Source organism: Pteropus medius, unplaced genomic scaffold, assembly GCF_902729225.1.
Source record: "Pteropus medius unplaced genomic scaffold, Ma_sr-lr_union100, whole genome shotgun sequence".
In the NCBI taxonomy this organism is placed as follows: domain Eukaryota; kingdom Metazoa; phylum Chordata; class Mammalia; order Chiroptera; family Pteropodidae; genus Pteropus; species Pteropus medius.
In genome coordinates, this window is record NW_024355327.1 from 2,633,816 (window position 1) to 2,878,683 (window position 244,868).

A 244,868-nucleotide genomic window follows, 5' to 3' on the forward strand; every position below is an offset into this window, starting at 1 on the left:
TGTGTATACCACATCTTCTTTAGCCATTCGCCCATTGATGAACATTTAGGTTGTTTCCATACTTGGCTATTGTAAATAATGCTGAAATGACCATAGGGGTGCATATACCTTTTCAAATTTGTGTTTTTGTATTCTTTGGATAAATAATCCGAAATGGAATACCTGGATCATATGGTGGTTGTATTCTTAAATTTTTGAGGAACCTCCATACTGTCTTCTATAGTAGCTGCACTAATTTACATTTTTGCCAACAGTGCATTTTCCCTGCATTCTCTCCAGCACTAAATGTTGCTTGTCTTTTTAATGATAGCCATTCTAACAGGTATGAGGTGATACCTCATTGTGATTTGGATTTGCATTTTTTTAATAAATAGTGATGTTGGACATTTTTTCATGTGCCTGTTGGCCGTCTGTATGTTTTCTTTGGAAAAATGTCTATTCAGATCTTCTGCCCATTTTTCAATCAGATTGTTTAGTTATTTTTGTTAAGGTGTATGAGTTCTTTATATAGTTTGGATATTAACCTCTTATTGGACGTATGACTTGAAAATATCTTTTCCCATTCAGAAGGTTGCCTTTTCATTTTGTCAATGGTTTCCTTCACTATGCAGAAGTCTTGTAGTTCGATGCAGTCCTATTTGTTTATTTTTGCTTTTATTTTCTCCCTTGCTATTGGAGTTGAATCCACAAAAACACCACTAAGACTGCTGTCCAGAAGCTTAGTGCTTATGTTTCCTTTTACATATTTTACGGTTTTGGTCTTACATTCAAGTCTTTAATCCATTTTGAGTTAATTTTTGTGTATGGTATAAATTAGTGCTCTAATTTTATTCTTTTACATATGGCTGTTTAGTTTTCCCAGCACTATTTACTGAAGTCAAACATTTGTTTTTAACGTTTACTCTTTGTGGGTAAGGGCAGAGCTGTAGGGAGCAAAACAGGAAGCAAGAGAACTCACTTCCAGTCTTGGCAGAAGGGATGAGATCTCCACCAAGTACTGGCTGGCCTTACGCAGCTGGACAGGAGGTGGGAATAAGCTAAACCACTGACTAGGCGGCTGGGAGAGGTAAAGTCTATACCTCACCAGACACTGCATTTCATCCCACTGGGGAACATGGAGTGATAATCTCACAATGCACTGGTGAGTGTTGACTTCATCCCTTGAAAGGGATTTCAAGCATCAGGGTACACTGGTGCATGTCCTCATGGAGGAATGCCAGGAAGCCTCATGAGAAGAAAAGAATCCAGAATTGGGAGTGTATGACTTTGTGCAAGTCCTTTATCTTCTTTATATTTTTATTTTTTATCTGTAGAATGGAAACAATCCACTCATTGAGCATCAACCATGTACCAGGCAGTAGGCTAAATATAATTGATCTATTCTCCCAAATCCTCAGATTTAATGAGAAAGTTAAACAACTTGCTAGCCAATAATCAAGCCAGGATTTGGCCCCAGATTTCTCTGATCACAAAAATTATGCTGCTAACCACTGGACTATACTGCCTCCTGCTTCACAGGAGTAAGCTGAGCAAAGCGAGTGAAACTAATGTGTCAACCATAAAATGATAATCAGATATCAGGGCTGGTTGTTATTTTTAACTATTTATAAGAGAATCATAGAGACTAAGGTCATAATTTCTAGCAAAAGACAGTCCAAAGTAGACCAGTGCTGGATACACATTTATAATATCCATATAAGTTAGGGAAAAGTAAACCAAAATATTGACCAATGAGTAAAAAATAAAAGCTAAAGAAAAATAAAATAATTTGCTAATGTTAAGCAAAAAGAGACAACTGACACATTCATTAAATGAGGTTCTGTTTACCCATCTGCTGAGACCTCAGCCACTTTTGCTGGTCCCTAGGAGATTGAGACTCACAAATGAGTGTTGGTGAATCTTATACACATAAGCCCTCTGATAGAAACCTCAATCAATATTTTCCTTGAACACTTCTCATCAAGGGACAGGGGCTTAGCTAAACTAATAAACTATTATCATTCAACAGAGAGTCTAAACGGGACCCAAGTCAATAAATTTACTTAGCTTTCTTTATGGATTTAGGTCAAGGCCTCTGCAATGAATTTTAAGAATTGTTCCAGCGGCCAAATGCATATGGAGAGGCAGCCAAGAGTGAAAGCTGAGCTGGGACAAAAACCAGAAATGGAGCCAGAGTAATGAGTTTACCACCTGAGTTTTCTGTCCTAGGAAAATTTATCCCCTGAGTTGGCGATAGGGACCCTCCCTATCACCAGGCAGCAGGACTTTGGTTTCAGAACCTCCCCAGAACCCAGGCTCTTCTTCCTAACAGAGAAGTAGAGACATGGACTGCCTTCCTGCAGAAATTCTGCCCCATCTCAAGTGCTGGGAATGTACTGTCCAGCCCACTCGGTGAGGTCATGAATTTTAGAAAAACGGAGTTCTGAAATATTAGATTCTTGGAATCATAACCTCTTAAAATCATTGATTTCTATGATTCCCTTCAGGGCATAGATCATTTCTTCTCATATTTGCTCCTCAGAGTCTGGCACGGTAGAGGTAATGAAATATATTCAGGGGCCTTTCTGGCCCAATCTCTGCAAAGTTATGTTCAGATAAGTGAGGGCCAGCCTCTAAGAGAAAATTTTTAAGGAATTCCTCTTTTAACCTGCGTTTCTCAGGAAACCTGAAAGAGGAGCCAGTTAATAACAGCCAAGTACTCCCCAACGCCCTCCGCCCCAGATTCATGGACATTTTTTCTCTCTCCTTCCTTCACCCTTATCCCCAGCCTTTTATACCCTATTTCAACCCAGCCTCTCCAACTAAGTTCTTGTCTTTTTTTTCTCTAGGCTTCTCTCTCTACATTTTCATGAGAGCATCTATGAAAAAAGCTCTGAGAACCGGGATGGGAGCCACGGAACCCATCTTGGATAGAAAAGAGAAGGTGTCAAATGTAAAGGAGGCAAATCAGGGTAGACAAAGGCAATATTTAGCAGGAAAGGCAAGGCAGGAAACTCCTCTCCACCATAATTTGGTGAAAGACCAACATGGGTAGGTTGATAAACAGGGAGATGAATAGATTGTCAGAGTCTACAAGCACCCAGAGCCCACCTCATTCTTTTGCAACCCCCCACCAGCATCAGAAACTCTCTTTGTGTTAGCCAGAGTTTACCCGGCTTCCAAGGGAACACTTCTGGGAGTGGGGAACACCCAGAGAGTAGTAGCACCTAGCGGAGGCACATTTCCTCCTGAGCCCTAAATTTTGAAGGCTCATGAGAGATCTGAGACAAAGTTAAACCCACAAACTGCTTCAGACGGACAGAACTTGCCACAGCTACCTCTTTTCTACAGAAAATTCCCAAAGAAATGGCTAGAGAAGACCAGGAAGCAAAGGAAATAAAGGAAGAACTAGCAGGAGAAGGGCCCAAAGCCTTGGGCCATTCCACAGCCTGTCTGGGCAATAGATAATCCAGGACTCCGGACCCAGCGTGAGCTACAGTCCTGAGACTGTAGCCTTTATTTCCTTTGCCATCTTGCTCCCATATTAAAGGCAAAGGTATTTTGGAATGCTCATTCTCTTTATTTCCCTCTTTCCCCAAGACCTCATCAGTGCTTACCAAAGCTGCCTGAAGGGGCGGGGGCTTCATTTGAGATGGGTGGATGTCCCCATTAGACTTGCCCCTGGAGGCCATTTTTAAATAAGTTCACCAACACCACTGTATCTTCCCCCTGCCCCACAAGGAAAGAATCTGGCATCATTTCCAAGCTCTGTAAGCACGCTCTCTCTTTGCTTGTGGGCAAAGGTTGACTTTCCATGCTCATATGTGCAAGCCAAAAGGTCACAGATAAGAAAATCCACCTTCTCAGCAGCTCTGGAGGCTATATCAATCTGGCTTTCAGAGGTGGTGACTAGCATAGTTGGGGCGGAGAACGAATGGTACATTTAAGTGTTTTCAGTAACTCTAAGTGTGTTCTTCCTTGCAGTGCTATTGGGCAGCCATCCAATCGTACCAGCTGCTGTCATGGAGATGCTTCTGAAACAGCTGGGAGGGCTGCCTGGACTGGGATCGGCTGAGACATAATGTGATTGCACAGGAGTTGTAGGTGGGGGGTTATTCAAAAAAGAACAGTGGGAACATTTGATCAGAATGGCTTTGGGAAGGACAAAGGCTATAAATTAAAAAATAGAAACTTTCTCTTTGGGGCAAAGGTCAGAGGACTCTAACATGGTTTTTTGATATGAGAATGAAAACTAAGGATTTACATTGCTAGCCATACTAAGGTGCCAATCCAATATGGCCTCTTCCATTCACTAGTAAATAAGATGATTTGCATACCTCTTGTGTGGTGGTTCCTGTGCTACGTGCTATAGACCATGGATGATCCCAAGATGAATCAGGCATATATGAGAGGCTGTTTAGTATAGTCTCCCATCAGACAGAGCCCAGTTACATTCCAGCTCCTCCATTCTCTGGCTGTGTGTCCTTTTGTATGTTACCAAACCTCTCTGTGCCTCAGTTTCCTCATCTTAGAAATAATGCCTGTTTCATAGGCTGTGGGGATTCAGTGAGATAATATATTTAAGGGGCATAACATAGCACATTGTCAGTGCTTAAAAATTAGATGCGACTAATTTTAGTAAATTAATTTTTAATAAGACTCAGGGTAGACTCTGGTTAGTGCTATACTGGGAGAAATTCAAAAGAAAGAGACACCGTGTGCATGTGAGAAAAGCAGGGACGCCTCCTGGTCAGGAGATATAGGCAAAATTTACAACACCTGTTCCACTATGAGGTGCTAATGGGGAAGGTACCCTTGTCTTGAATTTTCACCCTCATTTTGATCAAAAGGCTTGGAAGTATGAGAGAAATATCCACTGATAAAATTTAACAGAGGTGGAGGTCATTTTAAGAGGCAAAAATAATAGTTAACTCTCATAAGTCATGGAATCTAAGACACACCAGTATTTCACATACCATGAAGAACAAAAACCACGAACTAAACAAGACAGCGTTTTCTTAACAGCAGTTGTAAGATGCATTGATTTCATATATGTTAAAAGATAAAAACAAATGTGCATCTGAGAATCAGTGACGTATGGTATTTGCCATACTCTATAATAATGACGATGCACTTTAAAAGCACTTTTTCATTGACTCCCCACAATTAAACAGTTATAATAGAATCCATCTGACAGATGAGGAAACTGAGGCACAGAGCAATGAAGTAATTTGTCTAGGGTCCTATAACCAGTAAATACTGGAGCTGGCAATCTGATTTGGAGCTGTCGACAAAGTCCAAGAGCTATATACCAAGTTTTACATGAAAGACCTAAAATCCAAAGCAGCTGGGTGAGAGAGACAGGGAGGAGTGCTGTGGACTAGATCAGATCCTAGAGAGCCCTGAATGCCTAGTAAGGACGGGCTCTCTACTCCAGGATTATCTACTGAGCTCTGCTATATGGCAGGCACTGTTCTGAGCACTGGGGGGAGGTCAGCACTGAGTAAGAGACAGAGTGGGTCACCAGCCTTTACAGAGCTCACAGCCAAGCAAAGGCCATCGGCAGCTGGCCAGACAATGCAGGGGGATGCATGCCAGCTTAAGGGTGTGCATAGCTCATACATAGAAGGAGACTTTGACCCGGTGCTGGGGAATTAGGGTGCTTCCCAGAGGAATTAACTTTTCATGACAACCCAAAGAATGGGTCAGAAGAGGAGAAGAGTGTGGCACCTGTGGCACCAAGGAGTGGTGCTCACCAAGCATCCCATGTGCTCACCTACATTACCCAACCTTCCTTGCAGTTAGGCTGGGGCTATGTGACAGATTCTGGACAATAGAGAAAATGACCTGTGATACCTCCATAATGAATTAAGAACCAGATGCCTCTTCTAACTTCTGTTTCTTTCGTATCAGTGACCTTGAAGTTCACTTCTCCACATGGAGGAGGACCACCCAACCCACTCTGCACCTCAAAGGAATGAGACATGAACTTTAATATGTTAAGTGACTGAAATCTGGGAGTTAATTCATTATCACCACATAATCTAACTGATCCTAACTAATCCAATAGGAGTATTCCATGCAGGGAAACAGAATATGTAAAGGCAAGAGAACATGGGAACTTGGAGGAATTGAATACTTCCTATGACTGGAGCAAGACCACCTGGGGCTGGTGGCATGAGATGCAGCTAGAGAGATGAGCGTGCCTCCAGAGTCCTGCAGGCCATGTAGGAAGTTTGGGCTGCTGTGCCTCAGAGAATGGATTAGAGCCTGAGACAGACCAGGTGACAGATGCTGGAGACAGATATGAGAATACCATAACGTGGAATCCATGTGGGAGACAAATAAGATTTCTGGGTCAAAGTTGCCTCCAACATCCTGAGCTTGAGATACTGGGGTAATAGTGGTGTGCTAGGCATGAATGGGAAAATTGGAAGAGAAACTGATTAATGGGGGATGCTGATGGAACATGTTGAGGCCGAAGTTCTAAAGGAGTGTCGTAAAAGGGAATTCATGAAACAGGACTTAATTCAGGGGCTGTGTTCTGCTAATTCCGAGACTGCGGTTCCTTCCTGCTTCTCCCCATTCACAACAAGTTCACTTAGACATATTCTCTAGACTAAGGCTTCTTAAGACAGCCTGGGTTTTCCTAACTGCTTTTAAAGACTAATTAATTGCACTAATTTATCTATCAGCTTTTTCTGGAATGAGCTTCTAAGACATAATTAGACAATTGTTGTTAAACCTATGGAACGCTCCCTGAGAGCAGTCAGCAATGAGATGGTGTGTGTTTCTTTGGGGCGGGCACCTCAAGTGGCTATAGGAAAATACAAAGAAACAGAGGCATAGAGGGGATGGAAAGGGAAGGAGCTCTCCCGGGCTTTGAAGCCACCACCTGGAGAATCACTCTCAAGAGAGGAATGTGCTGAGACCTGGTGGTAGTTTGGTGTGCTGGCACTGGCTCCTGTGGGCTCCAAGATCTGATTATTAACTTTCAGGATTCTTGCAAGCTGGTCGATAGCTGGAAGCTGGCTATGGTGAGAGTATTTATAGCATGGAAATCAGCAAATGCTATAAATCAGGGCTTTTTGTGGAAAGAGGGGGAAGCCAGTTTACCAGCAAACCACTGTTTATACCAATGAAAGAGAGCAGCAATGTGGGAGTCGGAGCCATCTCATTATCTGGCTCCACCAGTTCTCATGTGAATATCTGAATCATTCGTGAGAGCTGCCTTTCCCTCATCCTCTAGTTCAAGTCCTATCAAGTCTATCTCCAAAATATATCTTCATTATCTGGCCCCTGCTCCCCTCATTCAGCACCCCCTTTCCTTCCCATTTACTACACTCTAACCACACCAAGAATTTTCCAATCTAAGACTTTGCATACTTTGGTCACTCCTCCTAGGATGTTCTTCCCTCAGTTAAGAGTGACTGAGGTCATACAGAGAACAAACTGGTGATTGCCAAAGGGAGGGAGGTTTGGGGAATGGGTGAAAAAGGTGAAGAGATAAAGTACAAATTAGTAGTTACAAAATAGTCATGGGGATGTAGAGTATAGCATAGGGAATATGGTCAATAATATCATAATGGCTATGTGTAGAGCCAGATGGGTGATAGAGTAATTGGGGGATCACTCCATAAACTATATAAATGTCTAACCATTATACTGTATACCTGAAACTAATATATTAAACCAAAGAGTGGCCAAGATCTTCTCATCTTTCAGATCTCAACCTAAATGTCATTTCTCTTAAAGACATCTCCAGACTATATTACCTAAAGCAGCACTCTCCATATTATTTTTCCATACTGTATTTGGTTGTATAATTCTTTTGTTGGCTTCCTACAGGACTAGGAACTCCGTGAGGGCAAGCGTGTTTTCTACTCTAGGGCTCATTCCTTCTGCGGCACATGGCACACAGTTGGAGATCAATAAGTGTTTACTGTAGAAACACTGAATGAAGTGGCAAACACCCTGATTTTGTAGTTGTGAGTAGTATCGGAGCCGCTTTTTCAAAATCTGGGTCTCCTTAAGGTTGGAGGGTATTACTATAAAATTCAAATCGATGGAACTCACAGGGTGGTTGATTTCACTGATGCTATGAGGCCTCTCCAGTGCCCCCACGGAAGTAAAATGATGAACGTTTTCTGCCTTCCTGATACTGGAGTGCATGTCGAAGGACATCTATCCAAGTACTGAGCCTACTTCTTCCATTGCGTTATTTCACAGCCTCCTCTCATCATCACGACGATCCCAAGTCAAATCAAGAAGAGTTTGCCTACCACTGTGACCTTTACTCCTAATCCTGAGGTGTTTGTTTTTGGTGATGTCTTCTTCCTGAAGCCTCCTGATGTCATAGGACACTCGGCACCTGTCTCAGAAGTACAGAAGTATTTAGGTTTACCAGATATCTTGGTGCCAAGGAAACCACTTGTCTCCTCTTATGTGTCCAACACAGCATTAGATAAGTACCAAAATTATTTAGATCAAACACCTCAATGAGAGAATGCAGAGATCATTGGCTGACGCTCCTCAAGAGCTAAAGCCATATCTCATGATGGGGCTGAGGGCAGGGATACAAAGCAGTGTGCCAGAAAATCCCTAGTGACTGCCACCTCCTGGTGTTCATGTCCTATATAATCCCTTCCCCTGAGTGTGGGAAGAAACCATGACTTGCTTCTAGCTAAGAGAATAAGGCAAAGGTGAAGAGACTTTGCTGATTTGAGGTCTATTTTTAGTTTAGAGTCTATTTCAGTTTATTTTGAGTTAATCCAAAAAGAGATTTTCCACAGAGTGTCTGACTCAATCATGCGAGTGCCCTTAAAACAGGGACTGTGCCCTTCTTGAGGTGAGAGAGATTCTCCTTGTGGGCTTGATGAAGTATGAAGCTGTGATGAGGAATCCCATGCAGCAAGGGATGGAGGGCCATTTCCAGGACCTGAAAGTGGCCTCCAGCCCACAGCCAGTTAACACCTGCGGCCCTCAGTCATACAACCACAAGGAAATGTGTGACAACCTCAGTCACATGACAATATGAATGAGCGTAGATGTGGATTCTTTCCCAAATGAGCCTCCAGATGAGAATGCCACCCAGGTAACACCTTGATTGCAGCCTTGTGAGACATTGATCAGAAGACTTAGTTAAAATGGCCTGGACTCCTAACACAGAGGAACTTGGACATAATAACTACGTTTTGTTTGTTAAGAGTGTGGTAATCCATTATGCAGCAATAGTCGACTAACACAGGCAGTAATATGTGCTAAACCCAGGAACAGTAACCAGAGATTCATCAACACTCCCCTCTGTAATGCACTACTTGTGGCAGTTGTGGGTCATTTCTGCTTTCGTACACCTTAGAGTGTAAACTTGGTCATTCATCAATTTGCTGAGCACCTACTATGTGCCAGGCCCTGTATTGGGGACTGAGGATTCAAAAATGACTATAATATTGTCCTTCTTTCAAGGAGCTTACAGACTAGGAGGACAGATAATGCAAGTGACCCCTTCGTGAGCACATATTTCCAGAGGGCTGACACTGTGGCAGACACCTGCTCAGCCTGAGGTGTCAGTCAGATTAGGGAGAGCTGGAGCTAGCTCCTATTGATTCACCAGAGCCAAATGTCAAGTTTTCAATAATCTTATGATCCAGTTGTTAAACACAGCCATTATTAAAAGTCAAATTATTTAAATTTATTAAATAACATATTAAAAACAAAGGTAATACATACTCAAAACTCATCAGGTCCTAATTATTTGCTACATTTCACCACTATCTGTGTTATTGAAGTTACATACACTATTTTATACTATGGCAGAAGTTTTAGGTAGCCATGTGCAACCGAGCATGTCTTCCTAGCGCCACACTTGTGATTTCGAAATGGTGGCTGAAATTGGCCGTAGGGTGCATATCGACACCACAGAAATTGGCAAACACTACAGATCTGAGCTCGACTGATTGCTTTGTTGATCATCTAGACTTAAGAAGGTGGTGGAGAAATGTCGATAATGCAGTAAACGTAAAAGTGTGTCCTGTCTGTAGCCATTACATTTGAACTGAACAAAAAATTGAGGAAATAGTCTTCCAGTATTCAAAAAAACTGTTACCTGATTCAGAAAAGATGTCACTCAGGTCATTAACAATCAGGTGAAGTTTTGATGTCTTTAATGTTTCGCTTTCATCTTACTCACTAACATAAATGAAAATATTAACCAACATTCATGACAGAACTATACTTGCTCATTCAATGACCTGAAAGACTTCTTTGCTGAATCAGAAAGTAATCAAGTGTGTATTCATAGTCTAATTTTGCCAAATCATGGTTTAATTGCAACCATGAATTGGCTAATACAATAAGGTGGCAAAAATGAGTGAAAGTATTATGTGAGAGTTGATGACTATATGGAATTTATAATAGAGAGTATTATATATTTCATTTTATTTAAATAACAAATGTCTATTTAATACACATCCTTTATACCATGAACTTATATATGTATAAATGTGTATACGTTTTTTTCTTGGAGTGCTGAACATTTATCAGCACACCAGTGGTGGAGACGAACGCATGACTATCAGTGAGTTCAGAAAAATCACCAGAGTGTGGATGAAGTTGTGAGGCAGGAAGGGGAGCAATCTCCCTCTCTAAGTGAAAGAGGTTGAGAGGTAGATTTCTGACCCAGGTCATTGCTGGCAACTAGGTTTTGGGGAGAGTGTGCTTCTACAGGCTGAAGTAAAACACCCGCTCCCCACATCATCCTCTCCCCAACCTGGGCACAGGCTGCCCAACACTGGGCCTCCTTCCAACTGAATAAGGAAAAAGGCATTGAGAAAGCAGCTCCAGTCAAGGAGTCCCCTTTGCTGCCCCCTGAGAATCCTGGTTCCATTGCTCTCCGCAGCCTAGGAAATAGGACCACAGCCCCAGAGGCAGCAGGTCCTTAGCATCCATCAGGACATCCTGCAAAGGAGAAGGACGGTGGAGTCAAGCAGTTCACCAAAAAAAAAAAAAAAAAAAAGACATCGGTTGACAGAGAGGAAGCATCTTCCTCTGAGCCAGGATCCATGCTGTGAGTTTTACCCACCACATATTTCATTTAATCCTCATGACAACACAGTGAGGGCACCTCTCTTATCAACCTTAGTTTACAGAGTAGGAGACTGGGGCTCAGAAAGAGAAATTGACTTCCCAAGCAAGCTCACATTTCTGGAGCCAGAATTTGAATCCAAGCAAGTAGGCTGCCTATATGCTAAAGCAATGAGCGAGGCTGGATCTTCTCCAGTCATCTTAGTGAAGCTAAAATATACACATGACAGGAAAGCATGAAGAACATAAGGCCTCATCCATATCCGTTATGATGACGATAATGATGATGGCAGTGGTGGTAATGGAGCATCTTTAAGAACCAAGAACAAAATTCTTCCATTTCATTCAATTTTCAGATTTCTTCGCTGTTAGATTGTTTCTAACTAAAGGAAACAAATTTTTCATTCGTTTCACAAAATTTTATTGAGTTCCTACTATATTCTGGGAATGAGAATTATAGCAAAGAACAAGATAGACATGAAGAAACAAATGGCAGAGCCCCTCTGATGGCATCTACCCCAGACTGTGTCAGGAGACAGATCTATTTTTGTTTTTCATTCTACCCAAGAGTTGTAGCCTGGTGTCTAGCCCAGAAAAAAATATTCATTAAATATTTGTTGGTAATAGCGAAATGGATGAATGTCACGAGGGTTGGTTATACCTGAGTATTGCCTTCCCTTCCCTGCTCCAAAGGTGCCTGGACCCAACCAGAATGAAGAAACTCCCAAATGTACTCAGTGTCTGCCTTCCCTGGACTGTCCCTGGGAGAAGGCCCACCAGCCCACTCCCTGAGTGGCCCACCCACTAAGAGCCCAGCTCCTGGAAGGGCTGCTCTGAGTCACTCACCTTACACCATGGCTCCCTAGGCTTCCGCTTCTCCCTCAGTCACTGGAGAAGCCAGACTCCACTGCAGATTCAAGCCAGCATGGCTGCTTGAAAGCTGGGAGGGGCAAGTCCTCCCCTCTGAATGAAAGGACAATAGCTATGAGCCCCAATTTAAAAACTATGAGGTGCTCATAAGGGCCAGCAGCTTCCTCTCCAGACCTTTGGATTCCCCACTCCACCTGAGCCCTCCCCACAGCCTAGAAAAGCAGGGTGGCCTGCAGTTCACACTCTAAGCGTTTATCTGCCTTTTTAAACCTGTGCCCACACCCAAGTAGGACTGCACCCAAGGGCTCTGTGGTCTTGGGGAACAGGGCACTCACTCAGCTGAAAGGAAGGGCTAATAGAGATGTAGAGTATCGATAATGAACATCATTGTGATAATTGTAAAGTGTAGAAAAATACAGGGAGGGAAAGACTTGTGTCAAGAATAAAATTAAAATCGCTTTTGGTACTGACCGTATTTCTTGCAGTCTTCTGTCTATATATGTGTCTGTTTCCTTACATTGTTTTAAGTGGAATCTTATGCAGAATACTCTTTAGAAATCTGTGACTATGTGGAAAGAGAAGTAGATACCAGACCCTGTTTCCACAACACCACTAAGCCCTTCCCTACCTCCAGTTTTTGGCAACCAGGAAGCATGAAGGGAGCTCCAGAATTAATGTTGGTACTGAAGTCGAATTATGATTGAAGTTCTCAGTGCCCTGGCAAGTGGAGGTTTGGAGTGAGGTTTAACTTGATTTAGAAAAATAAAGAAATATGACATTTCTTATACCCATGGTGTGAAGTAAAATTCATACCAGCTGAAATGGATGAGTGAACTGACAGATTGCTACTTGGATAGCAGGCAAAAGAGAGAGAAACAGAGAGGAACAGAAAGGGAAAGAGAACAAAAAAGATATACAAGCATAAGCTTGTATGTGCATAGAAAATTCTAGAAGGATACTTAGAAATGGTGAACAGTGGTTCTATTGTGGAGAGTGGATAAAAGTGGGCATTTAAATGGTTATTTCATGCGGCTCTGCACTGTTTCGAATATTTTACCATGAACGAGCATTACTTTTACAATTCTTAAAACATTTGAAGTGATTTCCCCACCTCAATTATTATAAATATGTTAGGTTCCATGGCAAAGGGGGATTAAGACTGCAGATGGAATTAAGGTTTGCTAATCGGCTGACTTCAAATTAGGGAGATTATCCTAGATTATCCGGGTGGGCCTGAAGTAATCATGAGAGTCCTTAAAAGTGGAAGAGAGGAACAGAAGAGAGAGTCAGAGAGAGAGGCGAGGGATGGAAGACAGGTCATCGAGATGCAACACTGCCGGCTTCGAAGATGGAAGAAGGAGCTGCGAGCCAAGAAATGTAAGTGGCCTCTGGAAAGTGGAAAAAGGAAGGAAACGTTCTCCCCTGGAGCCTTCAGAAAGGGATAGAGCTCTATGACACCTTGACGTTAGCTCAGTGAGACCTATGTTGCACTTCTGACCTGATTCAGACACTCTGTCCCTGCCCCAGCCAGAGCAACAGCTCAGCCAGGCTGCTGGTGACCCAGGCCTCCAAGCCCCAGAGCTTCTGCCCGGCTGCCCACTGCAGTCCTGGCATCAATGGAAAGACTTCTATTCCTATTGTTCATTGTCATTGTTGTTCAAAGGAATAGCAGTAGCATTGAAAGAAATGAATGAAGAAATGAATTATTAATACTTGCAAAAGAAATTTCTAACTCTATTTGTATGCTATCATTGGCTGTGTCTCTCGTGCCAAGGCACTGATTTTATTACATAGCAGATCAAGGCACAAGGCACATGTGGCCACATTGGATTTGGTCAATTAACGAGAGTGTGAAGAACGGTAAATTGTGGGTAGTTTACTGATGGCGGCCTTAATAGTAATGCTTTGTGCCTTTCTCCCATGGCTTCAGCACACACCTGGCTCCTTTTGTGATCAAGGCCCGTGGTTACTGTGAAAAACCCTTCTAATATGATGCTGAAGGTCATACAAAGAAATCCCTGCCTAGGTCTAGTCCTGTTTCTTCTCAAAGATTAGAACTAGAAAAAAACAAAACAAAACAAAACAGTGTAGTGGACATTTATTTTATTAATAAACCAACTCTTTTGCCTTTGGGTACCCAGAAAGTCAAATACAGCTTATATAAACACACACATCTGTGAACCTCTGTGCACATACACATACACATGCTTATTGTTACCCTAGCAACATACACTTACTCACTAATGGCTACCCACACTAAGATACACACACGTACGTATACACAGTGACACCACTCTGCCATTTTGTCTCAGACATGCGGAGGGTGGATTCTGTTCCTCTAGGCTTTTTGCCCTGAGGGAAGCATTCTAATTCAGAAACTACCCAAGCTCTGGGGAAATAATCTTTAGATTAGTATGTCTACCTGCCAGGGATATGCTCAATTTTTAAAAAGCACCTTATTTCAGAGAATGCTGATATTCTGAAGCCCTGGGGAAGGTGCTACTACAGTTTTCCGGTGCCCTCTTTGCAGACTTTGTGGCTCTCAGAGGGGTGTGTGTGTGTGTGTGTGTGTGTGTGTGTGTGCGCGCGCGCGCGCACGCACAACTCCTGAATTTCCTGCTTGCTAGCTGTATCTCCATAGGCAAATTACTTAACCTCTCTGTGCTTCAGATTCCTCATTTGTAAGTAATAATTGTACTTCCCTTGGAGGGTTGTTGTTAGGATGAATTCAGATTATCCATGTGCCTTGTTTAACGGAGCACCAGGCAGATAGTAAGTGCTTCATAAATACTGCTACTATTATTCCTTGTCCCACACTCATTGGATCTTCCAATTGTTAAGGAACATACACACACACACACACACACCACACACACACCCCTTGAAGAGATGGTACTTGAAGAATCTGTGCTCAAAATCTGCTCTTCCATTTGAATGGCTCTTTCTCCCATGATTTTGAAAGCACCTTGATATTGGTTTTCTCCTTTTTTGCCTCAAAAAGGTTTGTGGGATAGGAAGCTAGACTTGTTGATCCCATTGTTTTAAAAAGGGAGGAAATAAAGTTGCACAAAGGTCTCAAGATGTGCCTGCAAAAATTAATTACAGCGCATTTATAAACATGTGCACACACACACATGCAAATGACCAGCAGCTGAGGAGAGTAAATGGAGATGGTGCTTTGTAACATGTGATAGTGCACAGTCATTAAAAAGTCACATCTACCGGTTTTCAACTACATGGGAAACGCCTCAGCTATGATGATAAGTGAACAGAGAAGGGTACAAACTGGATGCACAGGAAGAGTTCCATCATACAACCAGGGAGGAAATAGGCCAAAATATTGACATTGTTCCCAAAGGGAGGTTATATTTGCCTGATATCTTTTCCTTTACACTACTCGGTGTTTTCCAAAATTTCCTAATGGAATTGTATTCTTTTTATAGTTAAATAAGAGAAATATGCTATTGAGTTACTGTCGCTCCCCTGAGTGCTTGCAGCTGCCTGAGTCTGTCAGCAATGGAAGAAAAGGTGACCGTTTCCACTGCCTGCTGGCCGCTAGGTCGGCCTTTAGCACCAACACTAACCAAGGAAATGAATCAACTGTCAAACACCAATAATTTCACTTTCAAGACCTCCTGCCAAACCAGACTTGACACAAACTCCCATTCTTTCAGTGTTCTCATCCAAGAGAGAAGAGAAGGCTTCCTGGCCCCTTTCACAAGGAGTGTCAAAATCACAGAGTTTATTGAGCATCTACTACAGGGCCCGTGTTGTCCACCTGTGTGGCTGGCTGGGGGAGGCGGGCAGCACCTGGCATGCACAGAAAGCAGCACCCATGCCGAGAACCAGCTGATTCCTCTCTGAGTGAACACTGGGGAGATTGTACCCTCGGAGGCTTGTTCAGGTTGTGCTTCAGTGAGGGCTTTGCCATGAGAAAGATAGCTAAGGGATGATTTCACTATGGTATAATCAGCCTCTCTAAGACGTGCCCTGGGCCTCCCCTGCCTCCCAGGGCTGTTGTGAGGAAGCCAGAGACCCAGAGAGGGGAGGAAAGGCCCAGGGTCACACACTGCTCAAGGTAGAGTGGGAGTCACAGCTCCTGGCTCTTGGACCAACGCATAAATGAGCTAGTAGTCATTCATTCATTCAGCAAACGATAATTAAGTACTTGCTGCATACCAGGTGCTGTTCTAGTGCGCAGCACCAACAAGGCCCCTGCCCTCAAAGATTCACTTTCCAGTCAAGCAAGATGGGTGACAAGTCAAAAATATTCAGGAAATTTAATTTCAGGCTATTGTAAATGCTATAAAGAAAATTAAACAGGATTACACCTGCGATTAGCAGAATAATGGTCCTCAAAGATGCCCAAGTCCTAAAACCCAAAGCCCATAAATATGTAATATTAGTTACATGGCACAAGGAAATCGAAATTTCAGACGGAATTAAGGTTGCTAATCAGTTGATAGGGACAAGCTAGGAAGAGCGTCCTAGAGCATCCAGGGGGCACAATGTATTCCAGGGTCCTCAAGAATGGAAGAGGGAAGAAGAAGAATAGAATTGCTAGGTAGAACTTACCAGGGTTTTAATTCAATGACTTGCTTGTTAACTTTGGAAAGTGGGGGACCGGGGGTGGGGAGGGAGGGTGGAGCAAAGAAGCGACACTAAAGGTCAGATCTGAATGATAAGAATCCACCATCCATGAGCAGAACTGTCTAGACAGGGGAGAGGAGAGGAAAGGAGGCAGGAGCAGACACAAGGTCAGGCCCAAAACCAGTCAGGATGCAGGAAAGCATGGCCTGCCCTGGGACATGCCCCTAGGGAGCCCACTTCTGCTCCCCGAGGACCAGCTAAGCAGCCAAAACACAGGCCTGGGGGCCACCTCAATGCCCAGGAACCTTATCCTAGCACCAGCTTCTAGAGATTTGTCTTTATCTTCCAAGCAGCTATTTCACCTCATGTCCCTGGATATTCATTTCAAGGAGGCCACACATCCTTTCTGAAAACAGTCAGGTTAGAAATCACCAGATGCACCAGATGCTTCTGGACACCAGAAGCTAGCAAACAAGTGAGAAAGGCCCCCAGGGGCCCATGGAGAACTCGGTGCCTCCTGGGAAAGAACTCATCCCAAGGGGAAAAGTTCTCAGAAATGAGAATCATGAGTAGTGACAAGCCTGAAGGTGCTCTATTGGGAGTGGGAGACACTGAGCCCCTCTAAATGCCCCCTCGTGTCCTGGGGAGTGAGAGGCATTAAACACTGCATTCACTGTTGCACTGAAATTCTACCACATACTGGCCCTACTCTCTTCTCCCTCCCTCTCTCTTCAGCTTTAACTTCCAACTCCATGTGCCCCGAGCCAAATCCAGAATCTTTTCCCAAGACCACTTCCTCTTCCTATTTTCCTCGCTCCTGATCAAGGGGGCCCCTTTTCCACCATCCAGGCTCACGATCTGCAGTCGCTTATGATCCCCTCCTCCTTTGCTGCCCCATCCCCACCCATAGCCTGTATGTGTCTCCCCTCCCAGGCTCATCTCCTCCCTGGTTCCTTCATCAGCCCCCACTCTGGCCCACCACCTCAGAGCAGGTAGCAGTGCCTTCTCTTCTCAACTCTACAGGTCCCATTGCACCCCACAAGGCCTGGAGAGGTTGTGAGCTAAGGTTGGTTTGTTTATGGGGGGGAATGTTCTGTTGTGTTTTGTTTTGTGTTTTCAGATAGCAATTGTAGTATATCATTCCTAATTAAGTTGCTCAAATTGCCACCCCAAACTTCCTCTGCCAAGACCAGGAGAGCTCTCTGAGGAAGAGATACTCACAGCCTGGGTCCTAGCCATAGCTCCAGGTGGTTTCTCAGCCAGGCAAGGCTTTAGACTCATTTCCTGCCAGCGAGCCCTTACATTAACTTCCTTCTTCCTGGTGAGATTAACAAGGCAGGGAGAGTTTATGGCAAGCCTCCCAGAAGTGGGGCAGAGCCTGGGCAGAGCCAGAAAGAGCTGGCCCACCAGGAAGTGCATATGAGGCACTTTGTCCCTCTTCCTCTGGGCCTGCTGCATCTAAAGGGCCCACCTGGGAGGCTCCAGCCCCTCTGAGACCAGGAGTGTGGACTCTCTCAACAGGCTGACCGAAGGCGATCCAGCTGGCTCAGGGATCCAAGGTACCATAAAGGAGATAGCCCTCTCACCTTCTCCACTGAAACAGGGAAGTGGGAGCTTCGAGCCCTCAGGTAAGTTCAATCGGAATGCAAACGGCAATATCTCTGATCTATATTACTGAAAGAAAGGGAAATGGAGGTGGCATGCGTGGAAAATAAGAAGTAAAAGAGTCTAAGAGAGAAAGATGAAAGGAGAGGAAGAAGGAAACCACATAATCAAAAGAGATTTCTGAGGTCAGACTGAGAACGGCACACAGAATTCATCTGAGGGGCCAAATCTGGTCAATTAATGGTAGACCGTGACGAGGACTCTGAGGCTGGGTTCAGGCTCAGGGCGAAGATACACCATGATTGATTAATTACGTCTGCCATCAGCATAAGAATGAAGTGGGGTATGCAAGCCAGGGATTTCACAGCCCACATTGCTGGCTTTTTTCCTTAATCGCAAAGGCCTCATGATATTTCTTCATTCATTCACTTATCTATTCATTCAAAAAACACATTGGACCACCAACTATGAGCCACATAAATATTTGAAGAATGAATGAAGAAAGAAGGAATGCTGTTCTTTGGCCCCAACATTCATTTTTCTCAGAATATAATGAACTGAAAAGTTACAACAAAGGTGCATGGTCTTAAGAGATTTCCTGCCTGTGTCATGTCAGCCTAATCCCTTCTTTTCATTAAGCCTCAATCTTCTCATCTGTAAAATGGGGCTGATAGTCTGGATATCCCGTATTAATTCCCTGTAGTTCTCACTGTCCAGGCATCTAGGATAATAATCACTGGAACACATACAATAGCACCTAGTATGTTCCAGGTTCTGCACTAAGTACTCTCTATATCACAACCCATTTAGTCTTCACGTCTCCTCTGTGAGGAAGGCGCCATTACTGCTCTCATTTTGCAGATGGGAAACCGAGGTGCTGACGGATTAAACAATTTGCCCAGGCAGTGTGGCTGCAGTATTTGTGCTCCCACCACTCTGCAGCACTTCCTCCATGATGCGGTTGATCCTAAGTCCATGGCTGGGAGAGAGCTGACACAGGAGTATCTTTCCAGATTATTCCTTCAATAAGCATTAATTGAAACTGCTTGTCAGAGAGACAAGGATTCAATGATTAACAAGACAGGAAAACAAAACAGGTATGGTTCTAGCCAGAAAATAAAAGACAACTTGCACAGATAGTCATTTCAAAACAGTTTTGACATGTGCCATAAAGGAGATAGCCTGGGAGTCAGGACAGACTTCTCTGAGACTAATTTTGCCAAGAAATGTCGGCGGAGGCAGGAGGGCAGGGGAGGTAAGCATTTGGTGCACAGCAAAATCTATGAGAAGGGGGAGAAGGAGGAGGGGAGGAGGAGGGCCAGTTATGCACGGAGAGGGCAGAAGCTGGTAGTAGGAGGTAAGGTCAGCAAAGTGGTCACTCTGAGGCCAAGCACAGCTGTGAGGAGTAGTTTGGCTCTGTCCAGTGTTTGCTTAAATCTGTCCATTTATCTGTCTGCTCTAGTGCATCTGCCATCCCCCCATCCAGGCTGGTGACTGCCCACCTCGAGCCATGCCAGGCCAGCTAATATTAGATGGGCTGGTCTCATCCTGGCATGGCTTCTAGTGGGCAGCTGTCAGCCTGTGTGAGGGGCGGCAGTCCCAGGCCAGCCTGGACTCCCACAGGGCAGGCCCCTTGGAGAAGGACATATGTTTGCTTTGGGAGGCTCTGAGAAGCAAGGGTGAGTAAGTCAAGGTGTGGCCCCCAAGGGTGTGGCCTAGGGAGACAAGATGCAGAAGTCATGAGGAGAGCTTCACCTTTGGAGTATGGGTCTCAGCTCTACACCCTTTTTCTAGCTGTGCTACCTTGGGCAAGCTGCCTCATCTGTCTGAGTCTCCCTTATATCAAAAAAACAGGGGCACATTAATAACTTTCTTGGAGTTTGACTGATGTGAATTCAGAAAAAGATGTGAAGCACTTATCCAGATGCCTGGCACCTAGCAGGTACAGAATACAGGATGGGGCTGGGGTCAGAACTGAGCACTACTACAGGCTAAGAGCTATGCATGGTTCTAGGCATTTAGAAATGATTAGATGCCATCTCAGGAGCTCATAGTGTGTCAGATGAAATAGTAGATAAATGACAAAGTAAACAGACTGGGGGGAGTGGGTGAGAGACATGTGAACAAGTTCTATGTGATCAGTATCATAATAATAGGCAATTCGTATGAAGGTGTCTAGAATGGTGTCAAGTGCTTTACGTGAATTATCTCATTTCAGTATAACAACAGCTTTACATGGTAGGTCATATTATCCTTGTTTCACAGATGAAGGTCTGAGGCCTAAGAAAGTGAGGTAAATTTGCGCAAGATGGCAGGGCCATAAATGCTAGGGAGAGGCTTTGTACCCAGGCAGTCCAGCTATGGGATCATGCATTGCAGAGAGAAGTAACGGGCCACAGCAGGGAGACATCACAAAGGAAGCGACATTCTGCAAAGTATAGGATTCCCTGGGAGAGAAGAGGCGAGGGCAGCCCTGGTAGAGAAAACGCCATGAACAGAAGCATGGAGGTAGGAGCTGGGAGTCAACCAGCAAAGCGAGAGAGAGGCTGAGACCCAGGCACTATGCCAGGGGCTTGGATCTTTCTGCAGATACGATCGGTTCTGTTTAGAGGAACAGTCTTCTGACGAAGATGTCAGGAGCGATGTGGCTCCTGGTAGAGAAGCCATCAGGAGACCGTTGCTAAAGATGCTGGGCAGAAGCCTAGAGTCTGCCTGAAGTTTTAGGCCTCCCCAAAGTCTAGGATGTCCGAACCTCAGAATGGAGGGGGTAAGGTGGGAATTTAATTGAGTCTTCCTTGCAGTTGTAGCTAGGGTTTAAAATGAGAAAATCCTTATATATCAGGTAGTACTGTTCTGGATGCAAGTGACAAAAACAACTAAACCAGCCCAACCAATAAAGGACCTATATTGGCTCACATAATGGAAAAGTCCAGAGATAATTATTACTTAAGGCAAGAATTGATATCTGGGCTTAAATGGCATCTCCAGGACTCTGTCCTCTATCATTGGGATTCTTCTCTCCCTAGTCTTACTCTCAGACAGGTTCTCCTCAAGACACCAACCAACAGCTCCTTTCTAAGTTGTCTTGACTTAGCAACCCCAACAGAAAGGCAGCTCTTCTCTCCTGGCAAATCCATCAAAATCCTGGGAGGGCTCTGATCTCCTCAGTTTGAGTCACCTGCCCATCTCTGAGCCTATTTTATGACCAAGAAATGGACCACTCTCATCAGCTAAGCATGAGCCATATGGTCACCCCTGGAGCCAGAAATGGGGCCAGCCCTTCCCAACTGCATGATGGTAGCAAGGATTGGGAGAGGTCCCAAAGGAAAGTCAGGGAAGTCACCAGAAGAAGGGAGGACGGATGCTGTACAGATGACCAAAGTAACAGATATCCACCACACCCTAGCTTCCACCATCCCTACTTCATTGAGTTTCTAAAGTAATGAATGACAATATTGCATAAGTCATTCTACTTGTATAAGTCACTTCCTACTTGAGCAAGTCACTTAATCTCTCGAAGCCCCAATTTCCTGATGAGTAAAATGCTGTTAATAAAACAATCTGCTTCTCAAGATTGTTGAGAGAAATTAAATGAAAGGACACAGGGCTCAGAACAGACAGACTAAGAATAATACTATTTATTAGAATCAATATTATGATTATTAGTAAGATTCTTTCTCCTTCAGAGCTCGCTGGACCCCACACCTCCCTAGGTAGGACTTATCTCCCAATGCCTTCCCAAGATGCTCTAGACTTCATTATGGAGGTTGCCATCTTGGTTAATCAAAGATGCCAAGACCCAGCTGCCTCTGATGGACAGGAATAAAATTACCCACTGGGTCTGAGGTGAATTTCCTCATGCTTGACCCACCGACGTGATTCAGACAGGCCAATAGCAGGCCTGCCATGGCTCAGGGGTGAATCCAGATGCTCCAGCAGCCCCTCCCTGATCTAGGTAGTCCTCTCTGGTGACTCATAGCCAGACTCTCAGCAAAGAGGCACAAACTAACCTCTCGGGTTCATGTGCCCAAAGAGGCCCAGCAGCCTCAGATTATCCCATTTCCCCAGTCACTGGGAAGGAAGCAGCTGCATATTTGGCCATACAACCTCTTCCTTTCTCCAGCTGTCTGTCAGGGCCTGGAGGAACCCATTCCTTATTCTGAGCCCATTTTTTCTCTCATCCTGGAGGGATTTCTGCCTCCTGGGGAAGAGAGGAGTAAAAGCACAGAGGGAGAGAACAAGGGGCCTGCTTGTCCTCCATACCATACTCTTTGACTGTATTCTCACATTTAATCTTCACTGAATTAGAGATTGCATGGCCAAGTAAAGACAAGAAGGCTGAGAGAGGCTTGTGTCCACAGACTCATGGCAGAACCTAGACAGGGGTCCAAAGGCTCCACTCTTAACTGTCATGTTATACAGACTTGCAATTCCTAGAACAGATGAGACCTCTACAAACCTGAAGGTGCAAATATGGGTACAGCTGCCATTTACTGAGGGCCTCCTTAGTGTCAGGCACTGAGCAAGTACCTTCAGGTGATAATCCAGTCAGGTGAACTGGGAGGAAAGTTCCCCTGAAAGCCCACATGAGGAGAGAGTGCAGTCAGCTGAGCCCTGCAAAGCAAGGATTGGACCCATGAGGAAGACACTGGCTGGCAAGGAGGGAAAGAATCTTAGAAACTCTCTCTGATCCCTTGGATTAGTTCCTTCTCCACCACCATAGCTAACCAAACCCAGGACGGCTGAAGGCCAGTAAAGGGAACTCCAGGGCTCATGTCAATCTTAGGCTAAGAGGGGCCATATCCAGAGCTGGGGTCCACAAACTACGGCCCACAGCCAAATCCAGCCCACCAGCTGTTTTGTTTTTGTTTTTTTTTTAAATAAAGTTTTATTGGAATGCAGACACACTCATTCATTTACATACTGACCACAGCCGCTTTCCTACTACGATAGCAGAGTTTTGTGTAGCTGTGGCTGAGAATTATACTGCCCACAAAACCCAAAACATTTCCTCTCTGGTCTTTTACAGAAAACTTCCAAACCCTGGTCTAGAGGAGTAGAACAAAGTGGTTAAGAGTGTGGGCTTCTGGGTTCCTCTCTGCCTGGTTTGTCTCTGAGATCCTTTCTTCCTCTGACTCCTACCACCTGACAGCTCTGTGCCTCCGTTTCCCCAAATTTCTCATTGAGCTGCTGTAGGATTAAGTTAGTTAAAACGAGGAGGAGTCTCAAAGCAGTGCCTGTCATCTTGTCCTGGGAAACGTCCTAGGAACTTGAGGAGTAAGAGCACTGAAAATCCTGCATCTCCTCATAGCTTCTTCCATCTTCTGCTGTGTGGCACTACACGGCCCAATAATTCTACCACTGGTTGGAGCTGGAGAAAACCATTAAAACCAATAAATAAGATTAAAACAGGGCATCATGGAAATAATGGACTTATTTCCTTCCAAAATAAATGTCACTGGGACAAATTGTTGGAGCCACTAGACTTATTGTTTATAGATTTATTTGCTGTTTATCTCCCTCTGTATTGACAATATGATCAATAATTGCCTGTAAATACTGAGAGTTTACAAGAAGGACCATTTAGAGAATGAAAAGCAGACTCTTTTATTTTGATTACTGCACATAAGCCTGGGCCATGATGGTCAATGTTCAGGGAAACTCGGGGCAAGGGACAAATGGGTCTGGGCAGGGTTAACATTCCCTGCTTCTAGGCCAGACTCTTAGGAACCTCCCTGAGCCATGATGTATGTGTGTGTGTCACTTGCAGTCCCTTAGCGTCTCTGCTTCTTATTTGTTCTGTTCACGTCTCTCTGCCTCAATCTAGCTCTTTCTTCCTGAGTCTGCCTCCCTCAGGCCCTGTCACTCCCTCTCCCACACCCACACATGCAGAATTCATACCTGGCAATGACTCCCTCCCACAGATGAAAAAAACAGAAAGAAGCTCGTGAAAAAATAGGTAGTGCCCCCCTGCCTTTGGTGACAACATTTAGTGCAAAGAATTTCTAGGGATGATTAGGGAAATCACCCGAGCTTGAATTTCTGGAGAAGCCTAGTTAGATTCTAAAGTCTGAGCAGGTCTCGTGGACAGCGTTGAGCTTTGGAGAAAAATGTTGGGCATGAGGTAAAAAGGAAGTAACAATTTGGGCAGAGGGAACAGCTCCTGTTTTGTTCGTTTAGTTTTTTTTCTTCCCTTATTTTCTTTCCCAAACAGAAAGCCATCCACTTCCCTCTAACAACACTTACTGCATATCTACTATGTGCCTTGGTGCTAGCAACCAGGGACATGGATAAAGAAGGCACTCAAGAGCTACTGCTTGGAGGGGAAGCCAGGCCAAAAATCAGTGTCGACCATGCAGCATCACAAAGTACCTTAATAGGAGAATTCTCAGAGTGCCAGGGAAAGGCCAGGAGCCAGGGGTCAAGGAAGGCTTCCTGGAGGAAGTGCTCCCTCTTCTAAGCTGAGCTGAGGTTTCATCACTGGCCCTGTTTAAGTCTTCCTGTGCCTCTCATTGCCCTCCTAACAAAGCCGAGAGCCATTACCCCAGTCCTTAAGACCCCAATGATTCAGTCCCCTTCCCCTCTTCACTTTTGTCTCTGCCATCAGAGTATCGTGCTTTGCCTCTTCTTCAAGCCTCTGCTCATGCGATTCTTTCTTCCTGAAACACCTTCCCGGAGAACTTCATCTGCCTAGATGTCACTTCCTCCAGGAAGTCTTCTCTGATAAATCCCCAGGCCGGGAGCTTCCCTGAAGGAGCCCCCAGCAGAGACACCCAAGTGAAGTGTACCCACCCACATTGTTTTGCACTTTACACTATGAGCCTAGGTGGGGGAGGGGGAAGGGGGGACCTTCTTGGTTGTCTATGCTGTTCCCACTCCCCAGCACAGTAATCACTCAGAGGAGATTCTCAGGTAATATTTTAGGGTAAATAATTGAGATGGATTTTTTTAAAATGATATAACAGAGATCCACAAATAACTCCTGACCAAGTGGACTCGAAGGGCTAGGACCTGCTCAGCTCGTGACTGAGTGCTGTCTCAGGCTTGTCTGTGGGAAGAGGGAGGTGTGAGCCACGTCCTCCACTGGGTTTCCTTTGGTTCCTGAAGGCGGGTGCTGTGGAGAGGACCCAGTTCCGACTGCACCTGGCCCCAGCTCCGCCCCGAGAAGGCCCCGCCCCAGGGATGGCAAATACATCTCGCGCGGGAAAGAACCTGCGCCCTCTCGCGGGCTTAGCCGGAAGTGCTGTGCTCCCTGCCTTAGGTCAGCCACGGGTGGGGGCTGCAGAGTGGCTGCACAGATGCTCGTGTTTGCCGCCCTCGCCCCAAATGTTCAGTTGCTCAGATGAAGGAAAACGCGAGCCCTCAGTGGCGTTTAATCATTATCTCTGAGGCCAGGACGCTTTCTTGGTGTAGAATCATCCTCTGAGCGCCAATTAAAACACCTACTTTTTTCAGGAGTCAAGCCTTATTCCTGTAGGCACAAAGGCCTCTCTCTTCGTTGCCGAGTCCCTTCGTTGTTGGGACATGGTGAGCGAGGGTCAGTCTCAGGCCTGCCGGCCGCCATGCTCAGTTTTCAACCTCTGCTGTCTGTGGTCGGTGGTGTGAAACCCAGCTCTGCTACCACAGCTATGAGACTGTCCGCCTGTTATTTACTCTCTTGGGGTCTCTGCTTCCTCCTATGAGCTAAAGACAGTAGTATATCCAACTCACAGGGGTTGGTGAGATGTCTATGTAAGATTCTTAGCCTGGTTCCAGGTACATAGTAAGTACTCTAAAAATAGCTATTTTTATTTTCTTTGTAATTTATTATGTTTACTATCAGCTAAAGCAAGTCTTGCTTAAGAGCTCACCAAGAAAGCAGTCTGGTCCCTCTCTCCTGACAGAAGTGCAGGGAGGGGTTCTCAGGGCCTGGGGTTCAAACAAGAAAAGTCAGAAAAACATGCCCCTGGGAGGATGTGGAGGCAGATGACGGCTTGCCTTCCTGGGGGTGGAATGACACAGGTTGTCCCCCCAGGCAGAGGTTAACGAAAATGTGAAGGGCTTCTCTGTTTGGCCTAGGAAGGAACAAAGAGGCCCCTGCCCAGGCCTCTTCAGAAGAGCCCTTGGTGGAAAGTGAGAAGGATGGTGCTGGGGAGCCCAGGACTGGGAATCCCAAGGGAGGGAAGGACAGGTAGATTCTATGCTGTTTCGGGTCGGTTTCCTCAGAGGTAGACCTCAAGAAAAAGATACAAAGGAAAGTAGTTTATTTGGGAAGTGACCCCAGATGGCACTGGCAGGAGAGTGGGGAAGTGAGACAGGGAAGCGCAAGATGCTATAAATCGGCGGTCCCCGACCTTTTTGGTACCAAGGACCGGTGCTCCTATGAGAATCTAATGCCTGATGATCTGAGGTGGAGCTGAGGCAGTGATGCTAGTGCTGGGGAGCGGCTGCAAATACAGGTGAAGCTTCGCTCACTCACCTCCTGCTGTGCGGCCTGGTTCCTAACAGGGGTCTGTGGCCAGGGGCTTGGGAACCCCTATTATAAAGGGTGTTATAGCCACCAGGTTACTGTGAGCAACTGAGGCTGATCCCACTGCGGGACTCTTGGTGACAAAAATGGAGCAGGCCTCAGGTCTGACCCACTGTGTTAGTCAGCTCAGACTTCGTAACTAAGTACTAGAGACTGGACAGCTTAAACAGAAATGTACTGGCTCACAGTTCTGGAGGCTGGAGGTCTGAGATCAAGGTGTCCGCGTGGCCGAGCTCCCCCTGAAGGAGCCAGGAGAGGAGCCCCTCTCCCAGGCTCTGGTAGTTCCACAGCGGCATGATTCCAGACTTCCCATGGGGCTGGATGTGAGTCTATGTCCAAATTTCCCCTTGTTAGGGCACCAGTCCTAGATTAGGAGCCTACCCTACAGACCTTGTCTTAGCTAATTATATCTGCAACCCATTTCCAAATAAGGTCGCATTCCGAGGTACCAAGGTGTGGGACCTCAATGTGTGACTTTGGTGGAAGGAGGGAAGGGACAAAATTTGGAACACCCATCTAGGGAGGAGAAGGCTAGGGCATTATCCTCACTCTTAACCATACCAGCTGAGGGCTGTTCCCAGGGGCATGCACTCCCTGGCTCTCCCAGCTGCCCCCAGATGGGCCAAGAGAAAGCCCTCGGGTGAGTGTCACATGTTCTTATGATAGAAGAATAAGGATATGTCCTAAAATGGTGAGTATCCCCTATTTTCTTCTTTAGTAAACCTCTAATATAGGAGGGGAACTTGATTGCTTCTGCCTAAAGTGCTATGTTGAAAAGGTTCTGGGGTTAAGATCATGATCAGTTGTTGATGTCTTCCATGGGCACAGGCGGATCAAGAGGCAGCACACATGCCATGCGTTTGCCATTTCTCCTCCCAGGTGTATCTAAATGGTATTTTCCCTGCTTCGTGGAGTCCTGGGTTCTGGCATTGGGGCAGTAATTTGAGGTGTGGCTCTGGTCAGAGAGGAGGAAATCTGATTGCCAGCAGGTGCTGGAAAAACAGAAAGTCTAAATCTAATAAAAGTGTAGCCATAAAGCTACAGCTGGTGCTAATTGCAACCCTTTCATCAAGCTCCATATCTGACCTCAAGTTCACAGCCTTTTAGAAATGACCTGGTAAACAGATAGCGAAGTCAAACCCGTGACCAGTGCCCATATCAGGGAAGAAGCAGAGAATGTTGACAGAGCTCAGTTTCCATTTTACCTGTGAATTAGGATTGATTCTGGAGTGACTGTTGGCTGGATCCCTGTGATGAGTTAGGAAACCGCTTCTGAGTTCTGTTTCCACAACAAAGGTCTGCTTGAGTAAGGACCTGAGGACGAGGAAGAGTTGCCCAAGTGAAGGAAGCCGGAAAGGGCACTCCAAGTAGAGAGAACAGCGTGTGCAAAGCTGGGGAAGGAGAGAGCCTCACTCAGAGCAGCTCTGGGTGGCTAGAGCAAGTGTGAGTAGGGGCAGCACATACTGATGTTGGCAAGGTCGCCCTCGTGTCAGGGTCAAATCTTGAAAGGTCTTATAAGCCACATGAAATACTTTGGCCTTTATCCTAAGAGCAATAGGGACCATTGGGCCAGATTTAAGCTGGGGAAATACCCACATTTTTCTCCATTCAAGATGCTCTCTCCAACCCTTCCAGCCAGGAAAGAGAGTAACTCTTCTTCCATCCATCTGGATTCTAGGAAAGGTCACGGTTGAGCCAAAAGGCCTGTTTGTACAGAGGGCTCCGGGAAACAGTAAGAAGCTGATGTCCCAGCTCCCATAGGGCCATTAAGAAATGTCACAAACTATCAGGCAGAGAGATACTGTGATGGCATTTTGTTTCCGAAGAAAGAACAAACATCTGTGTAGGAATCGTGTGGTGGTGCACTAGCAGGAAGCCACAGGGTGACTGGGGCCTGCAAACAGGGAAGAGTTGGGACAGATGCCATCAGGCCAGCGAATCGCTTCTAGAGAGGTGACCTCTCTGCCCAACATCCCTTTCAAGAGAGGTAAATAGTATCACTCTCATTTTACAAAAGAGGAAACCAAGGGCCAGAGAGGTATGCCCCAAAACGCACAACTAGCAAGTGGCAAACCCAAGTTTGTCTAATTCCCAAATCCATCCTCTTTCCCAACATCATAGGCTTTTTACTGCCTGATTCTTTCAGGACCAAAACTACATGTACTGCCCCCACTGCTCAGCCCTTGTATTTGCATCTTCTGGTAGGACTTGTCTACGACAGGAGATGATGTGTTGTAATGGCTGAGGAAGGGACTCTGGCAGCCCCAGACTCACAGATTATCTAGTTTAACAGATAATTGGCAGCCCCTTTGGACAGGATGGGGTATCATGATGGATGTCTCCCAATCTAGGACCACAAGTAAGTGTTTAACCTTGACTTAGAGGGTCAGGGACGGCTTCTCAGAGGAAGTGACCTCTACACTGAAACCCGAAGGATGAGGAGGAGTGTTCCAGGCAAAGAAGCAGATGAAACGGACAGTGTTCAGACAGAGGGACTAGCAATGCAAAGACCCAGGGTGCTCCAGACAGTGTCTCGCTCACAGCCATATCTCTCATGCCTGGTACACAGCCTGCCTTCCCATGAGTGCTCAGCGAATGCTTCAGGAATAAAATCCAAAATTGGCTGTGCGACCTTAGACCAGTCACTTGCCCTCTCTGAACTTCAGCTTTCTTCTTTAGCTTGTGGTTTAATCATCCTAACCTTCCAGGACTATGCAAGAATCTAATTCATTCAGTCCCCAAATATTCAAGTACTTCCTCAGTTTGTGACTTGTACTAGGCCTGCAGGAGTCAAGCCCTGCCTGCCATGGGAAAAAAAGGGGGGTTTATGCACTTGGCCAGACCTGCTCCCAGAAATCAGAAGGAGTCCAGGGGGATGAGCAGGACAAAGAGAGAGGCTCAAAGATAGTGAGGACGGACAATGGGCTCTCCAGTCAGGGAAGTGAGGCAGTTCTCAGCAATTTGTACCCTCCCACCTCTCCAACCCCCATTTCCACCCCCTACTTTCCACACTCCACCCTCCCACCCCATCTATCTGTGATCGCACACTACCCTAGGGCCACCATATCTGTGCCTGGGCCCATCAAGCCACCATGCAGGACAGTAGGCTATCCGTCCCCATGTCCTTGCCCCAGAACTTTCTAACCTGAATAACAGGTTGTAAGCGTCTCATCAGGAACAAGGAGGAAATAAACTGTTTAGGGTTTGGAGGTTGTAAAGGAAATTCTTGCCCCACCCTGCTCGCATACCTGTCCCTGGTGACTTTCTCCCTCCTTCCCCACCCCCAACAGGTCAGTCCTGGGCTCCAACTCCAAAGCACACACAGGCTGGCAAGGTGAGCTGGCTGGGGACTCAGGAGAGCAGAAAGCCTCACAAGTGCTGAGTGGGTGGTTTGGGAGTGAGCCAAGAGGGACACCAGGCTGGCAGAGCCCTCGCCACCTGTCCCTCCCCACCCCCGCTCAAAAGCCAGACTCCTCGCTTGGGTGGGCATGACGGCAAGAAGCTAGCCCCTTGCCCAGGTATGTGCCCTCACCTGCTATCTCTGCCTTTGATCTCTTCTCACTCTCTAAATGCCAGTCTCTCTCTCTCTACCTCTAAATCTGGGTGTACACAGGTCATATTTTTTAATTTGTCTCTGTTCTCGTCTGTGTCTCTCTCTCTCCCCACCCATCCCCCATCTTGTTCTATGATCGCTGCCATCTCCCTCTCGCCCTTGTCTTTTATCTTTGTCTCTCTAGTCAGTGTACATGCTTTTGCTCTGTGACTATCCATGTCTGAACATTTGTCTGTCTATTCCCTTCCGTCTGACTCTGTCCCTGTCTTTCCATCCTGTCCAGCCCCCAGCTCTCCTAGATCCTCCGCAAAAGGGGGACCACATCCGAGAACCTCACATCTTGAAAACATTCAAGAACACAATATATTTTTGTGTCTGAAAAAAAAAAAAATTTGGTCGTTTGAATTTCAAGAAGTTAAGTTCTACAAAATCTCTGTGGGTGGGCCCAGGTGACAGCTCAGCTTCCTTACCTGGAAGACCCTAGAGGGGAAGGGCCAGAGTGGGTGGGAGGATTTTTATTACTCTCAAGAGGAGACTTTGGTTTGCATTTGCTGCTGCTGCTGCTGCTGCTGTTTAAATCTCAAGGACTGTCCCAGCCTGACCATCTCAGCACCAGGTCTCCTATTTCATATCTGGATCTTTGGCAGTTGGGCTTTGGACACCATGTCTGTTGAGATAGATTCTTAGGAAAGAGAATATTCCGAGGTGGTGAGGGGACAGGAAAAGAGGTGGGAGTAAGTCATTGCCGTCAGAGACCCGCCAGCTAGTTGTGGGAGTCTGAGACCTGAGATAGTTTCCATCAGCCCCTCTCTGCAACCCTGCATTTCTAGAGACCTGCTGGGGGTTTTCAAAGCTGCCGAATCACTAGTAACTACCCAGCCCTGGGGGATGGCACAGGGGAGAGGTGGATCCAGGTATGACCCTACCCCTTCTCAGGACTCAAAAAGGAAGGAAACCAATTTTAACTCTCCTCGGAGACAAAAAGCACTGGCAGTGGGACCCTGTGGGTACTGGGCAGCCTGAGGCCTGCATCCAAATTCTGACTCTGACCCTTGCAAGCTGAATAACTCCGGGCTTAACCATGTCTCAGTTTAGTCATCCCTAAAAGCGGGGATTGTAGGGATTAAAGGAGATAATGCATGTATAGTGCCTGGTGAAAACTCACCTGTAATATCCAGGTCCCGATTACTTTTCATTTTGCTACATCAGCAAAGATCTCTTGAGCTTCTGCTCCCTAACGGTTTCCCTGTGGCTAGCTAACTCAATGTCTCCTGGCTCACTGGAGGGAGGAAGGGAGAAATGGATGGATGGACGAACAGACAGACGAACAAATGGATGGATGGATGGATGGATGGATGGATGGATGGATGGATGGATGGATGGATGGATGAATGGATGGATGAGTGAATAAATCAATTCTCCAGGAGACGGTAGCTGGCAGACTACACTTTCCTCTGTTTCCTAATCTCTGCACTTGAAAAAAAACATATTGAATATAAAATTTCGGGAGCAAGTGGAGGAGGGTGGAGGCAGAGAAAGGAAGAAGAAAACTGCTGCCCTGTTTCATGAGGAAGATGATGAGGAACCAAACTGAAAGGACAGGGGTCTGCTCGGTTAGAGGTACCCGAGCCTAATTTTCAATCTTACTCATTGTCAGATCCCAGATTCCAGTTTCCAATTTGATTTTCTTCTCTCCACAGGCTAACGCTGTCCCCAAGCCACCCCTCACCTGGACAAGATGAGAGTATCAGGTAGGGCCAGGCTCTGAGGATTCTAAGGCTCGAGGTTGAGGTCCAAAATTAGTTTTGGAATCACTTTTCCGTCAGCAGTGTCTGCCCATCCTTGATTCGGAGGTCATTTGGCTATATCTGTTCTCAAGTAATCAGGCCAGAATTCCAAAAAAATGAATCCAGGGCGAGCCTGGAAGAGTGGAAGAGGAGGTGACTTCCTGTCTCTAGGATGAAGGGCTGGAGAAGCTTCGGCACAGTGACCCCACCTGGCTGAGATCACGGGGATTCCTTGTCTGGAAACACCTGATAAGGGACAAAATATTTGCTTTGAGGAAGACTCTTCTAGAATCCTCATACCACAGGGCTGGGCACTAAAAGCCTTTGCCTTCTAGTCTACACAGAGAGAAACTGAGGCACAAAACAGGAAATGAATACAATTCATTTATACTCCCAAACAGCTGTGAGGGAGTTAAAAACACGAGTTTTAGAGTCAACTGACTGCCCTGGTTTCAAGTCCCACTTACTAGCCAAGTGACCACCTCTCTGAGCCTCAGTTTCCTCGTCTATAAAATTGAGATAATCAGTAGTATCCAACACAGAGGGTTACTTTGAGGATGAAATGAGATAATGTATGTAAAGCTGTTGACACAGTGCCTGGCACAAAACGAGTGCTGGACGATGTGAGCTGATCCCCAAGAGGAATTCTGGGTGCCTGCAGCCATACTGTGCCCTGGAAGATGAGAAACCCCACAGACCTGAGCCCCCCGCTCATGACTCAGGGGGCCTTCTCCCCTACCCTAAGTAGCTTGAGACCAGCACAAGGTCACAGAGCTGAATGCAGGGCTGAGGAGAAGGGGATGCCAAGACGAAGGTCAGGTGGGAAACAAGGGAACGTGGTCAGACAGTTGAATTTGATTCAGAAGGCAGCTGGAAAGAGTATTGGAGCCCGCTTCCCGCCCTCGTGGAATAGTGAGGACAGGGAGTGGAACGGGGAGCTCTGGACGGTTTATCCTGGGTGTAGCGTTCTTCCCAGTGATGGGTGGGAGGTCAAGGAGCAATCTATGTGTGAGGCAGGGGCACAGCCACCTTAGCATGACCAGTGTGTGTTCCTGTAGAGAGCACTGTGTGGTTACTTGTGGTGATTTTCAGAGGGAGTTGATAGAAGGTGTGGGGGACTAACTCCAACCCCCCAAGCCACCTTAGAGGCTGCCTACTGGTGACAACTATTACATTTCTCTCGACAAGCCAGGGGCTCGGTGGTAAGGGTGTTACCATGTCTACTCTGTGACTGAGGGACTCCAACTCAGAGAGGCCAGTCTCCTGCCCAAGGTAGCACAGCAGTGAGTGGCTGCCCTGAGCACTGCACACAGCCTTCCAGACTCCTAGGGGCAGGTCTCGCCTCCCAGGGCTGTCTATGGCAGAGCCTGCCACCGGCTTTCCTGCTGTAGCTCTCAGGCCCCACCTCAGGGCGTGAGATAATAGTGCAGATTCCCAGACCACACCCCTAAAGATCCTCTGGAGGGCTCCAGGAAGGTACATTTCTAACTTTCTCTCCCAGCTGTCCCACCAGGTAACCTCGCAGCACAGTCTCACCATTTGACCGTCACACAGATTCACACCGATCTCACCTCGGGGGGCCATGGACTGGCCCCCAGTGTGGGTGTGGTGTGGACCTACAATGTAGGATCTCATGACATGGGTTCGGGGTGGGGATCTGGCAAGGACTTGCACGTCGTCTTGCTACATGGCCTTGCGATGTGGTCTGAGGCCGCGGTCTCATGGCAGCATCTCCTTGCTCTGCAGGTCTGCTTCGCTTCCTGGCCCTCACCTTTTTCCTGATCACCTTGTGGATCTTTATTCACAGCTATACCAGCTTCAGCATAAAAAACATTCGTCTGCCCCGCTGGCTGGGTGAGTGCAGTTCACTTCTGGAGACAAGGCCTATGGACCAGGCCTATTCCTCCCTCCATCCCTGGTTGACCCAGGAGACATGGCAGGGTATAGGCCTGCTTTTGGGACCCTAGTCATTGGGGGCGGGGGCAGGGGGAGACAAGTACACCCTCAGTCTGTTGAAAGCCTGGAGCCCGTGGGGAACACAGAAGTGTTCCAAAGCCCTAGCAAAAACTTGTGCACCAAAGGCCACTTTGGAAATGTGACCTAAGAAAGAAGGGAAGAAAAAAGGAAAAACAGAGGAAGGAAGAAAAGGGAGGGAGGGAAGGAGGGAGAAAACTGTCTGTGCATTGAGTGGCTTCCACCTATACTTGCTTTTTCCTCTGCGTGGAACCCTCTTCGTGCAGATTTCCTTGTGGCCAGCTCCTTCTCAGGCTTCAGGTCTCTGCTCAGATGTTACCTCCCCAGAGAGGCCTTCCCTGACTTCTCCTGCCACAGCCATGCCCCCATCCTCCTACTTTAGACTCTCTCATGTCAGCCGATTTCCTTCAAAGTATCATCTTCATACATGATTATGTCCATTATTTATTCGTTTTCTTCATTGTTGTCTATCTGCACCCTCTGGAATGTGAGCTTCCTGAAGGCAAAGATTTAATTTATATACATCCATCTCTCTCTCTGGTGTAGAGCAGATGCTCAGTAAACATTTGACAAATGAAATAAAGATGGATGGATGGATGGATGGATGGATGGATGATGGATGATGGATAAATGGAGGATGGAGAATGGATAGATGGGTGGATGATGGATGATGAATGGGTAATGGATGGGTGATGGATGCTAGCTGCTTTACATGCATAGTCTCATTTAATCTGCACAAATGCCCCATGGGGTGATCCATGGTGTGGCTTTACGTGTGGTCTGAGAAAAGAAAATCTCAGGGAGATTAAGAAACATGCCCAATTCCCCCTTGTAGATGTAGATATGAGGTGGCTGCCATGTCTCCAGGCCCAGGGCACTGCTTTTATGTGCTAGAGGTTGATTTGGCTGTGCTGATGGTTTTGGAGAAGATGGACCCAGGTCAGTGTAGGAGGCTCAAGGCAGGAGTGGAGCTCGGGGGTGTCCTCTAAAGGAGAGAGCCCCAGACTGAGGTGAGAGAGGATACAGCGTTTAAAAGGAGACCCTAGAAATTGTTTGTCTCAAAACCCAACTATCTCCAATCAACGATCATTGAATGGCTACCTATGTTATGTCCCAGGGACCCCGAAATGAGGAACATGTAGCCCCCACTCATAGTCTGAGTCGGTAAAACAAACAGACTTAATTACAGAACGTACAAACACAAGAGTGAATTAACTTGATTCAGTCTCAAGAAATGTGTACAGTGGCAGGAAATGTACCCAGTGGGAAAATTGACCATCGAAACCCATTAGTGTTCAGGCACGGGATGAGGTGACATTCATTTACTTCAGAGGTTCCTAACCCAGTTGCACACACCCCCACCTTATATTTAATGCATTAATATAGAAGCATATATACTGCTATAGCACAAAATTTTTTTAATGTTTTTGTTGTATACAGCTGGTTTTCTTTCTAATTCAATCTATTTTATGATTTAATAAGTTGCAGTCTGTTACAGTAGGATGTGTTAACTCTACCAAGAGAAGTGAGAATAAATTTATTCTAAGGGGAGTTCATAGGCTTTTCCAAACCACCAGAGGGGTTCATAGCACAGAAATCAGATTAAGAACTCCTGATTTACCTGGCAAATTAGGCAGCATTTTTCAGGTGGGAGTGACAAACCCAACTCTGACCGGTTTAAACAAAATGGAATGTCTTGTGTCATATATTTGGGAAGTCCATGGATGTCGGACTTCAGGTGTGGCTGGATCTAGGTGCCTCCACAAAGCCTCAGTGTCTCTATGTCCCGTTGCTATTTAACCTCATTCCATGGGCAGCTTTCTAAGGTGGGTGTATGGCAACCATCTCTCCAGATGCTCATCTTCCAGCTTAGCTGAAAGAGGCATTTCTCTCTTTCCCAGGGCCATATATCAACCCAGCAAAAAGCTCTGTCTCCAGAGAAATGTAATATTATGTATGACTGGCCCAGCCTAGGTCCCATCCTACTCCTGGGGCCTTGGAGGCAGAGGGTAGGGACACTCTAGGAAGAATAGCTCCCTGAGGGCCAGATAAAAAGCGTGTCAGGTGGGGATCTCCCCAAATAGGAGACTTCCCTCCCCCAGAATTTCTGTGGCCACTGGGGGCCCTGTCTGCTAGGACTTACTGCCAGTATGGTGGGACACCTGATGTAGAACCACAGAAACAACCAGGAGACAGTGTGAATAAGATGTCAGGAAATGAACAAGGGCCCTAAGGCCCAGTGCAGTCAGTGATGGGAGAAGCAAGGAAGAAGACACTCCAATGGCTGAACAGCCAGAGCTGCACATTCCTCCCTTCACTGAGGCCAGGGCGCCAGGCTCTGGGCTGGGCTTTTCCATCCTGACCTCACTGGACCTTCTCCACAGCCTGCGGCGGGTGTGATGGCCTCCGCTGTGCAGTCAAGGAGAAGTCACACCCAGCCACACAGCCAGGAGTCAGAGCTCAAGCTCTAGTAGGTCTCACAACTGAGCCCCACTTCTTTGTAACCATGAGAGAGTTGTGTGTGTGTGCGTTTTTGTCCATGTATGCATGAGTGTGCTCATGTGTGTCTGTGTGTGTCTAAATTTCTGTGCATGTCTGTGTGCGCGTGTGCATGCTTCAATGTGTGCATACTTGAATGCGTGTGTACCTGTGCATATGTATATGTGTAGGAGTGTGTGTGTGTGTGTGTGTGTGTGTGTGTGTGTGTGTGAAGGGTGGCAGTGGCAAGTGAGGGAGGATCCCCAGATGAGATGCGACTTTAAGTTCATTTCAGCAGCTGCCACAGGAAGTGGATTCTGCTTAGCCAGGCCAACACCACTCTAAATTCCCCTCTTCCCCCTCCCCTGGCCCCAGCCCCCATCATCCATTCAGCAGGGGAGGGCTGAAGGCACTTTCTCTCTAACCAGATTCTGTCTTCTCTCCAACAGGTTCAGTCTCCAAGGACTCCCGTGAGTGCCTCCCCACTCTCCCCTTTGCCTTGGGGCACGATGACCCAGGGTCTCTCCTCCTTGCCCTGCAGGTTTCAGAAAAATCTCCAATTCCAGAGTCTGTCCAGCTCTCTCCTCCCATGGTGCAATGATGCCTTCTGAAGCCCCCAAGCCCTGTGGCAGGGGTGACCCGGTATCAGCCATTCAGACTGATAGGAATAGCTCAACTGTCCCCCTCCCCCAATTCTCTTACTCTGCAGTCCAGACTGCGCCCCACCCCCACTCCACCTCTGACTACGCCCATCTGATTGGTAGCCCTGAGACTGGGGGCTGTGTTTATTATCACCACTGCAGTGACCCCAAACTTGACTCCTGGCTCCTGCTCCGAAGTACTAGCAGCATGTCACGCACTATGGGGGGCCCCAGAGGCTAGCGGAAGGGGGTGCTGATTGTCCACTGGGGTAGAAGAGCCAGGGGGCAAAATGTTTGGGGCTCCAGGAAGTCCCCTCCCCCTTCCAACGGGATGGGGTCAGAGAAGGCACCAGGGAGGAGGTAGCTCTTCAGGAGGCAGGAAGGGCCTATGGGGAAGGAATGCTGGGGCTCCACTGGAGACCTTGGCTGCAGAGTTAGGAACGTGAGGTGTAGAGAGGGGAGCGAGCGCTGGGAGAACAGGAATGGTGTGAGCCTCTCACGCTGGATGCTGCCGATGTCTGAACAACAGGGACCCCAGCTCCCCAGGTGTGACGGTAGAAGGGAGAGAGAGTTATGACGAGGACAATGGGAACAATGATCGAGTGCCTACTGTGTGCCAGACACGGTATTTGGAACTTTACAGGCACCTCATGCGATTCTCACCGCAGCCTGGCGTAGGTGCTATAACTACCTGCATTTCATAGATGAGGAAACTGAGGCTCAGAGAGCTGAACCCTCTTGGCCAACGCAGTGTAGTTGTGAGTGGTGGCGTGGGAGTTGACCTCCCCATCTGGTCCAGTCCACCCTCTCAACACCTCCTTGCAAAAGGGGCAACACCTCCAGGTCACTGCCTCCAACCCCAGATGGTAGCGACTGAAGAGGATGCAGCTCCAGGAATGGGATTTTACCTGACTGAGGGGGTATGGGAGGCCCAGTGTACTGAGAGATTATCAAAAAAGAGCAAAGACTGTAAAAATCAACACCAGCAATTCAGCCCACACCTGGACCCCATCACCCTGAAGCCTCCTGAGTTATATTATGAGGTAGACACAGAGTCACAGCATCTTGGTGCTGAACAAACACTCATCGGCCGGAAGGAGGGCAAACGCAAGCACGCGTGCCACCTCCCACCTTGGCTGCTCCCACGGTAGACCTCACCAACCAATCCCGGCACTCATTCCCTCCAAGCCCACAGGCAGCCTCAAGAGCTTTATTGTTAAGACTCTAATAGTAGATCCATTGACATTTAAGAGGACACCTATTTGACAGCCCTGATCTAAACCAATTTCCTCATTTTACAGTTGGCAAAGGTAAAGGGAGAGATTTTTGGCAAGTGACATAGCAGGTTACTAAAGAGCAGCAACCCAAGCTTTCTGATTACACCCTCCTCCAGTGCTCAACTTTACACCCTAAGCAACAGCACGAGGGGCTCCCAGAGGGGTTGGGCAGCTGGTGGAGGCGGCCCCCCAGCCAGAACCCAGAGAGCAAACCCCCTGCCTCCCAGGGGCTGAGACTCCTGGGCATCATCCCCTTCATCCCTCAGCTTGACCGTGAAAACTGAATGGGCAGAAAATCAATTCTGGGAAAACCTGCTTAATCCAGCCTATTGACGTGGGGTTTATCAGACTTAGCTGCAGTTGATTAGGCTCTGGGCAAACTCTACAGCGGTTCCCCAAGGCCCGGAACAGCCTCTCCCGCATAGGTGAGAACCTCTGGTCTCAAGAGGGGACTGATCTCCCCAGGAGGAGGCAGGTGGCCAAAGGACCCTTTGTGGAGATCCTGTCCAGAGGACGGGAAAGGGGAGTCATGTCCCCCTCTCCAGCTCCCTCTTTCCTGAGCCACACGCCTGGATGCCCACTCTCTCCTAAGCACCCCTCAGGGGTGTCTCTGCCCCTATATTTCACTCGCTGGCGAGCACATCCTGGTTGAGTTCTGGGTGTGCTGAAACTCAAGGGGGAGGGGGAGGAGAGCCTAGGACAGGCATCCCCCCCACACACACACACACACACACCACCAGGGCTGCCCGCTCAGCCAAGGCGCCAAAATCCAGCCAGGTACGAAGGGACACCTTCACCTGGGGCCACGCACGAGCGAGCTTGCCAAGCCTTGTAGGGGGGGGCGGGGGGGGTTGTGTTCCACCCCTCACCCACCCCCCGCGGGCGGTGCTTTTTCCTGATTCACATAGAAACTCCCTATAGGCTGGCGAGAGCCCTGGAGACGTAATCATCCCGACCACAGTGAGCCTCCCAGCCTCAGGCTCAGCTCACCCAAATGCTCTGTGTGGTCATTCAGAGAATATTTACTGAGTACCTACTCTGTGCCAGGCATAGGAGCTATTGAAACGATTTAACAAGATCATAAATATAAAACGCTTGCCATAGTGTCTAGCACACGGTGTGCCTGGGGCAGGTGGCCAGAGGTGGGGCTCCAAGCCAGTGGGTATGCTCCAAGCACGCAGTGGCACGGCTCAGCCAGACGCCTGGCACAGGGGCTGGAGGAGAGGGAGGCTGCCCAACCACTGCTTTCTCTTTGCAGGGGAACTTTCTCTAATCCTGTGTTTACCAGTCCTGCCCAGTGATACCTTCCCAACTGTCAGGTGGTGGTGAAAACATGCATTAATATAAATTAGAACCTGCCAGGCTGAGAGCATGGCTGACCTCCCAGCTCGAGAATAGTCCACTGAGGGCTGAGTAGCTCAGCGGCTGTGTTTGGAGTTTCCATCAACATGTCCTGCCTTACACGGGCCTCCTGTGTTTGCCCTGTGAGGACCTTGTGGAGAGGACACAGGTCTTAATAGCAGCCACAACAATCAGAGGTGCCACATAGTGAGTCCTCAGTGGGTTTCAAGGACCGTGCTAAGTACCGAATGGGACGGCTTGCTCAGCCTACCTGTCCCCTGTTGTATCTCAAGTTCCAGCCCATAGCAAGTGCTCAGTAAGAGAGTGATGATTAAATGAGGATAAGAAGAATTGTCAATATTAACCTGAGCTCATTTACTCCTCACAAGAACCTAGTGGGGAAGGCGCCATAGTTCTCCCATTTCACAGATAAGGAAGTGCATGGAGGTTGAAGACTTACCCGAAAGAAACCGCGGGTGAGAGATGCTCCTACCTACCATGCTAAGGCCCCCACGAGGTTGTCAACAGGAGCCTCTGGGAGCTCAAAAGGCTGCTGTGGCCCCAGAAAAAAGGTTCTCAAGCAAATCTCTTCATCACAGTCACTCTTACTAACCAACACTCATTGCTACACGTGCGCATACTAGGGGGCTTATGTTTTAAGTCAGGCACTGTGCTGGGGCTGTGACGGGAAGCCCAGAAATGAGTTCTGGGGTGATGGTGATCCGACACACAGCCCCTGCCAAGGGTGGCCTGTTTCCTCCCCAGGGGTCGTGAAGACTAAGTGTAACCTCAGCAGGCCCTGCCCAGCCAACTTCTTTGCGTTTAAAATCTGCAGCGGGGCCGCCAACGTCGTGGGTCCCACCATATGCTTTGAAGACAACATGTAAGTACCAGAGGGACTCTTGTATTTTGTTTCTCTTACCTCATCCATTCATTAGCTAATTCAGAGGCCATGGGGCACAGGCCCCGAGACCAGCCCACACCTGCCACAGGCTTCCTTTTGCTCTTGGTGGGTGAGTCACAAATAACAATAATCCTAACAGTTCCGTGTCTGCCAGCACGTTGCTAAGTCCTTAAAGCATCATCTCATTCAATCCCCCAACACTCCCAGGCTATAATTTTCCCCTTTGCAAAGATGAGGAAATTGAGGCTCAGGCAGGGTCGCCCACCTAACTGGTGGTAGAACTAGGATTTGAACTCTAGTCTGTCTGACAGCCAACATGCGGGTCTTCCTATGAAAGGGGACGCCTATGGGGAGAGTTCAAGATCAAGATCCAGGCATCAAAGCCTGGATGCAGCAGGCGCCAGGACTTCCACCCAGGTACAAGAGAAAGACCCAGATAGGATAGCAAGTTAATCCTACAAAAGAAGCCAGAGACAGGTGTTTTATTCAGCACTCTGAATGTACTTGCTTAGGCAAAGCAGGGAACTTAGTGGTTCACGCACCCAAATGGCCAGAGGCAGTGAGCTTCGGGACTAGCTGGAGCCAGGGGTTCAAACCATGTCATCGAAGCTCCCTCTCTCACCATCTTCAGCTCTGCTTTCCTCTGTCATTAGATTTAGTTTTCTCTACTGAATATAGGCTTTGTCATATGGTAAAGGAGGGAGGCCTCCATCCGGGTTGACACGTTAGCCCAACCTAGCACCCCACAGGGAGGAGAGCTTTCCCATCTGAATTATCCCAAGAAAGTCCCGAGACTGGGTCTCATTGGCTGGCCCGGGTCACATGACCACGCCTGGCCCAATCACTGTGGCCAGAAGCACAGGATGCTCTGCTTGTCCACACCTGAGGGAGAAGTCCTGAAAACCACCCAGCCGAGATGGAGAGGGACAGTATTCCCCAAGGAACTCCAGGAGACAGGAGTGCGGATGCTGGCGGGTAGGGACACAGTTGGGCTCCACGTGGGGATCCTGGACACCGCAGCAACTTCTGGATTTTGCCTTCCTCATGGCATGATGAGGTGGGCTGGTCCTGCCTCCAACACCTCAGAGTCCCAAGCAGGGCCCTTCCCTCTCCTCTGAGCAGACTGTTTGGTCCAAACACATCATGAGAGACTCCTCAGAGAATCCAGCCTACCGCTCGTTTGCAGGAGAAAACAGATGGCCCAAATTATTCTGTGCGCTTCCCGATGCTTCCGCATCGCGTCACGTGGTCCCCTCAGAGTTCCAGCGTCGCAACAGCATAGTGTTCGTTCCACACTCGGGACCAACTGTTGTATTTTGTTTTGTTTCTCGTTTCTTTTTCAGGATCATGAGTCCTGTGAAAAACAATGTGGGCAGAGGCCTGAACATTGTCCTGGTGAATGGTGAGTTGCTGATCCGCGCCCCCAGACATCCCCACCGCACTCTTAGCACTGGGGAGGAGGGGCGGGGAGAAGGTAGTTGTACATTCATTCGACCAACATTGGCTCAGCTCCTACCATGATCCCGGGGGTGTCAAGAGGGGAGGCCTGGCTGGCCGGTGGGAACAGAAGGTCCCAAAGACCCGGACCTACAGAAGTCCTGGCCGGGCGCCTGCCATGTGAGCCTGTCCCAGTGGGATACGCTTTTTCTATGAAACATGACCCCATCTTCAATGTCACCCTGAGGCTTAAACCAACACACGTGAAACCATAAGGGACAACAAATGACAATGTGAGATCACAAGCTGAGTGCACACCTTTATTCATTCAACAATCTCAACAACAGCTACTATGATCTAGGCCCTGTATAGAGCACTGGGGGTTCTGCTGTTAGCTAGAAGAGCAGGCCCTGGCTTCACAACCCCTGTGGGTATCCATGAAGTTCACAAACAATCACAGTGTGGTGACCATATATGAAGGAGAAGGAAGCATGGCTCTGGGAGCTGGGACACAAGGCTAGGGGCATGGGTAGTCAGGGGAGGCTTCTAGAGGGAGGTGATGGTCAAGTGAGGCCTGAAGGATAGTAGGGATTGACCAGGAGAAAAGTGGGGGAGGCTCCTTCCAGGCAGGAGGAACACTGTGCAGGGGACGGGGAAGGAAGAAGGGAGAAGAAAGACTCCAACATAGGCCCACACGGTCTTTTGGCTGCACCATGGAAGCAGGCAGTGGTGAGAGGCATGGGGAGGCCAGCAGGGTCAGAGGGTGAGGGGCTGAAGGTCCTGCTGCAAAGTGTTGGCTTGAAGCAGAGGGCAGTAGGGAGCCTCAGAAAGGCCCCGCCCTGCATTACAGAAACTTCCTTCAGGCCTGGAGTAGGGAAGCTGGAGACAAGGAGACCCAAGGCGAGGCCCACAGTCTCCCTAACCCTGCATCTCCAGTGGGCGATGAATGGGAGGCCAATTGCAAGCCAAGCCTGAACCAGGGACACATTTCAGGAGGGAGCAAGTTTACAGGGATCAGTAAGGACCAGGTGGTCGGGCCCCAGCCAAGGCGCGCCTCTGTGCCTTCAGCTCAGAGATGGGGAGTGAACGCCCTTTCCCCGGATCTAAGAGAGACTTCCTGAGACAAAGGTCAGGGCAGAGGGGAAAAGGACACGGTGGATGCTCGGGAGGGAAAGGGTGAAGCTTGTGTGTGGCACGACCATATAACCACACAACAGCACTTAGGAAGTGACAGGGTAGGACGGGAACCCTGACCCTTTGCCCCGAGAGGAATTATTTTCTCCTGTCAAGAAACCTTGCAGGGTCAGGGGACAGACATGTCTAGGCCTGGAGCAAAGATGGAGCCTTGTCCAGAGGGGGCATCACAGGGGAGCCCTGGCCAACTTCCTGGGAGCTTGGGAAGGGTGAGGGCTGGGAGAGGAAGGAGGCCAAGCAGGGTGGGCCTCTTCCACAGTTCTAAGGAGAGGAAGGCTTGACTCACTCTGATGGTGGCTCCTTCCTGTAGGGAGGGCATGCAGGCAGCTCTCAGACTGGTCTCAGAGCACACCTCAGGCATGCAGGAAACAGCTCCGGCTGCACTGACATGGCTGAAATTTACTGGTTTTCTCCTCCCTAAGTGGACCACTGCGAGAGAAGACCTCTTGAATAGTCTCTCATGAGATAAGCCCAGATGGAAGCCTCCTTCCCCACCCCTCACAAAGCTCAAAGATAAAAACAACCATCGATAACACTAAAAGCTAACATTTATTGAGCATTTACTACGTGCTAGCTATTTCATTTAACTTCATCATGCTAGAATGGCACCATGCTCAGTATGCCCTTGTTCCACATAAACAACAGGAGCTCAGAGGTTAGGCAGCTTGCCCTAGGTTACACAGCAGTTGAATCATCTAGATTTTAACCCAATCTGGCTGGCTCCAGGTCCTATCACTCAACAGAACTACCTCCCTACACTAGACGTGTCTCCAAGCATGTGTGCAGCACACACTACACGCCAGCTGTGGGGAAGCCCGAGGAATCACTCTCAGCGTCAAGGCCCTCATCGGCATAATGAGCCAGAACAACAAAAAGATTGTTAAAGATGGGTGGTTCTTAACCTTTTTAGGGGCAGAGATTACTCTGAGAAACTGTTCAAACTACATCTCCTCCCCCTAATTCCAGAAAAATCCACGAATGCACCTGATAACAGTTTCTCAGCTTTATAGACCCCTTTCCAAGGGTCCCAGGTGAAGTGCCCCAAGGGCTTGGCAACAGTGGCTCTGAGAATCTGGGAGGGGCTGTAATGTGAGCTCCCCCTACCCACCCACCCAGCGGGAGAGCTGCCACTACCCTGGCCCCTGGCCCCTGGCCCCATCCTCTTCAGGAATCCACAAACTGAAACGGAGGGGAGGGACTGGTGGTGAAATGCAGAGCTGCCATCCCCTCTGCAACACTCCCATCTAGTGGTAGAAGGTGAGAACTGCAATTTTCCTCCAGAACATCTGCTTCTCTATAGGACTTGGACCCTCTGCAAAAGCCACAAACACCATTGAGACTACTGGACTCAGGACACTGAGTATGATTCAGCCCCCTGAAAATCGCTTCCCCTTCAAGAGTCAGAGGAGTCAAATTGCAGATTTCGTTTTCAGGCAGGAATAATAAAGACAATTGTAGTTATTTTCATTTCTATTTTGCAGCTAAATTTTATCTTGTATGCTATTTTAAATACATCTTATTTAGTTCCCACAGCCCATTGTACAGATGTAAAAATTGAGGTCAGAATGCTAAGTCGTGCATTAGGAAATGATAAGGCATAACATAGACCAGATGGTTGAATTCTATTCGATTCCAGAGACCCTCCACCATTACGTTCTTGTACCTCTCAGATCAGCCCAATGGTTATTGGGCACCTACTCAGTCCTGCACGCTTTCTGATCAGACCTGATTTTATTCCATTATTATTCGATCTTTAGACCTTAGACTAAAGAGTAGTAGTTTTCCACAAAATGACAAGCAGAATGACACATTATGGAAAATAATAGTTCTGCTCTCTCATCCCTCAGGATCCACAGGAATGGTGCTGAAAAAGGAGTGTTTCGACATGTATTCTGGAGGTAGGCACCTCTGTTGGCACTGAAGTCGTGGGTGGGCTGAGCTCCTTCCTGTGGCAGGAGAGCTAGCAGAGTGCCAGGGTTCTTGGCTCTCGACTTCACAGAAGACAACCAGAGAGAGACATGGTGGGAGTTCGCATTGTCCTGCTGCCTTCGAAATGCCTCTCTGCTGTCTTCTTGGGCTCCTGGACACAGGTCCAGAGACAAGGACTCAAGTGCAATGTTTCGTCTGGGAGGAAGTGTTCTCAGGAAACATCAGAGGGGATTTAAGACAGAGAAAGGAAAGCAGCCAGTACAGTGTGCTATCAAGCCACAGAACATTGTGGGCCATTGGGACCTGGGAGCCAGTATCAACACAAGCCTCAAACACATCCCAGAGGAGCAAGGGAACTGGGGCGGGGATGGGGTAGGGGGGTCCCGCCCCTGATTCCTTGGAGCTTCTCACACTCTGGCCTGCCCCAGGGTACAAGAGAGGATCTAGAGGCCAAAGGAGACCTTCAGGCAAAGAAACGCTGGTGCAAGCAGTCGGAGGCCAGGCGTGTGTGCAGCCAAAGTGCTAAGGAGGGTGTACAGCCCTGTTTACTCTGCTAGGTAGAGGGTATTTTATTTTGAGGCTACGAGGGTCTTTAAGTGGGCCCAAGGACAGGACAAGGCCTCCCAAGGCCCAGAAGGAACAGCTCTGAGGCTCCAAGCTCTCTGCAGTTTTCCGACGCTGTCTTTTCTCCTCTCTGCACGGACATGAATTCTGAACTTCTCTGTGCACAGAGCCACCTCTTAGAAAGTCACAGTCCTCCTTGCCCTGAGCAAAGCCCAGCAACAGAGTACTGACCTACCTGAATTGGAGGCCGGGACACCTAGGTTCCTGTCAGCAGCTTCCTCGTTATGATGTACTGACTATAGGTCCAGGTCACTTGGCAAAGCTGTGGGTGGGGGCACAACTCTCACCCGACACTCCTGACATCTTCTGAAATGTGTGGAATTAGCGCCGGGACCAGTATGCCACCCGCTGCCCAGCTGGCAACCCTGCCTCAGCAAGGAGTGAACAGGAGCCTCGGCAAGGACTGAAAAGCACCAGGATGGCTCTTTGCAGCCAGGATGAGGTCTGGGCCTTACAAGGACTGGTTTCCATGGGGACAGATGAACTCAGCCCACTTCTCAGAGCTCAGCTGTACTCAGTTTCCCTCCCAGGTCCCTGCATTCACAGGGCCAGCTCCGGGCTCGGGCATCGCAGGTTGCCGGGCATGTGACCTACTCGCCCCAGCTCCTCGCACAGTGGAAGGGGCCTTGCTGCTGCCAATCAGCTGGCTTCCTTCTCTCTTGAATCCCCCATCTTTGCCTCCACCTCCAGGGAAAACCTAGCTGACTACTACACCCACCTAAACCCATGGCCCTAAGATGGGAGAAAGCAGCAGAGAGCAGGAGACCTCTGGGCTTTGTGAACAGAGGGGCTGAAATGTGGGGAATGGGAACCTGCTGCCCGAGAGTCACAGCCGAAGCATGTTTGGGGGAGATCTGCAGCACCGCCCTGTCAGACGGGCAGCTGGGACCCTGCCTGGGCCTGGGGCTTCAGAAGGTCTCGTGATGGCCATCCTCCAGCCGCCTCCCACCTTGCCGGTGGGGTCTGCAGGCCAGGAGATATGCTGCCTGGAGCCTGCCGCAGGGCCCACACAGGCCTCCTCAGGTGTGCCCCCAAGCTGCAGGCACACCCCAGGACTGAGGGGTGGCCATAGGGTGGCTGTTGCTGAGTGGGAGTGTGGCGTGGATGGAGTTTACACAGGCCGACTGGGATGTCCACATGCAGGCGAGCAAGGCCCTTCCGGTGCAGGGTGAAGCTGGAGACAGTGCGAGAAGAGAGGGGCCGGGCCGTGGGCCAAGGGCCAGAGGCCTCCATTTGTTCTCTGTCCAGGACCCCAAAGATGGTCTGCATGGATGGGGCCAGGTCTATGGAAAAGGTCCAGTCTCTGGAGTCTGAGACTTCGGGCTGCATGATCTGAGGCAGGTGACACCTCTTGAACCTCAGTTTCGTCAACTATAAAATAGACGTAACCATAGTGTCCACTTGATAAAACCGACGTGAGGATTAAATGGTAACTTGCAATGATCCGTGGAAAGGGCCCCCTGGCTGGTAGGGGGAGCCCAGGAAGCTCATTTAGTCTTCTCCCTTCCCTTCCCTCCCCCCTCACTCTGTCCACATGATTCAGAAGCAGGGAGGACATTTGTCAGAATGAAAAGGGGAAAAAAATAATTAAAAAGGCGAAACTAATTTTCATATGCCTTATTATGAACTTGGACGTAACCGTGGCTGATGAGGAACCAGAAACGGAAGCATTTTGAGAACAAGGTGCCCCTTCCCTCAGGAAACAAAAGAGGACGGACAATGGCTTCTTAAAGTAAAATGTTCATGGACGGAAGGCACACTTTGTTTTCTCCAAATATCCACTGTCTATCCCAGACAAGAGCCAGATCTTGATATCTCCGAATGAATTAATGGTACTTTCCGAGCTCATTCTTTTATCTCAAGAGTTCAAGGGCCATTTCACTAACAGAGCCACTGCGGTCGTTGACTGGAGGCCTCCGTGTGACTGAACCAGACGGCGGCTGGCCCTGTGTGGAGGGGGCTTGATTTCTCCCCTAGGTCCGAGGCACTCTCACGGAACACTAAGAATCGGGTGGCTTCGTGGGTGAGTGGTCTGTGGCCAGGCAGTCACGCAGGCCTCACACCTAGAGGAAGCTCAGGAAGTTCTGCCATCACAGTCTTGAAATTCTTAATAATTTTTTAACAGAAGCCCCCACATTCTTATTTTGCACTGAACCCCCAAAATTACACAGCTGATCCTACTAATGATTGTAATTCCGTTGTAATGTACTGACTAAATGCCCCGCGTCATCGTCACATTTGATCTTTACGGAAACGCCATGAGCGGGTCTATTATTCCTCCGTGTTTGGCAGACGTAGCCCCAGCTTCGCCCACTAGGCCAGACTTGCCCATACGCTGACCACTCAAGAGCTCCTTACACAGGTTACACCATACCCAGAGAACCATCTGCATTTTTAATATCGTTCTTTAAATCAGCCCCCTTTTTTAAGGTAAATAAATATTTCTTTAAAAAAGAATTTATATCATTGCCCTAAGTAGAAAGCCGTTATTGCTTTTTTGATCGAAAATATAAGCACAACAGAAACAAATCAGTGTCCTAGAAGTGAGCAGGGAGCTGATGCCCGCCCCGCACCAGGCCTGTGCCTAGGCCTGCTCTCTGTCAGATGCAGAGACTTCGCAATTGCCAAGTGCTAGAAAGTGTGAAAGATACAAATGGAGCCTTGCTCCTTGATGTGAGCTGGGGAGTTGAAGGAGCCTAAAGTTCTCTCTCGGTGACCCCAGTTGACCCCAGTTGCCTACGTCCCAGTGGACGTGCCCTCTGAAGAAATCCAAAACACTAATTCAAAAAGACGGATGCACCCTCCTATGTTCACTGCAGCATTATTTACAGTGACCGAGATACGGAAGCAACCTAGGTGTTCGTCACCAGATGAGCGGACAAATAAGATATGATATATATGAGTACGATAGAATATTACTCAGCCATAAAAAAAGAATGAAATTCAGCCATAAAAAAAGAATGAAATCTTGTCATTTGCGACCACATGGATGGACCTACAGGGTATTATGCTAAATGAAATAAGTCAGACACAGAAGGACAAATACCATATGATTTTACTTGTGTATGGAATCTAAAAACAAACAAACAAAACAGAAACAGACTCTCAGACATGGAGAACAAACTGATGGCTGACAGAAGGGAAGAGGGTGGGAGGATGGATGAAGAAGGTGGAGGAGAATAAGAGGTACGAACTTCAGTCATAAAATAAATAAATCACAGGGGTGTAGTACACAGCACAGGGAATATAGTCGATAATACTAGATAATACTTTAACTTTGTACGGTGACAGACGGTTACTAGACTTATCGTGGTGATCACTTCATAAGGTTTATAAATGTCCAATCACTATGTTGTACATGTAAAACTAATAGTATATGTTCACTATACTTTAATTAAAAGATAACTATAGTCAGTACAGGCAGGCTGAGCTCTTAACCAGTATAGAAAGGGGTTGCGGGGTGTGTACAAAGAGCCCAGAGCTCCTGAGAGATGACTGTGCTCTGTCCCCTGGGCGAAAGGCCCCAGTGTTCCTCAGATCAGTAATTGTCAGCCCTGCTATTTATCCATCAGAACGCCTGAGGAACTTTCAAATTCCAGAACTGGCCCCAGACCACCTAAAGGAAGATGCCCTCACTCAGTGAGGGGGGCTCCACCCCAGGATGCCGCCTCCTTCTGGCCCCTGATCTTCAGAGGTCAGCCTGCCCGGGCCACTCCTGGGTCATTAGGGCAGTAGGAGAGGATGAGAGTGACCAGCAGTCTTTCCCCTGAATGACCTGCACCTTGTTTTCCTTCTTCCCCCAGATGCTATGCCCCTGGTGAAATTTCTTAAAGAAATTCTGGAGGATGAGCTGGTGCTAGTGGCCTCCTACGATGACCCAGGGACCAAGTAAGTGGGAGCCTCCGCTTGCCAGGTTAAAGGGAGAAGCAAACCAAACGTTCGCAAACCCTGCGTGCCCTTTCCCGCTCTCTTCCCGGCTCCATCTTCTGGCAACTTCTCCTAAGGAAATAACCAGCCACGTGCACAAAGAGATGTTCTGGGAGAATCACCACAGCCTTAGTTAGTTACGACAGCGAAAAACTGGACACACTCTCCCGGTCCAATATAACTGACTAGCTACAGAAATCATGACATATAGTGACAGTGATAGATGACATATCCTTACATATACCTAAAAGAGGACGTACATACTTCATCAAAAATGATGATGTAGAAAATATTTAAGGACATAGAAGAATGCTCATCCTTCAGTATTCAATGGAGGGGTGCAGGGCGGGAAGCAAGGTACAAAAGGGTTAGTATGACTCCCCAGTACACGGGGGGAAAAAGACATGACAGAAATATATTAAGATTTGACAATGATTATGTCTGGGGTTTGAAACCGTAAGTAATTTTTAGTTACTTTGTGATGTTCCGTATTTTCCAAATGAACATATATTGCATTTGTAAATGAAAGCAAAACTGTTCTAACACCCCTCCAGCTCCCTCCAGGTGGCCTTCAGAGAAGAATCCTGTCCCCTCCGCCCTGTCCCTCTCGAGGCGACTCTCCAGCGGGGCCTGCACGTGGCGGAGGGAGGGCCGAGAGCTTGAGGAACCCGTTTTCCCATCGTGCTGCCTGACGGTCCTTTCTGGTCCTTTACAGAATGAATGACGAAATCAGGAAGCTCTTCTCCAACTTGGGCAGCTCCTATGCAAATCAACTGGGTTTCCGGGACAGCTGGGTCTTCTTAGGGGCCAGAGACATCAAGAATAAGAGCCCCTTTGAGCAGGTGGGTTACTGGCAGCCTCCTCATCCCAGTGAAGGGAGGACAGTGGCCAGGGATGGTTGGACAAGGAAGGGGCGGGCGAGAGGGGCCTTGGGAAGAACACACAGGACAGTGTGGGAAGGGTCACCTGGCCGTCATCTACCTCAGGGGTCAGGGTGGCCCAATTGGCTAATCCCCCAGCAGGAAGTAGCCTTGACCATTTTATAAATGCACAGATACATAGATGAGTGCCAACAAAGGAGAAAGAAAAGGAGAAAAGACGGGCGGAAGGAAAGTGAGGCATGGAAGAAAGAGAAATGAATGTAGAGATGAAGCCTGCGTGGCGTGAGGAGGGGAATCCAGGGCAGCGGGCAGGATGCCTGGCTTCTGCCACCTTAGCCAAGCCCCTCCTTCCCCCAGGCCTCAGTCTCCCCTCCTGTAAAGGGGAGGGTTTGGACCAGGGGAGACCAAGGCCTCTTCTAAGTTCGCTATGGAGGTGAACTTGCACCAAGAAGGGAACACAGGAGAGCCCTGAGTAGGCTGAAAAAGTCAGGAGGGGTCCACAATATGGGGCTCCAGAGTCACTACCTGGGGTGGCCCAAGCAGAGGGGGCCAGGGAGGCACCCAGAGGTGGAGTTTGAGGGGTGCTCCCAGGAAGAAGGGAGAGTTGACAGAGGGTTGGGGCCCCCAGGGAAATGCTTCGCCTTCTCCCCCTGTCGATAGCAGTCCCTATCTGTGCATCCCCAGCTCAGAGCAATCCTGAGACCTGGGAGAACTGGCCAGACCTTCCTGGCATGGTGGTGAGAACATTCCACTCTGCCCAGACTCAAGACCTGGAGAGCCACGGGTCCATGGTTTGGACATATAGGACCAATGAGGAGCACGGACTCTGTTCTGAAGGCAATGAGGAGCTATGAGAAGTTTAAGAGGGAGAGTGACAAGAGCAGACTGATAATAGGAAAGCCTAGCATTCAGCAAGAGCTTGTTCTATACAGGAGCAGCAGAGCAGGTTCCCCGTAGGGTCTTATTAACACCCACTGTGAGGTCAGTACAGTCATCATCCCATCTCTCAGAGGAGGATTCTCAGCCTTGGAGGGTTTTTAACCAGCTCGCTCAGGTCTCAGAGCTACTCAGTGACACAGTTGGATTTCTCGACCAGGTCTGCTGCCTCACAGAGATCCCCTGTCCTGGTTACTTTCAGAAAGGCCTCGCTGGCTGAGCGTGGAGAGCACTGTGGAAGGGGAACAGCCAGAGGCCGGGAGGAGGTGACACAGCAGCCTGGAGGGGTGGGGGCTGCGGAGACAGAGAAGGGGTAGAGTCAAGAGGCCGAGAGCTGAACTCTAGGGAGGGGACCACGATGGGGCTGCAAGGGTTTTTGCCTTGTCTGGAAAATGTGAGCCAAATTCGGATATATGTGTTTCCAAGAAACAGTATTTGGGCGATGAGAAATTACTTTTTAAAAATAAGGAATAGTCCAAAGTAGCTTGTGCTAGAGAAGAAAAGGAGAGGGCTCCCCTTTTATGCCCTCTGGGTAAAGAGCACAGGAGGCAGGAGCCAGGGTCTCCAGATGTCCCTGTGGAGGTTGGGGGGAAGAGGGGAGGGGCGGGACTCTCTAGGAAGAGTTCCTTAAAGCATAGCTTCCAGACCCATCAAAACTGAGCCAAGACAGCAAAGAGGAGCCATGTAAGTAGAGGAAATTCAACACCATCTTTTATCTGAAATTTATGATCAGCTGACTGGGACCTATCACCCAAAAATGAATCAAAGACCATGCTGTAGTTAAAACCATCATGTCTTTTGTTCTCAAACATGGCAATCTGGGTTTCAGAGAAACAACATCTAGAATTTATTCTTTCTTCCTAAGGGTTAGCCACAATTATCGCAATGGTAGATTTTGCCATTTACATTTTTTCTTCCATGAACTAAGCCTGAGCACTTGAAACGTAATCTTAACTGATTTTATTCTCTTCATATATTTATTATTAATTTTAATTCATATTACATATTACCAACAGGGTGTCCATAAGCAATTACCTTGGCCCTCTGTGCCTCAGTTTCCCCGTTTGTATAACGGGATAATAGGATGTACTTCTTAGGGCTAGGATGCTTCTTTTTATTGTTGTTATCATTATTTGGAATGTCCTAGAGGGGGTGATAGAGAATTTGGGAGAGGGGCTAAAGCACTCCAGCACTAAGCCCCCCACCACCACCACCCCACCTGACGCTTGGTGTTTGTCCCATCCCCCCCCCCTTCCCCAGCCCTAGGCTCTGATCCCATCCCTGAAACTTTGGGCAAGTTGCATCCCCCTCTGAGCCTCAGTTTCCCCATCTGTGAAATGGGCTAGTAATATCCAACACCACCCCCTCATGGGGCAGTGATGAGAATGAAGTGAATGAAAGCGTTTAGATTTTTAAAGCACAATGCAAATGCAGGTATGAATCCTAAACAGCCTTCTCCATTGTCCACGTTTCTCTCTCCTGTCTCTCTCTAGTACTTGAAGAACAACCCAGACACAAACAAATACGAGGGCTGGCCGGAGCTACTGGAGCTGGAGGGCTGTGTGCCCCAGAGGGTATTTTAGGGCAACCGTGGCTCTTCCTGGGTTGCTGCGAGTTGAACTGGCAGGAGTCAACGGACAGTGGAGGAGGAGAGTGGAGCAGGAGCAGCAGCACGGCAAGTGCTGAGGGTCCTTGTATAGAACAGAAACAAAACCCTCTCGTGGGCTGAGGCTTCCTGCCGAGAGGAGGCCATCCTCGGAGCGTCCTTCTGGAGCAGGTGGTCTGTGGAGAGAACAAGTGTGCTTCCCGCGGGAACTGCGGACCATCTCCCCCAAGAGAAGATGTACTGCCCACAGCCGGACACAATTAAATATTATTTCTACTGATTTTGAAAGAACTCTCTGACCACTCAGCGTGCAGCATTTCCCCCCGGGGTCGAAATGGTCTAGATTGGTATTGCTTAGGCTACAAGTCTGAACAGGTCGGTGACAGCTTCGGGAACCTGGTTAAGCAGGTGGAAAAAGAGGTCGATCTCATAGGAATTTCGTCTAGGTGTGGAAAGAACCCGCGGTTCTCGGTATAAGGTGTGAGACCCACGGGAACACACCTGGAGGACCAGACACCGGGAACATTGTCTTCACCTGCTGTTTGAATGATAGCCAGAGAGGAAGAAGTGGGGAGATCTGACAAAGGCTGGAGAGAATAGCCAGATTGTGGGGCGAGCTTCAGGGGAAACATCCTAGCTGTTTTTATGTGGGTTGCCCAGGAGCAGCCCCTGAGATTTATTTAGGAAGCGATTCTAGGAAACACCAAAGGGCATGGGAGAAATAAGACAGGGAAGAGAAGGAGCCAATAAAGGGTGTATTGTTAACTCAACTACCACTGTGCGTGAGGGGCGCTAACCCCACAGGGACCCCCCCAGGAATCGATGTAGAGCATCCACGCCAGAAACCTGTCGGTCAGGGCAAAGGGAGCAGGGACGCTTATGCACCACCTCCCATTGGTTGCTGTTCGAGGCCTGGTAGTGTTGGGGCCCCTGTGAATTCCTGGGCCCTTCTCCTCTGCTCTCTGTGGGGCAGAGTGGCCACCTTGGCTTCGCAGAGATTCCTGAACCAAGAGACGTCTATAGCAGCCGCGAGAGCCTACTGAAGTGGTGAGGCCCCAGGGATACGGTGCTAAGACTCCAACCTGGGGCTCTGAGAAAAGCCAAGGGGCCCTAGACCAAATCCTAGGAACAGAAAACACTCAGGCTCTTGGGGTATGTTCCAGGAACACTGCAAGGCTCAGGGAGAGGATGCCCACACCCCAAGTGCAAATGCCTTGAGCCGTGGAACAGCAGAAACTGGAGGCCTGTGCACTCACCGGTGTGGAGCTCACAGTTGCCAAGCCCTGGGGGCTTCAAATGTGCCGAGAGGCCTGGGGTAGAGAGGACAGAGTGTGGGAAACTTTGAAAGGGGCCATGGCAGGCTGGGATATGGGCCGCAGTTGCAGTGGGGGTCAAGATCAATGTTCAGAGCCTTATGGAACGGCTTTGAGCAGGCCTGGCTGAGGAAGGAGCCCAGCCAGCCACGCTGCCAGTTCCGTAGCCGCCTCCTCCCCCACCCACTTTAGATCACTCTCAGGGATTAAAGGGGAAGTTTGCTGGCAGCCCCCAACGAACCACCTACACAGATGCCCACATCAAGGTAATGCTTGGCAGCTCTGCATAGCAAACAAATTTGCTTCATTCCTCCCATTTTGTTCCAAACGGCCAGGCCCTCCACCCACACCTAAAGTCAGGGATGACAAAGGGCTGCCGCTGACCCCCCATGCCCTTCTTTTCCCACCCCCAGGACTAATTGAGTCAAACTTCAGGGGGAACTTCCGCAAGCCCTGGACCCAGACAGAGCCATTCCCTCTCTCTTAACTGACTCACTTCTGTTCTAACCGGTAGTTAACCTATCACGGGTAGTGTAGCTGAACAGAAAAGCCAGCCAGACGTGTCTCTCAGGGGCTCATAGGCATTAAATGTGATAAAATAGCCACAGCACCAAAAGTTTTCAATGAAGAGAAAAAAAATAAATCAAACATCTGGCCAGATACTCACTCTGGGAAGGAAGGTGGAAGGAAATTTCCATTATTACCATAAACTACCACTGTATGTTTGGATTTTTTTTTTTTTCTTTACAACGAGCAAGAATGCCTTATAAAACTGAAAGAGAACCAATAAAGACTGCTAAAGTGAATTCGTGGCCAGGAACAGGGCTAGGCAGAGCTCTTGGCAGTGGTCACTATTTCAAAAGGACATGGGGTGGCCCTCTGGTTATAAGAGAAGACACATGGTACTCTTCTAGAAGCTGCATTGCACAACACCCTAAAGAATATTGAGAAAATGTCAATGGGGATGAATCAGAGAACTGGGGAAAGGGTCTCCTGGAGACTGGGGAGCTTAGAAAGGCAGCTTTTGCTGAGACCGGTCAGTCTGTGCTCATCTTTGAAGAACCGTCCTTGGCTACTCGCTCCTCCTTTGCTCACAGGTGCAAAGAATAGAGACCAGAAAGTGCCAGAGTTTATGTCACCCCAGGATGGGCCATAGCTAATGACTTCCTGGCCAGCTCCCTGCCTTGGGGCAGGACAGCCGTGAGGCTTAATTTACGCTCCAGAGCTCCCCATGGGATCGAACTGAAGCGGGGACTTTGCCTGAAAGTGTCCCTTTGTTTGGTTGCTTCCCCTTCCCCATCTCTCTGTCTCACTTCCTCTCCATGTCACCCGGGGGCCAGTCCTTAATAAATCACCTGCACAGGAATCCTTATCCCAAAGTTGGTTTCCGGGGGACCCATCTTATGAGAGGCAGTGGGCATGGCCCCCTGGATAGAACTGAGCACGGGCCTTGACTAGGAGACAAGACCACCTGCCTGCAGGAATTGTTGTCATTAAACCATCAGTTCTCAATAAGGAAAAGCCCAGAGTGAAGGAGATGCACTTGCCGCTACCACCTGGAGCCTGTGGGAGAGGCCACGTGCTATTGCATGAGGCCGAGACTGCGAGTCATGCCCACTCCTGCCTGTCTCTCCTCTACTAAACGCAGGGCTCAGGTGGCTCATCCTCCAGATGGGATTATGGAAAAGGAGCCCATCAGTTGTACCACCAAAACCTACCAAGGAGACAGCATTCCAGAGCCAGGCACCCTGGGCCCCGATGGTGGGTGCATCGCAAAGTGGAAAACGCCTGTTAGATTCTCAGCATTATTTCCAGGGCATTGTGACCACTGCAGGGATCCCCAGGTCACCTCGGGATTGGAGCAAGACAGAAAGTCCAAAAAAATAGCTGTAGAGGGTTGAGTCTATGTCACTGACTCTATTGCCCATTAAGAGCCAGTTTCTTCATTCAACAGTTATTTCTCACCTGATATGTGTCAGGAACTGGGTAGGCACTGAGGGTACTGTGGGGAGGAAATCAGGCACAGTCCCTGCTCATAGTGTAGGGGGGACACAGATCTAGAGGCAATATAGCTTGATAAAGGCTATGTTGGGGAAAGGACTGCAGGATCAGGGAAGGCATCCTGGAGGAAGCAGCTGCCACACTCAGCCCTGCGAATGCTTAGGAGTCCTACAGGCAAAGAGGGGGAGGAGGTGTGTGCCAACCAAGGGAACAGCATGAACAAGGCCTGGAAGCTGGAAGAGGCAGAGGGAAATACAAGCCCCAAATTCTGAGGCTTTGAGTGGCTTGCAGAGATTCCTGAAGGCTTGTCCACTCCGATGATGAGAAAATCAGCCCCCAAGTCTTAATATATTTTACTTCCTGAATGTCCCTGGGATCGGACCCCTTTTTTCCATCCCCATGCCATCTCCTGGTCCTGGACGGCGCCCTCCCTCCTAGGATGATACAGCAGCCTCCTCACTGGAAGAGGCAGAGGGCAGGTGGTAAGGACAGAGCGAGCAGGAGTGAGAGCCTGAAAGGCCTTGTTGGCTGGACAAAGGGGCCTGGATTTTGTCCAGGGGCCACGGAGGACACACTGAGAGATTTGCAGTTAAAAAAAAAATTCCTCCTGGCTGCTGTATGGAGAATAGAATGGAGGCAGGGAGGTCAGTGAGGAGGCTGCTGTATCACCCCAGGAGGGAGGGTGCTGGCCAGGACCAGGAGATGGAAAAAAGGGGCCTGGTCCCAGGGACATTCAGGAAATAAAATGCGTAAGACTTGGGGGCTGATTTTCTCATCATCGGAGTGGACAAGCCTTCAGGAATCTCTGCAAGCCACTCAAAGCCTCAGAATTTGGGGCTTCTACTTCTCTATCCCCTCCCCACCAACCTGCCTCTCCTCTCTCCCAGGATGGAGTGATGAGGGAGAATGTATGTTATCTATTGGTTTTCTCAGCCACAGGATCTTTCCAGTGGCTGTAATTCTGATCCTCGCCACTAGGTGGCAGCCCAAGCTAGAAAGGGAAGTGTGGCAAGGTTTCTGGAGCCCGCTCAGTTTTTGAGAAAGGTGTGCTTAACGGACTGGTTTCCTGGGACTTGCGAATGGGCAATGGATTTACCATCACTATTATTAACAGTATCATAAAAACATCGCCTAACTTCTCCGGAGAATTGCTCTTGTCCAAATATGCTCTGCGCAGTTTTACATGAATTACCTCATTTCGTCCTCACGGGCCCTTTGGTTGGGGCCATTGTTATCCCCTTTTACTCACGGGGAAAATGGGGTTCAGAGAGATCAAGTGACTTGTCCAAAGTCACACAGCTAAGGAGCCTCAGAATAAGGATTGGAATCCCAGTCTATCTCCATCACTATAGAAACAACTCTTCAGAAACATTTGCCCTAAAACTATACTGAGGTAAACAGTGTCCAATCCCCCATTCCTCCTCCCCTCCCCCTTCCTCATTCCCCTCTTCTCTCTCCTCTTCCTCTTATTCCTCCTGAATGCCTCTGCAGACATTTTGAGTCAATTTTCTCATCATCTACCATCATTGCTTTGGGAGAGGTGGAGAGGAAGTAGATCTGAGAGATTTGGAACTCGTTTTTTCAAAACTCTCCCACATTTTGCAAGCCTTGCTTCCTTCTATAAGCAAATGTTTGTCCCCATTGTGCAGGTGGAGAAAGAGAGGCTAAGAACATTGCCCAGGCCACAAAGTGAGACAAGGCAAAGCTGAACCTAGAATACCTGGTCCTTGCTCATTCACTACCAACTAGTCATTGTATAAACCATTGTGTCTATATTTCAAGCACCTCCTCTGCGCCAGGCCCTGTGCCAGGCTCCAAGGCCACCACCCTCGTTCCTCTTGCCCATGGCATGGGGTCCAAATGTTGCGTTTTGGACACATATCCTGCAAGAAGCCTGGCTTCAGACCTTCAGCCAGTAGAGGCCCCCAGTCAACCAGGCTTTTAGTGTAGCTCATAAGTCATATTTCAGCAGGACTCCAAGCAGAGGGGAAAAAATTAATAAATGTGTAAAATTCCTTTTTATCTCCTCCCATCCCACCAATAGCCAAGCTTGTGCATAGTTTTGGGATGGTTGCCAAAGGAGTTTGATCTTCAGGGTTGACTTATGGCATTTTTCCTGCGCCAACTGACTGCCAGTTTTGTCATTGCCCTTTACGATGTTGTGGACACTCTCCTTACTACAGAGAATCAGAAGCTGTACCTCAGGCATGATTGGAACAGGAAGAAAAGGAACGGAGAGCAGCTGTGGCAGGGGCTGGCTGGACCCAGGAGAAGGCTCAGAAGGAAGATCCGCATTTTTGCTTGCCCGAGGGGGCATGGGTATTGAGGGAAATATAGCAACAACAATAACAACAGTATTAATAATTGCAATTCGGGGAGCATTCGCGATGAGTCAGGGCTGCGTCGAGCACTCTACATACTTAGATTGTTTTATTTAATCCTCTATAATCTGCAGTGTGCCAAGCACTATTCTAATTCCAGGGTATAACCTGATGAACAAGACAGACCAGGTCCCAGCCTTTGTGGAGCTGCCATTACAGGTGGGGAAGACAAACAACGAACACAGAAATAATATCATCTCAGTTGTTGTTAAATGCTATGAAAAGGTAATAAACAGAAAGCCTGGGAAGCTGCTTTGCATAGGGAGACAGGGAAATCTTCTTCAAGAAGGCGATAATTGAGCCTAGAGGATCAAAAGGAAAGAAACATGCAAAGATCAAAAAAAAATAGAGTAAAGGGAGAGAGATGGGAAACATTCCAGGCAGAGAGAACAGCGAGTGCAACAGTCCTTAGGTGAGAGGAAAGGTGGTCTGATCCGAGAACTGTCAGGGAGAGAGGTGAGTGGGAAATGAGGTCCGAGAGGTGAGCAGGACTTGCTAGATCGTGTGTGTGAGCCATGATCATTGTGTGAACCCTGGGGGGTTTCATTCCACGGGCAAAGCCAGATCTGGACCACCTAACCCTTGACTGTACAACCAGCTGCCATTTCTTACAACATCGCCACCTCCTCTGTGCCAGGCACTGTCCTAGAGGAAAGGGGAGGGGGACAAGTCCCCCGCCACCCCGCCCCTCCCCCGCCCAGTTCTTAGGAATGGTATTGTGCTTAATGGACTGGTTGGTTGCCTGGGACTTGCCGATGGCAGTGGGTTTACTGTCACAATTATTAACAGCATCATAACCGTAGCACCCAACTTCTCTGGAGAATTGCTGTGGTCCAAAGATGCTCTGTGCAGAGCTTTACGTGAATTACCTCATCTCATCCTCACAGCCCCATGGGGTGGGGCTGTTGTTATTGCCCTTTGGTCAAGAGGAAGGTGATAAAACAGGGAATGACATGATCTGGTTTATGCTTTAACAAAACGATGGCTTCAGCTGCACCCACTTTCCCCTTTCAGCCCTCAGAGCAACCCTCTGCAGTATGATTATCTGACCCCACACGCACAGAAGAAGAAACTGAGGTTCACAGAACTCAAACCATGTCCCCTGGGTCACACAGCTGTGTAAAACAGAGCAGAGACTCAAGCCCAAGACGATTCCAGTCTTAATCTTGCCCCATGTTTGTGACAAAGAGAGGAGGGGACTGCCAGGGGTACTTCAAGAACTTGGCCCCAGGCCTAGAGTCTGGCCTCCAGACATTTTCCTGGCCTGAGCCCAGACCAGCTGCCCTTCAGCTTTCCTCACTTGGACTGCTGCACCGTTGAATGAAGTATTCTGCTCTCAGAGTCTCTGCTCTGGGAAAGCCCTGGCCAAAAGTGTCTTCAAAAATCTATTATTAATGGGGCTGTCCAGCCTGAGGCTTACATCTCCATGCAGGCCTGCTCTGAGCCCCACAGGGCCACCCCAAACAGCCTCCCTGTCTGCTGAGCAGAGCCCAGCCTGGCAAGAAGGCCACGTCCTGCCCGCTGGGCCGGCAGGATGTCACCCGCCGCGCCTGAGCTGCCTACAGCACAGTAAGAGGTCTGCTTCGCTTCTCCTCAACCCCAGCTGCCTCAGTTTCCCTTCCCGAGAGAGGCAGGGGCCTGGGAGGTAAGGAGCCACAGAAACCCCAGGAGGGCGTCCGGGCCACCTGCCGATACCGGCCCCTCTGTCAGGATCAATCGCCCTAAGCCTGTCTGAGGAGCTCTGGGCTTAGCAGCAGCTGTGAAAGCCGCCTTTGTGCCTGAGGAGAATGAGCCGCGACAGCACGGGGGACCCTGGCCCAGGGAACCCCTCGGGCCCCAGCTCCTGAAATCAGCACCAGCAGGAAGGACCTCCAGCCCGGCCCCCGAAGCCCACCCAGGCCTGGTGCCCACTTCATGCCATGGGAGCAGCCCAAGGGAAGAAGGTAGGAGCCCCGAGGGTCTTGTTGGGACCCTGGACATGGGAAGGGAGACTGGACCCACCCGGTGGACACCCTCACACACCCACCTGCCAGTTTCTTGGAGCCTCGGCCGAGCACTACCCACCAGCCTCCTTCCCTGAGCTCACGGCCAAGATTTGCTTCTAGAAAACTAGCTGTGGCTCAAGGCAAAGTCAGTGCCTGATCTCTCCATCTCCGGAACGGACCTAGGGGCTGCCAGGCCTCTCAGCTCCCTGGTCTCACACACACACCTGTCTACCTCCCTGCACGCAGGCCCCCTGCCTACCCGCTCCCTTTTCACCAGGGGAGTGTCTGTCGGCACAGGTGGACACAGGGGCAGGAGAAAGAAATAAGAGTCTTTATAGATAAGTCGACTTACCAAATATAGGGCCATGGGCAAGTTAGTGAACCTCATCTGTAAACTGGGGACAACGGTAGCCACCGTCTCAGAGGCTTGTGGTGAGAATTAAAATATGCAAAGTGTTTGAAACAGTGCCTGGCGCATAGTAGGCTATGTATAAGCTATGCTCTGCTATTATTAGAATGTTCTTCATATTATCATCCAGCACCTTCGAAATCTGGGCTCTCAGTTGCGGGGTTTGTAGAGAGCACAGTGTTTCCAAAAAAGTTGTCAGTAGACCCCCTGCATCGGCATTAGAGATGGGGTGTGGGAGGGGGCTGGTTAAAGGTCACCTTCTCAGGTCTCACCCATCCCTCTTGGATCAGAGTCTCTGGGAATCTGAGTTTATTCGCCAACGCTCTAGGGATTCTCGTACATGCTCACAGCCCACATTGGCCCAGGACTGTGACCCCCACAGTACGGCTGCCCACCCGGGCCCCACCTCCTCCTCCTGCCTACTGTGGTGAGGAATCGAACCCCTCTGGCTCTCAGCTCCTGGTCTGTGAAGTGGAGCTGGTACCCACTGCACGGGAGGCTGGATGAGGTGGTGCCTATAAAGGGCTTAGCATCTGCCTGACACCCAGAGGGCCCCAATAAATAGGGGCTCCGATTTTTAAACAACCCTCGATGACCTAGTACATTAAAGTTAGGGAACTGAGACTCAGAGGCAAGATGTGATTTGTTAGCCAGGGTCGTGCCCCTAGTGGGGAGAAAGGATGGGATTCTGCCCCTTCTGCTCAAGTCCAAACATTCTGCCAACCCAGCCCATCCCACATTTTTCAAACATAAAGCAAAATACATCATGGACCCCATGGAGGAAGCTCTCTGGACTTCCGTTTTCCTATTTGCAAAATGCAAATGATGGGCTAGATAATACCTAGGGGTCTCCTAGTGTTGGCCTTTGCTCCCACCTCCCCTCAGTGCCCCCTAACAGCATTATCCTAAAAGTTTAACGTCCTGGGGCTGTCACTGCCCCCCACACACAATGCCCACTCATGCCTGCAGGGGCCAGTGTGGGTTGCCTGCAGTAGGGGCAAGGAAATTTTCTGACTCAGCCCACAGGGAGTCCCAGAACTGCCTTCCCAGCCAAGCCCTGAGCCCTGGCCCCAACCAATCCCATCTTTCACAAACACCCTTCCTGTTCCTCCCCTCTCCCAGGGAAATGAGCTCAGTCTCTAGATCCTATCTGTGCTGAAGGTGAATGCGAGGAAAGAGTCACCTTAGAGACCTGCTTCCCAGGCCTAGAAAAGATCCTAGCCAAGGTCTAACCCAGGAATAGGAAAATATGGCCCACATACTGCCTCATTCTCTTCCCTCACCCATGGCAGGCATCACAAACCAATTCTTGCACCCTTACCCACTATGCCTAGATAACCTCAGAATCCTTCTCAATGCAGCCTCCAAGGACTCACCCTCCAGTCAGTCAGAAGTAGCCCCCAGGTTGAAAGCTGTGCCCATCCCTGGGCCCAGCCCCTTCACCTGCTTTCAGGAAAAAGCCCCACCCATTGGAGAAGGTAGCAGAGCACAGTGATTGGGAACTGGACTTTAGAGTCGGATTGGCCTGAGTCAATGCCTCCACATCCTCTGTGACCTTGGACAAGTCACTGCACCTCTCTGAGCCTCAGATTCCGTCTCAATAAGCTAAAGCTAACAATCCTCCTCAGAGTGTTGTAAAACCTAAATTACATCATGCCTGGGACAGCATAGGTGCTTAGTCAATGTTATCTTTTCCTAAATTGGATCCTCTCACACCCGCGTTCTCTTCTGAGCCTCACAACTGTTTCTTTGAGCCAGCGAGGCCATCAGTGTCACACCCAATGGCAAATAAAAAAGCTGGGGCCCAGCAAACGTGACTGTCCCCAGCTGGTCGGTGGTGGAGTCAGCCTAGAGAAGGGATGTGGGCATGCCCAGACCGGGCGCCCTCTGGAACTCCCCCATCTGTGGACCACCGCACCCAACCCCCACACGCCCAGCTCTCTCTTGCTGTCTGAGGCAACAGCCCAGCTGGCCTCAATGTGGAACATTGCCCAGCACCCGTTCATTTATTTTCCCACTAGCGTATCCTATAAAGGTCACTCTACTGTCCTCAAGGGTTTCCCAGACCTCTTCTCACAATTACAGTTTAATCATAGTCATAAAATAACAGCTTAGCTTAGCCCCTTGGTGATGTGGTCCAAGGCCCTCCCCATTGTACAGCTGGGAGGACTGAGGCTGGGAGAGGGGAAGGACTTGCCCGGGGCCATGCAGCCAGGGCTGTCCACAATGCCTAGCGGCTCCGGGCCATACCCCAAAAGCACACAGGAAGACAGTGGGTCTCCTTTCCCAGCACCACGACGGGCAGGACCCAGCTGCCTCTTGAAGATTACTCTTGCCCACTAAGTGCACTCTCTCAGTGCAGAACCCTGTCCATCACATCCTCATCTGCTGCCGCTCCCAGCCTCTCACAGGAATATTAACTGGATACCTGCTTCCCTGTGCTGGGAGACCACAGGGTCTGGCCACTCCATCTTCGGCCCCCACTCAGCAGCCCGTGTCTGTCCTCCAGGAAGGGGATACCCGCAAGTTTCCACAGGCTATTCCTACACAAGTTCAATACCTCAGGCCATGATCTTAATTCTACTCTGAAAGAGGCTGTTACTTAAAAAAAAAAAAAAAAGATACTAAATGATACCCTGATACTAAATATACATATATTACTGATCACAGCTCACCTGCATTGCAGCTTTTGCACGAATTCTCCAGTTAAATCTTCTAACAGCTCTTGGAGGTGGGTCCTTTTATTACCCAACCAGTCAGAGGCAAGGAGAGATTAAACAAGAACTCGGGCCACCCAGCTAGAAAGTGGTAGAGTCGAGATTTGAAGCAGGCAACCTAAAGAGCCTGGCTCTTAGCCAGTGACCTTCACTGCCAGTGCTGAAAGGGGGCTCTTGAGCAAGCAGAACGGTGTTCAGACCCCGCCATGGACCCCCATCAGGACAACCTGCTTAGCCTCTCTGAGCCGTAGTCTCCTCATCCGTCAAGCGAGATGATGATTTCGCCTTCCGCACCAGGATGAGGTGGGGTGCCCGACACACAGCAGGTGCTCAGCAGATGGTGGGTGGAACTGTGACTGCTGCTCTAGAAGCTGAAAGGGGAGCTTCAGCAGAGAAGGGGCTGGGTGTGCCCCCAAGTCCACAGTGTGACGCTCGAAGTCTTGGACACTTGGCATTCTGTAAAACTTTTCTCCAAACTCAGCACCGCTCAGGTTTTTCACCTCCCTGAACAAACCATGTATCCTGACTGTTGATGTTTGCCAAGACGTTCATCACTTGGTGTTCGTCCTCATTAGAAGAAAGTTTCCTTGGCTGAAACAAAAGGGAAAAAATATGGTCAACGCGGCTAACTTTGATAAATGTCTTGAAAGGGAGCGTTTGTTCTTTCAGAGCCCAGAAGGCGCACAGCTGGCTGGGCCCACTGGCTTCCCCAACAACTATTCCTGCCGATGATGGCTAGTTTCCACTTGCTGCACTCAGCTCAGTGGGGCCCAAGGAGGCTCTCTGTCCATGCCACGCCACGGCCCCCACTCTGCACACCGCCTCAGACTGCTTCTCCGAAGGGAGCTGGGGCCAAGCACCACACTCCTCAGTGCCATGGGGAGTCCACAGCTGGGTTCCCAAAGGGCTCAGGATGGGAGGCTCAGGGACAAGAGGTGAAGGTTGTCAGGAGCCCATGGGGAGAAAGGGAGAAACCACCACTCCCCCACCCCCGCCCCGCTCCCAACGAAAGCAGAGCTCTGCTCCTGCCAGCAGCCTCCTCACTGAGCCCTGTCTCCCAGAATCACTCCAGCCCCTTGGCCTTTGCTCATACCAAGCGCCTGCCTGGACTGCCCTTCCAACTCCTACTCACAACCCAGCCCGTCTCCGAGTTCCAGGCCCAGCACTGGCCCACCTGTTCTTGTAAATATTCTTGGACCAGGTATACACTGAGTTCTGACCGCACACCTGACAAATATTCCGTCGTAAGCTAAGGGAAGATAAGGACAAAGGATATCACGTATTGAGCACCCACCCTTGCTAGCCACTCTTCTAGGTGCTTTCACATGCTTTCCCTCCAGCCCTCCAGCCCTCCCTACCCCAACGATGAGGTAGAGGCTGCCATGTCCAAGTCTCGGATGAGTAACACTCACAGATGAGCTGTTGTGCCCTTCGGGCCTGCTCTGGGCCTCAGTGCACATCCTGAGGCCTGCACCCTGCCATGAGATAGACACGCCACCTGCTTTTCTCACATACTCTTCACAAACGCCCTGTGAGAGGGCTGCTGTTGTCATCCCCATTTTATAGACTAGGACACTGAGGCTCAGAGATCACCAGCAAGGAAGTGGCAGGGCCAAGGGGTTGCATTGACATCTGCCCAGCCAGGTGACACTGATCAGGCCAGGCACATCGCATACTTACCTCAGATCCTCCCATCACCCTGCAACACCCATGATGCGGATGAGGAAACTGGGACCCATGCGTCGGGCTCAGGGTTCTTTGGAAAGCATGAGAGCCAGGGGAGACGAGGCCAGGGGTTAAGTCAAGGCTCTGGCCTCGCTCACTGGGTGACGTCCAAGCCTCGGTTTCTCATCTGTAAAATAGAGATGAAATTGTACCAAATTTGGTATGACTGTTGTAAGGATTAAGTGAGAAATTGCCTGAAACACCTCAGACACCTTCCTTCCTCTTCGATTCTCAGTTTCCCCATCTGGGAACTGAGGGGTTGAATTAAATGATTCCCAATGCCCCTCCCAACCATGGTAAAAATGACAAACTCCAATTATCTTTTGGAAGGAGGTGGGTACCTTTTCAGACCTTTCAACTGAAGCCCAGAGATAAAGTTCAGGGCACTGATCTAGTCACTTTGTCCTTAGCAGGATGCAATAAAATGAAATACGGGGCCCCTTGTACAAAAATTATAACAAGTCATAAGACGGTGACAGCAGAGCATTAATTCAAGCAAAGGAGCCTTATGAGTGCATTTGCAACTGCACAGGTCACATGCCCAGAGAGCCAGCCCCAGTCATTAGCGCCAACTAGGGGACAGCTAAGTGTGGAGGGCCACGTTCTTGGGGGGTTCTGGGATTAGGCGCAAGCACACATGTTGGTATTGTGAACCTGGCTTTCCAAACCCTTGACTTCGTCATTTGGTCCCAGCTCCCCCACCTCTACCCTACCTTTTACTACATCTGTTCAGCCCCTGGATTTGAAAGTCCCTGAATGTTTTCTTCCCCAGGCTGAGCAAACTGGTAAACATATTGTCCTTCCCTGCACTGTGGACTGTCCTCCCCATCTCATTCACCCCACCCTCAGAATGGCCTGGCCTGAAACCCTTGGAAAAGTTGGAGCTGAACTTTCTTCCCCGGGGGAAGCCCAGGGACAGAGGGTGGGGTGGGAGAGCTATGGGGGACGTACTGGCAGCAGCTGAAAGGGGCATTTGAAAGCAGGCAGAGTGATCTTTGAAAGTAGAGAAAGGGAAGTTTTCCTGTTCCCCCAAAGTCACCCACAGGGCTTTCATTCTTCTCTGCCCTTGGCTTCCCCAAGCTGAGTTCCAGAGTTGAATGCCCAGGGCTGCGTCAAACAGAGGTATAGGTTGGGCACTGCACAAAGTCAATGAGTGGATGGGTTAAGCAGGGGTGTAAATTCGGTCCACCCTTTACCTGTGGATCCTTGTACCCAGGTACTGGCTAGGTCTGCTCAGAGAAATGAATGTTGCTTTGTGAATACACAGTGATGTCACTTATAGCCCTGCAATCACCTCTTCCAAGATTAAAACATTTCCTTTCCATCCTTATGGCTGGAAGCCTGGCTTGGGAGGGAAAGAAATCAAAGGAGAAAAGGAAGAAAGATGCCAGCTCAGCTGACGCTTCTAGGAAGACTTCGCTGAGTGTATCTACGCAGGGTGAGGGGACCTAAGTAAGGGGAGAGAGGGGGCAAGCTTGTCTCAGAGCTGCGTTTGCATAACTAGGTCTCAGGTTTTACTAAGCCTGGAGGATTATCAGGGGTAGCTGGCAAGGGGCCAGAGAGATTAAAAGTGGGTAAAGCTCCCTCAGGGACCCGTGGCACCACCACTCCCCCTGAGTTCCCCAGACTACGGCAAAGCTCACTATGTTCTCAACGCTCTCTCCACCACACTGACCACGTTGTAATTTCGTATTTAATCTTGTGATTATCCATAAGGGAAGAGAAACTATGTTTGATTTCCAGCTCTCCACTGTGTCCCCGGCATCTAGCATGGAATAGATGCTCAAGAAATTGCGGAAGGAAGTGAAAGAGAGAGGGAGGCTAGGTCCCCATGGGAGTAACTCAAGGGTGGGGTTGAAGGCCAAGCTCATAAAAGGATCCACACGGAACCTTAGGCTGGGAGGAAAGGTGGCCTTTCTCCCACGCATCTCCTCCTTTCCCTTTAACAGCTTTAAGGCTCTGACCTAAATTCCCACATTCCCCACCCTGCCTTCAGCACCCACCAGAGACAGACAGACAGACAGACAGCAGACAGAGACAGAGAAAGACAGAGAGACAGAAACAGAGAGATAGAGAGAGAGAGAGAGAGAGAGAGAAGAGAGAGAGAGAGAGACTCCATTTGTGCATCTTCCTGGCCGAATGCAAAATCCTCCTTGATTCCTCATCATTCCTTCTGCAAGCGTTGACTGGGCACCTCCTGGGTACCAGGGTCCAGGCACCGGAGACAGACCAATGAACAGCACTCAGGTCCTGTCCTCGGGGTATACAGCCCAGCAGAAGAGAAAGCAGTCACTAGCAATGACAGGGCAGGTGCTGGGTGCTCTGATGAGGGAAACACAGAAGACTCAGGGCACAGAAGGGGGACCACAAATCCAGAGAAGCTCCTGGATTCCCAAGCTGTGATCTGAAGAATGAAGAAGGATTAACCAGGTCAGGGGGCTGGGAGAAGTTTCTGAGGACACAGTAGCATCTGCCAAAGCCGAGGCCTGAAGAGTATGGTGTGTCCCAAGGACTGAAAGAGTCTCCTGGTTTGCCAGCTCCTCTTCCTGAGCCCCATGGGGCCTCCTAATTCTGGTTCTGGAGTTGGGACCGCCATAGGGCTGCTTCAGGTGGGGCCCTAAGTCCCCACTCCCCCATCTAGCCCTCCACTCACCCTGCAACAGCACCTCTCCCCCCAACAAAAACTCCAACTGTGTGTCTGCCTCAGACTCTGATCGAGAACTTTTTTTCCCTCTCCTTTCTTTTGCTCAATGATTCAAAATAGAGCTAAGAGAAAAAGAAAAAGACAGACTGGGAGAGAGGAAAGAGACAGAGACAGACATAGATACAAAGAGAAAGTCCCTGGGAAACTCTCCAGAATGAGAAAACCACAAGCCTATCCTCCCTGACCTCAGCCCCTCTGCTCCCCACGCATTTTGGGTGCTCACCTGGCCTCTTTTTCACCCCTAGATGTTTTCATGCCTCCTGGCAGGAAAGGAGAAAAGGAGCCAGAAGAGCCACCTTTACCTCATCCTCAGGCCCCCGGCGCAAATATTCTTTCCTGGATGGTAGAGAGAAGAATATTTTCTTCATTCTTTTTCCATACCTCATGCACCTCCTCTTAGTCCAGTCTTCCCAGTCTACTAATATGAAAAAGCCTTTGCTCAGAGGCGCTGAATGACCCTGGGCAAGACCATCTCCCTCTCTAGGCTTCAAGTTTCCACCGCTGTCAAAGCAGGCAGGGGAGAAGGGAGAGTGGGAACCATCACCCACCAAAGGATGTAGGGCCAGGACTCCAAGCATGCGATGTCCTTAACCCCTGGCCTGGGTTGTTTTCCCCATTTCACAGCCATAAAGGGGTTGGATGAGATCACTGAGTTAATGCAAGTGGCCTCCAGATTCCTCCCACCTGCACAAAAGCCAAGGGCTTGCAGAGAACTTGCAAGATGCAGCCCAACCTTGACCTACACCCACGAGATGAACCGTAACCAACCAAACAGTTCAAAAGCTTAAGCAGTCACAATTCTTCTCAGGCCTCCATCCTTTTCATCCGTAAAAAGGGAGTACTTCCTGAAGATAAAAATAAATATGCTTTTTAATAGTTGAAATCCCACATGGAAACCTCACCATAAACCCAGCCACAAAGGTATGACTTCTCCATTTCACCAAAACAAAAACCCAGATTCAGAGAGGAAGAGTTCACTGCTCAAGGTCACATAGGCAGCAAGTGCCAGAGCCAGGACTTGAACCCAGATACATCTGGCCCCACAGCCCACATTCTCAGTGACTTGTTTTTTAAGTGTCAAAATGAAGGTGTGCATCTCAAGCTAGAGTAAATCTTCACCTTACTGGGTAGAGTTACTGGACGCTGTGGCTTCAGTCCCACTGGGAGCAGCACTGAAGAGGGGCCTTAAAGATCAGAAGAATTTAATTTCTATCATGAAAGGGTTTGGAGGTGGAGCAGGAGGGGCCAATTCAAAAGCTGGCTGTTGAGAAGGCAGAAACCCAAAAACGCAGCTCCCTTGCTGGGGCCCAGGGATCTGCTTTCAGAACATTGTGTCTCCTAAGCTGAGATGAACGAGGGGCTTTGTTTAAGTGAGAGATCAGATCTCAGGCTGTGGGGCAGAGGGAAAGGGCAAGGAGCTGGAACTTTTCTTCTGTGACCTAGAAATCTAAGAGGAGAACAAAAACAATGAGGGAGTCTTCCCGGGGGAAGCTGGGAGAGCCTGGCTTGGTCTTGGTGACATCTTGGTCCCAAGAAAATTCAGGATGGGGACTGGGGCGTTACACCCAGAGCCTGCAGAACTTAGCCAAAAACCAGGCAGCAATGCTGTTTGAGAGGATAATCCAGGGATTTTTCCTTACGCACCTGAGGTTTCGGGAACACTTTGAGGTCATTTTGAAGTGTGCAATGTGACAAATGTTCGTGGCAAATGTACAATGTAGCAAAAGTCTACCTGTGCACTCTTCCCTGGCTCTTGCCAGGCTCCTTAACATCTCAGCTCTGAGAGAGACCTCCCCTGACCCCTCCCGCTATGAAGTTCTTGCTTCATAGAACTTACCACCATCCTTGGTTATTCCCAATCAGCATGTCAGCTCCATGAGGGCACAGACCTTACCTGTCACTGATTCTGGATGTTCAGCACCTAGCACAGGTCTGACATATAATAGGCATGTGTGAACCCATAGCTACCATGCAGGGAACTCACTCGTTCATTCCACAGATATTTCCTGAACATCCACTTCTGTGCCAGATGCTGCCTCAAGCCTAGGGTGCAGAGAAGAGCCCAAGCCCAGGGCCACTCATCAGTCAGTTTGCTCAGGCAGACAGACAGTACAAGCCACAATGAAAGACTGACTGATGAGAATTAGAATAGGTACCCTTCATCACAAGGCTTCACCATCAGCTCCCAGAAAATCATAAAACCAATTGTACTATCAACCATGACTAGAATTGGGTATCAGCATGGAGATGTCCCCAAGGACCAGCTACCCCTTCTCGATGCCTTACTACCCTCCCCCTGCCCCACACATAAGCCCTCTACCCACCAACAGCCCTGGAGCAGAGGAAGAAAAAGCAAGATCTCAAAATGATGGAGATGTAGTTTCTGACAGCCAGTGGGCTAAAAACTTGAATTATCACTTAAATTCCATGAAGTGATCAAGAAGAAACTCGTGGACTTTGAGAGAGGGATGTCCCAGGAGCTGGAATACCTGAGAAGAACAAGTCTGACCCATGGCTTACGTATCTCAGCCCCCGGTCAAGGCGGGCCCAGACCAGGCCTGCTCAGGAGCCACACCTGAGGCTAGTTACTTTTCTTCTTCCCAAATCTCCACCTGGGTCATTTTATATAACTTAATTCAGGTTTTCCTGGGAAAAGGGTGCCGAATGAATTGGTCCTTGTGATGGAAGACAGGGCGAATCCCCCCAAATGGAGATTCGAGTTCTGCATTCGGAGAGGGAGGGTTCTTGACCGAGCACAGGAAACAATTCAAGGGCACGCCAGAGATAGAATCAAAAGGAAAGTCTATTAGAGAAGGGATACACTCCATAGACAGAGTGTAGTCTCTTCTCAGAGAGAGTAAGAGAGCCGAGAGAGACAGAGAGACAGAGAGAAAACACAACCAGAAAGACCCTGAGCGTCCAGGGAATTCAGTTTACATATTATTTTTAGTTTCTATGAATTACAGTTTAAACTTTGTTTACCAATTTTCCTTTGATAGTATCGATATACAGTATGAAAGTAAGGGCGTGAGATGAGAAAGCCTGCTGGCAATCCCCAGCCTTTGATCTATAGGTTTCCCATGCTTTTTGGCAGTAGGGAATGAATATAGGGTATGACTTAAAGACTCTGTTTACCCTTTACAGTATGGGTAAATGGTTTTGGTTTATTAGTAATTCCAGCAGGAATCTTCCTTTGGTCTGTAGGTTTTTTTGTAGTGTGGCCATCTGAATATAGCTTGATTTAACATTTAGTTCTCATGCCTCCTCCCTACATTACTTGCATAATATTTGTCGTATTCTTCCTCAGAGATGATTTTTGGACAGGTAAATAATTTTTGCACTATTATTATTAATTTTTAAATTATTTTAACTAAATATTAAATAGTTACAAAAGACTACTTGGAAAAATACATACATAAAGTATAATGAAGCATGGCCAACAAACACCCACGTATATCTGACCACCTAGCTAAAGAAAAAAGCACCTGACCATTACCTGGAAACACTCTGGGCCCCTGCCAATGCTTCCCCTTTCCCTGCTCTCAGAGGTCACCACTTTCCCTCCCAGATATGATGACAGAACCCTAAGCTGTAAATTGTTGATGATTCCAGCTCTGCATAAATGGGATTGGTGTGTGTCCTCGTCTACAATGTGCTTTTTTCATTTACTATGTATTCCTGAGATTCATGCACATTGTTGTGTGTATCTGTAAAGTATCTGCAAGATCGACTAGTGGTTTCACTGTACAAATATGCCACAATTCATCTGCCCACACTACTGCTGATAGACACTCGGGTTGTTCCCAGAACTTCACCATTTTAAAACTGTTCCTGTGAACTTTCTTGTGCATGTCTCAGAGTGTCCAGGTGTCTCTCAGGTATCAATCAAGAAGTAGGACCACTGAGTCTGAGGGTGCATACATTCTCGCCTGTAGGGGAGGCAAGGCTTTACCTCTACCCTCAGGGTCTTCCCTGGGCCTTGGAATTGAATCAACCTAAGAGAGATTAACAGGAGGAAAACTTATAAATTTTTTACGTGTACATGGAGTCCCTATAGGAAAATGAAGACCCCAAAAGTGGATAGGCTCCACTGCTTATATACCAGGTTGAACAAAGAATAGCAACTGAGGAAAAGTAACTGAAATATATGGGATAACTAAAGGAAGGTAAGAGTTATTTCAACAAGGTCTCTTCATGTAGATTTCTCTTGGTCTCAATTTCCTGTGGCTGGTGATAAGAACATTTCTTTCCTCCTGGTATAAGGAGGGCATCTTGCAAATGAGAGTTTTATCTCCTGCTTTCAGAAGGAAAAGGGGAGGTCACAGCACTCTTCTTGCATCTACTGTTTTTCAAGTGTCTTCAGCTCAAAATAACCCTATGCCAAAGAGGCATATTTGGGGGTGAAGTATTCTACCATCACTCCCACTTTTACTCGATAAAGCCAAACTGGTTATAGCAAATCACGCTCCCACTGGCATTGTGTTTGGTTGCCCCAAATGTTTACCAACACCTTCTATTTTTCAAACATCTTCATTTTTGTGAAGTTGGTGGATGTATACTGGTATCTCATTATGGTTTTTGCTTTCTTTTTTAAAAACAGCAGACTTGATTTAAAAGACATATTTAGAAGCCTATAAATTTTTTTTCAAGCACTCATGAATTTACAAATGTTGACCACATGTTCTAGGTTGCAAAACCTACATATTCTAGATTGCAAAATCCAAATACCAAAGAATCAGTACCATATACATCATAGTGTATGTTTACAACATAATTAAAGGATAATAATGAACAACTAAAAAAGAAACTAAAATACATTTGGAAGATATAAAACACTTCTAAATTGGCCAAAGAATATATCAAGACAATCTTTTGACCAAAACGATAATGAAATACTATATATCAGAATGTGCGGGATGCAGCTAAAACAGTATTTAAGGGAAAATTTATAGCCTTAAATGCAGCTAGGAAAAAAGCCTGAGATTTAATGAGCTAAAAGTCAAAGTTAAGAAGTTAGTAAAAGAACAACAGACCCAATCCAAAAAAAACATAGAAGTAAGGCAAAAATAAAAATAAAAGCAGAAACTAAAGAAGTAGAAAACAAATGTGTGATAATGAAGACCAATATGGCCAAAAGTTAGTTCTTTTAACAAGATAGTAGTGAATGATATTGCCGACTTTGTGCCTGTAAATTTTTTAACCTTCTAGAAACATCTGGAAAATATTGTTGAACAAAATTAGCTTAAGGGGAAATAGAAAACCTAAATAGTTAATAACATTTAAAGAGATCGAATCATTAGTTAATCTTTCCACAAAGAGACCATCAGTTTTATTAGTGAGTTCTATTAAACTTTAAAGGAATTCATCAATTTAATTTTATATAAAGTCTGCTAGACAATAGAAAATGAAGAAACCTTCCCACCTCATTTTATAATAAAATAACTTTTATATCAAAATTAAACAAGGACAGTGAAAAAAAAGTAAATTAAAGGCCAATTCCCTCAGCTTCACTAATGCAAAAAAAGCCTTAAGCAGGACTCCGAAATCCCATAGCCAGGACCTGGTGGCATTAGAATTATTTTTAACCTGTGTGTTCCAGACATCTCCTCTTTGTGAGTCTAGCCTGGGCCAGAGCACCTAAGGGCTCGGGTCTGAAATGGCCACAGGCTTCCTCTCCTCTGAATCCTGCCGTTCCAGAGTCAGGCCAGAATCAGTGGAAAGTTTCAGTGGCAGTTTTTCCAGGGATGTCTCTCCAGGCTCAGCCAGGTGAACATTGGAGAGAGTGAGGGATGTCCCAGGGTGACCTCACTGTCTCAAGCCTTGGGCATTCCTGTGGCCCTGGCCTGCTCTGCCCATAGTCAGGAGCCTCCTGGCGCAGAGCCCTGGCCTGCCTCCCTGGGTGCCACAGGCTACAAAGAGTCATGGTGCCTGCAAGAGCTGAGCCAGAAGGCTGTCTGGCAGATGTGACATGTAGACCTCAGACTGGCATAAAGGCTGAAGTTACCTACATTCTGACTGCTGCCTGGCAAAGGCTCCACCATCCCAAGGCAAGGGCTTGGCAGCCATGGGAGGCTGAGCATCTTGGAAGGGCTGGGTAGGGACAGAGAGCCTCTTCCAAGCTCATCTCTCATAGGAAGGTAATGTCCCTAAGGTATCCAACCCTAAGGAGGGGGTATCAGGGTGGAAAGGAAGGTTGTTCTTGAAAAATTCAGTGTGCCCCCTGGGAATAACATCAGTGATAAAGTTATTAACTGCTGGATTCATTGAGCACTTACTATGGCTCACACCTATTCTAGGAGCTGTATGTTATCTAACATCATCCTCTCAGCAACACTTTTATTATCCCCATTTTCTGGATGGGAAACTGAGGCTCGGAGAAGTTAAGCCAGGAGGAGTCAGAGTAGAGATCAAGACAGTCTGACCGCAGAGCCCACAGCTTTCTGCCTCTACCATTCAGCAAACCCAGAGAACTTGGGGGAAAGTTCCAAATTTGGGCTTCTGCACCAGACAGCGAGCTTCCCAGGGGCCAGGAACAGGCTTCCTCATCCCAACAGGCCGAGCCTCATGAATGAGGGATCCTGCATCAGACAAACCTGTTTGCCACCTGCCAGCCATGTGGCCTTGCTAGAGTGACTTCACAACTCTGAGTCTCAGGGACGAAAGATGCCCATTTAGTCTGGGGGCTGTAGGCAGCAAGTGAGGTGATTCAGCACAGTGTCTGGCCCACAGCGCTGTACCTAACAAACAGAAGTGTTATCTTATCGTTTCCAGACTGCAAGTGATTCTGCTGCTGTTTCCTCGGGTTCATTACAAATCGGTTTCCAAAAGGGAATGGCCTCAGGCGGTCTCACTCCCAGCTCAGAATAATAATGATGTAATAATCATATCTGGAGCTAAGATGTATTGGCTGCACACTGTGTACCAGGCACCGATTCTAAGCATTTTACGTATTAATTAGTCAAGACGTAGCCCGGGGAGAGGACAACAGCTTCCCACATCGACCCTCCAGGAGGGAGAGTCAGCAAGCCATGCCTATGCCAGCCTTTCTGTGCACAAGGCCTGCTGGAGGGAAAGTCACAGATGTTTCCACAAGGAGACTCCAGGCCCCAACTCTGGCCCTACATCCACGTCTGGGACCTGCAAAATGGCTTTCCCTCCTCACAACCCCTCAGGTGGCTCTGAGTGGGGACTCGGGGTTGGGGATTATTGCCAGAGGGTTGGAGAAATGGAAGGAGGATGTGAAGCATGTTGGGAAAACCTGCCTCTAAGCTACTACCCCAGGGCCTAGGGCAATGCTCAGTAAAGGTTTGTTGACTGACTCCAAGTGAGGGTTCCATTTTTAGAGCACCGTGGCTCAGGTATTGGGCTCTACCAGCCATTTTTTTATACATTCATAGAAAGAAAGACTGGAAGGACATATCCCAAATGTTTATCCTGTCTTAATTGGGGAGGGACAATGGAGGGATAAAGTGGTCATTTTGTGGGTTTTCTTTTCTTTTGCATTTTCTATATTGTCAATAATGAGCAAGTGTTAAGTTTGTGCTCAGAAGAAAATTAACTTTCCTGTGAGTTTAGGACTCATCCCATTTTACAGAAGAAATGAAGGCCCAGAGGAGTTAAACCATTTGCCCAAGATCACATGGCAAGGATGTGGTAGCTGCGACAGACCCATGTCTGCCATCTCATCCTTTCACCCCCTGGGAGTTCAGGCCCTCGGGATTGGGCCATTGCCAGCTCCTGGGGCCATCAGGTCTCCTTTTCCATGACTACACCCTGAAAACGCCCCCACCCCATTCTTGCCAGCTCCCCCACCTTCTGAGAGAGGAATCCCTACGGACCCCAGGATAGTGGCCAGTGGAAAGAAATATCTATAATCTCCTACACACAACCATTCCAGCTCCACAGACTCGCTGCTTATTCATAAATAAAAGAATGCCCAGGCTATTTCGGGCACCTGTAATTTTCTACTTGAAGAACCAGGGAAGTGGCTGCCTGCCCGCTTCTCTGCCCGGCTCACAGTGCCAGAACGGGGGAAACACGATCTCCCCTGGCGTAATGAGATCTGGGGCCAGGTCTCACTGCTGATTTCCTTGCCTTTACCCCATTCCAGAAAACCCAGGTGTCCCCTATGTCCTCCATGAGGGTCTGAGGAGGGAGAATCCAGGCCAGGTTTGGACGCTGCGGACTAGGTGGTTTCTTCCAGGTACAGGAGGCAAATCCCAGTTCTGCTACTTGTCAGCTGTGGGACTTTGGGCAAATGACTCAACCTCTCTGAACCCCAGTTTCTTCATCTATAGAATGGGGCTAATTACACAACCTTGCAGGTTTGGCACAGGCAAGGGGCATGGCTCTTAAGGTAGTTATTGCTGCTGCTGTTATACCTGTTGTTTCAGGTATGAGAAAGGGGCTGTTCTGGAAAGACGCCCCCCCCCCATAAGATTCTCAGGCTCTCATCTGTTTCTACCGCTGACTAGCTCTGAGCTCTTAGACAAATCGATTCTCCCCATAATTATCTTAAGCAAAATTATTTTTTCTATTAACCAAAGTAATCCATGACTGGTATTGAAAATTTAGAAAAGTGAATGAAGAAAATTAAAAATCATGATAACTCTTAACTGCTATTATTTATTGAGCACCTACTCTATTCCAGGCCCCACGCTAGGCGCTTTCCATTCACTAGCTCTAATTCTTCCAAGTCTGCACCTGCTTATAGATGAGAAAACTGGGGCTCAGAGAGGTGATGTGACTCACATAAGGTAACACTGCTGGTAAATGGCTCAGTCATTAGAGAGACCTTCGATCTAGGCGTTGTGCTGAAATGCCAAAAAAGCCATGCCTTAAAAGTGAGAATTATGCTCTAGTGGAAGGGCTGTTCTAGACCTGCCCTAACATAGCCTAAAGCCAAATCCTTCAAGATCCTCGGCACAGAGAGTTCAGAGCAGCAAGTCCTGCCAAATTAGGGCTTTGGGAAATAGACTGAGCTTTGCATGAATCCTCTCTAACAAAGTATAAACAAATCCCACAGAATTTCAAAGGGATTGGCCAGTAATTGCACCACCTGCTAAAACAAAATTTAACACTCTTCAGAAGAAGAAAACAGAATCCAGAGTCTCTACAACACATCACACACAACATCCAGTATACAATCAAAATTTTCTAGACCTACAAACAGGAAAATGTGATCCTTAGTCAAAAACAAAACAGCCAGTAGAAATTGACCTCAAGATAATCCAGAAGTCAGGCTGAACAGATGAAGACACTAAAACACCTACTCTATGGTTTGGAACATAGTAGATGCCCAGTAAATTCCCAGTGCTCATCTCCTTTTGAGCAAAGTAATCATTTGCTTCCTCAAATGCTTTGAAACCCAAAGATTAATAAAGAGAAATGTACTCAGTTGTCATACACTGAGTTCCTGCCATCTCACCATACAAAGCTGGAGGTTGGGGTGGAGTGCTGCCTTGTGCAGTAATGAGAAAGGTGAATCATGACCCTGCCACTAACTCATTCTGTGTGTCCCTCAACAACTTGTGCCTCAGTTTTCCCATTTATATAATAGAGAGAGAAGGCAGGTCATCTCAAATGGCCCTTTGTCCCCAGGATTCGGGTTTGTCTGACACAGGAACTATTTTCAGCCAGGATACGCTCTGAACTGGGGCCTGGAGAAACCAGTGAGAGAAGGAATTGGATCTACTTCTAATACCTTGGAGGAAACACATGCTTGGATGCCTCTCTCCCAGGTAAAATAACATAGGGCTGTGGGCAGAGCCTGAGCTCATTTTCCAAAGGAAACTTTCTTGAGAAATATCTCCTAGCAACCAGCTCCATCAACGGACAACCTTCAGGGACCTCGGCAGAAACACAAAGGCTTTTTGTGTCTCCCTTCTTCAAAAGCGCGGGCTGGAAGTTCTGATCAGCCTCGAAGCTAATGCGAAGACCAGAGAGTGGATGGAGGGACACCTGGTGGAGCAGGAGATCTTGGGAGGGTGTCCATCCATAGCCTTAATCTCCTTCTCTGTGAAATTACCAGCGGTCTAGTTTCAGGGCTCAGAGCAAGGGCTGGATAATTGCATTTAGACTGGCAAATACAGTTGAGACAGTTATCAGCTTTCTTTTTTTTTTCCTAAACTAATATTAACAAATTATTTTTTCTATTATAAAAACTATCAACACTCCCTCCAGGAGTGTACCGGAGTATCCCTTTCCCCACACTGGGTATCCAACACTCTCCCACACAAGGTATCATTTTGTTTTAATTTTGCCAATCCGATCGGTGAAAAACAATACTCCATTGTTGCTTGAGTGTGTATTTCTTTGGTTTCTGGAGAGGCCAAGCATCTTTTCTTATGTTTGTGGGCCGTTTGGATTACGCCTGCTGGGAACTGCCATTGTCCAGTCCTTGGCAAGGCTCTTCTGGGTGTCTGCTCCCTTTCCTCTTCAGCAGCAGGCTCAGCGGCTTCCCTGGCTGCATTATTTCATAAGCAATAAAGCCCTGCTTCCGACAGGATTGGCCTCCCAAGAAGGCAGAGTTTTGGCCCTCGACCCCTGCAGCTGGCCAAAGCTGGGATTAGTAAGGATCCAGTTCCCTGACCTCCAGGTGCCCCCTGGCCAAGACCCCTCCCCTGGCCCTGTCCATATCCCTACGCCACAGAACCTTTAGAAACCAGATCTGCTTAAAGGAAAAAATCTGTTTTCTCCAAAATTCCTAACACACCCAGCAAATACATTCCAGGGGTGATCATCGGCATGACTTAAGGAGTCTTTTCAGAAGAACATGCTAGAGCATTCCTTTAAAGTCCAGTGCTGCTGAGAGTTTTAAAATGAGATTGTTTATGCAAAGATCTATCATAGCTGAAAATACCTCAGTCACTGACTTGGGGATCCTACTGGAAAGAATTTCCCCTCCATTTGGGTGCTCTTGCCCAGGTGCAGAAAGACATGTGCAAAGTGCTCATTGAAACATCATTCACACCAGCAAAATAAATGGTAACAACTACATGTCCATCAGTAAGGATCTGCAAGATAAGTCATGAATGACCTTTACCAGAAAACATTGTGAGAACAGGAAAATTATGAGGTGGATCTGAATGTGCACATGTGGAAAGGTGTCCTTGAGATATCAGAAAGTGACAGAAGCAAGTTACAGAATAATGCATTTAGTGGGATTCCTTTTGCACTTTTCAAAAGGATAGATTGGAATTGTTTTTAGGTGTTTATGGAAGTGGAGATATATCCTGGGCATAAGAAACTATTTATAGTGGTTTTATTTGGGAAGGGGATTTGGGGGTAAAGTATTTGGAGATTTTTTAGGTCACGTTTTATACCTATCTGCATTGTTTAAATTATTACCATAAATATGATTTACCATTATATAATGAAAAAACTTAAAAGTTTACAAGTGAGCCTCAGATCTATAATAATAATTGTGATAACAGTACAGCTGTTAATTAGCTTATTAAATGCCAGTTATGTGCCAGGCACTGTATATTCTCTCCTTTAATCTTAAAACCGGCCTTATTTTGATATCCATTTTATACATGAGGAAAACTGAGTCTTAGATGAAGAGGCTTGTTTAGGCCACATGTGATTACAAAGCCCTGCCTCTTTCTACAAGCAGAGGGTCTGGTGCCCAAAATGAGACCTAGCAGTGTGTGGGCTTTGTCTACAAATGGGACCCTCCTGTGGGCTGGATGGTTTCCCATCGGGACAGCGGCTCTGTCATCTGTGCCTGTGCTCTACAGCTATTCTCCTCCCGACCTGACTCCTTAGAGTTGCACTGTCCAATACAGACTACTTAAATTATTAAAATTAACTAAAACTAAAATTTTGGTTCCACAGTAGCACTAGCCACATTTCAGTGCTCAATAGCCACATGTGGCTAGAGGCTACTCTATTGTCAGCACAAATATCAAACATTTCCATCTTTGCAGGACATCCCATTGGGATGTATGCCTTATCCCAGCTTTAGAGTCAGGCAGACATGGGCTCAACCCTACTTCTCCACTTACTAATGGGGTAAGCTGAGCAAGTTATTTAACCTTTGCAATCCTTTATCTGTAAAATGGGATGACAGTATAGCTACCTCAGTGGGATGTTGCAGGAATTGAGATCATGCCTGGTTTGCTCAATTCCTGTCACACAAGCTGCTTAAAGGGTGGTAAAGAGGGTAGGACATTGCAGTCAGACTATTTAGTGATCTTGGGAAGGTCACCTCACTCCTCTGAGCCTAGAAAGGTGCACCTGTCATAAGTATACCACTCAATGAATTTGGAGAAACTGAAAATTATCTGCATAACTACTACTCAGAATAAGAAATAAAATATCAACAGCAACCCAAAAGCCCCCTCATGCTCCTTCCCATCCCCCATGTCCCCAAAAGTAACCACTATCCTGACTTCTAATACCGCGGATTAATTTTTAGTAAACAAACTTAAAGTTTTATAACAGCCAGAATTAATGAGGGTGTGGACTATCTAGCAATCTCATACACTGATGGTGGGTGTGTGAAGTGGTACAGCCGTTCTGGATGGCAGTTCGATTGCATTTGCTAAAATTTAAAATATATGTACCCTTTGGCCCAGCATTTCTACTAAACAGTACCTGCCCTAAAGAAATGCTCATATCCATGCACAGAGAGGCAAGCACAAGGATGTTTGGAGCGGAATTACTTGTAATAATGACAAATTGGAAATAACCTAAATGTTCAACTAATAGGGATTGGCTTTAAAAAACAAACAAACAAACAAAAAACTATGGGCATCTTGCTGCAGTAGATTAAAAGAGTGAAGTAGACCTACATGTATTGACATAGAAATATCCACAAGACATGCTGCAGAGTTTAAAAAGCAAGCTGCAAAAAAAAAAAAAGAAAGAAAGAAAATGACCGAAACCCACACATACGGCATCAAAAACAGTGATAACTGAGGAAGGGATGAGATTGGGGTTGAGAGGGTACAGTAAGGGGAAATGCTACTTTTAAATGTATCTGCAGTTGGTTTGTTTCCAATGTTTAAAGCAGCAATGGATTTACATGTTGCTTGTGTAAACTATTTTACAAGCTTTTAAGGAGAATTAAACAGCCCACCCACCCAGTCCAAGCGAGGAGAGGAAGGCTGCCCCTCTGTCCCTTGGGCGGGGGTGTGGCTCCTCATCCAATGCCTCAGCTTGGGTTCCAGAAGGGCAGTGTCCTGGGCCTCTGAGGCCTGAGGAGCTGAAATGAATGTAGTGATGAGGGGACCCTGGGGACTGGAATCACAGAGACTTCCTCTGATGGAAGACAGTGCCCCCATTAAGGCGCTTCAGCTCAGAACCCAACACCAGTGAAATGTAAGTGGATCCCTGGAGAGGAACAAGTCCCAGAGTTTGGCGCCCTATTCAAACAGAGCCTGGAGCTTTAAAGGAAGGATTGCTGGGTTTGATTCTTTCCATCCCTCGGATGAAAGAGAGAGAAGCAGCAGGTGTTTCCTCACACAACACAGGTGGCTTTGTGAGAATGAGGCTCTGAGGCGGAGGCTCACAGAGGGCCCTGTGATGCCCAGTGGCCATGGATTTGAAAATGAAGAATGGGAGAAGGTGACAACAGCCAAGAGTCCACGTTAAAAATATTTCACTTTCAATAATTAGCTTGGTGGGAAGGCTAGCCCAGCTGACTCTGTGAAAAAGGTTCCTTAACCTCTCTGAGCCTGTTTTCTTTTGTCTAAAATGGAGTAGGGGCGGCGGGGGAGAAGAAGCTCTTGCCACCACATGCATGCACGTGAATGTGGCTAAGACCATAGGCTCCTGAGTCAGGCTGCCTCTGGTCTAAATGCAATGCCGCCACTTGCCAGTTGTGTATCTTAACCTGTCCAAGGTCTCTGCTTCCTTTCTCATCTGTGAACCAGGAACTCCATTCTTCCCTAATCTCAAATGAGGCTTGATATATAATGAGGCTTCAGTGAGACCATATTAATAAAGTATTATCACAGTGCCCGGCTCTAGGAAATGCTCAATAAATGCTTGCTAACAATTAAGCTTGGTTTTTCTTTGCTAAGCACCTGTGTGCCAGGAACTATGCTAGACATTGAAGAAACATCCCTGAATAAGTCCTGCTCTTACAGTCCCTGTTCTCATGATGTTTACAGTTTAATGGGAAGAGGTACATAAAGACACCCAGAGACACACTTCCCTCTGATTCACTCTAGGTTACAAGGACAAATACTTTAAGATCCTACCCTCATTGCCCCTAAGGTCAGAATTCAGGCCCATCTATGTTTATCTAAGATGCAACTTTGCTAATACCTCCTGCCTCTCTCCCAATCAAAAGAGCTATTCATAAGAGTGACCTCAATGTGTCAAAAAAAAAAAATCTATGTTTTGAAAATACAAAAGCACAACACATAAATTGATACAATCATTGTTGACAGTATCTACAAGAGCTAAAATTCGCCTACCTTATGACCCAGCAATCCCACAGCTGGATATTTGCCCATCACAAACCAGCAATGTATTTACCCAAAAATTCATAGAAAGGTGTTCATAGCAACTTCATTAGTCACAGCCTAAACAGGAAACCACCCACCTATCCATGCATGGGAGAACAACAACCACACTGCGATATAGCATACGATGCAATACTGCTCAGCAATAAAGAGAATGAACTGCTGAGACAGGCAATGACATTGATGAATCTCAAACATACTGTTGAGTGAAAAAAGCCAGACATCAAAGAGTAAATTTTATGATTCCAACTATGTGAAGTTCTAGAACAACAGACAAATCTCTGGTGATAGGGGTCAGAATATTGCTTACTCTGGGAGAAGGTGGGCATTGACTAAGAAGAGGCATGAAGGAGCCTCCTGGGGTGCAGCGAATGTTTTGTATATTTATCTTGGAGGTGGTGTGTGGGTGAACACATATGTAAAACTTCATCGAGCTGCACACTTAGGATCAGTGCACTTTATGGACATGTGCTATACCTCAATTATTAAAATGTTTACAAACAAAGCAAGGTCCTATAAGTGTTATTTGGTTCATGCATCCTGTGGTGAAGACTAAGGTAGATGTGTTATAGGTCCACGGTCTCCTTGACACTTCTCAAACAGAGGCATCAGCCTCCAAGAGCAGCAGCAAAATGAAGAAGAGGAGACTTTAGAGACAGATTCATGAAAATTCACCACGGACTAGTCCCAAGAAAATTTTCTCAAACATCGGGGCATATAAAGGAGGCAGGTGGTGGCAACAGGAAGGACAGTAGAAAAGCAAATGTCTTTGGCTTCAGCCAATATTGAGTTGTGTTCAGCTATAGTTGGGTATATTATACAATATACAATAGTATCTCTTCTGGTAATGTATCATGTGTGCTAACTCTCGCTAAGCAAAATTATATCTAAGCTAGAATCTTCCAGTCCCTAAATGGTATGAACAAATGAAGATTGGCTGTATTTATCAGCACCATCCTTGAAAAAGACTAACAATTATCTATAATACATCAGAAAAGATCTAGGTGGCTTTTCAGATTAGCTTTGCCTTCACAAGTGGTTGCACGCAAGTGAACATTTTCTCAATCACCAAACACCAGTCACTGAAAGGAGAGAGGCCTCTCGCTTGGTCACTGAGGTTTTAATGGACACAGGTTGGCCTGATTTTCCAAGTTCTTCTTGCAAGAGGAGTTGGCAGCCATGCGCAGGACAATTCTTTGAACTCCAGTTCTGGGAGCTGCTCCTTATGAAATTCTGGCTTTGTAATGTTAGCATTGCCCTAGGGACCCGGCCCCACTGCCCACGTCTGTCGGGGGAGATGTGAGAAGAAACTTAGAGCCCCTTCGAGCCCTCTGGAGTGGGTCCTTTTTCTATGTCCTGGAATTTTCTTTCACGGGTGAGGTTACTGGTCCTCTTAATCTCTTTGTTAAAAAACACAAAAGAGGCTTGGCCAAATGCCAAACACCATCCCTCTTCTATGCCCTCCTTGGTGGCAGGGCTCAAAATGGAAGCACCTCGGGGAAACGTCAGAATCCAGGCCCTTCCATCCACCCTGAATAGATGTAGGTAGCAGGTGGCCTCCCTTGGTTCTGGCCTTGGCTTACTCTCTGTGGAATTACCACTTTCCTCATAGAGCCCAGAGCTCCCTATGTGGGTACATTCATTCATTCACTCATTCACTTCATTCATTCTTTCAGTAAATCAGTTTTGGGCATCCAATGCTAGCCCAGCTCTGGACTAGGCCCTGGGGAGACAGCTGCAAACAGGCAAGTACTGTCCGGTGGAGAATATAGGGCTGCAACAATCAGAGTTCGGTGGTGAATATTAATATAAAAGAAGTCTGCAGTGCTGCAGGAGTACATGATGGAGGAGGACCTCCTTCAGGAAGTGGCATTTTAGCCGAGACTAAAAGATAAGAAGGAGTAGCCAGGAAGAGCTGGGGAGGGCATCCTGAGTAGAGAGAACAGCTTGTACAAATGTAGGCAGATAAGAGACAGCATGGCTTTCCAGGAACCCAAGTAGTTCTTAGTGGCTGGGTGTGGGGTGTGAGGGAAAGCGGCTTCTGTTTCTTCGCTGACCTTCCCTCATATGACTGCCCCTGAGTCCACTCCACTCCAGCCCCCCCACTGACCATCTTGCTTTTCCCTGAATATTCCCACATGTTCCAGCCTCAAGACTCTTGCTCTAGCTGTTCCCTCTGTCTATGACACCTTTCCCCAAGATATCTGTTTGGCTGACTCTCCTGCTTCCTTCAAGTTTGTGCTCACATTTCACCTTCTTAATAAGAACCCTTTGAGCAGACATTTATTAGCACTTACCACTAGCCACATTCTCCTCTGATGTTCCTTTTTTCCATGGTATCTATCACCTTCTAACCTACCATCCACTTCACTTATTTATTTTTCTCTATCTCTCCCACTAAAATGCCAGCTCCACAGGTCAAGGACCTTTATGTGATTCACTGAGGCATTCCAAGCCCTTGAACATTAAAAGAAAAAAAATAGATGGGATTTGAGAGGCTGGCAAGGAGGGGCCAGGTAGCAGAGGCCTTGAAGGCCGGGACAAAGTGTGTGAGTTTGATTCCAAGTACAAATGGAAGGTACCAAAGGGTTTTTAGTAGGGCAGGATCAGAGTCTGAGTTACTTTTTAAAAGCTTGCTCTGAAATCTGTGTGGAAAATGGCTTGAGGAAGACAAGCTACTGCAGGCATCCAGGCATCCAGGCATGTTGCAGTGGTGGCTGGGCTAGGGTGGGGGCATTTGGAGAAGTGGATGGATTGAAGCGAGCTCAGGAGGTGAACTTACCATGCCTCAGTGATCTGAGGACTGTGGTTTCAGGAAGATGGGGCAAAGAGGTCCCCCGTCTGAGGGAAAGGGCCAGAGTGGAGCTACTTACCAAGATGGGGGGATAGGGGAGGAACAGGTTAGGGGCTGGAGTGGCCAAGAGTTCTGTTTGGACCACTATTAAGACTTTCAAGTGTTGATGTCAAGTAGCCTGTTGATCAAAGTTTAAGCTCAGAGTGAAAATCTAGATTGGAAATATACATTAGGGGATCATTGGCTCAGAGTTTTTTTTAAAGTCATGAGTGTAGAGGAAGAAGAGAAGATATCTAAGAAATGACCTGGAGAACCAAACTCTAAATCCTTCTGAACTGGCCCTTGAAGGATGAGGAGTTTGCCAGGAAGATAGAGAAAAGGAAGCCCAGAAAGAAAGAACAGTATGGATAAGACTTCAACTTAAAAAGAAAAAAACACATGGATCTCAGTACTCTTCAAAATTGTCAAGGTCATCAAAAACAAATAACCTGAGAAACTATCAGAACCAAGAGGAGCCTAAAGAAGCATGACAACTAAATGCAATGTAGTATCTTGGATAGGATCCCAGAACAGAAAAAAAGACATTAGGTAACTAATGAAATCTGACTAAGGTATGAACTTTAGTTAATAATAATGTATCAAAATTAGTTCATTAACTGTGACAAATGCACCATACTATATCTATGTACCTCTACATACGTGTAAGATGTTAACAGAGAAACTGAGTGTGAGGTGTAAGTAACTCTCTGTATTATCTTCTCAATTTTTTCTCTAAATCTAAAACTGCTCTAAAAAACAATCTATTTTTTTTAAAAGACCATGAGTCTTATAAATGTCTCCCAACGCACACACAAACACACACACACTCCAAGGCCATAGGAATTTGTTTCTCTGAAAGGTACCAGTCCCTTCTGTGACCAGTTCCTTCTGTGGTCAAAAGACTTAGGGACACTGTGAACATCTCATCACTCCTCCCCTGCCAAGGAACAGAGGGGCCTCACTTCCACCTCCTTTCTTTCTGTTCACAGAAAGAATACTCTCCTCAGGCCGTATTTCATAATGAAAATGAGAAGCAGAGACTAAATGGCTCAGGTAAGTCAGACACGCCTAGAATTCCTTGGGGGGTGCGACCTGAGTTAATCCTTTTGGAATGCTCTGTAAATGCATATTCTTTAGTCACAATTTTCCTGAATTCCCTCCTTTTTTAACAACTGGCTTGATTCCCCACTTCCCCTACCCCCTACCCCACCTTCTCCCACCCCCTGCAGCAAAAACTTTGGCACCATCTGGGTTCAAATTCCAGCTCCATTCCTAACTAGTTATGTGATCTCGGGCAAGTCACTTGAGCTTTATTTTTCTCATTTCTAAAAGAGGCACAACCATACTTGATCAAATAGTGGATTAAATGGAAAAATGGTAAATAGGATATAACTTCATCCTCTGAAAAATGCATATGAGAGAGTGAAGGCCAAATGTCTAGCATTCGTGGTGACTGGTTGTTGATGAGAGACGTTATCAGTCTGGCCAATAAGGGAGGTCCCTGAAGCTCAAAGTGGGGTCACATGGGGTTCTTGGGTGGTGACTGAGGAGCAGAGAAGTACAGGGACCTCTGAGTCAGAGCAGAAGCTACAACTGGTCAGTGGCCAAGGGCCAGCCAGAGAAGATTTGGTTGGCAGTTGGCCTAGTAGGCTCCAAGGCTGGAAAGGACACAGAGGCAGAGAGAAGTGGTACTGTGTGGCCGAGGCCCCAACAGCCACCTCAAGATTCCCTAGTCCACACAGGTATAGCCTTAAACAGATGCCATCCAGGACCCTGGACAGCTCCGGGGGTCTAGATTTCAAGGGCGTAAATTTTGTAGGTGGAGAACTGGATTGGGACGGACTCTGCTCCTCCAGCTAGCCGTGTGAGCATGAGCAAGCCACCTCACCTCCCTGAGTCTCAACTATGTCTCTCCAAACTGAAGATAATATCTACTCTTAAGCGTTTTTGTAGAGTCCATAAGATAACAGAGAGGTAATAGAGCAGAGTGGCCCATGTCTGAAGTCAGACCACACGAGAGAAATCACTTCTCAGAGAAATCGCTTGACCATTCTGAGCCTCAATTTGCTCATCTGTAAAGTTGGAAGGCCAATAGACTCTAATTTAAAGGGTCGTGAAGATGAAACAAAATAGGACATAAAGCACACTGTACACATTAGTTTTTGTTTTAGAAGAGATTTAGCACAGCACCAAACAGAGTAGATAATCAAAATTGTCAGCTTCTTATATCTTCCAAATCCTCCTGGTTGACTTTGCTCCTCCACCTTTAGACTCTTTTGGTTGGTCCTCTGTTAAAGAGATTCCTCAAAGCCAGAGAAATCAATCTTGTAGTGTCCCACAGGCTTCCCGCCACAACCTTCTTCCCTCATTTAAGTCCCCTGCTTCTCAGTGCCACCAATTCCAGGATGCCTTAAAACACTTTTTAAAAAATGTTAGTGTATAGCTTTTGTTCTGTGCTAGCTACCGTTATAAGATATATCAGTTACCCTCACAACTGTGAGATAAGTACTATAGATATCCCCATTTTGCAGATGAGAAAACAAGCTCTGCGAGGTTAGGTAATTAAATCATGGGGTCACACAGCTATTAATTGGTGGCGCTGGGATCCGATCCCAGGGATAACACTTCAGACTTCCACACCTGCTTGTAGCATTTAAGGAGGCCAGTGGCCAGGGAAATGGAGAAGAGTGGGTGGGAGGTGGAGGCTGGAAATCAGCATGCCGGGTTGTCGCCTTGACCCTGGAACCGCGGAGCCAGGCGTCCTCACGCCGGACGTTTACCCGCGCACTGCCTGCTCCCTGGACCGGGTGACCTGCCCTTGCCCCCTGTCTCTCCCCCACCGCGGCGCCTCCGCTCCGGGCGCTCGGGCCTCGGAGGTAATCTGATCTGCGTCGGGGTTTGGGCCTCGGGGCCGCGTCACCGCCGCGGAGACACTCCGGCCCCGGACTGCGCTCCAGCGTGCGCTCCCCGCCCTCAGTGACCGCTCCGCAGTCGCGCGCGCGGGCGGATGGCGCAGAGGCTGAGCGAGCGGACACGGGGGCCCGCCGAGGCCACGGGGCTCTACCGGGCCGTGCTGCTCAGGTCGGGTAAGTGGGGGCAAGACCACGTGGCCCCCGTCTTGGGGAGAGCTAGAGGAGGGCACGACGTCTGCACCGCGTCCAGCCTTGGCCAGCCCACCGCCAGGCGCCTCGGTCCTTCTTCATTGCTCTGCTTTCCTCCTTCTCTTTCCTTCTTTACTCCTTTCTTTCACTCTTCTTAATTACTTTTCTTTTTTCCCCCCTTTCTTCTTTCATTTCTTTCATACCTTCTTTCCTTCCTACATTCTTCCTCTTGGGGATCTACCCTTAGATATACTGTTTTATTCATATGGTGAGCACGCACGCATACACGCACACGCGCACTCAGTTTCCTGACGACAAAAAATTCTTCGAGGTTCCGTCTCCTGGCCCGTCTCTTAGGCAGAGACGCGCACGCACGAGTGCTCGAAGGCGCGCGCAGGCGTGGGAGATGGGCGAGACCCAGGACGCACGCGGTGGGCGAAAAGGAGCACTGGAATGATTGATGTCCAGTGAGGTATCACATTAGAGGGGGGAAAGGGACAGAGCAAGTTACAGGAAGTCGAGGGACCGTTTTTCTACATGTATCATTTAAAGAGAAAAAGATTTGGATGGAAACACAACGGCGGCTGTTTTTGAGGATGCGAGTTGGATGACAAATGTGTTTTCTCCTACTTATGTCTTTTTGTTTGAAGTAAACAAATTACTTTTCTACTCAGGGAAATAAGAGATTTTTTTTTTTTATTTAGGAAAATGAAACAAATGTAATATATGGTCAGTGTACAAATAATTTGGCAAACAGAGGAATGCAGAAAGAAGAGAAAGAATGCCGGACTTTGTGCTCAACAGAGACGTTTAGGGAAGGAGAAAATCGGTGTCCTGTGGGTCCCTGCCAGTTAGGGATACGTGATTAGAAAGCGTCAAGGGATTGGGGCTCACTGGGCAGCACCCTCTGCTCCCACTGCCACACAGTAGTCCTGCTCGCAGACTCTTGCAACGGGAAGCGCGGGGGGAGTCGTTCGCACCGCGTCTGCGGCGGTCTTGCCAGCCCTCGCGTACCTTTGCTCGGAGACTGATTGCTTTTCTCATTTGGACTGGCTCCACCCGGGGGCAAGAAGCCGGGCGGGGATCCTGCCGCTGAGCTGCTGCTTGGAACTTTGGAACAACAGGTCTTTAAGTCCAAAAGCAAGAGCTGGCCAAGACTTCAGGACTGGCGGCGCCTTCCTGAGGGAGGGTCTTAAATCTGGCTAAGCCCTGGCAGGAAGAAAGAAAGGAGATCTCTGATTAGATGAATCTGATTTCAAATTCCAGCTCCACCAATTCCCCCACCAAGACTTCTTCCTAGGTGTCCCCTAGGTGTTCCTATCTTCTCACAAAGAGGAGAAGGGGATATCTCTAATCCAAAACCCTGTGTTCCCTCTAATTTGGAGTTGCAACTATGAGCCTCACTCCAAAGGTAACATTTTTTACTCCCAACCCATCCAAACTAGCAGACATATTAGAGTCGTTCGGCGGTCCCTGGACTCTAGGGGCAACATACTTGTTTGGTAACTGTACTACACACAGTGACAAAGCCAGGAAGGGAGCAGAGGCCTGTGACTGGGGGGGTTCATGGATGGAACACTTATTCTGCTTTAGGCACTGTGCCCCTGGCTCATTACATCTTCACAATCCTACAAGGTCACTGCTAATTGTCATCCCCATTTATTAATGGATAAGGAGACTGAGACTCAGAGAGCCTAAGCAGCTTGCCCATGGCCCTGCTAAGGGACCTTTTCTATCCCACTAAAGGATGGAAAACACATTCAGACTTAGGTCTGTTCATGCCAAAGACTGCACACCTTCTGAAAATAGTTAATAACAATGGCAAATGATGTTGGTCACTTGGTGTTGCCAGTCTCTCTGCAAAATGCTGTACGTCTCATCAACTTCATTCATTTAATCATTCGACCAATATTTATTGGCCACTATTATGCACTAGGCCCTACTCAAGGAACAGAGATATATACTGATAAATAAAACAGATATGTCCCTCCTCTCCAGGAGGTAAGTAGTATATGAACCCCTTATTTTATTTTATATTTTATATCGCACTTGGAATTATTTATTTAATTCACAGCTTCTCCTATACTAAAAGCTCTGAGAGGGCAGGTCCTTGAATAACGTCATTTAGTTAATGCTGTTTTGTTTATAACATTGGTGAGATGCTGTAGGAACTTAACTCTTGTTTGTATCAATTAGCCTATGATAAAATTGGTTTCATTAAATGTCATTTTGCTTAAAGTGCTTAAGTCACAACCTGTCAACAGTGTAAGTGAGGACTTTCTGTACTTTATTTTTAACACTAAGAATTTTTAGCCCAAGGACATGCAGCTACCCTTTTTTCCTTAACTGCCCTGAGATCTCTTGTGAGAAAGCCTGAGCTGACTTCCTCAACGATTAGAGACCACATGAAGAGAGTGGTTCAGCCAGCCCCAGCTGACCACCAGCATCAGATGTGTGAATGAGGCCAACCTAGACCACCCAGCCCGGCGAGCCACCAGATGGTTAAAGTCACGTAAATGACACCAAGCAAGACTAGCAGAACAACTGCCCACTGAATCCAATCTAAATTACTGATGCACAGATTCATGAGCAAATAAAAGGTTTCTAACCCCTATTTTAAACATGAGGAAACTGAGGCTCAGAAGGTAACATGACTTGTCTAAGGTCACACCGCCAATCACAGGTGGAGCTGATATTCAAACCCAGGGCCATATGCTCCGGCTGTCTCACATAAGGAAGGGCAAGAAGTAAGACTGGGGATAAGGAATTGACTAGGCCATTTAGTAAAGAGGCAAGAGCTCCCCTCTTATTGCTTACCATGCTTACCATGAATATTTCAGGAAATTGAGAATTAAGAGGGGAAGCCTTACCCATAATCCTAACTGTGAGCAGCCACTGGTAACATTGGGGATGTCTCCTTCTAGTCTTTGCCATGCATAGTTTGTGTGCGTGGGTGCGTGTGTTTGTTTTACATTGCTGAGGTTGTACTGACTTTAATCTTTGATCCCACTTTTTTCACTTGGATGAAAAACTTTAATGCTATTAAACAGCTACCACTTTGGAGCCCAGACTACGGGGCAGGCACTGCGTGAAGGGCTTCCTATGCTGTATCTTCTTTATTCCTCAAGAGAATGTCTGCTCCATTTTAGAGAGGAGGAAATAGGAAGTTGAAGGTCACCTAGCTGTCTAGCCATGAATCCAGAAGTAGTATCTGTGTTGACACCAGAGCCCAGGCTCTGAACCACTGAGCGGGAAGGGTCACCTCTGGGGAATCACTCATGCTTGGCCATGCCTTGTAAGCTATGCAGTGCTGTAGTAAAGGTCCACCTGTGGTTCATTAGCAGCATCCTACCTGGAGCTCGGGCCAGGTTCCTGGCAGGGAGGGAAGCTTCTCTCTGCAACACAGAGGGACACGTCCCCAAGTGCCTGTGGGCGCCAGCGACTGTGCTTCCCTTCTGCAGACAGAGGAGCAGCCAGAGTCTCCATCCCTCCCTGCCAAGCAGGGTGGCCAGATAAAATATAGGGCACCAAGTTAGATTTGAATCTCAGAGACACACCGAATAATATTTGAGTGTCTAAAAGGTTATTAATTGCTTATCTAAAGTTCAAATTTAACTGGGCATGCTGCATGTTTATTTGCTATGTATGGCAACTCCACTGCCAGGAATCATGAAACTTTGCTTGGATTGACAAGCTGTGGTCTGCCCAGGTTCCTCTCTATACACTTACACACACTCACACACTCACACTCATACTTATCCCTCTCCCCATCCCTAGATCCACTGTCCATCTCTTGTCTGGCTACAAGTGAATTAAAATTTGCTGGAAGTCGGCGGCGGGGGGCGGGGGGGGAGCCGCGGGGCGGTGGGGGGAGCACTCCAGGGTCCTTCCGCAGTTAAGAAACCAGATTAACCATGCCTAATTGCAGCTGGGTTAACTGCCAGCTTTCTGAAACAAGACTCTTAGTTCTTCCCCTACTCCCTCACTTTCCTGTTTTCACACTTGAAATCCCTCCACCAAGGAAATTCTTCCTAGTTCAAACTTGTTGTAAAGGCGACTCTCATTCCTTTTACAATCCCTCCATGGATCCATGACAAGTTTTTCTACCAATGCAGCTTCTCCCCCCCCACCCCCCCATGTCCTTTCAGCAGAGTATGTAGGGGGCGAGGGGAAGGTTGGCTCTCAGAAACCTCATTGAAGCCTTGAAAAGTGGCCTTGGTGATTTAGACTGAATACAGGGCCAGGAGGAAGTTTTGAGTTGCCATGGAAACTTCTTGTCTGATGTTTGTGGGCCCAGATAAGCTGCTCCAGGCACGCCTGTCGGCTTGGAGCAAAGGGGGCACAAATGAAAGGAAAGACGTTCTTTGGAGTTTTTAATGCAAGCTGCAGCCACAGCTCACTGTAAATGCAGAAAAATTCCCCAGCTCCCACTCATGACTGCCTCTCCTGGTCTTCATTGTTCCCCTTCCTCTTGGCTCCTCTTGTTTCCAAGAAAACAAACTTCAGAGAGACAGGAAAGCAGTGTGGGAGGGACATGCTCAGTCTCTGGGATTCCCGCTTCAATCCTCCATGGGACTGAATTCTGCCCCTCAGGCCCCTGGTATTCCAACGTCCTTCCTCTTGCCAGAATATGAAGGCCTCCAGGAAAAACCACACAGGCCAAGGCAGGAGGCAACAACTGAGGCTGAATTTAGCCATTACCCAGAGTAAACTGCTAAAAAGTTCATTTTCCCAGAAAGCCTCTATTTTCCAATATTCAAAATAGACATGACTGCGCCAGATGTAAATCATAACTATAGTTAGTTCGAAAAGGTTGCTCTTTTTCATATTTTTAATTTTTATTGCTTTTTTGTGATAGCAAAAGAAATATATGCTTTTTTTTTTTTTTAAGCCACAAACATGACAAAAATATAGTGACAAAGGAGAAGGGCCAGTAATTTTATGCCATAGAATAGTGATTCTCAAACGCCCAAATATAAACACATCCCCAAGAGGATATATGTTAAAATCCAGATTTCTAGGCCCCTCCCTCATAGGTTCTAATGCAGCAATCTCAGAGCATGGCCCAGCGATTCCATTTTAACATTCATTCTAAATGATGCAGAGAGTGGTTTGACAAGAATTTAGTTGTTCTCCACTGTCAGAATTCAGTAAAATTAAGCCATAGCAGGTTGGAAGGCTGGGGGAGGCTACCATTCCAAGTACCTCAAGAGAAGCAGAATTTAGGAAGAAGAAACAAAAAGGAACACTTGTTTCCAGAAAATTATTTCCTCCCCTAGAACTTGTGACCTTCTAAGTGGCCCTAGGAGGGCCAGCTTGGGCAGGGCTCCCCGGACATACACAACCTGCCCCTAGCCCCCATCTCAGCCCCGTCTCCCGCCTCCCCTCACGCCCAGCACTCCAGCCCCACTGGCCTTTTTCCATCATACCAAGCTCATTCCCACCTGGGCCTTTCCACTAGCTCATCTTACTCCCTGGAATACTCTCCTATTGAATGTTCACACTGCCGACTCCTCACCATTCGGGCCTCCCTAAAACATCACCTCCTCCATGTCCATCCTTCCTAAGCTCCCAGTCCTTCCCTTTCACCTCACCCAGTCTTACTTTCATCACAGCTCATTTTCTCGTCTCCTTATTTCTTGTCTAATCCCCCTGACCCCTTGAATGTAGGTCACCTGATCACAGAGATAGCATCTGCCTCATTCACACTGTGTCTCCAGCACTTGGAACAGTGCCAGGATAACAGTGGGTACTCAATAAATGTTGGTTAAATGAATAATAGAGGCCAAAGAGGAAAAAAATTGCATTTTTAATGCCCCCGTTCATGGTTAATGTATGTCCTGGGCCTCATCCCCTTCCCGACAACATGACTCTTCAGGAGAAAGTAAAGGTACGAAGGGCGACAATTTTAACTGGTAAATGCCAGCTCCCTTCTAGGGGTCTACGGATAATCATAGAAGCTAGAAAGCACTTTCAAATTTTTAAATGAACACTAATTCCGAAATTAGTAGAATGCCTCCATTATCTGTAAGCACCCAAGTTGGCCTTTGGCACCTACACACTTCTTTATTTTTACCCCCACGCATTCACTCACTGAGCCAGGATTTATGGAATGCGTGTTCTGCCAGGCACAGCGCTACATGCTGAGGCTCTGTCCTCGGATCCTATGGAGCCTCTTTCTCTCTGCAGGAAAAAGCCTATTCACTGAGCATTGACTACATGGTTACACTATTGTCATCTCATCTGTATCATCTCCCAACTACCCTAGTATTCTCCACATTTGACAAACACAGAAACCAAGCCTCAGGGGCACTGAGTGGCTTCCAAAGGGGCTGGTACCCGAATCAGGGCTGCCACATGCGCCTGCTCCCCTGCTCTGATCCAGAGCCGGTCAGCTTCCACTCCTCCAATCCCACTCTCTCCTGTGCAATGTCCTGTTGGCTCCTCTCTGAAGTTTGGGATATGGAGAAAGTAATGTGTATGGAGTTTTTGGCCCATCAGTGGGTGACCAAGAACTGACCCAGTGTCGCTTCCCCCTCCCTTTACACCCCAGAGCTGCGTTCTCCAGAAGAATTCTGCACTGCAGCAGGAAGCTTGGCTCCCCTTCCATCAGGGAAGGGCCACGATGTACTCCTGCTGACCCTCCCATTAGAAACAAGGGAAATGCCTCCAGTGAGCCGCCTCGCTCAGAACAAAGCTTGGCACGCTTCTTATTCCTCAACAACCCGACAAAATAAGTATTTATTTGTATATCTCAAACGTGTGGCTTGGACACGGTGTTCTGCATCGTGGAAGTGGCCGTGCACCAAGTGAAATACCCGTTACTATAGTAACAGTTCCTTTTTATTGATACCAGAATAAACAGGAATGCAAAGCCGCCTCACTCGTTGGAACATTTCAGCCGCCTGTGATCCCCAAGGTTTTAAGAACCGCCCTTTGGAGGCGGCCCTCCTTGCTAGTCTGGGACTTCCCGGTGGAGTGAGGAGCCCAGCAACACACTCCCGAGGTCCCTTCTTGAGGACGCTGCGGAGAAGTAAGGCCATTTCTCTTCTGTTTCACCTGCTGTGGAGCTGCTTGCTGTGCCAGAAGGAGTTGCGAGGTTAGGAGGGCAGCCTTGGAACACTGGGGCGGGCTGTCAGGGGAGCTGAGCTGTTTGAGCTTAGGTATGCGGGCTGTGTCCTCTATCCGTGAAATGACTGGAGGGTGCCTCCTGGCACCCCGGGCTTGGGAGAAGGCTAGGAGACAGAGCGGAGGGAGCACCAAGATACAGTGCTCCATTCTTGTTGATCTCTGTCTTCTAAATCCTCAGATGAATCTGAGTTTATACGTGATACGACCTCATCCAAGTCCATTATTACACCATATGGCAGTTTTACTTCTCTTCGTAACTGATAGACAACAGGCTGCAGGGTGGCACAACTCAGACAACATGGGTTTTGGCATCAGACAGAGTTCAGCTCAGATTCTGGTGCCTTGATTTGCTGGTTGTGTGATCTGGGGAAATTAGATGACCCCTCAGAGCCTCAGTTTCTTCATCTGTAAAAGGGATAATGATACCCATATCTACAGTCTAGAAATTCTTACAATCTATAAGAATGGCTTTGAGGTGTTTAGCAGAGTATGTGACACATTGCAACGTTAGCATGCTAACCGCCTGCCTTTCTGGTGAATTAGCTTTTGCATTTTTTAGTATGAGGCCAAAAGTCTGGGACTGGACCAGAAATCTGGGGTTATAGGATTGGGCATGTCACTTTCCTAAATCAGGGTGGTTTCCCAGCTGTGAAGCAGCCCCAGCACCTGTGTCTCCGGGTTGATCGTATCCGAAGTGGCTCTTAGTTCTGTTAGCGGTAAGTACCTGCTGGGATCTTTCCCCTCTGGCATCTGCCAAGTAGAACAGCTGGCGTCGTGCCACTGGTGGGCTAGCAGGAATATCTGGTCTGCTGATACTTGTTCTTTGATCAACTGCACAACACTCTTCACCAGCCTTGTTAAGAACATTTCATATCCAGCCCTGGAATTGATTCAAGACCCAAATGCCCACCTCGACCTTCTCTTCGCAAACTAGGAGGTCACAGTGGACCCAAACAAAATGTTCAGGAGGTTTGTTTTCTCATGGGGTAGGGAGGTTACATCCAAGTGGACAAGCAGCTCTGACAGAGGCATCGGCCACAGGCTGATGGGAGATGTGGAGATGGCTCCCAGATACACAGTTCTGTGGTTACTGGCCAGTGAAATACAAATGGGCACTTCCCCCACAGAGAAGGAAAAAAGCAAGAAGTGTTGGGAAATCCAGTGGCCACACTTGTCACTTTTACTGAATGCCTATTTCTCCTTTGCCAGTGGTTATCTCATTCTCTTCTCCGCTGCCCCTCCCCCTCCGGAAATGGTGAAACAGGAAGGTCCAGGTATGTTCTGAACACAGCACTGAACAGGAACAAGGGCAGGAGGAGGGAGGGGAGAGGAATGAAGACTGACCAATACCAGGGAGGGAAAGCTACCAGCTGGTCTTCTCCTAAACAAAGACCAGCCACGGGCTGGCTTAAGCCCAGAGCTGCTGGGGCTAGGCTGGTGCTCCCCAGTGAGAATTTGTACTTAATATGGGCTGGGAGTCCTCTAGCTACCAGGCCTCCATTTTCTCATCTATAAAATGGACTCTCACTGTCTCTTGAGTATCCAGAGAGAGAAAAGGGACATAAACTGCTGATTGAAAGATAGCTTGTTGATTGGAAGACACTTCGCGCCTGGAAGTCAGTGGAGTGATAGAGCACCGAATCTGGAATGAAAGTCCCAGCTTTGTCATTCATTCTGTGTATCTTGGCACAAGTAGGTTGGCCTCTTGAAACCTCATTTTTCTCATGTACAGAATGAGGATAATAAAATAGCTCCACTGGCTGCCTCCTAGGGCAATGGCAAGATCCAAATGGAGGTGAGTGAGCCTTTGTCAAATGCAAAGTGCTTACCACAGGCCCCCTCAGGACAGGGAGACCACAGCTTGCCTTCAGCAAGCATCACTCTGCCAGGCATTGGGCTAACCACATCATGCACATTATGTCATTTCACCCTCCAAACAGCCCCATGAGTAGGTATTGCCATTATCCCCACTGTACATGGGCTCAGAGAGGTTAAGCTATTTGCCCAAAGTCACACAGTTAGGAAAGGGTGTAGCCATAATTCAAACCCAGTCTTGTCTCCTCCAAAACATCTGCCTTAACTAGTTTGCTTTACTGGTTCATGTGCCATTTGTTATCATCGATGCCATCAAAGACAGAGCCAGAACCACCAGCACAGGAAGGGCAGATGAAGATGACTTTAAGAGCTGAGCTTAGGGTCCCACAGCTATTTTCAGGATGAACTGTGACCTGGGTATCCATCAGCACCACTTCCCTTCCATCTCTTCTTATTGCTCTTCTGTGACCAGTGGGGTTCCGGTGTTTGGTTTCAAGGCCACCACCCTAACATTAGCCACGCATGCTGCAGTAGCCTGGTGAGCTCATCCTGGGAGCAGTTAGTGATCCCAGCCGAGCCTCCTCGTCTGGAGTGAGGCTGACGTCCTGTGAAGCCTCTGGGGAGGAGCTGTGGGACCTCTTGGGTTATCAGCAAAACCAAGGAAGAATGAAGTGAAAAGCTCCTAATTACTCCTCTGACCTATTATTATCCACCCACCCCCTGAAAAATGAGGTCAGTCCCACAGCCTGCATATTAAGTGAGAATGATTTGCCCATCTCATAGTCATGCAAAACACTCAATTTAGCTGTCACCTACTGGCTGCCTCTACCCCATGCCAGGCACTTTAGCTCTCCCAATCTTCATAGCATAAACTGCTGATTGAAAGATATCTTGTTGGATTTTACAGAGGAGGAGGGTCCTGGAGGTTAAGGACCCATCCAAGGTCACACAGCTGCTAAGAACTGTGACCTTAACAAGAGGTGCCCATGATAATCAAGCTAACCAGTCAGCTGAAATAACTCAGCCCAAAGCAAAGAAGCTTGATTTTTTTTTTTTTAACTCCTTAGTTTATAAGTCAGCTGACTAGTAGAATTACCTGGGGAGCTTTTTAAAATCCCAAAGGCCAAGCTGTCCCCCAGGCCAATCAAATCAGAATTCCTGGGGTAGGACTCAGGCATTGGTATTTTTCAAACTTTCTCTGGTGATGCCAGTGTGCAGCCAGGGTTGAGATCCCTGATGTAACCAGTGCAGTTTGTAAGGTGGATGAAAGACTCAATCCGAGACTAGGAATGGGATTTATTAATAGTAATTGTTAATAACAGCTAACGGGGGGCCGCACTGTGAAATTCCAGGGGCCCCATTCATAGTTTAATCTATAAGAGAGAAGCCTTGGGGTTGTGCAGTGCACAACTTACCTTTTGCTGTATGTGGCTGCCCCAGTAGCCAGCACTTAGAGACTTTGACTCTGTGCTAGGCACTTGCCAAACACCTTGCAAGTATCACCTCATTTATTTTGCAACACCCTCATGAAGAAGGGTGCTGATCAGCTGAGCCCCTATCATACCTACTCAACTCTGCTGTTCTAGTGGAAAACAGCCATAGACAATAAGTAATGAGTGGACATGGCTGTGTTTCAAAGAGTTATGTTTGGTTCAAAAGCTATAGTTTGCAAACTACTGCTGCAGAGGGCAGGTAAACTTGCCCAAAGCTAAGAAGGGGCAGAGCTGAAATTCAATCCAGGTCCTAATGGCTCCTAACATCCATACACCTAGACTTCATTCTGCATTTCTTTGACAAGCAGTGAAGGACATTCACTAGCCACTTAACTTTCTCCTCAATCCACCTGTTCCTCTCCCTTGCCAGCTCTTCTTTTGGATATCCATGTTTTTTTCTTTTCAGAGATGACCTAATGCTCACTTCACCTCACTTTGCCCATAGTAGCCACTTCCCCCAGAGTCTGGGATCTCTTAGGACACCCCAGCAGGCTGAGAGACCTGGCGAGAACAGCCCTGAGAATGGCCTCTACCTCCGCCCAGGAGGCCCAGCTGACCCCAGGAGCGCCCAGATTTTCTTGGCCAAGCATCTGCGCTTTGTTGAGCAGCCTCTTGTGTTCCAGCATCTATGTGAAGGTCTTGCAGAGGCCACTTTTGATTAACCTAAGAGGCAGGAAGGCTGGCTCAGCCACTCTGTAAGCCCTGCCACCTCATACGCACGCACGCGTCCACAAATCTCACACATGTTGTTTGCTGGAGTTCACATTAACTGGCAAAGGCAGCGTTTTTCCCAGCCTGCAGCTCTGGGCTGAAGAACCAGCCACATCTTTTCAGTATCCCTGGTCTCAGGGAAACACCAACCCCCGCAGCTCACCGCTGATTTCATTTAAAAAGAAGGGGCGGTGCGCAGAGAGGGGTGCAGGGTGCCAGAGCAGATCTTTGAGCCAGAGCTACTCACCGATTGGACCTGGGGTGCAAGATTGGATACATTATTTGAAGGTCCCAGTGCAAAATGAAACTGCAGGGACCTTCTCAGAGCGACCCAGAGTGACTGAGTCCCAACCCAACAGTGGGACCTGGCCCAGGGGCGGCAAACCCATTGGCTAGCTGGTGACCCGAAGGTTCTCAGCCTGGCCAATCAGATGTTTTTTCCTCTGGAATTTAACCTTGAGAGACAGAAACTGCCCCATTGGCCATGAAAGAAACTAAAGTCATATAAAAAATTTCCCAAACCTGCTGACAGTTTTCCTCCACACAGCAGTGAGAATGACCTTTTAAAAATCAAATCAGACGCGCTCTTTCCCTGACTTGAACCCACCCGTCCACCCTCACTCCACTCTCGCCGTCGCTCGCTCACGCCACTGCAGGCACACTATGCCTTTTTGTTCCCTGAACAGACCAAGCTTGTTCAAGGTACATGAGTCACACATGCTATTCTCTCTGCCCCCATACAGCCTTCCTCCTCCCTCTCAACCATTAGATCTTAAATGGCATCTCCTCAGAGAAGCCCTCCCCTGCACCTGGCTGCAGGTGGGTCCTCCTGTTGGTCTCTATCCCAGCCCCCCTAGTTCCTTCAGCGGGCTCCTCTCAAGTTGTAATCGTTTATTTTTATAGGTTTGTGTACATGTGTACTGTCTGCCTCCATAGAAGAATGTCGGCTCTGTGAGAGTGGAAACCTTGCCTTCTTAGTTCACCTCTGTGTGTCCAGTGTCTACCACAATACCTGGCAAATTATAGGAACTCAAGCATATTGTAAAATGAATAACTTTATTATTGTGTATTTTCTCGGTGGTAATTCCTGTTATGCAGGGGCTCTTGGTTTTGTGTACTTATTTTGTATCTGGCCACATTATTGAACTATCTCATTTATTCCAAATGCTTTTCTGTTAATCCATTTGGGAATTCTAGGTATATGGTGATAGCTTATGTAGATATTAATTCTGCCCTTTTCTTTTCAAGTTATACAACTTATTTCTGTTTCCTGCCTTATCGCTTTGGCAACACACAATAGTGCGACTGGTGAAAAGTATGAAGCTCTGAAAGGTTTGGGGCACAAAGAGACTACGGACATAAAGAGTAGCCAGGAGCTGCAGCAGTTATTTAAGTGTGGTGTGATAATGGCCTAGCTAGGATGAGAGCTAAGGACATAGGAAAGAAAGAGTGTAGCTGAGAATTATTCAGATAAACAATTGGTGGGATTTGGTAATTGGAAAAGGCAGCAGAAGGAGGAACAATTCTCAAAACTCTAATCTGACTCAGGGTATTCTAATGCATTGGCTCCCAGACAACTTAATCCACAGACTGAGAAAATATCCATGTCTCTAAACAGGGAGGGAACTGATGAGGCCAACTGTTTATTTTGTCAAGTGCCCATTTTTAACTAAATACTATCACGATCATTTTTTAAGGACCAAAAAATTAGGAAGGCTATAACCTGGAAACAAACAGCTTCATGAAAAAGAGAAGAAAAGAAATTAGAATTCTCATTTTAGAAAGAGTTCTGAGAATGTGAATTCAAGAAAAAAAAAATTAGTAGGCATGTTTTTATGCTCTGACACTTTATCTGGCTACATCCAAAATATCTTATAATAATTAACACTTTTTCCAGTTTACACAGCACCTTTACAAATATGTTCTCACTTAATCTTCCTAATAGCACCCTGCAATGGGAAATAATAGAGATGCTAAACATGTACCTGGCGTGCAACCATTTGTAAAGCATAGTCTCTCCTTTGATGCCTACAGTCCCTAACATGTCACCTTGCAATTTACACCTCATCAAACCCCCTTGTCCTGTATTTTCCAACCCCCCTGAGCTATTACCCACTTCCAGGTTTTTGCACAGACCACCATCCCTGTCTAGTTTACTTGGAGAACGCCTGTAAAGAAAAAAGACAAAAAAACACTCAGGCAGAGAATGGCTTTCATCTTCTTCCCAGTGGGGCCAGGGGGTGGGGGAGAAGTGAGGGTCTGTTCATAGGCCATTGTGGTCCTCAAGAGAGGGGACTGAAGCCTAGTAGGTGATCTGGGGACATAGCCCCTCAGTTGCTACATGGAAACTACATGCCTTAAGGCACTGGTTTCCCCAAACCAACCTCTGCGAGCCTCAGTTTCCTCATCTATACAACCTCAAAGTTTCTATTATCAATTCCCAACAACTGTTAATTGAGTGTCTACTACATACCAGACCAGACACTTCCAGTGCCTGGCATATAGTAGAGGTTCAACCTCAGAAAAGCAGAACTCATGAAAGGGGTAGAGCCAATGCCTAAATTTTCACTCAATTTACTATAAGCAGCTAGTGGCCAGGCTGTGTCACCTCCTTGAGATTTTTTTCTTAAGAAGTCGCTCTATTTCTCTCTCCCTCCCTCCTTCCCTCCCTCCTTGCTTTTAGGCACTTCAAAGATATGTAATCAGCTTGTAGAGGAGGGAGCCCTGGATGTTCAGTCAATTGATGAATTTCAAGCTGCTATGGTGAAAGTGAGGCCATCAAGAAGCCAGACATCTGCATTAAAGATGACAACCATCCCTTTGTAATTAGAGACATAGCAGTCTCAGGATTTCATACTCTCTTCTTTGATCTGGAGAAAGAGAAAAGCTGAAGGCTTCCACAGGGGAATTTGGAATTATAGATAGGGAAGTTGGACAATAGGGGTGATATTCTCTTTAATCACTGCATTGATCCAAATTAACTTTAACAAGTACATATTGCTCTTTTTAAATATTTCTTTTTATGATACGAGCTCATTGAAAAACAGAAACTTAAACATAATTTCTTTTATAGGAGGGAAATTGTTTTTTCAAAGTCAGGCCAAAATCATTTGCACGTGTGTCAACCCATATTTTGTAACCAAGTAGCACTTAACCTCTCTACCCCCCTTTACAAACATCATTACGACCCACTTTACAAACCACTTTACGACAACCCTGTGCACAGGTTCAATTATTTCTATCTCACAAAAGAAGAGACTAAGGCTCAGAAAATCAGCTAGCCTACCTAGGGCTGCACAGTAGCAGGAAGCCAAGGTCCACCTAACACCAAACCCTTGCCCTTCAGCTGTGGCCACAGGGATGGATGAGATTGTGGAGCCAGCTCTGACCAACTCTCCCACCTGTCTCTACAGCTTCGATGTACTCAGAAATCCAGAGGGAGCGAGCAGACATCGGGGGCCTGATGGCCCGGCCGGAGTATAGAGATTGGAACCCAGAGCTCATCAAGCCCAAGAAGCTGCTGAACCCCGTGAAGGCCTCCCGGAGCCACCAGGAGCTGCACAGGGAGCTGCTCATGAACCACAGAAGGTAGGAATGAAACTCGGCTGCCCCAGCCTGGCAAAGCACCTCCTCAGGCCTTCTGGGACTTGGGCAGATGCCCCTCATGCCTGGTGATCATCCTGGGGCTCCTGGAGACTTGAGGAAGGCTGAGGGTGCCCCACGTGGTCACCAGCAGGAAACGTGAAGGTCTAAAAGCCCTGTTTGCCCAGCCAGCTACCCACTTTGTTCCTGCCCTCCATGTACATTTACTGAGCGCCTAGTATGTGCCAGGCACTGTGCCAGACTCGGGGGTACAAGAAGGAATGTTCCTGCCCTGAGAGAGGGACTGGATGCATACCCAGGTGCTTTGATGGGGTATGCTCTCGGCAGATGGATGAGCATGTGCAAATGGACAGGAAACAGGGCAGCTCAGTGCAGATGGGGCATAGATTGTGTGGTAGGCCAGAGGAGACATGTGGACCTGGTAAGGGTCTCAAGCAGGGGTTTCACAATCCTGGAGGGGGCGTGAGTGGCACAGGGAGGCTGGGGGATGCAATGAGAGAGGCAGGCTTGAGGTGGAAAAGGGGAGAGGAAAGCCAAGCCTCCCTCCCCTCCCAGGCTTGGGAAATATCCCCCAGTTTACCAGTGCTGGGATGAAGGCTACGGTATCTGCGCAGCTCCCTCTGCTGGCTGCTTCTAGTATTGGTGCAAGCTGTGATTTTCATTCTCGTTTTCAGCTGTGTAGCATAGACCTTCCAGCAGATAACATTTAGTATCCTCGGTGTTGTTTGCTTTGTTTTTTTTTTACTTACTATATGAGTATTTGTCTGATTGTCTTTTAGAGTCATCACTTTTAATGTCAAAAACGTCACTACAACAAAAAAAAATCCTAAAGACAAATCAGGGGAAATATTTGCAATATAAATAACAGATAAAAATTAATATATACATATCTCTTATAAATCTGTAAGGAAAAAATGAAAAAAGATAGATATAGTTAGTTCACAAAAGAGGAAATGCAAATAGCTGGTAAACATCTCAAAAGCTGTTTGATGTGGCTAATAATCAAAGAAACAAATGAAAACTAGATATTATTTCTTGTCTACCAGATTCTCAAATACAAAAGGATTGTATGATTATGGTGGGGCGAAATAGATGGCCTTGTACACCACTGACAGAAGTATAAATTAGATAACATTTTCAAAGGGAGGTTGGGCACATGGAAATATGTGTCTAAAATTTTTTAAAAGAGCCTGACCCAGCAGTTTCACCTCTAGAAACCTATCCTGAGAAAATAACTTGAACTATCATAAAACCTGTTCTCTACAGACAGGCCTGGGTGCCGATCATCACTCAGCCCCATCATAGCTATGACTTGGACTGGTGTCTTAAGTCCTACGAGCCTCACTTCCTTTTTCTGTATAATGGAACAGTTATGGTTCCACCTCCCAAGCCTGCTAGGAAGATTGTACGAGATAATGCTGTAGGTTGGCACTACACTGTGCAGCCCTGAGGCTGGGGTGGGGGAAGTTGGCGTCTCCTGATGACTTCCCGCACCCCAGGGGCCTGGGTGTGGACAGCAAGCCGGAGCTGCAGCGTGTCCTGGAGCACCGCCGGCGGAACCAGCTCATCAAGAAGAAGAAGGAGGAGCTGGAGGCCAAGCGGCTGCAGTGCCCCTTTGAGCAGGAGCTGCTGAGACGGCAGCAGAGGCTGAACCAGGTGGGTGGGAGGCACCTAATCCCAGCCTACTCTTCCTCTAAGAATGTCTCCTGGCCCAGGGAAGAGCTGTGCCTGTGGCCACAGGTGGCAAAAGGGAGGAGGTTGAGCAAAATGAGGACTGGACCCTGAATTCACCACTGGCTTGAGTCCTCACCCTGCCGCTGTGTGACTTTGAGTCAGTGGCTTACCCTCTCTGAACCTCAGTTTCCTCCCTGGCCCAATCTATTGCATGTTGATTCTGATTCCTTTTCACAACTGCCCTGTACACAAGGTGGCATTCCCATTTTCGAGATGAGGAACCTGAGGCCCCGATGAGGTAAGCACTTTGAACGAGGCTTCACAGGGAGAACTTAGTCTCATGCTCTGTCTCCCCAGCTACGAGGCTGGTGGCAAAACTGAATCCTGGTTCTGTTTCCCCAGAGAGAACGCTTGGTCCAAACCCAGTGGCTTTTGAGACTTGGAATTCTGCTGGCGCCACTCATTTCACACCTCTGCTTTTCTCTCCTTCAGCTGGAAAAACCACCAGAAAAAGAAGAGGACCATGCCCCTGAATTTATTAAAGTCAGGGAAAACCTGCGGAGAATCACCACGCTGACGAGTGAAGAGAAAGTGCTGTAGAGCTGGCTGTTGGAGCTCCAGTCACCCCGCAGCGCCCCCTTGGCCCCCACACCTTCCTCCATTCCTTCTGTATCTGGCAGCCCCAGGCCTTGGGATATCTGTGATGGTCATGCTTGCTCCTGTAAAAATGCATTGCCTCAGAGGGCCTGCCTGCCCCCCTCAAAGCTGGGGTCCCTACGCTCCCAGGATTTTCCTTCTGAGCACTCGCCCCTCCTTTTCCAAGATGAAGCCACTGCTGGGAAACTTTCGCAAGGCACATCTCCCTGAAGGGGCTTCCGAACCCTGATGAGATTTTTGTGGCAAAGTTGAGAAGGAGGGACAGGGGCCTCCTTGGTCTGACTAGTTCTCCGTTCTCCCCAGGCCCCATGGGGCCCTGCTTCTCTGGGCAGCCCAAAGGAAAGGTCTCATAGAACTTTGCTGCCCCTGGTTTTACTTTCAGTCAGGTGTGGGGCAACTAAAGGGAACATCTCGGGATACCTGCCTTGAAAGGCAGCCGAGGAGAAAATGGTTCAAGTTCAGTTGTCCTTGGTGAGGAAGGGCAAAGCAGCCCACAGGTGGGCTTGTGGCCCACATCATGCCCAGTGGGAAGGGTACTAAGAAAGACAGCTTCTAAGGGTTTGCCAGCCTTTCCCCCACATCTATGCTTTTACAGTATTATCTCCTCTCCGCAGACCTCCCTGTCCAAGCCTTGTAACCGTACCTACCTAGAGCTGCAGCCTTCCTGCTCCCAGAGTCTTGTACAGTGCTTCTCAAACTTTATTGTGCCTATGAATCACTGGACATCTTGTTAAATTACAGCTTCTGATTCAGGACATCTGGGGTAGGGGCTGAGATTCTGCATTTCTAACAAGCTCCTAGGCTCCTGGTCTGAGGACCACACTGTAAGCACAGCAGCGAGGCTGGAGCATCCAGGGGCGCTAAATATTGGAAACATGAATTGTGAAGCCATCTCTGCCCCCCAACTCCCATAGACTTCTGCCTTGAGGGTTCCCACCCACCTCTGCAGCCCCCAGGCCTCTTTATTATCCAGCCCACTCCAGGGATCCCAGGCCTCAGAAGACTTTTAAAGTTTAGCAAATTGTGTCAGGTTTGTGATTGTGGTTTTCGCCAGAGATGTATATAATTGCCAACCTGTATTTCTCACCATGCTGCTGTGATGCAATTCTAGCCAAAAAGGGGGGGTGGCGTAACCTTTTCCTAAAGCCTATGGAAATATAGCAAATATACCATGATTTCCAATAGGCTTCTGGAAATACAAACAGTGGTTTGAAGACCCCACAGCCACCCTTATGGACTGGCCCCTTCGAGCTTTCATTTTCAGCCTCTGATCCTGAGACCCACCCCTTACCTGGTTTCTATCACCTGGGCCAGCTTCAGTGACTTCACTGCTTCTTCCTCAAAAATCCCTCCATGAGAGACCAAATGGTAACCTTCTGCTTCTATCCCATTTAAAAAGATTTAGAGAATAAACCAGGCCTGTTTCTTTTTCCCCTGAAAAATAAAACCCCTGCCTCTAGCTCTATAAATCTGTCATTTAAGATGACAGGGCAGTGCCGGAAAAGCGTTTTTTTATCCCCCAAAACTGCCAGAAAGAGCTGCCGCTGGGGTGCTGTTTGATTCTTGGACCAAAGGTGGGAACTACAGGAGGAAAGGGGTCATCCTGGTCTTCCTCCTAATTGGGTGAGTTGAGGGTGACCAAAGCCATCGTCCTTTCCCTGTGTATGGTGCCAGCAAAGGGGTGTAAATAGAGACATGCATCTGTGTGTGTGCACGCATGAGTGTATGTGTTTAAGTCAAGTTCTAAAAGGCTCTTGAAGGTGACTGTCTTAGAATGTGGAAATGCTGTTTTAAATGTCTGCCAGGTGACAGTGATGCTAAAGATGCACCATCCTTAATAAAGACCACCACTTCCCTAAAGAAGCCACCTTGGTGGGGGTCTATTTGTTGTTCATACATGTGAAAAGAAACAAGACAGAGTGCCTAGGCTGGAGTAAGACCCTCTGAGGGAATGCTTGGGGTTTCACTCAGTACTCGCCAGGGATGCTCCATGGAAGCAGCAAGTCATGGAGACAAAGCCCCAGAAGAAGGGACCTCAAATACCACGTTGTCCAGCGGAGCCATGGCAGACACCCTTGTTCACTCCCCAGTGATCAGTCCCAACTCCTCTCTATTCACCTCCCTCTGTAGAGGTTGTAAATCCAGATTCTCACTGTTCTAGCCTTCTTTGCAGCTTAGGGTGAGCATGTAACCAGGTACGGCCAGTGAAATTTAAGAGGAAGTCCACAGGGACTTCTGGGAAAGATTATGCTCTCCTGATCAAAGAGACATGGGTAACACCTCTCTGACCCTCCCTTTTTCCTGCTTTGATTGAGGATGTGATGCCTGGTGCCACAGCAGCCATCTTGCTACAATGAGGAGAAGGCCAAGAGCCTCTCAAGGACATTGACCCTATCATCATTTGACCAAGCCAATGCAGCAGCTATCTTCCTCCAGAATTCTTGTAAATAAAAATAAATCCCTCTTTATTTAAGCCACTATGGTCGGTCTCTGTTACTTCCAGACAACACTCCTAACTGACATAGCAGGTCAGCTCTGCTGCTCAGAATTGCCTTTAGATTGTACTGAAAATCCAGATTCCTCTTTTGCATCAAAAACCTATTGGATTCTCCAGCAGCAGTGCCTGGGATCTGTTTTTCTACAGCTTCTCCATATAGCCTACATGGTACCAGTCTAAAAACTGGAATTTAGATATCACTAATCCATACATCAATCAACAAATATTTGTTGAGTGCCTGCCCTGTGCCAGGAAGCATGCCGTGTGCTAGGGGCACAGTGGGAAACAAAACATCTGAATTTTGCAGCAGCCTCCTCCTAACTTCTGCCCCTGCCCCGTTCAGCCTACTCTCAACAGAGCAGCCAAATGATCCCGTTAAAATCTAAGGCAGATCGTGCCACTCCTCTACACAGAGCCTTCCACTGGCTCCCAGGAGAGTCCTTCCTATGGCCTAGAAGGTTCTATATGTCCAACTCCCTCTTCAACTCTGGCCCTATTCTCACTGCCCTCCCCATCACTCACGCAGCTCCAGCAAGCCTGGCCTCCCCATCACACCCACCAAGCACCCTCCACCCGGCACCTTTCGCCTGCTATTCCATGGCCAGGAGTGTTCTTCCCTCGGAGGGCCACGCAGCCCACTCCCTCACTTTCTTCAGGTCTTTGTTCATGTTCTTGCTAAACAAGGAACCCTTAGTCACCCCATCTAAAATCTCAGCATCTCCTACGCATTTCCTATCCCTTCTTTCCTCGCTTTATTTTTCCTTCTTTCCATTTATCACCATCTAACATGTTATATATTTTACTTATTGATCCTGTCTCTCTTAACAATAATGTCAGCACCATGAGGGCAGAGGTTTTTATCTGTCTTGTTTATTGTTGATTCTCAAGTGGCCTCCCTCCTTCTTCCTTCCTGGCTCACGTAAATCTGGCAGAGTGGGCCCCAGAAACAAGAATCCCACGCCCATTCCACTCAAAACTTTAAGAAAAGACAATGCCCATATAGAGCATAGGGCATATAGTAGGTGCTCCATAAATGTCTGTTGAATGAGTGAGTGAGAAATCCTTTCTACCCCTTCTGCTGCTGCAATATACCCAGCCTCCTCCCAAGTTCAGCCCCTCCCATCCCCATCACCCACCTGCCTCGTTCCTCCACGATTTTGACCCAGGCCCAGAGATGTCAGTTTGGTCCAGAAGCTTTCCTTTGGCCTCTTGGGCTTTTGTCAGTACACCTGAGATCTACTGGCATTTGTGCCTGCAGGACACACACCGGAGCTGCATGGCTCCTACACACCACTCTCTGGGCCATCCCCCAGTCCTAGACACCTTGGAGAAAAAAAGGGCTGCTGCAGGAGCCCCAACATCAGACCCCGCCCTAAATGAGGAGCCAAGAGTAGCTAGCCCTATCTTCACATGCTCTCACACCCACCAGACCAAAGTCTTGCTCGGGGTTTAGAGAGCACCCTCTTCGATGGGAGACCAGTACAAAACCCAGGAGAGAGAGGGAGAATGAGGAGACCTTCCCTCCCTGGTTCTGCGGTGTGTGCTCCTGTGGGTGCCCTCAGATCCTAGTAGCTTTGAAGGGTACCCTTGCCACACTTTGAAGGGTACCCTTGCCACAGGCCCTGTCTGATTCTGGCCCTGTCTGATTCTGCTCAGCCTTACCAGTCCCAACCCTGAGCTATGCACATAGTAGGTGTCTGAAAGGTTGTGAATGGGTGTCAGTAATGATTATTCCATTTGTGGAAGACCAGTAATGTCACCACCCATGACAATACAGTATCATCATCCGCATTTTACAAATGAAGAAACCAAGTCTTGGGTAAACTTAAGTTAAGGGACTTGACAAGTCACAAAACAATGCCCGGGGAGAGATGAGAATTGTCTGTCTGCAAAGTCCGTGTTTTTTCTATATAGCCAGGCCTTGCTCTTAGAAGGGACTCAGAGGAGGCCCCCTGTGCCATCCTGATCTTTGTCATAAGATTCGGGAACACATTCCCCCTTTCATTTGTCATTTGTCCATCTGAACTTGAAGGATTTGACCTCCGCCTATAAAAACAGATTCAGGCCGACATAGACTGACATGTGTCCTAGAGTGAGGACCGTCTACGCACTGCCACGGCCCCACCCCTGATGTCACATCCCCATCCCCAAAGCCACCAGTCTGTAGGGCCAACCAATAGACTGGAATCTCCCTGTGTGGTGGTGCTCGGCCTCCTTGCAGGACTGGACCTATGGCTGATGTTTCAGCAACCCCCAAAACCCACCAATCCTTGAACACTTTGCTCCCCCAAGACCTTGTCTTTATGGTGCCCCCTTTTGCTGGGCTTTTGAGGGTAAAGAACACAACCTTCACCTTCCCAGGGATTACCTGCTCTCATCTCAGCCTGTTGCAATTACTTGAATTGATAATTGCCTGGCACTCACCCAGAGAAGACTCAGGGCTGGGCTTGTTTTCCAAAACTGCCCCTTTTGTTCAGTGTGCCCGTCTACTTCCCAGAAAGGACTTGTGGACAGGCAAGCCAGGACTACCCAGTCAAGGACTGCGGCAACTCCCCTGGGCTGGCTGGCACCCAAGTGGGTGCCTGACCTTAAAGGCAAGGCCAGTGTCAGGCTTGTTCTGTGCCCAGGCCTGGATCCAAGCCCCAGGACTGCCAGTCAGTATTTGTCACAAGCCTGGACAATTAGCTGGACCACATTTTCCAGATGTATGGCACAGATAATGATATCTGTATTTATTGAATATTTAGTGTCTTGCCAGGGACTGAGCTAAATATATAAATTTGCTCATCCGCCCCCGCCCCGAGACTGTCATTACCTCCATTTTACAGGTGAAGAATCCAAAGTTTAGAAAGGCAAAGCTGCTGCCCAAAGGCACACAGTCAGCAGGCGGTGGAAGCGAGATGTGAACCCACATGTGCCTGACTGGAGCCCACACATTTATTCTGGCAGCATTTGCTGGTGGAGGCTGCAAGAGGATGTTTTGCAAAGCACCCACATTTAAGCTTTCCCATCTGTTGCCAGAAACATTCTGCAAGCATGCTGAGGCAAAATGGTCTTCCTCCTTCCTCCTTCCCAGTCAGCAGGTGGCCTGGCCCACTGCAATCTGGCAGAGTGGGCCCCAGGGACAAGACTCCAGCCTCAGACCACTCATGGCTTTGAAAAAGACAGTGGCCAAATGGGACACAGGGGTCCACGTGCCTGCCCTTGGCCCAGTACGTTCGGAGAAGGAGCAGGAAAGAGAAAAACATGCATTGAGCACCTACTATATGGCTGGTAAGTCCTGAAACATGAGAGAACAAAGCGTCTAGCCTGGGCCTGGCACATTTCAAGGGATAGAAGTTTCTTCTCCCTCTTTCTCTCTCCCCTTTAAGGATATCTTAACAGGTGGCACAACATGGTTGTTCCCAGGCTACAAAGTCAGACAGACTTCAGATTTGGGGGTGGAATAGAAGATCCAGCTCTGCTACTTGCCAGATGACCTTGGACAAGTTATTCAACATCATTGAGTTTCTCACTGTTAAATGAAGGTTCCAATGGTACCAGCATCACAGAGTGTTGAGAGAACTGAGTTAACAGATATAAAATGTTTGGCAAGGGCCGTGCACATGGACAGCACTCAATAAAAGTTAATTATCATCTTCCCTTTCCTCAGCAGTTCCATTCTGTCATATCTGTCACTGACCTGACCCCTCCAAGTCCTATTTCTACTTGTTTATTTCTCTTAGTCTCTAATCTTGTCTGGCTTCAATCATTCCTTCACAGCTGATCACCCTAAGACCCTCTGCCTTTCTCTCGGTCCTCATTTTTAGGGGAGGTATCACCCCATACTTTATTACACACCACACCTTCTCCATCCCCAGCAGGTCCTGCTGGGATTGGGGGGCCTGGGCCCCATGGGTCCCCTGTTGCTGTTGGCAGTGGGTGTACACAAGATGGTGAACAGGGGAGGTGGCTTGACCCTACTGTTCAGAGAGATGGGCAATTGTTTACTTTCTCTTTGCCATGGTTTTCACATCTTGATTATCTTGAGATGAAGATCCTGATGGCCTTTTAAGTATTTGATCGGGCTCCCCAGTCCCAGCAGGACCTGCTGGGTAATTTCTCAAAGCTTGGGTCCTGCTTCTTCCTCAAAACACAAGTTGGACACTACTTTGGACATGGTGGAGGGCTGTCAGGCCCCTTAGTAAGCAAACACCCCAGATCACAGATGGGGACACTGAGACCCTGGGGAGAGGTCACCTACCCAGAGTCACTGCATCTTAGAAGTCCTGCCATGATAGGAGCCGCAGGTCTCCTGACTTCTTTCTCGACTTTGTACAAATGAATTGAAAGCCAGTCTTTATCATCAGAAGACCTGGCTCAAATTCCAGTTCTGTAATCTACTTATTGTGTAAACGGGGCAAGTGACGCACCTCTCCGTGTTTGTTTTCTCCTACGCAAAACCGGGTGATGTAGCCCACTCTCCAGGGTTGCTATGCAATGGAGGTGAGGGAACCTATAAACATCCCCTCCCCCGCTGGCTCCCTGAAATCTGATTCCCCTCTGGATCCCACCCCAAGAAGTGCTCAATGCACCACGATGTTCCAAAAATATTCGTCTGGGGATTGATGGGTAGGGTGGTGTGGATACTAATGCTAGCCAAAAACAAGCCAAATTTTAGAGCAGAAACATGGAGAGAGAGGAAACTGATTCATCTCACATAGCAACTCTTTCTCAATAGGACCATCTGAAAGGAGCCTTTTAAACTCCTCGGAATTCCTGAAGGGTGCAAGATGGCAAGAGCTATCAGAACAGATCAGGAAAGGTGGCAGAAAGACCGAGACCACTTAGGAAACACAACTGAGTATACAACTTTTTGGCACAAGTAGTTCCAAAGGAATCCCCAGCTTTGAGATGGAAGACTGGATCCCATGTTGGGGCATGCAAGGGTGTACAAATAGGGTGGACACACACACACACAGCGTACACACACACACACACACACACACACACACACACACTGCACCTACTTTAAAAGCTCCAGAGTCCTTCCTCAAGCTTGGCTATGCCCTTGGGGTTGAGAATCCTGGTGGCTCCTGCCAACTGTTCATTCATTCATCCACCCTGTATTTGTTGGACCCTCCTTGGGCCAGGCCCTGGGCTAGAGTTGAAACTGCATTGCTGACCATGAGCAACATAGTCCTTGTTTTCATTTGTGACTTAGACAAAAACCAATAGTTAAAAAATTAGCCACCAAGGTTGTGGTATCTTTTTCTATCACCACTTGTGACACCAAATATGAGATTTTCCATATCAACAACCAATTCTCCAATTCTCCAGCACCAACTGGGTATCCAACAATTCATCTCAATTCGACACTAACTCTTGGAATTAGTGCAGAATCTACAAGTTCAGGGCTCAGTCCCACAAGACTGCCCCCACTTCAGACACCAATTGCAAATCCTAGGGCCACCCATACTTCTGACCTACAAGCTATAAATTTAGGAGTTCCCACACCCCCCTCCATGGGTTCTAATTTGCTAGAAAGACTCAGAGAACTCAGAAAAGCACTTTGCTGAGGATTACCCCTTTATTTAAAAGGATACAATTCAGAAACAGCCATGTGGGAGGGACACATAGGACAAGGTATGGGGAGCAGCATGGAGCTTCCACGATCTTTCCCAGCACACCACCCTCCCAGCACCTCCATGTATTCGTCAACCCAGAAGCTCCCCGCACCCTAGTGTTTAGAGATTTTTATCATGGTTTCATTATGTAGGTATAATTGATTAAATCATTGGCCACTGGTGATTAGCTCAATCTCCAGCCCCTCTCCCCTCGGTAGAGGTTTGGGGATGGGGGAGCTAAAAGTTCTAACCCTCAGATTAAGTCTTGGTCTTTCCAGCAATCAGCTCCCTTCCTAAAGCTATCTAGGGACCCCCAGCCATAAATACAAAAGACAATCTTATCACTTAGGAGCTCTGTGCCAGGAACTGGGGGTCAATGACCAAATGGTTATTTTTTATTAGACCATAAGGAGCAAAATCTCGGAGCTAAGAAAACAGGTCCAAGAGCTCCTAATCCAGACTGGGATGACTCCCCGAGAAAGTGTTAACATTTCTGGTGAGATGAAAAAGTAAAAAGGAGCCAGACAGGAAAAGCAGGAGGGCCCTGGGGACAGCAGGAGCAGGAAGAGGGCAAGAAGGGTTAAAGTTCAAAAAAGTTATAAATTCATTAGAAGTGGTCGTGAGTACCCTGTGTAGGTTTTCCTGCTCATTCCTACTGTGATCACCTGCTTCCCTAATAGCCCCTAACCCCAGCTGGAAGCTTCTCAAGTGCAGGGGACTAGTCTAGTTTAGTTTTGTTTTGTTTCCTGCTGTAGGTACCCCAGTGCTTAGATGGCACTCAAAAATATGCGTTGATGAGTAAACAAATTGATGCATCCTGTACAACCAGCGGTGTCACACGGCTGCCCCAGAATTGGATATTCCACCATTAAATATCATTCCTGGGAATTAAGAAATTCTCTTATGGGGAGCAAGAAAATAGTAATAATCTCAAATTACAAGTGCTTGGGGCTTAAAGCTTATCAAGAGCTCTCCTTTATACTCTGTGAGTTAACAGACAAAGGAAAGGAAGCTTTGAGAGGTGAAGTAACTCAGAGTCACACATCCAGGATGTGAATGCAGGTCTCTGGACTCTGGGTGGGGGCTATGGGGTTTCTTTATACAGAGCGCAAGTGTGTGCATTCTATCAGGACCAGGCTCTGGGAGGCAGGGCCAGACAGGCAGGGAGAGGGAGAGAAAGGCTGGGGTTCAGTAGCTGGCCCTCGCTGAGCTGCCCAGCCAGCTTCATGCTAAGCTATTAACCTGCTTCACCTTCATAGCAATCCTCCCTGGGTAGCCCCAGTGCTGGGCATTGCATGTCACCTGCGGGAAATGGGTGGAAGGGAGTGGAGGGGACAGGAGAAAACAAGCAGTGAACTCAGCAGGAAACTGCTGAGAGCTGAGAGCCAGCCAGGCAGTGCCACCTCTCTAGGGGAGGAGAAAGGGGCTGGGCCACTGACCAGAAGCGGCCTAAGGCTAGAGAGGCCAGGCCAGGCCTACAGTGTGGACACAAGACAGAGGTGAGTCAGGCAAGCCGGGCTGAGGGTCAGGGGAGGTACTGGGAGACCTCTGAGGACTGGACCACCTGGGTGATGGCCTTCCCCGCAGCTCCCGGTGACCGGTGACCAAGCACTGCTTTCTTTCATTTGATACTTGTTTACTACACAGGACCTTTCAGCCAGGCCCTGTGCTAAATGTCAGAGCTACGGCATGAATGTGACAAAGATCCCTGCCTTCTTGGAGTTCACCATCTAATGAGGGAAGACGACAATTAACAAAAACATAATCGATAAGTAAATTGTCTTGTATGTTAGGACAAGTGAAAAGAGAAAAATTAGCAGAGCGAGAGGGATTAGGAATGCCGAGGGAGGGGTCTTGGGATTTTCCAGAGAGTGGTCGAGTGTGCCTCACTGAGAAGGAGACTGATCAAAGACTTGAAGGAGGTAGGTAATTAGGAAGCCGAAGACATCCAGGGAAAGAGTGTTCCAGATAGAGGACAAGGCCTTGGTAGAGGCAGTGGGGGATGGGGCATCAGCGTGCTCTAGCACAGCAAGGAGGCAGCAGCAGTTGGAGTGGAGATGATGCAGGACGGGGCAAAGTCCTCGGAGTTGGAGGCGGGGTGGGGGAGGGTGTGGAAATCAAGCCCGGCACCAAAAGAGAAAGGGTTCTTTGAACACAAGAAAGAATTCAAACACCCACCAGGGGCAGAGTCAAAAGGAAAGTTTATTAGAGAAGGGCTAACACCCCATAGATGAAGTGCGGTCTCCTGTCAGAGGCAAAGAGTGAGAGAGCCTAAGAGAGACTCGGAGGGACAGACAGAGAGACAGAGACAGTGACAGAGAGATAAAGATACTGAGAAGGGACCCCCAGTGTTCTGGGAATTCAGTTTATATATCATTCCTTAGTTTCTGTGAATTACAGTGTAAAGACTTTGTTTACCCATTTCCCTTGATAGTATGGAACTACAATGTGAAAGGATAAGCGTAGGTAGCCAGGTAGCCAGAAGAGGTAAGAGTATATGTAGCATAAAAGGCCTGCTGGCAATTCCCAGCCTTTGATCATAGGTTCCCCGGGTTTTAGCCGTAGGGATGAATGATTTTATTTTGTGTAGGGTGCCACTTTCTCTTCACAATCCCAGCAGAAATCTTCCTTTGTTCTGCAGGTTTCCTCGTGGTCTGGCTGCGGGGTTGATCAGCACTTTGCAGTCTCCAAATGTGGCTTGATTTAACATTTTGTTCTCTTGCCTCCTCCCTACATTCTCCCCGCTCAGAGATTATATTTCCTTATTCTTAAGGGGACTTGAGGGAGGAAGGTCTGTCTTCTGTAACTTCTTCAAAGCTGAAATAGGGCTGTAGTCCCTACCTGCTGGGAATAAAAATCTCCGGAAACCTATTCTAAGGGCTCTGGAGGCAGAGAACATGGGGTTGTTTCAGCAATTGGAAGTAGCAGGAAGCTTTGCAGCCTAGAAGATCTAAATTTAACAAAAAGATTGAAAAGGCAAAGGTCAAAAATCAGTAGTAAAATCTATGGCCATGCTACCCTGAACACGCCCAATCCTGTCTGATCTCGAAAGCTAAGCAGGGACAGGCCTGGTTAGTACTTGGATGGGAGACCACCTAGGAAGACCAAATGCCGTGGACATAAAAAATAGAAAAAATAAGGGATTGTAAGCTGACAAGGTCCTTGCAATCTGTGAGGTCAACCAAGGGTTGGTTGCCTTGCTTAAAAAAATAATAATAATAATTAAAAGTAGAGGTAATTGACAGTAAAGTTATTTTTTCATAGCAGTCTGTTAATTTAAGGTAAAGATATATAATAAAATGAGATGGAATTAGTTTGAAGAGAGAGCAGTGGTATAGACACTGAGCTAAAAGAATAATTATTCAGAAAAGTCCCCTGATTCCTTGGGACATGTAGATTTATCTATTTTCAGAATAAGAGCTTAAGATCATCCACGAGTTCACAGGAATAGGTCACACTTCCCGTTCTATTTTCTGGAGGAACCTGTGGGGACTCATAAGAACCTGGTTTAAATCAAGACAAATGTACCCAGCTATTGACTCCTTGTAATTTGACAGCAGTTGGGGAGCTTAACAAAACTTGGTAGAGCTCTTTCCAAATGGGTTGAGGGCTGACTTTTAATAGATCGCAGGGAGGGACTGCTCTGCTATGTTGGAAATCCTGCCCCAGAAGCGGGTCCTCTAGGAATGGTTTAGTACCAGGTTCCCCATGACCGTGCTCTATGTGACAGGCGAGGGGCTGTCCCCTTTCTGGTAGCACCCCGTTTCCTGGGACGAGGGGCTCTCCACACTGGACTCTAGTCCTGACACACAGTGGGGGATTTCATTACTAGTACCAGTCTCACAACTAATGGGAAAAGTAAATCATCTTTCCTTAGGCAGGCTATTTATTCCCGTCACTGTGAAGTTTGCTTTGAGGACAGACCCAATGGGATAGGTCAGGACAGAGTAGTTAGCTCCAATAAGTAATAAAATTTCAGTTTTCCTCCCTGCCATGTCAAAAGTGACCTGAGGCTCCACTGTCGTGATTGCAGTGAATTTCTCTAGGACTGGAGCTAGCAAGTGCTCTGGCCTCCTTTGTTGAAGGAGAAAGCAGCTCTCTCATTTGAGAGGCTAGTCGTAAGGGCTGAGGGCTTAGGAGGTCCACCCATCCCCGGCTTCACCTCCCCAGGATTTGATGATGACATTCCATTTTCCGTGCCTTTTTGTTTCCACATTGGTTGGTTGTGTCCCAGTCTCGACAATGCCAAGCCAGGTCAAGGCCTTCCCGGCCTGAAAGATTTTTATTGCCTAGGGTTGCCTCGAGATAGTCCCTGCATTATGGCAGCTAAAATTTGCGTCTTTTTTATTTTTTATTTTTCCTACTCTTTCCCTCCTCTGCCCGGTCCCAGTTATTGAACACTTGACACTAAGGCAGCCTGTGGGGTTTGGGGTCCAGTCTCCAACTTTTGGAGCTTCCTTTGAATATCTGGCACAGCCTGGGTTATGAAATGCGTAGCCAGGAGTGTCTGGCCCTCACTTGGGCCAATATGAGTATATTTTCTAAAAGCCTCAGAAAACTGGTTAAGACAACATAAAACACAGAACATTGTTTTTGATGAAGCACAGAATCCTTATTTTCTACTCAGAAAACCTTTCCACAATATCAGTAACAGACCAGTAGTCCAAGAAACATTGTCTTCTATAGCAGAGAGAACACAACTCTAATTTTGCATTAGCTTACTTTTGATATTTCAATTTATTGCCAATCACATAAAATTTCCTCTTTCAAGATTTCTCTTCACAAAAGTTCTGCAACGTTCTTTATTCTTTCTTACTCATTCAGAAATAACCAACATTAGGACAAACCACTTTCCTTTAACTTCCTTCAAAATATATCTCCATATTTTATACCTTCTATTACCAAAACCATACATTTTCCTTTCCATCATAATTAGAGCGCTTAACTCTTAGGAACCTCAATTTTTAGTGGCAGCTAAAAAGTAAGCAATTAACATTCTTTAGACTGACAAATTTATGAATACATTTTGTAACCTCTAGCAGCATAGGCTTTTGTTGGCATTATATTTACGATTTTTAAGAAACATTTTTAATGAGGTACAAGGTATTCATTAACAGATTCTAATTTATCTTTTAGCTTTTTCTGCAATAAGAAGCCAAAAATGGTGAACTCAGACTTAACTAATAATTAATGTTGATAACTCTAAAAGGCATGTCTATTTAACCAAAACTTAAAACTGGCCTCAGTATCAAATATTTTCGTAGATCACGTGATTCTGAAAAGTAACTTGAGTCAGTGCTTAATTTTTTTTTCCAAGCCAATTAAATATTTTAAACTGGTAATACCATCTGGAGGTACAAACACCTATATATATATATATATATATATATATATATATATATATATATCACCAACAAATATAGATTATCAGAGATCATGCACATAAACAGAATTACCAATAACTGTAGAGAACTCGAGATTTTTCATTTGCTCTTGACAGTTTTAAGAAGGCTGGGGAAAAGGTGGGGGCAGAGTATGGCTTGTGGGACTGGCCAGCTTGTTTTTAAAAGTGCCCCCTTTTTTTCCTTTCTGGTTCCCTCAACCTCAGGCGTAGGAGCTATGTTTACATCTCTGGTTATCTGCAAGACCTTTTAAGTTATTGAGAGTTAGAAACACCTGACAAGATCTTTAATTTTGCCAAATTAAGTCATAAGTCACAGTAAGTTTTTTCAAATTCATCAGTAAATCTGCTAGGATCTTCAGAGAATTTGCCGATTTTTTTTTCTTTTTTTTTTGCATAAAGCTAAGTCTGGCATAGAAAATGGAACATGTACTCTTATTATTCCCCCATCAGCATTTGCAGCTTCCCAGAGCGGGCATATCTAGTTTCCTCAGGGAATGGTGGAATAGATGGGGTCCCGGGAGAACTCAGTGCCCCCTCAGAGTAGGAGGGTGAAGGGGGAGGAGATAATTCCCGATTATTTTGAGGTCTCTGGGAAGGCGCTCCTATCATTGGGCCATCTAATAAGTCTGGGTCTTGGTAAAGGAGCATAAAAGCTCATACATAGCGGATTTCATCCCGCTTTTCCTGTCTTTTGCAAAAAGACAGGATCTAATTGTAGGCCAGAATTATAGTTCAAAGAACCGTTTACAAGCTAAACCTCTTAGTCTCTCTCCCATTGTTAGTCTGGGAGGAGGTGGAACCTCTTGGTCCTTGCTGTGAGGAAGTGCTGCAGCCTGCTACACCAACAGCTGCCCTCCCGGTGCCCATGGGGCGTGGCTGGTGTGTGCGCACTCTGCCAGGGGCAGAAGAGAGGAGAGAAAGAAAAAAAAAAAAAAAGCTTCCCGGAGAATCGAACCAGAGCAGATTGGGTGAAAGCACTTAACCCCTATGACCACAGACGCAGCCTCAGCAGATGCCTGATACTGAAAACGCGTCCCCCTGCCAGCTGAGAGGCCCGCAGGTGCAGCACTGCATCCGAAGCCGTGCCTGAAGCTGGGTACCAACCCTGCCTTCTTGGTGGGTCCCTTCCTGGGCTGCATGTGCTCCCTGGGAGAGCGGAAGGGAGGAGGAGGGAGTGCAGCAGGGTCAGCCAGCCAGGCCTGGGTGTGCCTACTCTAGACTCAGAGCGGTGACCGATCGCTGACAGTGAGGCGCGCGGGCCCAAAGTGAGAGGGTCGCACTGCTTGAATGGGGACCTGTGCGCTGAGTGGTTTCCTGGCCCTCCCCGCTGAAGGAAAGGTATGTGCAGGGCAGTTTGCTCCAGCATCTCAGAGCCAATGGAGAAATGAGGACAGGACAGACAGAATGAGGATAGGACAGGCAGAGAACGATAAGACAGACAGAATGATAGGACAGGCAGAGGTGGAGGTTGGAGAGAGTGCAACTGGAGCAGCTACCGTGTTTCCGCCTCCTTGTCAGAGGTCCCGCCGGATTGGGGAAGTAGCCAGGGCAAGCTTCCGCAGCCCGCCGCTTCCTCCGTTGCAAGCCCCCAGCAAAAATGAAAGCAAAGGGGCCGGGAGGAAGGAACAGAAAATCCCCTTCCTCTCCCCGGACTTACCTGTCCTGTCGTGGCCCAAAGGTGCTACACAGTCTTTTAACTTGGAGTTCCGAAGGGGACCCTCAGCACGACTTCTCTGCAATTCCAATGGACACGCGGAGTTTCGGGGACGTTAGAGGAAGAGAAGTAGGCAAAGCAGACAGGACCGACCAGTGGCCTCCTGACCAGTTAGAGGACTTAGCCTCAACCACATGCCTGTAAACAGAGCCAACGGTTTGCCCAAGGCCAGTTGATCTGTATAGCTCAGGACAGAATCCCAGATGCTCCCAGAGGAGCCGTGGCGATCGGGTGAGATCGGGTGAATCGAGTGTATGTCCTTCTGTCTCTTTCTGGTTAGCTAGAAAAGATGATGCAGGACGGGGCAAATTCCTCTGAATGGAAGGAACTCAAGCCCTGCACCAAAATAGAAAGGGGTTCTTTGAGCACAAGAAAGAATTCAAATACCTGCCAGGGTTAGAGTCAAAAGGAAAGTTTGTAAGAGAAGGGGTAACACTCCATAGACAGAGCGTGGTCTCCTCTTAGAGGCAGAAAGTGAGAGGGACTCAGACAGACGGAGACAGTGGCTTACAGTGAGACAGTAAAGACGCTGAGAGGGGTCTGAGTCCAAGTCTTGAGGGAATTCAGTTTATACATTGTTCTTTAGTTTCTGTGAATTACAGTTTATAGACTTCGTTTACCCATTTTCCTTTGATAGTAGGGAACTACAATGTGAAAGGATAAGCGTATGTAGCAGAAAAGTTAAGAGTAGTACATGAAAGACCTGCTGGCAATTCCTAGACTTTGATCCATAGGTTCCCCGTGGTTTTAGCCACAGGGAGTGAATGATTCTATTCTGTGTAGGGTGCAACTTAAAGACTCTTTTTCCCTTCAAGGTGTGAGGAAATGGTTTGTTAGGAATGACAGTAGAAATCTTCCTTTGTTTCCTCGTGGTCTGGCCTTAGGGCTGATCAGTTTATTGCAGTCTCTGAATACAGCTTGATTTAACATTTAGTTCTCTTACCTCCTCCTTACATTAGAGGGAGCATGAGACAGACAGGGGCTGGGGTAGGAAGAGGAAAACAAGAGAACTTGCAGGGATCCAGGGGGCTCTTTGAACATACCAGGCACCTTGTCAGCACCCCCACAACCAGCCACCCACTTAAGGATGATGCGAGACGGAGTAATCCTCCCAAGCAGGGACTCAGGTCCTACACCTAGAGAGGGAGGATCCTAGACTCTGCACATGAAAGAATTCAAGAAGCCAGAGTTAGAGACAGAAAAGAGAGTTTATTAGAGAAGGAATAATGCTCCATAGACAGTGTGGTCTCCTCATAAGCCAGAGAATGACACCTTGAGTGTTTGAGAAATTGGGTTTACAATTGTTTCTTAGTTCCTATAAAAATTACAGCTTAAAATCTTTGTTTTCCTTTCATGGTATGGGTATGCAGTGTTAGAGTTCTGAGTAAACGGTTGTAAGTAATCTCAGCAGGAACCTTCCTCTGTTCTGTAGGCTCCTCTTGGTCTGGTCAAATGGCTGATCAGCCAGGTGCCTGTGTCCAGCAGCACGTAGCAGCCTCTGAATACAACCTGGTTTAATATTTACCCAATTTGTGTAGTTCCCTTGCCTCTTCCATCAGGGGTATCAGTTTGGAAGTCTGCATATGAATGCCATTTCCCTCATGTGTCTATGTGACCTTGCAATGCCTCCTCCCTTCCCAAGGCTCCTGTCCTCTTTATAAAACAGTAATAACAACAGCAGTGTATCTGTAGGGTTGTGGTGAAGAGGAACGAGAATCAAAGTAGTGGACACCTGCAGGAGAGACTTACAGCATGCTGGGAGCTCTGCTCTTGGGACCCTGTGAGTAAAGACAGGCCACCTCCTCACTCCCCACCCCCCAGGAACACCCTGTCCCCCAGGAACTCACTGCCTTGGGAGAGGGACATTCGAGTACATAAGCAGAGAAGTGGTGGTGGCCTGAGCGGTAGGCACAGGGATGGGAGGAGCAGATGGATTCGAGACTGGAGAAGTAGAACCGACTGTACCTGGTGGTTGCCTTGCTGTTGAGGAACAGGGGCTGCTAAGGGGCCGGGGATTTGCTGTGAAGGATCCACCTTGGCTATGGTGGACACACAGGGATTCCAGAGGGAACACTTCACAGGCAAAGAGAAAGCTTCCTCGCCTCAACCCCACAGTATCCCCTCCAGGCTCACAGAAAAGGCCAGGACTTAGTGGACTACATAAATGGGACCACAAGTTTCCACACACACACACACACACATACACGCACACACACCGTGTACCCCCATGGCGAACAGAGCATGTGCTTTGTGATCAGACCCCATCCAACTCCTGGCCACCTCCAGCTGTCTAGCTAGAGGCCACACACTTAATCTCTCTAAGATTAATTTTCTACTCGCGTGACCTTCATTGACTTTTTATGATGGTTTCTGCAGGCAAACGCTTGTGACACAAGCTGAGCTTGTGATCAGATCCTGTCCAAATCTTAGCTAACACATATTGAACTATCATTTACTGAGCAATTGCTGCATACAACACTTAGGCAATGCCTGACACACAGCCAGGTGCCCACAGAGAGGAGCCAGGGGGTGGAGTGGTACTCAAGTATTTAAGAGCAGTTGCTTTCCTCCACCTGGCTGACACTTAGCCCTGGGCACCTGCACACAGGTTCTTAGCGCCGCTCGAGGCTCAGAGCAGCCAGGCCAGAAGTACGGCAGTAACCCCCTTATCCATGGGGGATCTGTTCCAAGACCCCCATGGGTGCCTGAAACAATCGATAATACCGACTCCTATGTATGTTATGTTTTTTCCCATACATACATACCTAAGATAAAGTTTAATTTATAAATTAGGCACAGTGAGAGATTAACACAGTAACTAATAATAAAATAGAACAATTATTACAATATATTGTAATAAAAGTTACATGAATGTGCTCTTTCTCTCCCAAAATAGCTTATTCTACTATACTCATCTTTTCACTTAAATGAAGCATTTATGTCTTCTCTTTGGGGCATCTAAATTGCCAGCATCACTACTCCTATACATTGGGGACACTATTAAGTAAAATAAGGGTGACTTGAACACAAGCACTGTGATACCTCAACAATCGATCCAATAGCCGAGACAGCTACTAAATGACTAACGGGCCAGTGGCATGTACAGCGTGGAGACAGTAGACAGAGAGATGATTCATGTCCTGGGCAGGACTGAGCGGGACCTGAGGGACTTCATCCCACTGCTCAGAATGGTGCACACTTAAAACTGATAAATTGTTTATTTCAGGAATTTTCCATTTAATACTTTCAGACCACAGTTGACCACAGGTAACAAACTATGGAAAGAAAAACCACAAATAAAAGGAAAGAACTGTATCTCTACTCAGACACCAGGCCGATCCAGGATGGGATGGGCAGCCCAGTGCACCGAGTGTCGATGGGGGACACCTGGAGCAGGCAAGTGCACCCCGACATAGAGAGCGAGAGGTGCAGGCAGTCCTTCGACGTGGAACGGCTCACCAATATCCTCGATGGAGGTGCCCAGAACACTGCACTCCGGAGGGAAGTTGGTAAGAGGAGGTTGAGAAATGGAGCATCTGCTTTGTGCCCATATATTTTTCTTAGAAGAAGAGTCTTTCACTAGCAGTCCTACCTTCAAATAACAAAAATAAAAAACAAACAAAAAAAGTTTTGCTCTCAAAACTTAGCAGTTCTAGATTCATTCCTTTGGACTATAAGGCATCTTAAACACATCAATATTCCCACGGCACATCTAAGGGAAAGAAGAGTCCTAGGCAGCAGAAGATCTGGATGCTGGTCCTTATTCTGTCACTGCATAGCTTTGTAACCTTGAGCGAGTCACTATCCCACCTCTGGGCCTGTCATCTCATCTGTAAAATGACAGTAATGTCTGACTTCCTTTCCACATCCATGAGGCAAGTGGGTGGAAAGATATGAAGGTGCCAGGAACTTCACTCAGGTCTCTAAGCTCACTATTCTCTGTTCCCGGCAGAGAGCATCATCCACAGTGACCCAGAATTTAGCCTGAAGGAAAATTATTTCATGAGCCAGAGTGAGCGTTACGAGGCCGGCGTTCGGAGGAGATTCCACGTCCAGATGCTAGCACAGCGCCTGGGCTGGTTGGAAAACAGTTGTGAATTACGTTACGCTTACAGGTGCTCACTCCCAGGGCAGCCCCACTAGAGAGAAATTCACCTGGGATCACCCAGAACCCCCAGCCCCAGGAGCTATCCCCCAACAAAGGCAGTACTATCCCCCAACCAGGACTCAAGGTGCCCCCTCTGTCCTGTATCCTGCTTAGGCTTAGAGTACCCGGGCCCTTCTCTCCAATGCGCTACTCACCAAAGAGTCTCTCTCCCACAGAGCCATTTCTGGAGACCTGGGCTTAGGTTTACACTCTATCTTCCTGAAAGCCCTCAGGAACCTGGGCTCGGAGGAGCAGATTGCCAAATGGGCCCCACTCTGTGAAAAGTTCCAGATCATCACAACGTACGCCCAGACAGAACTGGGACATGGTGAGCCAGCGCTGCTGCATACAGCGTACAATGTCCTGCACAGTTCCAGAGGGCCCGTTCTTGTCTCAGTAGTCATAGATTTGTATATTTAATATGAAAACATTACAGCAGGTGGCAGTCAGGGTCTGGAGGAAAGGGTAGTATCTTTTTCTAATTTATACATTGTTATGAGTTAGCAGTGGGGCAAGTCATTCTTTCCGGAAATGTCATCAACCGTCCCTTGTCATGGGCTGGCCATGTGTGAAAGGAGAGAAATGCCTGTAAGTCCAGCTGAGAGATACGGGGCTGCATACAAGGCTGGTGCCTAAGAGTTCCAGGCCTGCTAGACACTGCTCCCCAGGTGGGATTCGCACCCCAGCACCATGTCTAATTCTGCTTCTGGATTCCAAGGGACATATCTTCAGGGCCTGGAGACTGAAGCCACCTATGATGCAGACACTCAAGAGTTTGTGATACACAGCCCCACACTAACTGCCACCAAATGGTGGCCAGGTGACCGTGAGTATCCTTCCATCACCCAGCCCCATCTGTCCCCAGGGAGAGCAAAGCTGGATAGCAGAATATCAGTGACTTTGATGTTCAGATTGACCTCAGATTGATTCCCTGTTCTAGGCTAGTGACCTTGGGCAAGTCGATTCACTTCTCTGAGCCTCAGGTTCTTACTCTGTAAAATAGGTGGGATGTGAAGAATTTCATCAGTGAGTGGCTGAGAGGCCCCCACAGAAACTTTGAAGTAGCTGAGGAAATTGACCTAACCTTTAGGGGATGAGGACCAAGGCACAAATGCTCCCACAGAGACACACGTGTGTCTGTGTGTGTGTGTGTGTGTGTGTGTGTGTGTGTGTATGTGTGTGTAACACACACACTCTCGGCCTAGTCTCAGGCACTCCCCACAATCTCAGTCCTTCTCATCTCCCAAGGCTTGCCACCAGCGAGAGTGCAGGGGCCTGGGTTTACACAGTGAGAAAAACATCCCTTCCTGCCCCACTGCTCCAGACCCTGAGAAAGGCTCACACCCACCACCAGCGCCAATCAGGCCACCGGCACCGCACCTCCCCATGGCCACCAGGTGGCGACCACACCCTGCTTCCCTGGGGCTTGGTGATGGGCCAGGCCCCAAAGAGGGTCCCACCAAGGCCCTCCTCCTTGATTTTAGAATACACCTTCTGGGACACATCCGTGACACTTGGGGACCCAAGCCCTGTGAACGCTTATAAGGAAAAAACACGTACGACGAATGTGAGGAGTCCAACTAAAGAGAAAGAATGACACTGGGAGAGGTGAAAAAATAGCAGAGAGAGAGAGAGAGAAAGGTTGCAAGAGGGAGAGAGAAATGAGGGAGACAGAGGTGAGAGAGATGAGGGTGCTGAGAGAGAGAATGACTGCCGTCAAAACTGGAGAAAAGTAACCAGCCTCTGAAATCAGGCTGAGCAAACATCCCAGCTCTGCCCCTCCGGGCCAGTAACCTTGAGCAGTCTCTCCACTCTCTGAGCCTCGGTTTCCTTATCTGAAAAGTGAGACTCATCATACTTGCCCTGTAAGAACTGAAAAGCACCAGCACAGGGTCTGGCGCCACCTGGATTTTGACAAATGGTAATTGACTGAATATTATTATAATTAGGTTGATGGCAGAGTGATTTATTAATAGGTTTTTAAGGACAGAAAAAATGAAAAGCTCGCTTATCTCACCTTTAGCAAGTCCCTGCTAGATTCGTTTGACTCTTAGTGGGGGGTTCCCAGGTTCCCCCTCTCTGTGAAAAGTGACTTTTCAAAGGTGCCCATCAGCTGGGGGGTGGGACAGCAGTGCACACATCTCTCTGTGATGCAGGACCAGTATGTTTGCCATGCATCCTGACATACATACCCCAGCATCTCTGATATAAAGATCCTGTTTCCTTGATTCCAAAGAAAAAGACTGTCATAGAATGAAATTTTAATAGATGCCAAGCTTTCCCGGATTGGTCCATTTGGGCTATTTTCATTAAAATCCATAGCCTTCATCAAGCTTTGCCTTTGGAAGAGAGAGCACCCAAAGGGAGTGCACAGCTTTGGTCCCCTCAAGACCCTCCTTGAGTTTTCCTACCCCGCGTGGGTTTTGTCTATATAATTGTAGGGTGGCTGCTACACAAACCTGATGCTTAGGCAGAATCCCCTGCACCTCCAGCCACCAAATGGCTCTCCATAATTCCTCCAACACAATGAATTCTAGAGCCAGACATATTAAAGTTCTGTGGATGGTTCCAGTCATTTCCAAGGATGAGTCAAGGTCATGTGAGTTGAAGGGTACCCTAAACAAGCATCCCTTTGTGTCTTGGGATGCTACCTCCTCCACTGCCAAGCCCCAAGACAACCCGGTCCACAAGCTTCCGAGCATACTGTTCCCTCTGCCTTGCATACCCTTCCCCATGGTGCTCCCCTGAAAAATGCCCCTCGCCCTCCAGGCTCCTTGTGATCCTCCCCTGACCCACATTCTCCCAGGCAGATCAAACCAACCCTCATCCTGCCTCATGAAATGCCTTGCCCTTCCCCATGCCCCCACACTGGTCCTCCTAAGCCATTACAGACTGGCTAACATTCAGGTTCCTGTTAGGGAAGGTTAGCCTGTCTGCTCTGCACACCAGGTCCTCGTATACCATGGATCACACTGGACCTCTCATCTCTCTGCCCTCAGTGGGACGGTCGGCCACCCACGCCCTGGTCCAGGCCCAGCTAATCTGTTCTGGAGCCCAGCAGGGCATGCATGCCTTTATTGTGCCCATCCGGAGCCTCCAGGACCACACCCCACTGCCAGGTAAGCCCATGCTATTCCTCCTAGGACCACTACCAGGAGGACACCCCCACCAGGCCTCCCTGTCCTGAGGCCCCAGAGGTCCATGAGAAAAGCTGGGACATGTCACCCTTGGGCAGAGAGGAGCCTAGTTAGACAGACCTGGTGCTAACTAGCTGGCTGATCTTGAGCAACAGTCAGCATCTGTCTGACCTTAGCTTGGTCACCTGCGAAACAGGTATAAAATAACCTCAGTGTCACAGGCCACTGCAAAGCTCAGAAGAAGCTGGAATGAGCACGTGTGTGGTACCCAGCACACAGCAAGCAGTTGACTGATGAATGTTCCCAGCTCCATTCCCTTCTAGGAATCACCATTGGAGACATCGGGCCCAAGATGGACTTGGAGCACATGGACAATGGCTTCCTGCAACTGGACCACGTGCGGGTCCCCAGGGAGAACATGCTGAGCCGCTTTGCACAGGTCTGGGGAGGCTGCAGGCCTCCGCTGCCTGGAGAGGGGACAGTGGCCCCCCACAGGCTGCTGCTGGCTCTGGGTCCTCTTCCATAGAGCTGAGTTTGAGACAATTTCTCCCCCAGAAAGATTCAGGTGTCCCACAGAGCCAGGTAAAAACCCAGCTTAGGAGCTGGGTGATCTTGGTCAAGTCACTTGGCCACCTCATCAGGTGGCAGAACAATCATGGGGTGGGGTGGCAAGGCAATCTGAAGAGAAGAGGGATGGAGGTGAGGATGACATGCATATTCACCTACAGCGAGGCCTGGACACAACCCATCACTGAAGAGACACCAGACAAGTACCAGAGAAAGTTCTAGAGGCCCACATTTTGCCAGGCATTACCTGTAGCTGGGGATTGTGGGAAATTTCAGGGTGTCCCAGGCGAGGAGTTGTGAACCAAGACACTTGAGGCAGTAGCTATTTAGCAACAAGCATAGATGTTTCAGTTTTAGTAATCAGCATGGCCATATGAACGCATTTTGGCCAATGGCCGGCTGTGTTTACTCAGGGTAAGCGGTCTGAGGACCGCAGTTCCTGTAGAGCATGGAGGCTCAAACGGTTCTGGGTGTGAGGCAGGTTGGGAGCCTAGGCTCAGACCCAGCACCTGTCCTTGCTCCACCAGGTCTTGCCAGATGGCACCTACATCAAGCTTGGAACAGCACAGAGCAACTACTTCTCCATGGTGGAGACACGGGTAAACATGCTGTCGAATGAGATCCTCCCTGTGCTGCAGAAGGCTTGCGTCATCGCCGTTCGCTACTCAGTCCTACGCCGCCAGTCCAAGCTCCGGCCCAGGCAAGGGGTGCCCAGGAGCTGACCACCGCAGACAGGACTACCTCTCAGTCCCACAGTGCCTGCCCCTGACAGGGTCCCTCAGCCAGAACAGGGTGCTGGGAACACGTATTACCCCTCAACGCATATACAACATTTACCTGGACCTGGCCCATCTGGCCACATTGTGGGGTCTCTACCTGGCTCCCTGTAACTCCAGCTTATCAGCTGGCCCAATCTGTGCCTGTCAGTGTCTGACCCCATCAGGCTCTGTGTGATCGTGTGTCTTTGGCCCTATACCACCAAACCTGACTCAGTTTGTCTGTCTGAGTTAAACTAGGTCCTGTACAGCTATGTATGGGCCAGCCGGTTGCCAAGCTGCAGGTGACTGTGGCTCCTGAGCTTATTCTGTCAGAGTGTGAGTAATTGTGTCTGGCAAAGCCCACCTGTCACCTCAGACTCTATTTGGCTGAAATTGGTTCTATTTGGCTATGAATGTCAACATCTAACTGTGGTATGTCCAAGTCTGGATCCATTTTGTTGTGCATGGCTGTGTCCGGCTGACACTCCTTCCACTCCATGGCACCAAATACCAAGTACTGACTGTACTCTCTGTTTTCATATGTGTATGTGAACACATGTGCACACGTGTGCACACACACACAGAGTTGCCAAATTCAGCAAATAAAAATACGGGACTGCCAGCTAAATTTGAATTTCAGGTAAACAACACATCAGTTTTAGAATAAATATGTCCCAAATGGACATACCCAGGATACAGCAAAATGGAGCCTGGGCATGTGGTGACACAGTTTGAACACAGGAAGGAAAGAACAGAGCCGGACATAATAAAATTGAATGAACTCGTGGCACTGAGGGATGGGCTTTAACCTGGCAGCTCTTGTCCCAACTCTGCTAATTGTCTCTGGGCAAGTCCTTTGCCCTCTCTGGATCTCAGTTTCCTCACTTGTAAAGAGTAACATCACCAAGACTGGAACTTGAGAACATCCAACCCAAGAGTCTGGTGGTGTTTCACGCTATGGGTTCAAGGATCCAGGAGTAAGATGCAAAATGGACTGCGGGTTGGATGCCGGGCAGACCTAGGGGCCACACTCAGCTCGACTACCTGCTAGCTGTGGGAGCTTAAGCTATAGCTATCCCACATCTTTGTCCCTGGGCTTCCCCATCTACAGAATGGGCATGACAGGAATGGTCTTTCAGAGTGGTGTTGAGGGTAAAATATAATAAAGTGTAACTGGCCCCTTAGCCCAGGGTCCTTTCCTCTGGCAAACCCAAGGCAGCCTCGGCTGGTCTGGGCCTTAGAATGCCAGGCTGAGGGTATCTGCTCTGTAGAACAGGGATGTTGCCAATGATGTCCTGTCTGGAGTCCAGTTTTCTGGGTTGCAGAAATGTCCCAAGAATAATAGTACATAGGTATAACAACAGTACATGTCCAGATGAGGGGCTGCTGGCCCAAAGAATAGAGGCCAGGTCTCTCCCCATCAGCCACGGGAGGCTTCTCACTTTCACACCTTCTTTCAATCCACAAATAGTTACTGCAGGCCCTACATGCTGGACAAAGTCTCGGGCACTGAGGATACAGCAAGAAACAAGGCAGACGCGGTCCCTACCTTGGGATTCCGTCGAATCTAAATTCATATCCTTAGAGTTAGTGATTAGGCTCAAAACATTTCCCAGCACACAGCAAGTGCACCTGGGTAGTGAAAAGTCAAGGTTCAAATCTTTAGGGGTACAGGGCCACAACCTCTCACCCAAAATCCTTGAGACCTGATGTGTTAGAATTCAAAAATCTCCAGATTTTAGCAGGATGATACAGTGCAAATGCTGCAATTTTGTCACCTTACTCACAAGGGCCGAACCCATAAGCAAACGTCAATACTTCTGCAGTGAAATGAGTGGATATTCGTGTTAGGTGGGATTTTTAAAGATTATAGTCTCATGTCAGTTCGGGTCAAGTTTTGTAATGAGGTATAAAATCTGTCAGTTTTTAAAGTTTTATGGAATTGGGGAAATAAGAAGGTGGATATGGCACGTAGCAACCTCTTCTAAATCTCCCATTTTTGTTCCCCTCAGTGACCTGGAAGCAAAAATCCTGGACCACCAGACTCAGCAGCAGAAACTCTTTCCTCAGCTGGCTACAGCCTATGCATTTCATTTCCTGGCAAACAGCATCTTGGAATTCTTCCATGACTCCTACAGTGCCATTCTGGACAGAGATTTCAGCCTCCTGCCTGAGGTACTTGCTGTCTGCTAGTGGGCAGGAGCTGGGAGGGTGGCTGAAATTGTCCTGCCCAGTCCCGCTCCCATGGGCCCCTTCCCCAGCCTCCCAACATCCCAGGGTACCCAGGGTGATCTGTACCCTGGCATAGAAATGCACCCCGTATGGCCCCCAGAAAGTGCCAAAATATTAAAGGAAGTAATCACACATAGTATATAGAACACAGGTGCACATTTGAAACCCAAAAAGCTCTGAAAACCAAAAGTTGTTTAGAATTCATTTGGTGGCACAGCTGACCTGAACTGACCTGATTTATCCCACTGAGTGCGAATACATTTTGCAGCATAAATATTTATGTGTTTAATCCCTAAGGCTGCCCCAGACTCCTCTAGAGGTCTTATACATAATCTACCTTAAATATCCTGCTTTACCATTCTAAAATTCAAAAAATATTCTGATTCTAAAACACATCTCTCCCTAAGGGGTTGAGCTATAGGACTATGGACTTGCATGTAAGTCTGCATGTAAGGTTCAGTCTGTCTAGGCCCTGTGCTTTATAAGCATTGTTTCATTAACCTCTGAACTGCACAGAAGGCACCCTTCATATCCCTAGTTTACACATAAAGAAAGTGAAGCACAGATTGGTTAAGGGACACGGCCTTTCTCCCAAGGACTTGAAAGTCTGAAGATGACAAGGAGCTTTCAAGAACCAAAAACTCAAGCCAGATCTGCTGCCTGGCAGCCCCGCATACAACCCAGGACAGTGCGTTAATGGTGGATTTCACAGGCCAACTCTCTAAAACCTCTGCTTGCTAGCAAAGTCCATAACTCTTAGATGATGGTGAACCCACCAGAAAGCACCCTGTTCCTGAGATCCTGGAGACACTGGCCTGGAGGGTTTTCCTTTGTTCTTATTGTCCTTACAGCTACAGTGCCCCACCGTGTGACCCTGGGTGAGTCAGATAACCCCTCTGGGTCTCAGCCTTCTCATTCATGAAGTTGTGAGCAGAGGAAACAATTCTTACCTCACAGAGTTAAGCTCAGTATAGAGTAGGCGCTCAATGAGTGGTAAGCACGGTTGTCACTGGAGGGCCCCCTTACACCTCCTGGCCCCCTTCTGGTTCTTGCAGCTTCATGCCCTGAGCTCAGGAATAAAGGCCATGGTATCAGACTTCTGTATCCAGGGGACCGAGCTGTGTCGCAGGGCCTGCGGTGGACACGGCTACTCAAGTCTGAGTGGCCTACCATCATTGGTCACCAGAGTGACAGCCTCCTGCACCTATGAGGGTGAGAACACAGTGCTCTACCTGCAGATGGCCAGGTAAGAGTGAGGCCTTCTCTACTTGGCCCTGGGGGGCGCTTCTGCTTGGGTTGAAGCATCCATCTGATGTCCACAGAGGGAGCAGACTTTGGGGAGTGCCATTTGGAGACTGTCCAATTCCTACAATATGTCTCCAGTTTATACACTTCTCCCCAGACTCACTGCAGCTCCCAGCCAGGCTACTGTCCCCTGGTACCTGGACAACAGCGTCAGTCCTGGTCTCCCACTCTACCTGCTTCAGTCCATTCTCCACAGGCGGCCAGAGGGATCTTTTCAAAGCCTAGAGATCACTTATTTGCTTTGCTTAAAATTCTTCAGTGGCTTCCCACTGCTCATAGGAAAATGACACACTCCGCACTGGTCTCCAAGGTCCCTGTGATGGGGCCCCTGACTTCCTCTCCGTCCTGCTCTCACAGCTTCTTGCCTCTCTGCTCACTCTGCCAGCCACACATTTCTTCTTCCCTACTATGGAGCTTCACACTCCCTTTCGTCCTCCTAAAACTCTCTGCTCCTTGTTTACTGTTGTGCAGATGGCTCCTTCTCATCCTTCAAGTCTTGGCTAAAATGACACCTCCTTCAGATGCCCTCCCTGACCACTGCATCTAGAGTAGCACCACCCTGACTAGATGAAAATGAAAGTCCTTGTCAGAAACCTGAGATGGGGTAGACATAGAGAGAGGAAAAGAACACTCCTGTTGGGAGAAGGCTGGCTCAGCCATTCCTTCCTTCCTGCCCTTCAGATTGGCCCCAGGCCCTGCACTAAGCCTGGGGATATGGAGTGAGGCAGGTATCCTACCTGCCCTCAAGGAGCTCCTGGACACACACACACACACACACACACACACACTTTCAGATTCGTGATTACTGCTCTCCAAACAGGACAGTGTTTCATTTTCATCTAGTCTCAGGTGACTAAGTGGGGCAAATACCTCTCCCTCCAGGAAGGAAAGGTTTACTGGCAAATACGCTGTATAACATTTCTTGGAATTTTTAAAATATATAACATTGTTCTTTTTCAAATTACAAAAGGAATACAGTATCGTGTATTAGACTTTCTGTGCCCCACACTGTGCCAAGCACTTTACGAATATAATATATTATCTCATTCTGTTTTCAGAAGCCTCCTATCAGACAAGTATTATCATCCCCATCTAGAGACAGGCAAACTGAGGCTGAGGGAGTTAAAGTAACTTCTACAGCAGCACCTTGGAGCTGCATGGGAATCTAAGGTTGTCTGAACCCAGAGCCTATAACCGCTGGATTATAAGAAGCTGAGAGTCATCTGTAATCCACTCAGTCATGTTAGCATTCTTACATCATTCTTTATTCAGCTAAGAAAAATTAATTTCCAGTCACTGTACAATTCATCATAAATCCCCAAACCGCAATATCCTAACCAACAGAAAGGATTCTGTTCGCTCAGATATCAAAGCGGTTTATGTTCAAGTTCTGAGCACGTCTGCCCAGTTCTGCAGCTCCAGCCCTGTTTCACTGTGAAGGAAACTACAGCCTCAGGGCACACTTCCCTGAGAGCCTCACAGCAGGCAGTCCGGGTGGGTGGGATGCTTTGGAGTGAGGAGTGACCATCTGGAGGAAGTGGTCAAGAATCTCTGTGGCCCTGGTTCTCCCACCAGGGACATAAGTGTGCATGTCTCTGGGAGAGAGGAGTGCTGGGCTGTCCCACAATGCTCCTCAGCCTCTCACCTGCCTCCTCTCCCACCACCAGGTTTTTGGTGAAGAGCTATATGCAGGCTCAGGCATCCCCAGTCTCCACATCACAGAGGTCTCTCCCAAAGTCTGTTGCATACCTGATCACACCTGGCCTGGATAGATGCCCAGCCCAGAGGGCAGCTGACTTCCTTCACCCAGAGCTCTACACCATGGCCTGGGCACATGTGGCAGTCAGGTGAGTCAGATTTGAGAAATCAGCCAACCCACCCGGAGGAAGTCTTCTTCTCAAACTAGGACCTTTGGGAGTGGGTCGGCATTCCTGGATACTCTTCCCAAAACCACCATCTCCACCAGCTTCCTAAGTCTTCTCAGCTCCTGCCACCATGGGCAGAGAGAAGGGGATATCACGTCAATCAGGCATGAACCTCCATCACTTCCCTATCCTAGTCAAGCCAGTAGAAGGACATCACCTCTTTGGCCAATGAATGAATTTTTAAAACCTTTAGGTTTTTGTTGATCTGCAATACAAAGAATATACCCATATGTAAATATCATGAAGGTATCAGTATGTAAATACCAATAAATAAAGCAATACTCATATGTTTGAAATATCTCACAATATAAAAATAATTTTCAAAAAAAATGACTATATCGAGGAATGAATTAGTTTATTTCCAGGGTCTAGTAGGCTCCAGGGAACAAAGATAAGACCAAAGACTCATCCATCCTGTCGTTCAACAAATATTGTCAGGCACCTACTTTGTATCAGAAATGTCCAAATATACCAGAGCCTGGGAATAAAGAGAGGTCCTGACTAAACACAGATTCCATCATGAAAAGATGGAGAGATTTAATTATCTTACAAGGAAACCTTCTGAGCCCCTCCCCAGTTAAAACAACCTGGAAAAAAATGTTTTCAGTAGATAATAAGAGGTATTATATCCCAACCCATGGTCCCAGGGGTGGTTAATAGTTATTTCAAGCAACTTGGGACATTATTTATTCCATGAGTATTTATTATATGCCTACAATACACCAGACACTGTTTTCAGCATTAAAGATCTATCGATAAACCAATCTGATAAAAAGCCTAAATGTTAACACAGAGCTAACATTTTTGCTGGGGTAGGTGGGAAGGGTAAAATTAAGGGTGCTCAGGGTAATTTAAATGCCATTATATTGCTTTTTGCTTGGAACTCAATGTGACATCTGCTTACCCATTCCCTGAAAAAGCTAAATAAATATTGCTTAATAAACAGTTTGCTTTGCCTACAAATTCCAAGGGTCATGAGTTGATGGGCAGGGAATAGAAAATAAAAGAACAAAGGTTAAGTAAATGCCAAATGACCAATTTAGTGGTTTGGAGGACAAGAGTTGGTTTTTAGATCCCTTAGGTAGAACTTGGAGCAGGCTACTTAACTGAGAGGCCTCAACAGCGTTTAGAGAAAAACCATTCTCCTTGCTTGGCCACGGGAAGTCTGTTAACAGAATGGCCTGAAAACACTGGATGGAGTCTGCATTAGAAAGAGGTGGCAGTGCCTGGCCCAGGGCCCTGGGCTTTACAGCTCAAAAGTTAAGAATAACTCCACTTATTACTAGCTGTGTGACCTGGACCAGTTAACCTCTCTTGGAACTCGGTTTTCCCCACTGTAAATTGGGAATGCTTGCCCTTAAAAGGCTCAAAGAGATAATGTTTATCAAGCATTTAGCTTTGTAGCATAGAAGTGGTTAATAAATGGGAATTATTTCTACTTCTGAGGGACCCCAGGCAGCGTGAGACTAAACATCATCAGTCTTTCCTTTTTTTCTTTGGCCTTCAGACTCATAAAGGACTCAGTGCATCATTTACAGACTCTGCTGCAATCTGGGGCTGACAAGCACGAGGCATGGAACCAGACCACTGTCATACACCTCCAGGCTGCTAAGGTGAGCTGCCTATCAGCTGAAGCTGAAAGAGACCATTTTGTTTCCCCAGCAGGCTAGCCTGCTGGGAAAATCTGAGCTCTGCCATTATTCCCTAGCTCTGCTCAGTGGCTGCCCTCATTTCACTTCCAAGGCTTTAGTCCAGGGTATTTTAATTAAAGGATTTAACTCTAAAGCAGTCTTACTGGCAGCTCTAAGGGAAAAACGTAATGAGGCAGTGTTATTGGATTTGCTTCAGGTTGTTCAAATATTTCCTCCCAGATAGAAAAGCAGGTCAAGTCTCCCCCTTAGCCCCACAGGCAACTCTTAGATGTCTGATTCAATTTCCACTATGTTTTGTGTTTGTGCATAATTCACAGTCAGGCGGCAAATATTTGAGCACCCACTCAACACTAGGCATCTGGCTGGGGACTGGGGGCTCAACAGTGCCGAATCGCAGCTGCGATCTAGGAAACACTGTGGTGGGGAAGTATAGGCTGACGCAGGATCCAGAGCAGGCGCCCGTCTGCCCACGCTGAGGAGTCAGAAAGGCATCCCAGAAGTGGCATATAGGCCAACACTTCAAAGATGAGCTGAAATTAGCCAGGCAAAGGGTAGAGGCTGTGACTTTGGAGAGGAAGGTTTCTGGGCCTGGGAATAGCAGGTGCAAAAGGAAGAGGTAAGAAAAGGCATCGTACTTGGGAGGAAATGTGAATCTTCCCAAGGAGAATCTGAAGGAAAAAGACGCAGGGAGAGGAAGAAAGGAAGGGGAGGGGAAAAGCAAGATCCGGGACCTTCTGCGCCACTGCGAGAAGTTTGGGTTTTGTTTTCATTGCAACGGTAAGATTTTGCAGTTTTTATCGGAGGGAGTGAAGTGATAATTTTCGTTCTAGAAGAATCATTCAAGCTGCAGGGGGAGGAATAGATTGAAGACTAGAGGCCAGTTAGGAGCAGGCAGCAGTCTGGGCGAGAGCTGAGGGTAGTCCTGACCATGAAGTTGGCAGAGCACGTGAAAAGAAGTGGATAGATGCAGAGGTATTAAGCGGGTACAGGAAAGTAAGAATGACACCCGAGCTCCGGCTTAGGTAGCTGGAACTCTAGCCCTACCTACAGCTGGAAAACCAAGGTGATCACTTCAATTATCAGGCATCAGGCCCAGAAAATGGCAGCCTCAGAATAGGAGAGCCCTGAAGGAGTTTGCAATGGCCATCCTGAGGCAGGGCTGGTGCGGCAGGCTGGACATGAGCGCCACCTGGTGACCTGACACTTCCATCACACTGGCTGGTGCAAGTTTGACTTCGCCACCCTCAGTTGTGCTCAGTCCACCACAGGGGCACTCCCTGCTGTGCTAAATGTCCTAGCAACACCGAGGAAGGTGAGCCAAGTCTGTGCTCTCACTAGACTACCAAAAAAGGAACCATAGCTGCCCATTATGCATCCATTTTCCAATCCTAAGCCCTGCTGTCAAATGGACCAGACACTGCTTGCCAAGGTTACCTCATTTAACACATAACAACACCCTGGGAGGAAGAGCATAATCTCTGCTTTAAGGATGAGAACACAGAACTCAAAGGAGTCCCAGAGGTAGGAAATAGTTAAGATGTCAGGGAAAGGAAAGTCATGCCATCAGGGAGCCACTGTGCATTATGAGGAAGGTGAACCCCAAGTTCTGGGGGATGCCAAAGCTCAGCCAGCCTGGGGGAGCAGTCCCTGGCTTCCTAGGAAGGTGGCACCCAAGCCCAGTCTCCAAAGTCGTGATGGGCAGGGAAATCTGCACTTTCTGGGCTTTGTGCTTTGGGAGGCGTCTACTCCACAGAAACTTCAAGCACTAAACGGGGTTCCATCTGGAGACCATAACTGTGCAGTGGAGAGTGACAGCAACACATGAGGGGCAGGGAACACCAGCAGGAGGGTGGACAGAGAAGAGGGAGCCCTGGCCTAAGTTCTAGTCCCAGCTCTGTGCATGACCTGCCACGCGGCCTCAGAATGTTCTTCCCTCTCTGGGCTTTCACGTTCCTACCAGTAAAACAAAGAGGTATGGAAGAGCCCATGAGGCCCTGATGGGCTCTGGTCCTATAATCTCAGCACCTGCCTAGGAGAGAAGTCAGTCCCTAGGAGCACTGGAGCAAATGCTGTCATACATTATAATCCAGCCTCAGTCTCTGGTGTCTTTGACAATGCAGGGAAGCAGTCAAGAGTGCAACTCTAAATGGAGATGTAAAGTACAGCATAGAGAGTACAGTCAATAATGTTATAATAACTATGTATGGCATCAGATGGGTACTTGACTTATCAGGGTGACCACTTTATAACATATATAAATGCCTAATCACTATGTTGTACACCTGAAACTAACACAATACTGTATGTCAACTGTAATTGGGAAATAAACTTTTAAAAAAGTACAGACTCTTAACTAGGAGGTAACTGCCCTGGTTTGGATCTCTTTGCTACCATTACCAGCCACGTGACCTTGGAGAGGAAATTAACCACTCCACCTCAGGCTCCTCATCTGCATAATGAAACTAATAATAATACCTATCTCGTAAGATTATTATGAAGATTAAATGAGTTAATACATGCAAAATTTAGAGAGGCACCTAGCATATAAATACTATACATCCCACCCCACCCCCCAAATTAGGCAGGAGTCAAGATTTAAATCAACATGCACAAAAGTAAATAAAGTTCATTGTGTTCAGAGTATGGTGCCAAGGTTTAGCTCAGCCTTTCACCAAATGTAGAGGGCACCTTCTCTCTCTGGTCTTCATCCTGCTTTCCAAGGAAGAGGCCAGACCCTCAGGCAGCTAGCTATTTGTTTCTCAACCCCAGGCGTCGAGAATTTAAGGATGCGGAACTCAGGGTAGAACAGGGAAGGAAAGACTAGGTGAAAAAAATGAGTCTCCGGTTTTGCCAAACCGGGTTCAGTTTGAGCACCAAGGGCTGTTTGACCCAGCAGGGGCGGCAGAGCACATCTGCTCCTCTTCCGCATCCAAATATCGCAAACCCAGCATGGCTGTGAGCACGCCAGGTCCAGGCGGCAAAGTGATGTTGTTAGCACTCCCGTGAGGCCTCTCTTGGAAAGGCAGATTCTTTCCAAGTGAGAAGCCTGATCAGGTCACTGGCCTGTTGAAGGCTTTGATGACTCCCTGACCCCCACAGAATCAAATCCCAACCTGTCATTCACAGTCCTTTCTTCCCTGGGTGTCCATCACCACATTATACCCCAGTGCTTCAGCCTCATTAAATCACTTATGGCTTCCTGAAAGGATGGCCCTTTGCATATGAAGTCCCCCCTGCCTGGAATGACCTTCCCTCCATTCCTTGTCCCCCTGGGTAGCTGCCTTTGAACCTTCAAGACACTCCAAGCCTTACTACTTAAAGTCACTACCAGCAGAGTGGGCATTACTGAGGAGCTTGTTGTTATAATGCATAGATTCCCTATCCTGGCACGTGTATGCACATAAACATTTGTGACCTATTTTATATGCTCTCCTTTCCTCTCTCTCCCTCATGGAACTCATATATCCTACCAAATAAAAATAATATGTGTATTTGTCTTGGGGAGAGGGAAATATTAAAAAAAAAAAAAAAACTTAACCAGTAGGACACCAACCAATGAGAAAGGACTTCAGGCTTAAGGGAAGCAGGGTCCTGAAATCCTCCTGCTGGGTAAGGCATTAATGCTTTAGTTGCTGGGCTATGTGGAGGAGGGGGTCCAAGGGAAGGAGCCTGGCTGGCAGGGGGCTCTCACTTGACTGAAGTCAGTGGTCCCTTGCTTACCAACAGGTTATTTTGACCACTAACAAAGCCAGACTATTGCATATGGGCTAAATAACAGCGCTGCTTACCCCAAGAAGTTTACTGTCTAGTTGGAATACACTTCATGTACATCTTGAACCCCTATTTTCTCACCCCAAGGCACACATGCATGTGCACACACACACACACACACACACACACACACACCATTGCCTTGAACATGGTAGACAATAAATAGCCATTTTCTTGAGAAAAGAGGTGCCATCTTCCACAATCCCCAAGCCAGCCTCCAATATTTCTGTATTCTTTCTATTTTCAAACATACTTGAAATTGCCCCAAACAAAATGAGGAAACTAAAGGCCAAGTTCCAAAACCTACCAGCCCCCAGCACACACCATCGAAAAGGCTCAGTCAAACTGCCAAGAGAAAAGGCAGTTGCTTGTCAGGCTGCTGGGAAACCCATGGCCGCAGGAAGCTTCTTCCAACGGTCTTGCCAAGTTCCAGGATAACTTACGGAATCAGAAATCAGAGGCTAATGCATCTTTGTGTCTTTACAGGCACACAGCTACTATGTCTCTGTGAAGAGTTTTACAGAAGCTCTGGAGAAACTAGAAGATGAGCCAGCAGTTCAACAGGCACTCAAGCGCCTCTGTGATCTCTACGCTTTGCATGGCATCCTGTCTAACGCGGGCGACTTTCTCCACGATGGCTTCCTTTCTGGGGCCCAAGTAGATATGGTGAGAACAGCCTTCCTGGACCTGCTTCCCCTCATCCGGTGAGTGGCTGGCCCCCAAACAGTGGCAGTCTTCAGAAAATAACCCCATACCTTTTGTTCACTTCAAACTCCAAAACTTTCAGCTCCCAAACCTTGCTAAATGGGGTCTGGCAGAAGTAGCAACAGCCCTGGAGAGGTTTACACACTAGCATTATTACACCAACATAAAGCATTATGAATTAATGAAAATAATGGAAAACTATTAGAGATAAAAATGCTTACAAATAAATTATCTAGCTACCTCAGTTGAACTCTTCGACATTGTCAAGGATATAGGAATCGTATCTAAGGAATTGAATAAAGCCTACTTATGAATATGTATTAATAATAATGAGTCTTAATCATGGCTAATATTTAAGGACCACTTATGTGTGCCAGGCACTGTGCCAAAAGCTTTTACATACATCTCATTTAATCCTTAGAGCCTTTTGAAGTGGATACTATTAATCTCCCCTTTTTGCTGGGGAGGAAATCAGCCTTAGGGGAGTGAAGTAACTTGCCCAAGGTCACACAAGTAGCCAGAGGAGGAGCCAAATCCAATCTGGGGCCCAGAGCTTGCACTCTTAAGCTGTATGTTAAGGTGAAGGTTGGGCTACTGTTTGTTTATTTCAAATATATCCTTGTCTTTGTCCAATGTACTTAAACAAACTCTAAGTTGACTAAACTTACTTTAATCCTCCCTCAACTTCAAGATGAAAATGTTTTTAAAACCCAGTAATTCATATACTGACTTGTAAAACAATACAAATACTTTTTAAATAAAGCATTAATGCAGTACAATTTGAGATCATGACATATTAATGTGACGCTTTCATATAATCTAAATGATTGCTTTAAAAATGTATCAAAATCAAAGCCCCAACCTAACCAGGGTACTAGAAGGAACAGAAATTAAAATACAATTTAGTTACCATCGTTCGTAACATGAAAAATGGGCTAACTTGAGAACACAAGCTTTTTTGAGAAAATATGATGCCTACTGTATTGGGAGGGAGGGTGACACACACGATGTGTGACTTTTCTCCCTAGAACCTCCAAGAGTTCATATTGTCAACAAGAATCAGATAATTTTTTTAAAAATTAAAATTTAAAGAATAATATATTCATGATGGAGATTAAAAAACTAGACCAAAGTATTTTATTTCTAACAATATGCAACATGTTACTTACCATTTATGACTCCACATAAGCACCACACAGATAGTTGGTGGTCAGTAAATGTTTGTTCAATTAAATCATCAAAAATATATTTGATAAAATTATGCCCCAGGTATTAAACCTTCTCTAACATACTTCAAGAATCCAGTGGTAAGAAACCATTAGTAGCATATTTGAATATTGCACAATTCAAGCCCAAGTGTATCTAATTTTTGAAAACCTTGGTTTTTAAAGCACATGAAGACAATAATGTTCTATCCCTGATTGGCAGTGATGAAACGTGAAACATGAAAGGAAAGATCACCTTAACATCTCAGAAGCATGATTTCTATCTGCAGCAGCATTTCTAAGTGCTTGTCTGGGCTCTAGAAACTTACAACTCAAGACAAGAAAGCACTGACACACATAGACAATTTATGCAGGCATCAAATGCACAAATTGATTTACTCATGTTATGGTTCCTAAGTAACTTTCCTACTACTGCAGGGTAATTAGGTATGCAACAGACTCCATGCTTTTAACAGCCCTGTGTCACAATTCCCTGCCTTGATTGTTCAGTATTGCCCTCAGATTTCTGACATGACGATGGAAGGATGGTATACTATTTTAAGTGACACTAAGAAACAGCTCTCTGCGTAATGGTAATTAACTGACCCAAAGAGTTTTTAGTTGTTTAAAGTAGTCAAAAATCTCAGTTGAAGGACTTCCAGATAAAGATGGCAGATTGAACATATTACATTTACTTTGTTCCCTCCTGAAACCCCACAAAACCATCAGCAAATGGGTTAAACTTTTTTTAACAAGTCATAAACCCACAAACAGAAAGAGAACATAAGAAACATAAAAACTGGAAGTAGAAAGACAAACAGCGACTTAGCAGACCTGAGAAAAGTGAATCATAAACCAGAAGTGAGAAAAGCAACCAAGTTACACCAAATAACCCCAAGAACTAGCAGGACTGTGTGCTTCTGGCAATGGGGGTAAAAGACTAACAGGAAGGATTGAAAGTCTGTATTAGAAAGCACTGGATCCCCAGATCCCCTGCTCCCTGAGTAGTTTTATGACTTTCCTTGAACCCACCCCGGCAGAAAGGTAAACAGAGGGTCTGTGAACCAGGGGAAATCAGGCACGGTTGAGGATGAGGCTGTCCTACAGAAAACAGGGGCTGCAGTAAATGTTTATAGACCAAATACTGATGACCACCTCCCCCAGCCCTTTTTTCCCATTGGTTCCCAGAAAACTGGAAGCCAGGCTAGTACCCTGCAAAAAGATGATAGATAACATGATCATTCTGGATCCTTCTGGGCTGGAGAATCTGACCAGCCCAAAGGAGAGAGAGCTAAAAACAATGATGCCAGGGTTCCCCAATGGCCCACCCAATTCACCCCATAATCAACCCCACATTGACAAGCACGCTCAGATTTCTCATCAGCTAGTTAACGGCCCTCTCTTAGCTATGATCAGACACTCAGGGATCACCAGATACCAGAGGAAAGCCCCTAACATGAAAGACAGTGACCAAAACAAGCAAGAGTGAGGCAACTTGAAAATCACAAGAGAATTTTCAGAGAGAAAACCTTTTTTAAAAGATCAGTAATATCTTCGAAGAGTTAAAAGGAGATATTGTAACCATAAAACAAGAATGCAATTTCTTAAAAAAGTAATATTCAGAGAACAAAAATAAATGCTCTATGAAATTTAAAAAATAAGTGGAAATGAAAAACTCAATTAAAGGATTTGAAGATAAAGTTATAAAAATCTCACAGAAAGAAAGCAAAAAGACAAAAATAGGAGAGAAAAGATTAAAATAGTAAGAGGACCGATCCTAACTGTCCATCACTGAAAAAACAGGTGTAGAAAGACAGAAAAAACAGAAAGCAGATCATTAATGAAATAATTCAAGAAAACCCTATTCAAATGAGGGAGGGATACGAGTTTCAGATTGAAAAGGCCACAATGCTTATAGCCTAGATGAGAGGAGACGAGCACAGACAGAAAAGTCAAATATACAGTGTGTAAAATGGTGATAAATACCATAAAAGATAGCAGAGAAAGAGGATCAAGAATGCTGGGGTGAGTTGCGGGGGGCGGGGGGGCGGGGTGCGGTGTAATTTTAAATAAGTCAAAGGAGGCCTCTCATGGAGGGTGACATTTGAAGAAGGATCCAAAGCAGGGCAGGTGAGGGGAGCCATGTGATTGGCTGGGAAAAGAGCACTGAAGACAAAGAATAAGTGGCCAGGCCAGAGTGTGCTTGGCCTGTTTATCCAGAGAATAGAGAAGAGGTCACAGAGGCTGGAGTGGCATGACTGAGGTGGAGAATGAGAGCAGAATTCAGAAAATTGAGGGGGTCAAGGGAGGGGGTATAAATCATTGCAAGGACTTAAGACTTTGGTTTTTACTATGTATGAGAATGGGAGGGATTTGAGCATAGGACAGACACAATCTGAAGTAAACTAATGTATATTTCTAAAGGATCACTCCAGCTGCCATATTAAGAATTGACTGGGAAAGGGGACAAGAGTGAAAAGCAAGGAGACCAGTTAGGAGGCTGCTGCAATAATCCAGGTGAGAGATGATGGTGGATTGGACAAGGGTGATGAGAGTTGGAGGTGGTAGGAAGTGGTAAAAGTTTGGAGGCATTTTGAAAATGAGGATAAAACAGGATCTGCTGACAGATTAGGTATAGGGTGTAAGAGACAGATGAGTTCAGGGTTTTCGCTAGCACAGAGTTGTCGTTTTCTATAAATGGGGAAGACTACAGGAGGGCAAGTTTTCAGCAGGATGAACAGGCGGTCTTTTCTAGAAGATCATTGGTTTTGAACACATTGTTTGAAGAGCATGTTAGAAATCAACTAAGATATTAGTAAGCACGTGAGACTGGAGAGATAAATTTGAAAGTCACTGGCATATGGTTGGTATTTAAAGCCATGAGAAGAATGATACCACAGGGAGTATATGAAGGGAAGAAGCCCAAGTACTGAGTCTTCAGACCCTCCAAAGATGGTGATGAGGTGACCCTGACCATGACCTTTCGGTGGAGTAGTGGGACTGAAAACCTGAACAGATCTAGTTCAGAAGAACAGTCCAAAAAGAACTAGAAATAGCAGCATAAACAAGCATAACACTTTCAAGAGGTTTTGTCATAAAGGGGAGCCAAGATACGGAGTCGAAGATGGAGAGGGAGAGTCGAAAGCTTGTTTTTTAAGATGAGAGAAACAATAGCATGTTTGTGGACCGATGGAAATGATCCAGTAGAGAGGAGAATTTTGACATTGTAAGAGAAAGGCAGGAGAATTTCTGGAACATTGTTCTCTAGTAGGCAAGAGGGGAAGGCATATAGTGGACAAGGAAGAATTGGCTTCAGCTGGGAGCCTGAAGAGTTTACCTGTATTAAGAGAAAAAGCACTGTATGTATAAATGCATGGGTGGGAACTTGTGGAAATGTTCTTACCACTTCTATTTTATCAGTGAAACAGGAAGCAAAGTTATCTAGGTAAGAGTAATGGGGAGGTGAGGAGTATAGATTTGAGAATTGAAGGGAAGGTGTGAAATGATCATCTAAGAATAAAAGAGTAAATGAACTCAAGCAATGTAATATGATTGCTGGGCAACAATAAGGGCCCACTTGAGCCCTTAATATCCCAGTCAGTATTGGTTTTTCCAGCCATATATAGCTACAAAGGTGAGGGTACAAAGTCAGTGAAAAATCAAAGATAACAAGGAATGGGGTTTTGCTAAATAAGTATGACAAAGCAAGAAAAATTGTTGACTATATTTCCAAGGAAGTGAATATAATGGACCATAAAATTTCAGCTGGATAAGGTGGGACGTGAGACCACAATGGGGATGAGGGACATTATATAGGTGGCAGGAAGGTCAAAGAATTATAAACAGCCCTATATAAAAATCTCCTTATAACTATGATAAAGAGTTATCCAACCAGGATTAAAACAAGGAAAGTATCCCAGTCACCTCAAATGCTTTGTGAAACATGGATTAGGTAAGAATGTAAACAAACAGTTGTATATGTTTTATAGCCTTTGCTAAAAAGGGAAGCATGTGAACATTTTTTAAAAAATATTTCATTAGGTTAAAAAACATTTTGTAGCATGAAAGGGAAAAAGAATTATAGAAGTCAGAATACTAGAGGGAATAAGCTAGAAAGATAGGAGATGGGGAATGAAACATGGCTGAGATGGAGAAGTTGCACATCGATGACAAGTCTTGGTGCGTGATCTTAGTGGAAGGTGACAGAGGGAAGCAGTAGAACAAAGTCAATAAAGGAGAAGATTCAAGGATCTGAAAAGTTAAATTTTAGAGGAAGGTCTCCATAGATAGTGAAATCGCTAAGAATTAATGACAGGAGTGTTGGAGAGAGAACAGTGAGCCTGGAAGTAGGTCATTGTAACAGGAGAGATGTGGTGGGGACCTGGCTAGGCTGTAAACAGAATACAGAAAGTCATAAAACTACATAGGATACGTACAGCCATGATAATGCAAGCACTGGATATTAGTCTGGCCGAAATTGTAACTATATGGGGAGGTAGGAAGGTGAAGGGAAGAAAGAATAGGTTGGGGTGGGGGGTTGATAGGTAGGGGTGGAGAGAAGGCTGCTAAAAATAAATCCTCATCTTTTATAATGGAGAGTAAGGTCAAAGAATTATAAACAGCCCTATATAAAAATCACCTTATACCACTTCTATAATATCTAAAACTGAACGATCAAGAAGTAGCAATACAGAAAAGCTATTTAGACATTCTGGTAAAAACCAAGAATATCAGTTAAAAGACTGATACAAACTGCCTCTGGGATGGGGGGGCGCAGTTAGGAAATGGAGGTGAAAGACAAGGATGTGCTGACTTTAAATAACACACGTTACGGAATTATTTGACTCTTTATGCTGTGTATATATAACTAATCAAAAATAAAAACTTTAAAAAAAAATTAAAGCTGAGTTGTTCAAAAAGTGAATATTGACACAACCTCTAATTAGGTGGTGTTATTCACCATCCCAGATTAGTCAGATTCATAAAAGCAATTTAAAATACGCGCAAACTCTTGTTTTTTTCTCTCAGGAAAGATGCCATCTTGTTAACTGATGCTTTTGACTTCACCGATCAGTGTTTAAATTCAGCACTTGGCTGTTATGATGGAAATGTCTATGAACGGCTGTTCCATTGGGCTCAGAAGTCACCAACCAATGCTCAGGTAGTTGAGTAGAACACAATTATAAATTATGAAAGAGCGGAGAACAAGCAGTGAATACACCTCCATGTTTTCCCCTTTTAATTGATTCCCATTAGATTAGAAATCGCTTGGCATAGCATGTCTGTTTAAAGTATTTTGAGAATACATAAAAGAAACCAAGAGCAGGGCTGTTGCCTGGCAGGAACTCTGAGTTTAATCAGCAAAATGCATTGCTTGGAATTTGATAAAGGGAATTAGAAGGAAGACCCAAGCTCTAAATCATGGTTTGACACACCCAAGGGTATACACACATAATAGCAAACTGGCTTTTAAGTAACAAAAAAAAGAAGATAAATTACACTCCATCTTATTTTCAGCCTCTTAACTCTGTTTTGTGTTCACAGGAGATAGGAAGCTGGGCAGGGGATTAGGGTGGGATATAGCCATATAAATGACAATGACAAGAGTTATAGAGAAAAGATCCCCAGCAGTCCAAGAAGGGAATACCAGAACACTCCTGCAGGAGACGGGGAGGACTCATCAATTCCTAACAGTCTGGGGCCAAGGTCCCAGACTCTCTGCTATGAACCTCACTAGGAAAAGTTATGAATGTTGATGAGTACATTGACTGGAGTAAAGAAATAAGCCCTGTATTTAGAATTTGGGGAATGAATGTTTAATAGCACAGTTGATACAGATGTTCAAAACAAAGATAGACTATAGTACACAACAGATTATTTTAAATTCTATAATGTAAATGTTACTCAAATGGTGAAGCTTACTCTTTTACCTCTTAGGTCAAATTTCAGAAAAGGTGTCTTAACACCTCATCAGATTGACAACTCTCAGGCTTTCATTCACACTTACCATGGTGTTAGACTTGCTCTTAACATTTTGTATCCTGTCATACCTCACAGCTTAATTTAACATTATCTAAAGTTGTAACAACCAGTTACCCCCATAGATGGCCAGTCTATATCGGTCATTCCTCGTCTCTAGGAAGGCATTTTTTTTAATTAAACCAGGAAATATAAACAACTTGCTAAAGAAGGCATAATACATTTATTGGTTAGTACAGTAAACTAATTCCGCTGTTTTACTTTTTCTAATGATTAGATCTCTTTACTTTCTAACATTTAAATCCTGGCATAAAACTGCAGCAGTCCTCCCACTCCAGATTAGCTCCTCTGATCTCAAGATAAATGTATGCCTTTTGGTGCTCCAGAGAGGAACCTACCCTGCTGTAACACCTATCAGGAAATGCTGACGTAATCTACTTCAAACCTGTTTTATTAGCAACACAGGAAACATGTCAGTTCTCCTGACTCATCCTCACTAAAGCATACAGGGGGCATTCTTTTTACTTTGTTACTAATCTTTATTTTAAAAGAATTTAATCTGGATACTATATGAAGGCAGGTTTATCTAAATGAGGGGTATGGCTGACCCACAGTATCAACAGGTTCAGTAAAACGCTGCACCTCAATCCATTCACTTTTCTTTCTCTTGCCACTTGACTGTGAACAAGGATGGAGTCTTTATCTTCCTAATTCCAGGATCTATCAAAGTAGACACTTTCCGTATACGGGACAAATGAGGAAGGTTTTATGATCTACCAGTGAGACAAGGAAACTGCTGCATACACAATGCTGTAGACTCTTGCCACCCTAGTTTACATTACCTTGCTAAAAAGGTGACAAGTACAGCAATGGGGCTCTTTCATGCAATTTAGGAAGTGAGATTATAAATGACCTTGGAAAATTGTTTCCAGTTAGTTAAAATGACACTGGGTTGACTTAATATATAGCCACATAATCTTACATTTCTGGATCCTATAGAGACCACTAAAAAAGCACTTTTAAAAGTGTAGTTTTCTAATCTGCTGTAATTTTGAAAATCCAATGAGATATTTTTCATCTGCACTAGAGCTACACTACAGGTATTTCAATAAATTAAAACAGCTACATTAAAACATGTCTTGCAGACATAAAAGTACAAATGAGAATATATTTCACTGGCATTTTCTACCAAAAGAAAGGTGCTATGAATCATAACACAGTCTCTCTCCATTTGGGCAGGTAAGTGTTGAGCTTTATCCCTAGACAGGATGATGCAATCCCCCATGGTTTACTCTAGCCATGGGGTCTGTTTGTAGGCTTTTTCTCTGATCTGGATGCTATTTGAAGCCAGTTTTTCCAAAGTGAGCTGCAAAAGGCTGTTGACGTGAACTCATATATAAGTGATACCCGATAGATGCAAGCAATGGAGAAAACATTGCAGATAATTTCGAGACAAGAATTCTATTTCCCTCCCAATTATTCTATTGTAAAAGTTTTCCAAGTAATTGCTAGATGTGTTAAACACATCTACTGATTCATTCACTTGTTCAATCATTCAACAAATATTTATTGAGCATGTTATATGCCAGAAACTATTCTAGATACTAAGGATACAGTGGAGAATAAGAGTCACAGACACTGTCTTCAAGGAGCTTACAATTTTAGACTAGACAGGCAAAAAAGTAAATATTATAAAAGATGAGGCTAGGGCTGTGAAGGAATGAATCAAGACATTACTAAGAAACAAAAAGAACAAACTAATCAAAAACAGACTCACAAATATAGAGGACAACCTGGTGATGGTCAGAGGGGAGGGGTTAAAGAGGTACAAATTAGTAGTTGATAGTCACTGATTTGGGGAGCACGGCATAGGGAATGCAGTTAACACTAATGTAATGGTGAGGTGTACGGCCAGAGGAGAGAAAGAGCAATCAGTGGGATCATTTATAAACTATATAAATGTCTAACCAATGTACTGTACATTTGAAACTAATAAAAAAGACACTACATTAGAAAATAATGGAGATATCCTATTCTGACATAGAATATTGCTTACCTGATTCTGCCTTGGCTTTATGATTAATGTTCAATTTCAACGAGTCAAGCCTTTTATTTTTATTAAATTCCAAAAGCAAGTAATTGTTTTTTAATTGGCCACCTGCATCCACAATTTAAAATCTGCATGAGAAAACGAAGGATGCCCTTTGGAAAAATGTTTCTCCATATGTTCACACAAAATGAATTTTTAAAATTAAGAATCTTATGTAATGTTAACTTTTGAAACTAAAAACTTAATTTGAAAGTAAAAGTCATTATTCCTGTCAGAAACATTGTCTTAATAATGTACTTCTTTCTACAAACAGGGGAACCCTGCCTATGAGAAATATATAAGACCTCTATTACAAAGCTGGAGATCCAAGCTATGAAATAATCAAGCATTCAAGAAGCTCTAATCTGTGATAATGCTAGTATGGCATATATAATTAAAATTATTAAGTACATATGTTTGTATTTTTTTAAGAGTCATTATCTTTTAGAGACAGTCTGAAGTGAATGAAATACCTGTGATTTACTTCAAAATAAACTATGGGAAGAAAGGGGGGGAGTGAATAGTCATTGATGTTTGTCAGTGGGTACATGGGTGTTTATTTAGTCTCTCTTCTGAATGTTTGAAATTTCCCACAAAAAAAAACACAGTAGCATTATCCACTTGTAGCATCTATTTTGTTAAATGCCAAGGTTCTGCTTTAGATATAGTAAAAGCCAATAAACTCATTAGTTATCACTTGTGTCTCTAGCACACATTTCTCCAAAAGTTTAAAAGGACACACACACATGTGCACACACACAATCCTTCTCCAGAAGTGCCTATACTTAGTGTAATCTAAATAAAACACAGAGCCCTAAGAATACAACGAAGTATCAATTTTTAAAAATCAACTCTTCCACAGAAAATTATTTAAACTTTCACAAAAGACATACTTGTCTCAAATTACCCAAATATAATCAAGCTACACTTTTTGTATTATTTTTAGCTGCCTAAGTATAGAAACACTCAAAATTAAGTGCCATCAGACTAATTAAACTGCAAAATATCTCAGCTCGCTACTTTTTCTAATTTATTCATATAATCGTATAGTTGTTTAAAAATTAATAAATCTGAGAAAATTTACCAAAGCAAACTTATCCCCAGTAAACTGGACAAGGAAGAGACCTCATAAGTTTTTAACTTTTAAAACCTGTAAGAGCTAATATTATTCCCATTTCCATACCTTTTTTCAAACCAAATCATTTTATCTCATTTTCACCTCAGCTAACTTGACAACACATAAGTGGCTGGGTTGGTTTTTTCTTAGGTAACCACTAATCAATTTGAAGTAGGAGACAATTTTCTAAAAAGATAACCTCATGCTAGTATATTTACCGAAAACACAGCAGCCTGCCAATAACATTAAGAAATGTTAGTTTGAATATGGTGAAAATGAGGTAATTTCTAAATGGTGATCACATGTCAGATCTTAAATTTTCAGAGAGACATGGGCAAAAATGGATGAAGACATTTCAGAGACAGAATCTCAGAATCTTCTCACAGAGAGGAGGAAAGGAGTGATCTGCCACAGGGCACACAGCCTCAGAACTCTCCTCTCACTGAATGGGAAAAAAAATTATGAGACTTCCTTATATAAGGTATTTTAGCAAAGTAGGAAGTCTCACTATGGTTAACATAATCAATCCTTCCAGTAACTTCCAAGAAATGGAATCAAATGAACTTGGCAAAATAAGACTACAGTGAAACAGAAGTACACATATCTCCAACTTTTCCAGATCCTTCATTCACGGCAGTATATTTCTTCTTGGAAATAAACTTAACTTTTATAATAAAATACATTACTGGGTCACCATAATATATGAGAATAAAATAACTAAAGAGCCAGTTTGTCCCTGTGCACAAAGCTAGGATAAGGGTCTCATTAAGAACTATGACAACTGGTGGCTTATTAAAGGAAAATCTTTAATCTTCAACTTACGTACTATTTGAAAAAGTTGTCAAACTGTATGTTCACTGTTCAAATTCCACTCTTTTAGACAACATTAATAATCCCATCTATTCCTGCTTTAATAACACAGTAGAGTTCTATAAACTGCATCCTAGGGTTCCACTGAGTCCTCTTGAATCAAATACAAATGTGCTGTAGGCAGTATATATTGGTCCATAAAACAAGCAATGCATACTTTAGACATAAAATGATTTTCCACATTAAGTAACAATAATAAATACAAACCTAATTTTTGTATTTCATTTTTTATTAGTTTTTTTTTCCCCCGGTAGACAGTACACTTGGGAATTACACTCCACCAGGCATAAGAAGTAAGATTTCTACCACAGGGACATTTTGTATTCAGAATCCAATATAAATATTTCTAGTCAGACATTTCCATGGCTACAGATATTTGGTTGCTTGATTTATATGCATAGAAAGAAACAGTTGTCATAACTGTAAAAAGCAGTACTTAACAAGTACTTTTAAATGATTGGAACAGTTTTTCTTTAATATTACAATACTGGTTATTGGTTTGGAAACTAGGTCACCCAACATGATGTTTTGATTTTTCTCAAAGGCATCATGAGTACTCTGTTTATTCTTTCATTCCTGCATTTTTAGCCTTCTAGTTGAGTTAGGGACCATTAAATCAGAAATCATTTTAGCACTGTAATAAAAAAAAAAAAGCTCTGTTAAGGGTAGATTATATACCATAATGATTTTCAGACTTCTTTTTATAAAAAAGGTATCTGGAGGCTCTGAACAGGCACATGCATACTCAGGGAGAAGGGAACAAAACAGAGGAGTCTCCTAAAGCACAAAACTTCCTTCTGGTTCTCAACGCCTTCAAATAAATACAAATAAAAAAAAAAAAAGAAAACCCACACTGTGATTTAAAAAAAAAAAATCGTCTTCCATCTCCTGGAGACAGTTTCCAGGAACTTCTCCCAGGGTTGCAGATCAGTCATCCGTCTTCCGGGCCAGCCTACAGAAAGTCCAGTTGTGCTCCACTGTGTTCTCATTAGCCCGCTCACTCATGTGATGCACTCGAGTGTTGCGGATCGTGAAGCCTTGTTTTGTAATGTATTCCATCAGGTGGACCCGAAGAGAAACTTCCTGGTGATAATCACAGGGTCCAAAAGTAAAGGAAACCTGGCAGTCTCTGGTGTCCATCATGTGCTTATTCCACTTTGTAAAATAGTTTGAGATGCCTTCTAGTAAAGAATGGACCTTGGTGGTGATGGTTAATTGGGTTATGATGACAGCTACTGGATTGGAGTACTTCGAAAGCTTCCGAGTACTAGATAGCTCCACAACTTCTTCAAAAGTATCCATAGGATACAAAGGCTTAGGGTCATTGAGACACTGAATTAAGGGCTCGATTTGATAAAAATCTGCTTCTTTCCGAAGCAGATCAAATTCCTTAAAATCCAGGGGTAAGGTCAACTCTGAAGTTCTCAAGAAGTTGAGGACATATCGGAAAAGAGGTCCATCTCGATCAATGAAGTAGTTGCCTTGAGGGTCTCGAGCTGTGGGGAAGTCCCCCCCAAACATAGCTCCAAGCATAGAATCCGGGTAGCGCGTCAATGTAGTGAGAGACGTTGTGTACAAGTGTCCACCTACATTTAACGTGACTGGGTCAGTCATCTGAAATTTTTTAAAACATGATTAGTCATCTGAAATTTTTTAAATCCCCGCTTTGACAAGTTAAGAAAATTAAGAGTAACAAGCAAAGCAAAAGTTTCCTTTGGGTTATAACGTATTTAGCAATCCTATTATGCAAAATAGCTTTACTTTCAGTGGTAAACCCACCTAAACAAAGGGATCTAACATTCGCTTTCATTAGGGGAAAAAGGGATAAATCCAATTCTTTAAAACTAAAAAACAAGGGCATGATTTCCAAAGGCCCAGTATCTAAGGAGAAGTTTTTGGTGAGAGTGTATAATGGTAAGACAAAGGCCAAACTAAAATAAACTAAGCTTCTGATTTTTAAAAAAAAGAGACTTTCATTTTTAATTCAATTTGACATAAATAGGCAAAAAAATCTTATTTGATAATATCACAACATGTATTTTCAATATTTCTTTTGTTTTTTCCCCTCAAAAAGGGGGGAATCATGAAAGTTATTTTTAGATAAAAAACTGTATAGATCTAATCTTCATAACTTTTTCGTGGTAGTAACAGTGCCACATACTAAGTTAAAATACATAGTTGGTCGACACAATACCCAAAGGCTAACAGCAGCTTTCAGATTTCAAAATCTGATAGTGTATTCACTTTTGTAACATTAATGTTGCAAATTTGGCCTTTAGTTTTGAAAAGCAAGCTTCTCAAATAATATATACCTTACGCTTCAGAAATCATATTTAAGGAAAAAAAATGAAGACAGATAGATAGACTTCAGGTACTAGGCAAGTAAAATATTTCTTACCAAAGGAAAAGAAAAACGGGAACACGCACACACTCAAAAAAAGTGCAAATGGGAGAAGTGGCACCTTCTCATTGGCTAACCTCCCTAACCACAAGAAAATTACATGCTAGACCCTTTACATAGTCGCTAATCTATGAAGGAAGAGTTTTAAGAACAATAAACTTTAAAGGCCAAAAAATCGTGATCTCGCTCAAATCAGTGATTATAAAAAGTTACTTGGAGGGTCCATATTGAGTTTGCTTACATAAAAAACACGAAGCAAAACAAAACACCCCAAAATACATCTAAACTAAGGATAAGTTGCACCAATTTATAACTGCCAGCCTTACAAGCTATATTATACCTAAGAATATATAATGAAGGGGGAAAGACACAAAAATTTTGCCGGCCTTCAAAATGCATCTGCAAAAGCATCTCACCATATAGCCCCAGTCTCCATTATCCATCTGCTCCAGCGCTGCGTCTTGGGGAGCCCAGGTTCCAGGGAAACTTGGGGAGGAGAAAAAGACATGACAGCACATGTAACTACAAAAAGAAAGATTTCTCCACCCTAAAAAGCAGGCAAAATACCAGACAAGGACTCATCTTTGCTCAATTAAAACCTGCTACAGGACAAAGATCTGGGGAAGAAAGCATTTATCCAGGACTTTCTATGAGTTCTCTATCCTTCCCGCGATGTGTAGCTTTTTCCAAGGTGTAGCTAGCTAATCTTTCCAGGGAAAATTATCACCCAGTAAGTAAACTGGTCATTCAAATTCTACCTATCTTCTCTGAAAATTCAATTTTTAGATTTTCTATAGAACATTATGATAAACTCTACAACTTTATCCTTGTACAAATCTATGATGATCTCTATCAAAAAGGTTTAAGAGAAACGAAAAAATTTTTTTCACCAGTATTTAAGCTATACAAACCAAACATCTCAGTAAAAGCAATAAAAACTATACATCTCAGCTCAAAACACCAGCATCACTTTCCAAGAGAAATACATCAGAATGGTATTTAATTATACTTTTAATGATATATTTCATTTTACACAATAATCAAAACAAATAGAAAACTATTTAAATGCCAAACCATTAGAGCACAATTTAAGGCAAAAAGAACCTTACGAATCTGTTTAGGAGTCATTCAGCCAGCAGTTAAGAAGAGCCAGCCTGAGGACACTGATAAACACCCAGATACTTAATGATGCCAGTTTTAATTTATTTTACCTACAATTCAAAATCATTTAAACAAACAGTTTCCCAGCTACTGAAGTGCTTTAGTCAGTTCCCTCTCACACACATCATTCCCCAAATCAACCAGCAAAGCAAACTGCAGAGCAAATTTTAAAATCTGGCAAGAGACAGTAAGATACATGGACGTATCAGTATTTATTCAGGAAAAGCATGGGCTTTTTTATGTGGTCTTTGAATAGATTCGCTTTTCCCAATTTTAGAGGAATCTGGCACACTATTCCCAGAACAGGCCCTGGCTACAGAAGATCACAAAGGCTCTTTCTCAAAAGGTCACTCAGGCATGTAGAGAACATTTGCATAGCACAGCATGGGCTGAAATCAGAGCCTGAAGCATCTATTTCTCCACCTCAAAAATTCTTCAAAGCAAACAAGCTAAAACGTGGACCAGACAACGTGCAGTTTTTATTCTCTACACTCAGCAACTGGATATAGATAGGCCTCCACATGCTTTAGGGTGAGAAATGGAACAAATGTCAAATTCAAGACTGTTGTGACAATTTTTCATTCCTCTGACTTGCTTCACAAACAGTATTTGAAGTCAAGCAAACCAAGACACAGGGTTTACCAATCCGTATTATGAGGAGCTGATTCAGTTACTGATATAACAGACTATCAGTAACTGAGCAATTTAAAAGGCCTGTCATCCAAAAATTCTGGTAAGATGCTCATCTTTGGTATTTTCTCATCACTCAAAGTATTCACTCCTGACAGCCTTAAATATAACTCAGTCAACCAACATTTACTGTAGGTCAATAAACATTATGTGCAACGTGTACACACCAAAACAGGAAAGGTACAATCCTTGCCCTCATAGAGCTTTCTATCTAACTAGAAAGGCAACATGCAACAACTGAAGTACAAAACAGAATTCAAAAGTGCTATATAATACATAGACTGGAAGAGGCCTTCCAGAAGAAAGAGTAAGAACAATTCCAAATGGAAAAATGGAAGACTTCTACGAAAAACTTGCTCAGTAGAACTCTGCAGGAATATTGGACAACCTGAGAAGGGATGCTAGAATGAAGAAACAATTTAAGTAAAAGGGGGAGGGGCCTTCCCCCGCCAAACACACAAAACATTCCTGATACAGCAAGCAGAGCATGAATTACTGTACCCATTTTAGAGATGCAAAATAGAGAAACAGCATATTAAGTGACTTGCTCAAGGTCTCACAGCTGGAAAGTAACAGAATAAGAACTTGGGTTTTCTGACTCCTAGTCTAGATCTTTCCATAAATCCTCTCCTTGGGTGGAAATCAAAAGAACAGAATCCAAGAAACAAGAAACTTAAAGGATTAACTTTAGACTCTCTACAGCTCTCTATTAACCCTATCCACCTACTAAGGATTTACTTACAAATTTAACAGAACTCAGTCTAAGTGAGCAGTCATAACGGGTTTGTAAAAATTCCCCTGAAGCAAAATAGAAAGAACCTACTCACTTGTGTGATCGAAGGCTGCTGTCCTGTCTTTTAAGTGAAGTAAAGAACTCCAATAAATGAATATCCAATGGTTAAATGAGAAATGGGGGACCAACAACAAGCAAAAAAAATCAGACATCAATGTTACAGCTGTTATGCAAGGTCTCTCCACTATTATTTGTTTTCCTTTGTAGCTGCTAAATCATAACAAGATAACTTCTTGAGCAATCATAAAAGGAAAATTTTATGATTTTCCTTTTATCTGTTCCACAGCAAAAGCCAAGGTTCTGTTCTAGTACAAAGATGTAATGAAACCTCAAGCTTAATAATTCAGGAAAGCAATTATGGGAATATATATAAGCCCATGTTTCTTAAAAAACACCCAAAAACCTCCCAACATCAAAATAAAACAAAGTTACTATACAATAACAATGACTTAACTATCCAAAAAATCTAATTGTTCACTGAGAGAAAAAATAGTATCGATTAGTTTAAGTTTTATCACTACTCCTCACTTCTAAACATCCTCTATGGGAATGCTTAGATACGGCAAGAAACAAACCAAAAAAAAGCAGCAAGACTCTTGGTCATCCAATAGCTTGATAATCAGCATCTACCAGGAACATCTCAGAGATAATGCAGATGAATGAAACAGAACATAATCCAAAAGAATTTCCGGAATAGCTTCAATCTCTTCTAAATCATTTTCCAGAGCTGCTAACAATTAGAAAATGATTTATTTGCTTTTCATCTTCTCTTCTTTCTGGCACGGTCTCCAGTGGAGGGCTTAATGAGAAGTTAAATGACCACAAAACAGGCAGCAGAAAGAAGGTCTTGAAATGGGCATCGAATGGGCCTATTTTATTTGATGAAAACAAAGAAAAATCTAATATTTCAGAAAAAATTGCCGAGAATGGAGATTAAGAGGGTAACAATGAAAAAAATTTCCTTTAAAGTGAGCTGCTGTACTAAAGATCGTTTTAAACAGTGGCTGCAACCAAGCACAATTATAAAGTTCAAAGAAAGGCTTCAGACTCTGTAAAATTAGTTTACCTGAAAAAATCTGACCTTTGGCCCAAATAAAATTCTTGTGGAAACTGGCTGACAACTCCCAAAGAATATAAAGCACCACTGAAAATTTACCCACATTTAAGCTTCAAAGGTTGTGACTAATGTATGAATTCTGTTAGCAGATAATTAATTTAAGGAAAACACTAAAGAATTTATAAAAGCTTTAAAAGAACCTAAGAATTTTCTAAAGTAACAAATCTGAAAAATACACAATTCAACAAGTTAAAACCTTAAAGACTAAGCTAAGAACCCTGAAAGCCATTCTCTCCACCACTGTAGAATTGCAATTACAGGCCTTCTGGTTAAAAATGAACTAACTTATTAACACAAATATTCTGGGTTTATCATTTCTGCTACAGACCAAGACTAAGAATTTTCTGGGGCAAAATTTCTATTCCTACATAACAACCTATACATTGCAATACACATATCTCCAAACTTGAATAAATAATAAAAACCTGCCTTTCTATGGAAATCTTTGTGTCTGGCATTCAGAAAAGAAGGCCCAATAAATTCCATCTATACATACCTTCAAATTACCTTTGTACTGAATTTCTCTGTTCTTGAAATGTGGAAGTTTGAAAGTGAAATATTTTTTATAGTAACTAGTTCAGCAACATCTAAAGGAGTCTTTGGGTTGACATTCACCTACAGGCTGGCACAAGTAGCCAGGGGCACAAGGAGAATGTGATCGTGATCGCAGGTTATTCTTAACCATATGCCACTAAAGAAATGGATTGGTTTTTTTTTCTGAAACTAATTTTTTTCTCTCTCCTCTCTCCATGTTGTCTAGAAGAAAGGTTCTCTAAATTTTAAAGTGACCTTAATACTAAAGAGCTGTCATAAATAGTCACAAAATCATTAAACTCCTCTTACCCTCAGTCTCCACAAGATAAAAGAAGATAATACCATCTTCCCCAAAGCAATAATACCAGTTAGGCATAACACAAAGGCAACAAATGACCTACAGGGTAACAGATGAGGACTAAAGTTCTGAAGACACATGCACGCCAAGTGCAGAGGAAACAGAAGATTAGGAGTGAAGAGGATCTGTATCCAAATTCTGCTCCATTACTATTATGAGACCCTAAGTAAATCTCTCTTTATGCCCAGCTGCTGCTTTGGGAGAAAGGAGAAAATAAGTGAGATCATGAATAGAGAGCTATTTGTAGACTGGCAAGTATTAAACAAACATGAAAATACTAGTGGCCATATAAACAAAATTTCTGTGGTAAATTCAGAAACTTGAGTGTGGTCACAAATAATTTAGAGCACTGGCACGAAGACAGGGTGAATATGGGAAGTCCTCTTAATTTACTTACGAGCTCCCCAGGTCCTTCTTTCCCTGGCGCTCCAGAAGGAAGAACTACAGGTAAAGGGGCACATCCAGCTTTTATAAAGACTCCTAGATACCTGAGCTTCTTCTGGTCACAGAAGGAACTTCTCCAAGGCATGACTCAGGATTATTTCCAAAGAAAACCTGAGTCCAAGTAAATATGTCTATTCCATCTTAAATAAACTACAAATATCAAAATCCAAGACACTGAGGGATTGATTGATAGAAAGACCCACCCTAGGATTCCTTTATGGAGTAATGCTTTGGTTAAAATATGACTTATGAAAATTCAAATCACACAAACCTTAGGCATGGCATCTATGATCATCTATGGCATTACACAAAATGAAATATTAGTAAGGACTTACAGTTCTCAAAGTACAAGATCTCCCGACCTACCAACCTTGCAGGTAAAAAGATTTTCCTTTCCCTACCTACACATTTGTTCATTTGAAAACATCTCAATCTTTGTCTCTGGACTCTGCTAAATACTGTCCCCTACTTTTTTCCTATCCTGGAATCATTCATGTACTTGAGCATTTGTGACAGCAAGAAAACGAACACCCAAAGGGGAAATGCTAAGAGACACTTAGGCTACCCCAAACAACCGTAGCCAAACCAGGTCACTCGGGGTCTCTCTGCACTGAATAAAACCTGTTCGGTCACAAAGTCCTAAAACTGAATTTATCAACTTGTTCTAGAACTGGTATACTTGAACAGAAACTTGATAACTTCAGATTATCCAAATAGGATCTCTGTTTAATTTCTCGCGTTCCACGCCAGATACAGCTCCACCACCATCAGCCCAGCAGGTGCTTCAGGGGCTCCCCATTACCATGGCCATTTATCGCCTCTGACATCAAGCATTAAAAATGCCATGACACGCAATTCTGAGCATAAAAAACTCAGTTGCAGTCAACAGAAAATCCCCTATGGCAGGGCTCAGAAGCCCTGCGGTAGGGTTTAAATTAGGGAAAACCAAGGCTAATAAAGCTCCCCCCACCCCACCCCACCCCACCCCAAAAAACAATCATTTTCGAGCACACCTCGAGGTATCCGCGGCCGGGCCCGGGCTTCGCTGTTGCCCCGTAAGCGAAGTCCCCCCACCCCGACCCGGCTCCGGTGTGAGACCGGAGATGCTCCGGGCCCGAGCGGGGGACGCGCACCGAAGCCCGAACCCGGGTCCGCCGAAACCGCACGTCCCCGCCAGGCGGGCCCGGAACCCCAGCCCAAGCGCCGCCGCTCGGCCGCGGGCATCCCGCTGTGGGCTCGTGCCAGCTCCGGAGCGCGCCGCCCGGGCTCCCCGCCGTCCCCTCGGCGTGGCCCCGCCGCCGCCTGGATTCTCCTCAATCCCACTCCCCCGGCCGCTCCGCGCGGGCTTCTCCTTGCGCCCGGCCCTCCGGAGCGCCGGGCCCCCAAGCCTCGGGCCCGCCCCCACTCACTGCAAGCTGGCGGCGGCGGCCGGGCCGGGAGACGCCGGCGGCCGGAGAGCGCGAGCGCGAGGACGAGCGAGCCCGCGCCCGGCGGCGGCAGCAGCTGCAGAGGGGACGACTGAGCCCGCGCCCGGAGTTGCGGCTCCTGCCGCCCGGCGCGGGAGGCGCCTCCCAGAAGAGCGGCGGCGCCACGAGCGCGGACGCCCCCTAATGGCGTTGCGTGCGGGAAGCCAAAGGGCCGGGCGGCCGGAGCAACTCAGTCGGGCGCAGCCAGGCTGCACCGTCAGGCAGGCTCCACCGCAGCCGCGAAGCCCCATCCACGCCCCCCGAGGCTCCGCCCCGAAACCCCGAGGCCCCGCCCAGAGCCCTCTTCTACGTCCTGCCTCCGCCTGCAGTTTGGGATCAGCCCAGTGACCACCCTAGCCCCTGTCTTCCTCTGCGTCCTTGGACTTAGTGTCCCCACCGCTGTTTTTCTTGTCCTTTTCATGGACATGTATGGGGTCCCGACCATGTGCCAGGTCTAAGGGGTACAGCGGCCTACCAAGACGTGGGAGATTACTAAATAGAGGAGAAAACAGACACAACCCAAGGAAACAGGCAGTAGACAAAATCGTGACAAGTTATGATAATAAGTGTTGGGTGGTGCAAGTTAAGAGGAACTAGGTGGAGAATAAGGGGAGGGGGCCTCTGCTTCAGATGCAGTGGCCAAGGAATACCTGGACACTGGGCCTGTGGCTGAGAACCTCCTAGCCTTGCCTTCCGTTGGGGAGGCTGTAATAAGACCTGTAATAAGATCTACTATTATGCCTGGTGGGCAGAGTGAGTAAGGGCAGCCAGGCCTGAAGGGTCAACATGCGCAGCCAGATGGGGAGAAGGGCAGAGCTGACTTCAGAAAAAAAAACAGTGAAAAAGCTCTGAGGCCTAAAGGAGCTGGCCCTACTTGAGTCTGGGCGCTGGTATTGTTCTCATGTCACCAGGAAGGAAGCCAAGGCTGCAGAGGGTGAGGAATTACGCAAAAGACTCAGAACTAATTGGTCTCCAAGCATAGATTTCCAAATCCCATCTGTTCCTGCTAACCAGATCTCTGTCCCCTTCCTGGTGGGACCCAGTATATGACGTTGGTTTTGCCATTTCCCCTTCTCCAGTAGGATAACCACTGAGAAACTCAACTGTATTTCATGTCATGTGTGTGAGCTGCCTCTGAGGTTTAACTTCTATCATATGATCATCACAGTCATATCTGACTCTTGAGTTTTCTCTGAAAACGCAAACTGATAGGTTAAATAAATGACATCTGCTTCATCAACATAACTGAGTACTGCATTATCATATTCAAAAAGACTAGGTGAGTATACAGGAAAATAAGTGAAAAAATAAGAAATGCACAAAATGGTATACATGGTATAATCCTAATTTTATTTTTAAAAACATAAGTATACATAGACAAAAATTTCAAGGAAATATACCAAATCACTGATCATAGTTCTCTAGGTAGCAGGACGGGTACGTTAGTGACTTACTACTTCTTAATGTTCTTCTGAATTTTCTATGTTTTCTAGAATTAATATTGAATTTATAATTAGAAAACTATTAGTTCTATTTTTTACAAAAGAAAGACAATACCGAAATTATCCAACACGCAGATGTCCAGAATTTGTTGCCACTGAAAATTACAGATTTGCCCCTGGCTTACAGATTTGCCACTGGTGTCCTTTGAAGAGTCATTTCCCTCTCAGGGCTTCTAGTTCCTCAACTAGAAACAGAAGAATTAACTTTGTCAGTGGTTTTCACAGAACTATTTCTACATATCTCTCAAAGTTTTTGTTGCTATTATAAATTATATTTTCAAATTTATAATGTATTGATGGTTATTGAAATGCGATGTTTTTATATAATAATCTTGTATTTCACAAACTTCAACTCTTTTTTGGTTCTAAGTTTATAGGCTCTCTTGAATTTTCTGTGTAAATAATCGTAGAGTCTGCAAGTAATGGTATCTTCCTATCTAATCTTTATTTTCTTTTGCTAACAAGCAAAACATTACTGAACTAACCAAAATCTCCAGCACAATGTTGAATTGCAGTGATGACAGTGGACATTTCTATCTTATTCTTGACTGTTTCTAATATTTCAGCACTGAATATGGTGTTTGTTTTAGATTTTTGATAGATACCCTTTATCAGAGTAAGGAAGCACTATATTGCTTTATTATGAGTAGGTGTTGAATTTTATCAAATGTGAGATTTTTAACCCCAATCTAACCAATTACAATCATGGATTTTATTATATTAAACCATCCATGCATTCTTAGAATAAATTAACTTTAGTGATGTATTATTTTTTCAATATACTGCTGGATGTTGTTTGCTAATATTTTATTTAGAGTTTTTTCCATCCATATTTATGTCTACTATTTTCCGCTCTTAGTCTCTCCTTATCTGGTTTTGCTATCAGAGTTACATAAGCCTCATAAAATAAATTAAGGAATAGGAGTCTATTCACTAGAGCAGCTTCTGTAAGACTGGGATTTTCTGTAGTTTGGATTTCCTGTAGGATTCTCCTATGTACCATCTTGGTTTGGAGTTGTTGGAGGAGTGTTTACACCGACGCCCAACCTATAATATTCAATCCGGACTCAGGGCCCATCTTCTCCACCCCAATAGCTCTTGTGGTGCCACCAGGAATCTTCTTGTTGAATCCAAAAGACCCTCCTCAGATCTCCTCCTCTCGGGCTTTCTTGTAGTGATTCATTGACCACACCCTCTATGAGACTGTCTCTTTCCATGCCGTTTTAGTTTTCCTCCTTCCTCTGCAGTGCCTCCTCTCAGACGCATGGAGATGCTCCTCCTGTTGCTTTACCCGCCCCTATGCCCAGGCTTCTGGCCAAGGCCATCATTTCCTCTCCGTCTCCCCGTCTCTGTGGACTAGCTCAGCCACATCCATGGATTCCGTTATTGTCTCTAAGCCAAAGAGTCCAAAACCTCCAGGCCAGGCCTCTCTCCTCAACTCCAGACCTACAGACGCTGCGTATTCTACAGCTCCTACTATGTGCCAGGCATTATGCTAACTGCTTTTACCTTTTGGGTCAGCTCTCTCTTGCCGCATAATAAATTATCCCAAAACTTAAGGGCTTGAAACGACAAACATTTCTTATCTCACAGTTTCTATGGGTCAAGAATTTGGAAGCAGATTTGGTAGGTGGCAGATCTTGCAGTCTAGATGTCAGCTGGGGCTGCAGTCAGCCTAAAGGCTTGGCTAGGGCTAGAGAATTCTCTTCCAAGCTCACTCATGTATTTTTTTTTTGCAGGTGTAGTAGTTCCTCTTCACATGAGCTTCTCCTGACAACATGGATGTCATCCCCCAGAGCGAGTGATCTAAGAGAGAACAAGACAAAGCCACAATGTCTTTTATAAACCAGCCTTGAAAGTGACATACCAATAGTCTCTTGGTCTCACAGACCAGCCCTATTATAGTTTGGAAGGGTACCACACAAGGCCACAAATACCAGGAGGTGGGGATCATTGGGGTTATCTTGGAGGTTGCCCACCACACCCTCACAACAATGCTGAGTGCAGATTACCCACATTATCTCTTGGTATAGATCAGAAAACTAAGGTAAGTAGAGGTGAAGTCATTGCTCAAGGCCACACAGCCAAGTGTGAGAAGAGAGATTTGAACATATCCTGCCTGGATCCCCGCAATTTTCTCCTCCTTCACACTCTATCCTCTGATGGTTCACCACAAGCCTCCTCACCTTCAACATGTGCAAACCTGAACTCTCTCGCCTCACCACCCCCAAAACTCCCAAGTCCCCAGCTCAGCTCAGCAAATGGTGCCACCATCCTCCCATCTGTCCACACCAGAAGCTTTGAGTCATGCCTGCTCCTACCGCCCCCTCACTTCCCAGTGCCAGATACCTCAGCCCTGCCAAGTCTTCCTCTTCAGTGCAGCCTAGATCCATCTCTTCTTCTCTCTCCATCTCTATCACCATCATGCCAGACCAAGCCACCAACTTTTCCATCCTGGACATCTGCAGTAGCCCCTCACTGGTCTCCCTCATTCTCTCTGCTTCAGTACTACCCATCTGCCCTCCTCTCTCCAGCATGAGTCGCCTGTAATAACACAAAGCTGGTGTGTCACCCTGCCTGCTTTAAACTCCTTCAATGGCTCCCATTGCCTTCAGGATCTGGCCGAAATTCCCTCTGGTGTTATCCGGCCCCTGCCCACTTGTCCAACCTCCTCCTCTGCCCCTCTTCTCTTTCTCGGGGTCCCAGCCCCTCTGGCCACATTTCGGCATCTGAGACCCACTGTGAATTTTTTCACTTCAAGACCTCTGTTATGCTGTTCCCTTAGCTTAGAACGCTCTTCCCCTGGCCCTTGGTGTGCATATTGTTACCTCCTCGGAGAGATCTTTCCTGACCTCCCAGCCGGGCCGATGTCCCCCAGCTATAATTTGCACAGTGCCTGTCTTCCTCTCTCTTCGCCTCACTGCTTTTCAGCTATGAGCAGCCTGAGAGCAGAAATTCTATCTGGCTCACAACAGCACCCTAGGACTTCACAATAGGCCTGGCACTTAGCACGCGTGCAGCAACTATGCGACTGGTGTGTTCTCTCCATTCCCTCCATTCCCCCTTGCACCCCATACTCCAGCCACTGGACAATGTTAATGAAGCATGGGATTCCTCACCTCCAGGTCTTTGCACATGCTATTCCTTCTGCAGGAATGCCCCTCTCTCCCATCCTCCCATTTACTCAACTAAATCCTTTATATTTATCAGGAACTAGGGTTACCAGGTTTAGCAAGTGAAAATACAGGATGCTCAGTTAAATTTGAATTTCAGATAAACGAATAATTTTTTTTTAATTATGTCATAATTATGTCATAAGGATGTCATAAATATTGCATTAAATACAAGCGTCCTGTATTTTCTCTGGCAACTCCGGCAAGATCCAGCACCAGTTCCCCGCTCCTTTAGGAGATCTCTTGGCCTCTACCCCTACCCACTGAGGTCTGCTCACTCCCCATCCCCAGGCTCCCAAACCACACTCCTGCTTGCCCTGAGTAAGCATGAACGCTCACTGCATTTTGAAATTGTTCATTACTAACTAGAATGTGACCTTGACAGAGGAGATTGTGTCTCAAGTCTTCATTTAGACTGTCTCTTTTCATCTGGGACAATCCTGGCTAGAGGAAATGGTTAATAGGATTTACTGAGTGGAAAAATAAAAGAGCACAGAAGAGAAAAAAATAAACAAGATGAAAAAAGGAACCAGAAAATGGGGTGAATTCCTTGGGTGATTACCCGCAATGGTAATCATCCCTTCCCACACAACCTCTATACCCTGCCTTGCCTCTGCTACTTAGACATCTCCCTTTACCCACCAGTCTCAGCAAGTCTTATGATTGGTGGAGCAGGAATGAAAAAAGAAAAAGTCTGTGTTCCTTCAGGGGTTTTTCCAAAACAGCCTCTTGAGCATTCAAATGGGAGGCCCTGTGGGGAGCAGGGTGGGAGTATAGGCCTCAGCCATAGCCTGGAAAGAGGCTGTTGAGGATCCCCTAGGTAGGGAGGTGCCCCCAGAGGTTGGGGGGAGCTGCTGAAGTTTAAGCAAGTCATCCAGGGGCTGAACCTACAATCGCCCCACCTGCAGCCATCCAATTACCTCCCACAACCCCTCCAAAGTTGGGGACAATCCCTAGGGACCCCCAGAGGTAAGAGACCCTAAAGCAGCTAAATGCATGGATTATCTAGACCCAAAATTTTGCTGAGTTCCTTCCAATTACCCCATCCTGGAGCATTCTGAATAGCCAAGGAACTGGCCAGTGGAGAAAACCACTCCACTCTGCCTCTCTTGGTGGTGGGTTCTGTCTCTTCTCTGTGTGTTTCTCCTTTTCTCCCCTTCAGTCCCCTTTGGTCCTCGTGCCACTAGTTTCAGTAGCAGAGGTTCTCTTAAGTCTGGTAAAAGGTGTTCCTTAGCCTTTTACTCACTGGCTGGTCTGACTGGGAAATACATTTCTAACCAGTCTTCCCCACTCCACCCTTGGGGACTAACTCCAGTCTCTCTGCACACTTACCCAGCCCCTGGCACAAGTGACACTGGCAGCCAGCAGTTTCCAGTACTTCTCCCACTTCCAGCCGTGGAGACGCTTTGGTAAGTTTGATGAGAGCATTTTTTCTTTTTATATGGTTTCTAATTACCTATTATTTCTGATCTTCTCTTTAATCAGCTTCCAGAACTCTGCTGTGAGCTACATATCTGGGGGATGGGGAGAGGGAATCTGGTTCCCACCAGTATTGAGAGAGAGGCCCTGTGGTTGTTCTTGGATGTCACCATCCCCTTCACCATTATGACTATAATTAAAGAGGATGGATCTGACATTAGACCAGGAATCAGCAGCTCTGGATTCTGTCTTTAGTCCCATGAGTGTTCAGTGTGCCACATCTGAGAAGTCATGGGCCTTGAGAATCCTTATATGTTAAAAAGAAATAAAATTGCCTGGTCATAGCACGGCCAGCTGGCATGCAGAAGGCAGGACAACTCCAGATTCTGAGTTCTCATCCTCCCTGACAGCTCAGTGCTCTAAATGCTTGTCAATAACATATTTCAGTCCTTGGTTGTCCTTACGCCCCATTCCTAATCCAAACCACATTCTCTGCATGTGTTTGCTAGTTTAGCAAGACCCAAATTCACTTTCAAAGACAGCACAGCTCCTGCCTCTTCAGGCCTGTCACTTCCAGGTCGGGCCTCACCAGGTCCCATGACCTCGCCTACCTAACATATCCAAGGCCTCTCTTTCCACACATCTTCCTGCCTGGAAGGAAGCACGAAGCAGCACCCACGCACTGACCCTCCCACATCCCCCCCCCCCAAAATTTGTTGCTTTTATCAAAGATTCTGTCTGAAATATGGTTGTATTATCTTTAATGAGCTCCTATGTTTTACATAAAGTGCGAATAACGATATTTATAAAGCTGCCATAGTATGGGATCTGTTAAGTTTTCGGGAGCTTCTGAAATAAAAGGTAGGATTAAAAGGCAGGAACGTTATTTTAAACCTATTATAATGTCCTTTGGGTTTTGTGATGATGGTGGGGGTTCAACACCTCAGTGGCTAACAGTGGATCCATTATTATCCCAGCAAAAAAATGAGAGCATCATGTAGAGGAATAACTATAGTAACCTCGTGAAGAGTCATGTTTTGGGATTCAGAATCTGTTATACATGTCACTTATTTCCTGTTACTGACGTCAGGTCCTGAGACACAGCAAAGCATATTGGGTCAGACTCCAGTTCGCTCTCTGGCTCTGTCACTCACCAGCAGTGGGGGCTTGGACCCACACAGAAGCCCCCGGCCTCGGTTTCCTCAACTGTAAAATGGAATAAAACAACTCCTTGGCAGGATTGTTGTGACAATAAATAAGGCAATTAAAGTATGAAAAACTCTGATAATGCAGTGCCTGGCATGAAGTCGGCACACAATAAATTAGTAGCTCTTATTATAATAACTAATTGCTGTACTGCTGATTTGAAAGATAAATATAGAATTGAAACTCTGGCAGGCAGCAGGAGAACCAGGCTGAGAGAAAGGAGACTTTTTGAGACTGATGATTTGATTGTTCCATTAAGGCCTCTTAAAACATCCATTTATTTTGGATGCAAGTTGAATATTGTCCATGTTGATCATTGCTATGAATAATTAAGGAACAATGGTATCCAATGACATTCTTATAGCATTCTGATTAGCTAAATATATCTTATAACTCTTTCTATATTGACACCAAAACGAACCCCTTACATCGTGAAATTAAGATGGCAGGGTGATATTATTATACAAAATAATAAACAAGAATGTAATACCTTTTATTACTTGGAAAGAAATGGTGTCCTCATTTTGGCTGGTTTTTGTTTGTTTTTAGTAAATTTTGTTGCTGGAGTATAACATTCATATAGAAATGTGCACAGAGCATAATGAACAGCTTGATGAATTTTCACCAAGTGACCATACCCTTGTAATCAACACACAGATCAAGAAACAGAATAACACCAGGACTTCAGAAGCCCCCTCACGTCTCCTCCTAGTTGATGGTTTCTTTTTCTTTTCTTCCTCTCCTCTGTTTTCGTGATTGAGATATAATTTACAAACTATAAAATGTATCCATATTAAATGTATAGTTCGATGAAGTTTTCTAAAGTCATACAGTTATGCAACCATCACTACCATCCAGTTTTAAGAATGCCTCAATCACTCCAAAAAGTTCCCTACTGTCTGTTCAAGGCCAACCTCCACTACCACCCGTAGACCCAGGCAACCACTGATCTGCTTTCTGTCTCTAGAGTTTTGCCTTTACTGAAATGTTCATATAGTAAATGCATACAAGAGTAAACAATAGTAGTATTTTATGTTATGAATGATTTTTTATCATAAAATATGTAGATATGAATATGGCCAGATTAGTTTCCCAAGTGTGGCACATAAAATAAGTTTAGATGGCTTGTAGACAACTATCTGATACCTTAATTTTGTATCTTTTCTAGGATTCATGGAAATAACTACCACATCAAGCTCCTGATGTCATAAATAATATTGCTTAGATCTAGAATAGGTTTAAAAACTAATAGATTAAGGAAAATATTAGTAATGACACAGTTAGTGCACAGACAACACGATTATTGGAAGGGTGCATGCAAATGATAGAAGCCAGTAAAACAGTGACCTAGATTTAAAAAGAGAAATTATTTCTGTGTGCCATGAAATTCTCTGCATATCAATCAATATGTAGCCTTTTAAAAATAATATTGAGAATTTTAAGGCCATTTAGTGTTTTATTGACCATTTAAATGTTTTTTTCTTACACCAATCTGCCATATACTAATTTATCTTGTGTATTCAGGATTGTGAGACCCTTTTTTTTTTTCCTTAGAGGAATTGTTCTTTATTTGTTCTTTTTTTAAATTAATTTATTTTCCACTTACAGTTGATATACAATATTATATTAGTTTCAGGTGTACAACATAATGATTAGACATTTGTATAACTTACTAAGTGATCACTCAGTAAATCTAGTACCTATCTTACACCACACATAGTTATTACAATATTATTGACTATATTTCTTATGCTATATTTTACATCCCCAAGACTGTTCTGTAACTACTAACTTGTACTTCTTAATTCTTTTACTTGTCTCACCCATCCCCCCAACTCCAGTCCCATCTGGCAATCATCAAAATTTTCTCTGTATCTCTGAGTTTGTTTCTGTTTTGTTTGTTTATTTTGTTCTTTAGATACCACATATCAGTAAAATCGTGTGGCATTTGCCTTTCTCTGTCTGACTTACTCTGCTCATTATAATATCCTCTAGGTTCATTCACGTTGTTGCTGATGGCAAGATTTCATTTTTTTTTTTATGGCTGAGTAATAATCTATTGTACATATGTACCACTTCTTCTTTACCCATTCATCCATTGATGAACAACCAGGTTGCCTCACATCTTGGCTATTGTAAATAATGCTGCAATGAATGTATGGACTCACATGTGCCTTTGAAGTAGTGTTTTGAGTTTCTTCAGATAAATACCTAGAGGTGGGTTTACTGGAGTCCTTCTTTATCTCTTGTTATAACCTTTGTTTTAAAGTCTATTTTGTTGGGTAGTATTGCTGCCCCAGTTTTCTTTTTCATTTCCATTTTCATAAAATATCTTTTTCCCTCCCTTTACTTTTAGTCTGTGTGTGTCTTTCAATGTGAAGTTTGTCTCTTGTAGGCAACATATGAAAAGATTTTGTTTTCTTAGCCATTAAGCCACTCTATGTCCTTTGATCGGAGCATTTAATCCATTTACATTGAAAATAATTATTGATAGCTAAGCAGTTATTGTCATTTTATTATTTTTTATCTCTCTCTTTTTTTCTTTTTCTTCTTCTTAAAGAAGTCCCGTTAGCATTTTTTGTAGTACTGGTTTGGTGGTGATGAACTCCCTTAGCTTTTTCTTATCTGGGAAGCTCTTTATCTGTCCTTCAATTCTAAATGATAGCTTTGCTGGGTAGACTAATCTTGGTTGTAGATCCTCATTTTTCATCGCTTTGAATATTTCATACCAGTCCCTTCTGGCCTACAAAGTTTCTGTTGAGAAATCAGTTCATAGTCTTATGGGAGCTCCATTTATATCACTAACTGCTTTTCTCTTGTTGCTTTTAAGATTCTCTCTTTGTCTTTAACTTTTGGCATTTTAATTATGATCTGTCTTGCTGTAGGCCTGTTTAGGTTCATCTTGTTTGAGACTCTTTGTGCTTCGTGGGCTTGTCTGTCTATTTCCTTCGCCAGGTTAGGGACGTTTTCCATCATTATTTCTTCAAATAGGATTTCAATTCCTTGCTCTCTCTCTTCTCCTTCTGTTAACCCTAGGATGTGAATGTTAGTATGCTTGATGTTGTCCCAGAGTTCTCTTAAATTACCCTCATTTTTTTTTTGGATTCTTTTTTCATTTTGCTGTTCTGACTGGGTGTTTCTGCTACCTTATCTTCTAAATTGCGGATTTAAATCTCTGCTTCATCTAATCTACTGTTGATTCTCCTAATGTAGTCTTCATTTCAGTTATTGTATTCTTCATTTCTTTTTTATGTTTTCTATCTCCATTTTCATGTTTCTTATCTCTTTGTTGAAGTTCTCACTAAGATCATTGAGCATCCTTATAACCAATGTTTTTAACTCTGCATCTGGTAGATTGCTTGTCTATTTTTGTTTAGTTTTTTTTTTTTTCTGGAGCTTTGTTCTGTTTTTTCATCTGAGACATGTTTCTTTGTCTCCCCATTTTGGCTGCTTCCCTGTGTTTGCTTCTATGTATTGGGTAGAGCTGCTATGTCTCTCAGTCTTGGTAGAGTGGCCTTATATAGTAGGTGTCTTGCAGGGCCCAGTGATGCAGTCTCTCTGGTCACCTGTGTTGGGTGCTCCAGGTGTGTCCCTTGTGTGGGTTGTGTGTGCCCCCCTGTTATATTGGTTTCTGTTTGCACATCAATGAGAGGGATTAACCCTCAGGTTGACTGGTGGTGAGGACTGGCTGTGACTGCAGTGGAGGAGCAGTTGTACAGGGGCTGACCCTCCAGAACAGGATTCACTTTAGCAGAGCTCTGGTGCCTGCTCAGTCTGCCCTTTGGGTGTATCATCTATGGAGGGGGCCTGGTGGTGCGTGATTTGAAGCTGGCCACCAGGCAAGCCAGCCTGGGGGCCCCCTGGGGGGGTCCTGCTGCAGGACAAGTTCAGCTCTGCCTGTGTCCTTCCTGGAGCTACCTGGCATAAGCCACGAAGTGATCCCCAGATGTCTTCTACCCGCGCTGGGTTTGGAGGTGCCTGGAAGAGGCTGAGCTGTAAACTGAGGCCGGCTGCAGCTAGTGCCTGGCTTGAGGCTGCTTATCAAGAGGTACAGGGCACACCAAGGCCAGATGCTGCTTGTCTGGGGTTTGCAAACCTTTGAGAGATTTTAGGAAAGTCTGCAGCATGAGCCAAGACAGGCTGTTTGTATGGAATAAACCATTGGATGCAGCTTGGGTGGGTCGGCAAGGTGAGTAGCACAGAGATTCAGGTAATCTCATTTCAACACTTTTTTTATTGAATGCCTTCTATATGCTAGATGCTAGATAAATGTTCATGTAGCAATGCTAGTCAAACTGCTTTTTGTATTTACATCATAAATATTTTTTAAAGGAATTTGATGATTTACATGCAGTGACACACAAGAGTATGTGATTATTTATGTGCTCACATGTAGCAGTTGCCATGAAGGTTCTGGGCTAACAAGAAGAACCAGAATTCAGGGAAGGGAGAAAAGGTCTGTTTGGATAATGAGGAATTTGGCTCAAGAGAGTGTGGAATTTAGACAGGCAGAGAATAGGGGAAGATGGTTCTAACAAAAGCAGAACAGAAAATAGCATATTCCAGGGTCAATGAATTGACCCTACTGACTAGTGCAGAATTGAGAAGGGTAAAAAGCTGGTGACAGGACTTGAATGCCTGACCCACATGTTGACCACTCATAAAAAATGATGAGCTGAACATTGTAAAAAAACAGAATGTTTTCTGATGAAATCAGAATGTTTAGGCTGCCTCACTCTTGTGGAAGGTATAGAAGATGGATGGATGGATGGATAGATGGATGGATATTGGAAGGTAAGACAGGATGGTTGCTCAGATGGATGGACATCTAATGTATGAATATATTGCACACCCATCCCTGTGATGTAAGACCTAAAATTAAAGTTCAATATTATGTGCTGCCTTGACATCTGATAAAATCGAGAGGTCCTAAAATGGCCTAACCACACGTCCTCCTCCTATTTCTACCCCTGCGAATAAGGTCCCCTAGCCAAACAACCTTCTTGTAGCAAGGACTAGGCACAGTTTCTGTTTATTCAGTTCCTGCTAGCCCACAGAATTATTCCAACAAGCCAGGGCACCCCATCCTCTTGATACTACAAACACTTCATTCCCAAGTGTAACTTCCTCTGCATGGTTCGTGCTGTCCTCTTCCCCCAGGTTGTGAGTATAAGTGACTTAAAAACCATAACTGTCGCTCTCATCTGTCCAGTGTCAAGTGTCATGTGTTTGGTCATCCCATAACCCTAGGTTGGGAATCTGTCCCTCAATAACAGGGAAAAGAGGAAGTGATTAAAACAATCCTCCCCATTTGTATTGCTAATGGAACTTGGATTCATTCAAGGAGCCATCTTCCCCTACATGACTTAGGAAATGGTCGCCACATCATTAGCTCAGAGACAAATTCTAACTAGCTTAGTTCCATCTTAGTTGTCCCATTAGACTCTAGCATGTGACTCAGCTCTGCCCATTGAAATGTGAGGATATGTCTGATAGGAGGTTTCTGCGAAAGGTTTCCTGGCTCCTAAAAAGATGACACTGGAATAAAAGGCCTCTATTCTACCTCTGGATATTGCTGGATCTGAACACAATGCCTTTATCTGCTGCTCCAGGTAACCCGTGACCATAAGTAGATATACCCTCTTCTAGAGAAGCTGAGAAAGAGCTGGAAAATCTGGGTCCTTACCACCACCAGAGAGCCACTGAATCAACACTCATACCTTTGGATAATGTCTTATCTCATTTATGCCAGTTTGGGTCAGCATTTTCTCTTCCATGAAACGAAAACATGCTATGGATACATCGTCTTTAAGTTTTAGTGGTAAAAAATGAATTCTTAAATTCATCCAAAGGATGGTATCCTTTACTTAAAGAGCTTTCAGAAAGAGCTTAAATTTAAAGTTCAAACCGATAGAATACTCTGATAAGACTGATATAATCTAAAAAGATAGAAAATAGACATTGAGTCCATACTATATACAATACCCCTGAGGTAGGTTTTATCATTACTCCCATTTTATGGACATGTGTACAGACTCAGAGAGATATGTGCCCAGCCCAGTTTACACAAACAGCAAGTGTCAGAGCCAGGATTTAAAAGCCAGTTCTGACTGTCTTGCCAAAATCCTGCAGGACATCCTATCCTGAGTGAGTTGGGCTAGGAGTTGGGAAGCCAAAAAGAAGGAAGAGTTGAAGGAGTCTCAGGAGGCATTTTTAAAGCAGAACTAGGAGGGGTTTTCTTATTTTTTAAGAAAAGACAATGCCACTGGCAACCTCTCACTTTTTCTGCCACATCTGAACCACTAAAATATTTGAATATGGAAAATGACTTGTGGGATATACAATCAATCAGTCAATAAATATTTATTGAGCTTGTAACATGGGTCTGGCAGCTGGAGCAACTGCTGGGTGCTGCTTTATAGTCCTGCTGAGAGAAAGGCCAGACTGTAGTACAAGCTCCATAATAGAATTTTTAAATGCCATTTTAAGCTTACAGATAGGGCATCTGGCATTTTTTTTAAAGCCTCTAAAATGCAGTTGAACACTGCTTATAAATAAGAATTTAGACTCTAGTATCAGGAAGACACAGATCAAAACCAGCTCTCCCACTACTTTTTGTGTGACCTTGAGCAAGTATCTTATCTCAGTGAACCTCAGTTTTCTGATCTGTAAAATGGAAATAATAAATATTTCGTTCAAAAGGCAATTGTGCTGATTAAATCAGATAATGCCAGATTCTGATTATACTCAGTAAGTATTAGAGAATATTACTTGTTATCATTTTATTATTCTTTTTGAAAAAGTAGATGCCTATAATCTCTCATGTAGAAATACAGAGCTGAAGTAAAAGGGAAAGCTGGCTGCCAGCCTGGATTATGCTGGAGGATGTTAATCCACATTGTTGATTCTTGTATTTTTTTTTTATTCCTTTCTCCCATTCAAGAAGGAAGCTGGTTTGGGAATATTATCTAGAATCTGGAAACCTGCGGAAGGTGGTACAACTAGCCACTGAGACAACCTCAGGAAGATTCTTAGGGCCCCATAATGGCAGAAAGGCAGCAGAGGACCCCAGAGCCAGGGGGCCACATGGGCAGGGCCTATAGAGCCCTCAGCCAACCATGTGATTAATGAGCCAGACCAGTATCATCCACTTCCTCAGGTTGGCCTTGCTTAATCCCCCGGACCTGTGTGTTGCCAAGGAGCGAGCGAGGAGTGCATGCCCAGGAAAGACCACAGTTAGAGGATTTTACACCAGCTTAGCAGGGCAGAGGCCTGCACTCAGTGTGGAGTTCTAGGAAAGAGAGCTTTATTTCTTGTTTTCCTGAGTCATGGACTAAGAGTCATACCAGCAATGGCAAGAAATATTCACAGTTGCTTGTTCTCAAAAGATTGGGGTAGATACAAGGTTCACAGATTCCAGCAAGGAATAGAAAAGAAGGTAAACCTACAGTTGTCACTCCAGGCCCACCACCTGGAGGAGAGGACGCTGGTGGCAATCGTCCAGAGGCTTTTGGTGTGGAAGCAAACGAGGGGGAGGAGGAACAGATTAACACACCTGGCAGAAAACCACCACCATTCACAGTCTTTCACACCCAATTCTTAGTAAATCTAGAGATTTGGGTTTGCAGCTAGGGTTTAGCAATTAAAACTGTTATGTTGCGACACCTTTCCCGTTTAAATTGGTTAAGGCATAAGGCTTGTGAATGTATGGATTTGACAGCACAGCCTTCTGTGCAAACACCTGACTCTCTCTGCCCCTCCAGGGGGTGGGGAGAAGCCATCTCGGGTTTCACTATTAGCCCTCAAACTCTTCCCGTTAATGTCAGTTTTTTCCCAGAAGCAAAATGAACTACCAAATCTCTTTAAATCAGTGCTGACAGCCTAAACCTAAGTTATGAAGCTTCACACAGAGGAGGCCCTCTGCTCCAGGGCTGCGCCATGAAGGGTGAGCAGCTTTGACTCAGATGTACCAGAGCCTGGATTCACTGTTTTCATCATCTTAACATTTACATTCTGGGACCCGGGGGAAATGGATCTTCAAGACGTAGAACATTAACCTTTGCTATAGCAAAGTCTTGGCTGTCTTCAAGTGCCTAACAACAACAACAACAAAAAATAGTACTCCTCTCCATTCTAGCCTGGAGACATTTGGAAAGGTCTAACATGGGAGGAACTCTGACAGCAGTGAAATCTCGGGAAATCTTAGAGTTTACAGAGACTGTAGCCTCCATCTAAATCTACTCAGTCATTTTATGCATGAGTAAACTCAAGCTGAGGAGAAATTAGAGAAGTTTTGCAGTCACCTGGCTGGATGGTCGATGAACTGTGACTGAAGTCCATGCTACCTGACTCTGACTATTCATTCACTATAATGAACATCTGTTGGTTACTGTTTAGAGACCTCTGTAGTTGTTTGGGTGATAGCGGGGAACAGGGCCCCAACTTCTTCTATGGAAGTGAGAGAGGCTCCAAATCTCTTTCCCTACTTCCTGGAAGGAGGGATGTGACCTAGGCTAAGCCAATAGGACATTTTCATCCAGCCCCATGGTGATAACCAACCTGCCTACAACCACTATGCTGCTTTTGCTCTAGGAACAAACTACCCTCACCAGGGCTACATGTCCTAATGATAAATTTACTGGTGACCAATCAATGACCAATTTGCATAATGAATAGTTTGCCTAAAATTAAGGCCTCTTTTGAGTATTTTTGCATTCATTTGATTGACATATTCTTTTTTTTATTGTTTATTGGGGTAACATTGGTTAATACAATTATATAATTTTCAAGTGTACATTATAATTTCACATCGGTATATCTTATTGTGTATTTATCACCCAAAGTACAGTTTCCTTCGGCTACCATATATTTGATCCCCTTTACCCACTTCACCCTCTCCCTACCCCCCTATATTTGACCCCCTTTATCCCATCTACCTCCCTCTTCCTCCCCCACCCCCTACCCTCTGGTAATCACTAGTCCATGTCCATGAGTCTTTGTTTGTTTGTCCTGTTCATTTGTTGCTTTTAGGTTTATATCCCACATATAAGTGATAGCATGTGATTTTCAACTTTTTCTGTCAGGCTTATTTTGCTTGGTATGATTATTTCAAGGTCCATCCATGTTGTTGCAAATAGGAGTATTTCGTCTCTTCTTATGGCTGAGTAATATTCCATTGTATATATGTACCACAGCTTCTTTAGCCAATCATCTATCGTAGGACACTTCAGTTGCTTCCATGTCCTGGCCACTGTGAATAATACTGCTATGAATATCGGTGTGCAAATATCATTATGGATATGAGTTTTCAAGTCTTTGGGGGTAAATACTCAGTAGAGGAGTTGCTAGATCATATGGTAGATAAATTCTTAGTTTGTGAGGAAACTCCATATTGTTTTCCATAGTGGCAGTACCAATTTGCAGTCCCACCAGAAGTATACGAGGGTTCCTTTTTCACTGCATCCTCTCCAGCATTTGTTATTACTTGTCCCGTTGATTATAGCTATTCTAACAGGTGTGAGATGGTATCACATTGTGGTTTTGATTTGCATTTTCCTAACAGCTAGCAATATTGAACATCTTTTCATATATTTGTTGGCCATTTGTATGTCCTCTAGGGAAAAGTGTCTATTTGAGTCCTCTACCCATTTTTTGATTGGATCATTTTTTGTTGTTGTTGTTGTTGTTATTGAGTCGAATGATTTCTTTGTATATTTTGGATATTAGGCCCTTATTGGAGGCGTTGCTTGCAAATATATTTTCTCATTTGGATGGTTGTCTCTTTACTTTATCGACGATTTCTTTTGCTGAGCAGAAGATTTTGAGTTTGATGTAGTGCCATTCATTTATTTTAGCTTTTACTTCTCTTGCCTTTGAGGTCAAATTCGTAAAATCCTCTTTAAGTCCAAGGTCCATGAGTTTAGTTCCTATGTTTTCTTTCTATGCATTTTATTGTTTCAAGTCTTATATTCAGGTCCTTAATCCATTTGGACTTAATTTTAGTGTGTGGTGATAGACAACAGTCTAGTTTCATTCTTTTGCAGGCAGGTGGCTTTCTAGTTTTCCCAGCACCATTTATTGAAGAGGCTTTCCTTCCTCCACTGTATGTTTTCGGCTTTTTTGTCGAAAATTATTTGCCCATATAAACATAGGTTTACTTCTGGACTCTCGATTCTGTTCCACTGGTTCATGTGTCTGTTTTGCTGCCAATACCATGCCATTTTGATTACTGTAGTATAATTCGAAGTCAGGCAGAGTGATGCCTCTGGCCTCATTCTTTTTTCTCAGGATGGCTTTGGCAATTTGGGGTCTTTTATGCTTCCATACAAATCTGATGATTTTTTGTTCTATTTCTTTAAAAAATGCCAATGGGATTTTGATAGGGATTGCATTAAATCTATATAATGCTTTAAGTAATATTAGGTAATATTAAATAATAATAAAATTTAGGTAATATTTTAACTATATTGATTCTTCCAATCCAAGAACACGGAATATCTTTCCATTTCTTTGTATCTCCTTCAATTTCTTTTAATAGGGTCTTGTAGTTTTCATTATATAGGTCCTTCACATGTTTCGTTAAATTTATTCCTAGGTATTTTATTCTTTTTGTTGAAATTGCGAAAGGAATTATTTTTTCAACTTCTTTTTCTGACACTTTATTATTAGAATGCTATGGATTTTTGAACGTTGATTGTGTATCCAGAAACTTTACTGTATTTGCTTATTGTTTCTAGTAGTGTTCTTGTGGAGTCTTTAGGGTTTTCTATATAGAGAATCATGTTGTCTGCAAATAGTGACAGTTTGACTTCTTCGTTTCCTATTCGAATGCCTTTTATATCTTTCTCTTGTCTGATTGCACTCGCTAGGGCCACCAATGTTATACTGAATAACAGAGACAGCGGACAGCCTTGCCTTGTTTCTGATCTTAGAGGGAAGGTTTTTAGTTTTTCACCATTGGCTGAAGGATTGTCATATAGAGCCTTTATTATGTTAAGGTACTTTGCTACTATACCAATTTTGTTAAGTGTTTTGATCATAAATGGATGCTGTATCTTGTCTCAGGCTTTTTCTGCATCTATTGATTGATCAAATGATTCTTATTTTTTAATTTATTTATGTGGTGTATCACATTGATCGATTTGCATATGTCGAACCATCTCTGTGCCCCTGAGATGAAGCCCACTTGATTGTGGTGTATAATCTTTTTAATATGTTGCTGTATTTGGTTCACTAGTATCTTATTTAGGATTTTTGCATCTGTGTTCATGTTTTCTTTTTTTGTGTTATCTTTACCAGGTTTTGGTATCAGGGTGATATTGACCTTATAAAATGAGTTGGCAAGTATTGCCTCCTCTTCAATTTTTTGGAAGGATTTGAGGAGAATAGGTATTAAATCTTCTTTGAATGTTTGGTAGAATTCACTGGTGAAACCATCTGATCCTGGACTTTTACTTTTTTGTAGGTTTTTGATGATTGTTCCAATTTCCATACTGCTGATCAGTCTATTTAGATTTTCCAGATCTTCTTGATTCAGTCTAGGAAGATTGTATTTTTCTAAGTACTGGTTCATTTCTTATAGGTTATTAAATTTGGTGTTATATAACTTTGCATAGTATTCTTGTATGATTCTTGTATTTCTGCATTATCAGAAGTAATTTCTCCTCTTTCATCCCTGATTTTGTTTATTTGTGTCCTTTCTCTTTTTTCTTTAGTGAGTCTAGCCAGGAGTTTGTCAATTTTATTAACCTTCTCAAAGAGCCCACTCTTTGATTCATTTATTATTTCTATTTTTTTTGTTTTCAATTTCATTTATTTCTGCTCTAATTTTGATTCCTTCTTTCCTTCTGCTAGCTTTAGACTTCATTTGTTCTTCCTTTTCTAGTTGTTTGTTTGGGCTCATTCTTGTTTTTGGAGGTAGGCCTGTAATGATATGAACTTTCCTCTTATGGCTACTTTTGCCATGTCCCAAAAGTTTTGATATGTTGTATTATCATTATCATTCATTTCTATGTATCTCTTGATCTCTTTTTATTTCTTTGTGACTCAGTTATTCTTTAGTAGCATGTTGTTTAATCTACATGTATTTGCGGTTCTTCCTGATTTATTTCTGCAGTTGATCTCTAGTTTCAAAGCACTGTGATCAGAGAATATGGTCAGTATGATTTTAAATCTCTTATATCTGTTGACTATCTTTGTTTCCCAGTATGTGGTCGATTCTTGAGAATGATCCATGTGCACTAGAGAAGAATGTATAAGTAGCTGCTTTGGGATGGAAGGTTCTGTAAATGTCAATTATGTCCAGTTGGTCTAATGTGTCATTTAAGGATGTTATTTCCTTATCGTTTTTCTGTTTAGATGATCTGTCCATATCCCACAGTGGGGTATTTAGGTCCCCTACTATGATAGTGTTTTGATCTGTTTCTCCCTTTAGTTCTGTCAGTAATTGCTTTACATATTTCGGGGGCTCCTTGATTGGGAGCATAGATATTAATAAGTGTCATGTCTTCTTGGTGCATGATTCCTTTATCAGTATGAAGTGTCCCTAAGTATCTTTCTTTACCTTTTTTATTTTGAAGTCTATTTTGTCTGATATTAGTACCGCTACTCCCGCTTTTCTCTGAATGCCATTTGCTTGAAATATCATTTTCCACTCTTTCCCTTTGAGTCTATATTTGTCTTTGGAGCTGAGATGTATCTCTTGGAGGCAGCATATGGTTGGGTTTTGTTTTTTGATCCATTCTGTAACTCCGTGCCTTTTTATTGGTGAGTTCAGTCCGTTTACATTTAGGGTGATTATTGAAATATGAGGTCTTCTTACAGCCATTTTATCTTTTGCTTTCTGGTAGCTCAGTGTTTCCATTGCTTCCTTGTCCTTGTGTTCCTGTTTTCTTTATTTTGGTTGGCTTTTGTGGATTTTTTCCTTTGGCCCTTCTTGTTTTATGTTATATACTTTGATTCTGAATCTTTGGTGTGGTTACCATTACGAATATGAAAAGGATAGTTATATATATGTATATATACAGTCATCTATTTTCTTCTGCATGTGGCTTATCTCCATTCCCCTTTGTGAATTTGGATCTTTGAATCCTTCCCTTTTCAGTCATTGTTATCTCAATTTGTCCCTATGTATGCTGAATGTCCATTACTATCTTGCTATAGCAATTCTCTTCTTATTATTTAAACATATAATGCCCTGTTCTCAGTAAGGATTGCACTCCTCTGCTTCTATTTGCCTGGTAGTCACTTTACTCCTAATTATGGTTTTTTTTTTTGTTTTTTTGGTCATTTTATTTGTTGAGCTGATCCCTTTCAGTATTTCCTGTAGTGTAGGCCTCGTAGTGGAGAATTCCCTCAATTTTTGTATGTCTGGAAAGGTCTTAATTTCTCCTTCATATCTAAAGGGGTGCTTAGCTGGATACATTATTCTAGGCTGGTAGTTCCTTTCACTTAATAGTTTAAATATTTGATTCCGTTCCTTTCTGGCTTGTAAAGTTTGCGCCGAAAAGTCCGAGGATAATCTAATGGATTTTCCTTTATAAGTTACAGTCTTCTTCTCTCTGGCTGCCCTGAGAATTCTTTGTCATTGATTTTTGATAATTTTAGGACAATGTGAAAATATGAAAAGGTGAAGGCCTTTTTGGGTTGAAATAATTGGGTGTTCTGTTGACTTCTTGAATTCCAAGCTCCAGCTCATTCCTTAGATTTGGAAAATTCTCATCCACTATTTGTCTGAAAATGCTGTCAAGTCCCTGCTCCTTTTCCTCACCTTCAATAATGCCCATTATTCTTATGTTTCCTCTCCTGATGGTATCAGCTATTTCTTGTATTTCTCTTTCATTATTTTTTATTCTTTGGTTCCTCTCTTCTTCTTTATGATTTATTTCTATATTTCTGTCTTCTATATCACTGATCCTTTCCTTTATTTGGTCGACTCTATTTCCCAAGCTTGCTATTTCATTTTTTAACTTTTGCAGTGTGTTTTTTTAATCTCCAGAAGGTCCATTTGGTTCTTTTTGAGGGTTTCAATCTCCTTGCTCTGCTCATCTAGTTGTTTTTCAATTCCTGAAATTGTTGATACGATGTTTCGGAACTCACTGAGTTTTTTCAGAAGTACCATCCTGAATTCTCTATCATTTAAGTTGCATATTTCTATATCTGTAAGCTTATTTTCTGGAGATTTTTCTCTTTTTTCTGAGATGCCTTGTCACCTTGGTTGTTCATGGTGTTTAATGGACTATTTCTCTACCTGGACATTAATGGAAGTGTATTCTGCTTTTTTTTTCCAGAAAGAAGTTTTATCATATAAAGGTCTCTCTTTAGCCCTTTAGCAAAGGAGGCACTTTTCTTTTAATTTCCAGTAGGTGGTGTCAAAGCCTCTTGGATCCTTGCTTTATATAAAGACTTAAAAATGCCTTTTTGCTTTCTTATAGATATTTAATCACACTCTCTACCCTCAGTCTCGGTACCTGTCAGTGTTAGTGACAGTTTCGGTAGCGTTTGCTCAGATTCCCCTGGGGCTCCATGGTGTTCGGTCTGGAGGGGCCCTCTGGGTTGCGAGTTGAGGGCTATGGCTCAGCCTCGGTTTTGCAACTGGGGTCAGTAAAAATCAACTGTTATTTCTCTGTGGTCCCTTCCTGCTTCCTTGCTTTCTGCTCTGATGACTGGGCCTTGCTGCTGGCTGCGTGGAACTCAGAGCACTTCCAAGCAGGGCTGTTCAGAGAAGTTGCCGCTCCTTCTCCACTTCCCCTCCTCCTACAGGGAGCTCTGGTGGCTGCGAGAAGCACCTTCTTTATTTCTCCCAGTCCACTGCTCAACACCCAGGTTTCTGGCCTGTGGTAGCTCTTATGCACAGATCCCATGCTCAGATGTGCTGGTGAACAGTTTGGGTGTTTTTTGTTGAGTTTTGGATATTTAGCTTATTGTTGTTTCAAGGGGAGAGATCTAAAGATGTCTCTCACTCCGCCATGTTTTTCTCTCCATCAAAAAATATACATGTATATTTTTTGATGGGGGGCACCTTTTGGCACTTTTGCAGATTTAAAATATTAATTTCCTCTAAGGGTTTTTCCTCTACTAAATTTTGTATTTCTGATTAAGTATTTATAAAATGTGTCACCTTTTACGAACAATGAAATTGTTCTCTATTGTCGTGGGCATCTTTTAATAATATATGAACCTTCAAAGACACTATAAGGGACTTTTTTGCAAGTTAGTATAAAGACTCTTTCTTCAAAGTTGTATGTTAATAGCCAGAGATGCTTACTGAATTTGATATTCAAGATACTAAATTTAGAATAATCCTAAGTTATAAGCACAAAATGGAGTGCCCTTCGTCAGCAATTGGTCTGACTTTAACAATGGGATGAGACTAGCAAGCTGATAATTAATGGTAATTAATGTCTAACTACAATAAATAAGAATATACTAAACCAAATGTGTAATATTGGGTTCATATTCCATTCAAGCCCATGAGCGAGTATTGAGTTTGACAAAAACCAATGTTTCTTGAAGGCCAACTACCATGCCCAAAACCAAACTGAACACTGTTTTTAGGTTTTCTCTTTTAATTGCACTTTCTGAGGGCAGGGCTTCCTCCTTGCTCACTACTATACCTTCAGCTGGCCCATAGTACACACTCAATAAATATCTGCAGAATAACTGAATGGCCCTGTTAGCTGGTACTCTTATTACCTATCACCTCAAATGTACAAGTGAGGGAATTTGGGCTCAGGAGTTGTTACTTGTCCAAGGACATCAGGGAGGGCAGCATGACCATGACCCTGGAGCCTGTGCTCCTAACACAGGGGAATGAGACCTTACCCTTGTACTCTAACAACTAAAACTGGGGTTAAAGGGGATATAAAGGAATGGACAGATATATTCAAAACAGTTTTAATGGTGTTTAGTGTTGTGGGCCTGGGGACGGGTATATAGGTACAGAGGTCCCTGGGAGGCGATGGGTCTAAAATTACTCTCTAAGGTCTCTAAATGACTATTATTGCAAGTAGAACATTCCAGAATGAGTTCAAGCTTTATGGTGAGCCTTGGGATAAAATACAACCAGGGTTCAGAGGTCAGAGGTATACCCAAGGAGGCTGTGCAATGTGTTGTAGCTTTCCAACACGAGATTAGCTTGATGGTGAGGGAAGAATCATTCTGAAAACCTGAGGCATAAACATGGGTGATCCAGCAAAGAGATTAGTTTTCACTTCTCTTTTTTATTTTTAGCTAAGATATATTAAATTTATTTTCTCTGGAAATTAGAAGTGTCTCAAATTCTCATGTGCCTTTGGCCTAGTGCCATTTTGCTAACGGTAGTCAATAACATTTTGTATAAAAAAAAAACCTGTGGCTGGGAATGTAAAATGGCACAGAACTCTGGAAAACAATTTGGCAGTTTCTTTAAAAACAAAGCATATACTTATCCTACAAGCCAGCAATCACAGTCCTGGGTGTTTATCCCAGAGAAATGAAAATTTATATCCACACAAAAACCTGTTCATAGCAGCTTTATTTGTAATAGCCCCAAACTTGAAATAACCAAAGTATCCTACAATAGGTAAATGATTAAACAAATTGTGGTACATGCATACCATGTAATGCTATCCAACATAAAAGGAACAAATTATTAATACAGACAACAACTTGAATGGATCTCAAGGGCATTATGCTAAGTAGAAAAAGCCAGTCTCATGCTGTATGATTCCATCTATGTAATATTCTCAAAGTGACAAAATTATAGAGATAAACTGCTTAGTGGTTGCCAGGGGTAGGAATGGTGAGAGGAAGAATAGGTGCAATTATAATAGGGCAGCACAAGGAAGATCTTTGCAGTGATGAAACAGTTCTATATCTTGATTGCAGTGGTAGTTACTCAATTCTACACAGATGATAAAAAAGCATACACATATATTGTACTAATGTCAAGTTCCTGGTTTTGATATTGTACTATATAGTTCCCTGAGCTGTAACAGTGGGGGAAACTGGATGAAAGATATCTCTCTGTGTTACCTTTGCAACTTCCCATGAATATATGATTATTTCAAAACAGAAAGTTAGAAAAAATAATTGTGGTTGAAAGCATCACCTAAGTTCTCAAATTTCCCATCATAACTGTTCAGTGGCAATTCTAGTAAGGTGGAAAGATAGATATGCCTCTCATATCCAGTAAGCTATTTTATTCCTTTTACAGCTTCTAAATATTCCATTTCTTGGCTGTATCATAGATATTTTTAAATCCAGACCCTTATCCATGAATATTTAGGTTATTTCCTCTTTTTTTTTGCTATTGTAAAGAGTTATTATAAATAGTTACCATGAATCATCTTATACATAAATCACTTTACTCATTGCTTTTAGGACTATGTTTCAAGTACAAATTCCTCGAAGTGGCAAAACTGGTTTTCTTAACAACTATGCTGTATTCTATATTTATGCTGTATATTAAGCAATATATAAATTTTTTCAGAGCCTCATTTCAGAAAATAGATATTTATATACACACTCTTAGCACCAAAAATATTTTACATACTTCAAGTTACTGTACATATTCAACGTTAAAACATTTCTATTTGATTAGTCATTTATCTACTTGTGTTGGTTTAAATTTTTTTTTAAGTTATATACTTAGTAAAAAAAAGAAAAAATTATACCCTTACACAGATCCAGAGAAAATGTGGTAAAATCTTTTCTCCCTAAATATAACTACTACATATAGAATAAGCTTGGTGCTATTAATTCAGAAACATCTTCCAGCCCCAGTGTTACAAATGGGTTTTAATATATTAAACAAAATGGATTTCCTTTAGTAAAATACTTTTTTTTTTTTGGTTAAATCTAGTCAAGTAATCAGCATCAAAATGTTTGGGATACTATGAAGTGTCACTTACGCCTGGAAATGAGGAGTTTCTACCATCCTCTAAAAGTTCACTGTACAGCGTGTGGGTGAAGCTTTCTGGGCATCCTTTCCCTCCTTTAGCCTTTGCTGCTGCAAAGACAAACTGTGGGCTCTGAGTCTGAGTTTTGCAACCCACAACAAATGTGGCTAAGGCTAAAGAACATAAGTGTTTATACTTTTGGAGGCCTCGTGGGTTTTTTTCATGAGTCACGTGGTGGCGGCCCTGACACTGGTTTCTGCGCCTTCTGCAGTTTGCTGCAGTCAAGAGGAGCGAGCGCCCTCTCGGGGTGAGCTTCGGAAACAAAATCGTCTTATCGTCTGGGAAAGGGACTATGGGGATTCACCTGGATGGCCTTTCCTCAACAGCTATGCTTCTAAAGCTTCTAAAAACTAAATTCTATCAATGCGGTACCAGAAATAACCCAGTGGGCTGATGTTAATACGTGCAAGTGCGTGCATACGTACACACCGATAAAATCAGAGTATCTCGGAAGGAGAAGCAGAAAACTAGTAATGGTGCTTGCCTTCTGGGAGGGGAATGTCATAAAGGAATCGGGGAAAAGACTCACTTCCTTCCCCCCAAATTTGTTACGAAAAACTTTCACACATACAGAAAAGTTGGAGGAATAGTGTAATGAATTCCCACCTACTCACCACTTAGATTCCACAACTGCTGTCATTTGCCATATTTGCTTTATTTCTATATCAATTTGCCTAATTATTCACTTAGAAGCCCACATTTCACAGAAAAGTATGTATATCCTTTGAATTTTGTACTGTGTATATGCCATCTATCCAAATAATTTTATTGATAATATCACCTTTGAGAGGAATTGTGAGAGAGGATTAAATTAAATGAGAAGATGTGTGTAAAATGGCACAGTACTAAGCACAGAGTACCTACTCAATAAATGCTAACTATGGTAATTCTCAGATTTCCTTTCACTTGCTTTTAGGTCCCACAGTCAACTCATCACCTTTGATTTCACCCTGAGGTAAGCAGCACAGACAGGACAGGGCTGTTTTTGGAGCAGTTGACAGGGCTCCAAAAAGCTCAGTGATTCAGAGTCAGCCAGGTACCAAGGGCCCCCCAGACAAGCCTGGTATCTGGGCCTTTACCCAATCCAGCCCTCTTTCCACTTTTCCACATCTCTCTCAACTTCTCAAAGGCTCTTGGCAGGCCCAGAGCAGGAGGAATAATCGCACCCTGCAGGCAAGTGGCAGGGCCTCCAGACCACCGTTAAAAGCAGGCCAGTGAGCAGAGAAGAGGCCTAGGGCAGCCATGGTACTTAACCCTTCTGGGATGCTACGAGAAAATTGCTTCATGTCTACAAATATCTACCTTTTCCCACAGACTATCTTGTAATAAATTTCACTATTTTCTGATATCAGAAAATATAACATAAACATAAAATATATAATTCAGTATGTGGTAAAAACCAAAGAGATACGAATTAGGTTTCTAAATATATATTACATATGTAATTAATAATATACATACGTGATATAATGTACATATGTAAATATAATACATACAGATGTTAACATGTAATATATGTTATCAGACAACATAAATATAAAATACAATTCGTATGTGGTAAAAAAAACCACAAGTAGTAAGAGATTCTATGCTAACTATGTCAAGGGCCATAAGTCCATCTCTTACTTTTCTAGGTAAACCAGCTGAGTCATTACCTACTCTGTTAACCACAACCAATGTAAGTATCTGCCCCTGAATCCAGATCTTACTCTAGTTCTTGTGGAGAGATAATTGGGAAACTCACTTGCCTCTCAAGGGCCCTCTTTTTTAGCCGTCCTGTCTCTGTTGCTGCCACACTGGACACCAGTGAGAGCAGGTCTTTTAAAGCCATGCGTGCCTCTCCATTGCCAGGAACCTGCTCCTCAGGGCCTGACCTTGCTCAAGAGTCGACTGTTTCTAAAGAGGCCCTTTCTATAGGGTCACAGTGAACCTGGATGCATTAGGTCTGGGTGCCAGTTCACAACCACTCTCTATGGAAGTGCCCACAAAGAAAACCAGGGAAATCTCAATAAGAATAATGGGTGGCATCTATTGATCATTTACTGCGTTGTATGCACTGTGCAAAATATTTTAAATAAATTATTGCATTTAGTTTTATTATCTCAATCCCTCTACAAGGTAGGCATTGCTCCCTGGCTTGAACCTTTCTGGTGAATTCTTCTTAAGACTTTCATTTATAAAAATAATTAATATTTATATAACTTCATATGGCAGAAGCAGCTTTACAAACATTAATTCATTTAACCTTTATCACAGTCCTATGAGGAGGCACTACTATTATCCTGACAGACTAAATGTTCTGTCTCCTCAAAATCCATACGTTGAAACCTAATCTCCAATATGATGGTATTTGGAGGGGGGTCCTCTCACAGGTGATTAAGTCATGAGAGCAGAGCACTGATGAATGGGAATAGTGTCCTTATAAAAGAAACCCCAGAAAGCTCCCTTACCCTTTGTACCATGTGAGGACATAAAGAAGATGACTGTCTATGAACCAGGAAGCAGGCTCTCACCAGACACTAAATCTTTTGGCACCTTGATCTTGGACTTCCCAGACTCCAAAAATTTGAGAAATAAATTTCTGTTGTGTATAAGCTACCCAATCTACAGTATTTTATTATAGTAGCCCAAACAGACTAAGATACCCACTTAACAGATGAGAGAGCTGAGACGTAGATGCCACTAGTAGTAATGAGCTCAAAGTTGTACAGCTAGTAAGTGGCAAAGCTAGGATGCCTGTTCCTGCCAGTGGAACTATAATACAGCTCTCAACGTAGAAACATGCACATGAAATATATTGGCAAGAGTGTGGGGAAATAGGCATTTTCAGACATTGCTTGTGGGAAAGTAAATTTGGAAATCAATACTGAACACAATTAAAAATGCACATAATTGCCCTGACCTTGAAATTCTTTCTATAGAAATTATTTAGATGCATTTACATGAGTACACAAGACTTTCCAATGCACCATGTTTGTAATAAAGAAGACAAGGGCATAACGTAGTAGGGCATCAATTAAATAAATCATGATACAGCCACACTCTGAAATTATTTACAACTGCAAAGATGAATGAGGGAAATCTACTTACACTGATATGCAAAGTCCTAGAAGATTTATTTCTAATAAAAAAAAAAAAAGCATGGGGCAGTGCATGTCTTAATAACCAACATTTAAGCCAAAGAATGGGGTTCTGATTTCAGCGATAGGATAAACATACTCCATCCTATCTATCATGCTGACTGCAATTATAAATCTTTTTAGAATGCATGGAGCAGCTATATAAGGATGCTGAAAAGCAAACAATAGCAGGTAAATTAGGGAAAGGGTCCAGAATCCACAGGTCTACCAAACTGGTATGGAGTTCACAACTTTTTTCTTTCACTATTGCTCAGCCTGTACCAAAAGGGAGCTGCTCAAAACCCAGATGTGTTCATCAAGTGCAGAAAGAGCGAGCTTCTCCTGATCTGAGGGGTGTGTGTGTGTATGTGTGAGAGAGAGAGATGGGAGGTGTGTGCTCCATTTTGGTTTTTATTTTTCCTTTTTCTGTTCCCCTCTCTTTCAGCCTGAAGGCAATACCTTGGTGTTGGTGGGAACAGATCCTTAAAACTCTATGAGTGGGGAAATTTGTCTCCAACCAGAGGAACTGTGGTTCCAAGAGCATGGAGAGAATCCCATTGCTTTTTTTATCTTCCTATTCTCCATTGGTCCCAAATGCAGACAAAGTAGTGGGAAGTGTACAACAGAGCAGAGAAACTAAAGTATCCCCTCAAATTCATATGTTGAAGTCCTAACCCTCAGTACCTCAGAATGTGACTATATTTGGAGACAGGGTTTTATAAGAAGTAATTAAGGTAAAATGAAGTAATTTGGGTGGGCCCCAATCCAAGGACTGGTGTCCTTATAAGAAGGGATTAGGACACAGACATGCACATGCACAAAGGAAAGACTGTAATGACAGAGCAAGAAGAGAGGCCTCAGGATAAACCAACCCTGCAGGCACTTTGATCTTGAACTTCCAGCCTCCAGAAATGTGAAAAAATAAATTCTGTTGTTTAAGCTACCCTGTCTGTGATATTTTGTTATAGCAGCCGTAGCAAACTAATTTACCAATCTTTCTGGCTAGAGGACTGGGAAGGGAGGCTGTAGCACATCAGAAAGTATTGGGGAGATCATAGAGATGAGGGAGATCAAGAGAGACATCCCTGAAAGCTGTGTATAAACTCCTAGGCTCACTCCCTAGCTTACAGGTACAGATCAGACTTTAAACAGCATACCAAAGGTTTTGCCAACTGAACTACAAGGTAGCACACAGCCCAGGTCCCTGAGACCACTGGGTGGCGCACATGTGGGAAAAGATGGTCTTTCGAAGTTGAAACAATTGGATATCCGTATGCAAAATAACCCTGGACCCAAACCTCACATCTTATATAAAAATTAACTCAGAATTAACCATATATCTAAATGGAAAACTATAAAACTTTAGAAGAAAACATCAAAGAAAAACTTTGGTGTTAGCTAGAGTTCTTAGGTATGATCCCAAAACATGATCCATAAAAGAAAAAACTGACAACTTGAATTTAATCAAAATTTAAACATTTTTCTCTGCAAAAGATACTGTTAAGAAATGGAAAGATATGCCACAGGCTGGGAAAAAATATTTGCAAATCATATATTCAACATTGGACTTGTATCCAGAATATAAACGTATATATAACTTGGTTTTAAAAAAAAACAAACAACCCAACAAAAAAAAAAATGGGCAAAAAATTTAAATGTTTCACCAAAGATGATATATGAATAGCCAATAAGCACACAAAGAGATGCTCAATATCACTGGCCATTAGGGAAATGCAAGTCAAAACCATGATGAGATATAACTACATACCTATTAGAAATATAAATTGGTGAGGATGTGGAGCGACTGGAACTCTTATATTTTTCTTGTTGAGAATACAAAATGGTACAGTCACTCCAGAAAAGTTTGGAAGTTTCTTAAGAGTTAAATATACACTTACCATATAAGCCAGCAATCCCAATTCCACATCATAGAGAAATAAAAATACATGTTCACACAAAACTCTGTACAAAAATTTTTACATTAGCTCTATTCATCATTGCCAAAAACTGGAAACAACTCAAATGTCCTTCAACAGCTAAATGAATAAACTGTGGTACATACATATAATAGAATACTACTCAGCAATAAAAAAGAATGAACTATCTATACACATGACAACTTGGATAAACCTCAAAGGCATTATTTTGAGTGAAAGAAACCAGCCTCAAAAAGTTATATACTGTTATGATTTCAGTCATTTATTATTCTGAAAAAGGCAATAGTATAGCAATAGCGACAGATTATTGGTTGTCAGGAATCAGGAGTAGAGGGCGTAGCTTCACAAGGATAGCAGGAAGGAGTTTGGGGGCGTCATAGAACCACCATGTATCCTGATTGTAGTCATCATTACCCAAATCTATATTAGCTTCAAAAGTCACAGAGCTGCTTTACTGTACGCTCATTTGAAAAAAATATTCTTAAAACACTAAGATTCATGTAAAAAAAGGGAGATACAGACATATATGCTTATACACAAATACCCTTCCCTGTAAACACACAGAAGAAATGAGTCATAGTGGTTGTCGTGGCAGGGGGATGAAGCTGGGTAACTGAGGTTTAGGGATGGGAAGGGCAATTATTTTATGCCTCTCTGTATTACTTGAATTTTTTCCTACAATAAAATGAATCTCCTATTCAAAAACATTGTTTAAAAACAAAATATAAAACACTGGTGCATATGGATATATTGAAAAATATGCGAAAATTATAAGAGATATTTTGCTTATAAGTGGGACATAGAGATTCCCTTTGGGAAAATTTAAACGTTTTGGAGATGGATGGTGGTGGAGGTTGAACAACAATGTGAATGTATTTAATGAGACTGAACTGTATACTTAAAAATGGTTAAAATAGTAAATTTTGTTACGGACATTTTACAATAAAATTCAATCTAATTAGAATATTAGCAAAAGACTTGAACAGACACTTCACCAAAGATGAATTGCACATGAAAAGATATTCAATATCTAATTAACCATTAGAGAAATGCAAATTAAAGTCATGAGGGATACCACTATACATCTATTAAAATGGCTAAAATTAAAAAATATTAGTATCAGGTGCTGGCAAGGATCCAGAGCAAGTGGATATTTTATACATTGCTGGAGGTAATATAAAATGGTATGGCCACTCTGGAAAAACAGTTTGTCTATTTCTTAAAAGTTAAACATACACTTAACCATACAATAGTACTGCTGGGTACTAACCTGAAAAAATGAAAACTTATGTTCAAACAAAAACCTCTAAACCAATGTTCATAGCAGCTTTATTGGTAATAGCTAAAACTGGATACAACCCAAATGTCCTTCAATGGATGAATGAATAAACTGAGTTATACAACTATTTGGCAATAAAAAGGAATGAAATGTTGATACACACAACTTGAACGGATCTCAAGGGCATTAGGTTGAGTGACACTAGCCAATACCAAAGGGTTACATATTGTAAGATTCCATGTATAAAACATTCTTGAAATAACAAATTACAGTGATTGAGAACAGATCAGTGGTTGCCAGGAGATAGGGGTGGCATAAGGTGTGACTGTGAGGTAACATGAGGGAGTTCCTTTGTGGTGATGAAACAATTCCGTATCTTGATTGTGGTGGTAGTTACATGAATCTGTATGAGATAAAATTCTATAGTACTGTACACACATGCAAAAGAATGCATTTAAAACTGGAGAAAGCTGAATAAAGTCTCTCTCGAGATAATAGTATTGTACAAATGTCAATTTGGGGGAGTTGGTAATGTGCTATGGTTATATAAGATTTATCATTGGGCAAAGCTGGTTGAACTCTTTGTGTCTGGACCACAGTCCAAATTCTGGCTTCTATTTTTGCAACTTCTTATGAGTCTTAAAAATCTTTCAAAAGAAAAAATTATAAGAAAAAAAGGAGTAAACTATTGAAACACTTAACAATATGGATGAATCTCAAAAACATTTTACTGAGCTAAAGATGCCAGAAACAAAAGAGTACATACACATCCTATAGTTCCTTGTATTTTAAGTTCTAAAATAAACTAAAATATGATGAAGGAAATAAGATCTGTGGTTTCCTGTGGGGTGATGTGTGGGGAATGACTAGGAGGAGACATGAGGGAAATTTCTGGGGTGGCGGAAATGTGCATTTTGTGTGTAAGCTACATCTAAAAAGTTGGGAGGGTGGCGAAAAGCCTTCTTTAATAAACCTTGCTTGCAATGACACAAAACTAAGTTGATCAAACCCACAGAAATTGAAATTTTTGGATAAAGGATTATCTGACCTTTAGGACAAATGTTCCTGTGACTTTGGAAAGTTTTAATTCTGAGAGAGAAGTGGCCTAGTTGGCCTATTTACACTTTCAAATCCCTTTCTGTACAGTTTATGAACGCAGACTGGTTTTGTAAAGGTTATGGATTTAAAATTCAGCACTTTAATCTTTTTGTCTTTTATGCTTAAATTGAAAATTGTGCTTAGCTTTTCCAAACTGGCCGTTTATAGAGTTTGAAAGGAAAATACATGTACCGATGAATATACCTAATGTCTGAAACACCTACAGTCATTATTTCAAAAGAAAATATTCTCAGCTGAAGCTAGCTGAGTCCTGCAGAGTCACATTGCGCCCCTGACTCAGCCCACCAGATCAGTGTTCCTGGCTTTTTTGACTCTTTATGTAAATAGGATCCAAGAATACAATCCTTTGTCTGGACCACAGTCCAAATTCTGGCTTCTCTTTGGATCATTGTTCCTTCACCTGAGGTCTCCTTTTATTTTGTAATTCTAATCCTGAAATCTTCCAGTGCTGCATGGTGGGAGAGGTGGGAAAGCTGAGACATTTTCATTCTAAGCAGAACCCAGAAACCCCTAAAGGTTAACAACTCAAACTTAAGGGTTTCTCAGGGATGCTGTAGCTGTCTGGGAAGTGCTGGAGTTTCCTGCCAAGGACTGCCAAGACTAGATAATGGCACCAAGTGAGGAGACTTGGAAGGTCTTGACTCTATACCTTAGAGAACATCTTTTCATTTTACAGATGATGAAGCAGAGACCCAGAGATTAAAGGCCATCTCTGTGCAGCTGTCCCCAAATTTATATCTCTATCCCCGCCAAGCTTCTAGCTCTAGGCTCCTATATCAAACTTTGATATGACCCAGTCATCTAAATTGCCTATTCAAAATGGACTCTGACTCCCACCTGCTCCCAGGCTCCTCCCCCTCACCCATACATCCAACCACACACAAACACTCCCCCAAATCTTCCTCTACTCTTCCTCTTCCTTCACAGCAATTCTATTGGTTCCAGTCCCAAATAAGTCTCAAACCTGTCTCCTCTCTTCATCCCTAAACTACCCCCTAGTCCAGGTCTCTATGCAGAAGACTTCCTGGAGTCTACCTGCTTTTGCCCTCCTCCTTCACCTATCATTCTCACTCAGCAACCAGACAAACTCTTGTGATCTAGTCACTCCCCTTCAGCACCACCTTCCCAGAGCCCTAGATTAAATCCAGACTCTGAGGTTGCAGACCTCAGACTGCAGCTCACGGAAAGATTTTGTTTGGAATATCTTGGGGACAAGTGGGGACCACATTGTCCTCAGTGGTCCCACCTGACTTCCAAGGGTCAAACTGAGAGGAATGAGAGGAAGCTTCCAGAAGCTACCAGAAACAGGTGTTTGGCCGGATAAGGCCTCCTGTAAATGCAGGTTGTTGTAACCCCTTCCCAGACAGGACCCAAACTTCTGCTTTAGGAAGAAATGAAAAAAAAAATACCGTTTTGAGTCAATCTTAAATTCAAATCTTGGCTCATTTAACTAAGCTCTGCTTTTTATCCACCTGTGAAATGGAGATAATTACAATACTAATTACCCGAGAAGGTTCCTATGAGAATTAAATGAGCTAGAAAGCACTTACCACAGCACACAGTAGGTGCTTTACGATTCATAAATGAAATCTCTTGTTCTCATTCTAAGGAACCCACAGACAGTGCTGTCCAGGGACTAATAAGGAGGTAAGTTCCCCGTCACTAGCGTGTGTGCAAGCGCTGAGCTACTAGGTGCCCAAAGAATTTCAGTCCCGTCAGAAAGCTAGCCCAAGGTTTCTTAAGGTTCCCCGAGCTTCGAGTTATGCCCTCAAAGTCTGACTTTTGGTCCCCGCGCTTCAAGCACCACCCAGGAATGTGTTCCCGGAGTGCACCCGGCGTGTCAGTAGCCGCCCGCTCTCAACAAAGTTCATGGGAGTCGACTCCCGGGAGAGAGGTCTGACAACAACACGCGACACCCGGCCTCTCACACGTTGAGGGATGGGTGGGGTACGCAGGCGCCGCGCTCTGCCATTGGCCCGCGCGGGGTAGGCGAGGCTCCATACGTCTGCCGCCCGGCTGTGTTGTCATTTGGCGGCGGCTAGAGGACACGGTCAAGATGGCGGCGGTGTCGGGGCTGCTGCGTAGACCCCTTGAGCAGGTAGGCAGCCGCTCTCGGGCCGCGTGACCCTGCGCTACCTCTGCCCACCCTGCGTCTCCTCTGAGCGTCCTTTTTCTCTTCCCGCCAGGTGTCCGGGCTGCTGAGGAGGCGCTTCCACCGGACAGCGCCGGCGGCGCTGCAGGTAGCTGGCTTGGACCCTAGCCGGGCAGGGAGGAGGGGCGCCTCGTCCTGGGGCGGAGGTCCGGGTCGCCCCTGACCGGCGGCCGGTGGGCACTGAGAGGAGAAAGGCGTCCGCTGGCCTTGAAGTCTGCGGACTCCCGCGTCGGACTCGTGCTGCCTCTGCTGAGGCGGGCCGCAAACACACCAGCCTGTTATCCCCTCTACGCTATTGGAATCCGATGGGCGATCTGAGGAAACTAGTCTTGATGCTTCTTCCCTTGAACCCCCACCTTTTTATGTTTTGTTGTAAAATATACATAACACAATTTACTATTTCAAAGTGAGTATTTAGCGGCATTAAAGCCATTCACCATGCTGTGCGGTCATCACCACCATCCATCCTCAAAACTTTATCATCCTCTCAAACAGAAACTTTGTAGTACCCAGTAAACAGTAAGTCCCCGTATCCTCCCTGGTAACCTCTACTGCACTTTCTGTGTCTATAAAATTATCCATTCTTGGTAGACCTGTAAGTGGAATCATACAATTTTGTCCTTTTACATCTGGCTTATTTCACTTAGCACAATGTCTCCAAGGTTCATTCATGTTGTAGCATGTGTCAGAATTTCATTCCATTTTAAAGGCTGAATAATATTCTGTTGTATGCATATACATTTTGTTTATCCTTACATCTTTCCACCTTTTGGGTTTGTAAATAATGCTGCACAAGTATCTGAGTCACTGCTTTCAATTCTTTTGGGCATATATCTAGAAGGAATTGTTGGATCATATAGTAATTCTGTATTCAACTTTTTGAGGACTCTTCCCCCACCCCTTAATTACTAGAGGATTCTACCAACCTATGTAGTAAAATAACTCCTAGACCCTGAAGGCAGTGTTTGGAAATGCATGGCACCTAGTGAGCAGTCAATACTAAGTATTATTTAGGCTTCCTTAACGGTTCTCTGCCCCATGGTATGCCAAGTGTGGAAATAAAACAACCCAGTATATTTTCTACTTAGGAAGTTTTGCCTATGAATTGGTCTGGCCAGCAAGCAGATCTTTTAAGCTTAGATGCACATTAAGAGAAGTGTTCAGTAAGCCTCCCCTTAACACATCCAATCGGAGATTGGCTATGTGTGATAGCAATGTTACTTTCAGAATTCTTTTAACTTTTAAGGAGAAGCCTGTTCTAGAGATAGTTTTTATATTATATACTGTGGGCAGCGTTGATAATTATAAAAGGAGAGAATCTCAATAGTGCAGCTCAGGGATCCCCAACCCCTGGGCCATGGACCAGTACCGGTCCTTGGCCTTTTAGGAACCCGGCCGCACAGCAGGAGGCGGGTAAGCTAGCAAAGCTTCATGTGTATTTGCAGCCGCACCCCAGCGCTAGCATCATTGCCTCAGCTCTACTTCAGATCATCAGGTATTAGATTCTCATAGGAGCACCAGTCCCTGGTACCAAAAAGATTGGGGACAGCTGCAAAGCTTATTGACTGTTTTCCCATGTCCATAACAGGTGACAGTTCGTGAGGCTATAAATCAAGGTATGGATGAGGAACTGGAAAGAGATGAGAAGGTATTTCTGCTTGGGGAAGAAGTTGCCCAGTATGATGGGGCATACAAGGTAACCAAGATATGCGATTGAAAGCTATATAAAATTGAAGTGACCATCTATCCCCAGATACACCTAAAAGTAATGAAGTCATTGCTTAATTGTAGGTTAGTCGAGGCCTGTGGAAGAAATACGGAGATAAGAGGATCATAGACACACCTATATCTGAGGTAAGCCTTCTATCAGGAAACAGACTGTTGAGGGGCATGTCAAAGTGTACACTTTTCTAATTTTTATGGATTTCACTTATGTTTGTATTTTACTTTATAGATGGGCTTTGCTGGAATTGCTGTAGGTGCAGCTATGGTATGCAATCTTCTTTATGAATCTCATCCAAAGAGATTTTTAACATGACCTTTTAAAAACATTTAAATGTTGGAGTAGAGTGGGTTTTTGCCCTTCTTCATTGCTATATTTAGTCTTTTTAATATCTATGTTTTTGTTTTTTCAGGCTGGGTTGCGGCCCATTTGTGAATTTATGACCTTCAATTTCTCTATGCAAGCCATTGACCAGGTTATTAATTCAGCTGCCAAGACCTACTACATGTCAGGGGGCCTTCAGCCTGTGCCCATTGTCTTCAGGGGGCCCAATGGCGCTTCAGCAGGTGTAGCTGCCCAGCACTCACAGTGCTTTGCTGCTTGGTATGGACACTGCCCAGGCTTAAAGGTGGTTAGCCCCTGGAATTCAGAAGATGCAAAAGGGCTTATTAAGTCGGCCATTCGTGATAACAATCCAGGTCAGCAGAGTGACCCTTAGATCTCTTATTTTTTTAAAAATTTATTTATTTTAATTAGTTTTAAGTATACAGTACGTTGGTTAGACATCTATATAGTTCATAAAATGATCCCCGCAATTGCTTCCTCCCTCACCTGACCTTCCACCTAGCCAACATGTTAATGCTAACTGCATACCCTATGCTGTTCTCCCCATCCCCGTGACCATCCTTCAGCTACTAACTTGTACTTCTTTAACCGTTCACTCTCTTCTCCCAACCTCTCCAATCCCCCGCCTCTGTCCGGCACCAAATTGTCCACTATAATTGTGAGTCTGTTTTTGATTAGTTCTTTTTATAACTTAGATTCCACATATAAGTGAAATCATGTAGTATTTATCTTTCTCTTTCTGACTTAAACACCTTCTAGGTCCATCAAAGCAATAGCTTTTCCACCTCTTTCTTATAGTCTGTCTGTGTCTTTTAATCTGAAGTGAGTCTCTTATAGGCAACATTTAGGGATCTTGTTTTCCTTTCCATTCATCCATTCTGTCTTCTAGTTGGAGCACTTAATTCTTTTTCATTTGAGGTACTTGTTGACAGGAATGTAGTTGTTACCATTCTTTATTCCTGTTTTGATACATGTTTTTTCTTCTTAAAGAAGTCCCGCCAACATTCCTGTAATACTGGCTTGGTGGTGATAAATTCCTTTAGCTTATTTTTGTCTGAGAAGCTCTTTATCTGTCCTTCAACTCTAAATGATAGCTTTGCTGGATAAATTATTCTTGGTTTCGATCCTGGGTCTTCATCCTGTCGAATATTTTTTGCCAAGCCCTTCTGTCCTGCATAGTTTCTTTTGAGAAATCAGCTGCCAGTCTTATGGGTGTTCCCTTAAAGGTAATTATCTGTTTTGATGCTTTTAATATTCTTTCTTTGTATTTAACCTTTGGCATTTTAATTATGAAGTGTCTTAGTGTGGGCCTCTTTGGATCCCTGATTTTTGGAATTCTCTGAGCTTCCTGGGGTTTTATGTCCATTTCCTTCACCAGGTTCAGGAAGTTTTCCATCATTATTTCTTCAACAGCTGTTCAGTATCTTGATTTTCTTCAGTTATGCCGATCAGCCAGATATTTGGATCCTTAATAGTGTCCCATACTCTTTAAATTATTTTTATAGTCTTGGCATCTCTTGCCATTCTAATTGAGTGTCCTTGGCTTTCCCGTCCTCTAGATAGGGCATTTGATCCTTTTCCTTATTCACTTTGTTTATTCTGTTTAATATACTTCCCATCTCATATAATGTTCTTCATTTCAGACTGGTTCCCTTTTAAAATTTCTATTTCCATTTTTATGTTATCTCTTCAGTGAAGTTCTCACTGAATTTATCTACACTTCCCAAAAGTTCATTGAGCATCTTTATAACCAGTGTTTCAATTCTGCATCTGTTAGATTACTCGACTCCATTTTATCTGGATCTCTCTGCTGTTCTCTCTTATGGCTTCTGCTTCTTTGTCTTCCCATTTTGGCTGCCTTTCCATGTCTGTTTCTATGTACTAATCAAAGCTCCTAAGTCCCCCTGTCTTATTAGTGTTGATTTGTGAAGTAGGTGTCTGTCTGTCCACTGGCACAGTCCTGAGAGAGATTCAGCTGCAGGCCAAACTTAGCCCAAGCCTCTAGCCCTCTGAGGCCACCTGTTAAGATTGAGCAAGCAATCCACAGATGCTGTGCTTATAGTTGCCTCAAAAGGCCAAGCCAGAAACCGAGGCCAGCTGCCTCCGATGTGAGTCTAGGCACTGCTCAGCAAGGAGCACCTGACTCACTGAAGATACACCTGGATGTGGCTTAGGTGGGGCCGCAAGTTGTGGGAGGCGGGGTTTCAGGGAATCCTCTGGGCGGAGCGACCTCTGTTACCCAGTTTGCTGATGTCCCAGCTGTGGTGGTGCTGTGTCTGTACTGGGAGTGGGGAGGGCTCAACAGGGAACAATGCATCTGCTGGCACTTTTGTACAGAGCGAATTTCGCCTCAGCCTTCACTCCAACAATGTCTCCCTGTAAGTCCCTGGTGCCCCCTGCGTGCAGCCGTGGTGCTCAGAGCGAGCAGGTTTGTCACTGCAAAATCTGCTCGTAGGCAGGCCCCCTTTAAGAGGTGTCTGTATCTACCGCTGCCGCAACCTCGTCTCACTCAGCCACTCGGGACCAGGCAGCCCCACATCCTTGCCCCATCCTATCTTCTGCCATTGTGGGGTGATTTCTTGGACTTCTCCCTAGTTATATGGCTTGTTCATCTAGATCCCAGGCGATTTTTCCTTGCTGCTTGCTCTTTGTTTCCGCCACAGAGGGATAAACAGCCTGTATCATCGTTACCCCCCTCCCCACCCCCGGGTCTCTTTTGAACATCAAAGAACTAAAATGAAATCTTTGCATAGAAGGCACCAATAAAGGCTTTTAACTAAGTTTAGCCATGTCACATAAAATGTTAATGATTTACAGATATAGTAAGAATAGTAAAAAATGTGATGGTTTATTTTCTGACTGTAAGGGGGCCAGCTAGGTAAGGGGGACATTTATTGCATACCTACAACACTGGTTTAACCTCAATAGATAAAATTAGGATTGACCAGACTATAAATGTTGGTACCTAAACCATCCTCAAGGCTACTGGACACAAAAGAAACAAAACTTCCTAATCAGAACAGTGAAACTTTTCACAAAATAAATGATAGTGTTGTGTATGTTTTTATGTACTTATGTTTAAATATTTTTATTTTGCAGTGGTGGTGCTAGAAAACGAATTGATGTATGGAGTTCCTTTTGAATTTCCCTCGGAAGCTCAGTCAAAAGATTTTCTGATTCCCATTGGAAAAGCCAAAATAGAAAGGCAAGGTAAGAGAACTTGTTATACATTTAAACATTGTTTGTAATCCATCCCCTCTGTTTGTGTTAGTCAAATTCAATCTAAATATTGCTCTTTACTTTAGGAAATTATAGGATGAGTTCAAGTTAAGAATGTGTCATACTCTAATACCTCATACATTTGTGCTTTTCTAAATCTAAGTCCAGTAGATTTGAATTTCATTTCTAGGAAGGCTACCACATTCCTCTTCTCACTGGAATGAAGCTCAGTTGAAGATTTTACAAATGAACTTAATTTTAATCTGACCTCTGATCTGTGACCACTTTGTTTTCAGGGACACATGTTACTGTAGTTTCCCATTCAAGACCTGTGGGCCATTGCTTAGAAGCTGCAGCAGTGCTTTCTAAAGAAGGAATTGAATGTGAGGTTAGTGGAAATTCACTTGTTCTTAAAGAATCAGAAAAGTTCTTTTTAAATTTAAGATCCAGAAATAGGAGTTTCAGTTTTGTAACAGGTTAACTAGATGTAAAATCTTCATCACTCAGTTCTGCCTCTGCTTAAAGCTGAGAACCTACTTTTCAAATATCTAGGTTAAGATCCAACCTTGGAGCTGGAGGTTGGGAGAGAAGTCAAAACAAGTCTAACTCATTCATGTCTAGGACCTACCACTTGCTAATTACACTTGAGCAAGTTATGTACCCTAAATCTCAGAACACTTGGAGTGACAGGAGCTTAGAAAGAACAGAGGACATAGTTCCATAGTGTAGCGGTTAGCACGTCTGTTTTACACGCAGAAGGTCCTGGGTTCGCGCCCCAGTGGAGTCACGGTCCATGTTCTACGGCCATGTCACCTGGAACAAGCCCAATGTCTAATCTTGGAAAGTAAACAGTCAGGCCTGGTTAGTACCTGGATGGGAGACTACCTAGGAAGACCAGGTGCTGTAAGCATAAAAAACAAAACAAAACAAAAAACGAACAACAGAGAAGGGAGAGCTGGCGGCTATAGAGAGCAGAGTGGGAATAATACACTTACTGTCCCTTCAGGATAGTTCTAAGAATTACACTTCGTGTTGTGCCTGATACACAATAAGCAGTCAAATGTTAGTTATTATTTTGATGAGAAGGAAGTTAAAGCCAAGGGAGGATAGGTGAATTCGGTAAGTTAATAAGAGCTGCTTGCTGTAGAGATAAAGATCTTTGTTTTAATTACAATTTCTCCTTTATGAATAGGCAGATTAGATTTTCCTAGACCCAGAGATTAATAGGAAACAAAAAAGAAAGTGGAATTATGGGGATAAGGCTGTATTTGTGATACAGTGACTCTATAAAGCTTACCTATTATCTGTTTAGGTGATAAATATGAGAACCATCAGACCAATGGACATTGAAACAATAGAAGCCAGTGTCATAAAGACCAATCATCTTGTAACTGTGGAAGGAGGCTGGCCACAATTTGGAGTAGGAGCTGAAATTTGTGCCAGGATCATGGAAGGTATTTCAGAGAAACTGGTTTTAGAATAGTCAAGCCGTATTAAACATTGTATATCTGAATACTGGATAAAGATATCGAAAGCTAAGGGTGGCCAAATAACTAGAATTTTCAACTTGTCAGCTTGGCATTTTTCTTTTGAGTAAATGCATTAAAAAGCAAAACCAGAACAAATTCCAGTTAGCATTCTTTTAGCTTTTGACTGGTCTTCAGGAAGCCACACCTCTTGTGCACAGGAGGTAATGTTCATCGGGCTTTTCTTGCCTCTCTCAGTTGAGCTTCCTTCTCTCCTAGGCCCTGCATTCAATTTCCTGGATGCGCCTGCAGTTCGTGTCACTGGTGCTGATGTCCCTATGCCTTACGCAAAGATTCTAGAAGACAATTCTGTACCTCAGGTTAAAGACATCATATTTGCAATAAAGAAAACATTAAATATTTAGTTTTGACTTCAATTTCAAGTCATTTGGGATCTATTTAAAATATTTGCTGATACCACCTGGGTTGTACTATAAGACCTTATGATTCATAAATGTTTTTGTACTTGAAGAAGTTTAAATGTGCTTGTATGTGGAAATCTCTCCATTCTTTCCTGCCCTAAAATGTAAAATTTTACCCTCTCACTGGAAGGACAAGATATGATTGTGGCAGAGTCCTGATGAAAGATATATCCAAAAAAGACAGCTTATGTGTAAAAGTAAAAGCATATAATCTACATTTACTGTTAGATTGTTTTGATAAGGAATAAAGGAATTCCTAACTGACTAATTGTATTTTTATATCCTTGAAAATAAATATGGAGTGGAAGTCTATTAAGAAATTTGTGTCATCAGGAACTAATCATTACTCACCTAGACCTCATCATACTTAAAACAGGAACTTGTCTAGACTCTTCAGATGCCTAATTCTAATAGGATTCTCTTTAAAATTAAAGCAAAATTCATATCAGGTATTTTCCCATTGCCCAAAAACAGACCTGCCATACATTGCCTTCTCCAGAAGTTGAGATGGAAAAGACAGGTTTAAATTAGTTACAGAAGCATACAAGAGATACCTAATTTAGCAAGACACGATTATTAACTCTTATTAAGAGGGAAAATATGGCACAACAGAAATAGGATAGTGGGAAGAAAATTTTGGAAATACTGTGTGGATCTGGTCTTTACAAAAACTACTACAAAAAGTTACTATTTGAAATATTTAGCCAAGCTACAGACAACACGTTTTCTTGACATGGTTTATTTTAATAAAAAATACAGCTGAACATTTATTACAGATTACATGAAACTATAGACAATGACATTCTCTCTGCATAGTAACCAACACTGAAGTGTGTACTTGAATTTTTAAATGGATTATTTATAATCCTTTAAAGTGCAGTTTATTTAAGGGTTTAAGCAAATCATAGGATAAAGGATCTAATAAATGAGTAACATTTAACGATGATGTATTTGAATATTTCAAAAATCAGAATTCTATAGATGCCAAATTCACTTGTGTTGTAATAATAATCCCCCACAAACCACAAACTCGACTTAATTGCTGAGGAGTAAGATCCCCTAATTGGCAAGAGCTTTATCTGATGCTAACATTTTTTGTCTGTTCATACATTCTAACTATAAGGAACTATGAGTAGAGTAGTTACTTTAGCAGCCCTGAGTTCTATAATGACAACAGTATTTCTGTTAGAACTTAGAGAATGTTACAAATTTTCCCTATTGTATTTGAAGGGAAAATGAAGAACTCAGTTGCTTCCTTGACTCTTGTGATACAACTATGCTTTGGGCTACAGTGTTAATGTTTACGATGAAATTAAGATAGCAAAAATTGGGAGTTTTCTAAGAAATAACCAGAAAATGCTTTAGAGAAATAAACCATGAGAGGAACATCTCTAGGAGCTGTCTGATGGGAAGGATTGCAACACAAAGGCCATTCACAGCTGTCTGAATATTGTCATTGTTTTCGTTCTTGTTCATTTCCTTCAGTTGGTAAAAATATTGATTCTAATATGCTGCTGCCCCAAAAAGATGGCCATTAGAGGATGAACAAGACTCTTTTAAAATAGTAATAAAGGAGCAAAATTTTTCTTAAGGCAGCAATGCCAGCCTGATTTTAATCTACTTGACTATTTTCCTCTTGAAAAGCCCCTCACATGAGCATCTGCAAAACAGTATGTGGCTGAACTGGCTCAGCAATTATTCATCCGGGAAGAGGGTACTTTAAGGGTTGGAGGTGGGAAGAAGAAGAAAAGAACTTTTCCCTCCAAGTGTAAACACGAAGCTTTAGCCGATCTTAGGAGCACTATGATCACAGGTTTCGGCTTTCCTCAAAGTTCCTTTTTGGAAATTCTGGATGGAGCTGAGTAAGGCCCCTCGGCTCAAGCCATTCACAGCCTGGGGCAGGAGCTGTGTGGGCGCCTCTGTGCTAGAAGGAGGCAGGGAGCTGCTGGTGGTGGTGGAGGTGGAGGAGGTGGAGGTGGAGGTAAAGTGGAAATCCCTGTGGAGGAAAAGAGACAGTCAGCATCATTTCTCCAAACACCCTGCACACATGCCACTGCTCAGCCTTGGGCAGACTGGACTTTGGTGAGACCGCAAGTGTTTTCCCCCACAGAGACCAACATACCCACTGCTGTATGACTTTTAAAATACTGAACAAGAAAGCTAGAAGCATCAAAAGGGAATTTAGAGGTTGCCATTTATCCCAAATAGGAGTCATGTGAGAAAAGACTGAACAAATATCACAGATCACATCAAGCTATACATAGTGACATTCTCAGCATAAAAGAGGCTCTAACTCCATTTCCAAATTTTAGTAATGGTCCCCAAAGAAAAGTTCTATCACTACGGCCATGCCATCCTGAACATGCCTGATCTCGTCTGATCTCGGAAGCTAAGCAGGGTTGGGCCTGGATAGTACTTGGATGGGAGACCACCTAGGAAGACCAGGTGCTGTAAGTGTTGGAAGGAAGGAGGGAGGGAAGGATGGAGGGAGGGAAGGAAGAGAGAGAGAGAGAGAGAGAGAGAGAAGAAAGAGAAAAGAAGAAAAAAGAGAAAAAGAAAGAAAGGAAAGAAAGAAAAGGAGAGGGAAAGGGAAGGGAAGGGAAGGAAAGGAAGAAGGAAGAAACAAACAAAAGAAAAGTTCTATCAGCTCTTTAGCCAGGTCCCAGACAGCCCTATCTACTCCTGAGCTAGCAATTAAAGATAGACACCTGTATGCACAGAGTTGGGCTACCTGAATATCGATTAATAATAAGGGATAAACAGTTCTTTAGCTGCTCCAACACACACAATATTTGAAAGATGTGATTTAATATAAAATGACAAACCACTCAGGATTCTTGGCAAGGAATCCTTGCCAAGTGCCTGCTGGGTTATGGGCTCCCCAGGGGCATCTGTCTCAAATAATCATTTCCTATTAGGCTGCATTAAAAAATATAAAAAACTAAAAATTATTGCAATGCAAAGCAGGTGGCAAAGGGCTTTCTCTCCCCAGCAATAGCACTCTCAGGGAGGAGACTTCCTCAAGCACCCTTCCTTCCACTGTGGCCCAACCCGGGAACAGAATGGAACCACATTAACCCTACATCTTTGCTGACACATCGAGAGAGACTGGAATGCTGAGCTCTACCCCAGTGAGCAAGGAGAAGGGAACGGGACAGGTGTCTGAAACTTCCCTTAGCTTCTGGGCACACAAACATTTGGCACTTGAATTTTACAGTTTTGAATTAATAAATGACTTGTTCTCCCAGGTTGAAATAAACACTGAATACAGAAAAAGCCCTGCTCTGAAGAACTTGCCTGTGTCACAGAGTTGTCCCACTTTCTGTTAACTTGCAGCTCTTGATACCTCTACTCATCTGCTTCTAGTCTTTCCTTCTACCCCTACCTAGGGCTACACAAGGGAGACATTCTGCTGGGTGGTCCCTCCTCTAAACTACTGAGCTGTGATGTTAACAGGTAAACATACCAATCATCACTTGAGTTTATATGAATGAGTGGTTCAGGATCACCAATAAAATACATAAGTGCATGACAAGCAATGGTTAAGGTATGATAGGTAATGGTTAAAGTCTTGTGTTTCATAGAAAACGACTTACCTTCCTCTACATCTTTACCCAAACCTAAGGCAGCTGAAATTAAAGAATCATACAGAGACACACACTCATGCACTGTAATCTCAGAATTCTCAAATAACAGTGATATAGCAATAGAAATGAACATTAAATACAGACAAATGAACAAAATGTAATTTCCGTTGGTATTATACAATAACAAATAACATGAATGAAGTTTGATTATGTTCTATGCCAGGGTGGATTGTGAGAAAATGCTCCTGGCTTTATGTTACAGGGTTACAAAGATAAAAAGGACTTTACACCTGAAATGAGTGTTGAGGTGAGAAGAGCAGGGAGAATAAGTGTGTGATATAAGCTTTCCCCTGAATGGGGTTTCTGGATAGCAACCAGTGAAATACCAGGAAGAGTGGAGATCGCCTCTGAAGGCTCTTGGAACTAAATGCAGCAGAGAGAGAGTCTGGAAGAGTGAGCAGGCACCAATACCAACCCCCTTCCACCCAAAGACCAGAAAAAGGCAGCAGAATCTGAACCTGACCTTCAGGGCCTAATATGCATCAGATAACCATCAGTGTTTCTGCCTTCCAGCTCTGTGCTTTGAACCTGGCAGAAGAGTCACTGCATTAGAGATGAGATGACAGGCCGTGGGCTGCAATAGCACTTGTGTCCTAAAGGCAAAACACTGGCCGTCCAGAGACTGATACACCTTCAGCCTAGGATTCTGGGAAGCTAAAAATGGGTCTTGGGGGCTGAACTTGGGTATGGGTTGCCATCTCAGCACAGAACAAAACTGCTTGGCCTTCACAAGGAACCAACCCTTGACACTCTAGCCCTACTACCAGGTGCTCAAACTTAAAGGTGTAAATTCACTACCATAGAGTTTGGGAGTTGGGGATGATGTCTGGTAAATGGATCTTCATTTTCCAAGTAAAGGCTGAGATTGTTACCACTTTCAATAAATCTCTGAATATGTTAGTGTAAATAAACACACTGTCCAAAGTGCCACAGGGTAACCGTGTCTATAAAGCAAATGGAAGGCTGAGGGCTATGTGAAAGGCAAGGCTGCTCATCCAGGGGCACAGAGGAAGGTCACCTGATGTCTGCTCACAGAGGGCTGAATCAATCTTAAACAGCCTAATGTCCCATGAGGTCTACTTTTCCTCACTGAGCCCATGAGAACCAGGGCAGATCTCTATGTGCACAATTAGGGGAAGGGAGGTTGGAACTCAGCTCGCTAGCTCAGGGCACTCTGGGAGGGGAGCGAAGTTCCAGGAGTCAGAAGGTCAATGCTGGAGGAGGCAGGAACACAGACCCAGGGACTCAGTCTCTGAATACAAGCTCCATCTTTTTTTTTTGCTTTTTGCTTTTCCTTTTTGCCTTTTCTATGGTCCACAAGCTTCCTCGAAAGGTTCATTCGGGCTTAAGTTACAACACATTATTAACAATGGGGGGAAGGGAGGAATGTTAACAAGGGCCAAATTCAGAGTTTGCTGTTTGGCCTGTGACAAACCTGAGAACAACTGTGAAATGCCTGCGCTCCCCTACTCCTCAAATGTGAATGAGCTGCTCTCCAACAAAAGGCCTCCAAAAGCCCTTATCCTCCTTTCCTTATCCCCAGGCCGTAGACAAAACTGGACAGAGTCCATGTTAGATTGATTACTACCTGAATTCATACAGCTTTGAAAAATATTGGTCTATAACAACCCAGGATGAGGAATGCTCTAAAACAGCGTATCTACAATTATAACCAGGTCAGCCCTGATCTCTCCAATCTTACTTCCTCTTAGACAAATACCCCAAGAGCCAACTACTCTACCCTTCCCAGAATTCCATCCACCAAACCAACTGGGAGACTGGCAATCCAGCAGGGGCTCTGGAACAGGCCATCGACTATTGCAGCAAGAGCATTAACAGCTTAGTTCTAGGGGAGAAACACCTTGCCAGAAATATCCTCGCCAGCCTTGTAGAAGGGATGTCTAAGTGTCCCCTTTCCTTGGGGCCAACTTAGCAGGGGCAACCTACAGGTGTCTTGGTCCACACAAAGAGGTGGGGAGGCCACAGGGCCACCACACCAACACCAGACCTGTCAGCTACCCTCCAGAGGGAATGGAGAGCAGTGACCCCTGGAAGCAGGCAGCACGCAGTTCTTGTCAACTGCCTTTGCCTTTGCATCAAACGGATGAGGAGGCTGCACTCATGTCTCAACTCAAGAATTATTAAGGATGCTTAAAAAAGAACCATTTCTCCCTGTTGCCAGGTATAAAAGACAGTAAGTTGTCTCTCCATAACCAAGAACTCAATCGCCTAATACCCTTTCCTCTTCATCAGAATAACAAAGAACCAACATTTTCGCAGCAACAAAATGTTTTGAGGTCCTAGTTTCCAAAATCAAAATATACCAAAATGCCATACAGTTGATTTGCAGGTTTTAGAGCTATATTTTAAAACCAAAATCAGGGTGAAAATGAAAATTTTGAAGGTCATGATGAAAATGAAATGAATGTAAATGAAGTCACGTGGGTGCTTTTTAAAGATGCTGTATTTCATTTAAATATTCGGATAAGGAAATCATCTCAAATCTGCTTTCCCATTTGTTAGTCATTTCAGCGATCTAGATACACTAGTTCCCATTTCACCTACAGAAAGAGAGCATCTTTAAAGTTAGAGAAATCATATAGCTTACTTTACCGAAAATTCACGTTCAAAATGGTGCATGCTCTACTGAAAACAGCAAAGAGAAAGAGAGAAGGGACACAAGTCATTACTCAGATTTTAGTGTCATTTAATCAAATAGTAAGAGACAGTAAAATATTAGTCTGAATCACATGCTGATTATTCTCACTGCCAAACTAGGAGATACTTAAGTTAAGCACTAAACGAACTGGTATGTAAACACGATTGTGACCCCTTCAGAACATGGCAAACATACTAATATGGTAATCAATGAGTCGCTTTCCTTGTTCTTTTTTTTTCTGTTTCTGAGCCAGTTAGATGTTATTTTTCTTTATTTACAAGCACAACACTCACTTCAAAAGACCCACGAAGGTTTTACCTCCTCTGAAAAGTGGAACGGGTACTGGGAGTATATTTAGTCCTATTACTAAATAAAGACAGTTTATCAAGAGGGGAGAAAAATTAGAACTCACCACTTTTTTCCAAGCAAGACTCCTACAGTCTAAAATGGAGACCTGTCTTTTCAAAGTTGGGAAGGGCAAGAGCACAGGGCAGGTGTCGGGTGGAGCTCCTGGGCAGGAGCATGTGGGCGCCCCTCCCCTGAAGTCTGCTGGGTCTAGAGTCTGAATCGGGCAGTGAGTGGCATTAGCTTACTTAAGGCTGTAAAACTATTTAAAAAACAAAAACAAAAACGAGGTAAACATTTCTCCTGTCTTTTTAACTGACTAAATTTCAGGCGAGATATGAAGGATAACACTTTCACTGACGGTGAATCCCAGAGTTCCTAATGAACCAATCTGCCCCCCTGCCTGGATGCCTGGAAATAATCCCTTCCTCTGGGGAGAGGCCGGGACATGAGGCCCCTGTGGGACTGGTTTGGCAGACCACTCACACAGTGCAGCTCTGCGAGCATGCTGGGGATACTTCCTGCCCCATCCCCTTCCCACATCAGCTGAGGGCTCTGGGGAGGGAAGGAACTTACACACTTGGGTTTGGAGTGGGGTGGGGAGGGCTGTAGGGGACAGGAAAACAAAAACAACTCACTGTTCAGGGAAGCACCGAGGGCAGACCTGTTCATCCCAAAGATGGCGATCGCTTTGTGTACATGTAGGTTTTGATCAAAATTCTTATGGCCAGAGACATTGATTTTGAACCTAAAATGGGTTTCACACTTTGATTTGGCTACATAAATTCTGGAAACTCTAACATTCTAAATAACTTCATCTCTTTTTTGTGTGCCTTATTTATTCTTAACCCTCCTTCCTGTGATCGAGCTCTCAGTCACTCGGTGTCCATAAGGCTATGCTTTCCCTCCTCCAGCTCCCATCCAGATATGAAACTTTTCTCTCTCTCCAGTCAGTCTTACAGACTGGTTTTCTACAAACTGCCAGCTCTCTTCAAAATTACCGCTTAAAATTATGAACTGCAAGCCGGAAGGGCTAGAATTCTTTTGCAGGGCATTCATAGCTTATACCTGATAGCTTATAAAGCATTGCCATGTACATTATCTATCTAATAAAGACCAGGAAGATTTTTTAAAGACAGCTTTAAAGAATGGAAATTACTTACCCAAGGTCACAGCTGGAAAGTGGAGGAACTAAGTAAGACCCAAGCCTGGGGTTTCTGCCTCTACTTTCAAGGTGCTTTTCACATCAGCCAAGCACAGCCGTGAAGTGCACCCAAGAGAGCAGGCAGGCAATAAAGACTGGAAGGGTAAATGAGCAAAGACAGAGCCAGGTCTGAATCCTGGCTCTGGCGTCCCCCACTTGTGTGACCTTGGTCAAAGTCCTTTAATCCCTCTAGAGCCTCAGTTTCTTTGTAAAATGGAGCTCTACTAGAATCCATTCTCCTTGGATAGTAAGGTATCCATGAGGATTAAATGAAACAATCACAATAAAGCACTTAGAACAGTGCCTAGCACAAAATAAGTGCTCAAAATATGTTAAATGTGATTATTAAAAACAAGAATCTAGGACTTCCTGCTTACTTAGCTTTCCCAAAATACTCTTTGCAAACCCGTTTAAAAATTTTTAAAAAAACACAAAAGCAAGGCAGCAGGCCTGCCTGCTCCCAAAAGGAGGCTTGGGGAGGAATATTTGTGTGTGTGTAAATTAGGACCTTCTAAACCACTCAGCTCTATGAATTCAGAATGTAAATACTAGTTGGTGACATTTACCATGAAATATGTCAGGATAAAGAATTTTAAGGTTCTTGAAAGAGTGACCTTCTAGAGGCAGGAAACAACCTTTAGCAGGAAAAAAAAAAGGCTAGGAATATTCTGAGAAAAAAAAAAAGTTTGAGAATCTCATCCCACCTAATGAAACTGCCAGCAGACTTAGGGAAATGATAGTTCTCCCACCAATTTGAGAAGGAGCTGAAAAAGGGGCCCCAGGGCAGATAGGTACAGTAAAACAGGACAGACCCCAGCTCTTACACACATGCTGAAAAGGGCTCATGAGAATAAGATGCCTTCAATTAGAAACATGTCACTTCTGCCTCATCTTAAAAGTAGCTAAGCTTAAGACTACCCTCGGCTACCACGAATGTGCTTAAAATTAACTCTTTTCAGGAAGAAAGGCAATGCTGTCTAAATGAAGTTGCCTAAGTTAATTTATTGCTGAACAAACTGCCAAAGGGAGCATCCACAGTAGATCTAGAGTATTCTTGACGAGAAGAAAGTGTGAGATAGTCTTCTCTAACTCCCACCCTTTTGCCTTTTACAGAGGAGGTAATGAAAACCCAGACTTGGAAAGTGACTCACTCATTCAAGGTCTCCCGGTAACAGCGTACTGTGTGCGGGCACTGTTCTAACCTCGTAAGCACTGGATCCTGTTAATAACCTGACAAGGCAGGCACTGTTATCCTCATTTACAAAGAGAAAACCTGAAACCCAGGGAGGTTAAGTGTCTTGTCCAAGGTCCCAGGACTAGCATGTGGTGGCTCTCAAGTTTAGGTTCCCTGGCCCAAAGTGCAGTTCCCAAGAGCTCCCAATTGAGTTGTGTTTGAGATGGCACATTTATCAGGGATTCTTTTTTAATACGAGCCCTGGAAAATGAAAACTTTTTCTTCATTTCTTGAGAAAATTGCATTTCATCATAAAGCTGGAAGATACTCTCTTTGACTTAGTTCCCAGATAGACCATAAACTTGGCCTAGGAGTAAAGACATAAATTGGAGTAAATGTGACTCCAGCAACAAGATGGGCAGTGTGTGGAGAGACAGCAGGAAAGATAAGCCCAATGAGAAGCCTGGCCTCCTGCCCTGGGAAAAAAGACCAATCTAAGCAGGGTCTGACAAGCCAGAAGTTGCAACCCGTGGGCTGAGAGTCTACCCTAACCCAGCAGAGGCCTTGAAGGCACAGCAAGCCTAAGCAACCCACCCACAAGGATATACCGAGCATCTCCCATGGGTTCAGCAGCATGAGGGCTACCATCTATTTTGTAGCTCTTGCACAGAACAGAAGCTCAAGCTGCTGCCTGTTGGTGGACTAGTTTTTAAGGTGGAGTCTCTGTTTAGGGAGGGGCACTTTTATTACCACGGTCAGACTCCAAGGAAAGCATTTGTTTGAATTGTGTCTATCATTTTGGTGCTCCCAAGAGGTGCTGGAAATAGGACTCAACTCCAGCTGCGGCCTTATCTGTAACCCAGGGTCAAGCACAGTGTCTGGCATCCTATAGGATCTCAATAAATGCATCTTGAGTAACTAAATGAATAAACTCACTGTGGGTACCCCACTTAGGGCCTCAAATGCTAGGTTGACAGGCCAATGGCTAGTTCTCATTTTCATGAGATGCATTACAATAAATGCCCAGCAGAGGTCAGAGCACTGTCTTTGGGGCTAAGTTGATAATTTCATTAACAAAACATTAAAGGAGATAAAAGAAAGGAGCCGAGAAACTCATCTCTGCTGGCATTGTGCTTGAGGCCTCACATATGTTTTCCCTTCAAATGCTTATGACTCCCCTTCAAGACAGATGTTATCAAATTCACAGCAATGACCCCCAACCGCTCCCACTCACCTCGGTTTTTCCAACATTGACTAATTACAGGATTCCGCTTTTTCTTCTCCTCTCATTCTAAAAATTACCTCATCTCATGCAAACCTGCTACTGTATGAGATAGCTCCCATTCAAATCACAGGTAAATTAGAGAAGTCACACACACACACGCACACGCACACGCACACGCACACACACACAACCTCCAATAGATTGTGAATTCCCCAAGCCATTTAAAAAATGAGAAGTGGCAGTTGATTTCCCAGGACCACATCTAATGCACATGGTGAGGTGTTCTATGCTCTATACTACTAAACAGACACCTCGTTTGTTAAAGGAGGGTTTTATGGAGACTCACTATTAATTCCCTCCAATTTCTTTAATATGTCTAAGTGGTGTGAAACCAATATCCTATCTACTAAAAAATGGCCTGATGTGATCTGGGCAGTGGATCTCCAGAAATTTCTGATCAGCCCATATAGGGCACCACTACAAAGATAAAGAAGTCTATTTTCTGTCTTGATCAATATTTGGGGGCTTTCTTGTAAAATCTACTGACAAAATCAGACAGAGAAAAGAATATCATTCCCATGACCTACTCAAAATCAGCCTTGGCCCCAGCACAGTCTGCAACAAGCTACCAGTGACTACCTTTAGCCAGCAAAGAGACACCTGCCAGCCGGAAGTAAGTTGTTCAAATTAGCCCCTTACGTGCGCTTGCTTTTTGTTGTTGTTGTTTTTTTTTTTTTTTTTGGGGAAGGTCAGTTAGAAGCATTTGAGAGCTGTTAGGCAATGATGCACTTGGTAGCTCTCAAGTGCCGCCTTAACCCATAATGCACATGGTATTGTCAACTCATATATCAATCCCAGCCAATGACTCTCCGTTGCAACCCGTAGGCCGAGAGTCTACCCTAACCCAGCAGGGGCCTTGAGAGCAGCTGCAGCAACTCTTGCAAGCAAAGCTGACAAGCTCTGAGAGGCAGAACCAGCTCCTCTGACATCTAAAACATCTGGTTCATTTAAGTGAAAGGAGATATTGGTACCCCAGCATGTTTTATGGGGCTTACAAAATGGTTAGGAGAGAGATATTAGTTCAAAAAGGAAAGAAAGAACGATAGCATTATAAGGTCACTCCACAGAATTAGAGATTATTTTTTAAAGTATTCCCTGAGATAAATTCTTTCTACATTTTTCAAACAAAACTCGTAGTATCTGATTTAATTCACAAAGGTGAAACAAAGGCTAGCCACAGAAAAACATTCAGATGATTAACTGCATTGCAGAACAGAACAGCACAAAGAGTTATCAGGAAATCAGAAACTCGGTGGTTATTTCACTCCCACACCTAGGCATTTCACCAGTTTTACTCTGTGACAAAACCGACATTACGGCTGGGTTCCCTGAGGAGAGAGCTCTGGCGGGACAGAGCCCCTGGGCAGCAGTGTGATTGTTTTGTTCAGCTGAGCATGAACCAAGACAAGCTCTGATCTGAGGAGCCCTGCATGAGGCTTTTCAGCAGAGAGAGCAAGCTGAAGGTAGATGGTGGTTAGTGGCCCTGAAATCAATTATTCCATTCCCTTGAAACCCGAGTCTGTAAATCTAGACCCTCAGCTCTGCCAAATAACACTGCTAATTTGCACTCCCACTGGTTCTCTGGAGAAGGCTGGCACTATCTAACCCCTGAAACACTTGAGCCAAGGTTAGAGAGAGAGAGCTATGCTATTGTGTGTCCATCACAAACCTGCTGTCGAGGGTGGAATCGGTGATGACGGGGATGTGAGAGGTGAGCTGGCCCCAGATCCTGCTAAGAGAAAACACAGAAATGTCCATGGAGACCAAAGCAGGACATTGGGAATTTGGCCCAAACTGGGCCCCACCACTGTCTGAGAATCTGCACCTGGCCTAATGTGTGGGCCTTGTGGTAAAAGGTGAGGAGGGACAGAGAATTCAGGGACTGGACCAATGACCACAGGCTTCCACACCAGGACAGGTATGCTTCTTTCTCTAGGCTGCTCCCCACAGCTTGATTTATTTAAAAACAACTTTGAGAAATCAACAGCTTACACAGTTGGCTGCAATATCACTTCCTGATCCAACTCCCATTCCTTGATAATGAATGACAATGACAGTACAGCAGTACAGGGGACAGACAGGTGCAGAGCAGTCCAGTAGAGGCTTCTCCAAAGGATATGAGAGGTGCCCACAGCATCCACCCAGCAATGCTCTGTGTAGAAGTTCCATTTTATCAGCAGGTACATTCAATTAGATAGGGTCTGCCTATTTTGTTTGTGGATTTCCTAAGCCTTTTCTTACCTAAAATTCAGTAAATACCATTTTGCTTTATTTACATTAAAACAATATGCATATTCCTATATGTTGTGTGCTTTTTCTGGACCTAGTCATATTGTTATATTTCAAATATTTCCCAGTTCTCGGCATCTCCCCAGTGCTTTGAAATCCCCAGAATATATCCTGCTGGCCTGACATGGAGGTAGCCCAGTGGGCAGAGAGAGGTTTATACATAACCCCCTCCCCCACACGGAAGTCTGATAGAGGGGTTAACCACAGACATGCCTCTGAGAAACCACTAACTGTTTTGGGGAAGCCTCCAACTATCACTCCACCCACTACCCACAGGACATGTTAGGCACAGCATGGACACTGAGCACAAAGAGAAATGTCCTAATTTCTCTACTTGAATACCTTTCCACTATATACAACATTCTCTCACTTCCTTGGTAAAGAGGTAGAATTTAATCTATCCTGTTTTCATACTGCTTTGTAGTGTTAATACAGATTTTAATGGGGAGAAGATTAAATTTGTCATTCCAGTGGGATCTAGCGATAATCTGTATATATCCATCAACTGCTGCTTCGCTTTCTTAAACTCTTTGAGGGCACAGCAGTATCTTAGAGTCCCTGGGATCCTATCTGGCTGCATCTGGCACAGAGCCTCACAGGCAGGAAGGCAGTTGCCTCAGGAAGGTGGGCAACGGAGAGTCAGGCTTTCTCTGCTTTATAAAGAATCAGCTGCTGGACAGAATGACTGCCTGTCAGATATGCTGGCTGGAGACATGAGTCTCAGCCTAATTATGACAATGACTGGCCCATGTCAATCCTATCAACCATGGAGAGGATAGACTTCCAACTCTGAAACTACCCACCAGCCACAACGTCCTCCAGCCTTCTCTTCTCCCCGCCTCATCTGAGGAGCTTTCCTTGATTCTCACTAGGACCTTCACGGTCTGGGGCTTCCCTTCCCTCTCTTCCCTTCTAGCTCCCCCTGAACCCTTCTCTAGCTTGGACTATGCACGTAGTAGTGTCAGCATGATTCTCGCCCCCTTCCTAGAGTCTATGATTTTCTCCCATGCCAAGTTTTCCAATTTCCAGATCCACCCACACCACCTGCATTCTCTGGCTGCATTTAGTCCAGCCATTGGGTCTTATGCGTCACTCACTGTTTCTCCTCATACCCCTAGCAGATGTCCTCCTCCCTGACTTCACTGAGAAGACCAGAGAAGGCATGAACTGTGAACATCCTCAACTTCCTCCCTTCCTTCTGCTTTTAAACATTTCTACCTCTTCACCTGCCCCTCAGGGCTCCTGCATCCAGGAAGAGAAGGCTGAGACTGACAGTTGGGCTCTTGATACTAAGCTGCTGGCCTTCTAGCCCCTTCATCCCATCAATCTCTCTTTTGCATCTTAGGCTTCTCCCTCTCTGCTAGGTCCTTTTTCTACTTAAAAGTATATGCAGCTATTCCTCAGCCTAAAAAAACCTCCCCTTCCCTTGTCCTTCCAGGTCTAAGCCAAAGCTTCCTGGGTTAGAATGAAACCTCCCTTCCTCTGTGTAGAACTCTACTTCCCAGATTCATAAGGTAAAAGAAACAGAATGATCCCAAAGGATCATTCAATCTGGCCCTGATTTCCAAAGATGGGGACATCGAAGCCCAAAGGCAACAGGGCTGGGTGAGGGGCAGCTCTGACTGGTAGTGATGACTTCCAACTCAGGACAGTGCTCTCCATACCATCTCGGTCCTTCTGGAATGATGCTTTTTGCCATCCCCACACACTACTGAGTCCTTTCCTTAACACAGGAGGGCACATTCTCCTACCACATGGTGACTGGAGCAGAGGACATGATTTAAGGTTGCTTCTATTTGTGCAGGCTCCACTGAAAAACAGTGGGCCTTGCATTTTAAGTTGTGTTGGCTTTTCTTCCATGGATATCACTCATCTTTGGTTGATGGAGTTTTACCATCAGTGAAGAGGCTGAGTAACCCAACAACCTCTGAGGTCCTGTGAGCCAATGAATGCTGCCGTAAATACTTCATTATGACGGAATTAATTTGTTTTCTATATTCATTACCACACTCTAGCCACCAGAACCCAAGACCGCTTGACCAACTACAGATTCCTGGTCTTGATCTTTGCATGCTGGGCTCTGCTACAATCTATAACCAGTTACCTGAATTATTGGAGTTGCTATATTTTGCTGAATGCTCTTCATTATTTTCAATAGCAGATCGTTTTGACTTCTTTAAAAATAAAAAGAGAGAGGCGGTAAAAGCAAAGAATAATCACACTGAAGCTGAGAGTTAGAATAAAAATATTTTCTAGGCACACAGTTAAACTCTACATACAAGGTCATATTTGGCTTCATAATTAATACAGTGAAAAAAATCATAAGCCAAAAACAAAGGGGAAAATAAAACCAAGAATGCTGACTATTATCTCAGGTTAATCACTCCTCCCAATTACATTAGGCTATAATCAGCCCAGAAAGCCAGGAAACATTTTTCCGCTCTCTTTTAAAAGCTGCAAACCAGCCACCTGGAAATAGTTTTAGTTTTCAAGAAGATATAGCACAAAATCTGTCATTAACTAAATGCACATCATTAACCTAAACTTTCTTTACATGTAAACTAGAACTTTTCTTCACACAGAGAGAATTCAGAGAGACACCAGGCTTACCTTTCGAGCTAAAATCTTTCTCTTTTTTCTTTCTTCTTCAGATCCATGGTGAGATTGAGCTCTTGTCAGTCTTCGATGCTGGTGAATCTATAAGAGACCACAATTCACCACAAATGTAAGTGTATTCTACACTAATAAAAATCTCTAACATGTTTTTCCAAATCAAATTATTTGGGTGAAAAACCTTTCCCTGTTCAGCCTGTCTGCCTCCAAGCTCGGGTCTGGGTATCTGGGAGAAGAGTATCCCAAAACGTAAATACCTTTCTCGCTTCCCCCAGTTCCTTCCTGCCTCCCTGTTTCACAGAAGATGAGTATGGTCCCCAGCACCTTTAGAGCACACACAGACCATGTGTGCCCCACCACTATCTAACCTACTCCAATTATAAACAGTGACCACCCTTTATAAACCTGTAAGTTTCCCCCACAAGCTGAGCTACTTGAGAGCAGGACTGTGAAGTATTCAGCTGTCTTGCAGCACAGAGCCTGGAGCCTGGTTCAGAGCAAGTATGCAAGAAATGCTTATGGAATAAACAATCAGTTAAAAGTAAGTCATTGTGAATCCTGAGCAGCTGATGGGGACACTTAAAAGATCAAAGGGTAATGAGGAACTATTTACAATTTACCTGTTTCTGTTCTTCAATTAGTCTCTTTTCTATACATTCTTTGGCAATTCTTAATGCCTCTTTTAACTTGGTGGGAATCTGAAAGAAGAGAAAGTACACACTCTATTGAATAAAATGACTGGCGAGTCTCCCAAATCTTGGTTTTAATGTAGGAGCAGTTGGTTATCAAGAAGTAGGGCATCTGGAATTAAATCAGTTACAAGCTGTGCACTTGAATCTTGTCCTGGCCATTTTTGGTAATCCCAGCACACTCAGCTCATTAGCATTTTTTTTTTTTTATCAATGAATATATAGAACTAACACATAAATAAATATGATATATGTTTCAAGTATTTCAAGTAATTCTCAAAGGACCCCAAATTAACAAAAGAATCTTGAAAAAAAAAAAAAGATCAAAATTGGAGGCCTCACACTTCCTGATTTCAAAACATATTACAAAGCTACAGTAATCAAAACAGTGTGATACTAGCATAAAGAAAGACACGTAGATTGATGGAACAGAATAGAGAGCCTAGAAATAAACCCTCATGTATATGGTCAAATGATCTTTAACAAGAGTGGAAAAGGACAGTTTCTTCAATAAATAGTGCTGGGAAAATTGGATACCTACATGAAAAAGAATGAATTTGAACCCCTACCTTACACAATATGTTAAAATTAACTCAAAATTGGATTGAAGGGCTTTCAGTCAAGATGGCGGAGTAGGAAAATGCTGTGCTCGCCTCCTCCCAGGACCACTTCAAAATTACAACTAAACTACAGAACCATCATTGAGAATCGCCTGAAGTCTAGCTGAACAGAACTCCTATAACTAATGATATACGAAAGAAGCCACGTCAAGACTGCAAAACCAACAAAAATACCCTAGAAATTAACCATTTAAATGACCATTAGTAGGAATAAGGGACTGAAAAAAAAAATTGGGTTGAAGACTTAAACCAAAGATCTAAAACAATAACACTCCTAGAAGAAAGCATAAGGGAAAAGCTTCACGATGTTAGATTTGGCAATGATTTCTTCGGTAGAACACCAAAAGCTCAGGCATCAAAAGCTAAAACAGACAAATAGGACCACATCAGACTTAAAACTTCTGCACAACAAAGGAAACAACCAACAAAAGGCAACCTATGGAATGGGAGAAAATAATTGGATATCATATATCTGATAAGGGATTAATATCCAAAATATATAAAGAACTCCTACAACAACAAAACCAGAAGTTACCAAATAAAAAATGGACTTGTCACAACAAGTGACAAGTCCATTTTTTTCAGCTTTATTAGCTGAAAAAAAAGGGACAGAAAATCAAAAGAAAAAAATTGGCAAAGGACCTGAATAGACATTCCTCCAAAGAAGATATACAAATGGTCAACAAGTATATGAAAAGATGACCAACGTCTGTAATCATTGGAGAAATACAAATCGAAACCACGATGAGATATCACCTCACACACATTAGAATGGTCAAGTCACTACTGAAAAAACAGAAAACGAGTATTGGCGATGATGTCAAAAAACTGGAAGCCTGGTCAACTAATGGTGGTAATGTAAAATGATGCAGCTGCTATGAAAAATAGTATGGAAGTTCCTCATAAAATCTAAAAATAGAATTACCATATGATCTAGCAATCCCACCTGTGGGTATATATCCAAAGGATCGAAGCACACCCCATGTTCACTGCAGCATTATTCACAATAGCCACGAGGTGGAAAAGCCCAAATGTTTATCAACAGATAAGAGAATAAAAAAAAAAATGTCGTAATACACACAATGGAATATTATTCAGCCTTAAAAAAGGAAATTTTGTCACATGCTCTAACATGGATAAAACTTGAGGACATTACACTGAGTGGAATAAGCCAGTCACAAAAGATAAATACTGTATGATTCCACTTATATGAGATATCTCGAGTAGTCAAAATCATGAAAGCAGAGAGTAGAACTGTGTTTGCCAAGGGCTGGGAGGGTGGGGAAATGGGGAGTTATCATCCAGTGGGTCGAGAGGTTCAGTTTGCAAGATGAAAAAGTTCTAGAGATCTGCTACACAAGTGAGAATATATTTAACACTACTGAACTGCACACTCAAAAATGGTTAAGAGGACAAATTCTACAATGTTTTTTATCATAATTAAAAATCAAAAAATATATAAAGTTTATTGGAACACATGCACAAATTCAAATAATTATAACTTCAGAGGGATATTCTCTGTTAAACATTTACTTTCTGAATTTCACAAGATTAAGCTTTTTCCTGTTGAAAGATACTCTTAATAGCCTGGTATGTTTCTAAGCTTATCATTTTTTAATTTCTTAGTTTTTCAAACTATGAGGAGCTCTGGCCTAGAAAACAGACACCCAGATCATGTTGAACTCTTTGTCTCTAATCTTCTTTAAAAAATATAAACTTAAAAGAAGTTTTGAGTAAGTAATACAGTCATCTGCTTTAAAATTCAAAAGCTGTAAAAGGGTACATACACAGTAAAAAGTCTCCCACCTAGTTCCCCTCCTTGGAGGCAACCAATGTCACCAGTTTCCTGTGTATCTTTCCAGAAAGAAAATGCGTAAACAAGAAATTAACACTAGCTTTTAAAATCATACTGTCTTTGTTGCACAGACTCTCTGGCTTGGGGGAAGAGTAAAGTCTGATAACAACCCTTGGGGTAGACTATCAGGGGGCACAGCATATTTATTTACAAGGCTACATACATTTCCTGAGGAGTTTCAGTGAAAAAGAGGTGAATTTAAATGTTTTTCTTTTCCGCTTGAGATCCAAATAAACTATTATTGTCAGAATCCCTCTAACTGGCAAAAAGAAAAGGACAGAGGAAAGTGTATCTGTCACCTACACAATCTTCTGACCCCACCTTCTTTTTGGTTTTCTTCTTTTTTGTTTTTTTCCTAAATTTAATTTCATCATAAGAGTATTACATACTCTTTGGAAGTATAAAGAGGGGAAAGACATCTACCCTTCATTCTACTACCCAAAACAACACTAACAGTGAGTCTTGTGGAGAGCCAAGCCCTAACCAGGCATTCATGTAGGTTATCTCAGCTGTCAAATAACAATAGACAGGTGTTACTCACCAACCCCACACACGGAGTAAACATAGACCCAAAGATTAGGTCCTTGCCCATAGCTCGGTGGCTCTCAAATGGGGGTGATTTTGCCCCTTCTCCTCTTTAGGGGACATCTGGCAATGTCTGGAGGCATTTTTGTTGTCATGATGAATGGGGTTGAGGGAGAGTACTAATCACATCCAGTGGGTACAGGCGAGGGATGCTTCCTAACATCCCACAATGCATAGGACAGCTCCCACAACATAGAATTGTCTGACCCAAAATGTCAAATGCTGTGGCTAAGAAACTTTAGATAAATGGCTGGCATTAAAAAAGCAAAGTAAGGCATCAAACTGGTGTTTTTGGGTTCCAAAGCTCTGCTCTTTCCACAATACCACAGAGCACTGCTATTTCCCAGGATACTTCCTTCCAGTCTTCCTTCTAGACAGATTTTTTTTTTTACAGACTATTTTATATCCTGCTTTTCCTTCCTTAGCCCGAATAATAATCATTTTCCATGCTACTGCAATGTCTTTATAAATTTCATTTTTATGATAAAAGTATTTTATCAACTAGATGTACTATGAATATTAAACTATTCCCTAACTGTAGGATATTTAGATTGTTTTTAAATTTTCCTTATTATAAATACTAGGCCTTCTTATTTTTGATTAAAAAAGTGCCAACTTTCTAAGTAAACTGACGTCATAAACCAAAAAATGATAAAATTTGCTTTACCTTAAACTGTGGCTTTTCAGAAGTGGTTAGTAAAACATCACTGAATAATCTGTAAAGAAAAGAAAAAAAAAATCTTTCTTAAAACAGGTGCACTCATGCTATGCAGTAAATTAATTCATACTTTTAAAAAATGATTTTTACAAACTATTATTTATTATCATTTACGTTATATTGCAAATAATATATGCAGTAGATATTTCTAAATAGAATAATTGTTTTTTCATTTTTTTTTTTTTTTTTGCCCCAGAGGAGCATAAAATTTATTCTAGACTAGAGCTCAATAAAATAAAAATGTATAAGTAAGTAGAAAGGAATTGTTCTGATTGGAATCTAATGAGAAAATAATTTTCTTCTAAGAAAAGTTGTGCTTCTCATGCTCTCCGAAAAAGAAATAGCAGCTGTTAGAGTATATCAATTCTCTCTTTAAAATCATGTTATTAAAAACAATAATATGAGGAATACTTGACTGTTTAGGCTAAAACAGGTCAGACAGTTTAGATGGCTATTTGGGCAATGTCTGAAAGGCTCTAAGTGAGTCTTTCCTTGAACAGTCCTCATTTTTATAAATTAAGAACTATGTTACAAGATGAAATGGCAGGGTTAACTCTTCCCCACAGAGCTCTCTGGTTGGCTCTGGAGGTGGAGACATCACTGTCCCCTCCAAGGCCACGGGTCCATTTACTTCCGGACAACACATTTTAACTGAACACAGTTCACACCTCTCCAAGTGTTCTTCTCAAGGCTGAAGCCTACAAGGTGGAAAGACTTTGTGAAGAAAGAATATTTGGACTCACTTTAGGACTGGAACACTGGGAAAAAAATGTAAGAGCTCTGGAGCAGGGGGAGCAAATCAACATTCCCTAACTACAAATGCATTCTGTTCTAAAAGTCTGTGTGCAAATTATTTTGTTTCCCTAACTGGATCTATTTTCCCATGTTCACATTATTATTAACAGTAGCTGATTTGAAAAGAGACACACCAGTGTCAGTCGCACATTTGAAAGTCACGTCCATGGGGCAGGCGCTTGGGCTGCTTGCTCTGTTCATCAAAACCTCCCCAGGGCCTAGGATGACACCTGAGCTATAGCAGAAGCTAAAGTTATGGCTACTTCCTCTGGACTCCGGCTGCATGCACCTCAAGCTGTCTGCCTGTTTCCCCAGTATATTTGTTTACAACAAGCTGGTACAGACCAAGGACTGGGTATATTGCATGGCACCTGATGCTCACAAAATAAGCTGAATCAATATTAATCATAACTGACATTTAATAAGCAGTTATTAAGTACCAGGCACTGTACTAGGAATCACCTCATCAAATCCTCCCAACAACCCACTGACGTGGGGACTATCATTATCCCCATTGCACAGATGAGGAAACTCAGCTTCCAGAGGTTAGGAAACTTGCCCAAGGTCACCCAGGCAGAAGTGGGGAAGTTGGGCCCACCCCCAGGTCTGTCTAACCTCAGACACACCCTTCTTAACCACGCTGTTGCCTCTCCATGAAAGGATGGAAAACCTAAAGGAAAGGCCCCAAAGCACAATTTCAACCTATTCTTGGTTACCTATTCATAACTCTGTTTAAGAGAGAATGTCTTCTGAGCTCTACGTCTCTAGCGCAATGCCTGGTACATGTTAGATTTTAATAAATGTTACCCAGCAAGTAAATGAATAAACAAGTACATGGGAGGCCAGAAATACATTGTCTTTCTCCTGCAGGGCAGACCCTCCAAGAAGACCAATGACTCGCGAACCAGCCACCGCTGTGGCCCAATGAGTGCATTAAAACAGGGTCATCAAGGACAGCCACTTGAGATGGCCCTATTCCAGTATTTCCTAAGCGGGTGACGGGGAAGCGGAGCGCTGTCACATGTACGCATACACAATGCTAACATTGACAGAGAGAGACACACGTGAAAATAAGATTGAGATTAAAGGAAAACAATCAGACTAAGGTAGCAGAGAGGTCATGATATCATGCTGCAGGTGACTGTCAGCAAACAGGTCACTTTCATTCTGCAAGGACTGCAACTGAATCTTTACTATGGTACCAGGCACTTGGGTTAGTGGTTGGTGTTCGACACAGTAATGAAGATTACAACCAAACCATATGATTGACTTACGGCATCTGCAAGAGCTGGGAGACGGTAGGCATACCATTTTTACAGGCTTCACAAGACAGCGTAGACTCCAACACGGCCACTTGAAATGAACAGATATACATTTTAGTTCCACAGAACACGCTGGCAAATCCACTTGATGATGAAAAGTTTGACACCGCTTTGCAACAACTGTCTGCAGGCTGATCAGGACAGTGTCAAAACTCTTCACGCACAGACAGATGGCATACGTGAGGAGGGGGAAGGCTGGCAACGCCAATGGTACTGATGACTCAAACTGAATGGCTTAAAAACCACATGCTAACAGAAAGCTAAATATATTTCAAAGATAATTGGAGGAAGGATTCAAGATATCATTCACAAAAGTGTTTGCTCTCTTAAAAGAGAAGTAAACACTAAACAGAAGTAAAATTCTTGAACTCAAAAGACATTTTGCTGCTTGCCTTCTTTTAATCAAAAGCAGCATGCGAAATGCCAATTGTTGATACTTCATCTTCCAACACCTTGGGTGATATAAACGAAAGCAGCCAGATTTTTCTACTCACAGGTCACTGTTCAGTTTCAGCTGTTCAAACTGAACACAAAGTAGTCTCAGTGCCTGCTCTCTCGAACTACCTCACTTAACACTAAACTAGCACTCAGTGGAGGGCTGACTTGCATACTTTGATGGCACAGTGGTCAAAGTGCTACCCTCTCTATGCTCTAGCCGTACGTTCTGAGCTGGCTGTGGAGGAGATAAAGGGGTCCCTAACGAGTGTGTATCAGTTCCTACAGCCCTTCTTCCAAACAGTGCCTCCCACCACTCTTCCTGTTCTCTTCAGCCCCCTCAGGTAATTCTGGGAGAGCTCTTGGATCCAATTTACTGGGCATCTACATTTCTGCCTGCCTTTCCTAGCTCTGGGCCTACTAGGCAACAACCTCCCAGGTATCCCGCCCATGGCTCCCCTGTTCCTTGCGAGTCTCACTCCAGCCTTGTTCTGACTCCTGACATCTGCCCAAGTCCTAAGGACTGGCTTCAAATTGCCTGATCCTGGTTCTTGTTTCTGTATTAGACTCAGTCCGGCCATACTTCACTTTACATCCTCCTGCTTCCAAAATTCCAATGCACATTACGAAATATCTCCTATTTCATACAGCCTGACAAATGTACTACACTAAATGTTCAGTGTAGTACATTTCAGTAAGTTACTCAAATCTTTTTTATTGGATACTTTTAAACTGGATAAGAATTTCTAGCTGTGGAGCATGACAACATCCTCTGGATCTTTCCTGGACTCTAGAAAGGAAGTGAGTAGCTCTGCAGACTACCAAGACTCTGAAAACACCCCCAAACCTCATACTGACCCACAGCCATAGACGGCGAAGGAGGGAAGGAGTCTACGGGCACCGAGTCTGGAGGTCGTCCGTAAGTCATTTCATACAGTAAGTGGCCAAAGCAGTGGACATCCACACTTTCCAATGTCTGTGGAAGAAAAGGGAAGAGAGGCATGTTCCTCTTTCAGTTTGGCTTTGTGAATTCCAGTGCTCCTTCTCTAGGCTTTCACTGAGAAATGAGGCCCAGGGTGACCTCACTCATAATTGGTAATGAAAACACAACTCCAAAGCCTTTGAAAAAAGCACAAGGCATTGCTCTAACCAAAGGTGTTGGTCCTGCCCTCCGTGGTTTTCCAATCAGTGATTCTATGCCTCTCCTTGTCTCATCTATCATATCGGCTTAGCCTCTTGGAGATACAGCAATACTCTGGGAGAAACAAGGCATGGTCTACCCCAACTGTATCTTTCACTGCTGAGTGCATATTTCTTACATGGGCAGACCATGAGTCTGGCCATGGGGATAATTTATATTTCATAATGAACCTGCTGTTTCATTACTTTCAGCAACTTACATTGATTTTCCTGAACTGTGAGAAATAAGATCGGTAGAAGGAAGGAAGGCCCAACAAGGAATTCTCAAGGTCTAGCAGCCGGCAAGTGTCCCCATCTAGCATCACATTGGAGGCGTGAAGATGCCCATAAGGGAATCCCTTGTCATGCAGAAACTTTAGTACCTATTAAAAATATATATATATGTTACATTCTCCCCTAACTCATTCAGATATGTCTTTATTTTTTAAGTCAATATATTTTAAAATAAAACCAAACAGGTCACTGAGATTTCCAAAAATTGCCACCCCCATCCATTTTTCTGGAAAAGAGACTGATGCTGAACGCTTTCCAGCTGTGAGACACAATGCCAAGCTCTCTCATTTCCAAAGAAGAAAGAAGAAGCCTGCGTCTTCCTGGAGTTAATAGCTTTATGCCAAAAGGCTCTACTTTAAGTACTTTCTGATCTCAAAAGGCCAAGCCCTCTTCAGGACAAAATCTTGATCCTCCTGCACAGAGAAGCAAGGTTATCATGTCAGTGCTTCGGTCAGTTATTCAGGAAAAGGGGTTGAGCTGAAAATATCTCTAACCCAGTCTCACCTCAGAATATATCTGGCTGTTCATTAATGAAAAAAATATGATAGGATCCCACAAAAAGAAGCAAACTTTTCAGCTGCCATTTAATAAACAGTGGCTCACCGGTAATATAAGTTCCCAGGGCAACCCATTGAGGACTGGAAGAAAATTGTACAACTTCTCTTTCTATTTATTTTGTTTTTAATCTCATTCTTAACTTATAAGTATATAAGTTAAGTGAAAGACACAACTTTAAAACTGACTTATAAGTGTTTAAGAATGAGATTAGTATATAAAATATTAGTAGTACATGTATATAATAGTTAAATATATATATTAGGGAGGTTATGCTTCAATTGTTTTCACTGATAGGATTGCACAATCCAAAAAGTTTGGAGAAAACTGCTCTAGAGAGTGTTATGGGAAAGGCTTTTCATACCAATCACACTTCTGTAAGGGAGCCATATGGTTATGTACATGCTATAACAAACTAAAGAATCTTGGCATAAAGATAAAGATCAACCGAAAATAACACAAAAGTTGGTATCCACACAATTAAGTTCTTAAAAAATCAGACACTAAATTCCAACATCCAAACTTTTTGGAATTTTGTAGCTCTAAATTAATCTTAGTCTCAAATATTTGCTTTTTGGGATAAAATATAATACCATCAGTTTATAAGTAATTGGACAACCTAAACTATTTTAGATATTGCCTAAGAACTTTCTCAAAAGAATATTAGAATGCTAAGTAAAATTCTAAAGCAACTTAAACAAAAATTAAATACTACTTACCTCTAATATTTGCCGTCCATATGTTTTTATTTGCTGGAGTTCAAGGCCTTGAATCTTCTTAGGGTTGCAATACTTTTTTAGGAACGGGTCTTTCGGTTTTGACTTTGGAAAAGAACAAAGAGCACATAAGACAGCAGCAGAGGGGTCGACATCTGCACACAGGCTCCCCAACAGGAAGGACCTACAGAGGCTAGTGGACACCAAACTGGAGTGGGTTTTTAAAATACAACAGTCAGTATAGTTGGAAGAAAGAGGCTGAGCTAGGTTTCATCCCTTCTCTAGTACAGTGAAGCTGTGCTTGGTCATGACCTTAGCTGACCCCAAAGTCTTGAATACTGGTAGAATTTTTCACTATTATTATGTAAAAAAAAAAAAAAAAATCCAACTTTGAGATAGTTCAGTATTGCTTTGTTAAATGAAGGCACAACTTTAAAACTGACCTACAATGCAATGGATATAATTATTAAATGTTTAGCCTTCCCTCATGTGGGGAAAGAAATGATCATTAACCAAACTGGATAGTTTTTATTATTAAAATCAAAATAAATTCCAAGTAAAATCAAAATGAAAATGAAATCCTCCTGGCCTAGCTTCTGGAACCCCAGTATCAAGTATCCATAACAGGTTCTAAAGGGACTTGAGAACTTCTTTATGACCATAAACTTGCACAAGTACCTTGTAGATCAGGTCCTTCAAAGTTCCTTTTTCATTAAACATCCTAATTAGCAATGCTGAGGATTCATTAGCTGTGGCAAAGGTAACCCGATAAATATTAGGGTGCTGCCAAAACAAAAAAAAGAAATTCACGTCTATTTGCATCAGCATCTAGGTCCTTTTACATCCAAGATCTGGTTATGCAGGGTCAAGTACCATCTAAATTGTTTAGTTGCATACAAATGTGAGGATATTCTCTGAATACATGGCATTTTCAAGTTATTAGACGACCAACTTGTACCTCATTCTTTATATTAGAGAAAGAACATAAACAATACTGACAAAGCGAATAACTGACAATGTAAGCTTTACATGGGAAGGTATCTGCTCTGGTATGCATATTCTCATAGTTCAGGCAAAAGTGTGGAGAAAGAGAGGGAAAGTCTGAGTTTTTGGAATAGTGGTTTTAATATTCTGCCTCTGTAAATTGGTAAAGAATACAGTCGAATCCTAGAATAGCCAAGTGGGAACCAGGATAAATGTGTCTTCATTCACAGCTTTGCCTAACATTCCACGCTGCTGCACAGTGCCAGAAAAAACAAGGAAAAGCAGCATTTTTTGGCATCTTGGCCCTTTTCCAAAGCAGCTAGCATGAATCTTCTTGTCCTTCTCCTAGAGTATGCCATATGATAATTCACAGTGTCCTCCTGAGTTGGAGATTGACCAAATTATTGATTTAAAGAGTATTCATGTGACCTGAAATTTTGGTCATATGAACCACCTGGCTCCAGACAGGTTTTACAATCTCTCTTAGCTCAAAGAAGTACCATGAAAATTTTAATTCGTGGGAACTGAGCTATGCAAAGATTTGGGGGGCAAGTGTTGAGTGAATTGAGGAGTGAAAGAGTGTGCCCAGGAAAATATAGTAATTGATCATGAAGCTTCTGCTGACCATTACATCAAAATGGTTGTCGTTGACATTTTAATCGCTTTACTGAAATATAATTCACATAGCATTACAATTCGCTTATTTAAAGTGTATAATTCAATGGTTTTCGGTATAATCACAGAGTTGTGCAACTATCACAAAATCTAATTTTACAACATTTTCATCACCCCAAAAAGAAACCCAATGAATAAAACAAAATCCTCGAGTCCATACTGATATAAATAAAGAAGGGAGAATAGGAAGCTCTTCCTTATAGTAGAATGCCAACTAATTCAATTAATAAATATAAGAGAATGGAGTTAGAAAATCTCAATGAATGCTAAAACTAGTGTATTTGATAAAGAATGGGATATTTATATAGTCTCAAAATATCTCCCTATAATTATTTACTAATTAATTCTAGTTATTTATCTTAAGAAAATAATTAAGAATGGATATAAACATTTAGCTAAATGTTCCCTACAGCTTTTTCCTAAAGAGAAAAAAAACTGGAGGTGACCCAAATATCTAGAAGATTAGTTGAGTAAACTGAGGTACATCCAATTTTAACTCTATGCAGCCAGTAATAATAATTTTAATTATATGTAGCCAGTAATAATATAAATACTATATTTATTGAAATAAAAATGTTCATGATATACCATTAACGAAAAAAATCAGGTTTTAAAATGTGTGTATATATATTTTTTTAATCATATAAAATTCTAGAAAAGTAACAACTAAACATTTTTGTTCATATTTCTGGTCGGTTGGGATTACAGGTGAGTTTTATTTTCTTGTTTTTGCTTATCTATGTTTCCTGACTTTTATACAATTAATATATATCACTTGTCTGACTACTTTCTTTTTAAAAAGCATATCTATTAAAAGAAATTTAGAATTCAGTGCCGACAGCCTGTGTCACACAATTAATCAAATTCAAAACCACAGCATTTTTCCTGGCTACACATCACACCTCATTAAAAGCTTAGTTTTCTAGCTTAATAAGATACTCTGTCTTCAAAAACAAACTCATCAACTCAACAAGATAGGTCAGCATAATTGTGCTCAGTCCATGAGTGATTCATTTTATATCCTCCTGCAGATTGCAGATAAAGAACATCCACACTAACTCAATTTTCTGGCCAGATCAGTCTTTTCCTTAAGACATTCTGCATCTGTTTTGAAATATATGAATGTGGTTCTTTCCACCGAAGGCCTTGGGATTGAACTGTGTACTAAATGCCACCTGGTTAGCCTGTGAGAATAGTAAGACAGCAAAAGAGCTATTTTTCCTTTCCCTCATCCGGCTTACCTAAATCCATATTATTCTGTTTTTCCAGGCTAGAACATGTTTTTTAATTCCATCGATATAAACATCCTCACCAAGAACACAGTGACTAGCACCTACTCTAACTTGCTTAATACACAAAGGCTACATTTAAATTAACACATGTTTCACGGGTTGTATGTCATGAACACCATTGAAATGACCTCTAATCTATGGGACTAGCCCTGAGCCATTTCAGTCTGAATTGAAATCCACTGCACTTCTCCATTCTTTCAAGCCTATAGAGTATGTCCAGCTCTTCTGTCTGTGGTCACCTATAAGAAAACACTGTGAACCTGTCATCAGCACCAAGAATAATAGAAGGACTTGTACTCACCAAACAGGAAGGCAGAAGTTTGATTAAACACTGAAAATCTTTATCTGACAGATACTTGTCGGGGCCAAGGTCAGCCTGAAAACATGGAAATATCAAGGCACTGCCTTAGTCATCAAAAAAAAAAAAAAAAAAAAAAATTCCCCTATAATTCTTTTCCCTTTTTTATTTGTCCAAATATATGAATGTAAACCAAAGATGAAAACCACCTAAGTCTTGCTGCCTCAAGGCCTTTCTGGAGAGACAGAATATAAACATATAAATAGCAGTACTTAATTATAATCTTATCAAATTTCATTAACCAAATATATCCCTAGAACTCTCAAAGTGAGAGATAATAAAGGAATGCCCAAATATTTTCTTTAAAACAAACTGCAAAACTGCCAGTCCTAAAGAGGTTCCAGAGAACTATTTTAAACTGTTCCTATTTCTTTTCAAATGTTTATTAGCTGATCAAATATAATCACATTGGAATAACCAAATGCATCAGCAAGGTGACTTCAAATGACTCCTTTAATGTGGGAGTGAGTAGGCCCCCGCTCCGGAGCACAACACAATTTCATGATTTTCTTGTCAGTATCTGCTTTCATAAACCCATCTAAAGTCCCTGAAATTGGACCGAAGCAAAAAATCAGCTTACCCAGCTTAACACCAGCCGTTCCTTTGGTTGATTTTTAATCTTCATCAAGAAATATTTCTTCCTTATCCTCCAACCTGCCATAAAAGCAGAAATGTGTTTTATGCCCATTGATATAAGCTTCATTGACTGAGTAATTAATAAAAATAAGTCTGGCAATATTATCCATAGCTATATAGGCACAAATAAAACAACTATTTGGGAATGTTGACATGGCAAAGCCTGCGCTAAAGAAAAAAAGGGGGAGCGGGAGACAAAGAAATTACTCTATTCACGGAGATAGGAAAATAGCACTTTAGTTTAGATTGAGTGAAAATGGTAGATGAGGAATAAATGATGGTTCTGAAAGTGTAAGTTATTACCACTGAAGTAAGTCCTCAGATGGGGCTTCAATCAAGATTCAGTAAGTCTTAAAAGTTAAGAATTCAAGCAGTAGGGGGCAAAAAGAAAAAGAAATCACCTGCATTAAAGAGCTTTCTTGGGATACACATAAGAAAGTATGATAAAAAAATCCAGTTCTGTGATCTGTCTTTTTTAACAGAATGGGCATGCCAGTTTCTCACCTATGTCTTTCAATGGTTCTACTACCTCCCACTTTGGTTCTGATCGGAAGAACATGGAAACTTGCTGTAAGGCAATCTCTGCGAAGACATTTTAGAAACTCATTAGTCAAGCATATCAGGAAAGTACTATATATTTAAGATATTATTGTTGCAAATGAAATCCTTAGAGTCTATGACCTTCTTAAAAAACTTAATTACATAACATTAACAACAACATAGACTAAATGCAACGTGGGATTCTAGATTGGATCCTAGAACAGAAAAAGGACATTAGTGGAAAACCTAGTGAAATCTAGAATGAAATCTATAGTTAATAGTAATGTACCAATGTTAGTATCTTAGTTTTGATAAATATGCTATGGTTATATAAGATGTTAACATCAGGGGAAACTGGCTTAGGGGTATATGGAAATTCTGTACTATCACTGCTATTTTTCTGTAAAATCTGAAATTATTCCAAAGTAAAAAGTTTATTAAAGAAAAGAGTAATTAATTACTAGTGAGGTCTATATATACACACGTATTTTAAAAACTGGAGAACCTGAAATATATAAGTATGTGTAAGCCGAGAATTCAATATATGCACCAGGCCACAACCCAAGCACAAAACTAAAAATGTGTTCTAAGGTCAGCGTGGAACAGTATTTAACATTGCTCCAAGTGATATTTATCCTGTCTTCATTCTTCACGGAATTATAGCTTTCACCAACAAAGAAGTGATTAGCCTTAAATATATACTGGAAATAAAAGCCAGTGTTTTAGAAAAACATCTATGTACAGCAACATCTATTGTGGGAAGTGATGTTGTGCCTGTTTACTGGAAAAAAAATCCATTCTTTTTGTGTTCGTTTAACATGAGAATGTTTCTTCCTTTTAAGAAGACAATGAGAAGAGGAAGTTCTTTAAAGTCACTGTATTAAGAAATTATCAGAATAACTGTGCTTTCACATTTCCTGCAAAAAGAAACATCTGTAATTTGCTATTTCCCTTCAATTCAGTGAGTAAATGAAGTACTGCTGATCCCTGAAAGCAAACAGAAATACTCTATAAATTCACTATGGGATTTTACCTCTGCTAGCATTAATTATATTCCAGGCAAACTGGTGAGGCATCAGGCATTGGGCAGAAATGCTCTCCATATGTCAAAATGGCCTAAATTACCATGCCAAGAGGTTGGCACACATAATCATTTTGATGTACTTACAGTACATTATGAGTTAAGAGATTCAGGGAAGAAAATCCACTAGCTATTTGTTTATTGACTCAATATGTAAAGTGTCAATCTATCCACAAAGAAGAAAAGATGTGATGACCAAATACAAAACTGACTCCATTTACATTTGTTCTAACTACCCCCATGTGATAAGCCATTTGGAAGGACTGGCTGTGCCAGAAGCATATAAATTTTCATTATCAACACTGGGAACTCTGTACCTTCCCTATAATTAATGCTGATATAAAATGTTTTTAGTACTTCCAAAATAACTTGGACATAAACAAACTTAAAAGGAAATTCTTTTAAGTAAAAATCGTTCTTATCAACTTTGAGAAAGATCATGAAAAATAATTTTCTAAATGAAGTACAATGTCATTCTAAGAGACTATGAAGGACAATTGGCTCAAATCTAACAGTGACTCATAATTCCCTACAAAATCATTGTTCAACAATATTTACTGTATGCTACTATATATTATATGTTGTTTTAGGAATGGAGAAATATCTGTGAACAAATGAAACATAGTAGATTTGTAACTGATAAACTGAGGATTGGGAAATAGCTTTTAATACCTTAGGGGTTAGGGAACTGTAGAAAGGACATCTTCTTTCTACTATAATTTATTGCCAAGTAGATTACATGACTACTATTCTCCCAACATTAAACCCCTCTCTCCCCAGACTCAGGCACTTCGATCCTAAACATTGACTTCTCTGCTCAGAAGCCTTTATTGGCACCCCATTTCCTTATCAAGACCACGTGTCTAAATCTAGCGTTCAACCTAGCTCTGGCTTTGTCTCCCACTACATGTGGTGTCTCACGCTCTGTTCACTCTGAGATTTTCCTCCCTTGGCCCCCAAAGATGGACCTGCCTTTGCCCCCCAGCATTTTCTATCCCTGCCCATTTATTCTTTGAAGCTCAGCCCACATCTGCAGCCCCTCTAGCCAGGACTCCCTCCCTCCCTTCCCTATACAATGCCAGTGCTATATATGTCCTTATCCTATGGGATTCTCTCACAGTCTGTTCTATATTAGGGTTACTGTCTTCTACCACACCATAAATTCTGCCTGGAAGAATACATCTTAATCTGGATAAAGGCCACAACCATATGGAAATCTCTCTCTCCTGGAGCACTGACTCCCAATTTCTACTCACCCCTCAGATCTCTGTGTAAATATCATCTCTTCTGGAAAGCCTTCCTCCATCTTCAGATCTCAGTCATCTACAACCCCAACCCCACCCTCGAAGTGATGCCCTGTGTTTACGCTGCCAGTAATCACCTGTCAATCCCTGCAGAAGTGCCTTGGAGTAGGGGTGGGGGGAACTATTCCTTCTTTGTTGCTGTATTCTTAGCATCTGGCACATAGCAGGTGCTCAATAAGTATTTGATGCAGCAGCAAGAACTAAGGGTTCCATACAGTGTTCAATGGATGTGGATGTTCTCTCTCATTAGAACATAAAATCCATTAAAAAAGAAGAAATCTGCCCTCTATTTCCTTAGCACTGACTGACCTCTGGGGTAAACTGCATGCGCAGTAAATGTGGATAAACAAGCCCCACAAAGGAAATGCAGAGCAAAGCCTTCAAGTCCATCCCATGATTCTGACAGAACTCAGACTTCTTAGCTCAGAAGGTACCAGCTGCCTCCACTGTGTGCACCCTCTAAGCTCCTAGATCTCAGCCCCGTGGGATGACTACAGGGAACAAATACTGACCTCTTAGTCCTGCCGCTGGTCTACTACAGGGGGTGGTGTTGCAGAGGCCTGCACAGCAGACATGGGCCTCCAACCTCTCTAAAGTACCTTGCTTTTTTCCTAAATATAATCCCCTATCTCCAACCCCTCCTTCCCTCCTTTTATCCTGGAGCCCACCACTATCAACCTACTCAAGGGATTTCTGGGGCTTTAGAACCAGAAGGGAGCTTCAACACACCCTAGTCCACTCTTCGATCCCCCACCTCATTTTATAGGCCCAAACCCTGAGGCCTGCAGAGGAGAAATGCTGTTAATGACAAAGCCAGAACTAGGATCCAGGCCTCTGACTTCTGGTCCAAGTGACGGTGTGTGTGTGTGTGTGTGTGTGTGTGTGTGAGAGAGAGAGAGAGAGAGAGAGAGAGAGAGTGTGTGTGTGTCAGTCAGTCCATCTGTCCCAACAGAAACCCTTCAAGACCAGAAGACATCTGTTTTCCCTGTACAATAGCTGGTCCTCAATTAGACTTTCTAATTCAAATGAACAACTCCCCCAGTGTTGACTATGGGTTACACTGTGAGTTTTGAGAAGCCTGGACAACTCTGCCTGGCTTCCCGGGGAAGGGCTCAGTCAAGCTGGTGGGGAGAAGGAGGCCTGGGCTTCCCTTTCCGGAGACTGCTGGTGAGTCAGCCTAGAGGCAAGACAAGTTCTGACATTTCATTTAAAGGAGAAAATAAATCAGCATCGCTCTGAAAACAGCAACCATCCTCTATTGTTCTTTTACAGGGCTGTACCCTCTAAATAGTGGCAGCTCCTTGAACATTTGGGTCCTGGTCAAAGTCTCCAGTGGCCTTCTTAAACCCCTCTTCACATCTACTTTGGACTCCTGACCCTCCACCAAGCTGTGGGAGAGAAGGAAAATCAAGGACGATAGCAGCATGTGAGAGGTACAGCAAAAGAAAATACAGAGATCCATCTAAGCAACATTTTAATTGGAAAACAGTCAGATACTGTATATTTATACAATACAAATATGCAACCCTAGGTAAGGTCTTCCCTCTCGGGGGGCCTCTCATCTATAAAATGACAGGGTAAATCTTGATGTATCTGCTTCAAGATCCCTTCTAGCTCTGACACCATATGACTCAATGTACTTCTGGTATAAGCTCCCTGAGAGCTGGGAGAGCATCTTCCTCAAGCCTGCATCCACAGTACCCAGCCCTGCACCCAGCACATGGCATAGACACAGCAGATAGTCAAGATCTGTGGAATGAATGGTATCATCACATGTGCACTACCCCTTGATGCTTGTTCTCAGGAGAACATGAGCAGGCACTCTTAGGCAATAATGTGGACAAACCAATGAACAGGCAGAGATGGGGCTGATTTGATAACAATCAATCCAGAGAGCCCACCGTTTGACAATCTGGGCAACGACTGAGGTGAAGCATGGAGAAATGAAAGCCATGAGAGATGCTACTCCGAAAGAATGTGAGCTGTCCCAGGATCCCGTGTGCTGTGATGCCTTTTCTCCTGTGTGAACCAAAACACAAGTAGGGGATGAATGGAAGCCCTGTAACAACTCAATGTTCAACTTGTAACCTATAGCAAATGTGAATTTGAAATATGAATCTCATGTGAGTTTCCTTTGCTTGGTTGCATTCTGGAAAGGCATTTCTCTTACTTCTACAGGCACTTCCATTAGAAGATGGCAGGTACATTCAAGAGGGAGACTTCTCAAACTTTATGTGCTTGCAGATCACCTGGGGGCCTTGTTAAACTCAGATCCTGATTAGTAGGGCCCGGATAGGCCCAAATGCTGCACTTTTGATAAGCACTGGCAAGAGCGCTGCTGGTCAGAGGACCACACTATGAGTACGAAGGCCCTAGGGCTGTGGCTTTCACTCTCAGCTGCATAATGGAATCTCTTGGGGAGCTTTACAAACCACGAGCCCCACCAGCAGAAATTCGGATTTAACTGGCATGAGTGTAGCCTGGGTATCAGGATTTTTTAAAGCTATTATGCAGAAAAGGTTTGTGCCTCTATTTCCCTCTCAGAGATAGGAATAAAAGTGCCTCCCTCTAATTCCTTCAAAAGCAGTGTTTTGAGGACCCCAAAAATAGCATGTTAATGATCTATTCTCTTAGCAAGGAAATCAGCTTATTAATAATACCCAGTGTTCCACTTAGAAAGACTCTAAACATAGTTTAGCTTTAACAAATTATTTGAATTCTAGTCATTGGTTCAGTCCTACAGTAGTTTCCATTGGTCTCTTCAAGACCACAGCAGAGTGTATTCAATATTTAATCACCCATTCTTCTGACACAAGGCTCAGGTAACTGATGCCAACTTTCCGTGGAGCTGGTACCGTTTCCACCTCAGTTCCCTGGCTGCTGCCCTGATCTAGTGAAGGTTTGGAAGACAATCACATCCTCCTCATGCTTTGCACTGAGTGGGTCTCAGAGAACAACTAGGAAGACACAGAGAGGTTCCTTCTGAATCACTTTGTTTAAAGTAATTCCGAGAAAAAACAGGCACACTACATATTGTAAATACAAAAATGGAGCCAATATAAATCAAATTGAGATTGCTGTATAGATTATCATGAATTAATTACTCTCTGTCCTGTCAGAGAAGATAATACAGATAAAGACTGCACTTACAGTGCATAGACACAGTAACTTCTCTTCGATATTTTTCTGTGCGGACATTAACAATATGTTAGAAGTAATTATTTTCTTTTTATATATCAGTAGTAAATTACAACCAGGTAAGAATTAGTAGGTAAATAATGCCCTAAAACAAAGGTATACATCTTCCCATTTGGAAATAGAGTTTCTCTCACATATTTTATCTCCAGCAAAGCACAGAGCCTCTTTAGCCACGTGACCACAGCAGATAGATCCCATGCTTACCAGTGTAGTTCGCGGAATAGTTGTTTGGATCTAAAAACTTCTTAACCAGCTCACAATTACACAAGATATGATTCGTGGTGATAACGTTGAGATAGTTCTGAAGACCTTTCTGCCTCTCAGCTATGAATTCACGATCCATGTTACCAATCAATTTTTTGGGAGGAAGAGGTAGACTCAGGCCTGAAATCTTTAATTTAAAAAAGAAAAAGCATTATATTCATGTAATTCCCAAATAAGATACAATATCAGAATCCTAAGCCATCTCATTTCATTAAGTCTAAGACCACAGATTTTAAGATGCATCCTAATTTCAGTGATACTATGAAAATGTGAAAAAACTGTGCATCATAGAATTCATAAAATATTGCTTTAAGCACAACTATAAAACTTAATTTTTGAAAAAAGTGTTATTTTTATGAACACAATTTTAAGAGTCAAATAGTTTTTTATTATTATTCGTAGCTGCATGACAGTCCCTCATCACCACCCCTGCCACCAGGTGACATGTCTATTCCCCACTCTCCAGAGACAGCCATACTCAACTCTTTCAACCAGTCTTTTAGCACTGGGGAATATTTATATTGTTGTCTTGATTTTTTCATTTTTAGGCATTATCTATGAATTTCCCATCATGGAAGATGAGGATTAAGTTCTCTTGTTCACAATCCTGACCTCACTCCACAGACATCCTGTTCCTAATCCATCCACTATAGTAATTTTATTCAGTGCAGTATTCATGTTTATATTAGGTAATGATATTCATATCTAAGCCAAAGAGCCATGCTGACCATGCTTACCATGCTTACTTTCTGTCAACTGGCAGTCTATATTTTTAGTTCACTAATCAACTCTAAACTCTCCATCTAAGCCATTTCTCAACATATTCGGAGATGCATTAATTTCATTTTCTTGAGGAGTATCTTCTAGAATCCACCACCCTGCTTCAAGCAAGACTGATGGTCTTTACACCTGCTGCAAAGCTGATATCCTGGAATGTCCATGCTGGAGATGCTTTTTGCCTTTCTTTGGCTGAACTCCACTTCTGCATCCATACCTTCCTTTTTCTTGGATACTCCCCTTATTTTTGGTGGAGATATTCTCCACCAAACTTTATCTCCCTTGACTCCTTTTTAGGAAGCTGACAAAGTTTTTGAAACCTTGCATGTGTAAATATGTCTTTACCCTCACTCGATTGATAGTGAGTCTTGATGTGGAATTCTTAAGTCAGAAATATCTATTCTTCAGAATTTTTAAGAACTACTTTATTGTCTTCAGTAACCTCAGTCTTTAACATGAGGAAGAGTCTTTCCTCTTAGACTGGGCAGATTCCCCCCAAAAGAATCTTCTGGTCTCCTTCCTGGAAGGTCTAGGCCTGATTACCAGTATTCCGGTTGCTGAGAGAAAGAGGAGACTCAGAGAGGAGAGAATGTGGGGAGGTCGGGTCTATGCTCCTGTTTTATTATGTAAATATTTCCAACTGTGCCCGACCTACATTCTCCAGTCCAGAGACTGTTTTACCCTCACCAGTGAATAACTTTCAATTCTCTGCTGGAGGGAGAAGGGCAGGCATAAGTTGCTCAGATGGGGGAGATTTAGGGATCTGACTGCTTCTGAAACATACTTTCAACTCCTGATTTTAGCTTGAACTCGCCCCACACTGGAGGCAGCACCAGCACTGTCAATTGCTAACCTTTTGAAGGTTCTGTGGTATAATTGGACCCAGTGGAGTTATCCAGCTGAAATTCCATTTCAGAATTCTGCCTTCTCATATTTGCTTAATTAGTTAGCTCCCATTCACTGAATTTACAGCTTCAAATGTTTTGTTGTAGCTTTCCCCTTTCCTATTTGTCCGTGTGTGTGTGTATGTGTGTGTGTGAGGTCAGTTTACTGTTGTTTAAGAGTGGCTTCAGGAGGCCCGCAAGTGCTCAATGTACTATCATTTTCCAGATCATTTAAAACTCTAAGTCGATTTTTTAAACTTAAAAAAGAAAGCATCGAATTGGTCTCTTAATTTAATGAGCAAAATCACTTTCAAAGAGCAATGCTATTTTACTCTTGTGCTTAAATTACAACAGTCCAAGTGGCTTGTGTATTGATCGAGGAAAAGGTCTAAAGACAAGGCCATCTTGAATTCAGACATGGCTGTAATCTAAACCACCCATGTGGGCAAATCGAACTTAGCCTGTTCCACTCTGTGTTTTTCAAATAATAATGAAGACCTTGAACTTGATATTGGAAAAGATCAAAAGGCTGGCTGACAATTCTAAATTGTCTATTTCTCTAATCTAATTATGAACATATGCCAGAACATACTTCAAGTGAATTTTCTACCATGGCATAATTCACTACTAGATAAGACACAAATTTCAGGTTGTTTTCCTCATTCATACAATTAGGTTCCACCTAATAGCATGCAGTAAAAAAATCATACTTATGAAGAAAGCACATCACTCGGCTATGTCTAATACAATCACTTTGCTATTTCTTTTGTTGTTGTTGTTCAGGAGAATTAAGTAATAATATAGGGTAATCAAGAGTAATATATTACTGAAAACACAACTTATTTCTTTTTAACTCTTATTAAGTTGCAGAATATAATCTCAACTGTGTACGTTTGTGTGTGTGTGCATGTGTGTGTGTGAGAGAGAGAGAGAGAGAGAGAGAGAGAGAGTGTTATACATGCACAGGATTTAATTATATATGTACAAAAAAATGTCTGGGCTCATACCACCTGCTTAAGAATAGTTACCTCTGGGAATGGGTTGGTCCATTAATTTTTATTTCTATACTATGAAAAGTTTACATTGCTCACTACTTTTTTGGGTTAAAAAAAGGAAAGAAAAATCCTTCTGTTCATCAAATTGATTGTATACAGAGCACAGCTTTTTATAAATTCCATTAACTAATATCAGCAGATTTGCCTACACTACTTGTCTAAGAATAGACCCAGCTGAATCCCACATCTCTCAGAATGGAGAGTCATGCTGATGTCATCTGATTCAAACCTCAGTAGGGCTATTTTTCATTCATGGTAGGGATGTGAAAATGAATTTGATAAGACATCTGTTTCAAGCTTTGTGGCCTTCAAGCTTCGACAAATCTATTTTTTCAAGCTTCATTTCACTTTAGGAAATGTATTGATCTGCCCAGACATAGCTCCTCCAAACCATCAGGTGAAACAGAGTTCTTTGTCAACAGCTTCAATGATCGTGTCCCTGCTATGTCAGTCTGCTAGACACACTGGAGGTGTTTTCCTGCTCTAGTTTATGATCGCACAATAAATATTACTAAAAGTACTAAAACTATGCAATATGTGTTATTTCAAAATCTTGCCTTTTAAAAAAGATTAGCATTCGCAAGATCCTTATTTTCTCTTTCGGCTTTCTCCTAGAATTTCTAAAATGCTTACTGGTCTCAGAATATAAAATTTAGAACTCCAAGGACTAATTATGAGGCAGGGGAAGAGAATAATGGCACATATAGAGTGATAAAGTCAGTAAGCCTGTGATTTCCTATGCACCTCCACATTGATGGCTTGAGGCCATGACACCTCATCATCCCGTTTTCCATAGCTTTCCTCTGTAACATGCCCTAAGGAGTCCCTTCTTGAGTTCCTTGTTAAGGGAAAGGGAACAAGAAAAGCAGCAGAAAAGTCCCCCAAAGTTCTATTCTAATACCTGCACAGTGACAATGCAAAGGGGAGATGGTCGCCAAAATGAGGTCTAAAGACCATAATCTGACCCATGCTAGCCTAGGAGAAGCCTCTAGGTTATAAGACAGACTATATCAGTTTCGAGAAAAGTAGCTTTTGTCTGAATAGAAAACGTCCAAATTTTGAATCTGTTCATCTTTCACTTCCAGTATAAGATCTTAATGACCTAAAACTGCCTTCAAACATAATCTAGTGAATATTCTAGAGAATTCTAAACTCTCAATAGTCCCTTTTCCCTTCAGTGTACAGTACAGTCTCTCCTATATCAACGATGGGCAGTAAAATTCAAATAACAAAACATTTGTGCTACAACAGCCCTGAGAAGTCATCTGGTTCAATCCCTTTGGTTCCGATGGGGAAAGTGAGGACTGAGAGAGGAAATAACAAACCGAAGGTCTTAATACTGGTAAGAGCAGAACCTGTGTTCCTTCCCAAGGGTTCCCTACCCAGTTCCCATCATTTCAACTCCTGTTTCCTTCTTTTTCCTTGTTGTATGCTGTCCCCCTAGATGGTTACTAATTTGATGTTGCCTTTAAAATAAGGTAGTGATTTTTCTTCACTGTTACCACAAAATATGCTCACTATAAAAAGTTTGGAAAATGAAAATGTAACTTTTTTTCTATTTTTCTTCTTATATAGCTTACATGTGCTTATTTGAGGAAAACTCAGAAAGTACAAAACTGTATAAAGAACCAGAAAAAAATGTAACCCATAAGCCCGCCACCTGGGATCACCACTGTTAACATTTTGGCATATTTCCTTCCAATCTTTTTTTCTAAATATTTCATGTTATTATATTGCATGTATAATTTTACATCCTGCTTTTTTTTTTTTTTCCACTTAGGCATTTTTCCTATTGAACTCAGACAACTCTGCATATGTGTATTATATTTCTCTTTCTTCAGCAGGAACTCATTATCTGTCAGAAGGGTAATCAGACACTGAAAATCATGGTCACAGTTTTATTTTGTGGTTTTGGAATCCTTTTGGTCTGTTTTATGGAAGTTGTTTTGAAATTATTTTGTTGCCAAAAAGCCGTATGTACTTTCTTCTGTTTGTTTACTTGAATCTAGAAAAACCTCCCACTTGAAATGAGGTCTGGCCATATCCTGCCCAACACAAGCCAACATCAATATACATGAATATTTGCATTTGAAATAAAATGCACATTGAAAGTACTCATTTTAAAAGGGAAAATTACACTGAAGCAAGAACAAAATTCTATTATAGTAAAAAGGCCATAATTGATTAGTCACAGAGACTCAACTTTATATCCCCAAAGCAAGAATGAACAGAATATAAAACCCTTCCCCATCTCCCATTCTTAGGGGTTGGGCCTAGGCAATTTCAAGTTTAGAAATATTTCTCCCACAATTCTTACTCAGCCCTGGCTGAACAACACTGTACAAAGATGACTCCCCCTTCTTTAAAACTGGGCAAAAGTTCACGTGTGCATAAAGGTGAAAACACATAGTAGGCTTAACTTTCAAATGCTCACGTAACTGCGGAAATGTCACGTGGAAATGTTTGGAGGGACTTAAGGGGACTATCCGCCACTGGAATGAACTGCACATTGGTGCCTCATCTACAATGTCATCACGGGCCCAGCTTTTGTCTAAGAGTAAAGAATATGCTATTAAAATCCATAAATGAAACCAACTAAACCCACCTATGAGGAGAATTCAATCTCTGCCATTATTCTATCTGGAGATTGAAAATGGTCATACTATAATTAAAATTTTAAAAGACAACATGTGTCAAATGCATGGCCAGATGGCAATTACACAAAGGTTTGCAGATACTCAGCCCAATTCTATCAGAAGGAAAATAAGGCAGTCATGCTTTTAGCAGTGTTGTAAATAATGTTAAAGTGTGGACTCTACAAACGCTATTTTCCAAAGTCTGATCGATAAAACACGGCCTTTTGAAGGGAAGGAAGCATTACGCTCCTTTCCGGCCAGCATTCCTCCTGACCTTTTTAGACAGGATCAGGGGTCACTCAGATTAAGTTAGGTGATGATAGCTAGCTCACCAATGAAGGGAGCACTCCTTCACCTTCCAGCTAAGCTGGTAATAAGCCAAGAGCTCTGGCTCGGGTTTAAAGGGTTTTGTGTTACCGAACAAATCTGAGATATGACACAAATCCAATAGTCTTCTCTAATACACAGCACTTGAAGACCAATCTGTCAATTGAAGACATGAGTAGTATTGCCAGTCTTTCCTATAGTACTAAAGCCCCTCTAGGACCCTTCAATCATTACCAGCAGTGTTTTCAGAGAAAGACTTTGCAGCTCATCTTTCTTTCCACTATGGCCACCAAGTTGGGA

General features: G+C 44.4%; 6 protein-coding genes, 2 long non-coding RNA genes and 2 pseudogenes across 19 annotated transcripts in view; 6 read left to right on the top strand and 4 right to left on the bottom strand.

Moving 5' to 3' along the window:
• Window positions 1-17,928: 17,928 nt before the first annotated feature.
• On the top strand, window positions 17,929-53,964 carry FAM3D (FAM3 metabolism regulating signaling molecule D). The gene is made up of 11 exons (XM_039858531.1): window positions 17,929-18,149; window positions 29,926-29,969; window positions 31,889-31,939; window positions 33,722-33,835; window positions 35,092-35,109; window positions 40,452-40,569; window positions 41,934-41,992; window positions 45,069-45,119; window positions 49,578-49,662; window positions 50,417-50,543; window positions 53,012-53,964. The coding sequence occupies exons 3-11, from the start codon at window positions 31,927-31,929 to the stop codon at window positions 53,099-53,101; spliced, it is 675 nt and encodes a 224-aa protein (XP_039714465.1). The 5' UTR covers window positions 17,929-18,149; window positions 29,926-29,969; window positions 31,889-31,926; the 3' UTR covers window positions 53,102-53,964.
• Window positions 53,965-65,147: 11,183 nt separating this feature from the next.
• On the bottom strand, window positions 65,148-90,195 carry LOC120599539 (uncharacterized). The gene is made up of 3 exons (XR_005651928.1): window positions 89,785-90,195; window positions 65,607-65,782; window positions 65,148-65,179 (listed from the first exon to the last, which is right to left on the bottom strand). It is a non-coding gene; the product is annotated as an uncharacterized LOC120599539 (long non-coding RNA).
• On the top strand, window positions 88,564-106,053 carry FAM107A (family with sequence similarity 107 member A). Of its 4 annotated transcripts, none has more exons than XM_039858642.1 (5): window positions 88,620-88,755; window positions 95,627-95,803; window positions 103,334-103,508; window positions 105,023-105,179; window positions 105,690-106,053. In XM_039858642.1, the coding sequence occupies exons 2-5, from the start codon at window positions 95,638-95,640 to the stop codon at window positions 105,795-105,797; spliced, it is 606 nt and encodes a 201-aa protein (XP_039714576.1). In that variant the 5' UTR covers window positions 88,620-88,755; window positions 95,627-95,637; the 3' UTR covers window positions 105,798-106,053. The 4 variants fall into 4 exon arrangements, with proteins under 4 accessions (XP_039714577.1, XP_039714576.1, XP_039714575.1 ...); XM_039858641.1 differs by having other exon boundaries at window positions 88,624-88,755; window positions 95,627-95,869; XM_039858644.1 differs by lacking the exon at window positions 88,620-88,755 and adding an exon at window positions 96,535-96,617 and having other exon boundaries at window positions 95,744-95,869.
• Window positions 106,054-107,378: 1,325 nt separating this feature from the next.
• LOC120599538 (uncharacterized) lies at window positions 107,379-126,394 on the bottom strand. Its single transcript, XR_005651927.1, has 2 exons — window positions 126,354-126,394; window positions 107,379-107,555 (listed from the first exon to the last, which is right to left on the bottom strand). It is a non-coding gene; the product is annotated as an uncharacterized LOC120599538 (long non-coding RNA).
• ACOX2 (acyl-CoA oxidase 2) lies at window positions 115,323-150,959 on the top strand. 4 transcript variants are annotated; one of them, XM_039858632.1, is made up of 15 exons: window positions 115,323-115,456; window positions 124,326-124,584; window positions 125,028-125,190; window positions 125,399-125,550; window positions 125,941-126,048; window positions 128,222-128,341; window positions 128,683-128,798; window positions 129,454-129,626; window positions 131,697-131,859; window positions 132,972-133,162; window positions 134,889-135,068; window positions 136,654-136,759; window positions 141,056-141,273; window positions 147,508-147,640; window positions 150,822-150,884. In XM_039858632.1, the coding sequence occupies exons 2-15, from the start codon at window positions 124,353-124,355 to the stop codon at window positions 150,882-150,884; spliced, it is 2,118 nt and encodes a 705-aa protein (XP_039714566.1). In that variant the 5' UTR covers window positions 115,323-115,456; window positions 124,326-124,352. The 4 variants fall into 4 exon arrangements, with proteins under 4 accessions (XP_039714566.1, XP_039714565.1, XP_039714567.1 ...); XM_039858631.1 differs by having other exon boundaries at window positions 115,357-115,456; window positions 124,302-124,584; XM_039858633.1 differs by lacking the exon at window positions 115,323-115,456 and adding an exon at window positions 120,359-120,477.
• LOC120599555 (uncharacterized) lies at window positions 116,959-117,077 on the top strand (annotated as a pseudogene).
• A 1,783-nt stretch (window positions 150,960-152,742) lies between the features above and the next one.
• KCTD6 (potassium channel tetramerization domain containing 6) lies at window positions 152,743-161,620 on the bottom strand. Of its 6 annotated transcripts, none has more exons than XM_039858635.1 (3): window positions 161,442-161,620; window positions 155,352-155,421; window positions 152,743-154,148 (listed from the first exon to the last, which is right to left on the bottom strand). In XM_039858635.1, exons 2-3 carry the CDS (start codon window positions 155,376-155,378, stop codon window positions 153,462-153,464), a joined length of 714 nt encoding a protein of 237 aa, XP_039714569.1. In that variant the 5' UTR covers window positions 155,379-155,421; window positions 161,442-161,620; the 3' UTR covers window positions 152,743-153,461. The 6 variants fall into 6 exon arrangements, with proteins under 6 accessions (XP_039714569.1, XP_039714573.1, XP_039714574.1 ...); XM_039858639.1 differs by lacking the exon at window positions 161,442-161,620 and adding an exon at window positions 161,046-161,272; XM_039858640.1 differs by lacking the exon at window positions 161,442-161,620 and adding an exon at window positions 159,986-161,003.
• Window positions 161,621-196,134: 34,514 nt separating this feature from the next.
• On the top strand, window positions 196,135-203,898 carry PDHB (pyruvate dehydrogenase E1 subunit beta). The gene is made up of 10 exons (XM_039858556.1): window positions 196,135-196,289; window positions 196,378-196,431; window positions 197,932-198,039; window positions 198,135-198,197; window positions 198,298-198,333; window positions 198,479-198,764; window positions 201,511-201,621; window positions 201,927-202,018; window positions 202,943-203,084; window positions 203,376-203,898. Exons 1-10 carry the CDS (start codon window positions 196,248-196,250, stop codon window positions 203,519-203,521), a joined length of 1,080 nt encoding a protein of 359 aa, XP_039714490.1. The 5' UTR covers window positions 196,135-196,247; the 3' UTR covers window positions 203,522-203,898.
• Window positions 203,899-204,301: 403 nt separating this feature from the next.
• The window catches only part of PXK (PX domain containing serine/threonine kinase like), a 70,116-nt gene continuing 29,549 nt past the window's right edge, over window positions 204,302-244,868 (bottom strand). The window contains 16 exon segments of the mRNA XM_039858555.1: window positions 204,302-205,515; window positions 205,518-205,574; window positions 215,562-215,621; window positions 218,286-218,355; window positions 218,792-218,878; window positions 219,415-219,492; window positions 223,211-223,259; window positions 225,331-225,409; window positions 226,672-226,789; window positions 227,214-227,375; window positions 228,561-228,662; window positions 229,236-229,340; window positions 231,810-231,884; window positions 232,447-232,520; window positions 233,007-233,084; window positions 238,830-239,016. Coding sequence (XP_039714489.1) covers window positions 205,361-205,515; window positions 205,518-205,574; window positions 215,562-215,621; window positions 218,286-218,355; window positions 218,792-218,878; window positions 219,415-219,492; window positions 223,211-223,259; window positions 225,331-225,409; window positions 226,672-226,789; window positions 227,214-227,375; window positions 228,561-228,662; window positions 229,236-229,340; window positions 231,810-231,884; window positions 232,447-232,520; window positions 233,007-233,084; window positions 238,830-239,016 — 1,536 coding nt within the window. The 3' untranslated portion in view covers window positions 204,302-205,360.
• On the top strand, window positions 205,918-206,035 carry LOC120599551 (uncharacterized; annotated as a pseudogene).

What these genes read in the sequence shown, in the direction of transcription:
- FAM3D (XM_039858531.1), top strand. An exon ending in GAACATTGTCCTGGTGAATG is followed by an intron (nt 41,993 to 45,068) that starts GTGAGTTGCTGA and finishes CTCATCCCTCAG; the next exon opens with GATCCACAGGAATGGTGCTG. An exon ending in TACGATGACCCAGGGACCAA is followed by an intron (nt 49,663 to 50,416) that starts GTAAGTGGGAGC and finishes GGTCCTTTACAG; the next exon opens with AATGAATGACGAAATCAGGA.
- FAM107A (XM_039858641.1), top strand. Translation starts at nt 95,638, where the DNA reads ATGCAAAGCCGCCTCACTCGTTGGAACATTTCAGCCGCCTGTGATCCC. An exon ending in GTGCCAGAAGGAGTTGCGAG is followed by an intron (nt 95,870 to 103,333) that starts GTTAGGAGGGCA and finishes CTGTCTCTACAG; the next exon opens with CTTCGATGTACTCAGAAATC. An exon ending in CTGCTCATGAACCACAGAAG is followed by an intron (nt 103,509 to 105,022) that starts GTAGGAATGAAA and finishes CCCGCACCCCAG; the next exon opens with GGGCCTGGGTGTGGACAGCA.
- ACOX2 (XM_039858632.1), top strand. Translation starts at nt 124,353, where the DNA reads ATGGAAAGAAAAACCACAAATAAAAGGAAAGAACTGTATCTCTACTCA. An exon ending in GAATTACGTTACGCTTACAG is followed by an intron (nt 125,191 to 125,398) that starts GTGCTCACTCCC and finishes TCTCTCCCACAG; the next exon opens with AGCCATTTCTGGAGACCTGG. An exon ending in AGTCACCAACCAATGCTCAG is followed by an intron (nt 147,641 to 150,821) that starts GTAGTTGAGTAG and finishes TTCTACAAACAG; the next exon opens with GGGAACCCTGCCTATGAGAA.
- KCTD6 (XM_039858636.1), bottom strand. Translation starts at nt 155,453, where the DNA reads ATGTGCTGTCATGTCTTTTTCTCCTCCCCAAGTTTCCCTGGAACCTGG. An exon ending in ATGGAGACTGGGGCTATATG is followed by an intron (nt 154,149 to 155,351) that starts GTGAGATGCTTT and finishes AAAAAATTTCAG; the next exon opens with ATGACTGACCCAGTCACGTT.
- PDHB (XM_039858556.1), top strand. Translation starts at nt 196,248, where the DNA reads ATGGCGGCGGTGTCGGGGCTGCTGCGTAGACCCCTTGAGCAG. An exon ending in TAGACACACCTATATCTGAG is followed by an intron (nt 198,198 to 198,297) that starts GTAAGCCTTCTA and finishes TTTACTTTATAG; the next exon opens with ATGGGCTTTGCTGGAATTGC. An exon ending in AGCCAAAATAGAAAGGCAAG is followed by an intron (nt 201,622 to 201,926) that starts GTAAGAGAACTT and finishes CTTTGTTTTCAG; the next exon opens with GGACACATGTTACTGTAGTT.